The following is a 288,358-nucleotide window of genomic DNA, read 5'->3' on the forward strand; positions in this document are numbered from 1 at the left end:
GAATAATAAATATCCAATTCAAGACAATGTTTATCTCTTTGGAAAAGGGAGTGAAAGAGGAATGCAAGCAGAGAGGATTTTTAACTATTTGAAATGTTTTATTTCTAAAATAAGGTCATGAATACAAAAGTGTTTACTATATTATTCTCTATATCTTTTTTGTATGACTGATGTATTTCAAAATTCAAAAACTCCTTGGTTGTACAAAAAAAAAATTGAATGGAAAAAATTAGATGGAGGAGCTACGCTGCAGACTATATTTACCAAAAATGGCTGCAACAATATCTTCCATCCCTTATGCTCTTTTTACAATGTGACTTGGACACCCCTCCTATTGAGAAGTCAAGTCTCTATCCTTCTCCCTGAAACTGATTGGGGTTTTGTGAATGTTTTGGTCAAAAGAATATGATAGAAGTGACAATGTGATTTTCAAACTAGACCATAAAGAGTGATACAGCTTACACTTTGCTCACTGGAATTCTCACCCTTGAAGTCTTCAAACACTGTGTAAGCAGACTGACTGCTCTGAGGCAGTCGTGCTGTCAGAAAACCCAAACTAGCCCACAGAGACAGACCACATGGAGAAGTCCCGGAATTTCTTAGGGAGAGATGCCTGGCTAGTTCCAAACTGCTCTAGTCCCCAACTTTCCATTTCTAACTGCATCTGATTGCAATGGCATGACAGATTTTGAGCCAGAACTCAGGCTTTCCAACTGAGCCAGTTCAGAATTCCTGTCCCATGGAAGCTGTGAGAGATAGTGAAGTGACTGCTATTATTTTAAACCTCTAAAATCTGTTTTGCAAGCAAGTTGTAACTGGAACTTGAACCCTAAGTTGACCCCACCATCAGGAAGTTGAACCCCAACTGCCTTTAGTGTGGAAATCTGAGCTGAATTGACCTGAAGACTCTCAGAAAGGTTCAGCAATAGGAAGGCATGCAACTAATCTCAGAAGGCAGGAGAAGGCATGCAACTGAAAACAGGGATAAATTGAAAGGCTTTAGTAAGAAGCCCAGGTCCCCACTCCTACCTGAGCCATCAGGTATTCCAAAGAACCAGGAACACTCACTGCAGGAAGGATGAGGATTCTTCCTCTGGACAAAGTGAATGGGGAAGCCTCCAGAGAAACAGAAGAGGGCAGGGTAGCTGAAGGGTAAATAACACTGGCTAGACAGGAAGGACGTCAGGGGTTTAAGCTCTAACACTGTCATTCATTGATTACATGTCCTTGTCCAAATCATTTTCTCGTTTGTTAAACAGAAGGTTAGAGTAGAATGACCTCTGAAGTACATTTCCAAGGTAAAAATCTATGATTCTATTAAAAGGAAAGAGCACACCCTTTAAAATATGGCTGGTTTAAGTAATGAGCCACAATATGAAGTGCTTTTTAGTCAAGAAATTCTAGTGTACTTCTTATAACATATAGTTCTTTTAAAAATAGCATTAGAGGGGGGCTGGCCCCGTGGCCGAGTGGTTAAGTTCGCGCGCTCCGCTGCAGGCGGCCCGGTGTTTCGTTGGTTCGAATCCTGGGCGCGGACATGGCACTGCTCGTCAGACCACGCTGAGGCAGCGTCCCACATGCCACAACTAGAAGAACCCACAACGAAGAATACACAACTATGTACCCGGGGGCTTTGGGGAGAAAAAGGAAAAAATAAAATCTTTAAAAAAAAAAAAAAAAAAAAAAAAAAAAATAGCATAGAGGGGCCACCCCATGGCCGAGTGGTTAAAGTTCTGTGCAGTCTGCTTTGGCAGCCTGGGTCCGCAGGTTTGGATGCCAGGTACAGAACTACAGCACTCGTCAAACCATGCTGTGGTGGCGACCCACATACAAAATAGAGGAAGATTGGCACAGAAGTTAGCTCAGGGCTAATCTTCCTCAAGCAAAAAAAGAGAAAGATTGGCAACGGATATTAGCTCAGGGCGAATCTTCCTCAAAAAAACCCAAAAAACAAAAGAAAACCCCAAAAATCCATTAGCCATCATAACAGCAAACCTATAGCTAAGTTACTTCGTTTTTTCTTAGTTACTTAGTTATTTAAGTTACTAAGTTTTTTCCCCCAAAGGACCACGTAAAAGGGTGTGGGCCAAGGTATAGAGAACTGAAGGAATGTGAATGAATCTAGGACTGCAAAGCTGTTACAATCCCTAGGCAAAAAGCAACAAGGGGAGGGAGAGATTACCAGAACATGGAAGAGTAAGTCATTGAGAGCAGGCCACTTTAAGAGGAGTAGTGACTTCCCAGGAAGGCAACAGCCAGCCAGAGGTGACCTTTCAGGGAGAAAGCCAGAGGAATAAATATACTGACCTCATTCTTTTCCCAACCTACAGTTTCCTGTCTGTGCTTCCTCTCCACTAGCCAAACACGGGTTGGAAGCCCGAGGGCGTTGACCCCATTGATGTACTTCTTGCCCTTGGACTCCAGGACAGCAAACAGGTAGAGAGAAGCCCTAGCGGAGCAAAAGGAAGACAATCAACACAGAGGTGGTGATGAAAAGGTAGTAATCATAGCTTCAGAGAGAAGATTGAAATTCACTTTTTTAATATATATAAAAGTTCTTGACTTTGGGACATTAGCTGAGAAAACGAGACATTCTGAGGTGTGATAAGATTCTAGAATAATTAGTTCTACATGCAATCTTGTATCTTTCTGTTTTTGCCTCTTGTGGCTTGAACAAATATTGGATCGTGACTGATGGCATAAACTTTAGTATTCGCTTTTCATCCATGCAAATAATTCCTCTTTTCTTTCCCTGTTCATATCCAAGTTGTTTCAGTTACACATCTGACCATAAGGCATGGTATGTCTGAACTGTCTGATATTGTGGATTTCGTCAGAAAACTTCTGTGTTGTTTTTACAGCTAGCCAGTTTCCTATACAGACAAAAACAACATCGTAGGGAAAGAGAAAAAACCTTAGTTACAATATATACTGTGTGGAGAAACACAGAGGAATGCATTTTGTTACATGTAGAATCACTATTTCCAATTACTTATTTATATCCTAAGTAACTTATTACACACATAAGCTTATGTTTCCAGATGTAATTAATTTGGTCTGCATGGGACAAATGTATCTTTTCTGGTTCTCAGATCTTTAAGCCCTGTTCTGCCAATCCTTTGGGATCTATATTGACTAGATTGACACAAATCCTATACAGTCCCAGGGACACTCAATTTTGACAGTAGTCTTCCCCGCCCCCCGGCAAGAGTTCTCCATTAAAGACCCACCACCTTAAGAAAGATAAGTCGCCTCACAGGAGTGAGTACAGGAGATCTTGACTAATTCGTCTTTTCTACTTCCCTTCAAAACTTTGGACTTGTATTTCCAACTGTCAGATATCTCCACCTAGGTATGTTTTGGATGCATTTCAAATGCAGTACAGCTCAAACGGAACTCAATGCATTTTCCCAACTTGCTTTCTCTTCTAGTTCAGTTAAGAGCATCACCATCTACCCAAGACATCCAAGTTTCCCAAACTAGAAACTTGGGAATTATTCCCAGCCTTCCATTTTCCTCATCCCTCATATCCACATTCTACAAGTCTGATAGCCTTGACTGTCTAGAATACTCTGGAATCTACCCTTTCTTCTCTTACTCACTGCCACAAAGTTCACCAAAACGGGCACAATGTGCCTCTACACTAAGCTTTCTGGCAACATCTCCCCCCTCTTCTCCCTGTCCCTTAGTTTTTCCCTGAGGCATCCTTCCACATTCCTTCTGCTGTCTTTCCAAATGCATTTTTAATCTTGTCAGTGGACTCCTTAAAAACCTTAGTTTCTCCCTCGGGCCACAAAATCTACTGCTTTGAATGCTAATCTTCACACTCTGCCCTTCTCTATTTAGTCAACCTTTCTCTGATATGCAATCTCTTCCGACCTGTAAAAATGCATACCTTCTGTCTTTGGTTAAGCACTCTCTCCTCTTTGGGCATTCTCTGCTTATCTAAATCCTCTCCATAAGAACAGCATGAAAATATTTTATTGTGTACTGCCAAGGGATAGGCACTGTGCTAAACACTTTACATTCATTAGATGTTATAAGCATCATTTTACATTGAGGAAATTGAAGCAAATAATTTGTCCAAGGTAACATTTTAAGTAAACAGCAAAACTGGGATTACAGTTCAGGTATCTCAATCCATGAACTGAACATTTAAATGCTGCCCCCATTACAATATACCATCTAACTCAAGTTGTACCCCTATCCTTAAGCTCCCAGATCATTCTAGTCCCCCTTCTCTCATTTCTAATTGCTGTCTTAACCAACAGCAGACTGTTTAGTACTAAATTATTCTTTAATATTTTCATTTTTCCGAATCTTATCTGAACTAGCTTGTAAATTCTTTGTGAGCAGGGAATTTATAAAAAAGAAATTCTTAATGTTTCCCCACAAGGGCATAGCATATCCTTATAACAGCAAATAGCTAACCCTTGTTGGAGCTGGTAATAAATGTGCTTTACCAAGCTTCCTCATCGCATTTACACATGTAATGAATACTCAATATTTGCTTTATTTAATTCAGGAGCAGCCAAGACAAATTAGAGGATAGAAGGTAAAATTTTCAGCAAAGGCAGAGACCCGAAATATGTAGTAGAGCGCTCCATTTTTTCTGTCCCTTCCGTGTTGGACCATCGTTTTCTTATGATACTATTGGACTTCTCTGTACTTGTTTAAATTCGTTATTACAAAAATGCTGCGGTATCTTTATGGTAATACTTAGCACCGGTCTAAACATTCAAGATACAGATTTTGACAAATATGAAGTCCAAGTTCTATTTTTCTACTTTCATATGCTCTCTTTCTTTTTATGAAGACATATTTTCATTTAAATAAGGCCACTGTTAGGTAATGCTGCGCTGGGCCCATTTCTGAGAATTTATTCCTAGTAGCATCTTTGGGGTTCTTTCTTCGGAGCTGTCTAGTTCTGCAGCCTTTGACGGTGTTTTCCATGACCCCGCAGTCTCTTAGGCCCGAGGCGCAAGATTACGGAAGGGCCGCAAACGGAAACGGCCGGCTGTGGAGCGGCCCTCCGGGCGGCGGCACCACCACCTCAGCGGCCGGAGATCCGGCTGTGAGCGCGGCGGGCCCGAGGGCGATCCCAGCAGGACCCGCGGCCTGTGCGCCCGGGGCCGCCACCTCAGCCCAGCGGCGGGAAACCCCAGGAAGTGGGTTTCCGCGCGAAGGCAGCATTTGGGCCCGGCGGGAAACGAGTTCGCGAAGCAGGAGGATCCCCGGGGCCTTCCCTGGCGGCCAGCCCCGCCAGGCCGCGTGGCGGGCAGTGTCCGGCTGAGCGGGGTGGAGCGGGCTCATTTACTTATGTGCTTTCTCAGAAATTTAGGCCGCGCTCGCCCGCACTCCTTTTCATGATCATCCAAGTGCACGTCAGAGTTTCTAATTTTTCGTGTGTTGTTGAGACTACAGAACCGTATCCGCTAGGCCTGAGGAGGCGTCCGCCCCCTGCGGCCAAAGGAAGACCAAAACGGCAACCGGTGTGGGCGGCCTTGCAACCGCCCGAAACCCGAAGGCTAGAGGGCGTGTCCAGGGCCCCAGGTGCAGGCGGAGGGGCAAATAACGGCTCTCGGAAGCTCCGCCTCCCCAGCCCCGCCCTGCCCTCCCCGCACCCGCCCATTTTAGTTCTCTCTCGCCCAAAGCTACTTCCCCAGTCGCTTCCTCTTTAAGGCGGAGCCCAGCGTGGGTCTCGCGAGATCCGGGTTGGCGCCGTGACCTCCATGTGGGAGCTAGAGCTCTATAAGTAAACACTCGGCGCGGCGCAGACAAGGCTTCTTCCTATTTGTGAGGCAGGGGCTGCGGTGGCGGCGGCGCCTCCAACTAGTTCCGGTTTCCTTCCCTCCTCAGCTCCTCTGGGAGGGCGCGGGGTCTAGGAGTCGCCGCCGCCGCCTCTGGGGCCCGGCGTCTGGTCGGTCTGCCTCGCTTGTGTGCACGCTCGCCCGCCGGCCGCGGACAGTCAGAGCGGCCGGGAAAGCGGCGCGGGCCGGGCGGGGCGCGGCGCCCCGAGCGCAGGGGGAGACAAAGCGGGGCCGGCCCCCTCTCCCGGCGCCAAGATGTGGATCCAGGTTCGCACCATCGACGGCTCCCAGACGCGCACCATTGAGGACGTGTCTCGCAAAGCCACAATCGAGGAGCTGCGCGAGCGGGTGTGGGCGCTGTTCGACGTGCGGCCCGAGTGCCAGCGCCTCTTCTACCGGGGCAAGCAGGTGAGGCGCGCCCCTCGGGAAGCCCGGGCCGAGAGCAGCCGGGCGCCTCCAGGACGCGTGAGCTGAGCCGGCCGGAGGGCTTGGGGCGCCCCGCGCGCAGAGCGCACCTGGCTCTACTTCGGGTGGGCAGCCCGCGAGGCTGAGAGTGCGGGCCCTGGGCTCGCCGAGGGGGCGCAGCGGGGTCCCCGCCAGCCCCGAGTGCAGGTGCGCCCGGCGGGGTCGGAGGCGGGGGCGCCCTGAGCGCGGAGACCTCGCCGCCCTTTCGTAGAAAGGCAGCAGCCACAGGCACAGCCCGTCAGAGCGCCTGGGTTCCCTGGCTTCCCGCGCTCGGCCGGGTCCGGGGCCCCGGGAGGGCGGGGAGGGCAGCAGGCGCTGGCGGCCATGCCACAGTGCGGGTGGGGAGGGCCGGCGGTTCCGGCTCCCAGCAGCGCTGATCCGGCTAACGGCTCGCATCGCTTCCGTGGCTCTTCCGCGCTCCGGCTCCCAAGTAGCAGGGGGAAACAGATACTGCTCTCTCTTGGGCACAAGAACCTTAGCTCTGCCTCTTCGCGTAGAAGAGATTTGTACACACTGAAGGTTCGAAGGGTTTCCGGAACTTCTGCCCCACTCTCTCACCCTCCTAGAATTGAAATCTGTCTTGGGGGAGATTAGAGACCTGGGTTGAAGGAGCTATTGATGTAACCCGGGATCCGGGTTTAAACTGCCTAGTATAGACCAGGAAGGTTATTTCCAGAGTGGGAAGGAGTATAACAGACTGCTCTTCTTACTTCTCACCTTCTAATAGTCCCCTCACCCACGCTTTTAACAGTACCTGGAGCATAGCCAGCGGTACATACTTGAAGGCTGAAACTGTTTTTGGCGGTGAGGGTGTCTTGTGGGCGTCCCTGGTCGTTGTGTTGTATGGCCATGGTCTGGCCCATTGAAGATTTTTTCCTATCCTACAAGTCTCTCATGGTCTGCACCTAGAGACCCAGACCCCGCCTGTTTTTCTTGTCTCTTTGTCTTTTTTCAAAAAATGTTAGCCACTGAGAAAGTTGGCATCCTCCATTTGACAGACCGCAGTTTGGCTCCAATCCTTTGGTTTGAAATAAATGTAGCTCTCTGATTTGGTAGAAGTAACCGTTTCCCTACAGCTACGAAGGATTTGAAAGGAATATTTTTTCTCCCCTTCATAGGCTTACTCTTCAAAAACTGCCCAGAAATTTCAGAGTAAGAAGATTACACTCTGATAAAGAACGAAGCAGAGGTTGTTTTAATTTGTTTTTAAAAAAGTGATAGCATCTTTGATATGTCTGCAGCCAATTTTATATTGATCCTTTAGTGTTTGACTTGTAAAAACAGGTGTTCAATTTAGTTGTAAACTTTTTGAGATAATTGTATGTGTAGTAAACACTATGTAGCTTTATGTTGCTGTGCCTCCAGTGGCTGATACCTTTTTATCTTTTGGTCAAAGGTGAAAAGCATGCAATCAAGTCTTCACAATTTTATTTTCTATCTAAGGACAATAGTACATGAATTTCTGGGCTACTTTGGTGACTTCACCACTAGAGATAACCAGAAATGAAGCATGAGAATGTATTCCTGCGCAACATCCCTAAAGTCTAATTATCAAACAGCTAAAAGAAAGTATGCACCTGGCTGTCTTGGGGAAAAGATAGAGATTGGGTTACATTTAGGACAACAAAGTAGACTTCCAATAAACTAGGAAGCTAGTTCCAGGTTCGGGGGAAAAACTGTTGAGGAAAACAGCCCTTTGTGCTTCTTACCCCAGGACAGTTGATAACTCACTACTTTGATTTTTTCAGCTCAGTGATAAACCAATAGCTATGAGAAATGGACTTTTGGTTCCCCATTGAGTTGGAGACAGAGAAGGAAGACAATGCTCCAGCTATGTTTACTTCCTTATGAACTGACAAGTAGCCATGGCAGTGACTATTATCTTCATTCTCCTTTCCTCTTTGGAGTCCACAGTCCTTGGACAAGGTAGTCTGTCTATAGCAGGCAACTGCTCAGTTGGCATCACAGGGCTGCTGCTGTCCTATAAAATGCCTTTGTGCTTGGTAGAAAAAGGCACCCCTTCCTCAAGATGCTTCACTGCCACATGGTGAAAAATGTCATAAATAAAAACAAATTTACACTGTCTGTGATGTAAATGGTACCCTTTCCCTCTTCTCCCCCCTTTTGTATGTTAGGTCTGCTGCTTTTAATCTTTGGTGTCTACCAGAATCACTTGTGATAGTTATATTATAGATGTTTAGCTCACCCTGAGCAAGTACAGAATTGCAAGTAGTTGAATTTAACAAGACCCCTGGGAGATTCTGATGAACACCAGAGTTTGAAAATGAATGTTGAAGGATAGTCAGTCTCCTGCTAGTTTCTTGCTGTTCAAAGTTTGGTCCCTGGATCAGCAGGACCAGCAGCATTAGCTTCACCTGGCAGCCTTACACCAGGCCTACTGAAGTAGAATCTGTAGTTTAACAAGGTCCCCAGGTGATCTGTATGCAAATTAAATTTGAGAAGCAACGTAATTGTGTAAGTGACTCCACTTTTGAGGGTCAAAATGGAGAGAGCAATTCAGGGCTGTGAGTTCTGGTTAGAGTAGGGTAACCTTATTTAGATATCCTTCTCTGGAAGGTTGAGTTTGACACACCCTTGGAGTTGGGTTTTTTAAAGGAAGAGTTACATTGGTGAATCTCTAAATCTTTTGGGAATCTACAGCTTTTCCTACTTTAAAAGGATTCTCTCTCCTCCTTTCATTTTTTCCCTTGTACCACTATAAAGATAGCCTTAGAATAGATTGTACATGTGGAGCTTGAACCAGAGCTGAAGAAAAACTTAGTTCCCTTTTGCCCCCAGACTCGTCATTTTCATGTGGAATATAAAATAAGTGTTTGCCTATTTAAAGGAGTGTGTGTTATGTATATATTGTATGATGTGAAAGATACATGGAAGTTATTAACTTAATGCCCTCCACCTATATCCTTATCAGTAGCCCCTTGGGAATGACTTCCTCACTGCCTTCTCAGCCGGTGCTACTTGGTGTTTGCTTCCTAGTTTTCCCTTGCATCATGGTTGCAATTCTGTTACCTGGAATTTCTTCCTTCAACTCAGTAAAAATTCAAGGATGTGGTCTGGCAAAAACAAATTCTAGAACCATTCCCTCCTCTCTAGTATTGTAAATCCTACAACCTCGTCTTCTCAGGTGGCAGTTCTCAAACATTTTCTGCTATGAGACATTGATGGACTACAGTTACAAGCCTGAAACTCATAGGTATTTGTAGTTTCTAAATGACCCAATCCCTTTCTCCCCACTCAAAGCATAATTTAAGTGACAGGTAACTTTCAGTCTACACTTTCATTAAATTAATGGGAGAACTTCACTACTTTTCAAGTAACAAATCATTCCAACATTCTTCAACTTTTCATGATGGCCTAGCTGTGTGGAAGTTGCTATGCAATGGACATTATCACTGTTTTAGGAAAAGTGGAACTATAGCTATGAATTAAGGAAGTAGGTAATCTGGGTAAAAGTGGCTATCATAGCAAGCATGAATAATTGGAGGAAAGGTGTTTACATGTTAACATGGACCTAACTTCTGTTATAGGGCCCTTTGCCTTGATAAGCTTAGTGTTTACTCCAACTTCAGACATTGCTTTTCCTTTCAAACCAAGTACAGCTTGAAGCAGCTTATGTTTACTTTGATCACTTGGTAGAAACTAGTCAGAGTGGTTGAGTGTAAGAATGCCTCCAAGGTCCCTCTGACTCTTGTGCCTCAAATTTCAATGGAAGAATGTTTGTGGAAACGCTTTGGATTTCCAGTTATTTTGCCACCTTAACAGCTACCTTCATTTTGGGGAATGCCCTGCCAGTTAATTTGTGTGTTCTATGCTGTTAGTTTTTTATTTCCTACTTTGAACACTTCCATTTTTTTAATTATCATAGGCTGCAACAGTTTTATGTTTAATCAAGTTGTGCTTTTTCAGGTGTTCCAACATTAGGGTGTTCTTACTTTTGCCAGGGGTTGGGGGAGCGGAGGGTGGGGAAAGCTATTGAAGAATATCAAAAATGAAGCTGTGAGTGTATAGTTTTTTGCTCTTTGAGTTTTTCCCCCAGGTGTTCAGGATTAGAGGGAGTTCTTATTTTTTCATAAGGTAAGCAATATTAACATCCTTAGCCCTATGAGGTTTTATCTACTTACTGACTTGGGAGACTCCTTAGGCTCATTTGGAATAAGCAGGTTAACCTGTGAGATAGTGTCTAATTTAATTCCCCCATTGGAAACTTGGGAATTTCTTGATCCCTTGTTCTGTTTGACATTTGTGAACAACTGTAATGTGCAGCATTGTGCTTGGTGTGTTCTTGGACCACTTGAAATAAAATTACTTATCTAGTACATTAGTGAGTTTATCATTCAAAGACAGACTTTCATTCTTTCCCTTTGGTTGACTTCTCAAATATGATCTTATTGTGATAGAGAGTTGTGGATGATGACAGGTATTATATACAAAGAGGAAAAATGAACAGTGACTAAATTGGTAATATTTCTGGGGAAGTGATAGTTCTGATCTTCAAGGAGTTTAGTTTTCTTATTGAATCATGGTGAATTGGCCAACCAAATTTTATGAAGAAACAAAATGGAGACTATTAGTTTCCTAGGGCTTCTGTAATAAAGTACCACAACCTAGGTAGCTTAAAACAACAGAAACGCATTGTCTCGTGGTTTTGGATGCTGTAAGTCTGAAATCAAGGTGTTAGCAGGGCCATGCTTTCTGTGTTCTAAGAAAGGATCCTTCCTTGCTTCCTTTAGCTTCTAGCGTTTGTCAGCAATCCTTGGTGTTCCTTGGCTTGTAGATGCATCACCCCGGTCATGTTGCTGTCCTCTCCCTATCTAGCTCTACATCTTCCTTCTGTGTGTCTGTCTCTGTGTCCAAATTTCAACTTTTATAAGAACACCAATCACAATAGATTAGGGCCCACCCTTACGACCTAGTTTTAACTTCGTTACTGCTGTAAAAACCCCGTTTCCAGATAAGATCATGCTCAGAGATACTCAGGATCAGGACTTCAACATATTTTGGCAGGAGGTGGTGGTTTGGGGGGGGGGGGGAATAGTTCAATCTATTACAGAGACTTTACCAAAATAAGATAATTTATTCACTATTCATTCCGGAAGACTTTCCATGATGCAACTTAGTAACTTTTTTTCTTCCATTTTTTTTTCTGCTTTTTCTCCCCAAAGCCCCCCAGTACATAGTTGTATATTTTAGTAATGGGTCCTTCTAGTTGTGGCATGTGGGACGCCGCCTCAGCGTGGCCTGATGAGCAGTGCCATGTCCGCCCAGGATCTGAAGCGGCAAAACCCTGGGTCACCGAAGCGGAACGCGCAAACTTAACCACTTGGCCGCGGGGCCGGCCCCAGCTTGGTAACTTATGGATGGATAGAATTAGAGAACTTTAGGCAAACGGAATAGCATGAGGAAGAATTGTAATTATTGCTTGAATTTTTTTTTCCTACTTGATTTTTTAAGAAAAATTACAGTGCTTCAGAAATAAAATGATTAACTTAATGTCTTTAAGAACACAGTCATAAAACAACCTACTTTCAAAATTCACCTTTTCTTTCTTGCAGTGGATTCAGTCACTGTTCATTAAAATAAACAAAACTTGGTGAGAAATCGAGTTTTTCTACTAAGCAATGAGGTCACAATGCTACATTTTTGGTTTCAGTGGCTATCACTGTTCCCTATAGGTAATATGGAGTGATTCTTAAGAATTTATTGAGGTCCTGAGAAGATGCTGACATCATAGACCATAAAGTAATAGGAATTGGTTTCAAGATCACTAAATTGCAATGCTGTGAATTTTATTTTAATAATTTGGTTAGGACACTTGGGTAACTAAAGATGTAGAAAGATCAAGTTTTGAGAGAAGCATTTTAATCTTTTTCTATCTTTTTTTCTAGTTGGAAAATGGATATACTTTATTTGACTATGATGTTGGACTGAATGACATAATTCAGCTACTAGTTCGCCCAGACCCTGATCTTCCTAGCACATCAAAACAGACCGATGTACAGGCCAAACCCTGTTCTAACAGTCCACCTAAAGTAAAGAAAACTCCACGGGTGGGAAGTTCCAGTCAGCCATCAACATCAACTCGTGATTTTCTTGTTGATCCTGGCATTGGAATATATAAGGTATGTAGTCGTCTTCAACTTGTGAGAATATAGATGTCTAGTCTCCTCAGGATGTTTTGAATAAGTAAGCATTGATTCCTGTTTGAAGGCAAAGACTGGGCTGTGAATACTTTAACTTTTGAAAGTAGTCTCTAAAAAATTGTGAAACATAGATAGACAAATGTATAAAATGTATGTATACAGTTTAAAGAATAATAAAGCAAACACCTGTGTAATTCCACCAAGATTAAGAAGTAGGATGATACCAGTTCCTTTTTAAAGCCTCCTGTGTGCCCCTACCAGAATGCTTCTCCTTCTCTCTCCTTAAGAGGTAAACTTACTTGTTCCGTTGTTAGAATCATTTTATTTTTCTTTAGTGTTAGTTACGTATCAATAAATGTTTTGTTGTTTTACCTATATTTGAATTTTATATGATAAAATTCTTTTTCTCAACTTGGAGTCTCATGCGTATAGCTGTATTTTTTCACTATTATGTTACTCCATTTTATTAACATGCCACAATGTATTTATCTAATTCATGATTAATAGCTATTTGGGCTGTTTCCAGTTTCAGCTGGTACAAACAGTGCTGTTTTGAACCTTCTGTGTGTATCCTGATGCACGTGTTCAACAATTTCTTTAGGAATTTTTACCTAGAAAGAGAAGTGCTGGTTGTTCAGTCACAGCATACTGCCAGACTGCCCTCTTCTTTGTTCCACTGATCTGTTTGTGTGCCCTCTGCCCATACTGTACTAAGTACTGTAGCCTGGTAGACTATTTTGAATTTCGCTTTCCCCCATCTCCCAAATTTAATTCCTCTTCAAGGGTGTCTTGGTTTTTGGCTTTTAACACGTGCATGTAAAAATTTTAGAATTAGGTTGTCAAAACTCTGCAGGTAAATAATCTGATGGGATTTCAATGGGTGATGTATCTGTAGATCAGCTTGGAGAATTGCCATCTTTACAATGTTGAGTCCTTCATTCATGGACATGATAGATAGATGTCTCCATTAGTTTAGATCTTTGTCTTCTTTCTCAATTAGTTGCCTCTTTACATATCTTGATTTATTTCTAGTAGCTTTATTTTTGATGCTGTCATAAATGGTTATCTTTTAAAATAGAGATTTGTTTGCCGATATATAGAAATGCAATTGATTTATTGACCTTTGTATCCAACCTTTTCAAATTCTGTTCTAGTAAATTTTGTAGAAATAATTGAATGACAGTTTTGCTTCATCCTGTCCTATCCTTATAACTATTTTTTCTTAGTTCTTTTACTGGTTGGGGTAAATTGGGACCCAGACTCAATTTTTCAGAGCATTTTCAGGGCTAAAAATTAAACATTGGTAGATGAGGTGAATTATTTATGCAAATAGAGATAATTTTAGATCTCTGGAAGAGTGCAAACAGATCTGTATATCTAGAAAGAATCAAGGAAACTGGCAAAAAGCTGTTATCTCAAAAGTCTCTGGCCTGGGTGGCTACACTGATGAATCGCTTTTAACCTATAAAGAATAGATAATTGTTACCTAAATCGATGCACAACATTAAAAAAAGGAAAGCTTCCTATTGCTTTATAAATTTAGTATAACACTGATATTAAAAGATGACAAAAACCACACCAGTCTCACTACATATTGATGTAAAACCTAAGTTATATTTAGCAAATAAAATTATGACTATATATTAAAAGAATACCTCGCCCAAGAATGGTTTGTCAAGAAGCAGAATAGTTCATTATTAGGAAATGTTTTAATACAATTTATCTTAATAAAACAAAGAAAACAAATGATCTAATTGAAAATGTTTTTTGCATCTAAATAAAAATTTGAATCTATTTCTGATTTAAAAAAAAATTCTTGGTAAGAGGTACAGGTGGAATAGATGAATATTATAAAACACACCCAGCATCATGCTTAATGGCAGGGAAAGCCAGAAGTATTACCATTGAAGACAGGAGCCAGACAAGGAAGCCAGTTAATACTGCTGCTATTTAAAATCTTTTTAGATGTGCTAGATAATACAGATAGGCAGGAGAACAACAAAGTGTAAATATTGGAGAAGGCTAAGTTATTACTTATAAATACCTGGAAAAGTTGAGAAAATAAACATATTAGGGCATTATGAGCAATCAGTAAGGTGGCTGTTTAAATACCAGTTGCTTCCCTTGCTACAATCATTTAGTAAAAGAGAAAAAAAGTTTTCAGTAACAACACAAAGTCTGGAAATAAACTTACATCATATGGGCAAGACTTATAAATTAAGACAGTGCTTTATGTAGTGCTCATAGTTCAGACGGAATTGTTAATATTGAAAGCCCAATTGCCGTACTGTTGTCTTCATCACCCATTGATTTCATCCCTTTCAGTTACCAATACTTTCTATGTTGATATTTTTTCACATTGTTGCTTTTTAAATAAACTCTTTATTTTAGAACAGTTTTACTAGATTTGTAGCATAATTGGGAAGATACCACAGAGTTTCCAGATATCCCACACCAAGTTTGCCCTGTTATTAACAGATTAGTATGGTACATTTGATGTAATGATTGAACTGTATCTTAACTGTATCTACTTAGTCCCATCTAGGGTACTACATTGGATTTACATTAGTGTTATATTGAATAGTTGTCATGTCTCCTTGGGCTCCTTTTGGCTGTGACGGTTTCTCAGACATTTCTTTCTTTTTGATGACCATGACAGTCTTTAGGACTACTTGTCAGGTATTTTATAAGTCCTTCTATTAGGATTCATCTGTTGTTTTCCTCATTGTTTGACTGGATTTACATAATTTTAAGAGGAAGACCACAGAGATGAAGTGTTATTTTCATCACATCATATCTAGGGCACATACTGTCAACATTCTGTTTGCTAATTATAATGCGTTTTACATCAGTACTAACTAAGTGCCATTAATGTGAACCTTAATCACCTGGTTGAGGTAGTGTTTGTCAGGCTTCTTCACTGTGAAGTTAGTCTCCCTCACCTTCCCCTTTCTATACTCTGTTCTTTGAGGTGAAGTCTCTATATGCAGCCCACACTTAAGGAGTGGGGAGCTATGTACTCTACTTCCGTGAGGGCAGATTATCTACAAAAATTATTGGTAATTCTACATGGGAGACTTGTCTCTTTTCCCCCATTTATTTATTCAGTCAGTCATTTATTTACATCAGTATGGGTGTTTTTTCTCCTGTGTCCCTTCAACATACCCCCATTATTGTGGTGTGTTTTGTTTGTTTTTGCTAAAGCACTTTCTGGTGCTAGAAGGTGCTCCAGGCTCATCTTGACTATTTCTTGCCCCGGGCCTAGATTCAACCATTTCTCCAAGGAGGCTTGGTTCCTTTAATCGGAGAATGGTGTTAGAAACCAAGATCCAAGTTCTAGGTATGCTCCTTGCCACTGAGGTGTCATTGCTTTTAGGGCCCTCAGCTGACAGAGTGAGTAAATATACGTATGAGTAATAACTCTTGTACATCCATATAGCTATAAATATTTATGTAACTACCTGTATATTAAGCTTACATTATTTTTAACTTTTTGGATAAGGGCAATGATTTAGATTTAGAGGTTGCTATTTTTGACTCGATTTGTTTTGAGCAGTGAAGGTATGAATTTGTTCTCATAGGAGGGCCAGCTTTATGTATCTACAGATCTGAGATTATTCAAGGTTAAGCATTTCTGGTCAATTTAAATTCTTTCTGTTTAGCACACTTTTCAATACCTTGCTATGTCCCCTCCCCTCAACCTATCTCAGAAGAGCATCATGGGAAACTATTTCTCAGCAGATCTTTGCATTTTATTTTCAGTGTTAGTGCTTTGGCTGTCAGATACATCTAGTACCTAACTTTTTTCTTTTTAACACTCTTATGTTTCATATTAATATATAGCATAGATGTTAAGGACTTTAGCTTTGTCATCAGACTTGGTTTCAAATTCCAGTTCAACCACTTCTGAGTTGTACAAACTTGGCGAGTAAATTTTATGTTGTCTCCCTTTCTTCATTTAGAAACACACTTAGAACCTGGCACTTAAACTCTCAAAAGGCTACTGTTATTTGTAAAGTAATATGGTTAGTCAAAGCTACATTTAACCTTCCTTGTTAAAGAGGGTAACAGATTTTTTACTTGCTTTTTTTGGATGAAGCTCAGTAATTGTCACAGGTATTTGAAATTTTGACTATTGGCTATTTTTCGTTTGGAAGTGCTTATTTCTGGATAATTCATTTACTGAATGAATATTTGGATATCTGGTAAAAGTTTGTACTATGTATTAGAGGAGTAAACAAATGATATTGCCCTTGCTTTCATGGAATTTTATTAGATATACTTTTTGGCTAACTTGAAAATGCTTAGAAGCTGCTACTTTTGAACTATTTTGATTTTGCTTTGAATTTTGTCTATTTTCCTTAGAGAAAGTCTCTGAATGGTAAGTATATCAAAATTTCATTGGGGCCGGCCCTGTGGCTGAGTGGTTGGGTTCACGTGCTCTGCTTCGGCAGCCCAGGGTTTCACTAGTTCGAGTCCTGGCCACGGACATGGCACCACTCATCGAGCCATGCTGGGCTGGCACCCCACATGCCACAACTAGAAGGACCCACAGCTAAGAATACACAGCTGTGTAACAGGGGGCTTTGGGAGAAAAGGAAGAAAAAGAATCTTAAAACAAAAAAATTTCATTGTTTCTAGATCACTTAAAAATTGGGTGGTTTTTTTTTTGCCTTTATCTTGAATTCTTTCCTATGTTACTTTTGCTTTGTAAAGATTTTGCTTTTATATACATAGAGCTTTTTTTTTTAAGATTGGCACCTGAGCTAACATCTGTTGCCAATTTTATCTTTTTTTTTTTTCCCTTCTCCCTAAAGTCCCCCAGTACATAGTTGTATATTATACTTGTAGGTCCTTCTGGTTGTGCTATGTGGGACGCTGCCTCAGCATGACTTGATGAGCAGTGCCATGTCCACCCTGAGGATCCGAACTGGCGAAATCCTGGGTTGCCAAAGCAGAGTGGGCGAACTTAACCAGTCGGCCATGGGGCCGGCCCTTATACATTGAGCTTTCCGTAATTAAAATTGCTTTATGGATGATTCAACAAATTTTGGGGGCTTTTCTTCCTTTTGCCTAAAATTTTCTTTGAACCTCATGATAAGCAAATAAAAAAAGTGAATTTTTCAAATCAGAGTTACTCAAAACTGGCACAGGTAAACATTTAAACTTAATATATTAAGATGAAATTTTAATCTGAAGGTATTATCCAATATCATTCTTGTTTTGCCCTATTTGATAACTTTGAGCAACATTTGGTCAGTTACAAATATCTTTTCATATGTTGTAAGAAACTAAATATCACTATCAAATTAGGAGCGCCTGTGGAAGATTGTGCAGCAGCTGGGTCCATCTTCCCATTGTACAACACAAATTGAATCACACTGACTCTGGAAAGTAATTTATTTGAAACGAGGTAGACTTTTGATACCTAAATTCATTTTAATTCTGGTTTTTAGATGTGGAAGCTTTGTACAACTCACGTAAAATCCTACTGTTGAAATGACTGTCATCCTGGTCTAAGTAACTTTTTAGAATAATGATAGTAAACTTTGAGGGTTTAGCTAAGTGTGTGGCATTGTTAAACTTTTTGCATGTTTTCTTATGCTCATTGTGGGAAATGAAAGGAAAATTATCAATAATTACTAAGTAAAAATATGGATATTTTAGTATTTCCTGTCTTTTGTCTGCAGTGCAACTCGGCTTCTTGACATTTAATCTTTTTGATTATGAAGCATAATAGACAACACAAAAAAGTAGGGGTTAATGAAATATTACAAAGTCAGCATTCATAAACAACACCCAAAGTAAGAAATAGAATAGCACTACCCCTAGGAACTTCCCATGTGCCCCCTCTTGATTAGCTTCCTGCTACCTAGTTCTAACTACTACCCAAACTTCTATGGTAATCAATTCTTTGCTTTTTATTAACTTTATCCTATTACCCTTTAACAACCTCTTAATAACCTTGAACCTATGTATGCATCCCTAATTTTCTTCTTTCTGAACTTTAAATGAAACGACGTTCCATTTTAATTTGTAACTCTTAAGAAACATGGTATAATTAGAGAGTCACGTTCAGAGTTGGGGAAACCTTTATCAACTTAGCTTCCACTTCTAGCTGTGTATCTGCTGAGGGCAAGTGTATTTCACTTCTAAACGTCATTGGAAAAGAAGAATGACTTTGTATTGTAATTATTAAAGGAGACAATGTACATAACAGTAAACTGCTAATATGTTTACTAAGCAGAATATCGTGATAAGATTATATCTGAGTTTTAATGAGTCTTAACATTGAACATACTTCTACTTAGTGGAAGGAGACACTTGTTTCATTTGTGCCTACTGTGTGCTTGCTAGGTTAGCACGTCATGTGGATTTTTGTCACCTAATTTCTTAATACACTGCAAAGTATGTTATTTTATAAAGAAGCTGAGGCTGGGACAGGTTAACTAACTTGTTCAAGGTTATTCCTAATAGGTGATACACAAAGACTTAGGTTTATCTGCAGAGCTGGTGTGTTTTCCATAGAACATACAAAGTGCTTAGAAGTATCCCTGCCATAGAGTAAATCCTCAAATATTTGCTGTTGGTATTTTATTTTTTTAATGAATTCCCCTTGCCCCACATGCTTCAGGGTTTGGCTTGGTTTTTGGTGAGGAAGATTGACTCTGAGCTAACATCCATTGCCAGTCTTCCTCTTTTTGCTTGAGGAAGATAGTCCCTGAGCTAACGTCTGTGCCAGTCTTCCTCTATTTTATATGTGGGACGCAACAGCATGGCTTGATGAGCAGTGTGTAGGTCCAACACCAGGGATCCAAACCCCGGGCCACTGAAGTGGGGCACACGAACCCAACCACTACCCCACTGGGCCGGCCCTCAGGGTTTTCTTGATATCAAATACTTGGACATGGAAGACACCTTCTTCTCTAAATGTGCCTATAGTTTTGATATGAATAAATCCAGCTCTTAAGCTTAGATTTATGTGATTGGTTGTTTCTTGTTTGTTTGTTTGTTTCACTTTGTCTCATGACTTTTCAGTCACACACCCGTCCCCCATTATTGGTGTGTATGTTTTATCCCCCTCCCCATTTTTTTGTTTTGACATTTTGGGGGCAGGCTTGCTCGCTGAGGATAGATGACCTCTTTCAGGGCTAGCTAGGAAGAGACAGTAAACAAGTGAGCCCACCTTTCTTACACAAACCAACCAATCCAGAGTCCGCAACCCCAGCCACCTCCTTTATCTACTCTCACACACCAACCAATATTTCAATGCTCTAACCACCCAGGGTTCAGGTACCAGACAACTAGAGACCACCCCTATAGCCAGGACCCTGCCAACATCATTCAAACTAGCCAATCCTAAGATATTTCCCCTTCACTGACTTGCCTTTTCCTCGGAAAATTCAATAAAGTCTCTGGGCCATGCTATCACTTTGTTCCTTCTGCCTCCTAATCTAACCTGGTGCTTCCCCTTATGGCCCTGCATGGATTGGCCCCTTCTCTTGGGAAATGTAATTAATTTTCCAAATTAATTTTTCATGTTGTTAGTCACCTTCATAAATTAAAATCCTGTGGGTGCAATTGAGACCTTCCTCCCACCACACACAGACACACACAAATGCACATATTCTGTTTTCCTCTTTTGTCTTCCTCTGTGCTTTTTTGCTGCTGTCTTCTGGCTAATTACTCTTCAGTTCTTCCTTTTTTTTTTTTAAATTAGTTTTTAGAGCAGTTCTCTGTTCACAGCAAAATTGAATGGAAGGTACAGAGATTTCCCATATACCCCCTACCCACACACATGCATAGCCTTCTTCATTATGAACATCTCCACCACTGTGGGACATTTGTTAGAATTGATGTACCTGCATTGACATAGCTTCATCCAAAGTCAGTAGTTTACAGTGGTTCATTCTTGGTGTTGTATATTCTGCAGTTTTGGACATATTTTTTAGTTCTTAATTTTGACTGGATTACTACTAAGAAAGTTACTGTGGCAGTATCGTCTGTTTTCATGTTAATCAAACAAGTTTAAGTATTCTGTTCTGAACCATCTTCAAAACCATCTTCAAAAGCATGTTTTTAGACTTAGTTTATATGCATTGTCATGAGTGGTTAACTATACTTAATAGAATTTGTAGTTCTTATTTCCACTTATAAAACTTGGGTTACTTTTTACAAAGAATGCCCTCACTAGCTTTGTGAGCAAATGACTTCTCTCTTATGTGTGATGTTTAAGCAACGGCAGTACTCTCAGATTGACTTAGGTTTTTAACTCCAATTGTATTGCCAACTATTGAGGTATCCAGATACTGGATCTGCCTGCTAGTTTCTTGCGTTTGATATGCAAATTCGTTATTTCATTTTTACCTCTTACTGTTGTATAGTAAGGTTTGTATTGCTAAATGTATTTTTGCTGTTACTGTTTTAGTATCAACTATATGCCCCATTCTCTGCTAGAATAATAATGGTGTAGTGCTGTATGAAACCTCTTACATTTTGATTTGCTATGAAAGTAGTAGCCTCAGTTTATTCTCCCAAGTCTGATAGACCTTAATGTTGATTATTTTTGTTTTAGCTAGTGTTGACTGTAAGAGACCAAATGTCTTTAAACTTGTGAGTGACCGTTATGAAAGAAAGAGCCTGTATCTATTTAATGCATGAATTAACTTATGCACTATATACTGTGTTCCATCTCTGATTCTTTGTTATGTCTAGCCTGGTTGGCCCTTAGGTCTTTTTCGTTTCTCCTCAACTCTTAATTCCTGTGTTACAGTGAACCTTATGTCTTTCAAGCTGTTTTACTGCTGCTGTGTTTGTTACCTGCAGTGCCTTCCGTCAAATATTGTACCTCTTCTGGTAGTGATAATAATTTTTAATTTTGTCTATACACATTCTACCTTCTGTGTTAGCTTGGTGGTTTGAAACCTTTTTACATTTTTAATACCTTATTTCTAAGTTTATCATTTAACCTTTGACGTTCCTATTTACTTATCTTGTCATCAAGCTTTCATGATAGGGTGGCAAGAACATATTCAAGTTCGAGACGTCTTCAAATCCTAGCTTTACATTTCATTAGCTTTCACTTGCAGGTTAACTTGTCAGAGCCTTTGTTTCCTTATCTTGTAAAATAGGAATTATTAATTAAGGTTGTTAGAGTTAGACAAGCCTAAGTAAAGGAGCCTTGCATAATGTCTGACATATGGGTATTTAACTTTTAGTACATACTCCCTCTGCCCCCAAGCTATACCATCTGTCAGAATTCTGTTGGATACCTTAAGTGATCTCTTATACCCTCAAGAAGAGCTAGCTTGATTAGGTGATGATCTTGTATTAGTGATGTAATTTTTTTCTTTTTAAGGACTTATCTCTTGGGAATATCTCTTGGTTATTGCTCCTGAAAGAGCTTGTACCTTTAGACCAATTTCCTCAGGTTTTTTAGGAGAGAATTTTTTAATCCAGCTTCTGTATTGTAACTCTTCATTTCTGGTTTTCCTGTTTTCTAATTCTGTTTTCCTTTTGTCAGATTGCACAGTTCACTTCTGGATCATGCACTAGACTTGACTGCATCCATTTTGCATCTTATAGCTCTGTTCTTTTTCTATTTTATCTTTGTTGTTTGAGATACTAAATAATGCATTTGCTAGTGAGTTACTAACTGTTGGTGGAACTTAACGCCATTTTGTGTGGATGAGTCACCAGATTCTTCCCTTTGTGTGTGTGCATGATTCCCTCACTTTTGAGTTGTATTTTCTGTTTAATATTTTCTGGTTGGACTGTGTATTTAGGATTCTGAAGAAATTAGTGGAACAAATTAATAAAACAATCATAATACTTTAAATTCCTGGCTTTTTGTTAGTGACATTCTTATTGAATGCCTTGCCAGAACAACTCCTGAGTACATAAGAATTACATTTTTAAAAGTCTAATGTAGACACAGGTAAGGAGTAGTTAAAAACACCTATTGCATTGAAGGAAACTGGGAGGAAAGTTAATTTTCATGTTAGTAAATAACAGTTTTGACAGTATAATCCAAAGAATATTTTTTATCTCATCTTTGAAATTAAACATGAGTAGCTACAAATATTGTTAACCAGGATAATGCTCAAAATAAGTTGAGTTATATTAAGGTTTTTGAAGCAGTAGATGAAATTAAGCTTCATTAACTAATTTTAAACTTTTTTTAGGTAAATGAATTGGTGGATGCCAGAGATGTCGGCCTTGGTGCTTGGTTTGAAGCACGTATACATAGTGTTACTAGAGCTTCTGATGGACATTCACGTGGCAAAACTCCACTGAAGAATGGCAGTTCTTGTAAAAGGACTAATGGAAATGTAAATCATAATTCCAAAGAGAACACAAATAAATTGGACAATGTACCCTCTACGTCTAATTCAGACTCTGTTGCTGCTGATGAAGACGTTATTTATCATATCGAGTATGATGAGTAAGTGCTCATGCTGTTGAGGACTTCATTCATGTTTTTGTTTATAGAAGCAAACCCTTCCATTTCAAGATTCTTTACAAATAGTAGTCTTTCTGAAGAAATCATTTAGGGGTCATGTTCAGTCTATTACTGTCTGTTTGTTTTGTTTCTGTTTGTTTAGTGGTTGTAATACAATAAGGGCTCCTTACTAAAAGCTCAGTCATCTATGGCTCCTAAGAGGTTTGTTGTTTTTAGTATCCTAATACCTGGCTTAATTTAGTATGTAAGGGTTTCTCTTTAGCTCTTCTATTATATTAGGTTTTTCATATGTATTTTAATAATTTAGAAAGTGTACAATATTTAGTGTAATAGCCGCTAGAATATGGTTGAAATATTTTTTCTACACCTTATTATTGAGATAATTCACTCTTTTTTGGTGTATTCACAGGATTGTGCATTACCATAAACTAATTGCAGAACATTTTTATCTCGCTCCCAAAAAACCTCATACCCAACAGTCACTCCTCAGTCCCCCTCCCCCAACAGAATTTTTTTAAATGTTTGTATGAAAACAGTATTAAGAACTTGCCTTGAGGGCCAGCCCTGGTGGCCTAGTGGTTTAGTTGCCTGTGGACCTACACCAGTCATCTGTCAGTGACCATTGTATGGTGGTGGCTCACATACAAAAAGAGGAAGATTGGCAACAGATGTTAGCTCAGGACGAATCTTCCTCAGCCTTGAGAGCCTAGATTCTAACACTGAATTATTATTTTCTTTACCTATTTTCAAAATCCTAGTGTAAAAGTTACTATTGGGACAGATTTAGTATTTATTCAACACACTAAATGAACTTAAGTCAGTATTCAAGTGATACCTTAATATGCATGGAAAATATGCTACCAACTCCTTATTGAGCATAAGAGTTCGAGATCCTAAAATGGTTTTGATTTTTTCTTACTACAAAATGGTATAAGTTGTGAGTTGCTGTCAACTCAGATTTCCAGGATACCCGGAAAGGGGTCAAAAATAGATCCCTTTAATCTTTAATTTTCTGAATCTTCTTATGGTTGTGGCTAACTTGCCAACGTGGCTTATTTCAAATAAGCCATCAGATTGCTTTTTATCATAGTAGATGGTAATAAACCAACAACTAGAATGAGTATTAAGATCTGGGATTGACCAGGACTGTCAATAGTGGTAAATCAAGGGTAAGATAGAAAGGGATTGGAGTTGGTGTGTTGATAGTACACCCTATTGCGGTATGTTCTGAGAAATGCATTGTTAGGTGATTTTGTTGTTGCATGAACATCATAGAGTGTACTTATACAAACCTAGATGGTATAGCCTACTACACACCTTGGCTATATGGTACTAATCTTATGGGACCATTGTATGTGCGGTTAGTCATTGACTGAGATGTTGCTATGTGGTGCATTACCATAATCAGTCTCTGGGTTTATGAATGCCGTGGCAAAGAGGCAAGATACTGTAGTGGTCAGGGCCTTTGGCTATCTGTTTATTTGGTGTCAATAAATAGAGTTCTTGATTTGCTTTGAGTTTTCTTTCTTGGAGAAGAGAAGAAATAACTAAGAAAACCCCTGTCTGGGGCCTGATTCTGGCCAATAAAGGAGTTATGGTTTGGCAAAAAGTACCATACAGAATGACATCACATAGAAATAAGAAGCTTTAAACACTAAGTGAACTAAGGCTTATTAAGTTTTTACAGTTTTAGGGCTCTTTGTTAGTTTTGGAGTAAGACTTTCCAAGGAATAGGCCTGAGTTTGGTGTAATGTTAGAGCGTTTATTTGGTTTTTTTTTAAATGAAGGAGAAATTTGTCCTGATTAAAATGAATAAGTAAAAGGCAGTCTAAATCCAACATGCAGAAGAGACTAAAATTATCTGTCCTGAATAATTTTACATGATGAAATTAAATGTTTCAGTGCTGGCAACTTAAAGATATGATAACTGAACTTTCTTTGAGAAATAAAAGATAACAGAAGCTTAGCAGTAGGTAAATGTCATTCACATCTTTAAAAAGAGAAAAGGACTATATAAAGTATAAGATAAAAGAATGAGCTTCTGAGTAAGAGTCCCAAATAACAAAAGGCTGGTGTAAGCGCCTAGAAAGAATCATGACCCAATATGGATGTGATAGCAAATCCTGTTGAAGTTTTGTTCTTCACGGTTACTAGAAAAGTAAGTCAAAACTAGAGTAAAAAACGTGTTGATTTCAATAAGTTATTAAACAAATTCTTTCTTCCTTGGATGGGAAGATGCATTGAAGACAGCTTTTGAAGTGTATGACTTAGCAGTAGTAGTAGACAGATTTTTATTGAGTAGTAAGCTGCAAGTGAGTCAGTAGAATGTGACTATCAAATAGTTATGCTGTAAGGATGTTCTCATAGAAGTAAGATATCTAGAACAAGCCCGCTGATGCTACTGTTGTATTGGGCTGGTTATTCCCTGCTTGAAATATTGTTTTCCCTCTCCCACGCTTTAAGAACAATACCAGCAGGACCTGGTGAATCTTCAGAGTAGAACCGAAAATGTAAAAATGTAAACCATCATGAAGAATAGCTGAAGGAACTAAGTATTTAGCTTGAGAGGCTTGGATCGTGATAACTTTCGTATTTTAAAAGCTCTGTCTAGAAGGAAGTTCTGTACAACATAGGAGGTAAGTTTCAAGATAACCTAAACCCCCTACCAGTTAAATCTCTAAAGATAGAGAAGTCTCTGCCCTTAGAGGTAGCCAGTAAACAAGCATTGGCCGTCTTCAACCATAGACAGGGAGAATTAGTAGAGATGTTACATTGCAAAGAGAATTTATAAAGTTAGAGTGATTGGATTAGATGATGTCTTAAGTTTAGTATAATTTTTATTTCCAAGATGGTATTTCTCAGGTACTGTTTTTGTACTTGAACTTACTAAATAGGCTTTAAGTTCTTAGAGGCCCCCATCCCATTCCATTTATAATACTAAATATTGTCATTTCTCTCAATGAACTAACTTCATTTTTCTCCTACTAGAGTAAGTTGAAAGTAATCTGCTTAATTAATTATCATATCTCCAAAGTTCTGAGTGGAGCAGTGCAATTTGAATAAGCTATCATTTACCCAAGGCAGGGAGGTATCGTATATGGGACCAAGGAACCCGCCTCAGGAATTCTTTTGGGATATTCAGTGTCTGTCATTTTAAAATGATACTGTTTAAAAGCTATTTTTGTAGTGAACCTACAGATCTAATGTATTACCAGAGCAGATGAATTCTCACTCTTTGAAATGAACTTCATTAAAACAATTGCTGTCTCAGAACAAGATAAATAGTTATACTCTTGTATCTTTAATCCCCACTCCAGTCAGAGCAGAGTTAAAAAACCAACAATTTTTAGTCTATGAAGAATGAATAGGTATTACAGATTTATCATATGCTTATTAGGTACAGGCATTTCAAAAAGACAACCCAAAAAAGGCCAAATAAAATCCAGTAGTGGTAACTGTTCTGAAATATAAATGAAATCATTTGTTTCCTAACCTCTCCAGTTTTCCTCAAATTTGTAGATAAAACATTGTAAGTTCATAAAAAGCAGGTTAAGATATTTACTTGAAATGTTTTAAGATTTGAGTTTTACTGTGTGTAAGGGTCCTTTTCCTAAAGATCCCTTGATGAACATAGACTGAAATGTTGAGGACTTGTGAAGATTTTGTAGTTTGTCTATCATTAGGCTTGTCAGCTTTATGATTCACATCTCACTGCGAATAATATAACGCAAACATGGCGTTAACAGCAAAGTGCCCGGTACACAGTAGATATTTTTTTTTCTGATTGCTATTCTATACCACTCACCTGTTGTCATCCTTGTTTTAGCAAGGGTCTTGTTTAGTAAGTTCTTTGGGAGAAGGAGTTGGCAGTAGAAATACTAGATTTAGGCTTTAGAGATTTAGATTCCAAGGGATTCTTAAGTCCTCCTTAAGGTTTTTTTAAAAGCACCCTGTTAGCAGGCATATACTACTTGGCTGTGAGGAGGGAACGACCTTTTTCCCTCCCAAAGTCATGATTACTGGAGAGAGACTATGCCTAATTGTAACCTTTATTTTTAGTGGTATTTTGGACAGAAAACAAAAGGAAAGGGCTTCAGAAGTGAGCAAATGTCAAGGTAATATAGGCAGTTGTAAACCATGCAGTGGTTAAGTGGTCATCTAAAGAGAAAAGGGAGAGAACATTTTTTCCTTACTACATAGTAAGCTTGTACTGTATACTTCTATAGCTTTCTAAAAGTTTTTTTTATTCTCATTAATATCCTCTCTTGTAGTTAAGGTATTTAAAGTTCAACATTCTTAAGGGCCCATGTAAATGGACAAAGCTGTGACTGCGGTCTTGTAAGAGTGGAGACCCTCAAGCTATTGTGATGAAGAACATAGTGTTGACTGAGGGGCAGTCGTAGACTGGGAAAGGACAATCATTCTTTAGTGTTTCTGGTAGATTAATATGTCTATAGCATAGCTTACAGTGATTTAGATTACATTAAATCTTGTGTGCCAGACTCTGAGCTAACTGCTTAAATGGATACTCATGTAATCTTTAGCATAACTATAACGTTAGTTACATTAACTCCCATATAAAGAGATCAAGGCTTAATTACGTAACTTACCAAAGGTCTCATCTATTAAATGGTCAGACTCCAGAGCCTAAGACTTAACCAATATGCGATATTGCCGCTTGGCCTAAACATGGTACATGCAATTGATAGTTGTTGCCTACACTTCTCTTGCCTTCAAAGGTCAGCCTTTTTGCAGGACCTAAAGATTTGCTTTATCCTTTGTGTGGGATTTAAAGCAGATAGTACGCATGAGACTTGCGTTGAGTTAAACCCTGGGTATGTAAGCAACTGAGGCCACTCTACTGAATTTAATCTTTAGTCATCACTTGGCTGCTTTATCAGCAAATAAAGGCTAAAATCCTTATCCTGCTTTTGTATTAAGAAACATCTGTTTTCAGTGGATTTGGTTTAGATTTGTTTTAATTAACTAGACTAATGGTTCTCAACCCTGGCTACACATTAGTTGTCTAGGAAGCTTCTGAAAACATCAGAGCCTAGGACCTACCTCCAGGCATTGGTGTTTTCAGAAGTTCCCCTGTAATTCTAATGTGCAGCCATGGTTGAGAACCACTGCCTTAGGCCCGTGGTTCTCAAACTATAGACCCTTGGCCAGGAGCCATCAGCATCACTTGTTAGAAATGCAAGTTCTTGGCTCACTGCAGATATAATGAATCAGTTTCTGTGGTGGCCCGGCAATCTCTGTTTTAATAAGTCCTCTAGGTGATTCTGATGCCTGCTCAAGTTTGAGAACCACTCATTGAAAGATTGCCTTTGGCCCAGCCTTATCAGTTGCTATCAGGCAGCTGCTACTAAAGAGCAATATAGCGGAAAAGGGTTGATATGATGTTTAATTAAATATAGTAAATATATTTTATTAAAGGCCAAAGATGATATATAATGCCTAAGGAATCTGAGTGTTCATTCTTAACTTTAGCATGTGTCTAGGTGGTTTATGGCTTTTGATTTTTCCGTTTTGTTTCTATATTGACAAAATTAGTAGAATTGTGTTTTTCTGAAAGAAATATTTTATTGAAGCTTAGTGATCTGAATATGACTTAAATGAGGGCCCAGTTTCCACTATGCAGTCTTTATCTGTACTAACTTTGCATAGAAAGCAGTGTCCATAGTGTGTTTATGGGGAATTATCTATTTTGGTCTGTTGGTAAATTCTTCAGTGAGGGAAATACTCTATAATGGTTGAATATTCTTAGATGCGGTCCTGGTTTTTTTGTTAAATTAGGCTTTTAAATATACCAGTGAGTCCTTCTTTCTAAGACAAGCTTTCTGAATTTGACATAGGATTGAACTGGATCTCAAAATCTCCCTTGACACCTTCTTGCTTTTTAAGGATTCAACATGTACCTTCAGTTAGTCTTACAGGCCAGTTAAAAAGAGGAATTTGGGAATACTCTCCTTGTTAGTGATTCGCTTTCTTTAATTGCTTTATTAAATCTAGTCATCTGATTTAGAGATCTTGACTTACAAATTTTAGCTGATTTCTTTACAGAGAAAAGCTAGAAAACATCTAGTAGTTTGAACAAGGAAGTATATATGTAAACAAGGAAAATGCTTTGAAAGTTATTATTTATCATATCTTAAGAATGAATAATTATTGTCCATAGCTAGGCAAAGTTGAAATCTTTAAACATGAGTATAAAATGATTGCTAAGAGTTTTCATAATGACATGAAAATTACTATGATCTTCCATGCTCTGTAGTGTTCACATTTAAAATAGAAACGTCAGTTTACCTCAGAAACAAAGATTCTTTTTGTTTTGACTTTTTAGTAAATTATTTTGAAGTACCCCTTTTAAAGTATAGTAGCTTAATCCAATAATTCTCTTGTTAAAACAACACTATGTGTCAGGCACTATACAAGTACTTCACCAGGATTATCTCTTGTAATTCTCATAAAAACTCAATGAAGTAGATACTTTTTCATGTGTAAAGTAGGAATAACTGAGATTTAGAGAGATTAAGTAACTTGCCTGATGTTGGACTGCTAATAAGCAGTAGACCTGGATTCAGAAAAGCAGACTGATAACCACTCTATCATACTACCTCTCATTTTGAGAGAAGCATGCTTATGAAATATTATAAAGCATCTATATATAGCATACAGGATTGTTTACGTAATTTGAAAATTTTCTGTCAGTTTCTTCAGTTATAATGCTTTCACAGAACTGCTACCTTAAACCAGAGGTTCTTTACCTGTCCATAAACACCTATGTGCCTTTTTCTATGGGGAGAACCCATAGCTCATTAGTGTTAAAAGAACTTTTAAACCGAATAGGTTAAATTGCTGCTTTTAAGTGTCAAGGCTCTACCATGGGGTTGAGATCAAATGGAATGTTATAGCATCACTTAGGACTTGGAGGGTAACTTATGCTAGGCTATAATTAAAGCTCATCTGGCAAATGTCTTAGGGTAATGTTGTCATTCTCCCAGCATTTTTAAAGCTTTTCTTGAGCTATTCTCAGCCTGTGGTACATGCTTTTGAGTAGCCTTAATTATGACTACTGCAAATAGAAGTCAGTGAGACAATTCTGAATAAAATAAAGTGGTATTTTTAAGAAACAAGTAGTTTTTCTATAAAGTAAGGAACTGATTTTCTTGAATGTATTGACGTGTAGTGATCTGTTTCTAAAGGAGTCCCAAAAATGTTTTGAGCAATGTCAAAATGTAGTGATACTGGGTTTTGGGACTAAAGGAGTAGGAGACTTCTGTTTAATCAAGCCAGTGTCATGTTGATCTTGAGTATAGGGGGCTAGAATGAGAGAGTTAGTTTCAGAACCCTGGTGCAGTGACCAGTCCCATTGCTTCATGGTTGTTACTAACCTACTTGCCGAAGACTTAGAGTATTTCCTCTAACTTCTATAACTTTCAGCATCCTGAATGGATGATAATGAAAAGGAGGGCCGGAGAAGGGTAGACAATTCTGTGACCGTATCATTGCTCTTCTGTTGTGTTATAAGATCGCTTAGTGCTTAGAAAAATGACTTTACAGATACCAGTTGATTTCACTTTTCAGATTTATACGTCATCCCTTTATGTTAGCGTTTCCAAAAAAGATGGTCAGCAACACTGCAGATTCACCCAGGTAAGGTGTTTAAAATGCAGATCCCTGAGGGACACCAGACCCCACCGCCACTGTCTGTGTTGAGTAGGCCTGGGGTATGGCCTAGTAACCTACTTTTCAAACAGCTACCCCAGGGGCCTTATAGGCTGTATGGTTCTCTTATAGGCTGTATGGTTCAGGCATTAGAGTCAGAATTTGGTTAGAATTCTAGGTCTTTGGTTTTATTGGTAAGTATTTTGTTTTGAACTCTTTCAGCTTTAATTTTCTCATCTGTAAATATCTACTTGATTTACATTGGGTTTTTTTCCCCTAATCTTGGAAAGTACCCAGTAATAATAAAATCAAACTTTCTGCTTTTCATTTATTTATGAATAAATGAATAAAAACAGGTTACTTTGGTAAGTACTCTTAGATAATAGATTTATTTTTGGCATAGGTATTTTTTAACCTAATTATGTTGTTTCCTCTCTTTCCATAACACTTATCCACTATTGTTGTGTTCTACAAATGAAATTTATTTCCATGTGATATATAAAGTCTACTATAAGCAGTTTTAAATAGTTATTCTTAATTGTGAGTAAGCTTTACATTTAAGGTAAAATTTAGTGATGTTATCTATTAGAATAAGAAATGCTTACTTTTTGCATGTGGTATGACATTAAAGATTTGCTAAACTAGAACATGCCTCCAGATGAATTGTGTCCTTATTTAAGCATATTAGCCCCAGGAAGCCATGTTTTGAAGGAAAGTTTCAGTGATACTCCTTAATACAGTTTGAGTCTTCTAAAATTACTGGTTAACTTACAAGCCACCTAAGAAAATGCAGTTTTACTATAGTAAACCTTTTTTTAATAGTACTTAATCAATTTCCCTGAAGTTTAATTCCCCAGGCTTTACTTGATTAATTGTTTTGTCAATTGAAAACAATTGATTTTTGCTAAGATGTCACATAGTTAAGGATAATCAAAAGCATATACTCTGAAAGACATCCAAAGAGTATTTGGAGCAGTGAAAATGTTATTGGGAAAGCTTAGACTTAGGGATATTTAAAGCTTATCTGAAAACATAGACTTTCTAACACCAGAGTGGCTCTAAACTCTCAAGGATGCAAAGTAGCTCACTAGAATAATTTATCTTATACCTATATTAGAGTAAAACCTTGACTTCAGGTTCTGAGTACAGGAGGTCATATAATACAAGAGAAAGAAGGACCCTAGCTTCATCCTTCCACAGGTATAAGGTTGGACCTCAGCACAGTGTAGGTAAAGTTGGCCTTGATGTCTTCCTACCTCTGTGGTTCAGGTCTTTTGGGATATCTTGGTCCCATTTTAGAAGTTGTTAAAGCTTCCAATACTTCTCAAAATGTTCATACAGTCTCATGCACAGGTTTCCTCAGTGTAAATGCTGGAAGAATTCAGTGGCTTGGACCAGTTTCCAGTGGTTATCTTCAACCATACATTAGACCTGAATGTTGTGTTGGGGACTGCCTATACTTAAAAAGACTTTTTCTTGAGTACTGGCATAATTAACAATTGAGCTGACTATAGGTTTTTTGTTTTTAAGAACACCAAAAACATAAGCTTTAAAAAGGCTTTTTCTTAATAGCTCTGCATAGAATTCTTTATTCCCACTTAACTATCTAGATCAAAGCTTCTCAAGGAAGAAGAGGAGATATAGAAGAATCAAGGAGATCTTTTTGAAATACAGTGATTATAGTTTATTTGACTTAGAGCTTTAGTTACATAAAAACAGACTTTTCAATGAGTTGCATGTTTCCAAACATTTATAGGCCTGGTAAATCCTAAACACGTTAAAGTTTGAACATGGTACCTGCTCCTCGATGAAAACTTGCTGTTTTTCAGTGTAAGTACCGTGATAGAAATATGCATACCTAACTTTTAGAGTACCTAGAGCTCTGAGAATACAAGATAGAGGAGACACTTCTGTATTCCTGAAGGAGAACAGCAGGATAATACCAAGGATAAAGAAGTAGGAAATACAGGATTGCCTGAGGGTAGATTAGTATGGCCAAAGTGTAGGAGGTATATGGTGAGTAGTAGGAAATGAAACTAAAGGTGAATAAAGACTTCCAATTAAACGTGACTGATTAAGACAAGATGCATGTTTGTCTGCAGTCCTTCTTAAACCCTCCCAGAAGACAGTAAAAGAATAAATGCATAAACCCCCAAGGGCAAAAAATGAGATAGAAGTAAAAGAAGAGAAAGCAACAAAATTTTGGAAGGTAAGAGGCTAATGGGTAAATGATACCTAACTTAGCAGTCTAGTGAAAGCTGAAACCTAAGAATGAGAAGCCAATAACAGGCAAGTAAATTGGCATTGAAGAACCTTTGGAAGGCTCAGGCCTTGGATTCACCAGGTACCTTGGAGGTAGGCATATGGAATAAAACTGAGAACAAGAGGATTGGTTAATCTGTATGAAAGAACATTTTAACCGCTTCACCCCACGCAGGGTTAAAACCAAGAAGGAGGAAGACATGGTATTCAGGAAATAGGATTCAACACAGGAAGTAATGAAAGGAGATCCCAATGTCCAAAAAGAACAGTTAAGCACTGTTCTTGCTTTGGAAAACAAAGCTGTGGAAGAAAGGACATGTAGTTAAAGTATGCTTCATTATTTAGCTGTGAGTACTATTTAGTCAACATGTAAAAAAATTTTGTAAAGACATATTTTTACAAACAACTTAGTTTGTATAATGTGCTTCAGAGCAAGGAAAAGTTTGTCAATCCTTGCAAGAGTATGGGTCTAGAGCCAGATGATCAGTGAATCATGTCTCTGCTGCTTACTTCTGTCCAAATAACTAATTTGGCTTTTTTGCCTCCTCTGTAAAATGAGGATAGACTAGCGCGTACCTCTATCCTGAGTTGTAAATATGTGAACACTTAGAGCGTGCCTTGTGTTAGCAATTAGGAGGAGGAGGAGGATGGAGGCAAATGAATTGTACATGAGGGATGGGTGGAGTAATAGTTTAAAGTAAAAAGCATCTAAGTATGTTACTTAAAAATAAAGAGATAAATAACTAAGAGTTGCAAATATTTGCATCTGGGCAACAGGAGTCAGGAGTGTGGTGGGCTGGGGCAGGAGGCTGCTTGTCATTGTAAGCGTTGAGTGTTAACTTTTTGAATTTTGTACACATATGGGGGTAAAAACCTTCAAAAAGTGAGAAGAGCCCTTCATTTGGGTTTTAACTTGAACCACAAAGCATTTTATTGTAGAAATCTTTAAACTTATATAGGATTTGAGAGAACAGTATAATGAACTCATCACCTAGCTTCAACCATTATGAACTCTGGCCAAGCTTGTTTAATCTATACCAGCATCTCCGAGTACTCTTGGATTAATTTGAAGCAAGTGCTTTACATCATTTCAACCTGAAGTGGCCTTAGCAGTTATGGTGAGCACACTGCTCAGATCCCTCTTTAAGAAAACTTGCTGACCCAGCTGCAAGGAATGCATGCAGTTAACTGGTAACTTTTAGTCACAGCACTTTTGAGATCTGCCACAGTGTTTGAGCCAAGTACACACTCTTTCCTGGCATCCTCCTGCCAGTGACTAAGTGTGGCAGGAGTTGTAGGGCCTGGCAACTTTTGCTGCGTATAGGACCCTACAGTCAGTCTCTGCACCAGAGCTCACCATTGGCCTGGCTAAGACTTTTGTCAGAGTTGTTCCACACTCTAATGCTTTTCCTGTCCAACCCTCTTGCTTTCCTCTCCTTTCAAAGTGACAGAGACTATCAAAGTGATAGTCTAAGGGCTGTTGCTACCTAGTTCTGCTCTTTCTCCCTGTCTTTCATAAGTTCATCTTGATTTCTTCTCAGAGCGTTCAACTGAAAGTTGATAAAAGGATTCTTTTTTAAAGTGTGCAGAAAAGAGCTAACCTATTAGACCTGAGACTGGTATTCCTTAAAAGGTGTGTTTGTGTGGTTGACCTTTGGCTAGTGTTTGGGAACTTAGCTATCAGGAGGATTCTCATCATTCCCTGATAAAAATGGCTAACTGTGCCTAAACTGTTAATGTGAAGAATATAGTTTAGTTTGAATACCTGCCTCTGGGAGGCTGGAATTTTGATATGTGCTAGGCATTGATTGCTTATGTGACCAACCCTTAATAAAAACTTTGGATATTCTTTACTGTACATCCCTGGTTGCTAATATTTCACACGTGTTATCATAATTTGTTGCTGGAGGAATTAAGCATGTTTTGTGCGACTCCACTGGGGGAGGACTCTGAGCTTGCGCCTGGTTTCCTCTGGACTTCACCCCATGTGCCTTTTGCCTTAGCTGACTTTGCTTTGTATCCTTTCAGTGTAGTAAATCATAGCCATGGGAACAACTAGATGCTGTCCTGTGAGAATGAGTCTTGTGAGCTCCCCTAGCAAATTACTGAACTTGGCAGTGGTCTTTGGGACTCTAACACGTTAAAACAACAAATCCCACATGAAATTCTTAGTGACTCCTTAATATGAAATAACCAGTCAATGTTCAGACTTCCCTGTCTTTTTAAAAAACGTACTTAGGTTGTTCAAATAAGAATAAAAAATGAGATCCACCCATTGTATTTAGTTGATAGGTTAAGTCTCAACCTACAGATTCCCCCTACTTCTTTTCCCCCTTGTTATTTATTTATGCAACACAAGTGACAGTTTTGAGTTTTCCCACGGTCTGGACTTTACATCCCTGTAGTGGTATTTTTTTTTTTTTAAGATTTTATTTTTCCTTTTTCTCTCAAAGCTCCCCAGTACATGGTTGTGTATTTTTAGCTGTGGGTCCTTCTGGTTATGGCATGTGGGATGCCGCCTCAGCATGGCTTGATGAGCGGTGCCATGTCCACGCCCAGGATCCGAACTGGTGAAACCCTGAGCCGCCGAAGCGGAGTGTGCAAACTTAACCACTTGGCCATGGGGCTGGCCCCCCGTAGTGGTATTTAACATGTTCCTCTGTTAATGTTAGTTTCCCGAAAGCTTATATCTAGAGGTTTGACTGGATTCAAGTTCTATTTGATACGACTACTTGAGAGATGATGTTTACTTACCTATTGCACGGCATTGGGAGGCACATAATACCTGCTTCTCTTTTTTGTGGTAAGATTCAGATATTCTCAGCCTGGTGTATCCATTGTGAAATTTAGTACCAGCTTTTCATCTTGACCTAGCAGCCATTAGTCTTTAACTAGCTCCTCTATTTCATTGTGTTTGCAAAAATGATGATACCTCATTCTTTCCTTCATTTATTAGCTATAATTGGTTTCATAAAGAACTTTTCTTAACAACCAGTTGGTTCATATATGAAAGGTAGGATAAACTATTGATTCTTGAACTTTTTCAGTGTTCGGAATAAGTTCCCTAGCATCCTCCAAAAGTTGGCCAGTGAGATTTTTACTTTTAAGTATCTTTTTTTTTTTTTTTAAGATTGGCACCTGAGCTAACAACTGTTGCCAATCTTTTTTTTCTTTTTCTGCTTTATCTCCCCAAATGCCCCCTGGTACATAGTTGTATATCTTAGTTGCAGGTGCTTCTAGTTGTGGCATGTGGGATGCTGCCTCAACGTGGCCTGACCAGCGGTGCCATGTCCGCGCCCAGGATCCGAACCAGCAAAACCCTGGGCCGCTGCAGCGGAGCACGCAAATTTAACCACTTGTCTGTTAGGCTGGCCCCACCTTTTAACTATCTTTATGAACTAATGGATGATAACACTTATTTTAAACTAATTCAGTTCTTTTTGGTGCCCAATTTGTCCCACCTCTGGCCTTCCATGCTGGAAATAGTTTTTGAGGCTCTTTGCATTCAGGTATAACAGGATGTCCCAAGTTCTACTTCTTGCCCATGCCTTGATTCAGCCATTTCTTCCAAGAGCCCTAGTTCGTTTAGGTTAGAGATTGTACTTAGAGCATGTAGTCTGTGCTGCTCATTGATACTTGTTTGATCATGTTTCCAGGTCTTCTCATTGGACACAGCTAGGGAATACTTAAATATACCATAGGTTTGTATTTATATTTCCAATTAAAGGTTTATAATTTAATCTCTTTTTTCTCTTACTTTGAAAGTCATAACTCTTAATAATGCCATTGATTTGCTTTATCCTACTCATAAGGTAGTTCCAGACTAGCAGTACTAGTATTGCAAACAATGTGATTACAGAAAAGTTGGTGGGTTTTTTTACATTGTTTTAGGAAATAACCCCATTAGGGATGTATAGTTAATTTATAGTATTTTCGAGTCACTTGTAATAGTTCCTCCTTGTGTAGTTAAGCCATCAATTGTGTGCTTTTGTTTCATTTTGCTTTTCCTTTTTAGGGACTTCCCACGTTTTGTGAATTTTGTTTTATAACTATGTGAAACATTACATGGTTCTATAGGTAAATCTCCAAAACAAAGTATGTTGAGATAAACAATGTCCCATCCTGGTTCCTTCTACCCTATTGCTTATCTCTTTTTTAGTAACTGTATTTATTAGTTTTGGCTTATCCTTCTGTTTCAAAATACAAGTGTGTATAATTGCATATATACTCACATATTTGTATATGTATATATACAAGTGTGTATGTTTGTATTTCCACACACACGCACTCATTAGCTAGAAAGTAGTATGCTGTAAACACTGTATCTTGCTTTTTTTGAGTTAATGTATCTCTCCATATATATTGGTCCATAGCAGATATAATATTCTCTTTTATAGGAGCATAATATTCCATTATATAATTGTACCGTATGTTATTTTAAGTGATTTCCTATTGTGGACATTTGATGGTTTCTAGTCCTGCTATTAGAGTTCTAAATAGCCTTGTTGATGTTTATTTTCATGAGGATTTTTGTTATTTATTTTTGGGATGTATTCCTAGAAGTGGAATTCCTCAAGCAAGAGGTAAATACTTAGGCAATTTTGCTAGCTGTTGCCAAATTTCCCTCTACAAGTGGACGGTGCCACTTTGTGTTCCCATCAGCAATATATGAGAATACCTGTTTTCCCACAGCCTATGAACAGACTGTTATCAAACTTCACAAAATATTTTAAGTAAATCTGTTTTAGAATCTTCAAAAGTGTGATATGGATTGTGTGGTGTGATCCTAAAGACAGGGAGATGTGTTGGACCTTGACAACAAGTAGTCTCAAGAGAAATGCAAGTCTTCACTAAGGGGGTATAGTTATCTTAAAGAAGTGTTAAATGTACAGCATAAGGAGGACTTAGTAACGGAATGGAGGCATTATAAGAGGAATTTGGAATAATGCTTAAGTTTGTGGGAGTATGAAGTTTCCTCTAGAGAATGCTTAGCATCAGCAGATTATGGGTTAGGGAATATTATCTTAGATGCCTTGAATTTGAGGTGTTTGGAGACATCTGTGTTAAGAAATGTAGTTGGATATATGGATCTGAAGAGAAAAATTTGAATTAGAGTGGAGTTTTCAAGTCATCACTTTATGTAATATTAAGATATGTATAGATGAAGATGCCCAGGGAAAGAATAATAATTAATATTTGAATACTTGACATGTTCTTGACTTTGGTAAGAGTAGTTTTAGGTACCCCTTCCATGTTTGTTTTTTAACATAACAATTGACTTAATATTTCTTTGGCTAGAATTTAGGAAAATCATGCTTCATTTTCATGACTTATCTTTTACAGACTTACTGTATACATAGAGTATTTATACAGGCATACCTTGGAGAGATTTGCGGGTTTGATTCCAGACTACCGCAATAAAGCAAATATTGCCATAAAGTGAGTCACACAAATTTTTTGGTTTCTCAGTGCATATAAAACTTATGTTTACCTTACACTGTAGTCTACTAAGTCTATTGTAGACAATAGCATTGTCTAAAAAAATATGTACATGTTAATTAAAAAATACTTTATTGCTAAGAAATCCTAACCACCATCTGAGCTTTTAGCGAGTCAGTGTTTTTACTGGTGGAGGGTGTTGCCTTGATGTTGATGGCATCTGACTGCTCAGGGTGGTGGTTGCTGAAGGTTGGAGTGGCTGTGGCAATTGCTGAAAATAAGACAACAGTGAAGTTTGCTGCGTGGATTGACTCTTAACTTTCACAAACAATTTCTCTGTAGCACGCAATGCTGTTTGATAGCATTTTACCCACAGAAGTTCTTTCAAAATTGGAGTCAGTCCTCTGACTTATCAACTAAGTTTGTATAATATTCTAAAACCTTGGTTGTTGTTTCAACAGTCTTCACAGCATCTTCACCAGGAGTAGATTTCATCTCAAGAAACCACTCTCTTTGCTCATCCACAAGAAGCAACTCCTCATCTGCTAAAGTTTTATCATGAGATTACAGCAATTCAGTCACATCTTCAGGCTCAACTTCTAATTCTAGTTCTCTTGCCATTTCTACCACATCTGCAGTTACTTTCTGCACTGAAGTTTTGAACACCTCAGTGTCATCCATGAGAGTTGGAATCAACTTCTTCCAAACTCTTGTTAATGTTGATATTTTGACCTCTTGCCATGAATCACAAATGTTCTTTTTTTCTTTCTCCTCTTCTCCCTAAAGCCCCCCAGTATGTAGTTGTATATTCGAGTTGCAGCTCCTTCTGGTTGTGCTATGTGAGATGCCACCTCAGCATGGCCTGATGAGTGGTGCCTTGTCTTTGCCCAGGATCCGAACCAGTGAAACTGCAGGCTGCTGAAGCAGAGTGTGCGAACTTAACCACTTAGCCACGGGGCTGGCCCCACAAATGTTCTTGATGGCATCTGGAATACTGAATCCTTTTCAAAAAGTTTTGAATTTACTTTGCCCAGATCCATCAGAGGAATCACTATCTATGGCAGCCATAGCCTTACAAAACCTATTTCTTAAATAATAAGACTTGAGGGGCCAGCCCTGTGGCTGAGTGGTTAAGTTTGCATGCCCTGCTTTGGTGGCCCAGGGTTTCGCTGGTTTGGATCCTGGGTGCTGACCTAGCATCGCTCATCAAGCCATGTTGAGGTGGCGTCCCACATAGCAGAGCTAGAAGAACCTACAACTAGGATATACGACTATGTACTGGGCCTTTGGGGGGAAGAAGAAAAAGGGAAAAACAAAGATTGACAACAGATTAGTTAGCTCAGGAACAATCTAAAAAATAATAACAACATTGGGGCTGGCCCCGTGGCCGAGTGGTTAAGTTCGCGCGCTCCGCTGCAGGTGGCCCAGTGTTTCGTTGGTTCGAATCCTGGGCGCGGACATGGCACTGCTCATCAAACCACGCTGAGGCAGCATCCCACATGCCACAACTAGAAGGACCCACAACGAAGAATATACAACTATGTACCGGGGGGCTTTGGGGAGAAAAAAGGAAAAATAAAAAAATCTTTAAAAAAAAAAAAGTAACGACAACAACAAGAGTTGAAAGTCGAACTGACTCCTTGATCCATGGGCTGCAGAATCGATACTGTGTTAGAAGGTATGAAAACATTAGTCTTGTTTACATCTCCATCAGAGCTCTTGGGTGACCGGGTGCATTGTCAGTGAGCAGTAATAATTTGAAAGGAATCTTTTTCTGAGCAGTAAGTCTCAATATTGGGCTTCAGATACTCAGTAAACATGTTGTAAACACGCATACTGTCTTCCAGACTTTGTTGTTCCATTTATAGAGCACAGTCAGAGTAGATTTAACATAATTCTTAAGGGCCCTAGAATTTTCAGAATGGTAAATGAACATTGGCTTCAATTTAGTCACCAGCTGCATTAGCCCTCAATGAGAGAGTCAGCCTGTCCTTTGAAGCTAGGCATTGACTTCTCTGTAGCTACGAAAGTCCTAGATGGCATCTTCTTGCACTATAAGACTGTTTTTTCTACAATGAAAATCTTCATTGATTTATGTTAGCTAGATCTTATGGATATCTTGCTGCAGCTTCTACATGAGCAGTTGCTGCTTCACCTTGCTCTTCTGTGTTATGGAGACAGCATCTTTCCTTAAACTGCATGAACCAACCTCTGCTAGCTTCAAACTTTTCTTCTGCGGCTTCCTCACCTCTCTCAGCCTTCACAGAATTGAAGAGTTAGGGCTTTGCTCTGGATTAGGTGTTGGTTTGAGGGAATATTGTGGTTGGTTTGATCTTTTGTCAAGACCAGTAAAACTTTCTCTATATCAGCTATAAGGCTATTTCACTTTATCATTCATATGTTCATTGGAGTCACACTTATGACTTCCTTCAAGAACTTTTCATTTGCATTCACAACTTGGTTAATTTTTTGTGGAGCAGGAGGCCTAGCCTTTTGGCCTGTCTCAGCTTTCCACGTGCCTTCCTCACTGAGCTTAATCATTTCTAGCTTTTGATTTAATGTGAGAGATGTGTGACTCTTCCTTTTACTTGAACACTTAGAGGCCATTATAGAGTTATAATTGGCCTAATGTCAATATTGTTGTGTCTTAGGGAATAGAGAGGCCCTAGGAGAGGGACAGAGATGGGGAAATGGCCCATCAGTGGAGCAGTCAACACACACATTTTTGATTAAGTTCACCGTGTTACATGGGTGTGGTTTCATGGTACCCCAGAAATTACAATAGTAACATCAAAGATCACAGATCACTGTAACAAATATAATAATGAAAATGTTTGAAATATTGCGAGAATTACCAAAGCGTGACACAGAGACACAAGGTGAGCAGCAAATGCTGTTGGTTAAATTGCACTGATAGACTTGCTTGATGCAGGGTTGCCACAAACTTTCAGTTTGTAAAAACAAAACCAAAAAAAGCAGTATCTGCGAAGTGCAGTAAAAATGAGGTATGCCTGTACATAAACTTGACCATGTATTTCTGTTCTGAAGTCATACAGATTTAGTTTCAGGGCAAACATAGCTTACATTCCCTTGCTCTGATGTTTGGAATGATTTATTTTTGCCTTATCTCTGCTAAACATGATTTTATATACAATTTTAAAACTGTGCAAGTTCTCTACTTTGTTCAAAATATTTCCATTCTTGGTATCTAATTTTGACAAACGTAGGCAAATAAATGGAGAATTTTCTTGCCATTGAAGTATGCTTTCCTGCACTTTACAGAAGTAGATGATAGTGTCATGATGTCAAAATATAATTTTCACCTTACAGCTGAGAAAAGAGTCTCATCTAAAAATAGTTTTCTATCCTATATGGCCTTAAGAATATTGAGGTAGAAAACAAATTCACAACTTTAGAATTAGAAAAGCCCTAAAATACCTAGTTTAATTTTGTTTTATAGGTTGGAAAAAATGTTGATTATTTTTCTGACCAAACCAATGTGAAACAACATGAACATATAAACACCAAGTGTTGGGCTAGAGACTTAATGTTTGACCATTAAAAAATGAGATTGAAATGGGAGAAGAGTAGAACCGTAGACATGGCTTTGTACTTGTCGGTTTCTTTAGGATTATTTCTGTGTGATAATGACAATATTAACAACTGACATTTACTTATCTCATCATGTACTGTTTTAAGTGCTATACAAGTCTTCTCAATTTAGTTCTCAAAACAACCATATGAGGTTAGTTACCATTAGGTACATTTTACACATGAGAAATAGTCATAGAGAGGTTTAGTGACTTTCCCAAGGATACGCAGTAGCAAATGCTGAAATGGGAATTTAAACCCATGAAGAAACTAGGATGATAAAAGGATTCAAAACTGTCATATGAATTGAAGGAAATTTATTTAAAATGTTTTTATTTAGAAGAGAAGATTGCGAGTAGCAGGAACATTTAGACTGTCAAGTATTAGGTCTTTCATGGAGAAAGTGTATAGATTTCTTCATGGAATTGAGGCATAATATGAGTTTTAAAGCTTATCTTTGATGTAGTAGTATTTTCTTTTTCCTGTGTCAGAGCTACATGAAGACAGAATGGCTTTTCTTAGGGTTAAAACTGACTTTCATCACTTACTGTTTGAGCAGAGGTTGCATGGTTATTTGGAAGGCTTGTAGTAGAAGGGAATTACGACACTGAGGGGGTAAATGGGCTAGATCCTCTCTGAGGCCCCTTGCTAATCCTGAGACCTTTTTTTTTCCCCAATTAAGTAAAATTTGAACAGACTTGATTAAATTGGGTGATTAACTAAAGATCCCACCCAGAATTAATATCCGTTTATTCTAAATGAGTTAGATACACTGTGAGAGTCCTAGGCTTGCATAGTACTTGTTTGATTCAGGAGAACTAAAGCTAGCTGCTAGAGCTGCTTCCCATTCCAGACCAACTTACATTTTAAGCAGGCACTCAGCTGGTTACGGGTTAATGGTTTCTTCCCTTAGTTTCTACCTTGTTAATGCTGTTGCACTAGGTATGATATTTAATTATTCTTTTGTTCCCATAGCACTGTAGGTTATCAAACTTGAGCATGCTTTAGAATTACTGAGAGAATTTGTGAAAATAGATTGCTGGACGTCATTCCCAGAGTTTCTGATTCAGTAGATCCGAAGTGGAGCCCAAGAGTTTGCATTTCTAACGTGTTCCCAGGTGATGCTGATGCTGTTGGTCTGGGGACGACACTTTGAGAAGCACTGCCATAGTAGTTTGGCCTACCCCAATAGATTGAGCTTTCCAGGAGCAGGAACCACATATTACTCATTTCTTTGTCCCTCTACTACCAAGCAATATATAAAGGCAATAGGTCTTAATTTTATAGAAACCATTGTGGACTGTTACATTGCTGTCTTTGGCTTACTGCTACCAGAAGTTAGGCCTGAAACTGAGGAATGTTCTACAGCTTTCAGTTCAGGTCAGGTTTAGGTTTATGCTAAGCTTACCTTTAGAAACAGAAAATCAAGATTGTGCTAGAGGGGCTGGCCCCGTGGCCGAGTGGTTAAGTTTGCGCACTCCGCTTCAGTGGCCCAGGGTTTCACCAGTTCGAGTCCTGGGTGCAGACATGGCACCACTCATCAAGCCATGCTGAGGCGCATCTCACATGCCACAACTAGAAGGACCCACAACTAAAAATACAACAACTATGTACCGGGAGCTTTGGGGAGAAAAAGGAAAAATAAAATCTTAAAAAAAAACAGTGTTGGGAATTTAACTCGTTGGGGTGGGAGGGAAATATTTAAAAAAAAAAAAGCTTGTGCTAGAATTCTGTCACGTGGTTCCACTTTCTGATACATATAAAATTTTTTTGTTTTGTTTTGCCGTTATTAGGGGAATGTAAGAACTAGAATCTTAGCTTTCTCTTCCTGGAAAAATGGAGGCTATTGAAACGTACTAGGTTCGTGTTCTTATTATGCATAAAGGAAATGGCAGAACTCAGTGAACTGGTTCCAAGTTCAGGAAGAAGTCAGCATCTAGTCCTATTAAAGTAATTCTTTTTTCTTTCTTTCTTTCTTTGTTTTTGTTTTTGAGGAAGATTAGCCCTGAGCTAACTGCTGCCAATCCTCCTCTTTTTGCTGAGGAAGACTGGCCCTGAGCTCACATCTGTGCCCACCTTCTTCTACTTTATATGTGGGATGCCTACCACAGCATGATGTGCCAAGCAGTGCCATGTCCGCACCTGGGATCTGAACCGGTGAACCCCGGGCCACTGAAGCAGAACGTGTGCGCTTAACTGCTGCGCTACCGGGCTGGCCCCCTATTAAAGTAATTCTTAAACTTGGGTTAATAAAATGTGGAACAAGAAGTACTTGTGTTTTTTACCTACCCCTACTCCTACCCACCAAGCTAGCAAAGAATGTCTTGTTAAGATTTTAGCAAGAATTGTTTACTCTGGCAGTTAAAATCATGAATAAATACCATTTACTTTAAATGCCATTAATAATAATATGACTAGTTTTTTATATACGTTGGATGTAATTTTAGTCATCTTTGGTGATACTCATAAGCGGTGTTATGAGATTCTTCTCTTTCTCTCCTCAGATACCCAGAAAGTGGTACTGTAGAAATAAATGTCAAGGATCTTCGACCACGAGCTAGAACCACTTTGAAATGGAATGAACTAAATGTTGGTGATGTGGTAATGGTTAACTACAATGTAGAAAATCCTGGTAATAGAGGATTTTGGTTTGATGCAGAAATCACTGCTTTGAAGACAATCTCAAGGACCAAAAAAGAACTTCATGTGAATATTTTCTTGGGGTAAGATTCGCTTCACCAATGCCATTGCCTTATTGAATTAATCAAGGAATGTAATTTTTAGGTATTAATCACATGTTCCTTAGTAAAAAAGATGGAATCCATGAAAGATGAAAATCTACATTCCAAAGGATAACTTTTTTTTTTTAATATAAATTCTTGAGAATTTTTTAAGAATGGCCCTTAAATCTCCATCACTACTTTAAGCCTGGAGATATTATTTGAAAGCATCTTGGAAATAACTGCGTATTCTATTAGAGAAATCTTTGTTTACCTCACAGGATTCTTCTAGATTAAACCAAATAATAAACAAAAGCATTTCGATAGCTATGGTTGCTATGAGGATCTGTGTTGATTTAATAGCAGTGAATGTCTAACCAGCTGTCTCCTGGACTTGCAAGACTAGCTGAAATTTTCCTTCATAGTAATTTTCTCCAACTTACAGAATTTAACAAGCTTAATTAAGAGAATTCAAAATGTAAAACGTCACCCAAAATACCAGGTCACTCAGATACTTCCATCATCAATTCTTTAAGAAACACTTTTAGATGTTTCCCTCAACTGCTATAGTATTATACATTGTTTCACAGCTACTTTTTTACACTTAGGAAAATGTATCACCATCTTTCTGTGTCTGATTCTTCTGAATAGAGTTTATTGGATAAATAGTCACTAATTTACTTTCTATTTCCAGTTATTTATTATAATGTGTAAGTAAACAACTTGTGTATGCTTTTTTTTTTTTTGAGGAAGATTAGCCCTGAGCTAACATCTGCCGCCAATCTTCCTCTTTTTGCTGAGGAAGACTGGCCCTGAGCTAACATCCGTGCCCATCTTCCTCTACTTTATATGTGGGACGTCTGCCACAGCATGGCTTGACAAGCGGTGTGTAGGTCCATACCCGGGATCTGAACCGGCGAACCCCGGGCCGCCAAAGCGGAACGTGCGAACTTAACCGCTGCGCCACCGGGCCAGCCCCTGTGTATGCGTTTTTTTGTATTTCTTTTAGAATGAATTCTTAGAGCTACATTTGTGTTGAGCATTGGGGATTCTGGGATGACCTTGACAGTTTTCTTTTATATAAGAGAAGCAGCCAAACTAACACTGTTGTCAAGTTCTGGTTAACTGAATTAAAATATATATTATATTAGTATTATATTTGTTATATATAACAAGTATATATTATATATAATGGATATATTGTATCTATTGTAACATGGAGGTGACAAGTCTGGGATCAAACATCTGCTTATGGTTAGTAATATAAAGCAGGGGTCAGTAGACTATAGCCTACTGGCTGCCTGTTTTTATGAAAATAAAATTATTGAAACACAGCAGTGCCCATCCATTTACATATTATCTATGACTGTTTTTGTGCTCTACAGCATTGTTGAGTGGTTGCGACTGAGAGTATCTGGCTTGCAAAACCTAAACTACTTACTCTCTGACCCTTCAGAGAAAAAGTTTGCTGTCTCTTAAATAAAAAGAACATCATGAGGTGCTGAAAATAGCTTATATTTTAGAAAACAGTTTCAGAGCTTTCTACAAACCCAAGTGTGATTCTATTGCCATACTAAAGGTGTAACTCAATTATGAATTCTGAGCAACTTGAAATTCAAATATGGATATTAATCATGAATAAATGGAGAAAGCATCTACATAAATTGGTTATATAGGGAGTCTTATAATGTACTTGAATGTAGGAAGTACAAGAAAGCACGTGTACACAATAGAAGGAGATAATAGTAGTACTCATATTATTGAACTAAAAAAAAACTTGCTATTTTAAAAATGTTTCCCTGAATGATTCTGAGGTATGGTTAAAATGGAGCACCCTGGCTTTGGGAACTAGAACTAAGATTGAGTGGAAATTATAGATAGGAAAATATTGGCTTACTAGAGAGAACAATTATGTGATAGCTATCCCAACAGTAAAACACACTGTACTGTAAAGTATTATGTTCTCCATCATTAAGTTTTTACCAGACATGTTAGGAACACAAGAGCCAAAAAGGAACCAGTGTGGCCTGTGGATGGTAACTTTTTTTCATGGTTAAGAGTCTTTCCCCCTCACTGGAAAGAGCAGATAAATAATAAGTGTTAGTATAAGTGTATTCTGCTGTTGATAGACAGTTTGGGGCTGTTACAGATAATGCTGCCATGACATATCTGTGTCCTGGTGCTTATGTACGTTAGTTTCTGTAGGGAACATCTTGTCTAGAAGTAGAGTTGCTGGGTTGTAGAACCTCTGCATCTTCAACTTTGATAGGACCAAATATTTGAGCGATACCAGATTACACTTCCACAACAGTATGAGTGTTCACATTGCTTTCATTCTCATTCACACTTAATTTTGTCAGACTTGTTTTTGCTAATTGGTGGGCTTATAATAAAATAGTACATCATTGTGGCTTTGATTTGCATTTCACTCACTGTTAATGAGATTTGAGAACCTTTTCTTATGTTTATTGGCAATTTGGATGTCTTTTGTGAGGATCCTGTTCCAAACATTGGTGTTTCGTTGTTAATTGGGTAGTCTGTCTTACGGATTTTTAGGAGTTCTAATTGTGGAGACTTGACCATTTCAGTTATATGTGGAGAAAATATATCCTCCAATTCTATGACTTATCTTTTCTCCTTGTGTTTGAATAGTATTCTTAATTTATGTAGTCGAATTTATCAAATTTTTTCCCTTATACTTTCCATGTCTTGCTTAAGAAGCTCTCTGGGGTATGTGTATGGGGGAATGGAAATGGGAGAAGGTGGTCAAAAGGTACAAACTTCCAGTTGTAAGATAAGTTCTGGGGATGTAATGTACAACGTGGTGATTATAGTTAACAATACTGTATTGTATATTTGAGAGTAGATCTTAAAAGTTCTTATCGCAAGAAAAAATATTGTAACTATGTGAGGTGATGTTTACTAAATTTTTTGTGGTAATTGTCAATAAATACGTATATCAAATCATTGTTGTATACCTTAAACTTATATACTGCTATGCCAATTATATATCAATAAAATGTGGAGTGAGGGGGAAGAAACTTTTCCCTACCCAGAGAACATAAAGGTATTCTCCATTATTACCTTATAAATGGTTGGTGGTTTTGCCTTTGTTTAGGTCTTTAATCCAGTTGAAGCAGGTTTTTGTGTACAGTGTGAGATAAGGGCTTGACTTACCTTAATACAGTGGGATAATCATTTTTCCTAGGACCATTTACTGAAAAGCCCATTTTCCTCATTGATCTTCAATATCACCTCATATCAAGTATCTTTATATGTGATGTGTCCATCTGATGTCTATTGTGTACCATTGTCTGTTTCGTGTATTCTTATATCAATTCCACACTTTCATAGTGTAACAGAGCAGGTCTTCCTACCTTGGTCTTCAGTAGTTCTCTGTGTACTTCTTAGCTCTGTGTACTTCTTTTTGAATTCTCCAGTCAGTCTGGTAATTTCCATGTAAAAACCATTGGGAATTTGATAGGTATTGCATTGAATCTAATCCATTAATGTGATTTTTCTTTATTTATTTTGATCTTTAATGTGTTTTTCTCATGTTTTATTAGGTTTAACCATATGAAATATGTCTCTGTAGGTTCAAAATACTTGAATATTGGCAGTTATGAGGTTTAACCTGATATAATTCTCTCCAGAGATCTGATCTTTTACGTCTTTTATCCTTATTTAACCTTAGGTACCACTTATTACTATAAGTGCTATTGTTACTTCATTTTTCTCTTTGTTACTGGTATATAAGTAACCTTTGACTTTGGATCCAGTAAGCCTTACTAGATTTACTCATTGTAATTTACATGTAGATTATTGTTTGGGAATTTTTATGATTGTAATCATCATCTGTGAATTACGACATTTTTGTTTGTCTTTTCCTTTGATTTCTTCCTCTTGTCTTTATTCACCTGCTGCTCTTTAGTGCATTGTTGAAAGGAAGTAGTGATAGCAGGCATCCTTTTTCCCCCTGATCTCCAAGAAAAAACTTTCAAAATTTCACCAATAATTAAAATGTATTTTGTGGATATGCTTTCCTAGATTTGGTTTGACAATATTTTGTGTGGATTTTTGGATTTGTGTCCATGAGTAAAATTTGCATCTTTATTTCCCTATCTAGCTATCCTCCACAAATTATGCTAGTTTTATAAAATAATTTGGTGGAATATTCTTGTTCTATCTTAGGTAGAATTTTGTGTCCTTTTCTTGAATGTTTGGTAAACTTCTCAGTCAAGTCCTCTGGGGCTTAGTTTTTTTCGTGGGAAGCTTTTTTATGATTGATTCAATTTCTGTAATGATCATAGGACTTACATTTTCTATTTCTTCTTGAAATAGGATTTAATTTTCTAGGAACTTGTTGATTTTATCTAAATTTTAGTTTATTGTTGTAAGTCTATTTGGTAGTCTCATCTTTTAATGTGTGCAGTCTTTGTTGTGATGTTCCCTTTTTTATTCCTGAATTTAGTTTGTGACTTTTTAATCAATCTCACCAGAGGTTTATCAGTTTTATTAGACTTTTGCAAAGAACTAACCTTCAGCTTTGATCCTCTCTATTGTATTGAAGGTGCAAAGGAAGAAGCAAATAGAGGACATGATTTTTAATCTGCCTTGGAGATTTGATAAGGGAACTTGGAGTTAAAGTTCATGCTTGTTTCTATTTTTAATTTGTGAGTACCAAAAAGTGAATATGCTTAAACTAACTCTAGTTATCAAATTCTATTTTTAACTTGTCATTTTCTGTTTATATTTTAGCTTTGAAGAAAATTTAAAATAAAAGTTTAGGGTTTAAATCCTTTCTTCAAAATACTTTTGTTCACTTACTATTATAATTTACATTGTATTTAATACCACATGAAGTTATACTAGTTTAAATATTCATAAATAGAATTTGAATCCCATATCAAGAAAATAATTTATGGATGGACTTACTTTATTTTCACTGTCATTTTTATAGGGTTTTATTTACTTACTAAACTTTATCCATACTTGTTTATCATGAAATCTCTTCAGTAATGTTCATTTCGTTGAATGTACCATTCTTACAGAATACAAATTTGGTGTCCATGTCAAGTTATAAATCAAAGCTTGCTGTTTTCCAACCATATTGGCCTCCTTGTTTGTGTTGCTTAATCATATACTATGTTCTTGCTTCAGAGCTATTGCATTTACTGTTCCCTCTACGTGGTCTGCCCCACACAACTATTCATTTGGCTTGCTCTGGCTGTCATATCAGTTCTTTGTTCAAGCACCACTTCAAAAGAGGCCTTTCTTGATCACACTGTGTAAAATCATACATGCTTATACCATGCATAGGTTACTTGAATTTTCCCTTACTCTGATGTATTTTTCTCTATAGTATTAATTATCACCTGACATTTACTTGTTTCTCTTGCCCTACTTGTATTAGGTTACTATTGTTGCTGCAACAAATTGCCACAAACTTAGTGGCTTAAACAATAAAACTTATTACTTTGCAGTTCTGTAGGTCAAGTCTTACATGGGTTTCACTGGGCTAAAAGCAAAGTGTCAGCAGGGATGTGTTCCTTTTTGGAGACCCCAAAGGAGAATCCATTTCCTTGCGTTTTCTGGATTTTAGAGACCTCCCAATTCCTTGGCCCATCACCCGTTTCCTCCACTTTCAAAGCCAACAATATTGCATCTCTCTGACTCTCTTTTCCTTCCTTCTTCCACTTTTAAGGTCTCCTGTGATTACACTGGGCCCACTTGGATAATCCTCCTATTTCAGGGTCATTAACTTAATCATATCTGCAAAGTCCCTTTTGCCATGTAAGGTAACATATTCATAGCTTTCTAGGCTTAGGACATGGACATCTTTGGGGCTCATTATTCTACTTATCATACCACTGGAATGTTGATACCTTGATTTTTGTTTGCATCTGTGTTCCAGGCCCTTTTCTAGGCACTAGTTGCAATGGGTATTCAGTCAATGCAATATTTCATAGAATCTGAGATTAACAGTTTTTCATATTTTAACATCTCTGAAATTTGGATGTATCTTAAAATTACTGTTGGACTAAACGAAGCTGGGTTCTTTTGGAGATTTGAATTGCTTCTGCTCTACACCTTGGAGTGCCATCTAACTTGAAGTTAAATTCTCTCTGCTTTTTTAGACCACACAGATAGTGTGAATTCATATCTGCAAACCTGCATGAATCATACCTTATTATGGTTCAGTTCTCAGAGGCTACCTTTTCTCCTTATACCCAGTGGTAATATTGAAATGAGCACGTTTATTTTCTGTCTGTATCTGCACTGTGGTTTATTTCCCATTCATCTTTTAACTATGAGAGAGACCATTTGCCATCTTAGCTTTGTTTGAGGGTCCCTCTTAGCTCATCTCAGACTTTGTTCTTTCTTGAGATTTCATAAAATAATGTGTCCTATAGTTGTTGGCTTCCATTTGGTGTTGCAGCTTTATTTGAAGGTTCTTCTTAGACTGCCCCATTGCAAGCCAATTTCTTTTTTGATAGTACATAAAATAATGCATTTTAGAATTGGTGGTTTATTAGATTCAGTGAAATATGACATTTCTTGAATGAATTGACACTTTACACATTTTGGTTGTTGGTCTGTTGCTTCATCAGTTTTGTGCAGAGAAAATGGATGTGGTAAGCTTTCTACTAAAATGATAGAAAAAGTGATTTTAGTTTTGATCTGTTTGTTTTTGTGACATTTATTGAGGCACTTATAAAAGTACATGGAAGGTTTCTGTTTCCAGGGAGGATAGAATAGCTGGCAGTAGATCAGGATTCTTACCTAAAACAACTAGAGTAGCCAGATCAAATACAGTTATCTGTTTGAAGGCAACAGAGAGGCAAGGAGAACTATCGGGGCTATGACTCTGGAAAGGGAAGAACTTTAGAAAGCAGTTGGCTTTTAAAGTTGCTTTTTGCCCTGGGAACTCTGCTAATTATGGATACAGTTCAAATCTAGTTGAAAGCAACTGAGGCCAGGATGGGGACAGAAATCAGAGCTTTGGGCAGATATTTGGGATGCCTCAAGCACATGGCCTGTTTTCCTCTCAGAACTTTTGCTAAATACTGGGCTTCTGCTGGGCAAGATGCTAATAATGTAAGTAAAAAGCAGAGTGGAATTTTCAGGAGTCTTAGAAGGCAAACATAGATTTTGAGATCACTGGTGGAGTGGTCCCACAGAGTATACAACAGGCTCTTAGTTGAAAACTGTGGATGGCTAAGGCAAACATGTAGACTAAATCTTACCAAAGCCTTGCTTCAGTATAGTTGCTGACTAAAATGTTAAACCACCACAGTATCTCCCCAGCAGAAGGATGGTTGGACCTTCTTTATGGTAAAATAGCTCCTGAAGTCTCTAGTGTTTTATATATACTATATACGATGGAGCACAAGATACTGTGCTAGCAAGAGACAGGGCCACATAATCAAAAACCAGAAGAAGAAAAACGAACAATAAAAATGGGCCCATAGGTGATCTTGATAATTCAAGTCATGAGGCAGGGACTTTAAAGTAATTGTGATTGATACGCTCAAGAAAATGGATGAAAAGATGGAGAATTTCAACTGAAAATTGGACTCTCTAAAATAATCATATGGAGATTCTAGAACTGAAAAATATAGTATCTGAAGCTTAAGACCTCATTAGATTGGTTTAACAGCAGATAAGACACATCAGAAGATAGGATTTGTGAACTCAAAGACAAGTCAATGAAAAATATCCAAACTGAAACATGGAAAAAATAATGGAAAACAACACAGAAGACTGTTAGACAAGTCTGTGGGACTTGGTGAAAAGGTATGTATTACGTCTATTTGTAGTTCCCACAAAAAAGAGAGTAGGGTGAAAACAGTATTTGGAAATATAATAGCTATAATTTTCCAAAACTGATAAAAAAAATATCAGCCCAGATTGAAGTTCTGTGACCCTGAAGCAGAATAAACAAAAAGAAAACACATGGTGGCATATTGCAGTAAGGTTGCTGAAAACTAAAGATAAAAACAAAGGGAAGACGGCTGAGTTTTCATCAGAAACAATGTAAGCTAGAAGGCAATGGAATGACGTCTGAAAACACTGATTTAAAAAATTCTCAACTTAGAAATACATTTCTAATGAAAATATCCTCCAAAAAACTGAGGCCAAGATAAAGACGTTATCAAACCAAACCTGAGAATTCAATACCACAGACCTGCTCTAAAAGAAATATTAAAGGGAGTTCTTTAAGCAGAATGAAGGTGGTCTCAGATAGAAACTTAGAAATGCAGAAAGGAATTGAGAACAGAGGAAGGATAACTGTATGAGTAAGTACAAAAAGGTTATTCAAAACACTACTGAAGTTTAAAATCTGAAGAATAAAATGCATGGTAACGGTGCCAAAGATGGGGTTGATAAATGAAGCTGTGTGATTCTGACATGATCAGGGAAGTAGTGAAAGTACAACTTAAAGTAGAAATGATTTGTCAGGTTTGCATGCTACATTCTCTAAGAACCATTAAAAATTAAAAATATTAGAAAATTAAGATGGAAATAGAATAGCTATTGAAATAATCTAAAAGAAGGCAACCAAGAAGAGTAAAAGAAACAAAAAGGTAGATAAAATAGAAAACATAGTAAAATGGTAGAAACAAGTTCAAATATATCAGCCATTATATTAACTACAATGAGCTACATATTACAATTAAAGACACAAATCAAGACTAGATTAAAACAAAAACCCATTTGCTGCTTATGAGAGTCTTCTTAAATATAAAGTCACAGAAGTTGAAAATACAGGCATGTATGGGATTCCAGAAAGACGGCAACAACATGGATTTTTAATCTCCCTAAATGTCCTCATGAAAAAATAGCTAATCCAAAACCCAAAATACCTGGTGAGATGAACAACTGAAAGCTTCAAGTCCTCCGTGGTATCAGTGGCTGTGCAAGAGGAAGGAGAGGGTTACTACAGGATGTATGATGGACCCAAGAATCCAAAATAGTAAATTTGCTCAGCAAGCTGTTTTGAGCAGCTATGGCGACCTTTTTTCAAAATAACCCCCAGTGATTCCTGCTTCCTGGTACTTAGACCTTACATAGTTCCCTCCCACATTTTACTGGGGTGTTCCGTGTGACCAGTAGAATGTGGCAGAAGTGATGCTATGCCACTTCTGAGATTCAGTTATAAAAACATTGAAGCTTCCATTTTCAGCTCCCTCAGATCACTGTCTTCTGGGGGAAGCCAGCTGCCATGTGGTAAGGATTCAGACAGCCTGTTGGTCTTCCTTCAGTTGAGCTTTTAGATGAGAGACTGCAGACCTGGTCAAGAGCTTCACTGAAACCTCAGGAAAGACCTTGAGCCAGGACTACCCAGCTAAGAAGCTCCCAAATTCGTGATTCACAGTGAGATAATTTTTGTTTTAAGCTGCTAGTTTTCGGGTGATTTGTGTGTGTGTGTGCAACAATAGGTAAGTAATAATAGCAACTCAAGCTAGAAGGGGTATGCACTCCACTTTGGATGAGTATAAGCAGATTGCAGGAAGGTCTGAAGTGATTAGAGCCATATGAACTCTCAGAATTAGTCAGCTCAAGTTCTATTCCAGGATAAAGCCCCATATTGAGAAGAAACTACTGGGAATGCAATCCTAATTGAATAAGACAGAGACAATAAAAGACAAAAGAAGAAAAGGTTCAGTAAAAATAGGGAAGGGGAATAGAGCCAGGAGATTTCAGAAAGGAAGCTTCCATAGTGTCTTTTTTTAAAGTAATTTTTTGGTTTTTGGTTTCTGGGGGTTTTTTGTGAGGAAGATTGGCCCTGAGCTAACATCTGTTGCCAATCTTCCTCTTTTTGCTTGAGGAAGATTGTTGCTGAGCTAACATCTGTGCCAGTCTTCCTCTGTTTTATCTGGGATGTCACCACAAGCGTGACTTGACAAGCAGTGCTAGGTCTGCGCCCGGGATCTGAACCTGTGAACGCCAGGCCACCAAGGGAGTGTGCAAACTTAACCACTATGCTACCGGGCCAGCCCCTTAAAGTAATTTTTGAGGCATAATTTACATGCAATAATATGAACTACATATTTCAAGTGAATATTGGCAAGTATATATACCCCTGCCACCATTGTAATCAAGCTATAGAACATTTTTATCACCCTAGAAACTTCCTCTGGGCTCCATTAGAGTTAACCACCAACACCCTCAGCCTTGGCCCCAGATAATCACCAATCTGTTTTGTCAGATTAAATTTTAGCTGCCATAGTTTTCTGTATTTGTCAAAAAAAAAAAACAACAAAAAGTGAGCTCTGTGGAACTCAGTGACTGTGAACTAGGAAAGCTAAGTGAAATTATACCCTCTAAAGGTTCAAGAAAATTAATTTTATAAAAAGAAAAGCATTGATGTCAAATTCCATACAAAATTAGGAGAAAAAGAAAAAATAAGGAACCAGGATAACATCCTTACAAGGAAAGCATCCCACAAAGATATGCATGAGTCAAGAAAAAATGGGCCAAGGATTTTAAGTTGAGCCAAACTGGCCTTCAGTATAAAGGCTGGAGACAAATTGTCATTAACTTGTAAGAACTAGAGGAGGTATTCTCATGAACCCTTCCTGGGGAATCTTCTAGAGAACTAGCATCAGACCATCAAGATGGCTGAAGAAAATTTGACATAAAGAGTGGTGATAAACATTAAAAATATTTCTATGTTTAGAACTAGGACTAAAGGAGATACATAAAGAGAAAGTATAGTATGTGATGGTTATATGATCTGACACTGTAGATGTAACTGTAAGACGGGGGAAATATGCAAAATTTTAAACTGCTTTCAGTAATCATAGTGACAACTGATGAGAATGTCTTGTATATAATGTGGGATAAAGCAAAGAAATATTTGTAGCATTCTAATTTAGACATCTCTAGTGTCTTTGAGAACTAGAATTTTCTGATGGTGGGGGGGCAGAAACGGGTATGTAATTCTTTTTTTAAGTGAATTTACCCTTACCTTGAATTTGAACAGAAAATATTTGTATGAACTCATGAGGTATTTTGTACATATATTGAATGTATGTTTAAATTTTGTAGCTCTGTCTCCTGAAAAAGCCTAGAAATGGTGATCAATCCAGTTGCAGTAAGCTTTTCTAGTGCCTAAATTGTGATCTTGAAATACCATTTCCACCTAAAAGAAACCAGGCTTCCTTGTAGATGAGACTCCAGGCTGGGGGCAGAAAATGTACAAGATGAACTTGGAACATCTTGTGTTGGGAATAAAAGGGAAGCCCACAAAGACTGTTATCTTGTCAGAAAGATTTTCGAGTCACCTGGAAGATCCCGTTGGCTAAAGATGAGACAATTTGAACACCAATAAGGAAAATTAACTACAGTGGATTGAAACACTTAAAATATGTATCTGAATCCCTAGTAATTATAGAAACTCATTGGTCACCTGTATAGGATGTTAGAGAACTATTTCCTTTAAAAACTGCTAAAGAAAGCATCTAAGCTGCATTTGTTGTATGATCTTATTATCACTGAGCCATCCAGTAGTTGATGAGGTCAAGTTTCTCCTTATGGAATTATTTTAGCAAATAAGTGAGAAGGGAATGATAGAACTGGAATATCAACATTTTCCAGTCTTCAGTGAATTCATAAATCTAGGCATTGAGCATCTGTGTCTGCTGTCATCAGAGGAAAAGACAACTAAGTGTAGGTACTTCCTAATGGAAATAAACCTATAAATAGTTTTACCAAAAACTAAACCTAAATTTGATTAAGCGTTTCTAAATGCAAAGATTGGCAATCTTTTCTGTAAAGGGCTAGATGGTGAATAGTTTCACCTTTGGCAGCTAGATGGTCTTGACTGTTAAAACTACTCAATTCTGCCATTGTAGCACCACTCCAACCATAGAGAATACATAAATGAGTAGGTATAGCTATGTTCCAGAAAAACTTTATTTACAAAAACAGGCAGCAGATCAAAGTTTTTTTGACCTCTACTTTGGATCCAACTATTGATTACTGGTAATACAAATGACAGAAAAAACTATTTAAACTACACTTTGGGATTGCAAATATCAAAATCAAGACTGTGGGAAACTGTAGGACAAATATGGGAATTCTTCAACAAATTGCAAATAAGAAAGAGATCATGTGGGAATTTATAAATTAGAGTCTTTAAAACAGGCAAAACTATACCATTTGCTTAGGGAGGCAAACAGGTGGTAAGACTGAAGAAAATTAAGGTAGATACTCTTGGAAGGGAGTAAAGAGATGGTGATTGAGAGGGAGCATTTCAGGGGCTTTTGAGGTAGTTAACAGTTATATCGCCTGTCACGCTTGGTGATTATAAGGATACATATAATTGGTTAAACTATACTTTTATCTGCAGTTTTCTGCATTTGTGTATATTTGACACTAAATTTTTAAAAGAAAAGGTGAGAGGATGGAAAAAATACTTGAGCAAATGCTAACCAAAAAAACAAAGATACACTTTTGATACAGAATGCATTACTAGACATAGAGATATTTCATAAGAAGATTTAAGAATTCTAAATCTGTATGCAGCCAATAACGTAGCTTCAGAAATATAAAGCAAAAGTTAACAGATTAAAAGGAGAGAAGTATACAATTCCACCGTCATAGCAGGAAACTTTGAAGAAGCGTATGCAAACAGGTATAAATTGTGTCTGAAAAATATGGCTTAGATTTGAAAGACTTCTTTTTAATAGGAAGTCATCTTTTACCCAGAAACTTACTGTATTTATTAGAAATATGTTTCAATCTTTCATTCTAATTGACAGAGTATCCTTTTGTCTAGTCTTTAAGTTTACAAGGTAGTTATCTTCTTGCCAGATAATCTATGTGAAGTATCTAAATTTTTTTTCCTAATAATATTACACTAAAGTTACACTTTGAATATTAACTAATCACTATTGGAGTTTTCCTACTATTGGAAACGATAGCTCAGAGTGGTTAGCATAGCTATAATCCCAATTTGTGTACAAAGTTTAGTGTGTTTCCAAAATGACTTTTAATTATTTGCACATCGTTTAGATTTTGCTGGCAGAAGTTAACCTTTCTTTGTTTTTTAAACAGGGGTTCCGAAGGAAAATTAAATGACTGCCAGATAACATTCGTAAATGAAATCTTCAAGATTGAGAAACCTGGAGCCCATCCTCTTTCATTGGCAGATGGAAAGTTTTTAAGTATGAATTTTTCTTATGGGCTTAGACTATATATATAGTACATGGTTGGCTTTTTAACTAGCCAGGGAATCACTTGGGGAAGTATAAAACTGTAGACCATACAAATTAGTTTTCAAGAAAACAGTTTTGATCTAAGATCTATTTTGGTTTAATGGATTTTTCTCAAATGATAAAAATTTGTTTTCAAAGAAATGTTTTCTCAGCTTGGCATTTTATTGCCATTTTCTTGCTGTGTTTCCTCTATTATAGATTCTGTCTAAATAAAAAACCCTTTTCAGTAATTTTGCAGCCATCCAAGATTAATTTTTCATAATAAGACTTATTATCAGTAGAGCCTGAGAATAATAATGCTGGTTGAGCCTTGAATTTCTGGCAGATAATAAATCAGGCTTATATAGTCATTAGAATGTTAGAATGTAGCCCTGCCTCTTTATTATGCATATTTTACTTGCTTAATATGTTACAGCTAGTTGGTGACAGGTAAAACTAGATTCTAGGTCTTTTCCTTCATGGTTCACTCACTGTCCTTTCAAATATTTTAGTGTCTCATGCTCTCTTAATTCTGAATTTTTCGTGGAGAGCAATCCATTGGCTTTATGCCACATGTCAATGTCTAGTATTCTGGAAAAGAAATACTCAAAACTAAAGAGAGCTGCCTAACCTCTTTTTACCATAGTCATGCAAGATTAAAACAAGACAAGACCTTTAACAGATCAGTAAATAGACTTTCTTGTTACTAGTCTAGGCCATTCTCATTTTTTGAGGTTGCAATGCTAATATGTCTAGATTTGAATTAAGAACCTTAAAGCATACTCTATATGACTACTTGTATGGTTATATCCTAGGAATAAAAGGTAACTTGATGAGTAAACCTATTTAGCTGACTCAAGGAAAGGTTTGGATCTGCAGAATAGATGGTACCTAACAGTTCCATTTATTAAGTAGTTAGGTCCACACAACTTTGTTCAACAGAGTATTGTCTTTCCCTTGAAATTTCATAATATCCTTTGGTGCCCCGTTGAGTTTACTGCATTGCCCCTGGGCCTCTTGGTGCACATTTGGGGAACTGTGGTTCTAATCAATAAATTTTTAAGGCAAAAATATACATTATCCTCGTGCTTGCAGGTAATTAGGTAATTAGGCAGTTTATCACTGGCATACGCCTGGGTCCCATCCCTGATATTTTTATTCATAAACCTCGAATGAAGCTCAGGCATTTATTCTTCTTTTCTTTCTTTTTTTTTTTTTTTGTTGAGAAAGATTGGCCCTGAGCTAACATCTGTGCCAGTCTTACTCTGTTTTTTTGTATGTGGGATGCTGCCACAGCGTGGCTTGCTGAGTGGTGTGTAGGTCTGTGTCCAGGATCCGAACCTGTGAACCCCAGGCTGCTGAAGCAGAATGTGAACTTAACCACTGTGCCACCAGGCCAGCCCCTCAGGCATTTATTCTTAAAGTCCACACTTGATTATTCCTATCGATCCTTTCTCTTCATTAAAAATGCTGTATGCTGGGGCTGGCCCTGTGGCCGAGTGGTTAAGTTCGCGCACTCCGCTGCAGGCAGCCGAGTGTTTCGTTTGTTCAAATCCTGGGCACGGACATGGCACTGCTCATCAAGCTACGCTGAGGCAGCGTCCTACATGCCACAACTAGAAGGACCCACAACGAAGAATATACAGCTATGTACCTGTGGGCTTTGGGGAGAAAAAGGAAAAAAAATAAAATCTTAAAAAAAAAAAAATCCTGTATGCTATTTTCATGGATTTTTCTTTATAAGATTCATAGATGTAAAAATGATTTTTAAGACTGAGCTTGCTGTAATTTTGTATTTAATAGGGAAAAATGACCCTGAATGTGACTTTTGTGGTGGAGACCCAGATAAGAACTGCCGTTCTTGCTCCTGTCGTATATGTGGTGGAAAACAGGAACCCAACATGCAGCTTCTGTGTGATGAATGTAACATGGCCTATCATATTTACTGCCTGAATCCACCTTTGGATAAGGTCCCTGAAGAGGAGTACTGGTATGATTATCAGGGTTTTTTTTGTTGTTCCTTTGTTAGAATTGAATGTGACGTATGCATTTGAACCACCAAAAGTAGATTTCTAAAGATACAGACTGTGTATTAAATGCTTAAAATTTTATAGCCAATGGTTACTTGGCATCAATACCTTTTATTCAGTTATTATGACAGCTTCTGAACTAGTCTCTAGCTCCATTTTTTAATCCCTCCAGTCCCTTCTCCAGTATGGAGTCTATTCTTTCAAAAATGCAAATCCATTTGTTCCTTTTTTGCTTCAGAAATGTTCTGTTATACCTGATTTTCTCCAGCTGTATCTCTTACCATTTTCCTCTTCCATTTCCCCAAATATTCTACACTCTAGCCAGATTAAATGTCTTTCAGCTCCTTAAATAACTCATGTTCTTTGTCTCCTCTGGGCTTGACACTTGACACATTTTCTTCTTGAAAACGTTTTCCTCTTTGCTTAACTTTAAGATGATATACATCTTCCAAGTTTTCGCTTAACTATGACTTCATCTGGGAAGCCTTTGTGAATGGTCCCCTTTTCCCCAAATTATTTTAGATGCGCCTATTATATTCTATAATAGTACTTAGTAGTTATTAAGTGCTTAATATATGCTAGATGCTAACAAAGTGCTTTATATGGATTATGATATTTAATCCTATGAGGTTAATAAGTAGAACCAAGGACCAAGGTCAAATACACTTGCCAAAATCTGTATACTTCTACTGAGTAGTGTTGGCTACAAAAAGAAATGATTAGAAAAGAAACTGATAAAAATGTGCCAAAAGTTTCATAATGAACTTTCTAATGTAATATTAAGAACTTTTTTCTTTTTAAAGTATGGACTATGTTGCTAGCATGGAAGGTTAACTTAGAGGGATGACATTCTCAGAAATACTAACATCACAGTAGGGTAGCTTTTCTGAAGAATAGATTGTTCTCCGTTCCTTTGGTCTCTTCCCACCTGTGGGGAAGGTTGTTATTGTGTTACAGTAGAGGCTCTAGGGGTGGGACAAGAGGGAAGGGATATAACTTCTTCACCTCCCCCTACCACTACCTTGCATGGTCACATCCTGAATTTTACCATCACCAGTAACTGTATTTCCTCTGAAGTCTCGTGTTTTTCTTCCCTTTTGTTTCTGTGGACTGTATATTTCCACCTCTAAAATGCAAACCCTTCTACCTGCTTTCACAGTTCCAGGAACTTCATTCCTGCAGTTAATTCCTCTCCCAAATTGCCATTACGGGGTTATTCTCATTAGTATCCTAGAATCTCCTGAGTTTTCAAAACATGCACACACACACGCCTTTCCTTTGATCCCATTTTTCCCACCAGCTGCCTACACCAATTCTCTGCTCTCTTCATGGCAAAGCTTCTCAAGAGCTGTCTCCACTGATGATTTCCATTTTCTCTCCTGCCATTCATATCTCAGCTCTCCAATCGGACTCTCCTTCCCACTACTACACTATATCTGCTTATGTTAGGGTCACAGACACATTCTGTATTGCCAAACTCAATGATCACTTCTCAGTCCTCTCCTTACTGTACTGCTCAGTTGCTAACTCTCTTTTGATGGATTATATGATACCATGTGATCTAATTTTCCTCCTACTTCACCAGTCTTTCCTTCTTAGTCTCTTGTTAGTTTTCTCTCATCTACCAGATTTCAGAGTTTTCCAAAGCACTACTCACTTGTTTTCTCTCTTCATACTTGCTCCCTAGATGACCTCATCCAATCAAGAGACTTTAAATACCAAGCTAATGGTTCTGAATTTGTATCTTCAGATCTAATCTCCCCTGAGCTTTATATTCTTAGTTCAACTGCATATTTGACTGGCATCACAAATCTTGATTTACACAAGCACATCCCCTAAAATCCTGCTCCTTCCCCAATCTTCAGTAAATAAATAGCATCATCTTACCCACTTGTTTATGCCAAAAAGCTAAACTTCATCTTTTATTCCCTCTTTGCCCTCTTCATGTACTCTACATCCAATAATATATGAGCAAATCTTGTCATTGCTCCATATCTTTCTCTGTTCTCACCCCCCAATCCAAAACACCATCTCTTCCCTGAACTGTATAATAAATTCCTAGTCTCCTTGCTTTCACATTGCCCACTAGTTGTCCTTTATACCATAGCAGCAGAATGATCTTACTAAGTCCTGAGTCAGGTTACTCACCTGTATAAAACTTCTACTGTCCTCCTTTTGCACTTAGAATGAAATCTGAGCCCTTGCCATCTGTGACCTGGCCCCTGCCAACTGTCTAACCTCATTGCTTATCACTATCCAGTTTGTTTACTAAACCAGCTAAATCCACTTTTATGTTCTTCAAAGCATACCATTCCTTCTTATGCCTCAGGACCCCAGGACTTTGTCTGGAATGCCTTCCTTGGCTTCCTCATACGACTGACTTCTCTGGTCTCAGCTGGAATACCACCTCAGAAGCTTACTCTATCTAAGGACACATACCATTTCTAATCACTCTTACCACCCACATAACCCTGATGTATTTCCTTTATAGCACTTAACCACTTCCTGAAATTGTTTCATTGTGTGTACTAGTTTTCCTTAACTACTGTGTACAAACATTTTGATCAGAAACATTTATGCCTAGCACCAAAATAATGCGTGGAATATAGGAGGTTTTGAACAAACCTGATGAAGGGATGAATTCCAGGGAAGATTTTATTATCTTAATATAGAAGTCTTACATTATCCTATAGAAGACTGTCTTAGATTACTCTTGGAGTATCTCTACATTCAGATTGAGATCCTTCACTTCATCTGGAACTCTTTAACCATAAATTTTGTTTTCTACTTCTCCAAATCATGTCATTTGTATATCGAACGTGTGATGAGAACTCACTTTCTCATCAGACAGAGAGAATACCTGCTTCACTCATAAGACCTTTGATAAAATTATAGTTATATAAAGGTTAGCAGGTCAGGTAAAATACACTCTTTCGTAGAACAAATTAATTTTTGGAAGCTTTCCTGATTTCCCAGTAGAATGGATTTTACTTGATAGTATTTATTGCTTTCTCCTATATAATTTTGTCTTGAATTTGTCTCTGTATCTCACTGCCTAACTAATTTTCTCAGAAGCAGGGACTGAATTATTTACATTTTTCTTTTCCATAGAACTGAACAAGATATCTCATAAGTAGGCAGTCAGAATTAACTAGTGAGCATAGCTGTCTTCTTGTTTGCTTGGTAGGCTACATGGAACAGATAATTATGAAATAGTACAGACAAAGAAATTTGAGATTAATGAAGGGAGTAGCCAGTCCATCTTTGTTAGGATATTCCCAGAGTTTCCATTCCTTGGTGACACAAGAATAGCCCCATCTCATTCTATAGACATACTTTGCTTTTCAGAAATGATTTACGGCAGCTTATAATGATATATAAGTTACATAGGATAACCAACTATAAATTTATAGGCTAAAGGACAAACAAGTATAGGGAATTAAAACTGAGCCTAGGGAGAAGGCTGATATAAACAAACATCCTTCAGTCCTGTATAGTTACAATAGTTTATACATTTTTTGACTTTCAGAATTCTAATAACCAATTTAGATGGGGAGATGTATCAATTGCATAACTTAGTGTTCAGCCTAGAATCATCTATTCTTGCTACCTTTGTTTTAATGATAAGAACTTCAAATGAGTAATTTCTGTTCTCACCATTAGTAATAAGATCAGAGCTCATGGTGCTATTTGAATTGGACAGCTTTATTTGGGCATTTGAACTGAATTTGAGAATTTATGATATTAAAATCTTGTAAGTTCTCTAAAAGAATGACAAGGGTTTTTCCAGCCAGCTTACCCAAGTAAATATTTTGATAAGTTTAATACCTAAATGCTAGCTGAAGCCCTGTAATATACACCAAATATTACATATTAAAACTTTTCTAACCCAGAAAGGCCATTATTCTGTTACTGGCTTTAATATGGTATTATCAAAATTCCTTTTTTTCCCCCCTCCCCTCTTTTAAAGGTATTGTCCTTCCTGTAAAACTGATTCCAGTGAAGTTGTAAAGGCTGGTGAAAGACTCAAGATGAGTAAAAAGAAAGCAAAGATGCCATCAGCTAGTACTGAAAGCCGGAGAGATTGGGGCAGGGTAAAGAAGAAAGTCTACTTTTTTCCTTAGTTATAATGTTTATAACTGTAATGCAAGTTATAATGTTTCAATACCAATAGTAGTAATGGTATAAACTTGAAGTTTCAGAAATGGTAACAAATAACTATATTGTTTAATCATACAAATTGTTAATTTATATAATTGTTCATCATATGTGAATTTATTCATATAAATTGTTATATATTGTTAATCATATAAATAGTTGGGTTTCTATTTTATGGGAATTGAGGGCTTTCTTTAAGGTTTAATGTAACTGATTTCTCAAACAGCTTGTTCTGTCGCTTGTAGGGAATGGCCTGTGTTGGTCGCACTAGAGAGTGTACTATTGTTCCTTCTAATCATTATGGACCTATTCCTGGGATTCCTGTAGGATCGACTTGGAGATTTAGAGTTCAGGTATGTTTTAAATTGGCTTAGTCGAAAGGGTAAAATTGAGTTATAGTTCAAATTGTAGCAGTGTCACTGTCTATTGATTATAAATGGAGTAACCTAGGTAGTATCATATGGCATTCACTTGTTAGAATGAAAGATTTTCTGCAGGATAGACTCTTCACCATAGCTTAACAGACAGGAACATACATCATGGAATTAGGCATCAGACATGCCTTTTCATCACTTTGTTTTACTGTTCTGTTACAGTTACAGTAGTTATCGTTATTGTTAAGCTTTCTAAAGAATTTTGTTCACCAACAATTTAATTTGAAATACTAAATTTTTTTTCTTTATTGTATGGTAAGTTCTCATTTAATGTCATTGAACTCCAAGAAAGTTCACTTCAGGTGTTTTCTTTGGGGCTTAGGCTCCTGAATGAATGTTAAGATATTAGAGAAAGCACCAGATAATACAAGGATAAAATTACTTCTCTTTTCCTGTAGAAGAAGGCTTTATTGTATTCATTCCTAATTTCTTTATTAGAAAGGTAATTTTATCACTATGGAAAATGTAATGTGAAAAAATCACTTAGGTAGAGCAGTTTCCAATTAGAGACAGGATTCTGAACTTTACCATTAACTAAGAGTTGAGTGGCCGAAGTTGTCTTGAGAGAAAAGAACAAAGCTGAAGGCGTCACAATCCCTGACTTCAATACATACTACAAAGCTACAGTAATCAAAACAGCATGGTACTGGCACAGAAACAGACACACAGATCAATGAAACAGAATTGAAAGCCCAGAAATAAAACCACACATCTAGGAACAGCTAATCTTTGACAATAGAGCCAAGAACATACAGTGGAGAAATGAGTCTTAGTAAATGATGTTGGGAAAACTGAATAGCCCCGTGAAAAGAATGAAAGTAGACCATTATCGTATACCATATACAAACATCAACTCAAAATGGATTACGTACGTGATTGTAACACCCAAAATCGTAAAACTCAGAAAAAAATATAGGCAGTACACTCTTCGACATTGGTCTTAGCAACATCTTTTCAAATACCATGTCTACTCAACAAGGGAAACAAAAGAAAAAGTTAACAAATGGGATTACATCAAACTAAAGAGCCTTCTGCAAAGCAAAGGAAACCATGAACAAAATTAAAAGACAATCCACCAACTGGGAGAAAATATTTGCAAATCGTTTATCAGACAAGGAGTTGATCTCCAAAATATATAAAGAACTCATACGACTCAACAAAAAAACCCCAAACAACCCAATCAAAAAATGGGCAGAGGATATGAACAGACATTTTTCCAAAGAAGATATACAGATGGCCAACAGACACATGAACAGATGTTCAACATGACTAGTCATTAGGGAAACGCAAATCAAAGCTACAATGAGATACCACCTTAAATCTGTCAGAATGGCTATAATTACCAAGACAAAAAACAACAAATGCTGGAGAGGATGTGGAGAAAAGGGCACCCTCATACAGTGCTGGTGGGAATGCAAACTGGTGCAGCCACTATGGAAAACAGTATGGAGATTTCTCAAAAAATTAAAAATAGAAATACCATATGATCCAGCTATCCCACTACTGGGTATTTATCCAAAGAACTTAAAATCAATGATCCAAAGAGATTTATGCACCCCCTATGTTCATTGCAGCATTATTCACAATAGCCAAGATGCGGAAGGAGCCCAAGTGCCCATCAACTGATGAATGATAAACACACACACACACACACACACACACACACATGGAACACTATTCAGCCACAAAAAAGGACAAAATTGTGCTGTTTGTGACAACATGGAGGGACCTTGAGGGTATTGTGCTAAGTGAAGTAAGCCAGACAGACAAAGACATACATTGTATGATTTCACTCATATGTGGAAAATAAACATATGGATAAAGAGAACAGATTAGTGGTTATTAGAGAGGAAGGGGGTTGGGAGGGGGTAAAGGGGCACATATGTATGGTGACACATAAAAACTAGACTGTTGATGGTGAACATGATGCAGTCTATACAGAAACTGATATATAATAACATACACTTGAAATTTGTACAATGTTATAAGCCATTATGACCTCAACAAAATAATTTTTGAAAAATGATAAGATTTGAGTGGGCCCTGGTGCTTAGACCATTGATTAAAATTTTTAAATTCAGTTAGTGTGATACATAGACATAGCTTGAAAAGGTAAATACTAGCACTTGATTTATATTTTAAAAACTCCCCCTTTTCATCCCTTTTTTCGCTTTCTCAGAGACAACCACTTTAAAGTTTTAGTTATTTCTTCCAGATTTACCTCCTTATTGCTAATAATACGTTTATACTTGTGTTCATATTTTAATTTTGTTAACTTCTTTCTATAGAAGATGAGCATTTAGTTTATCACTTACACTCTGTGTGTTCCCCTCCTTACATTGGTTGTATCATAATTTTGACCAGATCAGTATTTAACATTTAAATTGTTATGACTTTAGATCTATACAGTAAAAATACTATAAGTAAATACAGTAAAATAATGTAAATATAATAAAAAATACTCTTAGTATATTTATAATTGCATTGTTTTTTGTTTGCTTCATTTTTATATACTTGTTACTAATTCATTCCCAAACTCTTAGAACCCCATTAATACAGTCTAAGATGACTTTGAGGTTGTTGGCCTGAGCAACTAGAACGATGGATTTGCCATTTAGGAAGTGGAGAAGATTCAGAATAGATTTATCAGGATTAGAGAGGTTGCGAATCAAGTGGTCCTGTCTTTTGAAGTACCTGGTGCTTCCAAGGCCTGAATCCAGGTTCTGTTGTTCTTATCAGCTTCTCATTGGCTTGTAACGTGCCCCTTTCCCTACCCCACTGTGTAGGCCCGGATTTCAACTTCCTTTTCTCTGCTAAGAACAGTTGTATGATAAACAGATGAATTAGAATTACTTCTCTTAGAGAGTTCGAAGTACACAGAGGGGTGATACTTAGTTTCAGTACACCAGAATCGACATATGGGAAAAAGCAGTAAGCCATTGAAGTAAAAAAAAAACAACAACAAAAAAAAACAAGATGGATTTGAGAGATTTAGGAGGTCGAATCAGCAGTATTTGTGACCAAATGGGTTTGGAGATAAAGGAGAAGAATGAGACTGAAATGGCTCTTGCCTTTCTGACTTGGCTAGAGAACAGTGAATCAAAGGCAAGAAATAAGAAGGGAAGAGATCTGGAGCACTGGGAGCAAATTCTTTTTTACCCAAGTTGAGCTGGAATTACCAATAGGTGTGAGATGATGATTATTTAATAGTTATTTTGAAACTCACAATTCTAGGCCTGAGCATTTTTAACAGCCATCAGCTCAATACCTAAGGGATATATAGTTGGGGAGAAATAGGACAGCAAAAGGTAGAACTCTGGGTGACATTCAGTACTTAGCTGTGGGTCTTTAGGATCCAATAATATATGTGAAATGGTTTTGTAAATGTAACTTAACTAACTGTTCAAAGATATTTTGAGACACTCTGTTTATTTTATAGGTGAGCGAAGCAGGTGTCCATAGGCCACATGTTGGTGGGATTCATGGTCGAAGTAATGATGGGGCTTATTCTCTTGTCCTGGCTGGTGGATTTGCAGATGAAGTAGTAAGTCATGATACAACCTTGTTCTTTAGAACCTATCCTGATTGTTCAATAAAATACATAAGCTTTCTGTGGAAGTTATCAAATCTCATCTCTTTTTAGCATAGTTTTTATGTTAGAGTGGTTAGTTCTGTCCAAGTTACAAGGTATATCAATTGGCAGTCTTTAATCTTTGCATGTACTGATTTGAGTTGTATATATGTGTGGTAACTGAGATGCAATTTTATGGCAATGAAAATACATTCTTTGTAGGGCTCATTTTTTTAAAATTAAACTTATTATTTGGGGATAATTGTAGATTGACAAATAACGTTAGAAATTCTAGAGAGATCTCTGTGCCCTTTCCCCGTTTTCCCTAGATGGTAATATCTTGGAAAACTATGGTACAGTATCACAACCAGGATATTGACACTGATACATTCAGGATACTGAACATTTCTCTCACCTCGGTTATCCCTCATGTTGCCCTTTTATACCCATACCTACTATATCTGCTCCCCCAACCTCTCATTACCCCTGACAACCACTAATCTGTTCTCCATTCCTATAATTTTGTCACTTCAAAAATTTTTATAAGTGGAGTCATATGTAGCCTTTGGGATTGGCTTTTTTCACTCAGCATAATTCTCAAATTGTGGCGTGTGTTAGTAGTTGATTCATTTTTATTGTGAGTAGTAGTCCATGATGTGGGTGTGCCACAGTTTGTCTAAGCATTCACCTGTTGAAGAATGTCTGGGTTGTTTCCAGTTTTTGGCTATTAGGAATAAAACTACGGGGTTTTTTTGTAAACGTAAGTCTTCATTTCTCTGGAATAAATACTCAGAAGTGCAGTTGCTGGGTTGCATGGTAGTTGTATGTTTAGTTTTTTGAGAAACTCCCAAACTGTTTTGCAGAGTGACTGTACCACTTAATATTCATGTCAGCAGTGTATGAATGATCCAGTTTCTCTTCCTCCTTGTCAGCGTTTGGTGATGTTGCTTTATTTTATTTTAGCCATTCTAATAGGTGTGTAGTGATATCTCATTGTGGTTTTAATTGACATTTCCCTAAAGCCTAATGGTTTGGGCATGATTTATTTGCTTATTTGCTATGTATATGGCTTCTTTGGTGGTATCTCTCTTCAGGTCTTTTGCCCATTTTCTAATTGGGTTGTATTTGGTTTTTTTACTGTTCATTGGATATGTAGTTTGCAAGTATTTTCTCCAAGTATGTTTCATTTGCCTTCTTTCATGATATGTTATAATGATGAATTAGAGTAGCTTTGGAAAGCCCAAGATGTAGTATGTTTTCAGACAAAGGTAGAAAAGCTTGCCATCTTTCTGAAAGGCAAATTTGGCAGTACGTTTACGTTAGTATGGCAATATTCAGTATGTATTCAATATTCAGTACTAATACGTTAGTATGGAAATATTCAGGTTAATCCTTTGAGTACTTCTTTAGTGTGCATATTTTGAAGCTATGTCTTTAAGTATTTTTTCAGAAATACAAAGGATGTTATATAATTTATTACAGGCAGCAGTTGTTTTTTTTTAAGACTCTGTAAGAAAACAAACAAACTAATGGTGGAGTCTCTTTAACATATGTTTTTAGCATCTAGTCAATTGTATTTGATCTGGGCCCTAACATTTGTGTGTGAGACCTTGGCCAAATTATTTAACTCCAGTATACCTCAGTTTCCTGGTCTGTAAAATAGAAAAAATAGTATCATTTTATATCAGAATTAAATGAGATAATTTAGGGAGTCCTGGGCATGTAACAAGGATTCAAACAGTTCGTCTGTAGCAGTAGCTTATCTTAAATATATGATACATAAAACATGTAATTGTCAAGCTAAAAACAAAGACCACGTTGAAGTGGAATGGGTGTTATTCCTTTTCTTTCCATCTTTTGAATATAGTTACTAGTCAGGCAAACATTTGTGGAGAAAAGTACTAATGGGCTGTTAATTACATGTCTTAAGCACTTAATTCTAAGTCTATTAAAAATGTAAAGAAGAGTTTATTTTAGGACTAAAACACATGGTCTTAGATTGCCAGCTAAGATGTATCTGGAGATAATATATTTTGTAAGCATTTTCAATCTTTTGATCTTTTCTTGTAGGCAAGTCATATGCATAGAAATAGGTAGAGGAAACCTGAATAAGCTTTTCTCATTTGAGAAAAAATTTGGTCTGAAACCTTTAGTTTAGTATAACATTTGTAGAGCCAATGATCTTTGTTCTGTTTGAATGAATGGTCATGAAGCAATTGAATACCTAGTGATAAACTAGTTAATATTTTAGTCTAGTAGTGAGAATTAATCATAGACCAGCTTTAGTGCCCTGTGTTTGGGTGACCTCACTTGAGGACCCACCGTGATCTGCCTCTTACAGCTGTCCTGAGAAGTAGTTTGCTTAGTGATGAGAAACAGACTCTGGAGCCAGGCTGTTCGGGTTTGTGTCCTGGTGCCATCTCTTACTAGCTGTGTGATCCTAACCAAGTTAGTGAACCTATGCCTTATCTATAAAATAGGGCTTATATACCTACCTCATACGGTTGATTTGAGTGTTAAATTAGTTAATCATATGTAAAATGCTTAACCTAACTTCACACACACAATAAGTGCTAGGTTGGTGTTACCAGTTGTACTGATAGTAAGTACCCAACTTTGCAGGCATGTAAGGGATATTATGAGAGAGAAACTGGCAAAAATTGAGGCTATATTCTAGGCAGCCTTGAATTAAAGAATCATTCAAGGTGTCTGGGAAAAGTTTAATGATCTTAATTGTGCTTTAGGGTATTTATCTGATCGTTTTGGGGGTGGGGGGGCTTGAGAAGATTGGGATGACAGTCTTTTGCTTGATATGGGTGATGGCAGGAATGGGAATATCCAGTTTATTGTGGTAGACAGCTGCTTTACAGCTTGGGAGAAGAGTAGAGATTGGGAAATTGAATCACTGGGGCAGCACTATGTGCCCTGTGTAGATCATGGCTTTATGTGAGCTTTTCCCAGGAAGCAGCCTTGTTTAGGCTACTGCCATCCAAGGATACAACTTAGTGGAGCGTGGACTAGAAGATGCAGCATATTTAGGCTGATCATTTTTCCATAGGAAAAATAGTCTGAAATAGTATTGGCTGAGCTCTGGCAGTCTGGCAATTCTTTTTTTCCCTAATGATAATTAAAAGTTTTTGTTGATGTAAAGATGAGTTAATGATATAGAATTTTAACTTGATTATTTGCTGCTTGGAAAATAATCAGAAATGTTTTTGTTCTTCTCTTTTAAACACTGTTTAGCTTAGGTTGCCCTTCTCATGCTTTCCTAGTCCCTATTCCCTTTTTCTTTATAGCACTGCTACAGTTAGAACTAAAAGTTGACAGGGTCATGAATATGAGCATTGTGAAGTTGATCCAGATACCATTTGGAAGACTGTTTCTGATCAGTTTAAGAAGTGTTCTAGACTGTTCTAGATGTACTTATTTGTTAGGATTCCTTCAAATGGAATATACCTAGTGTATTCATCTTTAGTAGGTGAAATTCCGTAATGCCTTATTCTTCAAAATAGAGACCTCAATACGGATCAATAAAAAATGAATTCAAGGTTTTTGGGGAGGAAAAAACTCTTAAAGCCATGAGATTTTAGTTAAGACTTTGAATCCAAAGGAAAAACAAGGTGCAAAATAATTGACCTACAGCACAAGCAAGAATTTAGTAAAGAAAACTTCAGAGACCAGCCCAGTGGCATAGTGGTTAAGTTCATGCACTCTGCTTCAGCAGCCCAGGTTCACTGGTTTGGATCCCGGGTGCAGACCTATGCACTGCTCATGAAGCTATGCTGTGGTGGCATCCCACATACAAAAATAGAGGAAGATTGGCACAGATGTTAGCTCAGCAACAATCTTCCTTGAGCAAAAAGAGGAAGATTGGCAACAGATGTTCACTCAGGGCCGATCTTCCTCACCAAAGAAAAGAGAAAAGAAAAGAAACCAGTCTGAACTAATTAAAATAATCTTGCATTAAAGAACTGTTATTCAGATAATGTTAGTAGAATTAATTTGTGTACTGATAGTTAGTTTTCTCAATTTACTTTGAGTACTGAATCAGATAGACTTAATAATATCAATACAGGGGCTGGCCCGGTGGTGCAACAATTAAGTGCTCACATTCCAATTCGGCGGCCCAGGGTTCACTGGTTCGGATCCTGGGTACAGACATGGCACTGCTTGGCAAGTCACATATATGTGGCAGGCGTCCCACATATAAAGTAGAGGAAGATGAGCACGGATGTTAGCTCAGGGCCAGTCTTCCTCAGCAAAAAGAGGGACAATGGCAGCAGTTAGCTCAGGGCTAATCTTCCTCAAAAAATAAATAAATAAATAATATAAATTTGTAGCTACTGCAGAAATAATTAGTGGAGCTAGTTTATGTAACATTTACTTCTTTTGGCATGTTTTTTTCACATTTATTGAACAACTTTATATAACTTTTAGTTTTTAAATTCTTTTCCAACTTTCTTTTTAATCATAGGTGATTATTTTACCTGACTGTAACTTGAGTAAACCCATAGAGTGTGAAATGTGGGGAACTTTCCATGCTGTTAGAATTTGAAATTTGAAATTTGAAATTTAGCAGCAAATTTTGGTATGGTGTAGATTGCTGTTGGGAAATCAGTTATGGAGTATTTATTAAAATAGTATTCTATAAAGAACCTACAAGTTAATATTGATGTTTATTTTAATAATAGTGAATTAAATGAAGCAATATTCCCAACCCATAAACCTTATTTTGTAACAGTCTATAAATTATTTGATTATATATGTATCATGAGAATAGCCATATTTGGAGGTGTTGGAAGCTGTAACTTTAAAATAAAATCTTTAGATCAGGTGATAAAACTTGAAGATATACTACACACAAGATTGCATTTGAATTTTGCTTTATTATGGTGGATCACTTAACTAAATGTTCTGACTCTGAAGCAAGATTGGTGAAATTACTTGGGTTTAGGTGTTTTAATGCCAAAAATCTTCTCCTGCAGGACCGAGGTGATGAATTCACATACACTGGGAGTGGTGGTAAAAATCTTGCTGGTAATAAAAGAATTGGCGCACCATCGGCTGATCAAACATTAACAAACATGAACAGGTACTCTTTATTGTTAGAGTTCTGTAAAGACTATTTGGAATTTGGGCTTTGTATAAAAGTTTGATTATAGGACCATAATTTGTAACCTAGACAGTAGAGGAGAATCTTAAATTGAGAGTGAAATATCTAAAATTAAAATCCCATTACCTAATTATATAATTGTTTCTAAGCATCCTAACTTCTTTGTATCATTATCTTTAAAATGACATAAATCCCAGTCGTAATACATGTGCTTTGCATTTGAAAACATGTTGAAACCTTTGAAGTGAAGGAGCCTATAAAATTTAAGTAAAACTGAGGAAAAGGTGGCTTATCTACTACCCCATAGGTCAGTTATGTTCCACTCAACACAGATTTATCTTTTAAAGGAACAGACGTTTTTTAGAGGAGACCCGCTGATTGATGTAAGAGCATTATGTTTGGGAGCTACATTTATGTGTATAAGGGAAACATCAGATAACTTAATCAAAAATACACTCAAAATGCTTTTAGGATTTGTAATAATAAGATGTCTTTTAAATGTTAGAGAGTATTTAGTTACAAAAGTGACCTAGTAAATGCTTGTAAGGCATTACAAAAGAGCCACCTTGTGCTGACCTTTATTCTATAGAAGTATTAATGACGTTTTAATATCTTCAGAATGTTTTGTTTCATAAATGCATGCTAATATCAATAATAATAGATTAAGTAACCCAAACCATCAGATAGCAACAATCACATTATAACTTGTCATACTGGTAATTTTCTTATAATTTCATAACATTGAAATTTTTTGTATTCTATTAAGGGTGTTTCGTGGATTATTGAGTAAAAGTATTTTTTGCTTTGTTGAGTCTAAATCACTTGGTTTTAAGTAGTGTGCCCTTAATTTCCAATTACCTTGGGAAGTAAAGAATATACTAGTATGAGTTCAAAACAGTATGGTGTACCAAGTTACATAGAATCTCTGTTTTTATGTCTTCCTTCTGTATTATTTCTGACAGTAGGATTATTTTACTGAACCAGCAGAGGAGACAGGTCAGATTTGCTGGTGAAAACATTCCTGAGGCAGAAGTCCAGTCCCTAGTATTCTTTTTCTAGCAAGAAAGCAGCTCTTCAGGAGGAATGATTTTAAAAGGAGTTAGAGATATTTTGATGTGTTTTGTCAATGTCTTGAATCCACAAAAGGGCTTTTCACGTTGTCAAATGTGAAAATTAAATTTTCCCTTTAATAATAATGTTATTTTGCTGTAATGAAACTTCTTTTGTAACTACCAGCACTTGTAATGTACATGGGAGATTCTTTTCAAGCTTTTGAAGAATCTAATAAGTATATCCTGTTTACCATATGTTAAAATCTTGTTAGAAAATAATTGACAAGTAGTAAAAATGTATTAAAAGGAAAGTAGTGAAAATGAAATATTAACCCAAAACAATTTAGAATTGACTTATCACAGAGACTCTAACATCCATTCAGTTAATTAACACATTAAGCTGTGAGTGTGCCTTGTGATTGTAAAGACCTCTTTGGCAAAGGTACTTATATGTTTTATAAATGTGAAAACAGGTGAAAGGCCCTTAGCTCTGACCCATAGTATACTCTTTCCTGACTAGTATATGCTCCAATTCATTTTTGCTTCTCTGCTAAGGGGTAGCTTGACACCTGCTTCTTGCTTTTGAGAGGTTTGTTCCTATTTCTTCTCAGCTCTTGCACTTTAAGAAACTGAGGAGGCCAACAAGGTAATCTGGCTATCCTTTATCGGGGCAGTTAGAAGCAACCAGCTGAGCTGTGGATAGAGTAATGGAAAAGCCTTGCTTTGCTTAATTTCATCCTCTTGGACTCTTTCACATGATTGAACAGCCTCCATACTTATGTGAAGCTAGAAGTGAGTTAATAACGCCAGTTAGTGGTGGCAGTCAGTATGACCGAAGGTACCTGTGAGCACCAAAACATTCTAGTCGTTAACATGAAGATAGTACTTATTCTTATCCCAGCTCTTTAAGAAGAATAGGTATTCCATAAATAAGATACAATACTAGCCCTAGAAGTGAGAGCTATATTTTCTTCTACCTCTCAGAGTTTTAATGCATCTCCTTTTGAGATAAAAAAGATAACTTGGTAAGCTTTAACTCTGACCACATCTATAAACGTTTTTGGGGTGTTTTTAATGAAACACTTTCTTAAGTTCATTTGTTTTAACAATGTGACTATGATCAAGAGATTTCAGTAGGTTAGTGATTTAGCCTTAAGGTCTTCTTCTTTTTTTTTTAATTTGAGCCTCATAAAAAGAACTATACTCTGAGAATGTATTTTGTTATCATACCTGATTTCACCAGATTGGGGGCAGCGGGGTGGTTTGTGTGTGTGTTTTAACCTGATGTGTTCTCAGAAGTTTCTTTTCTCTTAAGTTAGGAAGTAGATGTCTTAGAGGAAAAATACGAATTTTAAATAGATTTTAGTTTTTTTTTTTTTTTTTTAATTTTTAGCAGGACTAAGTTCTCCCAAGAAAGGTCTTCTAACATCCGATACCCTTAGTCATTAATTGCTACTTCCGTACAAATATTAAGGAAACTTCAGCAAAGTCAGGTGCTGCTTCCAGCTCAGTGTTCCTCCTTGTTCATGTGTCATCAGTAAATTGTAGTGATCTCAAGCACCCAAAAATCTTTATTGTCATGATTTCGCACAGGCATTTGAATGCTTCAGTTTTATTTAAACTTATCTTTTTACTGGAGGTCTTTAAAGAATTTTCTCATATGGAACTTGTTCTTAATATCTTCAAAACTTTAAGGAATCTCTGTTGTCTGGAATGTGGAAAGTAGACCTAGAAAGGTCATCTGTACCTTGCTGACAAATTTATTTTTCTGGATTTCTTTCTACATTATTCCAGCAATTTAACTCACTCCCTTATCAAAAAATAACTATTAGAACCATCACTTGCTTTAGTTTTCCAACTTTCTCCCTTCCCTCAACAAACGTTATTTAAAGAAAATTCCATGTATTTCTAGTTGTTTTCTATTATACGTGGCACAGATGTTATTACTTTCAGAAGAACCCTACAGGCTATCTGAGAACCAATCCCCTGGCTTGGGGGTGACATCAGAAAACTGATTTGTCTTCTCTGCTGGTGGGGGAAAGCATAATCCTATTATCTGGAATAATATGGAAAGAATCATAGAATCTTAACCATCAGGTAAGGCATAATTCACCTTTTAATTGAGCTAATGATGTGATTATATACTTAAAGATTACTTGGTATAAAGACTTTGTTTTATTTTTTAGGGCATTGGCCCTAAACTGTGATGCTCCATTGGATGATAAAATTGGAGCAGAGTCTCGGAATTGGAGAGCTGGTAAGCCAGTCAGAGTGATACGCAGTTTTAAAGGGAGGAAGATCAGCAAATATGCTCCTGAAGAAGGCAACAGATATGATGGCATTTATAAGGTGCTCTATCTGGCATGACATCTTGTTAGTCATTCTTCCTGGGCTTTCAAGACAGGGTTGCCACAGGGAACTGCTCTACTGTGGGTGGGCTGGAGCAAACATTAGATCATACTAGTTGGTATTTCTTTTTCTAGAAACATAATAGATACACAGAGCAAGCTCTTAACTTTGGTACTTTGCTTTTAAGGCTTATTTGAAGTCCTAAGGGCAGAGTTATATTTTGGGGTTAAGCTTTTTATAGGGATATATTCTCGATGATAAAACTTATTAAATAACTTACCCATTGTAGATCTTGATTCTTGGATATCTTTCAGAATGATTTTCGTTGTAATAGATTTTCAAAGCAGAGCACATTATAATTTTTAAAATAGGTTGTATTCTTTGTTTGAAAAACAGAGGCATCTACATCCACCATTTTTATCAACTATTATGCAAAATTCTATTAATGAGCATAATCTTGTTACCATTTTAAATTTATAGCAATCTGTACTTACATGGAAACTATCTTAATTAGGAAATAAGATCAAAACAATATTTTAGTGAATATTTTTATTTATTCACTATTACAGCAAGGCAAGTATGTTTTGAAGTTACATTTAGTTCTGCTAAGTTTACTTAAACCACTGATATGACATTATGAATAAGTCTAAACTTTAAATCTCAACTACTACTAAAATATTATGATTTAGGTGGTGAAATACTGGCCAGAGATTTCATCAAGCCATGGATTCTTGGTTTGGCGCTATCTTTTAAGAAGAGATGATGTTGAACCTGCTCCTTGGACCTCCGAAGGAATAGAACGGTCAAGGAGACTATGTCTACGTTTACAGGTTAGATTACATTTGTCTAGGCTACTTGTATGTTTATAAAAATGTACACCTCTGTACTATCTATGTGCCTTAATACTGGAAATAACCACAATTGGAAATAACACAACTGGAAATAATCCCACAGCAATTGATCAGTGGACTTTAAGGGGTGAGGAATGAGATCATGCAAGTATACAGAAGAAGAAGAAGTAGATTGCCCTAAGACCAAGAATTGTGCTTGGGAAAAGCTGGGCTTCTCGATGAAAAGTAAAATACTTTCTATTCAATTTGGAAATGATTTGAACTGTGAGGGAAAGGGATACATAAAATTTAGGTATACGAGGCCTTAAGAAGGGAAGTTTATCCTGGAGGGCACAGGGGGTACATCTCTGGTAGGGGAAGGGGGGAGGTGGCTTATAAGAGTGGTCTGCTTTCTACCCTTCTCACTTTTCCTCACCCCTTTTCTCTCTTCCCCTTCAAAGCTGCTTCCCTGTCCTGTCACCACGTTTAGTGCTTTGCCTTTTTTTTTTCCTTTGCCCATGCTCAACTGTTAACCCATGTAAGACTTTGTTGGTTTTGTGCGCATTATGAATGGTATGGCTACATTCCCCCTCCACTGCCTACACACCCTAGACTTTGTCCCTAACACTGACTTCAGAGCATGGTTTGAGTTTGTCCTCCATCATTCCCCATCATTGTGCTTCCTGTAAAGACTACCAGCTTTGTCATTTCCCCTGGCTCTGCCCACACTGCATGTGTAGGGGCTGAACTATGGGCAAGTGTCTGGCCACCCAGGCAGGTGAGTGTGTGTCTTCTAGTGCGAGTCTGTTTCTGTTTTTTTCTTTTTAAACTCAGAATTAATTGTTTAAATGATACCTATCAGCTGCCAAAAAAACTGTCAAAATAATTCTTTTTATAACTAAATATTTTTTAAAAAGTGTTAAATACATTTTCGAGGTTTTTTCAGATCCGCTGTTCAGCAGAGCAATGTTCTAGATAAGTTATACTTGAAACTGAGTGGAAGCTTGTAAGCCCATCTGTGATGAGTTAATAATATCATTGATGAGACCTGAAACATACTGAACTTTAAACATGAGTGTTATTACAAAGCATGTCAAAAAAAAAAAGGGTAGCCAGTAAAACACAGGGATAATAGGTAAAATTTATTCCTTAAAGTCTAACCTTTAGCTGATAAAGAATTCAGTGGCTTTAGGTCTTCTAAAAGATTCCTCTCCTCCAATTTTGGGAGATAAGAAATTTGGCCCTTAATGTTTTGGGTGTTTTGTTTGGTTTTGTTTAGATTGGCTCCACAATTTAGTGTAATCCCATCTATATGACTACCATCTGTTGTGCTCTGGGGTTGATCTTCACTTACCTTTGTCTCTAGATTCTGCTTTCCTTTCTTCCTCAAACTTTTCAAGCCACCTAGTCACAACTCCTGAACTTTACCTTTCCTCTTTTAGATCTGAAACTAAGATCATTGTATTATAAAGTGGAAAATCTTAACAGTCAAAACTACATGGTTTTACACTGAATTTGGGATTTTCATAGTCTTCTGTCCTTTGAATTCTGTTTCTTTAAATGTCTATTTCCTTTATATAAAGTCTTTCAGTTTAGAGAAAGTATAAACTCCACCCCACCCCCCTTTTTAAATTTCTCACCAGGATCTAGAACCCTCCTTTGCTGTGAAGCTTAAATCTACATTGTTCTTTTTTCCCCCATCAGTATCCAGTAGGTTACCCTTCCGATAAGGAAGGGAAGAAGACTAAAGGACAGTCAAAGAAGCAGGCCAGTGGAGCCTCAAAAAGACCGACTACAGATGGTAGGTAATGATTGCAGAACATAAACCCTAATAATGTAGTTTCTAATAAAGAGAAATATTCAGAGAATAAATTGAGAAACTCATAAGAAATTAAAAGCAAATTGAAGGATTTGGAGGGTGGAGGGAGGGGGGGTTTGTTTTAATAATGGCAGAGCCAAAACAGCAACAAATATAGTATCCTAAACTCCATGGCAAGTTAGATGCTATTTATGTAGGTTATCTTCATGCTAAACGTTTCTGGTGCCAGTTAATTCTTTTGTTTCATAGTTCTGCTTAGAACCACTTGTAAGTCTGCTGATGTATTTTTAAATAAATATAGATGATTGTCCAAGTGCCTCTAAAGTGTTCAAAGCATCGGATTCAGCAGAAGCAGTTGAGGCTTTCCAACTGACCCCTCAACAACAACGCCTAATCAGAGAAGATCATCAAAACCAGAAGCTATGGGATGAAGTGCTTGCATCACTTGTGGAAGGACCAGTATGTAAAGATTTTTTTAGTAATAATGTTCTAATATTAACATGATGAAAGATAATTTCCCTATGAAGTATCATATTCATAAGTCAGTTTGAATTTGATCCTTTTATCCAATCCAGTCTTCTCATCCAGTGCTGCCACCTTTCAGAAATAATCTGAGGCTGTACTTAAATGCTTTAAGTTGAATTTAGGCCTCTTTGATGTTGGTTTTTGACCTTTCTCTGCCTTAATAATTTAAATTTAGATACTGTTCATGGGAAGAATTTTCAGTTGTGGAACACACTCAACTTAATCTAAAACTCATCAGGAAAGTTTTTGTTACCGTTCAAAATTACCTGATCGCATAAATCTTAAGTAATTCAGTGCAATTTTCACTGCTTATGTGTTCAACCTAGGAGTAAAATAAATCAGTATTGATTTATTTAAATACTTTGTTTTGGATTTTTTTCCGCTTTCTGATAATCATAAAATTAACTGATGTGGATTTTCTGTTAAGCTGTGTTTTGCAAATGAAGCTTTCTTATCAAATCTCAAAAGCTGGAGGTTTCAAATGTAAATTGTCTTTTCATTCTTTGCTCACTTTTATTGTCTTTAATTTTGGTTAGAAGTTTGAGTCTTCCTTTTTATTACATGTTAACTCCGTGTCATGTATAATATAGTTACTTTTCTGTTTTCTTTCTCCCCAAAGTATTGTGATGTGCAGCTACTATGAGTGAGCTCTAGTATCCTCTCTTGAAATTTCATCTTGTCATCTTTTAGTAGTTTCTTTGTTCTGATTTTCCCTTTATTTCTTGCAGTACATTAGCCAGAACTTGTCATTTATCTGGAATGGGGTTAATGAATATCTGTATGTGCTTTTTGTTTAGATTTAGAGGGAACTCTCATAGAATTTTTGTGTCATCATTATAACTATATTAAGGAAAAATCTTCCTGATATATATATATATATATACACACACACACACACATATATATATATGTTTTGTTTTGTTTTTTTTTAAGATTTTATTTTTACTTTTTCTTCCCAAAGCCCCCGGGTACATAGTTGTGTATTTTTAGTTGTGGGTCCCTCTAGTTGTGGCATGTGGGATGCCACCTCAGTATGGCTTGATGAGCAGTGCCATGTTGGTGCCCAGGATCCAAACCAGCGAAACCCTGGGCCCCCCTAAGCAGAGCACGCGAACTTAACCACTCAGCCACGGGGCCGGGCCCCCCGATATAATTTTTAAACTTTTAGAAATGGGTGAGGTTTATCAAATACCCTTTGAATTTATATTGGAATCATCATTTCCTTTGCCTATAAATGTGATATATTAGGTTATCTTTGGTGGAATGAGGCTTCCGTGTTTGGAGGACAGAAGGAAAGTGATTTGGCTGTGTGAGAAGTGTTACTTGCTTTTTAGCCAAGAGACCCAGGCATAAGGAGAGTCTGACTCTGGTAGGTCACACTCATTTTCACTTAGAGCAAGTAAGATAGAGCAAGCAGTGCTTGATCATGGTCTAACTATTCTCTGGTTGGAGAGGATACAGCTGGTTAATGATAACTCAGGTAAGCTCCTGCTGTGGGTGGGCAAGAGACAAAGTAGCAGGTGAAGGAAAAAGTCAACCTGAGTGCAGGTGGAGTTCTTTTTGCACATCTGTTTTCTGGGTTGGACATGTGTATTGCGCTTGAAAGTGAGGTTTTTAATATGCATATCCTGTTTATCAATAAAAATATTATAGAAGTGGTTGAATCTTGCGAAACTTGGCAAGTATGTGCAAATCAAGTATACTTGACTTTTCAACCTCTTCTTTCAGTGGAACTTTTTTATGAAATAAAGTCACCAATTAAAAGTTCTCAAACAAGAAAAAAGAGAAAAGAAGTCCTGCCCACTGATAACAGGATCTTATATGCCTAGGTTGGATGGTTGTGACCTTGCTGCTAGTGATTACTCTGGATGTTTATGTACTATTGCCCCGAGTAGCTTTCACGTCCAGTTCTCTTCAGATAAACCAGGAGCACCTTTATTAAGCCAGAAAAATCAGATGTTGGCTAACAGTGACTTTTAAATAAATGGATATATTATATGTACATCTATGTCCAAATACTTTCCTAAGGCCCTCTGTAATCTGGCATCCCTGCCTACCTCTGCAGTCTCCTCTTGCACTTTCTCAGGTCCAGACGGCTTCGGCTGTGGTGATCCCTGAGCTATTTAAACACAACCTGTTCCTGCTCCTAGGCCCTTACACTTATGCTGTCTCTCTGACTGGCATTCTCTCCTCTACATCTTCATGTGGCTCACTCCTTCGTATCCACGCTTCTCAGAGTCTCTGGAAAAGTATTATACTCCTCAGAGAGGCCTTCCCTAACCTTCCTTTCTAAAATAGCCACTCTACTCTTGCTTTAATTTGCCATGTTTCCTCGGTTATTACTATCTGAAATTGAATGTTTTTAGTCTGCTCTCCTAAAGCAATATAAAGTTCCATGAGAGCAAAGACTTTGTCTTTTTATCACCACTAGGTAGATGAGTGCCTAGCACATCAGAGGAACTCAAAATATCTATAATACATGTACTCATGTTACAGGTGCCATGGAGGTACTGGGGAAATACCAGTCATTAACACAGTAGTTCGTCAGGGAGAGGGTACTTGGTATTACAATTTGAATTTTTTCCACATCTCTCCTTAACTGGTGTATTCTTTTAATGTGTTACTTAATATTTTGTTGATAATTCACTCGACTTTTATAATCCATGCTCATAAATAACTTAGTATCAAGACATAACTTTGGAATAGGGTCTTTGATTTTTTTATTTTTACTTGAAATTCTTATAAATTCTATTTTTTCTGTTAAATAAAGAACGAACAAAATACACTCTCTACTATTGAATGGAGGATAATAATTTTGACTATTCAAAAAACTTCTTATTCTAGTTTAAGAGAAACAAACAGCTTGAGTAAAATGGAACCAGTCATGGCTTTTGAAGAGTATAGAGTACTCATTTGATCATGTTTGCTGTATATGGCTCTACCTTTTATAAGTTAGTCCTAATTTGACTAAACATTAGCATCAAGAAAATGAGATTTTTGGATTGAGGCAAATTATCGCAGAAAATAATCCTAAGAAAATGAATATGTTGATTCTTTGGAGTCTTAGATACTATAGCGTATTATTGCCCAGTGCTTTTATTTTTTTTTTAGCTTAAAAAATAAATATTGACGTTTTGTAACAGCAAAAGATTGAATAAATAATACCTGTTCATATACTGGAATACCATGCAGGTTTTTGAAAAAAGTGATCTGTATGTAGTGACCTTGAGACAAGCTATGGTGATCTCTGGAATGTGAGGTTTAGGGCGGCGTTCACTTTTTAATGCCATATATTTTGACTTTGCAACCTCTCCATCCCAATCCTAAGATTTAAAACTAATGTGTTGATCTTATGGAATGGGTTTTCTTCAGTTTCTATTGCTTATAGTTAGAATCACTACCTGATTTGTTTTTTCTTAATGGAAAACGTATTCAATGTAACTGACACTTTTTTTTTTAAACACTTAGAATTTTAATATATTGTGAAATGCTAACTTTTTTCCCTTCCCCTTGGGTACCATTCTAGAATTTTCTGAAAAAATTGGAACAATCTTTTATGTGTGTCTGCTGCCAGGAGCTAGTTTACCAGCCTGTGACAACAGATTGCCTCCACAATGTCTGTAAAGTAAGTAGACTTCCTTTCTCATTTTCGCTTCTTAGGCTAGAAGGCACACTAACCTCCAAACCTGTTTTTAGCATGTGAAGAAGCATTTTTCCATGAAGCAGGATAGTTATGGAACCTTGCCAGTTAAGAAGCATTTAATTATGTCTTGGTGGTAAATGCATGTTTTAGTTCTGTAGTAATTCAAATATATATAGTTTAGGTATTCTATCATGTTTGGAATTGTTGAGGAGAGGTTGAAATGGCACAGAAAATAAGGTGTCATTGCTGTTTCCTATGTTACAGCTTATGTATTTTTCATATATTATAGTGCAAACTGAAGTAATTCCATGAACTTAATGGAATCTAAAATAGATTCGACCTGGCAGCATGCCCAGAGGAGTTGAATATTGTGTTATCAGTGTGATGTAAAAGGAAAATTTGAGTTTTAGTCAAACCAAGGTTGGAATGTTGCTCTACTGCTCAGTGATTGTATGCCCTGGCCCAACTTCTGAACTTGAGTTGTTGTAAAATGGAAACAAACTTCCACATGTGTATTTGTGCCTGACCTTGAGTCAATTAACTCTATGATATATTAATAATATATTATAAATATATTTTTGGAAGACATTATATGTTAAGTGATTTGATAAAATATATACCTTAGTTCTAATTAGGGAAATCTTGTATTTCTTTTCTTTAGTGCTCTAACAGGAAAGAACGTGATAGAACAGGAAATCCAACCTAGAAGAGGAGGCTAGTGGGAGCCACACATAATTCTAGCACCCTCATTTTACTGGTTGAGGAAATTAAAGCACACACTAGTTAGTCATTCACCTGAACTCTCACAGTCTGGTTAGAGGTAGACCTAAAGCTGTGTCTCCAGACTAGTTTTCACAGTGCAGATTCAGGCCGTTACAGTTGTCCATCTTTTATGTTTCTCTTGTTGCTGTAGTGAATTTCTAGTTCCTATTTGAAAGCATAAGTTGTTGCGTATGTTTCTACATGCTGCACCCTCAGGTGAAATTGGTGTGTTTCTGTGTTTGTTTTTGGTTTTGCCTTAGGATTGCTTACAGCGCTCCTTTAAGGCTCAAGTTTTCTCCTGCCCTGCTTGCCGGCATGATCTTGGCCAGAATTACATCATGATTCCCAATGAGATTCTGCAAACTCTACTTGACCTTTTCTTCCCTGGCTACAGCAAAGGACGATGATTTGTCTACTTCTACTGTGTGGCTCCCGTTGGCTTTTTGGACAATAAAGAATCTAAAATGATTGGGGGGTGGGAGGGGAGCAGTGATGGACCACATCTCACGTTCTGAAGCAGCTAATCCTCTTTCCTACGTAGCCATCATCTTGTGTGTGTAGTAAGAGGCCCATTTCTCAGCTGTCTTTTAAATATCAAAAGGTAGTTCTTGTCAGTAACAACTAGTTTTAATGAGTAAAAAGTTAAAGCCTCAGCTCTAGTTGATATCCAAGTTATGATTTATTTTGCAACTACCTCAGGACAGAAAAGATTTATGGGGATTTTTTAAATCATTGAATAATTAGTTAAATGAATTTTAGCTACACACTGCCTCCCAAATATTAGTTGTGCCTGGTTCATGTAATTTGATTTTACAGAAAAGAAAATGACACTTGAGATTGTTGGAATGAATGCAGCTTCTGTAGTGTGCATAATACATTTTTAATGTCTTCTTCCATTACAGTGTGTGTTTTGCAGGTTCATTTTTTAGCCCATTTTTGTGAACTCCATTGTGCTTTTTTCTGGTGTTTTATGCAAGTTGACTACTAATGACTAATGAGAACAATATGAATGCATTGTTGCTGCATTAGTGTAATGTGGTGTGGTTTTGCACTTAAAAGAGGTATTCAGATGCTCTAGTTGTAAATGTTCATGAAAAGCCTCTTCTGTACTAGTCAAACTGCTTTTAGTGAGTCTCACCAGTGGTTTTACATCTGCAGAGCATTGAGGACTGGGCTGACTTTTGAGAGGATTGAAATTGCTTCATATTGTGATCCTAAATTTTATATTCACTATATTCCCTAAAGTATACCTTAATAAATATTTTATGATCAGAAAAATAGCTCATCTTGCCTCACTTTTTTACATTTTTCTGGCTTATAGTATGTATTTCTAAGACTCAGTCATTTCCAGAATATTTCACTTTGTGTTTTTATTGAAACAGGCATTTTGCACAATTTTTTACTCTTGATTTTTGATAATGAAAACTATGAAATTTTAAGCGCTAAGGACAGATTTCACCCTGGGTTAGATTTATTTATTTATTTATTTTAAATTTTACTAAATGGAAAAACATTTCTTTTCTGTATAACAACTTCAGTCTTCAATTTTAGTGTAACCAATGCTGCTTCTTATTTCACAGATACCAGAATATTCTAAAACATAGTTCCAGTCTCTGAAGCTATATTACATTTTCATCAGGGAAAAGCTTTAATATGATCAAGTCAGTTTTCCTACCCCTGAATTCAGAGCCATATATATAGCCAACATTTATTGAATATTTGCTTTGCACTAGTCACTTTTCCGTTTTTATGTGTATTCATTTAATTTTACTGACAATCCTAAGAGGCAGGTGCTATTATCCCCATCTTATGGATGAATGGCAAAGGCACAGAAAAATTAAGAAAGTTGCCAAAGTTTGTACTCAGAGGAAGTGGCAGAGCTGTGCTGTAAACTCGGGCGATCCGAGTCCAGATGTGGCAGCCTTTACTTCTGGGCTTCACAGGCTCTCCATCAGAAGATAAGCCAGACTCATCGCAGTGCTTTTCCTGCATTCAATTAAACTCAAATTCCAGTTCTGGGAAACACTTACAGCAGAGTGATTGGAGCTATTGTCACTTAGGGCCAGTTATAAACTTTGGAATCACTTGTGTTTTGAAGAAGCAAATTTAAATAGGACCTTCTTAGATGGAAAATGAATCGTTAAATTGCGTCATCTAGTGTTGTATTCCTTCAGCACTGGCCACATCTCTTTGTGAAGGGTGGAGAATATCTCCCAGTTTCAGCTACTTGAACTGGTTTAGTTCTACCACTTTTATTAGCAAAATAAATGATTCCCACAGTTAGACTATGTATTATCTTAACTGTGTTACAACATGATACACTAGGAAAGAAAGCTGATTACAGCTTAATGTGTTCAGAAATACCAAGAATGGCCCAAAGCCTAAATAATTTTATGTTGCTCTTGAAGTTTGTTTGGTGACTTTGGTTTTTTTACATGAATATTTCAGTTTGTATCTAAAAGATACAGAGTTTTACAAAACATAACCACACTGTCACACATAAAAAAAAATTTAACAGTAATTTTATCATTGGATAGCTAGTAATAATGTTCAAATTTCCATAGTCTCAAATGCCGTACATGTATATTATATTTTAAGTTAGTTTGTTTGAATCAGGATCCAAATAAGGACCTTACATTGTTGTTAATTGCTGTCTCTTTTCTTTTAATCAGTATACCCCCTCAATGTTTTTTTTTTCTCCCTTCCCTTTTTCCAATTTGTGTGTTGAAACTGTTTTGGAGCCTTTCTGACAGAATAGATTTTGCTTATTATAATTACGTGGTATAGATTAACCTGTTCCTCTTTATTTTTCTGTACATTGATAGTTAGAATTCAAGCATGACCAGATTCAAATTTGAATTTTTAATTTTTTTGGCAAGACTTCTTCATAAGTGGTGTGTTTGTTCTTCAAGTCATACATAGTATCTGGTTGTCTCTTAGGCTTAAATTTAAAAGATGAGCTTTTCTCTGGATTCTATTACATTTAGTAGATTACAGTGATTACTGTTAAGTACTCATCCACTTTCATATGGGTAGGGGCTTCTTTTAGTTTTTTCTAATTAGAGTAGGCAGGGCCTCTAGTTTTAGAACTCACTTCTAAATAACATGGTTCATTGAACAAATATGTGCATGCAAGTGTGTTTAAGGATATTAGGTAATCTTTGGGAAGCTGGTAATCTAAAACAACGTTAGCTTTCTCACAACCCTGGTGTGACAATGTGGCTAGCAGAAAGGGGCCCCATCTATGTAACTTACAGGTTTGAATTTCAGGATAGATCTACTTATAAGAGCTGGATAGAGATCTGCCCTGACTTTCCTACTGTCTGCTATTCTTTCTTTGCCCATTAGGGACCAGATCTTTCCCCATTCTTCTTCAGGACACCCTAAAAGATAGAGCTCATGACTATCTACCCGATTTGAGGGAATTGAGCTTGATGGCCCACTTGTCACCGGCTCATCTTGGGAAGAGTTATCCCTGTTTGTCCACTGTCTACTGACTGGTCCCCACACCACACCTTTACAGGAACTGATATTTAGTAACCAGGATTAATCACACACTACACAGAAGAAAATTGAGTAAACACCAGTCACTGGGCACAAGAAATCAAGAGCTAGCTAGAGAGGGACCAAGCAGGCTGACAAAATGACTACTATTGAAAAAAATGAATGAAAGAATGAGTTTTACAACTATATCCTCAAGTATTAAATTGCATTGCATTGATAGAACAAGCTGCGTGAAGAGTAATTTGAGATTAAAATTCTTGGAAATAAACATGATTGTGAAAACAAAATGAAACACAAAACAGAATGGACACTGCCAAAATTTGAACGTATTGCTAAGTGATCTGTTATATATGGATATCCCACAATCTGTTTATCTATTCATCTGCTGATGGATAATTGGGTTGATTCCAGGATTTTGCTATTATAAATAAAGCTGCTTTGAACCTTTGTGTGTAAGTCTGTGGAAAATAGTTTGAGACTTTCTTATAAAATTAAATATGTACTTAACATACAACCCATCAATTTCATTAATACTTATTTACTCAAGAAAAATGAAATATTTCCAAAGTGGTTTATACCATTTTACATTCCTGCCGGTAGTGTGAGAGTTCTGGTTGCCCCACATTCTCACTAACACTTCGTTTTGTCCTTTGTTTTCATTGTAATGATTCTGGAGGGTGTGTAGTTTCTGTAGGAGACAAGAATGTGTTGAACATTTAACATCTAGAATGACTGGTAGTTGGTTGTACTGTTCACCAGGTATTTTTGGCTGTCAGGTGCATGTGTTAGGATTGTACATCCTAGCTTCCTTGTGGTTGGCTAGGGCCGTTTGACCAGTGGTTGGTTAGTTGTAACAGAAATGCTGTGTCACTTCTAGGCAGAGCATTTCATCGCCCTCCACAGTTTTCTCTCCCCTTCCATGGAGACCAGTAGCACCTAGATAGGGCTTTTCTATCAGCCTGAGTCCCAGAATAAGAATGATATAGGGGCTGGCCCCGTGGCCGAGTGGTTAAGTTCATGCACTCCGCTGCAGGCGGCCCAGTGTTTCGTTGGTTCGAATGCTAGGCGCAGACATGGCACTGCTCATCCAGCCACACTGAGGCAGCATCCCACATGCCACAACTAGAAGGACCCACAACGAAGAATATACAACTATGTACTGGGGGACTTTGGGCAGAAAAAGGAAGATAAAATCTTAAAAAATAATAATAATAAAGAATGATATAGAGCCCCCAACCAACTTCTGATGGACATGCAACATGAGTAAGAAGTAAATCTTTAAGACCGTTAAGGTTTCTGAGTTGTTAACACAGTATGACTTAACCTATCTGAATTTTTTAATCGATCTTTTACTAATTTGGAACTAGAACTTCCACTACTTTTTTTTCCAGGTAATTTTATTGAGATCATAATGGTTTACAGCATGGTGTAATTTCAGGTATACATTTATCAATTTCTGAATACACTTCATTGTGCTCGCGCCCAGTAGTCTAATTTTTATCCATCACCATACATATGTGCCCCTTTATTCCTTTCCCCGACACCTCAACCCTTTTCCCCTCTGGTAACCACTAATCTGTTCTCTATCCATGTATTTGTTATCTTCCACATATGAGTGAAATCGTGCAATATTTGTCTTTCTCTGTCTGACTTATTTTGCTTAACATCATACCCTCAAGGTCCATCCATGCTGTTGCAAGTGGAAAGATTTTGTCTTTTTTTATGGCTGAGTAGTAGTCTATTGTATATATACCCCACATCTTCCTTATCCATTCATATGCAGAAGGGCACACTTGGGTTGCTTCCACATCTTGGCTATTGTGAATAAAGCTGCAGAGAACATAGGGGTGCATAAATCTCTTTGGATCATTGATTTTAAGTTCTTTGGATAAATACCCAGTAGTGAGATAGCTGGATCATATGGTATTTCTATTTTAATTTTTTGAGAAATCTCCATACTGTTTTCCATAGTGGCTGCACCAGTTTGCATTCCCACCAGCACTGTATGAGGGTGCCCTTTTCTCCACATCCTCTCCATCATTTGTTGTTTTTCGTCTTGGTAATTATAGTCATTCTGACAGGTTTAAGATGATATCTCATTGTAGCTTTGATTTGAGTTTCCCTAATGATTAGTCATGTTGAACATCTGTTCATGTGCCTGTTGGCCATCTCTATATCTTTGGAGAAATGTTTGTTCATATCCTCTGCCCATTTTTTGATTGGGTTGTTTGGGGTTTTTTTTGTTGAGTCATATGAGTTCTTTATATATTTTGGAGATCAACTCCTTATCTGATAAATGATTTGCAAATATTTTCTCCCAGTTGGTGGATTGTCTTTTAATTTTGTTCATGGTTTCCTTTGCTTTGCAGAAGGCTCTTTAGTTTGCTGTAATCCCATTAACTTTTTCTTTTGTTTCCCTTGTTGAGTAGACATGGTATTTGAAAAGATGTTGCTAAGACCAATGTCAAAGAGTGTACTGCCTGTGTTTTCTTCTAGGAGTTTTGTGAATTCAGGTCTTACGTTCAAACCTGTAATCCATTTTGAGTTAATTTTTGTGCATCCTGCAAGATAATGATCTAGTCTACTTTCATTCTTTTGCGTATAGCTGTCCAGTTTTCCCAACACACTTTATTGAAGAGACTCATTTCTCCATTCTTTGTTCTTGGCTCCTTTTTTGAAGATTAGCTGTCCATAGATGTGTGGTTTTATTTCTAGGCTTTCAATTCTGTAGAACTTCCACTATTTTTTAACTAAATTCTTTACTATCCAAATCAGTTGACTACAAGCTATTGATAAGTTGGTTGATAGTGTGGTAGGCAACCTCTAGGATGGTCCCCAATGATCTCTGCTTCCTGGTCTTCATGCCCTGTTGTAATCTCCTCCTCTAGAGTGTGGGCTGGATTTAGGATTCTTTCGTAATGAATAGAATGCAGCAGAAGTGATGAATGTCACTTCTAAAGTTACGTTACAAAAATACTGTGGCTTCCACTTTGGGCACACCCTCTTGCTCACCCTGAGAGAAGCCATCTGTCATGTTTTGAGCTACTTTATGGAGAGGCGCATGTGGCAAGAAACTAATGTCTTTGATTAACAGGCGGGAAGGTCCTGAAGCCACAGGAGTGAACACAGAAGAGAGTTTTTCTCTAGTCGAGCCTTGAGCCTCCATAGTTTCTGATAAGAAATCAGCCATTATTTGTAATGCGTTGCTTTTCTCTGGCTTCTTCCAAGATTTTTTTGTCTTTAATTTTCAGAAACTTGATTATGAAATGTCTGAGCGTGGAATTCTTTGGGTTTATCTTGTTTTGGGTTCATTCAGCTTCTTGAATCTAGATTATGTCTTCTATATGTTATCTATATATATCTATCTATATGTTATTGTCCCACAAGTCTCTGAGATTCTGTTCATTTTTATTCAGTTCATATTCTCTATTGTTCAGATTAGATAATTCTTAATGATCTGTCTACAGGTTCACTGAGTCTTTCCTCTGTCATCTACATTTTGCTATTGAGCCCATCTGGTAAGTTTTTTTATTTTGGTTATTGTATTTTTCAGTTCTAGAATTTCTATTTGTGTCTTCTATATTATCTCTTATTAAAGTTGAAATTTTCTTGGTTCGTGATATGATGAGTAATTTTGCATTGGATCCTGGACATCTTGAGTATTATGAAAATCTTGTTCCTTTTGTTTGTTTGTTGTTTTTTTTGTGGGTTTTTTTGAGGAAGATTAGCTTTGTGCTAACTACTGCCAATCCTCCTCTTTTTGCTGAGGAAGACTGGCCCTGAGCTAACATCCATGCCCATCTTCCTCTACTTTATATGTGGGACACCTACCACAGCATTGCTTTTGCCAAGCAGTGCCATGTCCGCACCCAGGATCCGAACCGGCGAACCCCGGGCCACCAAGAAGCAGAATGTGCGAACTTAACCACTGCGCCACTGGGCGGGCCCCTGTTCCTTTTTTATGGCAGTAAAACTGTTTAGTTCAGAATGCATGTTCTGGCCCACATTTGTGGCTCAATGTCAATTTAATTTTCAAAGCCTTTGCAGTGCTATTCTGGTCTACCCCATCTTGGATGCTACTCAGAAACCAGTCTGAAACCTGGGCAACAGTCCACTCATAGTTCATTTTGATTATTGTATTGATTATGGTCAGTTTCATGCATGGTCTCTTTGGGGGTCTGCCCAGGGCTTCATACACAAAGTTAAAGGAACCCTTTCTCTAGCTCCCTTCTCTCTCTAGTCCTCCCTCAATTTCTAGTCGGGAGCTGTAAAGTGCTATGTCTTTGCAGCTGGTTGCTCAAGGCCGGGCAGGGATGGTCTGCAGGGTTCCTCCCCACAGTCTCGGCCACATCCAGTGACTAGGGGTTGGGTGTTTACCTGGAGGGGGGCAAGTGTAATCAAATGAGTTTTTTTCCTCCAGTCATCCTTTTCCCATTCATTTGACTTGTGAGAACAGGCTTTTTTTTCTTTGTCTGGGCCCATTGATGTTTTTGGGTTTTAGGCTTCCCTTGTACCCAAGCCAGAAAAAGGTAAAAAGGAGACCAAAGAAAAACCCCAGGAAACTTACTTCCAGGCCATTCCTCAAGTTCCAAAGTACCTACGCAGGCCACCTGCTTTTTTCCCACCTTTCAGAGTCTCTTTATATGTGTGTGTGTGTTATACCAGCATTCTTTCTTTATTTTTTTCTTTGGTTATATATATATATATATATATATTTTTTTTTTTTTTTTTTTTTTTTTTTTAATAAATTGCACACCTGGATTTTTTTTTTTTTTTTAAAGATTTTATTTTTCTCCTTTTTCTCCCCAAAGCCCCCCGGTACATAGTTGTATATTTCGTTGTGGGTCCTTCTAGTTGTGGCATGTGGGATGCTGCCTCAGCATGGTCTGATGCGCAGTGCCATGTCCGCGCCCAGGATTCGAACCAACGAAACACTGGGCCGCCTGCAGCGGAGTGCGCGAACTTAACCACTCGGCCACGGGGCCAGCCCCTATATATATATATATATATATTTTTTTTTTTTTTTTATTGAGTTCATAATAGTTTACATCAATGCAAGATTTCAGTTGTACATTATTTCTTGTTTGTCACCACATATGTGCTCCCCTTCACCCCTTGTGCCCACTCCCCACCTCCCTTCCCCTGGTAACCACTGAACTGTTTTCTTTGTCCATGTACTTGTTTATATTCCACATACGAGTGAAATTATCTGGTGTTTGTCTTTCTCAGTCTGGCTTATTTCGCTTAGCATCATTCCCTTTAGGTCCTTCCATGTTATTGCAAATGGGATGGATTTGTCTTTTTTTCTGGCTGAGTAGTATTCCATTGTATACATATACCACATCTTCTTTATCCAGTCATCGGTCGATGGGCACTTGGGTTGTTTCCATGTCTTGACTATTGTGCATAGTGCTGCGATGAACATAGGGGTGCATATATTACTTTGGATTGTTGATTTCAAGTTGTTTGGGTAGATACCCAGTAGTGGGGTAGCTGGGTTATATGGTACTTCTATTTTTAGTTTTTTGAGGAATCGCCATACTGTTTTCCATAGTGGCTGCACCAGTTTGCATTCCCACCAGCAGTGTATGAGGGTTCCCTTTTCTCCACACCCTCTCCAACATTTGTTATTTTTAGTCTTAGTGATTATAGCCATCTTGACAGGCGTAAGGGGGTATCTTAGTGTAGTTTTGATTTGCATTTCCCCACCTTTCAGAGCTCTTTATAGTTGCTTTATGTATTATGTCCAGGGTTTTTAGTCATATTTAGCAGCAGGAATAGGGTGGAATATACTTACTCCATCTGGTGTAGAACTGGAAGTCCCCCAAGTAGCCTTTCAAAACCTGGTTTTTGTTTACTAAGAAACCAAAACAGACTTTACAATAAAAGAACTATATTTGAGAGGAAACTCACATTTTTTAAGCACTTATATGACAGATATTATACCAAGTGATTAAAACTCTCCAACAGTACAACAAAGCAGATATTTCCCTTTTGTTATAAAGAAACAGGCTCAAGCCAGGAGAAGGAAAGTAACATCTATGCCATGCTTTGTGCCTATTGGGGTGGTGGTTTGTTTTTAAAATATGGAAAATTACAAAGAAACAGTAGCAAACACCTTGCATACAGACTATCCAGTATTTGTCATCGTTAACATATTTGTTCTTAAATAAGTAAAAGAACAAAATACTACCAATGAATCTGACATACTTTCATCAGTCCATCCTGCCCATTCCCATCCTCTACCCAAGAAATTGTCATGTATTTAGTGATGCCTTTTATGCTTTTTTTATACGTAGGTATTCATAAAATATGTTATTTCAAGTGTTAAAATTTATACAAATAATATATTGTATTCTGCAACTTGTTTTCATTCAACTTTTTATGCTTTGGGAGAGTCTCTTAATAGGTAAATTTAGTCTCTTTATATTTATTATGATATGAAATAGACTTATTTCTGCATTGCATTTTGTTTTGTGTTTATCCTGATGGAAGGAGCAGGGGTAATTCCATTCTTACTTTCCTTGTTCTTTCATTTATTTGTTTGTTCTTTTGTTTGTTTGTTTTGGTAAAGGAAGAATTGCTCTGCGCTAGCATCTGTTCCCAGTCTTCCCCTTTTTGCTTTAGGAAGATATCTGTGAGCTAACATCTGTGCCAAGCTTCCTCTATTTTGTATGTAGGACGCTGCCACAGCATGGCTTGGTGAGCCAGTGTGCAAGTCCACACCTGGTATCCAAACCCGCGAACCCTGGGCTGCCAAAGCAGAGCATGTGAACTTAACCACAACACTGCTGGGCTGGCCTCTTTTCTTATATTTAAAGAGGATTTTATCCTTCCCCCTCCTTCCCCCAACCCACACACTAGTCTGAAAGTAAGTGCAAGTTGTTATTTTACATGTGACTTACCAATTTACTGACAAGTTTTGTCTGTTTCTTTGCTATTTCTTCTTGACTACTTCAAGATGTTTTTGTACCAGAGACCTTTCAGTGAAGGTCTATCAACAGTAAATTTTCTTAATCTTTGCGGGCCTGAAAATGTCTTTATTTTTCACACTGATTTTAGGAAAATTAATTGGCTGAGTTTAGAATTTTAGGTTGCTTGTTATCTTTCTTCACCATCTTTTAGATATTCCATTGTGTTGTGGCATCTATTGTTGCTGAAAAAAGCTGGATGTCAGTTTGATATTTCTTTGAAAGATATGTGTTTTCTCTCTAATAGCTTCTCAGTTTCACTAAAATCTATCTAGCTGTGGATTAGTTTCTATTTGCTCTGTTTGGGACTCATTGTTTTCCTTTAATTGAAAATGCATGTCTCCAGTTCTGGAAATTTTTTATTTATTTAAAAAAAATAGTTGTTCCTCTCCTGTTTTCCCTATCTCCTTCTCAACCTATGAAGTTTTCAGTAGTCTACCCCCCCATACCTTAACATCTCTTATATCTTTCATCTCTTTACCCCGTCTGTGCTATGTTCTAGGTGATTTCCTCATATCTTTCTTCCAATTTGTTGAATTTTTGAGTCTAGCCCACTGTTTAGTCCATCTCAATAAGTTATTTCAAGAACTATTTTCTTCTAATTTTGTTTTCAAGTTTACCTGTTCTTGTTTCATAATCTCCTGGATTTTAGTCCCTCCATTACCTCTTTGAGGATTTAAAACATACTTATTTTTAAATAAGTCCTTTTACTCTTTCGTTTCTGCTTCCTTAAGAAAGAATTCTGCTATTTGTTGTTGCTTCACGTTGAATTTCTTTGTGTTTTGTAAATTCGTGAGCTCATCTTCTGTGGCATTTTCTTTTCAGAGGGTTTTGTTTTATGGCTTGATTGTGGACACAATTGCTTCCTTTGGAGAAATTTTTAGATTGTTTCTTCTGGTGCCCTATATGGTTTCCTGAAACTGAACCAGTTGTGATGTTAATTTTGTTGAATGGGACTCCTTCACGATGCACCTAGTATGAATTTGGCTTCTGCATTCACATGTAGCAAAGCCTCTTGTTAGTGACTTTGTTTTCCACCTATGGCCTGGGAAAGCTTGCATCTTGCTATGACCCTGGGCTGAGAGACACCAAGTTTTCAGTCCTCTTATTGGAACAGGGCTTTCCCAATTCTAAACACACCCTATTTCTTCTCCTTACTATCCATTATAACTGCAGCCTTGATTCCTAACATCCATTCCCTGACATCACTGAAACCCCAATTCCTCAGACACATATCCAGTCCAGCCACCTCCATGGGCCACGTGGTTTCCGGTCCTGTGAGTTCCCTCTTCATTTCTACCACCTGGAGGTTTCCTTTTCTTCCTTGAGATCCTATGTTTTTTTAAGTGGGGGAAAGAGGAGTGTTTCACCAGCATATCCATGTCTTTGGATCAGGGATGGCTACTGCCCACATCTGTTCAGTCTGTGTCCAAAAAGAAGTGAGTACTGTTGGTATTTTTCATACATTATTTCACTTACTATTCATACACATCCTGTGAGGTAAATGGCATTATCTCCATTTTCCAAACAAGGTAGTGGTTTCAGAGAGTTAGTTACTCACAGTCAGTACCACACTTAGAATTTAAACTCAAGGCTGTGTGTTAATTTCTACTACTTTTTCTACTTCACTATGTTTATTTACTCCAGTATTTACTTTTAATTTATATTACATCCTTTTGTCTTTTGAAAACCAAGTTTGGGCACTATTTTAAAGAGAACTATTGTGCAAGCTGACTGAATTTTGTCTAAAAATATCTGAATGGTTGTTGCATGCATGACACTATTTCTTTTAGAGACTCTTCTCATTTTCATACTATAAAAACCATGGGCTTCATTCCAAAATGCAACTAATTTGGGGGAAATAATGAAATTATTTAAGTGACCGTATTGACCCTACTTAACTGTGGCACCTTTCAGCCTCTCCTCTCGCAACTGCTTAGTAGCATTAGACTTCAGACTGACAGCACTTCTCTGAATGGCAGACACTGTCCTGGGCTAAAGCCTGTCTTTTTGACAAAATACAGAAATAGTGCTGACTCTACACCCTCCTCTCGCCCCTCACCACATGGATGGCACCACATACTATACTCACTCCTTTGCTATTTGCAAGTTTATTTAACAGCCTACCCAACTGTCTCCTTCCATGGAAAGTATTTGCCTCATTGTCTTTTGGAATGCATTTGAAGCAGCTTCTTTTAACCAATAAAAACATCTAGTTCTTCTATGTTGGGGAACTTTAATATTTCTATGTAATTCATGTTGGATAAAATGTCTTGAAGGCAAGCAAGTTATCTTTAGAAAGAATTTTTTTTCCCCATTCTTTTCCATTCTTTATGCCAGACTTTTAAGAAAGAATCTGTTTGCATCTAATTCTACTCTGGCTGCTCCTACTGCAGCAAGTAGCAATTTTGGATCAAGTTCCCAGTGGCAGCATCATCAGGGGAAAGTCTGCATTTTTTTAGGATGACTGACATCACTCCTGGTGCCATTGGATTCCACCCTGTTTTCTGAGAGTTTATGACTTTGGCTGTTACTTAAAGCACTTAAATCTTCTGAGTCGCATAAGTTTTTTGTTTTGTGTTTTCAAATAATCTTCAGAAGTGCTTTTGTAGAAAATTTAAAATGTCACACCCCGAGCTATACAAACACTAATTTTACTAGTGAGGTTAAAGTACAACGCGACAGACAGATCAAAAGTACACCAAAATTTCTCTTGCGTTGGTTTTGGTAAACCCTAGACTTCTATAAGAGAGGTCCAGACACAAGACAGTCATATATAGTTGCATTTAAAAAGATAATTTATAGTTGATTTCTTCTAACCCTCTATCAATTCTGTTGAATTCAGAAGAAATTATAGGCAATCTCCAACTTGCATTTCAGAAGTTAATTTGTACAAGAATGGCAGCCATGATCTTTGACTTGATATAGGCTGAAAATGAAATAATCTTGTTTGTACAAATTTGTACAAGTATTTCCCGTAGGAACAATGATAGAGAAGAAAGGGGTAAGTTCCCAGGTTAGCCTATAAAAGCCTATTAAACCATAATTTAGCAGCACTGCTTTTAAGAAAAGGTGTCCAGTTACCCTTGCCAGTTCCAGGCACCAGAGACCACCCCCGCCCCAAATTGACTACATTTTCCAAACAAACTTTGGGATGGGTGATCTAACAGCAGGGATTGTAACACCTTTAATATCAGGGTCTTATCCCCATTCCCAGGGAGTTGTATGTGTGAGAGGTGGGGAGGAGATGTGGGACAAGCTCAGATGAAAGGAACAACGTGTACGAAGGCTGGGAAATTAGAGCTTGGCAAAGTAAAGCCACAGCTGGGAAGCACCCCTGAACTGGGAGGATAGAGGAGGAGCATGAGGAGGAATGGGGAGGGTGAGATCAAGTACTCAGTGAAGCAAGCAGTGAGAATTACATATGAACAGGAGAAGCAAGAAAAAGGCAGCAGTAGGAAAAGAACATCGTACACCCAGGCACACACACACACTCCACATTAATCATGTATGTCAGGGTACCTGCCTATATCCAAAGTGGGTAATGAACAAGTGGGCTCCCAGCCCCTCAGCCTGCCGTCCCAGGTTCCTACAGTGATTCTGAGAGGTTTCCACCAGCCCTGTCCTCAGGGCTTTACTGCTCTCTGGACTTGGTTTTCAATTTGGCAGATATTCTAACCCCTGGGACATTCGCTCCCCTGTTCCCACTTGGTCCCCTCAGTTCAACAATCTTCCTGCCTAGTTGGTTTCAAAAAAAAAAAACAAAACACTTCTTTGCTCTTCCTCTCCTCTCCTCCCACATACCTTTGTCTCCTAATCATGGGGTCCTCCCTCAACCCCCTTACTGAGAGGCCTTCCTACTCCATGACCTTTACTCCCAACATCTGTTACTTCTCCCAGCGCTCTTTCTCATCCAAGGAGCTTGGAGCCTAGGTCTGTTCCTCCCTCCCACCCCTCCCCCCTCACTGTTGCTCTGCTCTTTCCTCTTCCGCTTATTGCCTGCCAGTGCCCCTCCTGAACTTGGGGCCTCCTCCTGCCCTCCGCACCTTCGTTTTGCCAGGTCCTCTGTTCTCAAGCTGACTTTTTGGCCATCCCCCTTCCCCATTCTCTTCTTGATCCCTCTCCTCCTCCTAACTTGAGAGAGTCCTCTCCCTTCTCCTGACTCAGGCCTTATTGCGCATGCTTTTGACTCCCTTCTCTTTTCTTTCCACCCTGGAGAGCCTTCTCCCACTTTCCGTACCCCGCCATCTGGCTTTTCTTCCCTCCCACTTCCCCACTCTTCTTACATCTGCCCTGTCCTTGAGCTGATGATGTTCTTTCCACTTCCACATCATCACCCTTACCTCTCCCCATCCCCACCACAGGCCTTGATCCACCTCCTCCCGTTTCCTTCCTGTTCCTAACCTGCATCTTTCTCCCACTTTCAATTCTGCTCTCTCCCTCCCAATCCCATGACAATCCTTCCCGACCCAAGGACCTTTAACTCCCCACCCATACCTTGTCTTCTTTTTTTTCTCTCAGAGCCTTCCATCTGAGCCAGGGTCCCTTTCTTCTTTTCTGGACCCTATTTTCATTCCCTCTGGTCTTGACTTTAGGCTCACACCCCTCCTCCTCATTCCTGACTTCTCAAAAGATTCCCATACCTTTCCCCAACCCCAGCTTTTATTCCTCCATCTTCTGTCTCCCCTCTTATTTCCCAAGGATTCTTAAACCCTTTACATAAAAGTTTGAAAATAACCAAATGCTAAAGTGAGAGTACAGACACTCAGGCCTTCAACCATGCCTCTCCCTCTTCCTGAACACCTCCTCCCTCCTTCCCCACATCTAGTCACAGCTGGCTTCTTTTTGTTCAGATTTTAGCCTAAAAGTCACCTTTTCAGAGAATCCTTCCCTGCCCACCCAATATAAAGGAGTCCCAACCCCCTCACATATACCATACTGGTATTTTGTGTTCTAAAGAACATTTAACACTGTGAAATCTTGATTTATGTGTTGTCCGTTTGTCCATCTAGAAATGATGCTCCATGAAAGAGGCCTTGTCTTTCTTGTTCACCTTGTATCACTAGCATCTGGAATGGTACATAGTGGTACATGATGGCTCAGTCAGTGTTTGCTGAATACATTAGTGATTTCTGGGTGCCAGACACTATGCTAAGTGCTCACTTTGTATTATCTCATTTAATCCTTACAACAAACCTGGCTGTGGTAAGTGCTTTTATTATTGTTATTTTTTCCCCTTAAGAAACTGAAGTATGGAAAGGATAAGTGAATTTGCCTGCTGTCTCAAAACAGTTGGCATATCTGAGAATTTTATCCAGATCTGTATGAAGTCACAGCCCATGCTCCTACTTTCTCTGGCTGTCCAGAGGAAAAGGGCCATTAGAAATGGAGAAAAAAGGAAAGGAAGATGGATGTGAATGTAATGCAGGTCAGACTGGGGTCGGGGCTCCTATGCTGAGCCAGGGAGTACAGGACTGTGCAGTATACGAGACTAGATCGTAAGTGAGGAAGAGAATAAGAACAAGAGCTGACACTTATGAGGCTGGCTTTGTGCCAGGCACTGTTCTCAGCAGTACATTGAATCCTCACCTGGGAGTGGTAGGGGATATCATTGTACAGGTAAGGAAACTGAGGCTCAGAGACGCTTTGATCTTCTCTGAGGTCATACAGCTTGGATATAGGGGACCCATGCTATGACCCTAGTCTGACTACTGCCCCCAGCAAGAAGATATACAGAGAGCCAGCCCTGATGGCCTAGTGGTTAAAGTTTAGCACACTCCGCTTCTGTGACCCGGGTTCGGTTCCTGGGCGTGAAACCATACCGCTCTGTCAGTTGCTATGCTGTGGCAGCGGCTCACATAGAAGAGCTAGAAGGATTTACAACTAGAATATATAATTATGTACTAGGGCTTTGGGGAGGAAAAAAAAGAGGAACATTGGCAACAGATGTTAGCTCAGGGTGAATCTTTCCCAGCAAAAACAAAAACACTGTATCATCAAAAATTGGAAAAAAGAAACATAGATTATAAGAGTAGTATGCTCTGTGTTGGGCACTAACCTCTGGTTCCTGGATTCTTGTTTTCTTTGTGGCATGACGTCAGCTGATGCAACACTCCTACCTCCTGGCCTGCCCCTTCCTGCTCCCCAGAAAGGAGGTGACTGCTGACATCCTTTCACCCACAGTACTCCACCAGCACTGGGGAAGCCCCTTTCCTATCTTCCCCCTTCACCTGCGGTCAGCGTGGGGCAGCAATTCTGGATTGTGCATCTGCTCTACAGACTCGAACTTCTCCCCTGAGTGGGGTGTCCCCAGGCTTAGATTGGTGAAGCATCAGGGGAGCAAAATGGAAAGCAAGCCCTTCTGGCTAGAGATCTAAAACCACATTCTCCAATCAGCTTTATTGGTAATAAAGCTGACATTTTGATCTCCAAAAACACCAAAAGACTTCCTCAATGAGCAGTGCTGGCAGGAGCAAGCCTGGCAGATCAGAGAGTGAGGCCAAAGTGTGTAGCGCCTGGTCTAGGACAGTCTCCTCCAGCCATAGGAGCCTCAGCCAAAACCAGAGAAAGGAGTTTTTCTCTCAAAATGCTAAGATTTGCATTAAAAATGCGAGGTTGACTAAGTCCAGCCTCTTCTCACCCCCACCAGCCTACCCAAACCCTTCTCTTTAAAGGCTTAGAGTTCTGGAAATTTCCCTGAAATGCGATCAAAGAAAGCTGAGAGGCATTACTTAGAACATATTAGAAATGCAAATTCTCTGGCCCTGCCCTAGACCTACTGAATCAGAAACTCTGGGGCCAGGGCCCAGCCTTCTGTTTTAACAAGCCCTCCTGGTGATCTAGACACACTAAGAAAACCACTGCCCTAGGAAACATCCCTGACCTGGCTGATGTCTAAGCCAAAACATTCTGTCCCAGAGCCCTGGGAACGACTAAAAGCACTAACATCTCAGTTGCCAAACTACTTGTCCCAGGTGGCTTCTTGCACCCACAAGTGGCATCTACATCCTTTATTTGGATGAAAGGCACCAGTTTTGTCATTGGAAGACATGGCCCCTATATATATGTAGAGGTTTCATAGAGTTTCCAGACTAGGGCCCTTGCCCTGTATCACACAGGGCTGCAAGGTGACACTTGCTCCAAGAGTGGCCCGTGGCCTGTCCCAGGGCTGTGAGGAGGCTGAGGGGATGCCCGATTCATAGGATGTGTGTATGTGTCAACCTTAGACCCCTCATCTTCACAATTGTTCAAAAGGTACTTTCTGCACAACAATGTGAAAGTACTTAATCCCACTGAACTCTACAGCTAAAAATGGTTAAAATAGTCAATGCTTTATATATTTTATCACAATGAAAAAAGGAGGAGGGCATTCTACACAAAGCTTATCCAGAGGCCCTGTCTTCAAGGCCTAGTGTTTTTGTATTAGCTTTAACAGAACTGCTCATAGCAGGCATTGGAAATACTGGTTTCCATGACAATGTCCCTCTTCCTTTTTTCATTCAATTCATATTTCTTTCTGTTTGTTGAACACATACTATGTAGAAGACCCTGGCTCAGCACTGGGAATCCAGTGATCACTGAGACATGGTCCCTGCTCTCAAGGAACTAAGTCTAGTGAGGCAGACAACAGCTGAATAAACAATAATTACTGATTGTGCTAAGAGTACAGGAAAGCAAACCGAGTGCCACGATAGAAGATACCAGAGCCCATTTCATGAGGACGTGTAGAAGACCTTCTTGATGAGATGCTGAAACACGAAGAATAAACAGGAGCCAGCAAGGCTAAGGTGCAGGGAGAGTGCTCCAGATGAAGGATCCCACACAGGCAAAGACCAAGAGGTGGGAAAGATGGGCAAGCACATCAGGTGAACACATGAGTGATTCAATAGTGAAGGGCAAAGGGCTCCCCGTGACTCCCTCAGCCACCTGTGATTGCTCTGATGTATTCGGAGAACCAGCAATGCATAATCAGCTGTGGGAGCAACTTTGGCGCTCAACCACAACACTTTACAGTCTGGTAAGGAGGAAAGGACTGCTGTTCACTCTAATGGTTTGTTTTCCTATGCTTGTCCTTCCTCAGAAGGGGCTCCTCTGTGCCCTGACGGCTAGCCTGTATTGAGAGCCTGGTTTCCAGCTCAGGGAAGGCAGAGTCTCCAGGTTTGCAGTGACCATGGCCATGGGGTAGCGTTTTGACCAGTGGGCACTGGGCTGTTCCATCTGGGTTCAAATTCTGGCTCTTTCCTCTCACCAGCTGCGTGATCTTGAGCATCTCTCCATGCCCTCCCCCTCATGTGTAAAAATGGAATGTTGTGAGGCTCAGATGAGATCATCTATTTTAAAAACTTAGAATAGTACCTGATACCTGGAGGAAGTACTCAATAGATATTAATCATTTAATTATTACATGAAAAAGGAACCATGGATCCCAAACTTTTTTTAAGTGTAAGAATAAGAGACCACCTGCACAACGTTCAGACCTTTTGGCCAGTTGGCTATCATGGTAGCTCAAGTCGTAGTTGTTTGAGTAAGCTGCCATGCAAGGAACCAAGTAGTCAGGGCTAGAGCAGGTGCTCAGTAACCAGAGGGGAAGAACATCTGAAGCGTTTGCTATTGCTAGGGGAAAGTTACTTGTGGCAGGCATGCTAGCTGTCTACCCAAAACCCATGCTTCCCCTTTGCTTGAATTCTTCCAGATTTTTGCTGGAGCACTAACAAGCCCAGGGAAAAGACTGCCCCATACGCCCCTGCAGCTAGGAATGCAAATGGACCCAACTCTGACCAGTTAAAAGTAAGCAGAAGTTACTGGGTAGAACCTCTGGGAAAGCATTTCAAACGACAAGAACTTGGATGGAATCGGCCTTTTGTCTTCTTTTTTTTCTACTTTTTCCTATCTCGAATGGGTATGTGACACCTGGATATGCAGTAACCATCTTAAGACCGTGAGGATGAAGACTATATGCAAAGGAAGGCAGAACAGGAAGACTGAAGGAGCACTAGCCCTTGACTTACTACCTCTGGACTTACTGTTAAATGAGAAAAAATAAACTGCTTTTTGATTAAATTTCTGCAGTTGGGTTTCAGTTATATGCAGCCTAACACAATTCTAACAACAGGGCCAAAGTGGCCTTCACTGCTGAGACGACAAACTGTTTCTTTAGCCGAAGACAAAACTGACAGTGTTAACAGTGGCTGTTGGGTAGGTTGTTCTTGTTACTCTTCAATTCCCTCTGAACCCAGGGTACCTGGGAGTAAGACTGAAAAATGGACCAAGAAGACATAATTCAAATTGAAATACTTTTATTAGAATACTAATAATTGCAGATAAAAAAAAAGCCACACACGGAAAAAGAGGAAAACACTCAGAAATGCTATTACAGATTAGGCAAATTAGTCAGTGGAAAAAGATTTCTTCAGTGTATACAAAATGTAAACATTTGCCCTGGGATTTCCCACAGATGGCACAGTCCACAAGGACTTATTTGGAACAAAAATATGTCTATCGAGTCTCCAGTGTTGCCTCTATAGTGTCTGCAAACTTGCTACATTGAAAGTTAAAGTTCCTAGCACACCCAAAATGTTCTATGCTAAAAACTAGTCAAGGCAATGTGCACATCAACTGCTACATGTGGACACAGAGGCACTGAAGCAGATCAATCCTCCAACAGTGAGCTTCCTTGACATTTACCTTGACAGAGATTAAAAAAATATACACAGTATATAAAACCCCTACTTGACTGTGGGGTGGGAGATGAAATATGTCTTGCTTATCAACTGCTCTGGAGAGAGGCATCAAATCAGTCACATGAACTTAGGGAGAGGGGACTAAGAAGAGGCCCTCTTCTGTTCAGAAAATGGGGACTCATAAACTTCCATGGGTGGGCAGGTACAAACCAGGTGCTGGTCTCCATAGATGTCATCAATCCTGGCAATGGTTGGCCAGAATTTGTTCTCTGGCTTCACAAAGGGCTGCAGGGTACAAAGGATGGAAGTGTGGGATATTGAGAGGCTCCTATTCATGGGGAGGAGACTACCATTATATCCCTACAGCCTAAGACACCACTAGCCAACAAGCACTCAAAAAGGACAAGAAGGTAAAAGCCAACCCATCACTACTATTCCCAAAATCTAACTTTTGACCCTTGTCCCCACCCGCCAAACAGACTGCAGAGCACCTTCTCCTTCATGTAAGAATCAGAAAGGAAAGAAAACTTGCATTCTGGGCCATCTCCTGTTGGAGGGTGTAGAAGACACATGAAGGCACTTGACCGGGACTGCTATTTGGTCTTCCTCCACTGTGCACCCTGTGGAATCCCAGGCCTGCGGCTGACACTCTCACTCTGACCTCAGAGCTTTGAAAGCCAGTTCCTGCGCTCTGCGTCCCTCCTCATGACCCACATTTCACAAGGTGTCCCACATACGGTTGTTATAATGAGGGGACAATAAGAGTAGGAGCCCCGCAGGGTAGGTGATGGCCCCTCATACGCACACGAACACTACACATTCAGCTTCAGAGGAGAACTTACGAGTGGGAATGCCGCCACCTCTCTGGAATATGGCCGATCCCAGTGGGAGGATGTGACGCAGGTCAGGGAGTGTGGAGACATCTGAGACAGAGACATGGATGGGAGAGGGATCAGAGCAGAACACTGCCTTCTCCCCCAACACCTCACCTCAACTGGGGAGCTTCTGCTGGATGCCCATGGACAGAGGGCTATTGTTTTGTTTCAATTTGGGGGGAAGGGAATTTAGGCAGGAAATTTTTCATTGTGAAATATTTCCGATATCAGAAAGGGCAATATAATAAGCACATCTACCACCCAACGTAAATCAACATTTTGTCGTATTTGCTTAACTTTTCAAAATAAAAAACATTACAAATACAGTTGAAGCTGCCTGTATAACCCCTCTCCATCTCATTGCTTGCCCTCCTCCCGTAATAACCACTATCCTGAATTTAGTGTTCACCATTCTCGTCATGTTTTTATGCTATTACTGCATATATTAATAAACAGCATGTGGCATAGTTTGGTACATTTTTAAACCTTATATCATCCTATGAGTATTATTTTCCACTTGCTTTTGTAACTCAGCATAGTCATGTGTCACTTAATTATAGGGATATAGTCTGAGAAACACGTCGTTAGGCAGTTTCATCATTGTGCAAACATCAGAGTGTACTCACACAAACCTAGATGGTATAGCCGACTACACACCTAGGCTATATGGCACTAATCTTATGGGACCACCGTCATATATGTGGTCTGTTGTTGACCAAAACATCATTATGCGGCAAATGACTGTATTATGTTCTTTAGATGTCTCTTGCTATTTTTAAAAATAGCCTAAATCCTGAAGAATCAGCAGTATTCAGAGAAAAGAGAAATAATAATGACTGTAAAAACAATCATTGTATTCTTCCATGATCCTGTCAAACTCACATTTAGCAAGGTGCCTGCCTTCTGCCAGCCCTTGGCCCCTGCACTCCACCTTTAGCTGGATGGTTTTGGAACTTGCCTGAGCTTTCCCAAGCATCTCAGACTTGTTCTCTAGCTTGGAGCCATAACAACACAACCACAATTTTCACAGTATTCTCAATTCATGATACCCTAGCTTCTGTCTGGACCTAACGAGAAACTAAGGGCTCTGACCAGATATAAAATGTACATGTTTTGGAAGAGGCAGGGGAATGCCTAACAAACTTTTCTCCAACATAGGCCATAAACATCATAAGACAGTCAGACCAAGTACCAATCCAGTTGTTGTAAGAGGCAACTGCTCCAATACAGAACCTATAAAGGACTTGTCTTTATCCAGAGCTTGTGAGGTAAAGAATCTCACCAGAGCACATCAGAGACAGAATAAGACCTGCCCAACTAGATACAGTCCTTCAGCCTCTGCTCCCTCCTTTGGCAACCAATTAGGAGCATGTGGGGTGTAAAGCTCCTACAGCCAGGAAACAATTATGTAAACAAAATAAAAACATATCAGAAAGTATCCACATTATACTAAGTAACCGCTTGAACAAGCTGTTACGTTGTTCAAGATTTAAACTTCCAAATAATGCATACATCATCTCAGAAAAATGGTCTTATTTGAGGCAAGAATATCATCATCTGCTGAGAGTTCAGGGGTTGCTGGCACACAATCCAGACACCGTTTTCTACTCTATGGGACACTTTGGATCAAGTACCAGTGCCTACGCACCTTCAGTGGATTGACCCTGGGGTCCACGCGGCCCTCCTCAATGTCAGCGATTTCCTGCCGAATGCTGATCATGGCGTCACAGAATCGGTCCAGCTCCGCCTTGTCTTCTGACTCAGTGGGCTCAACCATGAGAGTCCCTGCCACTGGCCAGGACATGGTAGGGGCATGAAATCCTGGAAGGAAGACAGGGGAACTTGCATCATGAACTTTGACTTCCCCAATTCGGAAGCAGAGCCCCTTCCCAATTTATCCTAACGAAGTCATCAAATAAATTTGCAAATATGTGTATCTAGGGATTCATCTTAGCACTGTTTTTATAGAAGAAAAATTTAGGAAATAACCTAACATCCACCAATAGAGGATCAGTTAAGCAAATTTTACAGGGCAGTCATACAATAAACATGTAACCATTCAAAAGTATGTAAATTTATATTAATTAAATTGGGTAAACATTCAAAAATATGAAAAGAGCAAGCTACATAATGATATTATCCCATTTTTGTAAAAGAAAATGACAAAGTATTGTGTGTATATATATAATTTTTTTTTTTAATGAGGGAAGATGCCTTGAAGAATAAATACTAAAATTTTAACAGGGGTTATTGCCAGAAAATGAGACTGGGATTTTTATTTCACTTTGATTGTGTTTTAGAATCTTTCTATAATGCTCACGTATTACTTGCAATCAAGAGAAATTAAAATAGTGTAGCCTACCAAAAGCTAAATAATGAGGTACCAAGCATTAAGGAAGCTAGAGGAAGTCTTATTGTCCCCATTGCACAGATGAGGAAACCGAGGCTTGGCCAGTACATGGAAAGCCTTTGCCTTTACACTGAATACAGGCTGAAGGTGTTTTCTGTTTCCAAAAGTTTTGACATGTAAGATGAATCGACAAGACACATGGTCAAGAGAGAGCTTTCCTGGACAAAAGCCAAAAACAACTTTTTCCCATTTCTTACACTCTTTCTGTGAAACTCTAAAAGATAAAGAACAGCTGCCAGGCTGATATACTTGTCTGCTAATTTTGCCCTCGAGTGCAATGGTTCCCAAATTCTGATGTGCATGATCGTTCCCTGGGGTGCTTTAGAGGCATGCCTGCATGCTTTAAGGTATTGTCTCCTCAACATTGTATTATAAAAATGTTCAAACATACAGATAAGTTGAAAGGACTGTAGAGTAAGCACCCATATACCTTACACCTATCTTCTGCAATGATGCTTTTTTTGCTTTATCGCATATCTGCTTGTCCATCCATCCATCTTATTTTGGATGCATTTCAGAGTACATTGCAGTTATCAGTACACTTCACCCTAAAACACTTCAGCATGATATCCTTACCTAGAATTCAATATCTGTTTGCATATTTTTGTGATAAAATTTACATACAGTGAAATGCACAAATCTTAAGTGTACCATTTAATGAGTTTTGACAAATGCATACAACTGTGTCACCCAAACCAGAAAGGGATATATATTTTTTAAATAGCTTACCCATTAAGTCTGACCTCAATTCGACATGTGAGCAAATTCAGCCCCTGCTGTAGCAGTTCCCATATCTGGAACTATCTGAATTGTCTTGGAAACAGACTCCTGGATCTCGACCTTGATTCAGGAGGTCAAGGTAGGGCTCAGAAATCTGAGTCTTAAAACTCCCCAGGTGATTCTGATCATTAGCTAAGTTTGGAAACCTCTGCCCTAAGACAGTGTGCCCCAAACTTGCCTGATAAGGCTCACCAAGGAGTGCTTGTTCTAGGCCTCTCCCCTAGAAATCCTGATTCCACAGGTGAGGTGAAGACCCAGAATCTGTGTTGTCATTGTCATGGTTAGTTTTTACTTAACCATTCTTTCATTCATTCATTCTCTCACTTATTAAACATGTCTGTGCTGAGTGCCTACTATGTGTCAGGCACCTGGATGATTCTGGGCTTAGGGCAAGCATGGCAATCTCGCTATCACACATCAAAATCATGACAAGGACTTGGAAATACTAGGTAGTAACTTCAATCCTCCCAGCCCCTGCTCTCCCTCCCGAAAAGGCTGCCGCCGCCAGATGTGTGATGCAGGCCTGCAGGCTGTGCATCCTAGAAGCCAGGCCTCATCCTCACTCTGCCATCACTCAGCCATTAGCCTGGAGGTTGAGTCAGGTTACAGGAGCAGCCAAGAGGAGATTTTGAGGAAGTAATTGCTAATTTCATTAATGAAACCTTTCTCTGGCTTTCCCGCTTATTATCAGTGTAGCTTTGCATAATAAAATCATTCATTAGAGAGAGGAATAAGTCACACATGTGGGACTCCCATTATGATGCAGTAGTAAAACTATTAAATTATTCAAGTTTTCACTTTCCTTATTAAAAGAAGTTATTCAAATCATCATTAAAAGTCAGATAGGAATCTACATCCATCGAAAGGCAAAGTTCTCCCCAACTTAGCCTTTCTGAAAATTCAAGGGTCTTTGACATTATTAATAATATCACTAAGAAAATGTATTTTAATAAGGGCTGTGCTGAATGAACACCCACTAATACACAAAGGGCCCACGTCTTTCAAAATCAAAGAAAATTGCATCGTCTCTGTGAAAACAACATGAGCCTATTCCTCCATCTCTAGAAGCAGCTGAAACAGCTATGCCATGACTAAGATGGTTATAAAACTCAAATGCCATTCGTCTCTAACACTTCTACAGGTTATTCACTCCACTTCCTTCACAGTACGCCAACTTACCTCTTCATGGAGCTCGCTGTGGGTGGGATTGAAGAACTTACCAGAAACGTGGGCAAAGACCAGCAATAATTTTCTTTGGGATTTTTAATTTTGTTAACTATAAAGACTTCTTTTCTTGGCTGTTGATGGATTCAAGATGCATGATTTAATATCTTCCGAAGGACAGTACCAATGCAGTCATAAGAGAAAGTTTTTTCTCTGTCACTTTAAAGGTTGTCTAGAACCTTAGGTTCCCCATTTAGCCTATGGATCCGTCCACTATGGTGCCTGCACATTCAGTTTGGGCCTTGAGGAAGTGGTCCATAGCCAGCATGGGCAGCTGCATGAATGTCAAAAGCCCAAGTTCCCCTAGGGATAGCTCGTATAAGGCCACTCACCATAATCCTGAAGCCTTTTGGCCACATCCACGGCCTCAATATTTGCAGACTTTTTGAAGGGTCTTGTATCCAAAATAAATTCATGAGCCACATAACCTGTTCAGGAAAATTGTTTCAGCTCCAGATTAGCATCAACTTGTTTTGCCCAAGCAAATGAACAAATAAATCAGCTTTTTAATGCATATCCACGAGGAACAAGAAGCCATGGACACCTGGTAAATTTATAGTTGGCAACAAAGACTTCATCTGCTCTCATTACAAATAAAGATTTTTAACATGTCGGGCCACTGTGTTCAATCTTTAGTGCATAGCGCACCCATGAGCCAGGAGGCTGATGGGAGGCGAGACTTTGGTGCCAAGGCACTACTGGAACATTCAACAGAGGTTCCTGGGGATGAGGTTATTTCTACTCCGAGGATGTAAAATCTACTTGCAACAGGTACAACATGTCATCACAGCCCTGATCCTTTTATACAAATTCTTTCTAGAGCTTAAGATCCATTGACACCCTTTTCAGCAACTTTCCCCCCAACAGCAAATAACTGTTTCTTCTGTGTGTATGTAAATATATACCAACGATATATCCATAAGCTACATACAGAATTGTATGTGATTCTTCAAAGGGGCTTTTGAGGTTTTGGTTTTAGGCTTCAGACTGAGAATTACAAATAGGGGCTGTCAAACAGCCCACAAGTGGCAAGGAGTTGTTAAGACCAAAGTAAGATTCACTTTGTTCTAGTTTATAAAGTGATTGCCTCTCTAGGCCCAGGCCACTATCTCCCCAGCATGAGCTACTGACCACCTATCCATTATAAGAATAAACTAACAAGTCAGCATTTTGACAAATATAACCACATTCCTGGGGGCTTCCCAAATTCCACAGCCCACACTGATGAATTTCCTTTGAGGAAACTATCTACTCATGAGACAATAATGTACTCCTTTTTCTTCACCCGCTTTCCTGACTCTCAGTCAATGAATGAATCTGCTTACAGATACTTGGAGCAGACAGACCTCCTCAAGCCGGTGAAGAATAGCTCCAGTCATTAACAGCCCCTGAAGATAGTCTGCACTAGTCTGCTTCTTATGCAATGGTTACATATGAAAGGATCGGTTTTGTTTGAAAATAAAAGTATGAGAGCCTGAGTCTTTGTATATACTGTCACTGCATATTTGTAAAATATGCTTTCTAACAATGATGGGGGTTAAATTTGTAAGGAGTGTGATTCATAAGTAGAAAGTTGCCTTCATAGGGAGATAAACTCAAGAAAAAAGTGCCTGAAAGGAATGACCAGTTGGAATGTTCATGGGGACACTCATGAGATTATTTAAGTCCTCATCAGTTATTAATTCCAGGAATCCTTAAATGTCCTACTATGCTACCACACTTTAGGAGCCTGGCCTCAACCTTTGACCTTTCTTCTCTGAACCTCTGGCATCTACCGCAAGCACTGTGACAGCACAAGAGGAGGAAGGCTAATGAAGCTCACTGTTCTGAAGGACACTCAGCCGACAGGAGGGGAGGCGGCGGGAGGGACACAGGACAGCAGAGAGCAGAATCTTCCGAGCAGAGGTTCAGCAATAGCTGAAAGGCCCCATAGAGCCCAGCCCAGCCCGGCACTGCTAACACCAAGACTTCATCTGCCGAGGCCCCACCACAGCCAGGCGGTTTGGGAAGAGCTCCATTTTCAAAATGAGGTTCAGATGTTATTTTCTAAATCCATAGTCTAATGCATTCAAATAGAAACTGTAGTGCAATTTCAGCATCTCTCTCTCTCTGACTCTACTTGAGCCCTGAAAGCGGTGAAATTAAAACTTAGTGTCTGTTGGAGGCCAGATCCCAAGATGTTCGTCTTTGTTTGCAGTTTCTAAGGAGAAAAGATATACAAATCTTCTGTGGCATATGGTGAGTCAGGGCAATCTGAAGTAGAAGTTGTATAAACTGATCAGCGCAAGTTTTAATTTTCACTGAGTAGGTGTTTCCGCTGGGCCTAACCATGACTATAGCTGAGAGTCTGAAAAGATACCAAGTCAAAGGAGCAAGGAGAGGAGGGGGTGGGATGATGGAAAAGCAAAATAAAAGTGGCTTGGCCCTTGGCTTGGAACACCCCCCCGCCATGTTATCTTCTGAGGCTGAAGATGACATAGGAATGTGCTACAGAAAAATAAGGTTCAAAACTCACCTTAAAAGCAGAGACCAAACCTTACTTATCCCACATCCTCAGAGTGACTCCTAGAAATAAATGGAACTCACTAGCTAATTATCCTATAAACCTTGGGTGGGCAATCAACACTTGGTTGAGCTTTTCAGTTGCAATCCAAGGACCACAACTAACAAAATCAAAACTCCTGCCTGTTTCTCTGGGAATGAGGTCCCAGAGGTCCCAGTAGGTGGGGCCCCTGGCCTCAGGAGGGTCACTTCCTGGTCCAGGATGTGAGGGCCCAGCTCCTGAAGCCCATGTCTGCCTATAAAGACCACCAGGAAACTTCTTCAGGGACAGGAATTTCCAGACAGAGTTGGGTTTGTCTAAGGTCAAAAAGGGATAGGCATTTATGAAATTAAAACATTGGGATACTAACAAAGTTGTCTACTCCACTGATGGAAACTCCATTTAGATGAAACAGTGAGCTTGGCCTCCCACAAGAGTTGACACCTGTCAATTGTTTTTTAATGCTCTAAAAACAGCATCTTACCTGAGGTAATTCCTTTCTTCCCTCATCATGGCAGAATAAATATGACGGCTGCTCCCCGATCCCAATTCTTGCCTGTCACTTCCTCACTTCGCAAAACCATAAGCCTCAACAGTTTGGCTGGTATTTTCAAATCTCTCAAAGAAATGGTTCATAACGGCAAGCCTGGAGTTCATTAAAATTATTGCTCCATAGTCATCCGCAATTCCAAAGTCTTATTTAGAGCTAGTAAATATGATTAAGGTGAATCACCATCTTCTAATATTGCCATCAGACATTTTGGAATACAATGTGTTTATTAAGAACATTTTTATTTTGGGCCCTCAGGAGGCACAGTGATGATTCCTTTTTAGGTCTTAAAATACTAAGCTTCAAATTGTATAATAAATGTGTTTACCAGACCAAACATGAGGCAATTTTTGGTTTCATGAACTTTGGGATTGGGTAATAAAGTCTGTAATCACCAATCTATTTCTGCTTGGGATGAGAAATACAATTTATTATTTAATTCTGGGGTAAAATGTCAAAACAAATGGAAATTTCATCCATCTTTTTGTGCTGCAAATCCCCTAGGCCTGGGCCGGTCTCTGCCCAAAGCAGTCACTTAAATGCTAAGTACATGGTAGGCACCTAAGAAACACTTGCTCGTTCACTTTCCTCTCTCCTGGAGCTGCTCCCGTGCCCACATAGTCCAGATCACACTCATTCTTGCTGTAAAGAACTAAACTTTGCATCGCACAACTCTGAATATACTAAAACTCACTGAATTGTATATTTTAAGTGGGTGATTTGTACGGTATTATCGAATCTGTCAGATAAAGTTAATCATAAGGAAGTTTTAAATATAAAAAAAAATTGTAAATTAAAGTCAAAAGATCATTCTGCATCCATCAAATTGGCAAAGATATTTTGCATTTGGTTTGTGTCGCTTTTTCAGCCTAGCGCTCAGTGCTCACTAGGTCCCCGGTGCCGCAGTCACTCGCATACGCTGTTAGTGTGGGGAAAGCTGGCCATGTGGAGAGTGTACATGCCTTCACATCCTCTGAGATAATAATTTCTCTCATATGACTATAACGTAAGGAAGTAATCAGAGATGTTTTTAAAACTATACATAAGTAAAGAATATTCATTGCAGCATTGTTACAAATGCAAACAACTCAGGGGGAAAAACCCTACAGAATTGCTTAAATCGTGGTATGTCCACACAGTGGAATCATGGTAGCCACTTTTAAAGAACATTTCATGACACCGAGAAAGCCTCACAATAAATGATAAAGTTAAAAAACAGCACGCTAACTGTATTTGTAATACAATTGTCTAAAAGCAAGATGAGAAGGCATACAGCAAAATATTAATAGTGGTTATTTCTGGATGGGGGAACTATGAGTCATTTAAATTTTCTTCCTCATACTTTTTTATTTTCCAAAATTTCCACGTGAAGTATATATACATTACTTATATAATCAGACAAAACAAATACTTAAGCTAATTTTTAAGGCCAGTACATAAGCAGGATACATTTCACGGCACAGGAGCTATATTTGAATTCATTAGTAGATCTTGTAGCTTCTTTAATACCCACTTCAGAAATATTTTATTGCAGTGCTTAGAGACATATTGCCCACAACCCTTTCCTACTCTCTGGGGACCATTCCTAACCAGAGCTTCTGGTTATTTCTTTTCTATTTTCCAACTCCAGAACCACCCCTTTGGATACACATTTATAAGGCAACACCAGCCTTTAAAATAACAATCAAAGATGTAGATGTACACTCTGCCTGGGCCCGAGAAACTAGGAGCCAGAGAGGCCTCGCTCCTTTGCCCAAGGTCCGGGCATGCTGGTTACTGATGCCGTCTCTCTGCTACAGTCCCCTTGGTCCCTGCTCTCCAAATCTGTGCCCACAGCCAACACGCTGCATGTCTACCTGGCTCTTAGTGCCATCCCCTCCCATTCCCTCTAGGGTGACTTTGTTCCCCCATCTATTATTCCTGCTATGGTAGCTTCGCTCTCCCTTCTCCACAGCCTTTCACCTGGCAGCTGAAACTCTTGTAAAAGAACAAAACTGTATCCTATTGAAGCCGCTCCTGCCCCGCTTCATTACCAAACTCCCCCAAACCATGACTGCTGCTACTTCTCCTCCCCAACCTCAGTTCACTTCTCCGCTCATTTCCACCTGGCATCTGCCTCACCATTTTGCCGTTTTCAAAGATGACCAAAGGGTTGCTAATTGTTTAAGGCCAAGGTTCTTTTAAGACTCATATCGTCAGGCCAGCCACTTGCTCTTCTGTCTGTCTCTCCCTGTTGTGCAACACCACGCGCCTTTGTTTGTTGACTGTGTGTGCTGTGCCAGGCATGTTGCCGCCCTGCAGGAGTCTGAGGTCTGATGGAGAGAGCCAGACAATAAACCAAGTGGGAGAAATCCTCAGTGGCGGAGGAAGCCAAGAGGAGGGAGTAGTTCTCTCCGCCTGGAAAGGGAGGCTTCAGGGAGGAGGAGGGGTCAGAGCAGAGGCAGGAAGGGCAAGCAGGGGGTTTTCTAGGGAGTGGCGCTGTGACAAATGCTGCGGGGGGGCTCTAAAGCTGCCTCAGCATGCAGTCTCCCCTCACCAGCTGCCCCTTCTTCCGCATCTCTCTGAACGTAGCCATCTGCTTGTGGGGTTTTGCTTTTCCTCTGCTTTCTCACTACTCTTTCCTTGGGTCTTACCATTTCCAAGAGTCTGCTCGCAGATTCTGTGTCAAATCTCTGCGCTGCTACCTGGCTCCATCCCCTCCCATCACTTACAGGGGGACTTTGTTCCTCCATCTATTATTTTCTCTTTTGTATCTCTGTTATAAGCCTAAGAGGCTTATGTGAAATTTCTCTTCACACTCAACTCATCAGTAACTAAGTCCAGCTGATTCTCCTTCTAATAGCATGTTAATTCTCTGAGACTGTCTTAATGATTTTAACATTCTCTTAATCCTGTCATTTGCCTGCTCAAAAACGTTTCTGTCATCTGGCTCACAGAAGAAGTCAAGAGCCTGCCAAGACCTTCAAGGCCCCAACCTTGAAGGTTACTTCTCCAACCTAACCCTAGTCTGTCCCTCTCCTCCTATGCCATCCTTCAACCCACCCAACACTCCAGCCACCAAGACAACTCCTTTTCTCTGTGTCCTGGCTTCTGCCACTCTTCCTTTCTCAGGTCAAATGGCTCCTCCCAGAAGGCTCTCCCAACTATGCTGCCCTGACTCTGCCCAGTGTGAATTACTCTACGCTTTTGGGAAATTCCCATAGGACTTTGTGAGATAATTGGCTAGTGGTATTTACGTACACGTCTCTCAGTTGAGTGGGTTCCTTGTTGACCTGGGCTGTCTAGACTAAGTGCATCGCAGAGCCTTCTAAGTAATGATACCCCTACACTGTTCACTACATTGAAGTTATTTCCAACAGCTCTATGCTTTTCTACAGTATATGCTAAGACACAGAAGTTTCTCATCCACTTCAGAAAACCACATCTACTAGGTCAAACTTGGTTTGGCCAACAAGAAGAAGATGGTAGACTAAACTTGATACTTGCCTCTTGCACCCCGGAAAAGGACTCTGTAGTGTTTTTCTAATCGCTTGGCCATGTAGTTGGCATTTAATATAGCAATTTCCGTGGCCTGTTTAAGGCCCTTGCCTCCCATCATCTGCAACAGAGGGAAAAAGAGCCATCAATCAGGGAACAGGTAAACCCAATGGACACTAACCAAAGACACCCCCTAATAAATCCCACCTACAAAGGAAGTCAGCCTACCATCACTCTATGGATTGCAGATGAGTGGAAAATCCTAACAACGACATCTGTCAGTACTCTCTAAGCCTGAAATATTTTCTCAAAACTGCTCTGAAAAGCAGTTTTGTATTTTTTTGTTGTAGCAACAGGGCAAAATTTACTACTGACTATTGTGTTATCTAAAGAGGAAAAGGAATTGTTTTTAGGTTACATGCATTTGGGGGAGTTTTTGTTTGTTTGTTTACTGTGAATTTGAGATATCTTGATAATTGCTAGGAATTCTATGGGATCTTGGCCAAAATCCCCACTGATTCAGTTTTGTACAGTTTGTCTTCCAATTGTTTATAGTCAAGGCTATGTATGTCTAACAATTGCCAGGTTCAATTGTATCCTTTGCTGGTGGATCATAAGTTCTTGTGATTATATAGGGTGAACATCATCCCCAGCAAAGAGATTAAAATCACAATTACACCAATTTTTATTGCCTACTTTCTTCCCAGAGTCATGTACAATAGAGGCTGATATGTATTAAATACATAACTAATGTACAACAAATGAGAAAACATCTAATAAAACAACAGGGACACTGAAGTCCAAAGTAAGGAGAGGACACCTTTTGCCAGGCTGGTCAAAGGCGGCTTGCTAGAGTCAGAGTCCAAACTCGAGTGGAAACTTAAAAATGGGTAGAATTTGGTTGGGCAAAAAGAAAGGGGAAGGCACTCCAGGTGAGAAGACTGGCAAAAACCAAGGTGTGGCAGGGAAGACACATGGCTGCAGTCTGGGAATTTCTGTAGAGCCTGGTGGGTTGTGTCCACCTCTTGCAAGCCTTCAACCTTTGCCAGAAAGGACTTGGAATTGGTTCAGCCAGCCACTGGCTCTCGATCTGTGCATCAGGGTCACCGGGCAGCTTGATGGCCTAAGCCCTACCCCACATATGCTGCATTTGATTCTCTCTGGGATGGGGCTAAGGCATGTGTGTTTTGGGAGAATCCCCTAAGGGATCTGTGTAGGCTAGCGAGACCCAGCAGTAAAGGCAAAGGGAAGCCAGGAGAGGATTTGGGGCCCCTAGGGGGAATCTAGCAGTCCTGTAGGGAGTGTCCAAGATGGACTGCAGCAGGGAGAGAAGAAGATAGTTCCAGAGTCCAGGTGATAAGTAACAACAGCCTGAAATAAAGAGAGGGCGCAAGGGTGGAGGGTAGCTTAAACCCTACTATATTTTATTTTTAAACCGAGGCTCTGTCTGTTATTCCTGGCAGATAGACAAACCAGCTTTGGGGCATTTATTTTCTATATGTGAGAAATCATCTCCACCCCAAATATGTCCATAACAAATAACCCAGGTTTCCAGGATGTAGGGACCAAAATGAAGCCAGGAATTGGCTTCTGTTTGCAAAGAAGCAGATCTTTATCATGATTGTTTTTGTTGTTACTATTCGCCAAACAACTCGAGCATCCTTTTAAAAAGCAGGTTTCAGTCTCTGAGGTACAGAATTGTTCCAGCTTCCCAGAAAGTTTTCATTAAGAATCATAAATGCCGCACTGTTCAAGAATAACAGCCGGCACCGGAGAGTCATCCGATATGATCTGCACAGCTGAGTTTTGGGGGTTTGTTTCACCAGAGCCACCCCTCCTTTAAGGAAGGGAGCCGGTTTGGGAAGGCAGCTCTAATTAGCCACTGAGCAAGTGTTCCTAACCACTGCACAGTCCTGTCAGCCCAGGAGGTGGGCAGGCCCATTTGAACAAGAGCTGTACAAAATAAACTCTGGCCCTAGTGCTTTTTGGAGAAACACAAAGGAAGGAAGCCTGTCCTCTGACAAAGTCTAATTATCCCCGAGAGACAGTTCCACAGGCCCTAAAGGGCAAAGAGCTTTGGGAAACCACTACATAAGCAAATTTCTGCTACTTTTCATCTTATCCTCCAGGCTCCCCAAAAATATAAAGTGAAGTGAGATGTATTCCTAAAATTTACCCCAGGATATCAAGCAAGTGTAATAATTAGTATGTGCACTGTTTTTCACTTGCAAGGGGCCATACAAAGCCTACAGGAAACCAAATGACGTGGCCAGAACATCCACATGACTCATGGAACTTAACTCTGTCTGGAAAAATATATCTGGCGTGTCAGATGTTAAACACACTCTGAGAACCCGAAGAAAACAGCCTAATGAAGAGATGCAACACATTTTAGCTGATTGCTGTAGGAAGGTTTCTTCCACTCAAGTCCTCAGCACTCTTCACTGAACCACATCTCATATTACCCCGGGATTTCTTCATTTTTAAGTCAAAAAGGAAGTCTGCAGTCTCAGTTCCTCATGCACACATCACATCCCCCACCCATCTAACACATTCACAAAACTCACCTTAACATAAGCCCAGGAAATGGGCAGGATGGAGCTGGAGCCCCAAGGGGCTGCGCTGACAGTACCCACAGGCCAGGCATCCTCATTTGGCTTTACCGAAATGATGGGATGATTGGGCAGAAAAGGGACAAGATGCTTCTTCCTGTATTTTGTTTTTTAAGGTACAAATTCAGAAGATTGTAAAAAGATCCAGTCCAACCAAACAGGCAAGTGCTGGGCCCTCTCAGGAAACTCTATTCCTAGCAGAGGAACTCTGACGGTGGAAGGGAACTGACACCTGCTGAGAAGCAGATGTTCAGGAAGTGTTCCTTCCTTCCTCCTCCGCTGGAAGCAGGGCTCACCAGCCATCAATGTCCCAGCAGCTCACCCAAGAACGGTGGCCCAGGATTTGGCAGAGGCAGGCAGCCATGGAATAGCATGCCGAGCCAAGGGCTCCCCAGGATGTGGGGACATCTCAGCCCCACAGCCCACCCCTCCTAGCCCCATGCCTCACAGTTTTTCCCGAGGCATCTAAGGGATGTAGAAGAGTGGTGCTGGGAAGAGGCCCCATGGGGCCACACATCAGAGGCCGGTATATAAACATCATTCACCCCATCTACCCCACAGCTGAGGCACTGGGGCTCCTCCACTCACTATAAATAATAATCAAAAGAGAAAGCAGAAAAAAGCAAGGGGCCAAGCTCCCAGTAACTCTGAAGACTAGCCCCTTTGGCACATTTTTGGAAGACTGAAGAAGCTCAGGAAATCGCTGCTTGGCATCATTTTCATAAAACAATTCGATTTTGCAGTGTAAGAAGTTATCAACGGCTACGAGATATTCCTTTAGTTTTATTCTGACTTCATCCAGGTAATTCTGGTAATGAGGTTTGTTTCCTCCTTACTTACCTCAGATGTAATAAGAATTCAGGCTGCAAAGTGTTCAACACCTTACATCCAATTCACGTGTCTTTTTGTGTGTGTGTGACAACATTTAGTTCTACTCTCTTAGCAAATTTCAATTATACAATACTGTGTTATCATCTATAGTCACCATGTTATACATTAGATCCTCAGACCTTATTCACTGTATTGCTGAAAACTCGTACCCTTGTACCAACCTCTCCCTATCCCCCACCCTCCCCAGTCCCTGGCAACCACTTTTCTACTATGAGTTCTTGTTGTTGTTGTTGTTATATAATTCACTGATTTTAATGATTCACTATCAGCTGATTTTAAAAATAAAGAAAGCAAAGCAAAGCTGCTTAGAAGTCTAAGTTAAAGCCGAGAGGCACTTTCCAGGTGCTAATATTCCAGTTTTAATCCATAATGTTCGAGTAATTTCCCTATTCATTACTATGATAATAAACTTTATCTATGCATGACTGGGAGCTTAGTGTGGCCAACCAAGTGCTGTGGATAATAAAATGTAATTATACTCCTCTTTGGACATACCCTCAAAGCACCCCTTTCACTGCTCCTCCCCCAGCCCCTACAGGCATAGCACATATGAAGGTGTCCTTGACACTTGAAGACCTCCATGGGAAGAATAGTGAGTTTGGGGCCATTCTTTCATGCTCAGTCTCCAAAGCCATCCTGAGACCAGCAGCCCAGAACTCACACTCCGATGGGCCCCATGCCAGGGCCGCCTCCGCCGTGGGGGATGCAGAACGTCTTGTGAAGATTTAGGTGTGAGACATCAGACCCAAAGTCTCCAGGACGGCAGATTCCCACCTACCACAAAGGGAAAGAGCCAAAAGTGAAAGTCAAGAGCTTGAAAGGGAGCCCTGGAGAGGCAGCCATGCTGTTTGCTGTGGCCTCTTCCCTCAGAGGAAAGGCGGGCAGAGCTGTTCACAGAAACATCCCCAGTAGTGGCTCAAAACCTGGCATGCCATAGGCAGTGTGGCTTGTGGTTTCTATGGAGACAGCAACTGACCATTTAGCCTAATTTAGATTTTAAAGATTTTATTTTTTCCTTTTTCTCTCCAAAGACCCCTGGTACATAGTTGTACATTTTAGTTGTGGGTCCTTCCAGCTGTGGCACGTGGGACACTGCCTCAGCATGGTGCCATGCCCTCGCCCAGGATTCGAACCGGCAACACCCTGGGCTGCCAAAGCAGACCGTGTGAACTTAACCACTCGGCCAAAGGGCCGGCCCCCAGATTTTAAAATATACATTTGAATACATAGCTAATTCCTAATTATCCACCCCAAGAGGGAGGCGAGGAAGTACCCCCAGTACGAGAAAGGATAGTACCTTCTTGCTATTGAAACAGGCAACTTTCACCCAGCAGTTCTACCTCCCTCTGCACTGTCGGCTTTAGGTAACACGTGCTTTACCCAAGGGCCCCTTTAGGCACATGGATGCAAGGGGCCAGAGGGCTGCCCAAGAGGATGCTGAGCCGAGGGAGAGGAAGGGAGGTTGACAGTTTTCCTGAGAGCATCCTGATACCAGTCACAACATGCAATGGGCATTCCTGCCAGTTTGGCATTAGGGCTAATTTCGAATGTGGCCACAGACAAAGAATGTACTTATGCTATTGAAGCAATAGACAATCTCTGGACTACACTTACAAAGGAAATCAGACAGAAGCAAAGAAAAGCAGAGTCTGAAATGTTAAAAAAAAAAAACAAAAACAAAAGAACAAACAATGACTAAGAAGTTGAGAAAACTCTGAGACACTCCTCTCCTCCAAAGCCTCCTGGGAGCATCTCCTCAGAGGTGCAGGCTACACAGAACACCCCCCACCAGCAGTCAGGATTGGCCCTTCAGGGACAGAACATTCAGTTGTTTTATATCGATGAAGCTGAAGCCAGGTTAATGGCTTGTCCAGGCCATGGGAGATCAACATCCACCAGTAGCCAAAAGTTGGGTCTGAATTAGCTCAGGAAGGGAGTCAGGTGACCTTCTTGTCTGTAGCACCGCCAGAGGAATCACGCCTCCTGACAAGCTAAGGACATTCACTCATTCCCTACTTCCTTTCAACCTTCTTACCTCCTCCCCAGCATCCCCATCACCTTCTCTAGGATCTGTATTGTAAGTGAAATTGGCATACTTTGTTTGGAATTGGCAATAAAGAAAGTCAGCCTCAGTTCTGAATTCAGTGCCATGTTTTAAGACAACTGTCAAGAAGGCAAAGAAAATAAAAGTTGTTTTGACTTAACCGTTTTCTCAGGGAGCCCCACTCACATCGCCCACCTGAGCGTTCATATTTGCCCCGTCCAGGTAGACCTGTCCTCCATGTTGGTGGATCAGGTCACACACGTCGCTGATGTTCTCTTCAAACACTCCATTGGTGGATGGGTATGTAATCATGATTGCTGCCAGGTTCTCCTTGTGTTTATCCACCTGTGGGATAGAAGAGGCAGAGGAGATGTTTCTTTCTTGGCCAAACCCTTGCTTTTATTTTAAAGAATTAAGAAAGATGAAGTCTTGATCTTTTCATTTCTAGAATTATCTCAAAGGATGATGACAACAATAAAAGATTCATAGCCATTACTCCCTCCATAAGTCATTCCAAAAAAATAACAAGATCCCTTCAGGCTAGGTCTCCATGGTCAAGACCAAAAAGACGGTTTGGAAGATTTTTGGATATTTTGGGCTCATCTCTCACAGGTGATTTTCCTTTGATTCAAGTTATCTCAGTAATTATTTCAGACTTTTTTGGTTCCAGCATGTCTATTTTCACAATTAACCTCTCTCCAATAATCTTACCATATCCACCCTTAGCCCTTTCTGTCTCATTCTGTTGAAATTAGAATTCCCAGAAGTGTTCCTGCTCTGATAAAAAAGTCTTCCTTGTTTTTCCTTTTGACAGAAGGCAAGCATATATAAAGGCACATTCCTGGTTTTTTTTGCTAGCAAGTCAGAGGGAAGAGGCTCATGTGGAAATGAAAAAAATTTTTTAAAAAGGTCATATCCTATACTGGAGGGACTTAATAATTACAACTACTGGCCCAGAATGTTTGTTGGTAAAAACTTTGTGGAACGATGGAAAGATGGGGGTGGATGGGAGAGATGAGCAGCATTGTGTGTTTTTGGCTTCCCTTTGAAGGCAGTTACACGAAGTTCTCAGTCTTCATGCCTAATAACCCCGACAAAATCACATTACTATTCAACTGATTTCCTTCCCTCTTAAGACGCAGCCTCCAGTCCACCAGTGGAAAGCAGATACGGTTGCTAGGCAACTTCTTCCTGGAGGTTGGGAGGTTGGGAGTGGGGGTTGGTGTTTCAGGAAGGAGAGTGGAATGCTGCCTGAAATTCAGCAGGTAATGGCTGGGACAGTCACAGTCATTTGTAAAATCTACATTTATGTTTTAATTCCCAACACAAGACAGAGAATAACTGTGACTGCCAGTTTGATTATTAATGGGAGAAGGAGAGGAAGGTTGGGCAGAAGGAGGCAGGCAGGTCCTGCAAGGAGTACCCTTTCTACCATCATGAATAATTCATTCTGTTTCTTACACATGTACAAATCAGAGGATGAGATTTCAGTTTAAAGGATTTCTCCCTGTTGGTGAAGGAAGAGGTAAAGTAGAAGATGGTCAGCTTTATTCAGAACCAAAAATGTGTCTGTTGCTTTTTATTTTTCTTATAGAGAACAGTTGGGTTTTCTGATTTTACGTCCTTCTCCCAGACCCATTCAAAGGAGGAACTGCAGTCTTTTGATTGGAATGCAAAAGAAGGTAACGTTGATGCAAACCACCCAGTCCCTGCTCCCCACCACTTCTTCCCAACCCGCACGTCTCCTCTCTGGTAAGTGGAAGACGGGTACCATGGCCTTGAGGTGAGCTGCGTCGATATTTCCATATTTATCCACCTCCACAGGCTGAATCTTCATGCCTGCCATGTGGGCACTTGCGGGATTAGTCCCATGTGCTGATTTCGGAATGAGGCAAACCTTAGGAATGGAATGAAAGAAAGGAAGGAAGGAGAAAAAATAATCACCAGCCTATTCATAATGACAGAAAGGTCCTACAGTATGCTTGGAGCATAATTAAATAGGCACCACATGCTTTACTTAAGCTGAGCACTAGAGCCTCAAAATCTGCTACAATTTCATTATTACCGTATTTCAAAACAATGTCCAAAAGAGAAGCTTCCATTTGAATCCCCAAATATTGTTCCCTAAACACTTTCAGAATATTAATACTCTCCTCCCTTATCCCAGCACACCAAAAACAGGCTTGGGCTTAGTCTAACCTTGTCTCAGTTATAATACATAGGAAGCATCTAACACAAGATGGGAAGTTAAACTCTAGGACCCAAATGCCCACAGCATAGCTTCAGTGCCCTGCTTGGCTCTGCTGAGATGCAGGAGAGATGATAACGGTCGACATAATTCCAAGGCCTCCCATTGCTGAAACACCAATCCTGTCATCATTTATTGGATGCTTATTCTGTGCAACAAATTGTTAGTTGCCAAGAGAATCATAAACTAAGCATGAAAATCCATCAACCCCTGCCCTGTGCTCACACGGCTTGCTCACTAACGACGCTGGCATACATATAAATGAAGGTCTAGAGCCCATAGGTGCCATAGGAACTCAGAATAAGGGGCCGGCGCTTCAAATGGAAGAGATCAGGGGAAAGTGATTCAGGAACTAGAGCCTAGCTACAGCTTAAACATGTGTTGAGTTCTTATGGAAGGTGGATGGTGGGTGCAGTGTGAGAATTCCCAGATTCAAATCATTTTCATTTTCTCCCAAAGGTCATGTGAACACAGGCAAACCCTCATGCTCTGGTAAATCTGATGATGTCCCACTACAGAAAACTGTATCACAGAGTTTCTCCCAACAGAAAGCAACAAGGAGAAGCAATGATCACCCTGAAAGAAAATAGCTCTCCTATTTTTTTTAAATCCCAGAAACAATATTGCAACTCTTTGAAGAGAAATGGATGGGCATTACAAAAACGGGCTTGTGAAGTGAAAATTTAGCTTACAGCTGTTTCCTCAAAACAGCGAAGTCGTCGACTTAAGAAAAATACACGTGTACAAAAAGAGAAACGCAACCAGAGGCAAACATGAAATTACTCTGTCACTCTTCTGCTGACTGAAAGTTTGTGCCTCTTTTGAGGCTCCTGGTCTCATGCTGATTATGCTGTGTTGACCTCAAATCCTTTTTCTTGTTTAAATGCTTCCCTTTTATATTAAATTTTTTCCTTTAATCTCTCAGGACCAAAGCTGGAGTCACTGGTCCTTTCTCATAGGTATTTTTATTCTACCAAAGGATCTTTGGATAAAAGGATTCCTTCTGGGCAGAACATTGATCGAGGAAGGGAAAGGCAAATATTAAAATGAAGATAAAATATTTGTTAAGAATTCATACCAGGGGAGTTCTACTGAAACAAAAACATTCAAGCTAAAAATTTCAGCCATCCTGAATAATGGGCCCCTGAAGATGTTCATGTCCTAATCCCCAGAATTTATGAATGTTACCTTATATGACAAATGCTACCTTGCTGGTGTGATTAAGTTAAGGATCTTAAGATGAGAAATTAAGGCTCTTGAAATCTGGATTCTAGGTTGGGCCCTAAATGTATTCACAAGTGTTCTCATCAGGCAGAGGGAGATTTGACTACAGAGGAAGTAGGAGACTGAAGAAGAGGTTGGAATGATGGCAGGAAAGGGCCATGAGCCAAGGAATGCAGGACACCTCCAGAAACTAGGAAAGACAAAGAAACAGATTCTCTCCTGGATCCTCCGGAAGGAACCAGCCCTGCCAACATCTTGACTTTAGCCAAGTGAAACCAATTGCAGACTTCTGGCCTCTAAACTGTAAGGAGATAAATTTGTGTAGTTTTAAGCCACTAAGTTTATAGTAATTTGTTACAGCAGCCACAGGAAACTAATACACATCCTGATACAAGGAGCAGCGTGAAGAAAAAAAGTCTCAATGGTTTTGTCAATGATTCATTTATATATTGCTGTTAGACATTTCTTGTTTTCTATGTGGATTTAGGAAACTAATATTTTTTTAGTGTTAATTTTTCCTCATTTTAAAATTGTGGTGTTAGAGGGGCCAGCCTGGTGGCACAGAGGTTAAGTTCGCAGCTTCCACTTCTCGGCGGCCTGGGGTTCGCTGGTTCAGATCCCAGGTGTGGACATTGCACTGCTTGGCACGCCATGCTGTGGTAGGTGTCCCACATATAAAGTAGAGGAAGATGGGCACAGATGTTAGCTCAGGGCCAGGCTTCCTCGGCAAAAAGAGGAGGATTGGCGGCAGATGTTAGCTCAGGACTAATCTTCCTCAAAAAAATAAAAATAAAAAACAAAATAAAATAAAATTGTGGCGTTACAAGGGACATGGAAATAGCAGGACCTAGATTTGATGCTTTAGTTTATCTAAAACTAATCTTTGGTGCATTTGCGCCCATTTAGGTGGACACTGTGTTTTTCTTTTTTTTTTTTTTAAAGATTTTATTTTTTTCCTTTTTCTCCCCAAAGCGCCAGGTACATAGTTGTGTATTCTTCGTTCTGGGTCCTTCTAGCTGTGGCATGTGGGATGCCGCCCCAGCGTGGCCCGATGAGCAGTGCCACGTCTGCGCCCAGGACCCGAACCAACGAAACACTGCGCTGCCTGCAGCGGAGTGCGCGAACCTAACCACTGGGCAACCGGGCCAGCCCCAACGCTGTGTTTTTCTAATTCCCCAATGTGCCTGGCATAGACCCAACACAGCTCATCCTAGAAGGAGTGAAGGATTAAGGAGGAGCACTTTTTTGCAAGGGAGATCAATTTGTTATTGCTACTAAAATTCAACAACCAAAGGCCACTACCTTGCCTCAGGCAGTTGGGAAGAGAAAAATACGCCCACACAGGTTTTGAGGGATTTTTTTTTGGTCAATCTTTTTCTTTTGTATAGGAAACTCAGTTTCTAATCAGCAAACCTGAATTAATATTTGACTAGCAAATTGAGATATTAATTATAAAGTGTTTAGGACAGTGCCTGGTACACGGTAATTGCTATATAAGTGTTTGTTAAATAAATTTGTATTCTCCTAAATTAAACTGGTAAATCAAGAACTTAACTGTTGCATTTTAGGAATCTCTGAAATTTAACCTAAGAGCAAATGTGAAAATAACTTCCAAAAACAGCTTGAGGCAAGAGAACCATCAGGAACCCGGGTGGTTCTGTAGCACGTGATTTCCGCACACTCCTTTTCAAAAAAGAAGGATATATTTTACTGGATTCCATTAGAGTCTACTGTGCAGGAGCAGCTGTCTCAGACTTCTCTGATGTGGAAAAATCCTCCCTGATTATTTGAATAATAAGTCATTTTCTTCTCTACCTAAAAAAGTCAGTTTAATTAAAATCTTTAATCTAGAAAGGACACCAACATTTCCAAACTTAAGAGTTCTGTCTTTCTACAAGCTCAGTGACTGGGTGGCCTTCCCTGCCTCTCCCTCCCTCACCCCTCCCCAAAATGCCGCATCCAGCTCCTCTCCATCCTTCAGAGAGGGAATAGCCTCTCAGGGCACTCAGCAATAGGACTGTGGACAATGGTGCCAGAAGAAACACTGCATGCAAGGTGCAAGAGAGAATGGGGGACTGGAAAACACAGAGACGGAAAAGGAGCCGGAAAGAATCCGTGAGTCACAGAAGAACTCTGCCCAGGCGCAGTCTAAGGGTCTCTCATCCTTTCTCCTTGACCTTTCTGGTTTGGTCCCCAATTCCTAGACATTCACAGATACTTCCTGGTATCAGACTGGAGAAATAGAAAACAATGAGAAGTGGGAAGCATCACAGAGTGAGAAGCACCACAGCTGGCCCTTTGTCATTAGTTTGTCACGGGCCTTCCATAAGCACCACACGTGGATCCGGAGGCCGCTCCAAAAAGCAGGGGCGGGAGTAGAGGTGGGATAGGGGAGCAACCTGGAGATGTTACACAGGATGATCGGCCCCCTTCCCAGGATCCCCAGACACCTCGTGGCTAAAGAGCAGGATGACGAGGAGTTTCAGTGGCTACCTCAGTACATGGAAGCCACAGAGGAAAAACAGTCATCCGGTGTCCTTTCACTGGACAACCGGAGCTTCAACATTTCCTTTCTGATTCTATGACAGTGCTGAGACTCCGAGTTCCAAAGAACAATTATAGTCTAACCTAACCCTTCCTTAGGAAGTTAAAGAATTCAGGCCAGCCCCGTGGCCAAGTGGTTAAGTTTGTGCACTCGGCTTCGGTGGCCCAGGGTTTCGCCAGTTTGGATCCTGGGTGTGGACATGGCACCGCTCATCAAGCCACGCTGAGGTGGCATCCCACATGCCACAACTAGAAGGACCCACAACTAAAAATACACAACTATGTACCAGGAGGCTTTGGGGAGAAAAAGGGAAAATAAAATCTTAAAAAAAAAGAAAAAAGAAAGTTAAAGAATTCAAAACCACGAGAATACCCAAGTGAAAAAAACCAAGTCGGAATGTCAGGGACTGTGTTTGTCTGATTTATCGCTCGACTTCTTTCTGGACAGGCACACACAGAGCCTTTTATGTGGCCAGTATTCAACAATTTATTCAAGTGATGAATGCCCTATTTTTCAAAGGTCTCTGAAAATCAATTTTATTCCCCAACGAGGACAAACGCCTGGAAAAACACACCTGTGGAATCAGGTAAGCAAGGTAAGGTAGGAGAAAATGTTCTTTTTTTCCCCCTTTTTTGAAAGGGAAATGAAACAGTTTTTAAATTCTTCATTGCAAAATCCAGGCAACTAGCCATAAACAATCTTCCAGTGTTAATAAAACCGGGAGTGGAATACGTTTGGGCCACCACTTCCCACACCCTACTTACTTGGGCAGCCAGAACCACCCTGGCATACTTTCCTCTAACTCTCCTGGGATGGGCAGACACTTTGTCCTGCTCCTGACACGCACCTACTGCTCCTTCTAAGGACCCCACCTCCCCCGCTCAGTGGAAGTTCTAGCTTAGTGCGGGTCATCACCAAAATGAAGGCCCCAGGAGCAGAGACCTCCTTCAGCCATAATTTGAAACCCATGTCAGCTCAACTGCTACAGGCACTACCTCTAGGGATTAGTGGAGCATTGTCGAGCCCATTAGCATCTGCTGGTCCCCACAAGGGTCCCCAAGTGCAGTTTGGACCCTGGAGACAAGACCTTCATACCCAAAGCAAACAATGAAGCAGAACAGTGAACTCTGCTCCATGTCTTCTTTTGTTGCTTAGAGCTGACAATCATTTAACAGGGAATTTATTTATTCAATAAATATTTTTTGAGCACACATATGACCAGAACTGTGCTTAGGCACAGTAGGAGTCACATAGGAATTACAGCTTGGTCGCTGCCCTTTGACCAGGCCTGGGGCCCGGGCTGAGCCAAGAAGAAGAGGCTTGGAAAGGCAACATTCCTGCCCCTTCCTCCCTTTGCTCCCTCGGGAGAGCTGTTCCACAGCCAACTGGCTGACTTTTACATACCAGGTTTGAGCAAAAGCCTTTTATCTCTGAATGTTTTCCCTCAAAATAGTTCAGTGAGATGTCTTGGAGGCAAGGATCGTTATGGCCCTTTCACAGAAATTTGTTTTTGGATTATATGTTCTCTCAGCTGCTTCCAAGAAGGCTTGGAGGGAGTGTCCCACACAACAAAAGGGATCCTGAGAGCCGGACCTCCTGCCACCCCATGGTGAGCAAGCACCACTTGTTCATACTCACTGTTCTGTGTCCCTCTCCTTTCCGGTCTAAGTAAGCTCGGATGGTGGCCAGCCCAGCATACTCCCCCTGGGCTCCGCTGCAAAGACAAGAAAAGGATCAGGGCTTTGGCCCTCTTTGCTTTCATTTATTCATTCAATATTCATTGGCCATGGGCCACGTGTTCACCAACGTGTGACACAAAGTCACTCTCCCAGACACCATGGAAAGCTCACCTAGGATCTCTGAGTGAGCCTAAAGGTCTGTGAACTACAGCTCACCCACTCCCACTCAGAGATGGGCCTTTCAACCCTCACTCAGACCGTGCACCTAAAAAATCTTTTTCATAACATAAAATTTCAAAATTATACAAAAACAGAGAGAAGAATATAAGGAACCTTATATCACTCAGCTTTAACAATTATCAGTTTAAAATCAATCATGTTTCCAACTATATCCTTCACTGATGCCCCTCATTCTGAACTGGATTATTTTTTGAAACAAAGCTCAAGCATCATATCATTTCATTAATTCAAATTTCAATATGTATCTTTCAAAGATAAGAATTATTTTTTAAAAATATAAGTAGAATACATTATCACACCTAAAACAACGAACAATAATTTCTCAGTGTCACCAAATATTTAGTCAATGATCAGATCACCCCAAAGGAACTATGCACATTTAATGTGGCACTATTCCCGTCAGTCTTGGGCTCAGCTTCCCCAGGCCCCACACGCACATGGCTGCTGGAGGCTGGCCATACCCATCTCAACAATCCTTGAAGGCACCACTTTTAGAGCACACTAATGACTAACATTCCAGTGAGTGATGCTGAGTCAACCGTAAACTGTTACTTAATGTTCTCAGTACTCTCTGCAGGAAGAAAAGGGAAGTGAGTAATAGGTTTTTTAATCCCATTCAAAACGCATATGTCCTCCATTTCGCAAAATTACAACATCTTCCGACTCTGTGGAGGGCCCAGTGGTTTTGGCCTTCATCCCTCTGGTCACCCGGTAATATTGAGATCATATTCGAAAAGCACAAGACTTAAGAATAAATTAGATAAACTTCCTTTTATTTCTAAACTAAAAGCTAAAATTTTGAGCGTTGGAAATTTTTTTTTTTAAGATTGGCCCTGAGCTAACATGTGTTGCCAATCTTTTTTTCTTCTTCTCCCCAAAGCCCCTCACTACATAGCTGTGTATTCTCGTTGTAGGTCCTTCTAGTTGTGCTATGTGGGACGCCACCTCAGCATGGCTTGGATGAGTGGTGCTAGGTCTGTGCCCAGGATCCAAACTGGCAAAACCCTGGGCCACCGAAGTGGAACACGTGAACTTAACCACTCAGCTACAGGGCTGGCCCCTGGAAAAATTTTTTTGAGAGAACGTTGGCACCATTTGGATTGGAAATGTTTGCAAACTAGTATAGGAGCATTAATAGTTTGGCATCAAGAGACAGCAGAATTGACTTAAGGCTCAGCATGAGGAGAGAATAGAAAATAGGGAAACATCTGGGGGTGAAGCGCTTAGAGCCTGGCTGGAGAAAGAAGGAAAGTGGTGATTTCCATAGGATGGAAACCACTGAGCAATAGAAGAGGCTAGATGAGCTAACTAATGATAATAATAATAATAATAAGTATAAACTGTTCTATTAATTAAGCACTTCCTACTTACCAGGCACTCTGCACTGAGAAAGCACAGGTAAATGGTAGCCATTGCTGTCGCTGATGTCACCACCAAGCATTTTACATCATCCTATTTAATCCTCCCAATACCCCCATGAGGTAGGTACCATCATCCCCATCTTACACATGAAGAAACTGAGGTCAGAGTATCACGTGCCCAAACGACCAACGGTGACAGGCGCAGACTTTGGTACAAGTTGACCTGTCTCAAGGAGTCACGTGCTTCTCTTGTCAGCAGTGCTGTTCCTCTGAGTAGGCTGTGCTTCCCAAATGATTGAGAGTCGAGGGAGCAAACACTGGTTTTCCTTCACAGAACCCTGGTCTGATTGATAGAACCAGGAGGTTTAGCTATACATAAAAGAAAGCCTGACCCGAAGACCTGGAGCACCCAGTTCCTTGTCATCCACACTGAATGAGCTTTGCCTCTCTCTACTTTCTCTTCCAGGGAAGGAGGCAAACACTGGTCTTCTGTTTTCCAGGCTTTTCTTTTCTTTTCTTTTTTTTTTTTGAGGAAGATTAGCCCTGAGCTAACATCTGCTGCCAATCCTCCTCTTTTTTCTTTTTGCTGAGGAAGACTGGCCTGGAGCTAACATCTGTGCCCATCTTCCTCTACTTTATATGTGGGATGCCTACCACAGCATGGCTTGCCAAGTGGTGCCGTGTCTGTACCCGGGATCAGAACTGGTGAACCCCAGGACGCCAAAGTGGAACATGCGCACGTAACTGCTGCGCCACTGGGCCAGCCCCTTTTCTGGCTTTTGAAAAACAAGTTCTAGTTCATTTGATGTTCTTTATTTTGAGAACAGGAAAATGAATATGCCACACTTCAGCAAACCACTCACGCCACTAGTTTCTTAGCTTCCCTGTGCCTCTGTGTTCTCATCTCTGAAATGGGGATAATAATTGCACCCATCTCGTAGGGGAGAGGTGATAAATAATGAGATGATCCACTGTAAAGTGCTTATCACAGTGCCTGGCACAAAGAAAATGCTCCTTGAGTACTTGCAACTATCATTACTATCATCACTGTCTTCGTCATCATCTGCAGCAGCAGCAGCAGCATCAACGATGCAGCAACCCTGACCACTCTGCAACTCAGGCACTGTAGATGGGTTATCGCAGCATCTGGATGAGCACGTCCACAACCCTCAACCTGGATAACCCTCCTTTTCCCCTCTCACCAGCCAAACCCCACCCATTCTTCAAGTAGTCCCAACTCAAGTTCCACCTCTTGTATAAAACCTTCCCAAAAGTCACAAATCCAGCTTCTTATCATGTCCTACAAATCCCCACATGATCTGTGGTTTCTACTGATCTCTTCTTCTGCCATCTTCTCCTTGCTCAGCACCCTCCAGACCCCCAGGCCTTCTTCCTTCCCTGAAACATATCAAGCCACTTCCTGCCTTGGGGCTTTAACACTAGATGGTCCTTCTGCTTAGAAAGCTCCTCTTCTAAATCTTCACATATCTGGCTTCATATCAATATTTAAGCATCAGCTCAAATGACACCTCCTCAGAGGGCAGAAATCTTACCTTTCAGGGTCAACCTTGTGTTTTCTATGCCAAGAACACTGACATAGGGGATGTTTAATAAATATTGAATGAATGAATGAATGATTCTTTACCTCCGCCAAACTCTCATAGTATTTTGCTCTTCTCACTCTTTTGATAACACCATCCTATACATGTGCAGTACCTTGAAAATTATTACAGATCTCACATCTCATGAGCATACCTGTCTTCTCTCAGTTAGAGGGTAAGCTTTGAGAGTAGGATCTAGGGAATACATAGAACAGTACTCTGTATGGGGTAGGTCTGCAATAGATTTTTAGTAAATGTGTCCAAAATGGAGCTCCGCTCTCCAGCCCAGATAATCAACAGTAATGTCATCTTTTCCCCCAAGGTAAGAGACCTCAACAAATGCACTTTATATTTTCCCTCTGTGTTTTTCTCATGACTTTTATTCATCTTGTTTTGTTGGAAGACAAAGCGAAGTGCTTACACTAGGAATGAAGGAAGAGACTGGAGTTATGAGCAATGATCCAAGAGAAAGCCAATATGCTAAAGACTTGATCAGGAATGTTGGATGTTTTTGTCTTATGTACTATTAAAATCAGCTATGTTTCAACTCAAAGAGAGTAAATGATATGTTCTAAATGCCACACAAGGCTTACTACTGGGATGCTATTAAAATAAGCGGAATTAGTAGTGCCACCTGTTGGTGGAAAAGTACTATGAACAATACATGCTTATCTGCATAACCCAGATTGAGAGACCATCAGAAAACTACTACATGTGGAGGGGCAGCAAGGATAGTGGTTTTCTGACATCTGTTTAAGACCAAGTGGTTAGTAGCCTGGACCTGCAGAGCCGGCACTGAGAGGAGGATGCCAGTGGATAGGGAACATCAGACCCATAGAAGTGCCAAGTGAGCATAAACTTAAACTTAAACTGTCTTAGAAAACAAGGCCCTCCAGTCATGGCACTTACCCAGGCTGGTGAAAGAACTGCTACATATTCTATCGTTTAACACAGAATGAGTGACAACCAGCAGACAACTTCTTTCAAAACCCAGACTCATTCTACAAAGAATATACAAGAAATCCAGCAGACTAGAAGAAGCTAGAACCACAGTATGACAAATACAATGACCCACAAGGTGAAAATAAATTGGAGTTAATGGGGTTCAACTGTTTTGTGATGATTTAAACCTAGACCCTATTAGCATCAGTCTTTCATCACAAGTGGGGAATTTCAGGGCAGCTACTCAATGTGCATTTAGCAAAAAGAGGGGGAGTGAAATTTGAAGATGGCATGACAGGGTTAGGGTGACAGTTCAGCTCTTTTGTAAAGATTAGAACAAGGGTTTAAGGACACAATAAACTTCAAATATTACCATCAAGGGAGGAGGGGGGAGGGCAAAAGGGTTGATTAGGCTCACATGTGTGGTGAAGGACTATAATTAGTTTTTGGATGGTGAAACGTGATGTAATCTACACAGAATTTTAAATATATTGCGATGTACACCTGAAAGCTATATAGTGTTATAATCCAATGTTACTGCAATTAAAAAAAAAAAAAAGATTACCATCATTTTACCTTTACCTTTGCTAAGAACCCTGTACAAAAAGGTTGAGATTTAGAAACCCTGCAACTCAGTTCTAGCTGGAAGCATTAAATTTTTAGAGCTTTGGAACAAATTTTTATTGGGGCATCACACTAGATCAATCTCAAAAGAAACTTGGAACCTTCTGCTAGATTTTAGAAATATGATTGCAGATGATATATCTATCTACGATGAGGAAGGAACATGGCCTGCTCTTATAGATGATTTTGCAGAATATGCATGGCCAGTAGTAATGGGTGGAAAGTATAGCACTTCTTAAGCATAAAACTTAACATAGATTAAGATTATAAATGAATTGATCCTGTACAGAAGGCATTTTGGTCAGTTACTCTGCATGTTTGTCACTGACTATAGAAGTCATCCTTGACCAGTCATGAAATAACCTTTTTATTCTGCCTAACGAATATGGTGGCTGACTTTATAGACACCATAAGAAATTCCTCAGAGGGGCCTGCCCGGTGGCATAGCGGTTAAGTGCGCACGTTCTGCTTCGGCAGCCAGGGGTTCACCAGTTGGGATCTCCGGTGCGGACATGGCACCGTTTGGCAAGCCATGCTGTGGCAGGCGTCCCACGTATAAAGTAGAGGAAGATGGGCACGGATGTTAGCTCAGGGCCAGTCTTCCTCAGCAAAAAGAGGAGGATTGCCAGCAGTTAGCTCAGGGATAATCTTCCACAAAAAACAAAACAAAATAAAGATTTAAAAAAAGAAAAGAAATTCCTCAGAAGTTGGCTACTTTGGAATATTTGGAGATGGATTATTGTAGCTGCTGGTTTTTCTTTTTCTTTTTTTTTTAAGATTTTATTTTTCCTTCTTCTCCCCAAAGCCCCCCAGCACATAGTTGTATGTGTATTTTTAGTTGTGGGTCCTTCTATTTGTGGCATATGGGATGCCGCCTCAGCATGGGCTGATGAGCAGTGCTAGGTCTGCGCCCAGGATCTGAAGCTGTGAAACCCCAGGCTGCTGAAGCGGCGCATACGAACTTAACCACTCAACCAGGGGGCTGGCCCCGGTAGCTGCTGTTTCTAAGACAAAGATTTCTGCATGGTTTTTATATTTATGAAAAAGTAACATAAAACCCATTTTGCAATACTGCAGAGTATGCTGTAATTCATGATTTAAGGTGAACCCTAGCAGTCACCAAAACTCCTATTGAATTATAGCGTAACTGTACTGAGAAAACAGTATTTGTGTTCTCAAGTAGGATGTTGCCTTTATATATATGTATTAACAAAAGGTGTTAAAAATGTGCCCTAAAGAAAATAATTATGTTGTGGATCCTCACATTTTTAAAGTTTGGTACCATTAATTTAAGATTTATACATTTATTTGAATTATCAAGTATCTAGTTAGTTTTACTAGATCTATTCTTGTTTAATTTTCTCTAGTTATTCTTCTGAAAATCTTTTTTTTGTCTTTCTTTTTTTACTTTCCTTTTTTTTGAGGAAGATTAGCCCTGAGCTAACATCTGCTGCTAATCCTCCTCTTTTTTTGCTGAGGAAGACAGGCCCTGAGCTAACATCCATGCCCATCTTCCTCTACTTTATACATGGGACGCCTGCCACAGCATGGCTCGCCAAGTGGTGCCATATCTGCACCCGGGATCTGAAGTGGCAAACCCCGGGCTGCCGAAGCAGAACGTGCACACTTAACAGCTGTGCCACCGGGCCGGCCCCTGAAAATCATTTTATAGTTTTTAACACACCGTTATAGTTTGCACACTGATGGCTACATTTAGTGTGCGATTTCAGAGAAGATTTCTTTTAAGCTATTTATAAGTCAATAGGCCTATTTTATTTCTAATAATATTCGAACCTCCTAAGAAGTTTCTTAAGTTTTTAAAAAAATATTTTGTTACATTTAAAAAGTCATTTTTCATGAAAAGCAGTTCTTTTATGAGAGAGAAATTGTAAATTTAAATATGAAGTGAATTGTTTCCCTTCAGCCATCTATAAAATCTATAATGTTTAGCATCTAGCCCATTGTAAAAAGTGTAACATTTGGAAGGTAAAATTACATCATTATCCAATAAAACCAAGATTTTTGTAGGTATAAACAAGATTATTCTAAAATTTGTATGTTAAGGCAAAGTAACTGGAACAGCTACCTTATGAAAAAGAAGGAAGTGAGTGGAATCAGTCTATCCGATGCCAAGACTTACTATGTAGCTACAGAAATAAAGATTGTATGTTACTGGTGGAGGGACAGACATGTAGATCAATGGAATAGAGTACAGAAACCATAAATAGATTCACAGAAGTAAACCCAGCTGATTTCTGACAAAGCTGCAAAAGCAGTTCAATGGAGGAAAGAGAGCCTCTTCAGCAAATAGTGCTGGAGCCATTAGACAGTCATAGGTCAACCTACATCTCACAACTTATACAAAAATTATCTTGAAATGGGTCATGGATTTAAATGTAAACCACAAAAATATAAAACTTTTAGGAATAAACTGAAGAAAATCTTTGGAATCTTGGGCTAGGCAAAGAGTTCTTTGACTTGAAATCAAAAGCATGATTCATAAAAGGAAAAACTGATAAATTGCACTTCATCATAATTAAAAACTTTTGCTCTGCAAAAGATCCTATTAAAAGGATGAAAAGACAAGCTACAGACTGGGAGAAAAATATCTGCAAACGACATATCCAACAAAGAGTAAAAAACAAAGAATGCCCAATTAGAAAATGGTGCTGTGATGATCAAACAGGTGAATGAGCTTAGAAATATAAAGGAAGAGTTTACTTGAGGATGTTGGAGATTTGCTGGGGTTTCATTGTTGCTGTTTTTGTGGGGGTGTATGTGGGAATGTACAGCCTTTTGGTTCTCTTACTGTTTGGGGGAATTTTCCCTTTTGTGTGAGTCTTGGGGAAAGAGAGGGTCCTAAATCACCCTATAGATGTGAAAAGGGATCAGATATTCCCAATCACTACTCATTAACAGGTGTTGGACATGTGACCCAGTCTCAGCCCATTGGATACTCCAGCCTGGGACTTCATGAATCCGGAGGGAGTGACCCAAAGAATGGGACAGTCACAGATTTTCCATAGTGGTGGTGGTGACTCTGCCCTGGAGTTCTCTGCTGCCAGCATCCCTTGGGTCTTGGTCACTTCTGAAGCCCCATTCTCCAGCTTTTCCATCAGTTCTGCGAAGCACCTAACATCATCCCTGTAAACTGCTTTCCCGTTTAAGTTAGTCCAACCCATTTTCTGTTATTGCAACCAGGAAGCCTTACATAGGGAGTATAATTAAATCTCCCCTACAACACAGCATCTTAAAGTCACTCATTCCTAGGCAGGTCTAACAAAGAGATGGCCATCCTGGAGTTTCTCCTGCCTCTCATATGCAAGATCTCCTCGATCTGCTGTCCCTTTTCAAGCAGTCTGACCCCGAGAAGATTACTCCTCTGGATCTTAGTTGCCTCATCTGTCACATGGGGATGCCACCTAATTCTCACAGGTAAATTTGAATATTTATTATAAAAGTAATAAATCCATATGATAAGAAATTTTGCATCAGTGAAGAAGAGTATGAAGCTTAAGGTAAAAAAAGCAACCTCCTCCCATTCTTCCCAGTCTCACTCTCCAGAAAGAAACACTAGTAATTATTGTTTGTGATATATAATGTTTTGATGTTGGAGATTTTGATGCTAAACTCCCCCTCATCCAAACCCTTCTTTACTTTAAAAACACCACCAAGTAGTCAGGAACAAAAATGACCCAAGTGAAAGATTAGCTAAGAAACTGATGTTATGGTAAAACCGATCGCAGTAAAATCATCAAAACAGCTACTGCAAGGAAACAACCCGCTTCAGTTCATGGCAACCTCGTAAGAGCACTCCCAAGAACATAAGGTAAAAACTGGTGCTGACTCCTGTCTTAAGGGTGGAATCTACAGGGTGACTGATAATTTACCATACACATACCTTGGAAGCAATAGGATTTTAATCAGTCTAACTCTTTGTTGCATACCTCAACAATACCTGGGTCTCAACTTCTATGAGCTTAAAATAGAGACCCCTCAATACGTCATTCTGGAATGTTCTTACCAATCTGTATCTAATTTGACATAAACTAAATTCTATACTTAACCTTTGAATTCTGGTCAAGAAACATCTGGATAGATCCACTTGCTCTGACCTTTCTGATACCTGAAGACTACCTCAAAGCAGTGGCTCTCAAACTCGCCAAGCAATAGCACCAGTGTCACCTGGGAACTTGTTAGAAATGCAAATTCTCGGCCTGCCTCAGGCCTACCAAGTCAGAAATTCTGGGGGGTGCACAAAGTGTGAGAATCATTGCTCCAAAGCCTTACAAACTGCAAAAATCAAAATATACTTTTGAGAGTTAAGGAAATTGGGGGAAGGGAGGTTCTTCTCCTTGTTGCTTTCTATTTCCCCAAAGTTGGCTTTCTTCATCCTTCATCCTTCACCCTTCTTTCTCTTCTTTCTGGCATTCTGAGTGTTTCTTTGGGAAATCAGTACCTAATCAGAGAGGGTCTCTGATATCTGGCCTCCCAGAGCTCTCAGTAGGGGAGGATCTGAAGCTGCACGAGGCTCAGCAGGAAAGCATAATAGAGATGATCAATGGCATCAGTCATATTAAAGCCAATCAGTGATGTCTACTGTGAGCTCAGGAAGGGAGGAGAGGGAGATGGCAATTATCAGGTGTTTGACTCTCCTTGCTGTAAACTATTCTATTATGCACATGATGGTGGTGGATTGGCCTTCAAAGGCCAGTTTCAAAGTTCCCTCCACTGGAAGATATCGGTCATCTAACTAAGCCTTCCTCTTTGGTGTTCCTCCAGAGCAACATACTCTCCAACCCAACCCTGCACATTAGAATCTCCTGAGGAGCTCTTTAAAAACTCTGATGCCTGGGCTCCACCCCCCGAGGAGATTCCGATGTACCTCATTTGTGGGGTGAGGAGGGCATCAGTATTCTTCAAAGGATCCCCAGGTAATTCCAATATGCAGCCAGCATTGAGAACCCCGCAACCCTACTCTCGTGGTTTTCACAGTGCGATGGCCAAAGCAGCACAGTAGCAGCACCGGGGAATTTGTTAGAAATGCAGATTCTCAGGCCCCAACACAGACTTCCTGAATCAGAAACTGGCAGCGAGGTTTAGCAATTTAACAAGCCCCCAGGTGATTCTCATGCATAATCAAGCTTGAGAGCCATTGATTATGCCCTATTCACACCTTCGTTTAAGAACCTTGCCTGGAGGAGATTCTGGGAAAGCAACTGCCAGATCTATCTACATTCAAGATTACAGTTTGCAGCTTTTAAAGATAAAAACAACTTCCTCACTCTTATAAGCCAAGTGAGCTAATAATTCCAGCTTGTCTTTCACTTTAGATATCCTTGGAAGGTGTTAATTACTGTTTTTGTCTTCCTTAAACATTGCATTATAATTCTAACTCAGCAATTCCTAGAATGTACTTGTGAGCCGCTGAATGATTTTAAGAGTGTCACAGCCTTATGGGGAACAAGCAGAAGCAAGCCGAGCTGGGCACAGTAGGAAATGGAAACGTACTTAAATATTATTTGGCTATGCTCTCCACCAAGGTGGAAGTGCTCTCTGGGTTTGTAGATTGAGCAAATAAATAGGAGAATGGGGACAAGTTTCTTGACATTTTTGTTTCAAGTCCTTTAAACAGCTTTGGGATCCAACTATCCCAGAAAATAGAAAGACCAAGTGAAGGCTTGGCTACATGAATCAAAAATTTTATGCCACAATTTATGGTTATAAAATCCTTTATTATCCATTCCTCAAACCTCAATCAAATCAATAATGCAGCATCCCCTTACTTGCTGTAGAGGAGAGAACCCTACACCCCTAGAGAGAAGCCCCACAACAGACGTCGGGGCCCTCAGCTATTCTAGGTTCTAACCTATCTTGTGAGCTGATTTCCCTCTGAGAAAAAAACCCACTGAAGAGAAAGGCCTTGTGGCAGTCTATACCTAGGCAGGAACTATTAGAGAAAAACAGAAGGATTTGTAAAAGCCTTCCGTGAGCATAACAGAGAACCTACGGGATCTGAAGACAGGATGGAAGGGCCCAGCAGCAAAGACAAGGCAGAGCCATCGGGGCCCCTTGCAGAAACGTTCAGGTTCATGCCTGAAAATTGCAGCTCTCCTACCGAGGCATTTTAGAACCAGATAGTTGTATTTCAAGTCCACTCGATGTTAAATATTATTCTACTCTACAGAGCTAGAACTGAGCTTGGCTCCTTTGCCCTATGTCTCCAGCCTCCCTCACTTTTTGTCTGAGTACTGAGTTGCTGCAAAGGAAGGCTGAAGTCTGCCTCCAACCCCAGGGCAAGCTTCAAAGCTGACCTCATCATGCCATCAGCTGATGCAGAAGCCCTCTAAGATCCGGAGAACTCAAAGGGGAAAGGAATCTGTAAGCATCTTACCACGCATTTAGTTGTTTCAAAATATGCATGTTCCCCACAATAAAAATAACTTCTTTTTTGGATTGGATGATGACATATATCACGGTTAAAAAAAATTTTCAGTAATCTGAAAAAGCATAAGGACAAAAAGTAAAATCACCTGAAGTGTTACCTATGACTATTTGAGTGTCCATCTCTTCATATACCTCTTTCCATCTATGCCTCTATTTCAGTGCCCATCTCTTCATATACCTCTTTCCATCTATGCCTCTATTTCAGTGCCCATCTCTTCATATACCTCTTTCCATCTATTCCTCTGTGTAGAAGTGTAAAACAGTATGGCAGTTCCTCAAAAAATTAAACAGAGGGGCCAGCCCTGTGGCCAAGTGGTTAAGCTTGCACGTTCCGCTTCGGCGGCCCAGGGTTTCGCTGGTTTGGATCCTAGGTGTGGACATGGCACCGCTCATCAGGCCATGCTGAGGCAGCATCCCACATGCCACAACTAGAAAGACCCACAACTAAAATAAACAACTATGTACTGGGGGGATTTGGAGAGAAAAAGAAAAAGAAAAACAGATTAAACATACAATTACCATAGGATCCAGCAATTCTGCCTCTAAATATATACCCCAAAGAATTGAAAGCAGGGTCTCAAACAGATATTTGTATACCAATGTTCATTGCAGCATTATTTACAATAGCCAAAAGGTGGAAACAACCCAAATGTCCATCAATGGATGAATGGATAAGCAAAATGTGTTACATATATACAATGGGATATTAGCCTTAAAAAGGAAGGAAATTCTGACACGTGCTACAACATGGATGAACCTTGAAGACATTATGCTAAGTGAAATAAGCCAGACACAAAAGGACAAATACTGTATGATTGCACTTGTATGAAGTACCTAGAGTAGACAAATTAATATAGACAGAAAGTAGAACGCTGGTTGCCAGGAGCTGGGGTAAGGGAGAAATGCAGAGCTATTGTTTAATGGGGACAGAGCTTCAATTTAGGAAGATAAAGTTCTAGAGATGGACGGTGGTGACAGTTGCACAACAATGTGAACATACTTAATGCCACTGAACTGTACAGTTAAAAATGGTAAAACGGTAAATTTCATGTTATGTATATTTTATCACAACAAAAAAATTTTCGAGTTGCAAAATATTACAAATGCCACTTCCTAAAAAGTTTGCCATACTTATCTTTTAAATTTCATAAAATAACAAAATAGGAAAGGAAACATTTAGATTCCAAACTTTTTGGTGACTAGACTCTGGAACTCTCTAGACATACTGACCAACTCCAATTAGTCAGGTAATGAAAACACCGGGAAACGGTCCCTTGATGATAATTGTGGCTGTGCCCTTTATTTTATGAGCATAACTTCATGGCTGACATGGTACACTAAATTCTTCCTCTGTACAGAGGGATCAAGTGTCTTACAAAAAATAGGAAGCCTACATCAGTTCCTTAGATGTGAGTGGACACTAGCCAGCAATAAATCATGATGAATTAACCAATAAGTAATTAGCCCTGTGGTAGAGGAATTATAAGGCCTAGAATCTAAAAAGATTATAAGACCTGGAATTTATAATCTACTTATGGAGAGAAGATTAGCACAAATAAACCAAGATAGGGTTGTAACAAGCTAAAAATAAAATCATTCACACATAGAATATGTGGTGCATCCCTTCCTCTTTTCCCCAAATGAGGACATCAAATTGCCTCACTCAGTGGAAGCCTGGCCCCTGTATTTTCCCAACAAAGAATAAGGCATTTTCCCATCTGTCACAGCAGCCTCTGCTCAGGACAAGAAGTATCCTTCATCTGAGCCCAAACTTTGTGCACAGCCCCCATCACTCTCAAATCAGCTCTTGGGAATGAGTGTTATATCTAGGAATCTTTGGAGGTGGGGAAGACATCACTGCCAGGAACCACATCCTGAGAAAGATCTTTTCCCTCCTGCAAGACTGAGATGGGGTACTGAATCTCTCTGTCAATCCTAAGAATGAGAGCAGGACAGAGAAAAACACCAGCTATCCTGAGGAAAACAACAGAGAAACTTCTGAGACAGTGGTTCCCAACCTTGGCTGCAAGTTGGAATCAGCTGGGGAGCTGTAAAGACATACTCCTGCCTGGGTCCCTCCCTTCACTCCCATCTTTCCCCACTGAGGTTAGGAGTTCATCTGGGACTGTGATCTGGACATCGGGATTTTTATAAACTCACCACGTGAGTCTAATTTCCAGCCAGGGTTGGGACCCACTGCTTGAAGGGAAGGCAAGCCTCCTCATTCTTAGGTCAGCCTTCTGGGGACCCTGGCTGGGACCTCAATTTACTATAAGAGCTAATGACAGAATTAAAATAGTCTTGAAAAAGTACTCTCCAATATGACACAGAAGATGTGATCATATTCCATCACTAGAGGGCGAAGTTTCTTTATTTTCTACATTTAGCAAATGTCTTACTGCCTCAAGTTAAAAATTCACTAGGTTCCTCCCTTACTTAAAAAAAATAAAAGCTGAATGATGACGTTTTAATGAAGGTGCACTAAACCCTAACTTCCATGAATGTCAGTTTCTTCCTATTTGTCAGATGAGGTTTTGAGGGACTATTATTAAAAAGCTCTGTGTCCTTTCATTTGCCATATGCCCTATTCCTGAAAGGTCTGTATTGTATAGGGCATATTGTTTTTATAAAGTGCATGGTTTTGCTGGGTAACCTGTGTTGCCAAACAGCAGGTAGAGCTTGATTATATCTGATTAAGATCTGATTACTTTCTGTCTCAGAAAGTGAGACAATAAGTGAATCTGTTTTAAAATCATCTGATTTTTCATCTTTTTTTCCTTTTTTTTGCTGAGGAAGATTTGCCCTGAACTAACATCCATTGCCAATCTTCTTCTTTTTGTTTGTGAGCCACAGCCACAGCATGGCCACAGATAGACAAGTGGTGTAGGTCTGCACCCAGGAACTGAACCCAGGCTGCCAAAGTGGAGCATGCTGAATTTAACCACTAGGCCACTGGGTCTGAGCCTGACTTTTGTATCTTGAAATAGAAGCTGCACATTTCTAACAAGCTCCTAGGTGATGCCAATGCTGAGGCTGCTGGTGGAGAACCCACTTTGAGTGGTGTGAGGTAGAGAACCTCAGGGTAGATAGGTGAGTCCTCTTCTAAAGGTATCCTAAGATGTTAACTCATACACTTAAAACGTGTCTCCATCTGTCTGTCTACCTATCTATCCATCTATTCCCATGAAGACAGAGAGATGACAAATCCAGTGGATTCCAAATTGGCTGTGTATCAAAATCACTTAATTCCTTCTTAAAAATATTCCTTGTCTCAAGCCGTGGAGATTATGATCAGTAGGTCTGCACCGGGGCCCAGGAATTTGTATTTTTAACAAGTACCCAGGAGATGTCCCTAGAGCCCTCTGCTTTTGAAAATCACTGTTCTTCAAAGTTTTTACTTTATACACAAAGACCAAGGGGAAGTGGGGAAGGAACTTTCAAATAAACCAAGATCCAGGTTATCCCAGCCCTACTAGATTGAGACATTGCTGTTTGTTAGGAATTAACATGTGTGCTTGATTCTAATTCTTAAGCTACGTCATTGATAGGTATAGTAGTTACACCTGTCCAAAGCTGGTTAACTAAAGCTAAACCATACCAAAGTTGGTTTCTGAGGATGGCCCACAATGAACCACAACTCTCAAAATTCACACTGTGTGTTGTCCCCTTCCACATTCAATCTGGGCTGGCCCTACTTTAAAAGACAGAATGCTCTGGAAGTGATGCTGTCTGGGCCTTAAGAGGTTTGCAGTTTCCCCATCCTTTCATCTTGGAACACTCCACTTTGAACCCAGACGTCATGCTGGGAGGATGCTCAAGCAACTACATGGAGAGGTCCACAGGAAGAAGAAAAAAGGTCCTGGTCAACATCCTCACCGGAGCTCCCAGCCAACTGCCCATCACTAACTTGCCAGATATGTGAATGAAGCCGCTTTGAAGCTTCTAGTATCCACCCCAGTGGAGTGGAACTGTCCACTCAACTCACAGACTGATATGAAATAATAAATTCTCATTTTGAGCCTCTAAGTTTTGGGGTGCATGTTATGTAACTGACAAGTGAAACAACAGAATTCCTCTTACCTGTTAGGCTGAAAAGAGATTCGGTCATAGCCTGTGAGTTCACACAAATCCTTCTCAAGCTCTTGGAAAAGCTGCTGGTACCCTTGAGCTTGGTCCAGAGGCACAAAGGGGTGGATGTTTGCGAATTCTTCCCATGTGATAGGCTGAAGAGCAAGAGAGGAGAAAACATACGCATATGTACATATTGTAATAGTAATAATAAGAACTTTGATGATAATGATGATAGCAATAGCTAACACAAAAAATGCTGACTATGTGCCAGGCACTGTTCTAAGCATTTTAAATATATTCATTCATTTAAGTCTCATCACAATCTTATGAGGCAAATACTATTACTATCTTCATTTTACAAGTGGGTCACAGAGACCAGGAAAGGAACTTATACAAAAATATAAGCTTTTTCTATCTTTTCAGGAACAAAATGGCCTGAAAATAGATTTATATTCATGAAACCCAAAGAGGTGTTTCAGGTATGGTTTACTCAAACTCTTACAAAGCACATGTATTATTCTCTGTTTTCATTAAGAAGAAGAAGACACCAACATAAAGGAATGCGGAAATGAGGAAAATCTTCCTATTACAATATAAAATGATTTCCTTTGCCCAATGTGATTTGTCACATCAGAATAACCCTACAGAATAAAGGAACAAGATGCATTTGCTAAAATGGATCCTAGCCTAGTACGAATACTTACCAACGACAACAGCAGGTTACACAAATCTTCTGTTGACACAAGAAATAAATTAAACCTCAAATCTCTACGCTTCTGACACTGTGAATGGATTTCTAGAGAGAAGGCTTAAGGTTCTTAATTCTATCTGAGGATAACAACTACAAATTAATAAAAATTAAAGCTTTTAACATGGCAGGTTTTTAAAAAATAATAATAAAGGGGGTGGGTGGGGGAGGAAGACATAAATACTATACATTTAATTATTTTAATGTTTTTAAAAATAATTTTACTCATAAATTTAAATGGTCAAGTTGTGATAAAATTAGGGTTTCTCCCAAGATTGTGGAATAGCAAGGTAAAAGATTATTAAAGTAGTTCGTAAATCACAGTCCCAGTAGCTTTGTCTAGTTATCTGCTCACGTACAAGCCAGAACACTGCCCTACTAAGTTCCCTCTTAATAGACCTACTTACCGCGAGTTCAGATGAGCTGTTGAGCTTCATGGTGCAGGAGCCCTTTAAGAAGCACATCCAAAATGTATCACATTAGTGATTTCCCATGGTCCATCCATCAGCCCTCCGATCTCCCCGCATGGTCACCCCTTCATCCCTCTTACAGCATATCAGATGCAACCCAAAGAGGTGGGATCAGGGTGGGAATGGAAATGAGAATAAAGGCAACAATTACCAGCGGAATCATGCTATGAACAAGGGAAATGTCTTTGTTTTCCAATTTCTTCATATATCGGACAATATTTGTTTCTGAGTGATAGCTGTGAACACAAAACACATGCTTAGGCCCAATAAAATGAGATAAGTAAGAGTCCATATTCAGCTTCTGGGAAGATAGGACACACTGAGGTCTACCTTCAACATACAGATGAAACTGGGCCATGGGCAACATGACAACAATGCATCAGAGGGAAGGGCAGGGAACCCTCATGAATCTCAGAGGATGCCTGGGAAAAGAAGCCGCCCGTGAGCAGGAGAGGAAGGTGGGGAAGAAGAGGATGTTGAGTTCCTGGGTATGAACTTCAGCCTGGCAACTATGCATCCAAACTCCCTTTTCTTGACAAGCAGAATTAAGGGTGACAGTGCCAAGGGAGCAGAGCCACCAGGAAATAAAGTGTGCTTTGGTCAGGACTTGGGCCAGGACGGAGATCCTCACGACAATGATTTATAATTCAGCCACAGGTGAGCCACAATAACCCAGGCCGTATCACAGTCAGAGTCAGAAGCCGCTCTCTACTGCATCCTCAAGCCACAGTACACAACGCAGAAGTCCCACATGCCACACAAACCTGTTGAACACTTGATGTGTGAGAAACGAGCTGGTTCTCTTGAAGGCAGTCCCTGGAATACCTCTCCGTTCCTCCCCCATGCTTTCAGCAACCAGCTCCTGCACGGAGAGACCACCGAACCTAAGGAGCAGGAATTGTGCCTAGAACCACATGTGCACCTCCAGGCTTGCAGCCCGCATGGATTCTAACAGAGCGCTGGAAATCTCCTACTACCACCACCGCCACCCCAGGCGTCTGGCATGGTGTGGTGACAGGTGTCAGAAGTCATGAATCATGGCAATTCTCCAGAACACTGTTTTTAAGTTCTGTTGACCTTTGCCACAGGAAATCAGATAAAATGTACAATTGTTACTGGAAAAAAAAAAAGTTGACATCGCCTGCATGTTCCTTAAGTAACAAAGCAAGTTCCAGCAAATTATTTTACAGGGCTATCAAAAAAGTTACTATGATAGCAACCAAGTAAGGATTCTCACTTGACACTGTTCTTTTATCTTTAAGAACAGTAATAAAATACACCTGCCAAGACCATTCAACAGGGAAAAGGACAGTCTCTTCAATAAAGGGTGCTGAGAAAACTGGATATCCACATGCAAAAGAAGGAAGCTGGACCCTTACCTTACACCGTATACAAAAACTAGCTCAAAATGGATTACAGACCTAAATTTAAAGACTAAAACTATAAAACTCTTAGAAGAAAACATAGGAGCAAATCTGCATGATCTTGGATTTGGCAGTGGTTTCTTAAATAAGACACCAAAGGCATAAGCAACAAAAGAAAACAATAGATAAATTGGATTTCATTAAAATTAAAAATTTTTCTGCAACAAAGGACACTATCAAGAGTTAAGAGACAATACACAGAATGGGAGGAAATCATTGCAAATCATTTATCTGATAAGGGTTTATATCCAGAATATATAATTAAATAAATGGCTTGCTCCTCATTCTGCCCCAAGCTGATAGTATGGCCACCTCGAGCCCTCGGTGGGTGCTCCACAAATATTCCTTGAACACATGGAACAAATACCCATGATTAAATTTAGTGCAGTGTTCTAGAGGAGAAATGCTTACTCAGTCCTGTTCATTAATTAAAGTTTAAAAGAGAACAATGTGATACTTCTCTGATGATTTACATTGGTTATCTGAAACTGAAGTCCTCTCTCAAAGAGACATAGACAACCAGGATAGCATCATTCAAGACTCTGGAACCTTTCTAATTCTACAGTAAACGCTTCCTTTCACTGATTTATTCAACAAATATTTCCTGAGTGCCTACTATACACCAAGCTGTGTACAGTGTTGTGATTAACACCTTGCCCCAGATCTAGGTAGCTACTCATCCCTCTCCCTTTCATCCTCCTTCCATGGAATTGTAACCTTTCTCCTCGCATGTCCATGATATTTCATTGTTTTATAAACCGATTCAGCCACACTCAACTGCTTCTGGTTTTCATGTAATGTATCTCGTTCTAGCCTTTGAGGCTGCTTTTCCTAGTGTCTGGAACACCTCTGGTCCCATGGTCTTTCTCCTCAATTGTGCCATTTTAGTCTGGAAAACTCCCACTCATCTTTCACATCTCAGCTTAGGGCAATTTCTTCCAAGTCTTGGTGAGGAGCTCCACCTCTGTGTTCACAGAGCATCTTCAGACATCACTCACATAACCTGGATTGTAATCTTGTACCTGTTTGGAGCTTAGAAGTTGATCTCCATAAACCTATAAGCTCCACAAGAGCAGGAATCATGTCTAACTCACCACTCTCCTCGGGGCTTAGCAGAGTGCCTGGCATGTATTACATCTCCAATAAACATTTGTGAAATGAATGAGTATCGTAATTTTCCCAAAATGAACATAACCAAGATGTCAATGTCATGAATCTTCAAGTTAGGGACAGTTTCAATTAAACACCATTAACAATCCTTCCAACTAGCCTGGCGCGGGCCCACAGCAGTGACAGGGTTGGTCAGCTATAATTTTAACAGTAGGCTGCACAACGTCACACCTGGGCCCCCTCTCCCTCACTCTCAGGCCCAAAGGAGGCAAAGCCATCTTTGATACCACCTCAGTCATTATGAGGAAGGCATATCTTTATTTTACTTACTGCAGATGACTCACAGCCAAAGATCCACAATAAGTCGTCCAGATCTTTTTCATTGACTGTTTCATCAAGAGAAATACCAAGCTACAGAAATGAAAATGAAAGGGAAAACATCAGCTCTAAATGGCAAGATCAGTGGACAAAACCCAAGAAAGGTCACAGGAGAGAAGTTGCTGGACAAAAGTCCCAGTTATTCCAAAGCATCGGGGTACCATTATACCCAAGTTGGCCCCTAGGTGAAGGCAACTAGACCAGTCCTAGATTTCACAAAGTTTAGAATTTTGCAAGCCTCTTCTGGACTCTAATGGTCTGATGGCTGCAGGGCACTCCACTGGTCCTAGATATACTTACCCTTTTCTTCCCTTAATTTACTTTATTATATCACTTCTCATAGAGTCTTTACTTTCAATAGTCACATTGTGAAGACAAGAGTATTATGACCAAATATGTGCCTAAGAATCCCAAATATGAAAATACAAAGTCTTAAAGAAAACCGAGAATGAATTATCCTTTATTTGAAATGGTCACAATGTTCCAACTTGGAAATGAAGGTTGTTTACAAAGGATAGAATGTGCCCAAAGTTCCAACACTGATTTTTTTTTTAAATAAAGAGAAATCTTTTTAATGAGAAAAGTCATGAAAATTTGGAAGACTGTAAGTTTGACTTACGGTGCCATCCTCAAAGAGCCGAAAATTGATTTGCCGCTGAGCAGCCCTGCCCAAGACCTCCTTCACCGAGCAGCCACACTGAATCTTCAGAGTGTCAAAGAACAAGTCGTGCTGGAGTTGATGCCCTGCTCGCTTGAGACCTAGACGAGATAGGAGAGCCACCAGTCTCCAACACAGAAACCTGCAACTTGGCCGTTGACATTTCCCAGAGAAATAACAAGATAAATCCTACTATAGTCTGTTCCTGGTCCTACTCAGTATTTTAGTGGCTGCTTTAAAAAAAAAAATTAGGGGCCGGCTCCGTGGCCGAGTGGTTAAGTTCGCACGCTTCACTGCGGCAGCCCAGGGTTCGGATCCTGGGCGCGGACATGGCACCACTCATCAGGCCACATTGAGGCAGCGTCCCACATCCCACAACTAGAAGGACCTGCAACTAAGATATACAACTATGTACAGGGGGCATTTGGGGAGATAAAGCAGGAAAAAAAAAAAAGATTGGCAACAGTTGTTAGCCCAGGTGCCAATCTTTAAAAAAATAAAATAAAAATAAAAAAAAAATTAAATGTTTATTACTATGCTATAAAAAATTGTGAAATACATATAAAAAGGGAAGAAAAATTACCATAATCACCATCCAGAAATCTGGTTGCATTTTGGTGTACATTCCTCAAGAAGTGGTGTGCGTGTGTGTGTGTGTGAGAGTGAACTATCACATATATATTTCTTTACCCTTTTTTAGAACTATTTTTTTATTAAGATATAATTGATGTATAACATTGTATTAGTTTAAGGTGTACAACATAATGATTTAATACATGTACACATTGCAAAATGATCACCACAATAAGTCGTTAACACTCATCACCACACAGTTATAATTTTCTTCTTGTGATAAGAACATTTAAGATCTTAGCAACTTTCAAAGACACAATACAGTATTATTAATTATTGTCACCATTCTGTACATTAAATCCCCAGAACTTATTTGTTTTATAACTGGAAGTTTGTACCTTTTGACCACTTTCACCTATTTTGCTCATCTCCCCCAGTCCCCCTCTGCCAACCATCAATCTGCTATGAGTTTGGTTATTGTCATTTTCAAGAGTCTACATATAAGTGAGATCATATGATATTTGTCTTTTTCTGTCTGGCTTATTTCACTTAACATAATCCCTACAAGTTCCATCCATATTGTTGCAAATGGCAGGATTTCCTTTTTTGATGGCTGAATAAGATTGTTTTACATATATAACATATTTTCTTTATCCATTCATCCATTGACGTACACTTTATAACTTTAACATGTCATGAACACCTTTGCTTTTCTACAGATCAATACCCATATCGCTATTTTTAATGGCTATTTAATATTCAAATGTATGGATGTAGCACAACTTAACTAATCACTTATTATTGAACATTTAGGCTGTTTCCAAGATTGTGCTATTGTAAACAATGTCATACCAATCTAAGTATTCTTTTTGATCTTTGCCAATGTAATGGGAGACATACTATTTTACTGTTTCAATTTACATTTCTTTTTTTGTTTGAGGAAGATTAGCCCTGAGCTTACATTTGCTGCCAATCCTCCTCTTTTTGCTGAGGAAGACTGGCCCTGAGCTAACATCCGTGCCCATCTTCTTCTACTTTATATATGGGACATCTACCACAGCATGGCTTGCCAAGCGGTGCCATGTCCGCACCTGGGATCCAAACTGGGGAACCCCGGGCCACCAAAGAGGAACGTGCGCACTTAACCGCTGTGCCACTGGGCCGGCCCCTCAATTTACATTTCTATGATTAATAGTGAAGTTGAAATTTTATATGTTCATTGGCCATTTATTTGTATACTTATATTTCTTTTAAAATTACCCTTTGCCTGTTTTTCTCTCAGAGGGTTCATCCTTCTTGAGTATGAACTCAAGGAACGGGAGGAGTGAGTGAGAGCTCTATATACTGAAAATATTAACACAGTCTATCACAGACATTGAAAATATTCTCCCCATTTCTTATTTGATTTTTAATTTTGCACACAGTATTGGACATGCAGTGAGTTTTCAACTTTACTCAAGTTTATCAGTCTTGTTATGCCCCAAAGTTTTAAAACAGGTAACTGACTCACCTTCAGACAAAATCAAAGTGGCATTATGTACCCTCCTAGCAATATGCTCCAGCCCGTGGGAACCATGGTAGATGGCAAACATGGCAGCCATGTTTGCCAAGAGAGCCTAAAATGACAAGAACATTTCAAGAGTCATGTTCAACAACGTGATGGAAGACAATTAGTGGGAGGGAATATTACTTGACTTGGGATGCCAAAACTAAAAACAAGGACAATGCAAAATCATCAGATTTCCTGCATGCTCTACAATAGCTGGGGACCTGCTTGACGACCTGAGGGGAAAACAGCATCTAAGACTCCCTGGAGTCACTAAACCATTATAAAGGGGTCTCATCCACGCAACTTAATCATGTCACCCTTAAGGGGAAGATCAAGTTGTCATCAGATATCAACAAGCAATATTTAATGTTGGAAGACAGTGAAGCAATAAAGGCCTTAGGGGGAAAAAAAGTGAAATCCAAGAATTTTATACTCAACCAAACTGTTCTTCAAGGATAAAAGCAACAAGCAACTTTCAAACACACAAGATGTGAGGGGATTCAATTCTCCTGAGGCCTTAAATAAAGCACATGAAGCTGAATTTCAGCCAGATGAATGAAGAATCTGTAGCAAAAGATGATCAAAGATGAAAGTGCAGGACACAGGGAAATAAAACCATAATGAGGGGCCGGCATCGTGGCCGAGTGGTTAAGTTCAGGCGCTCTGCTTCGGCGGCCCAGGGTTTTGCCATTTCAGATCCTGGGCACGCACATGACACCACTCATCAGGCCACGCTGAGGCAGCGTCCCACATAGCACAACCAGAGGCACTCACAACTAGAATCTACAACTATGTACTGGGGGGCTTTGCGGAGAAGAATAAAAAAAGATTGGGAACAGTTGTTAGCTCAGGTGCCAATCCTTAAAAAAAAACCATAATGACTTGGCAGGAGATATATTAGAAAGGGAAAATCAGGACCCAATGGCTTATTCCCTGCTGACAGCAAGGTCACTTTCTCAGGTAAAGATATCTCTCTTGACCATTGGATTGAGGTTTCATAAAAATATTTATAGGAAGTGTGTGTTCTAGTGTGACAGGAAGCAGAAAGAAATGGCACTGGAATCTTTCAGAGATAAGGGATACAGACAGTTCCAGGGCTGCTTCAGTGAGGAAGTCCTGCATAGAGAGAAAGGAAAGGACCCACTGTTATGGCACCTTGGGTCAGGAGGAGAGGATAAAAAGAGGTTGGCTAGGGTCATAAACCAAAATGAGTGACAACTTGGTGGAAAACGATGGAGGCCCACCGCCTATTTCTCTGTCTCTTGGTCCTATCCCTCACCTGCGTTTCACCTTAGATCCTGCCAATAAGCAGCCTTCTACCCAGGCAATTTCACCCGAGGTAAATGCGCGAAACTCAAGTCTCAGACTCCTCGCCTGCCCGGTCCACTCTGTTCTCCAACAGCCCCTCCCATCTCACTAGTCCAGCATCATGGGCTCTCTGAGGTTTCCCATCCCACTAAAATGACTTTTGTCCTAATGTATCAGGTCAGCATTTCAAGGTCCACCTTCATGGCCAATCACCCCAGGGCAGGGGAAGGGGTACCTCATGGAACAGACACTCAGCTCAACTGAGAAACACAGTGCTTTAAAGTTAGATGATGTTCAATATCAGATCTATTTTGTTATGTACACATTTTCTCTGATGGTCTGCTAGAAGGAATCTCTATGGGCCATTGCAAAACAAGAAACAGTTCTCAAAAGATACCAGAAAGTGAGGTCAGCAGTCAGTAAAAAAAAGAGGAGGAAAAGAAGACATGAGAAAACACATAAATAGACTTTGCTGGACCGAAAGTCCCAGAGAGAATGTAGACACTCTTGTGGACTCTGTAACAAATAGAAATAAAATACAGAAACACCACAACAGCTTACAGCTGTGAGAGGGCAAGTCTAAAGTAAACGATCCATGATACAGTGTTTCTAAACACTCATGGCTATGCTGCTGGGGTATAGAAACTCAGACCTGATGTTCACAAAATACTCTGGAAACCATCCATCAAAACAACCTTGTGGAGGTTGGCTCATGTCCCTTTTTAATCTAGAGATGGTTCTTTTCACAAGCAGGAAGTTATATCAAGTGACTGACCAACAAAATAGTGAGAAGTAGAAAATCTCTTTTAAAAATCTTGGAAAGGCATTAGAACATCAGAGGAAGTTCAGAGAAACAAAGACCGAGATAATGAAAATTCAAATTTACTTGATAATTTGGACAAACAACACAATCAGCATACTTAAAGAAAGTAATCAAAAGCTGAGATGAGTTGCTAACAGAGTAGATCTTGAAAGTTCTCATCACAAGAAAAAAAAATTTGTTAACTATTTGTGGTGATGGATGTTAACTAGACACTGTGGTGATCATTTCATAATATATACATATATTGAATCATTATGTTGTATACCTGAAACTAATATGTTATATGTCAATTATATATCAATTGTTTTAAAAGTACTAATGATGAAAAGATGCTCAAAATCATTAGTTATTAGGGAAATACGAATCAAAATCACAACGAGACACCATCTCACACCCACTGGGATGGCTGCAACTAAAGACAGGCAATAACAAGTATTGGGGAAAATGTGGAGAAATCAGAACCTTCATACACATTGGTGGTGGGAATACAAAATGGTGCAGCCACTTTGGAAAACAGTGTGGAAACTCCCCAAAAAGTTCAACATAGAGTAACCACACGACCCAGCAATTCTACTCCCAGGTACATACCCAAGAGACCTGAAAACACATGTCCCCACAAAAACTTGTACACGACTGTGCATAGCAGCCTTATTCAAAATACTCAAAAGTGGAAACAACGCAAATGTCCATCCATTGATGAATGGATAAACAAAAGGTGTTATATCCATACAATGGGATGTTATTCAGCTATAAAAAAGAATGAAGTACTGATATGCTACAATATGGATAAACATGGAAAATGTGTGCTAAGTTAAAGAAGCCAGGCACAGAAGGCCACATGTTGTATGATCTCATTTATAAGAAATATCCAGAATAGGCAAATACAGAGACAGAAAGTAGATTAGTGGTTGCCAGGGGCTGCAGGGAGGGAAGAGGAATGGAGAATGATTACTTATTGGGAATGGGTTTCATCTAGTGGTGATGAAAATGTTCTGAAATGAAATGCTGGTGATGACTGTGCAACTTTGTGAATATTCTAAAAACCATTGAACTGTATACCTGAAATGTGTAAATTTTAGGGTGAGTTATAGCTCAATAAAAGAGCTAATGAAATGTAAATTATACTTCAATACACCTGACTTTAGAAAAAGCTAATGAGGGGTTGGCCCGTGGCCAAGTGGTTAACTTCACGGGTTCTGCTTCAGGGCCCCAGGGTTTCGCCAGTTTGGATCCTGGGCATGGACCTAGCACCGCTCATCAGGCCATGCTGAGGCGGCATCCCACATAGTACAACTAGAAGGACCTGCAACTAGAATATACAACTATGTACTGGGGAGCTTTGGGGAGAAGAACAACAACAATAAAAAAATTGGCAACAGATGTTAGCTTAGGTGTCAATCTTAAAAAAAAAAAAATAGACTGGTGGCGCAGCGGTTAAGTTCGCACGTTCTGCTTCAGCGGCCCAGGGTTCACCAGTTCAGATCCCAGGTGTGGACATGGCACAGCTTGTCAAGTCATGCTGTGGTAGGCATCCCACATATAAAGTAGAGGAAGATGGGCACAGATGTTAGCTCAGGGCCAGTCTTCCTCAGCAAAAAGAGGAGGATTGGCAGCAGGTGTTAGCTCGGGGCTAATCTTCCTCAAAAAAAAAGAAAGAAAGAAAAAGCTAATGAAAAAAATCCTTGTTGTGGTAGAAGCTGAGGTATAATAGAACATAAATAACAGAACATGATGCAAATTCAGACATCTGTAGAAATGCCACAAATTTATAGAAATAAAAATTCAGTAACATAGTTTCAGGAAAAAAAAATAGCTGTGGACCATCAATGATGCAAAACTAAAAGAAGTCCAGTGGGGACCCTATCGTGCTCAGGAGGAAAGGGTCAGACCTGAAAAGAACATGGAGCAGTTGCTGCAAGAAGCAGAAGACTGGGATCAATGACATAGAGTGGTCACGGAACAACTCAAAAGACATCAGTCATCCGACAAAAGAGAGTAATTTCATGCTGACGAAGAGAATGACACTGGAGTTATGAGCAACTGTTTTATGCAACTATGAAAAGGAACACATGAAATGAAATAGACAAGAGAGAGTTAGAAGATTTCCGAATGAGAAGAGGAAAATCAGAGAAGACACAGTATGCCCATCTCTGGGGCAAAGATCACTGCAATAATTGCTGAAAAAGATAGAGACCTTTTATCATCCAAGTTAAATGATGAAATACCAGCTAAATATGAACTGGAAGAAATAAAGAAGTAGGAACGTAAATTTTATTCATTGCAGATGGCACAAGTTCACCTGGAAAATTAATTCCAAACCTTGAAGCAGAAAACTGAGGCCTTTAATGCACTTACGATCAGAGAGACAACTTCTAGAACATCATGAGCAGAAAGGGCAGTACAGCAGCAGTCAGCTGCAGAGGAGGGCAAAATATGCAGGCAGAGAATTTAACAAATGGAGGGTAAATTAGGGAAAGTAAAGGTATCATGTAAATATCAATTTGCCGTCCAGCAGAGGAAAAGCCTGTGACAACTGGCTCCTCCTGTGATACGAGAAGAGCTCTTACTGAAAAGCAGCAGCCACCTTCCTGAGACAAAAAGCAATACAAGAAAACCTGTTGAGGAAACTGCTCCAAAGACCGATGGCTATAGAGCTCTCAGGATGGGTAGGAGGCCAGGAAGCTCCGGCTCTTTGATCTCATCCATTTCAGGAACACCTATCATGAGTTCCCAGTAAGAGTACCCCATGACCACAACCAGCTGGCCAATCCAGACCATCCCTCCAGCACAGTCACCTCGAGCACCCTCAAGCTGCCTTCCTCACTCTATCCTGGAAGGCCTCCATGGCAGCCCTAAGAGAAAATGCCCCAACTGCCACCCATAATGGTCCTGCACTATGGCCAAGAATGCTAGAGACCCTGCACTGTGAAGTGCGTGCATACATAGAGCACCAGTGAAATACCTTATATTTTGGTTCTGAGAAGACCACAAGGCTTCTTCTCCCAATAAGATCTGCTATTCCTGGTGTGCACACTACTCATTAGGTGGTGAATGAATGAATGAACAACTGAGTGAATGAATGAGTAGCTCATTTCTATACACTGTAAGGTACTCAGTGGGCAGGGCAGGCATGTGATCTACCTGAGCTGTACAGATGTTGCTGGTAGCCTTGTCTCTACGGATGTGTTGTTCCCTGGTTTGAAGAGCAAGACGATACACTTCTTTCCCAGCGGCATCTCTGGGCCGAGAATAAAACATCCAGTTAGCTCAGATAATCATGGCACGAGGAGATGTCGCAAATGGACTTGCTTCTTTCCTTCCCAGCTTGAAGTGAATTCAGCAAACTTACTTTAATGCAAGGCCATAAAGAAAACAATTCGTAAACTGTCCTCTTCTTAACAGGACTACTAATATTTAGTTTGTACTTTGAGGATTTGCAGCACTGAGATATATACAACAAGACTGGGAACCTTGAAAGGAAATCTCCCAGAACTTTCCCAGACTAACATAATGATGGTGACTAAATTTTTCCCTTCCTAATGCAATTAAAAAGTTGGATAAACACAAAGATTTGGCGGTCTTATCCTTTATTTCATCCAGCTCTGGGGTCCATTTTTCAGAAAGCTAAAAAGATCAATGTAAAAATCAGCAGACAATAATTAATACATTAAACGTTTGGAATTGCAAAGCCCTCTGCCTCATCTCGTCTGGTGAAGAGACATCACTGAAAGCAGCTAATGTAAGAATACTTGAAGAAAAGGTTGTGTTTGCACTAAAAAGCAAAGCACCCCTTGTTGTCCTGTGGCAAATTGAAAGTATTTCAAAAATACGCACCATTCACTGATACAGATTATTTACTTATATTAATGGCCCAGTTTTTATGAAAGGTCAAAAAGATCATGCTAAACTTCCCCAGTAATAATCATGACATTCATCTAAATTCTTAATCTGAGGAGCTTCATCCATGAGAAGCACTCAGGAAAGTACATTTAGAAATTACTTGAATGGCCACGTGGCAGGAGCCTCCAGGAAATAATGTGGATCACACTTAATGTGTTCATGGTAATCTACCACTGCACTTGTCTCTACCTAACTGTCTGGCATGATAATACTTTTGAGAAAGAAACTGGTTAGATATAAAACACACCTAAAATATTCAGTCCCTCAGGCTTTCATCAGCCTAAATAAATTGACTTATATGGCTTCAATACAAATATGTTGTAAGTTACACACATACTTTTCCAAATACATACAAAGAGATACATTTGACAAGAGGTACTAGTTCATATCCCAAACAGATTCTCTCTTCTGAATCTATGCTGTACATTTCCTTAGCCAACCCAGCATAGCCCATTTAAATTGAGAGAAATCAATAACTTCTTGATCAGAAGAAGGAACAGGGAAAATGATAACCACCATAAAAGGGGAGAAACATGAGCTGCTTTACCTCGTTACCCCCACCATTCTTCCAGGCATCATCCTCACCAAGCTTTCTCTGACAGCAAAAAAGGCTGCATGTGGTCCCCCGTAGCCCAGCGGCACCCCAAATCTCTGTGAGCTGCCCAGAGCAATGTCTACCCCAAATTCTCCAGGAGGCCTCAAGATACACAGAGCTAAGAGATCAGTAGCACAGCAGGCCAGGCTCTAGAAAGGAAACAAGAGAGAAAGTGGACAATGTTGTCACCTTCCCCTGAGAGCAGTGAGAGAGCAGCAAATTCTCTCCATTACAGGTAGACTGGCAGAATTGGTTCATATCCTGTGAACTTCATTTACTCATTGATTCATTCAAAAACGTTTACTGAGTGCCTACTATGTGCCAGCAATCAGTGAACAAAACAAGCTTGAAGGAAGGAGGTAGGAAGGAGACAGTTTTAGCAGTACAGGTGATAATGGTACGGAAATTAAGATACACCAAAAATAATAATAATAATTCAAAATTGGAACACACCTCCATGGACCCCTACAAGGGGAAGTTTGCCTACCCCGGTCTGATGGGCTCTCTCCACAAGTTCTGTAAAGTCTTCCACCTTTCCCTCAGTGTCTGGGTACTGGAACAGCACTCCACTGACATCTTTTCCACTGAAGTCCATTTCTTGGGGTAACTTCAGCTCGATGAGAACTCCAGTATATCTGCAAAGACAGAAGACAAAGAACAATCATGTTTTTGGTTTACCAGGGAAAATCAAATTACTTTAAGTTTCTTCCAGTGATACAACATTCATATTCTGTGTCTTTCCTCAATGCCCCCACCCCATCCCAACACACACACACACGCATCCCCCATCCCAAACCCAGACCTTCAGTGGTAACAGAGCTTCACCCAAACTCAAGTGCCTGCAACAGCTTACCTGCTGTTTCTCTCTTCCACCCTTACCACTCCCCTTGCCCCTTCCTGTCAGAACCTGCTCCCGAGAGAGGCCTGGGAATGTCGCTTCCTAGGGCTACAGAACCAATTACCTGTAACAACAGAGCTGTCACCACCTTCACCTTGGATCAACCTTAGGTGAATGGAAAACCATCATTAAGACAAAGAAGAAGACCTTCCTTCGGTTCTTACAACCATCTAATTCCAATCATATGTCAGCAAGCCCCTTCTGAAGGGATGGTGGTATCGGGTTACGGGAAGATTGCCCAGCTTTTACAAGGAGAAAGCAAATAAACACACCCACAGGTAGGAGTTGTGCTGGGTTTGTTTTGTCTGGTGACAGCACGAAACAAACACAATATGCTTCATCTACATCACACTCCCAGGTATTGTGCTGATTCCCGATGAACTACGTTTGCAGGGATACACACAAAATCATAACAGTAATGTCAGAGTTCCATTTTTTCCTCTGCTTTTCAAACTTTCTGAAACACCGTTGAAGTTATTTTAATATTTAAAATTTTCCTTATACAAAAAGAAAACAAAACAACACGGTAGCTTAATATAAAGCAAAGGCAATTAAAGCCACTGTGATTTTCTCCTCAATTCTGACACATTTTACTCACCAATGAGATCCTGGGAAGAAAGTGGGAGGGAAAGTAAAACTCAACAACCCCCATTTAAACCAGGTTCACCCCCCAATCAGTGCAAGTAAGAGGGAGAAACAGCAGAGATGAGCATGATTTTATCCCTGCGTCAAAATATCAATAAAATTAATTACTTGGCTCGAGTCTGGACGACAGCTATTGTCTGCGGGTGGCAACGGGGGTCAACAAAAAATTTCCTCCTCTTGTTGTGTCTGTTGAAAAGGAAAATCACATTCCAACATGAACATTAAAGAAATCAGAGTATCTTCTAAGAATGCAAAGCAAAGGTGGTACTTAGGGAAAGTCTGAGCATAGTATAAAAAATACTGGGTCATTAATGACTAATAATGATATTTACTGTTTAGAATTCCACTGAAATCCACTTCCCATTCTGACCCCATTTAGCAAAATCAATCTTAAACTGGTTTAAATTTTTATAAATAAACTATGAGGAAAAAGAAAGAAAAGCAAAAGGTAGTGATGAGGTACAAGTAGAAATAAAAAACTTCTGAGAATTTTATTGCCAAAGGAGCACTTAGAGATTATCTAAACCAAATGTCCATGACACGCGCAGGGCCACATGGCTATTGCAGAAGTAGAGTTGGGTCTAGGACCCAAATCTTGGGAGTTCTCTAACGGTCAGTGGTTTCAGGAAACAAAACTGGTGGGGATGCACAACAGTTCACACAGCAAGAGCACATCTGGATAAAAAGAAAAGGGTGGGGATACATGTATATTGTCTTATGCATTTAATCATTTCCCAGAAAGATACACAAGAACCAGCTGAGAGCAGCTTTCTCAATGGAATGGGAGTGAGAAACAGCAGGTTTTAATTTTCATTATATCCTTCTCTACTGTTTGAGTATTTTTTCTACCAAGAACAGGTATTATTTTCCTAATAATCATAAATTTAATAGAGGAATAAGTAGAGTTGAGAAGATACAAAAGCGATTAATTATCCAGTGCACAACTCTCTTCACAGTTTGAATCTAAATACATCTGAAAAAAAGAGCTATTTAAGCCTGAATGACCTCAGAAGGAAACAAAAACACAGCAGATTTTTAAGAATGTTTTGCTAAAGATCAAAAGCACAAGGCTGCTTCTCAAGGGTAAAATTAAATGCAGGTCCAAAGGTATGAGAATTAAGAGAGAGGAAGCAAATTGAGCATTTGCAGAGTTTGAGTAGCCTATTAACACTAATCAGTTCAGGACAGAACCCCTGAACCCTTAACTAGAAAAGACAAGGACTCAGCTTCTGCAAGTGTGAGATGAAAGCTCTTCCTTAGAAAAACAGGCAGGAGGGGAGATGGGAGAGCATGGAGAAGGTGGATGAGGAAGAGATAAGAATAAAATGAGTGAAAAGTTGAGAAGAATAACCAGAGGGGTGGATGGACAGCATTCCTTTCTGGCTGTCTGTTGATGACAGGAGGAAGGGACTGAGCCCACCCTCCATGGAGGAAGCAGCAGGGTCGGTGGCTGGAACTAAGAGGGCTCCATACCTGCTGAGTGAGTTTGGGGTTCACCACCTCTCAGGTCTGTGGAGACCAAGAAAGAGACTTACATGGGCATTTGGGGCAAAACACAAAACCTCAGAGAGATACACGGTGAATGCAGGCAGATTTCCCAACCAGAGGGCCATCTATGCAAGAATTCTACCAGGAAAGTAAGCTCAAATGCGCTCCCAAGGCAGAGAATGAAGGAAGTGAGGACCTGGAGAGCAATTGTTAACTATACACCAGGACCCAGCAATTCTACTTCCAGAAAAGCATCCTCAGGAAATGACCAGAACTTTTGACAAAGATTTACTCTAAAGGTGCATAAAAAATATCATTAATAACAGTAAAAGATGGGAACAAATGGAATGTGTAACAATAGAGGTTACAGAAATTATGGTACTTCCATGTAAGTTGAGTATGTAGCCAATCAAAGCCATCTTCTAGAAAGGTGACTAAAGAAATGGGGAAATGTTCACAACACATTGTTAAATAGAAAAAGAAAACAAGCTCTAAAACAGTAAATACAACCTAACAATATTCTTCATAAAAGAGGGTAATACTTATTTACATATTACATTACAGATTGTCAGTTCCTACCCAATACCCATTCCCCCTTCACCCACAGTGACAGACCCCAATATGTAGGGTGCAGCAATGGACCCATCTAAAAAAGTTACATTTCCCCAGGTCATTTGTAGAAAGGGGTGGTCAATGAAGCATAAGTGAAAAGTGTTGAGTAGGGGCTCCAAAAAACTCTTTAAAGAGGGCTTATTTAGCTAGAAGTACCCTTTACCCTGCCCCTTTTCTTCCTCCTGAATGCAGATTTCATGGCAAGACCTTCGGCAGTCATCTTGTGACCGTGAGGATGAAAGCCTCACACTAAAGATGGCAGAGAGAGGAGCATCAGTCCTTGATACCCTCCCAGAGTTGCTGAAACATCCCTGAACTTAACATTATGAGCTTTAAAAAGCCACTATTACAGATCTTTCTGTTTTCTTGACTAACTGGTATGATGATACTGATACAGGGTATCTCACACATACAGATGTCCTTGTGCGTGTGTGTGTGTGAGAAAGAGGGAGATAAGTCACTGGGCGCTGACCAGAACAGTGGAGCCCGACCTGCACAGCAGGAGAGACTGGAAAATGTCCCTCACCCTGAGGGAATCTCATGCTGGGCCTCTCACCTGTGGCACAGCTGCATCGCCTCTGCAGCCGCGGTCGCCTCATCCAGCAGGGATGCGTTGGCCGTGTCCAGGCCTGTGATGTCACACACCATAGTCTGGTAGTTGAGTAAACTCTCCAGTCTCCCCTGAGACACCTCTGGCTGGTATGGAGTATACTGGGTGATCCTGTGAGGGACACAAAAGGCCGTGTCTAAACTGTGACTCCACTGTTCAGAAAAGTTCGCAAAATGTCTTCATTTTAGAATTCAGTACCTGAAAATTGTTTGCCTCTCTTAAGGATTATGTAATACATCAGTAAGCATCCCTTTTGGCCTTTGTAAGGAAGCTCAGAATTAAATCATAGCAACAATATTATCCTTTATTTGGGGATAATCAATACTTCGTTTTCTTTCTTTTTTTTTTTAAAGATTTTATTTTTCCTTTTTCTCCCCAAAACCTCCTGGTACATAGTTGTGTATTTTTAGTTGTGGGTGCCTCTAGTTGTGGCATGTGGGACGCCGCCTCAGCATGGCCTGACGAGAGGTGCCATGTCTGCGCCCAGGATCCGAACCGGCGAAACCCCAGGCCACCAAAGCTGATCAAACTTAACCACTCGGCCATGGGGCTGGCCCCAGTACTTCATTTTCTATCCCTCTAGTTATTTTTTAACCTTACATTTCTATTTTGATGATCTCATTGTATGTATGTGTTTTATTGTAAGCTGGCTCTTGAAATCCAGTCAAGCCTACCTATGGCATTATAAACAGAAATTTCACTTCATGTTATCTTTCTTCTAGCTAAAAGCTCACCTCAATCACGGTTCACAATAGGAAAGCATCCAAGAAACTAATGTCTAATACTCAAAACTTCTGGTTTGTGGGGGGAGGACCTTTGTTTTTGACTAACCAGGAGACGTTCCATGTGTTCCTAAGAAATTAACAGAGGTCTATTTAAGAATTCTAGCTATCCAATTATTAAGAGCGTATGGAAGTTAACTCCATAGCTCTCAAAACTCAAGGATACAAATGGTTGGAAGGCAGTGTGGACATAAATTCTAATATCATGTCCTCTAATTATCAGCCAAAAATGCATCGTCAGGTATGTGAGTTCACCCACTTAGTGCCTTCATCCTTTTTTTTTTATCCCTTCCTTCATTCACTCATTCTACAAATATTTACTGCATGCCTACCAAGTACCAAGAACTATGATAGGTTCTGGTGATACATGATAAGCAAGACTGATAACTCCTGATCTCAAGGAGGATATACTGTAATTGGGAACAAGAGACAATAAATAAATGAAATCACTCCAGAGGAATAAATATTTTAAAGAAAATAAAACAAGGTGAAAGGATAGAGGGTGACCGAGGACTTGTGACAGAGCTGCTGTCTTTTCCCCAAGAATCTGTTCACTCTGACTACCACCACAGTGGGTCAGATTGGGGTCCATGCTCCCCACGTGACTGACATTGTTTCGTATCTCTACTGTTTTCATTCTTCCAAGCCAAAAGAGCATTAGGAAAAAATTTTAGGTTTTTTGTTTTGTTTTGTTTTCATTTTGTCAAGCCCTTTCCTTTCTCTCCTTGTTCTGGTAATCAAGTTCAGGATATTTCCATCTATCTTTTTGTTTGTTTGTTTGTTTGTTTGTTGAAGACTTTGAAACCAATGTCTTCTTACCTGTGAGGCGGCGTGGGGTAGGGGAACTTGACTTTTGAAGCAGTACAATGTCAAGGCTTTGAAATAATTCTCCTGAAACTTTATTGGTATATAAGTGTGTATGTGTGTGTGTGTATGTATACAGCAGAGTAAATTTTTGCTTCAATTAACTCCTTGAACAGCCTAGCTTAGCAACTGTAAATCAGTTTGCCAAATTCTAAGTGGGTGGTGAACTGGAATGAATGAGGCACACAATACATGATGTAGATAAAATAGAAGGGAGTCTGAGCAGAAATGGGGTCACACAAAGGGCAGAGACAAGGGGTGATTGTGATCTCAACTCAGATAAGACCTTCACACACAACATAGCCTGCCACCACGAAGACATATGCTTCAACTGCCTGGCTAACATGAAATTTTCATTTTACTCAGAATCACTATTTGACATATAGACAGACCACAAACTTGCACACATACACACACACACAAACACATGCACATATCAGCTAACCCATCTAATAAATGGGAAAGATTCAGTATATCCATAAAGATAGACACAGAATATATAATGGGAAGAGAGAGCGATGCTCCAAGGAATTCATCACAGTACCGAATATAATATTGAAAAATGGGCAACAAACTAAGTGTCCACTAAAAGGAAAATGATTAGGGGCCTGCCCTGTGGCCAAGTGGTTAAGTTCACTCGCTCCGCTTCGGTGGGCCAGGGTTTCACCTGTTCAGATCCTGGGCGCGGACATGGCACCACTCATCAAGCCATGCTGAGGCTGCATCCCACATAGCAGAGCCAGAACAACCTACAACTAGCATATACAACTACGTACTAGGGAGCTTTGGGGAGAAGAAGAAACAAATAAAATAAAAATAAAAATAAAAAACAGAAAAGAGAGGAGATTGGCAACAGATCTTAGCAGAGGTGTCAACCTTAAAAAAAAAAAGGGAAAATGATTAAATAAATTAGACAATCTGCATATAATACTATGCATTCATTATGAAAATGACGCGTAAAAGAATACTTCCTGACATGGAAGATGTTCACAATATATTAATTTAAAAAGTAAAATCTCATTTTTGTAAATTTGTAAAAACACATGAACCAAATGTAAACAGTGGTTTTTCTCTAAGTGGTGAGATTAACAGTAATTGTTGCTTTCTTTTTATTGTATGTTCTAAATGTTAAAGATCAGCTACCATTTATTAACCACCTTCTACATGTCAAGAACACATTTACAAGCTTTTTTCTAATTATGTTATACACGTTCATGGAAAAAGCTAGAAAACTCAGGCAACTATTGAGAAAATAAAATCAGCCATAATCCCCAAAACTCCAAGAAAACAATAGTTAACATTTACATGCATTTCTTTTCAGCCTTTTTCCTTTTTCTCTTTTGTGACGGGCACACTCAAGCGTGCTGCCCATTTTTTTGTTGTGTTGTCTGCCTCTTTTCTTGTTGACTTGTGACTTTCTTTACACATTCTTGTCTCTTTTTTCCTCCAGTTTTATTAAGGTATAATTGACAAGTAATATTTTATATATTTAAAGTTGTACAATGTGATGATTTAATAGACATATTTTGTGAAGTGATTATCACAAGTTAATTTCAGTCTGTTTTCTAAATCATAATCATATTTAATATTTAAAATAAGATTACACTCTATGTAAAATTTTGTATCTCGATTTTTCTCCATTAACTTTAAATATTATTCAACAATATATTTTAAGTGTTGTGTGGTATTAAATCATTTTATTTATCATAATTTATTTAATAAGTCCCTTCAAGTTGAACATTACTTTTGGTTTTAAATATCAGAAATAGCATAACTGTGAACAGACTTGTCTCTGTCTTATTTCCTTAGGATAAATTTCTAGAGGCGGAATTTCAAACGGTAAGGTACATGATAATTAATTTTAAGGCTCCCTTAACTATATAGTGATTCACAGGTTCCCTGCTTCTTCACCAATACTAAATATTAAGAAGCCCTGGGTTTCTACTTTAATTCTTGAACTACCCGTGAACTCGGACAAGTAAGTAAACCTTTCTCTGCCAATTTCTCTTAGCGATCAACGGAGATAACATCATCTATATCAGATATTTCCTTAACACTAAAATCATATGAATATACACAAAGCATTTTGGAAATGGTAATGTCCTGCCCAAATATTAGCTGTTTTGAAAAGTTGTTTTTTCCCTCTGTTTTGGTCTTTAAAAAGTTTCTAAAAGTAAACACTCACAGACTTCTTGCAAAGGATTTACTCATAGTTCTATTCAGACATCATCAGATATTTCTACTTGGAAACTATTTTTTTCTGGAAATTTATCATGTCCCATGTCAGCGTCACATCCCCTCTTCTTCCTCCAACTAGGAAGGAAGACATACTGGTTTCTCTTCCTGAATACTCTGATTCCTTCAAAGGTACCTCTATTCTGCCAATTCTTAAGGTAGAAACTTCAGAATTTTTTTTAGCCCCAAATAATGACCAATTCCCATTGATCTTCCTCCCGATGTCTTATTTCCACCTTTTCTTCTTTGTTGCCTTACTAGCCTAGCATAGGCTATATATATAATAGAAAATTGGATAATTTATTATATATTATATGGGTATGTATTACATCCATTGTGGTGCAAATGTACGTATTTGACTTCCCTGCTGAAACAGGGAGGACTCCCCACTACCTTCAGGAAAAAGCCTCAACCTTCCCAAGCACAGTCCTTCATACCTGAGATGGTGCTGTTCCTTCAATCACAGACTTTGGGATTTAATATTCCCCCTCCTTTGTGTAGCCTTTCTCTCCTTGCTCACCCCTTTTCTAAATCCAAGCTTAGGCTGATGCTAATTAGCACTGTTAAGGTAGAAAGCTTTAAAATTGTTTTCTGGCAAAGATGAAAAAGATATGAGCCCACTTATTCTATATTGCAAACTTCTTTTATAGTCTACAGAGGTTTACACCGCTAAAATAAAACAGGCACTAATGCTCTTCACAATCATCTATTGAACGACTATCTTAGATCGGTGAGACTCAAGCCTGAAGATACTAAATAAACCCTCATTTTAGGAGAAAAAGTTAGCACAGGGCCCACATCCTGCATACAAAGGTTTAGTTGCCTCAATTAGGTAAAACATAGTGAGTAAGAAAACATGCCTGTGATCTACAATTTCTATGTTCCGACTGACTGTTTAGCTCAATTGGTTTCTGTTTCTAGATGTATTTTAATATTAAAAAGCAAAAAGTGTCTGCATATCCAAGAAAGTATTTTGTCTTGCTCAAATTGGATGCTTGATATATTCAACATGGCATTAACATTTATTCCAAAATAGCCAGTATTTGCTATGACTTTGGCTGTGACTCTTTTGGAATTGAGAAAGAGGGAGGCAGCAGGGGCTTTTGCAGTAGGACAAACATTCATGAGATTCCCTCATTTTAATCCCAATGCCAAGGTTACACAAAACAGAAATTGCCACAAAGAAAATGTAAAATGTTTTATATTAGTTACTGATGTTATCAGCAGTCAAAAATTTAGAACAGTAGCCACCATAAATAAATTCTGGATGTCACGTAAATTTTCTTGTAAGAGTCCAAATGTTTGTATTCTTTCGAGGCTATGTTGCCCATTTACTTTCAGCTCACGTCACCGGAATTTGTTGGTTCTGTTGCTATGGAAACCATTCAGAAGGGTGATGATGTGAAGTCTACCCACCCTCGGGCGCGCAGCCCTCCCTGTCAGCACTGGCGAGGTACAGTATTACCCTCTGGTTCAGATCAGCTTTCGGAGAACAGAAAGGAACAATATGTAAAATGCACCCAAAAACTGGGAGTGAAAAGCAAAAACAATATTGTCTCCCTCTCAAAATGCTGCAGGTCCTAAAGTAAATTAGCAGATCTGCTCACAGCCAGGAAGCAATATGGTGAATATTCTGTATGGACACCAAGAGTGAAGGCTGCTGGCCAGCATTCAGACAGAAGGAATGCTGCAACCCATTCATGTACTTTTGAGGCTTATTTTGTAAGGGGTAAGAGAGACAGGCATTTGCTTTTGAAATCAAACTTGGGGTTTATCATTCAAACTCTTACCAAGACCATAGTGGAAAAGAAGCCCTCAGCAAAGTAAATACGTTCACATACACACCAAACGCAGAAAAGCTAGTTCTTGGATGATTCTTTCCTGTTTTCATATTAATGAAGAAATGAGCATATTGAAACTAAAAGCTCTGGACAGGGATGGCAAGGTAGGAGTGATTATGCCACCAGGCTTGGCTCCCATAATGATGGCACATGAATAACTGCTTCCAGGACAAAGCACTCTCACCAACCAGGACTATTTTGCACTTACACAAAAGCAGACAAAGGATGCAAAGGTGCTATCCTCTTATGTGACCAGTGTAACCTATGCCCTGGGCTCAAGAAATGCCTGGGTCCTCAGAACTACAACTCTGGACTTGAGGTACCAGATGAGGGCCAGCTGATGGCCCAACATCCATTCACTCACTCACAGGCTCCAACACACAGAAACCAGTTATGCTTGTGGGTGGCGTGGGGGAGAGTATAAATTCACAGATCATATGTAGCCACCACAGCACATTTATTCCTAGTACTGAGAACACCTTGTGCAAAGTTTAAGATTAAGTGGGGTGTCAGGTTTACTTTTCAAAATGTCAAAATTGTCAAGTTTGTATTCTTAAATGGGTCTGCATATTTCTCTGTGTGTGTGTGTGTGTGTGTGTGTGTGTGTGTGTGTGTGTGTGTGTTTTAGAGGTGACCAGATGTTTTAAAGGTAGAATAAGGGAGCACGGAGTGGGGGATGTGGGGCTCAGTAGAGTCATGGAAATGAAAAGCTACAAAAACCAGGAAAGAGTATGAAACCCATCTGGATTTACTAACTGGTGCTCATAGAAATTAGGCCCCTGCCCGCCCAACAGAGGCTGGGAGACAGGGGCCCTATCTTCAAATGTTGTCTGGAACAAAACAGCACATATTTTTGACAGTTTTTTTGATAGCTGCCTGAGAGTTTTCTCAGACAGGCACTGTGAACATTTCTGTATTTAAGGTTAAAAAAACCAAAACGGAGTGATGTCAGCATTATAGCAGAGTGAGCTCTGCCTTTAGACCCTCCCCACTAACATACAATGAAAAGGACATACATAAACCAACAGATAACATTCATCAACACAAAAGACATGCCAGGAGGAAGTGGAAGGAGGTTAGGGGAGCTCCTCTCCCTCCCCGCAGCAACAGAAGCAGGACTGTGGGTAGCTCTGAGAAAAGAGGGGGGAAGGGGTGGCTTTCCACAGGAATGCCTTCTCTCTCCAAGTTCACTCACAGCCTGCAGGAGAGCTCCACACAGAGGAGGCTAAGCTGTTGCAGGGGTGTCTTCATCAAGGCAGCACCCCAGGAAAGCAGATATCAAGGAACAGAGCAATAAAGCACCCAGGATTGCACACACAAAAGAAAGTGCCTCTCCCCCCACCAGATGATCCAGCTCCGTCACTCAGCCAGAGCACCAACACATACATTAGAAAAGCAGCGTATGTGAGTGAGTAAGGGAGCCGAAAATCACAGACGGGCCCTATCAGCATAGATTCCAAAGGACAGGCACACATGCCAGGGATTGCGGCAGGATCAGAATACACAGCTCCTGACACCCTCCCAGTGTTAGCAGGTCGAATCAGCAAGCAGATACTATCACTATGCGAAGGCACAAATCCACAACATCAAACAGCATGAAGAAATATGGTAATACTCCAGACCAGAAGTAAAAGGACAAGCCCCCAGAAATCAATCCTGAAGGCACAGAAATTTAGAATCTAAATGACAGAGAATTCAAAATAGCTATCACAAAAAAACTCAACAAGTTACAAGAAAATTCAAATAGACAGTTCAATGAACTCAGGAACAAAATTAATGAACAGAGGGACTTCTTCACAAAAGAGATTGAAACTATAGAAAAAAAACAATCAGAACTGTTGGAGATGAAAAACACAATGAATGAGTTAAAGAAAAATCTGGAGTCCTTGAATAACAGAGCTGATATTATAGAGGACAGAAATACAGAAATGCTTCAGAAGGAGGAGAGAGAACTAAGACTAAAAAGAAATGAAGAAATTCTCCTAGAAACATCCAACTCAATTAGGAAATGCAACATAAGGATTGTAGGTACTCCAGAGGGAGAAGAGGGGGAGAGAGAATGGAGAGAAAGCTTGTTCAAAGAAATAATAGCTGAGAACTTCCCAAACCTGGGGGAGAAGCTGGAAATACAAGTAAAAGAAACTAATAGTACTCCTAATTACATCAGTGTAAAAAGACCTTCTCCAAGGCATATAGGAGTAAAACTGGCAAAAGTTAATGACAAAGAAAAGCCAGATAAGGATAACACAAAGAAGGAAAATTACGAGCCAATATCACTGATGAATGTAGATGCAAAAATCCTCAACAAAATACTGGCAAACAGAATACAACACTGCATTAAAAGGATCATTCATCATGATCAAGTGGAATTTATACCAGGGACACAGAGATAGTTCAACATCCCCAAATCAACCAATGTGATACACCACATTAACAAAATGAGGGACAAAAATGACATAATCATGTCAATAGACACAGAGAAAGCATTTGACAAGATCCAAAATCCATTTATGATAAAAACTCTCAATAAAATGGGTATAGAAGGAAAGTACCTCAACACAATAAAGGCCAATTATGACAAACCAACAGTCAACATCATACTCAAAAGGGAAAACCTGAACGCCATCCCTCTGAGAACAGGAACAAAACAAGGATGCCCACTATCACCACTCTTACTGAATATAGTACTGGAGGTTTTGGCCAGAGTAATTAGGCAAGAAAAAGAAATAAAAGGAATCCAAATAGGCAAAGAAGAAGTGAAACTCTTGCTGTTTGCAGATGACATGATTTTATATACAGAAAACCCTAAAGAATCCATTGGAAAACTTGTAGAAATAATCAACTACAGCAAAGTTGCAAGATATAAAATCAACTTACATAAATCAGTACCATTTCTATACTCTAATAACGAACTAACAGAAAAAGAACTCAAGAACACAATACCATTCACAATTGCAACAAAAAGAATCAAATACCTTGGGGTGAATTTAACTAAGAAAGTGAAGGGCCTATACAACAAAACTACAAGGCTTTCCTGAAAGAAATGGATGAGGACATAAAGAGATAGAAAGACATTCCATGTACATGGATTGGAAGAATACACATAGTTAAAATGTCCATACTATCTAAAGCAATCTACAGATTCAACGCAATCCCAATCAGAATCCCAATGACATTCTTTACAGAATTAGAACAAAGAATCCTAAAATTCATATGGGGCAACAAAAGACCCCAAATTGCTAAAGCAATCTCGAGAAAAAAGAACAAAGCTGGAGGCATCACAATCCCTGACTTCAAAACATACTACAAAGCTACAGTAATCAAAACAGCATGGTACTGGTACAAAAACAGGTGCACAGATCAATGGAACAGAATTGAAAGCCCAGAAATAAAACCACATATCTATGGACAGCTAATCTTCAACAAAGGAGCTGAGGACATACAATGGAGAAAAGAAAGTCTTTTCAACAAACGGTGCTGGGAAAACTGGAAAGCCACATGTAAAATAATGAAAATTGACCATTCTTTTTCAGCATTCACAAAAATAAACTCTCAATGGATCAAAGACCTAAAGGTAAGACCTAAAACCATAAGGCTTCTAGAGGAAAAAGTAGGCAGCACACTCTTTGACATCAGTATTAAAAGGATCTTTTCAGACACCATGTCTTCTCAGACAAGGGAAACAATAGAAAGAATAAACAAATGGGACCTCATCACACTAAAGAGCTTCTTCAAGGCAAGGGAAACAGGATTGAAACAAAAAACAATCCACTAACTGGGAAAAAATATTTGCAAGTAATATATCTGACAAAGGGTTAATCTCCACAATATATAAAGAACTCACACAACTCAACAACAAAAACTCAAACAACCCGATCAAAAAATGGGCAGAGGAGATGAACAGATATTTCTCCAAAGAAGACATACAGATGGCCAATAGGCACATGAAAAGAGGTTCATCATCACTGATCATCAGAGAAATGCAAATCAAAACTACACTAAGATATCACCTTTCACCCATTAGAATGGCAAAAATAACCAAAACAAAAAGTAACAAGTGTTGGAGAGGTTGTGGAGAAAAAGGAATTCTCATGCACTGCTGGTGGGAGTGCAAACTGGTGTAGCCACTATGGAAAACAGTATGGAGATTTCTCAAAAAATTAAAAATAGAAATACCATATGACCCAGCCATCCCACTACTGGGTATCTATCCAAAGAACTTGAAGTCAGCAATTCCAAAAGTCCCGTGCACCCCTATGTTCATTGCAGCATTATTTACAATAGCTAAGACGTGGAAGCAACCTAAGTGCCCATCAACTGATGATTAGATAAAGAAGATATGGTATATATACACAATGGAATACTACTCAGCCATAAAAAAAGAATAAAATCATCCCATTCACAACAACATGGATGGACCTTGAGGGAATTATGTTAAATGAAATAAGCCAGATAGAGAAGGACAATCTCTGTATGATTCCACTCATATGAGGAATTTAAACATGTGGACAAAGAGAACAGATTCGTGGCTACCAGGGGAAAGGGAGCATGGGGGGTGGGCACAAAGGGTGAAGGGGTATACCTACAACACAACTGCAAACAATAATGTACAACTGAAATTTCACAAAATTGTAAACTATCATAAACTCAATAAAAAAAAAATCAGCTGCATTTCCTTAATAACAAACTAACAGAAAGAGAACTCAAGAATACAATCCCATTTACAATCACAACAAAAAGAACAAAATATCTAGAAATAAACTTAACCAAGGAGGTAAAAGACCTATACAAAGAAAACTATAAGACACTATTGAAAGAAATCAATGATAACATAAAGAAATGGAAAGATATTCCATGCACATGGACTGGAAGAATAAAGATAGTTAAAATGTCCATACTGCCTAAAGCAATCTGCAGATTCAACGCAATCCCAGTCAGAATCCCAATGATGTTCTTCACGGAAATAGAACAAAGAATCCTAGAATTCATATGGGGCAACAAAAGACCCCGAATAGCTACAGCAATCTTGACCCAGCTACCCTACTACTGGATACTTATCCAAAGAACTTGAAATCAACAATTCAAAGAGACTTATGCATCTCTATGTTCATTGCAGCATTATTCACAATAGCCAAGAAGTGGAAGCAACACAAGTGCTCATCAACTCATGATTTGATAAAGAAGATGTGGTATAAATATATGCAATGGAATACTACATGGCCGTAAAAAAGACAAAACCACCCCATTCACATCAACCTGGATGGACCTTGATGGTATTATGTTAAGAGAAATAAGCCAGACAGAAAGACAAACACCACATGATTTCACGCATATGTGGAAGATAAACTAACACATGGACAAAGAGAACAGATTAGTGGTTACCAGAGGGGAAGAGGGTTGGAGGGTGAGCATAAGGGGTAAAGGGACACATTTATATGGTGACTGACAAATAATAATGTACAACTGAAATTTCACAATGTTATAAAGTATTATGATCTCAATAAAATTTAAAAAGAAAAGCAAATGGGTGTCTCAATAATCTGTTTTAGGATGGAGGGTGGAGAAGCTTCTTATGTGAGGCAATAATATAGAAATGAGAATTCTGGTCACTCAGAATTCAAATTAAATCTGACAAAGTTTTATTAAATAAAACTTATTTCACAAAAAAATGCAAAGTGTTTCACAAATTTTTAAGATTTATTGCTGTGGAGCATGTACTTGGGTATTTCAAAAACTCATGTGGACGCAATCCTGTGATTTCCCATAGGAAACCCACCTTCCTTTTACTAAAGTTGATTCTGTTAGATATGTTAACCTAAAACAATCTTTACATCTTGTTATAAATACCAGTGAGTTGCAGAGGCAATTATTTACTCTGTCCTCACATAATAATGGTCCTACTAGAAATTAAAATTACCTTGTATACCAACTAACTAAAAAATATCACCTAGGAATTATCATCTCCTCCTCACTCTTGGGTTGTTACTATGCTAGAAATAAGCGCACACATTCCTTTGGAGACTAAGGCATCAGTTTGAAATAAAGTTTCACTTCAAAGATGCTGGTGTATACAATGACACTAACCCAAAAACAAGGGGGAAAAGGACCAGGGGTCTCCTTTCCTCCTGCATAGTTGGGACATTATTTCCCAATAGGCAGAAGAGACAGATGCCCTGATCTGCTCTCAGGCACCTTTGGAGCCATGGGCTCTGCCTGTCAAGAAATATCCAAGGGAGGAGCTGACCCCATTGCCTAGTGGTTCAGTTTGGTGCTCTCTGTTTTGGCAGCCCAGGTTCAGTTCCCAGGTGCAGATCTACACCACTCATCAGTGGCCATGCTGTGGCAGTGACCTACATACAAAATAGAGGAAGAGTGGCACAGATGTTAGCTCAGGGCAAATATTCCTCAAGCAAAAAGAGGAAGATTGGCAACAGGTGTTAGCACATGGCCAATCTTCCTCAGAAGAAAAAAAACAAAGGAAATATCCAAGGTGTTGGGATGTGAACCTCTCTGTCATTCGTTCTATCATACAGCAAACAGCAATGGAAAATAGCCAAATAGCATGGAAGTGGACTTAAGGAGTTTTTCTCAAGTGCAAGAGAAACGCTTTCAGTTTTTTGCAATCAGTGGCAACCAGAGTGGGCAGGGGGTGCACACAAGCACACACACACACCCCCCCAAAGGACCAGGAATGAGTTATCTGATAGGTGAGGTGAGAGGGGAGAAAGAAACTGAGCACGCACAGTTTAGCCCCTTCTTTTATAGTTTCTAGAGGATCCTGTTCACAGAATACACATGTCTTTCTCTACAAAGTGCAAAGTAATAAACCTGATATTTTGATCTTCATTCACCTGACAGTAATGTCGTCTTTTTCAGTTGGTTGTGAATCCAGAATTTTAGGGGCAGAGGGGCAAAGGGCACTCCTCAAATCCTGACAGAAGACAATGGACCAAGATTCTGACTCACTAGGTAAGTGCAGACATAGCCTAAAATCCCAGTGTCTCCAAAGAATGGAGCCTGGAATCTGCTCACCTGCAGTTTGATGTCTTGCTCAAATATACTTATAAGGAGAATAAACATTACGTCAGAGAGAGGAAGAGATTACCAGCATCCACAATTTAGAGCTCTAGAATATTATGTGGGATTAAAAGTGAGCCGTAGCTTCTGTTTCCTCTACATTTGAGTAAGGAAATTTCCCAAGCCAGAGAAAGCCAGGTAGCTTCCTGGAGGTTGGAGACGGCATCAAAGTGTAGGTGTCAGTGGATAAGTTCTGAGGCTCCGAGGGGGAGGGGACGTGGGAAGATGAGGAGAATCACGCAAATCAAGTCACAGTCCTCCTGTTTTTAATCAAGTAATACATTACCATCCTGGGTTCTCCAATAAGTTCCGCAAGATTGTCTGTGGCACAGAGCAGTTATAATAGCCCATGCCAATATACGATCTCCAGATCTGGTTTTTGCTGGCAATGGCACGCAGAGTTGCAAGGATTTCATTTTCACCTGATCGTAGGAAAGAGAGAAATGTTACAGAGAGAAAATGTCTCAAAACAGAGATCTGGTGATAGTTTAAAACCCTCATTTAAAACCTATGTAAAATTTGAATATTTATGAGGAGAACAGCTATATGGAAATATAAGAATCATCTCCCAGCAACACTACATACTGTAGTCAGAAATACGAAAAATCCCAAAACAGCACTCAATTACTCCTCAAGGTTGGTTCCTCATAATTTTTTTTGGCTCTTCGTTTTTTGGCTTTGTAAGAATTGCCCAATTTTAACGCTTGCCTCATTCCAGGTTTCTTCTGTTCCCTTTACATTTCTGTTGTATTTACACCAAATAAAAATTCTGCTTTCACTTAGTAAAATATTGTTTTCCCTCTTAAACTGCCTAATATCAACAGTTGGTATATGTCTGAAATAATCCATGGCCTACATTTTTCTCTAAAACTGCTCTCCAAACTCAGACACTTTTTCCTTTGTGTCACTGAAAGGGCTACTTACACAAAGCCCGTCCCCCAACAATGGAAAATATCATCTCTAAGAAAAGACCCACATGCAGTTTTAACCAGCATTCCCATTAGGGCACTTAAGTAATTAAGGAGGAATTATAAAAGTTCTCGGATGCAGGTAGGACCCTATTTTGGTCATTCATGTAATAACCACAAAATAATAGTAGCATGTGCCATTTTGAGCACGTTGTCTTTGCCAGGAATTGTGCCAAAAGCTTTTCATGCAGGTTAGGAAACTGAAACTTGAAGAGGATCACTCGCCTAAGGCTACACAGCTTTAAATTAAAGGGTTACAACCTAGTTTGTCTAACCAGATTCCACACTTTCCCACGAGGCCAGGTTCAGACTTGCTACATGTACAGCACTTATACTGAAAGATACTTTCTGGCTACAAATGACCTTAGATGGCTCTTTCTCTGCCCCTGTGCAAAAAGATAGATCAAGCTACTAAAATTTAACTGAGATTTAACTTCTTAGGCAAATGTCTGGCTCCTTTAAGATCTTCTTAGGGACTCAGCCACTTAAATCTTGGAATTGATTGATTTTATTGTACTTTATCAGAGAAAAATCTAGGTACAGCAATGGCAAACTGGCTAGGAAGATGCTTCACGTTGTTTTAACCCTACTGAACTCGATGTGAATATTATTCTCATTAATCCTTCTTTGTCCTCAGTGAACCCATCCCACCCTCCCACTCCACATGCTTTCACAGGAAATAAGTTCATAAGAGATGTGTAATTTTGCCAGACTAGGTTAACGAAAGAGAGGACAGTTTTGTAAGTATCAGTTTCATAAATTAATTTAATCCAACTCCTTTATGACGGACAATCTTGCCTTCTTCCATTGAAAGCTTAGGAAATATATGCGAAAGTACAATAAACTACTATCTGAGGAGATATGCAAGTACAGTATTTTTAGGAACAGTGATGCAAGAAATCCAATCACTTCCCAAAGTCTTCTTAGGGGAGAGTGATTGAGAAGCCCAGTAGGAGAGGAGATTAATTAGCAGTGCCTGGCAGGCATACGATTCGGCAAGGCCAGTTTCAATTAGGATCCTGTGCGAGAGGGACAGGTCTCTGTTCCATATTATGCCCTGAGGACAAAAGGTCCAACTCTCAAATGAGAACAGTCTGTGAAGGCCTTTGTCTGTCAAATCAAGAGTTTAACCTTTGGGAGTCATGGAGTATAGAATAATAAGATGTTTTTCTACATTTTAGAAAGGTAATTCCATTGGTAGTGTGTATAGGTCAGAGGGAAGAGTCTGGAAACAGGGAGCCGTGGTAAGAAGCTAGCACGATAGTCCAGGAGGGAGTCGGGCAAGGGAGCGTTGTGGGTTGACCTGTGTCCTCTAAAAAGATATGTTGAAGTCCTAACCCCAAGTACCTGTGAATGTGACATTATTTGGAAATACGGTTTTCACTGATGGAATCAAGCTAAGATAAAGTCACACTGTATTAGAGTCAGCCCTAATTCAATGACAGGTGTCCTTATAAGGAAAAGGAAATTTGGACACAGAGACACACACAGAAGGAGAACACCATGTGATGACAGAAACGCTATAGGATCAACAAACCTTGCTTCTCAAACTTGACTTTTTCCTGTTATGATTTCTTTTAGTGATTGAAAGTTTTATCATTTTTCCCCCTTAAAAAATTGGACTGTGGCAAGTAAGTTAATGGGAACTGCAGAAAGAAGAACCCCAGAGGCACAAGGAGATAGCTGTGAACCCAGTACTATGCCTCCCCTGCTCCTAAGATCTTCCCTCTGGAGCTCTCTCAGCTAGAAACTTCTGTGTCTCAAGATTGATCATTTTTATGCTTCTAGGTCTCATCTGTCATTAATTATTTTGCTCATTTATGCTAATCAGCCTTTAAATTTTCTCAAGTATTCCATTCAAGTGTATAAGACATAGTGGCAGCTATGAGAGATGCTGGTATGTATCCGGAGACCCTGAACTGATGTGGAATGTGCCAGTGCGTCCCTGGTTGGTCTTGGGTGGTGTCTTCTCTTCCTTACTGTTGAAGGCATATGGGCAGGACAGGACCAGGGCCTGGGTGGCAGGAGGCTGCTGAAGGAAGAAGAAGGGAACTGGATTCTAGTTGAGGCTCTCTCACTGGCCTCTCTCCTGGACAGCCTTGCTAGGAGGTAAGAGAAAATGGGTTTTCTTGTGAAAGGAAAAATCAGATTCCCTCCACCATCCTAGCTGAGAGTTTAGGGTCTCCAGATGCATATCAGCATCCCTCACAGCTGTCACTATGTCTTACACACTATATACACACATTATCAATAAGACCCAGAAGCATAAAAACGGTCAAACTTGAGACACAGAAGTTTCTAATCCCATAACAAATGTACTCTAGTTCCCATAGGGCCAAATTTCCCAAACAACTGTGGGCTCTACCCCAACCCAGCTTGGGGCTAGTACAAATATTCCCCGGTTGGTCCTCATCATAGCCTCATCTTTACAACCGATTTTACCTTCTATTGGGAACAAAGTGAGTTAATAGAAAAAGTAGTCCTCTGAAAACCAAGCTAATGGACACTCTTGAGCCACCAAGAGTAGGGAAGGTACTTGGACATGCTTCTGAAAGTGAGAATGCTGTGAGAAGCCTTTCCGACTCGCTCATCCATTGCTCATCAGGACCAAAATTCCCAGCTAGAAGCCAAGACAGTCTGTGACTTGAAGAACAGAGAGTTAAGATGCTTCTTTCTGTGATAAAATCAAGACTTCAGGCTTTACCAGTCACACATAATAAAAAACATTTCCCAAACACACAGCTTAGTGAGTGTCTGAATTGTTCCAAATGTTTGTTCACTGGTCACCATTTCTCATACACACTAATGAAATCTCACTTTGACCCAATTGGCTTAAGAGCCAACCCAGTGTCTTTTAGGAGTCCAGAGTTTGAGTTACTATGTTAAATGATGCCAAGATCCAATGGACGTGAAGAAAAGGAATAATTCCACAATCAGAGCTCTACCTGGAGAAACTGCCTGAAATGGACCACGGCAGAATCAGTCTCTAAGAGCAAGTTTTGGGGCACGACTGGTCTAAATAAAAACCCAAATCCTAACAATGCAATGCCTACCACTGCGCTTCACAGTAGATTTAGATTCCTTTCTCTTTTGGAAAAGAATTGCTTTCTAGAGAAAACAGTGTGGGATCCTTAATTCCAAAGTGGCAGTCTTTTTTCCCCACCTAGTAAGATCATAGCCCAAGGAAAAATGTGTGGAAAAAGGAGAGAGAGGAAAAATATCAAATTTTCCCCAGGGCAAACCCCCCAGCAGTGCACATTCCTCACTTTTCCTGCCAACCCAACAAAAACAGCTATCTCCTGTAAATAGGACCAATTCCAGTAACTATCTTCCTGAATGTAACTAACCAGGGGGGGAGTGAAGCAGAATGAGAAAGGGACTGTCCATTAAAACACACTCGGAGACAACTTGTCATTCTCCAGATGCTTGCCTACACCCTCGCAGGGCAGACAGATGCTGTGCATTACTGGGCACTCTCAGCCATGAGAGCCTTCGAGCAATCTTTCAGGAATCTAAGCAGTAAGTTCTTTTCTTGCAGAATAAATGCCTCCTTCTGACCTTGTTTATTCCTCTGCCTCAGAGCATTGCATAATGCCCTGGTCCTAATGTACCAAGAACAGAGGTCAGTGGCCTCGGCACCACTCCCTAAGAATCTACAGGTGGTTCTCACACTGTTCTGGCTTCTCAGGATTCAGCATGAATGCCTCCACCTTAAGTATTTCCACATAAGAGCCTTTCCAATAGCAACTCCCTTGTCACTTGTCCCTAAAATATCAAGGGGAAATCTGTACCAACCACTACGCCACACAAATACTTTCTAACAGGAATTAGCTGATTTAGCTGTTAAACACTCGATGCACTGCTAGAACTAGGTTTTAATTGACAAGAACTGGAAAAATGTCATCAGGATAGACAAAGCAGGCTGTACGGGTCAAGATACCTGCTACACCTAAACACACGCACATATGACACACACAGGGAGTTCCCTACCCTTAAGGCATTACTCCAAACACACAACCGTGCAATTTTTTTTCCCTCAATTACAGTAGTCCCTCCTTATCCACAGTTTTGCTTTCTGAGGTTTCAGTTATCCTGGTCAACTGTGGTTTGAAAATATTAAATGGAAACTTCCAGAAATACATAATTCATAAGTTTTAAATTGCGCACCGTTGAGTAGTGTGATGAAATCTCTCACCAGCCATCTCCATCGCACCTGGCATGTGAATCATCCCTTTGTCCAGTGTGGATATGCTACATCCACTACCTGCCCGTTAGTCACTTGGTAGTCGTCTGGGTTATCAGAATGACTGCCAAGGTATTGCAGTGCTTATGTCCAAGGAACCCTTATTTTACTTGGTAATGGCCCCAAAGAGCAAGAGTAGTGATGCCGGCAATTCGGATATGCCAAAGAGAAGCTGTAAAGTGCTTCCTCTAAGTGAAAAGGTGAAAGTTCTCAACTTAATAAGAAAAGAAAACAATGTATGCTGAGGTCGCTAAGATCTACAATAACTTTTGTTACAGCATATTGTTATAATTGCTCTATTTTATTATTAGTTATTGTTGTAATTTCTTACAGTGCCTAATCTATAAAATAACTTTATCATAGGTATGTATGTATATGAAAATACATAGTATACATAGGATTCAGCAGCATCCATGGTTTCAGGCATCCTCTGGGGGTCTTGGAACACATCCCCCTCTGATAAGAAGGGTGCACTGTATATGGAAAATTGTTTCCATGCTTTGTTTCTACCTTTTTGACAATCTAAAAATATTATACCTAAGTTTCCAAAGACAGTATATATTATTCTGCCATTTATATTTAAAAAAAGGATAAATATATAAGCATATGCTGTATATTAACAGAATATCTCTGGGATAATTCTCAAGAAATTGTTAAGTGGGAAGGAGTCTTGCTTTTCCATGTATATCTTTTTGCGCTTTATTTATTTATTTATTTATTTTGAGGAAGATTAGCCCTGAGCTAATATCTGCCGCCAATCCTCCTCTTTTTGCTGAGGAAGACTGTCCCTGAGCTAACATCCGTGCCCATCTTCCTCTACTTTATATGTGGGACGCCTGCCACAGCATGGCTTGACAAGCGGTGCCATGTCCACACCCGGGATCCGAACCGGTGAACCCTGGGCTGCCAAAGTGGAATGTGCGAACTTAACCGCTGCACCGCCGGGCCAGTCCCTTTTTATGCTTTTGAATTTTGGACAACGTGCCTATGTTATTTATTTAAAAATTAAAAATTAGGGGCTGGCCCCGTGGCCAAGTGGTTAAGTTCACGTGCTCTGCTTTGGTGGCCCAGGGTTTCTCCGGTTCGAATCCTGGGCATGGACATGGCACGGCTCATCAAGCCATGCTGAGGCGGCATCCCACATGCCACAAGTGGAAGGACCCACAACTAAAACTACACAACTATGTACCAGGGGGCTCTGGGGAGAAAAAGGAAAAATAAAATCTTAAAAAAAAAGTTAAATTAAAATGTTACGCCCAGAACAAAATCCTCCTTGTGAAATGCATGGGCACAGACATCTGTCAGTCTTCACAGTGCCCGGCCATCCACAGAGCATTTTCCGGCAGCCCAGCAGGGCCCAGCACAGAGCAGCCACTCAAGCAGCGTCACAGTCTCCCTCCCACACCCCCGCCTTCATGCAGTTGGCACAATACTTGGAAGAGGTCTCCAAGGAAATCATCAGGACTGAAAACCAACACACTCATATTTGAATTTCCCAGAAAGGCCTTTTTCTGCCAGAGGCTGAAGGGGAAAGCTGGGGCCAGAATGTGAGGACAGAGACTGCCTTGGCATATTTTTCTTGCCAACAGGCAGACCCTTGGCTTCAAAGCTGCTCTCAGGAAACCATGAGTGGGGTTGAGGGTCTCAGTCAAGATAAACAGACCATGAGTGACACACACGTCAGGATTTGATTTTCTGAGCGGAAGCCAGAATTTGCTGACCAAGTCCATCCTGATGTGTACCCTTTCCACAACATCACCTAACCATTTGCAGCACCCCTCTCTCTCCCCATAACAGCCTGACTTAAACCCACTTTCCCAGCCCATAAACCCCACTCCCTACTCATATTTGTCAAGTTTCCTCCCCTGGCCAAGGAGTTTCACAACCAAAGTCAACTGAATCACAGAATTTGTTCATTCCAGGAAGGCAAACCAATCCATAAGCCCTGCATAATGCGGAATAATGAAAGTCTTTGAATTGAAAACCCTTCCAGACCGGCAGAGGGGGACCCACCCCATGTGACAGGATGCGGTCAGGACAGCACTACACAGGCCTCACCTGCAGCTCTGACCCTCCTCGCCCTAATCTTGCCAGGCTCTTACTCAGCCAATTAATACCTCCCTTCGCCCAGTCCCTTATGACCCTCAGGGGTTAGAGGCCTCTGCTGGGCACCTCCAGTAGAAAGGAGCCGAGACATGTCCAATCTGTGTTTCTGGTGGCTCCTTGGTCCCTCGTCTCCACAGGAGTGAGCAATCCCTACAGCTCTTCCTGCTCACTCCAAAGATACACAGGTTCAAGATCTTATACCAGCTGTAGGGAAACCAGAACAGCATCCCACAGTGGGGAAGTGGAGAAGTGGGGATGAGGGGTGCCATGTCTGTTATTTACTCCACGGACTTGAGTCACACTACTTTCTGTGGGAGGCTTCTCCATCACCTCTCTTCACTCAATCTATGAACATTTTTAAAAGAAATGTACAGAGAAACACTGCAAACACCAGTTGATCTATGTAATCAGGCCAAGTGGTCAGTTTGAAAGGAGAATCAGGGTAGCAGCCCTAGAGTATTTGTTTTTCGTCTTTGCTGCCCTGTGGGTACATTGTTACAGCCAGCAGAGCAAGAAGAAGGAGGGAAGGGTATGGTCTAAGAATCCAACACAAACAATTAAACATGTTTGCAAGAAAGAGAGAATTTTTTATAGATGAAAGGAATAGGCATATGGAGAAATTTATAATCCAACCCAGAATCTCACCAACTCAACTATAATCTCTTTGTGGGCAGGGGCATAGTGGATTGCTGGTACACAGCAAGTGCTCAGAAAAACAGGTGAATTGAGGTGCTGCAATGAAAATTTACCTAAACTCCCACATACGGCTAGCTCAGTATTCACCATAATCACCCATCACAGAATCCGTGATGACAAATCAATGCACAAATTGTTCTCACACTTAGTTCAACTGCATCCCTGAAAGCCTGGGCTTCGGAGAAACATTTGTAAATGAAAACCTGCAGCTATTAAGCAAGTTCTGTGAAATAACGCAGTGCAATAATTAATGAATACAATAATTTCAGAGTTTCAGAAATTTTGTTTCCTCATTGTTTAATCAGTGTGTTGATGATACAGGCATTGAGAACCCTTACTAAAATTCTCAATTTGCATTTTTGTAAAAATATCTTAAGTTTAATGAGTAAAACAAACCTGAGCAGTCAAAACGAGATCAACGTTATTCATGGAGTCTAATTAAGGTGAGGCACAGTGCCATTTGGTGGGGTGGAAAGAGGACATAAGGAAGAGAAATCAGAACACAGACCCGCTTGCAAGCAGCTCACAACCTTATTGTCTGGCACCCACCCCAAAGCTCCTGAATTGACTCAGAGTTAAGCAGCTCAGGGCCCCACTCCCAGACTCAAGAAGTGGTCACTAAGTTTCTATCCTACCGTGGACTGGACTGCTTCACCTCTCTCCTACCCCAGCCGGCCTGTGCTGACCAGTGGACCTTGAAATCCTTGGCTGCTTGACTTTGCCAATCCTTAACCTCAGCTAAACTCAGTCACCACATTTCTCCTTTCTGCTCCCAAGTCACTAAATGATGCTGTGGTGAAGAGACCCTAACAGACCTTACAAATTCAAGCCAGGCAATCTCAGCGGGCCCTTAATGCAGCTTGACCTAGGTTCTTCACTACCCAGAGGCTCACATTAGCTCTTCTAGCGCTTTTCTGCTGTTCTGTAATGCTCAGTCTCACCCTTCCTGTCTCTCACTCAGACCATCAGACAGACAGCCCCGCAACTCCCCCCACCTCAGTGTCCTTATGTCTTTATGCGGATTTTTTTTCCCTCTTATGCCTAAGAAATGTCCAAAATATGGGACTGGAGTCCACAACCCCTGCCTTAAAATTTACCTTCTAGCCTCCTGGATTACTTCATCTCAGGCTGCTCTGTCTCCTTCCTCTTACATGTTCTATTTCCCACGTCCTGCTTCCACTTTCTTCCCCATACCCAATCTCTAGGAAATCTCACTCGTTCCCACGAATTCATTCAGAAGACTCACTAATTCTGCAACTCCATCTCTTATCTCTCTTCAGCTCTAGAATCACATTTCCAACTATTGCTTCAACTTTTCCAAATGCATGTCCCATGAGGACTTCGAACTCGATTCTGCTCAAACAAGACATATGATCTCTCCTTCCTCCAGGACCCTCCTCTTCTCCCTGTTCCTTCTCTGTCAATGACATCACCATCACCCCAAGACATTCAGCCTAGAAACTGACTGACAGCTCCACCTGCTGCCTCTCCGGATCAACCACCATGTTTGTACTGAAACCATACTTCCCATGGGTTGCTCCTAGCCAATAACTAAGCCCAGGAGAACTAATGCAGACCCCTTTTTGCAAGACGTGGGACTCCTCCCACGGATGACTTTGGCTCGAGGACTCCCACTCAAACTAACCAAACCTTTCTGAGGTCGGCGCTGTAGTCTAAGACTCTTCCTTCCCAATCACCCTTCCACCTCTCTCCCGTTCCACCAGGGTCAAACCCGTATCACAGCCTAAAGGCTCCTCTGCCTTCTGCTTCCACTCCCATTAAATTTCCTGCATGACTAAAAATGTCTTGTTGTCTGATTCCCGGTGGACCTGAACTAATGCACATTTAACATCTCACCTCTAAACTCTCCAGCAACCTCCCAGCTGGTCTCCTTGCCTCTGATCTGACCTCAGAGGCACTCTGCAAAACACAAGTTGAATCACATCATTTCCCTCTGTAATAACTGTGAATGTCTCAACAATGATATAGAGGAAAACAAATCCCTTGTCATGGCTCTGAGCCCTCCATACCTTGCTTTCCACGCCTCTCTGCAGCCTTATGTTCTACTAGCTATCCCTCAAGTAACTATGTATCTCCACATTTCCACGCCTCTGCTCATGCCATAACTTCAGCCAAAGTATTCACCTTATTTGCAGATCTGTAAAGTTATTCAATATCTATCCCCATATCAGTTGTAACCTACAGTCAGGGGTCATATCTTCATCATCTTCTGCCTCCTGACTCGTGCTAACCGTGCCTAAAACAGTGTCTGATCTTCCATAGGAGCCTCTTAATAAATGAGGAATGGAAGCAGATGGAGGACGCTGAAGAAACAGATTTGGTGATAGTAGCTTGTAACTCAATGGTGACAAGTGTGAGCAGGCTGCAGCATTTAGTATATTAATGACTCTATGTACCTTAATAGCCCTCCAGAGTAAGACTATATTTATAATACAGTTTAATTTATTTCATTTTGATAGCACTGAATATTTTTAAAAAGTTAAATAAATTCATTATAATTTAAGATATGTATGTTATCTTAGGAAGCATATGCTAATTTGGATGAACGTGGTAGTTTTAAAAATATGTCTGTAGAGGACTTTTAGGGCAGTGAAACTATTCTGTATGATACTGTAATGGTGGATACATGTCAGTATACATTTGTCCAGACCTACAGAATGTACACTAGGAGTGAATAAACTACAGACTTGAGTGATACTGATATGTCAGTGTAGGTTGTGGGGTATTAATGTAGCAGTGGGGTATGTTGATAATGGGGAGGCTATGCATGAGTGGGGGCGGGGAGTATATGGGAACTCTGTACTTTCTGCTCAATTTTGCTGTGAACCTAAAACTGCTCTAAAAAAATAAACTCTACTAAAAATATGTCTGCTAACTTGTTTACACTCCTCCCTTCAAAAGGTGGAAACTAATTCCCCATCCCCTGAATTCAGGCCAGATTTAGTGACTCATTCTAATGAACAGAATATAGTGCATGTGATGCTATAGGACTTCCAAAAGCTAGGGCATAAAAAGAATAGCTTCCGCCTGGCTGTCTTTCTCCCTTGAATCACTAGCTCTGGGGGACTCCAGCTGCATATTGAGAGGACACTCAAGCAGCCTGTAGAGAGACCTATGTGAGGGGGCACTAAGGCCGCCCACTAACAGCCAGCACCAACTGGCCAGCAATGTGAGTGAGCCACCTGGGAAGTGGCTCCTCCAGCCCCAGTTGAGCATCCACCAATGTGTGAGTGTAACCTAATTAGAAACTCTGAGCCAGAACCACCCAGCTTAGCCGCTCTTGGATTCCTGACCCACAGAAACCGTGGGGATATAAATGTTCATTGTTGTTTTAAGCAACTGGGTTTTGCAGCAATTCTTATTTAGCAAGAGATAACTTATACAATGGTTTTTCAAAAAAAAAGAGTCACTTAAATATTGTTAAAGAAGTAATTTCATTTATATAAAATATCTTTGATAATGCTGTCTGAATTCCACGATCCTTTAAAAAGATGAAGAGGAAAAAAGTTCGTTTATATTTTATGTTCTTTGTCCCAATCACTGACTTATTTGGCCCCTCATCACCACATGTCAGCATATTTGTATCCTTTGTATGTCAAAAAATAATAAAGTCCCAAACATTTTAATGCTAAAAATGATACTTTATAGGGACTGAGATTTCTAGCTTGGTTTTCTAATTATAAAAGGAAGGGGAAAAAACTGGTTATAATTTATTTTAGGATTCATCTCTCTTAAAATAAATATTTCACCTCTCAACTTCTATCAAGACATACTTCCAAATATTTATCTGAAAATCCCTGTGGTATAACAAGAAATATATTTGCTTGGCATCTTTGGAATTTTCTAAATAATAGGAGTGTCTTTTGTTCATAAAAGCTCTTTTGATCACATCTGAGTTTATGCTAATGAAGTGACTTAGGATGGGGTCCCTACATAGCCCTAGGATGGGGTGGTTACCAGAAAGACCAAGTGATTAGAGGGCTGGAACTTTTAGCCCAACCCACAGACCCCTGGGAAGGGGCAGGTGGTGGGGGGCACTGCAAATTAAACTCTATTAAAACTCTTGAACAACAGATTTCATGAGCTTCTAGGACGGCTACTGCATCCACATGCTGGGAGGGTGGCCCACCCCAGTTCCATAGGGACAGGGGACAGAAGCTCCTGTGCTCGGGACCCTTCTAGACCTCCCCTGTGTACCTCTTCATCTGGTGGTTCACTTGGATCTTTTATAATAAACTGGGAAACATAAAGAAATGTTTCTCTGAGTTCTGTGAGCCACTCTACCAAATTAACCGAGCCCAAGAAGAAGACAGTGGGAACTTCCAATTTATAGCTTGTTTGCGAGAAGCACAGGCAACAAGCTGGACTTGTGATTGGCATGGGCGGGGGGAGGCAGGTTTGGAGGACTGAGCCCTTAACCTGTGGGATCTGATGCTATCTCCACGTGGATAGTATCAGAATTGAGTTAAATTTGTAGGACACCCAGTCAGTGTCCGCTAAGAATTGGAAAATTGCTTGGTAGTGTTGGAAAATACTCCAGAATCCCCAAATGATTAACAGCATAATTATTCTGATAAGATTCTATCAAGGATGAGATGGTAACAATACTCAAATACTTCTCTAATTATGTTTTGCACGTGGCGTTTTGCCATTTTCTTTTTCTCAGTGAAGGTACTGCCTTTATTTCTTTGAGTTTTTTCCTTCTTATATAACATATTTACATACACACATACAAAAAACACCCCAGTCAACGTAAAGATATTGTGTTCTCTTCTAAGAGGAGAAGATATATTTCAACTCCTTACTCTGTTTCAGAAATCTGTTTTTCCATCCAATTTCACTTCATTTCTGAACACTCACAGGATTTAATCCATAGTTCTCATAGCACCTGGGACTTTTTAACTTTCTGACAATTTATATTAAGAAGGTAAGATGTAAGCTCCTTGACCTAGTGATTATGTTTATTCATATATTTATCCTCATAGTGCCTTGCACACAGTAGATGGTCAATAAACATTTAACAATTTAGGCAGTAGTTTAACTATCCAAGGTATCAGTCAGATAAGCAGTATCTACCTAACAAGCATTAGTGACAAAAATATAAGGACAAGACAGACTCTTTTGTGAGACTAAATATACAATGAACAATAGTCGGACCATACATGACCAGAGAACTTTCACTCATAACCTGCAGCAACCTGCTCAGGAAACCAACCTCTTAACTACAGGACACCACCCCAGAAGACAGCCTGCTGTGAGTTAGGCTTGCAGAAAGCCAAACTGCTATCTCCAGTGACAATCCAGGAAACTGCTCAGTAACAATCAGGCCAAAATAGCCAGGACTTGACTAATAAATGACAACTTCCCTAATTTTCTCCCTGCCTCCAACTGAAGATAAATCACACAAAGCCAAATATGCACCCCTAATCAATCACATAGAATGGCTGCTTCTAGTTGCCCGCCTACAGCTTCTCCAGCAAGGGCACACCTGAAGCCTACCCTTCATTCCACTATCAGACTTTCCGGCTCCTCCGCCAAAACAAAAGGCTGACTCCCCTGCTTTAACAAGTTCAGAATAAATAGCCTTTGCTTCTCTCATTTGGTTGGTCTTCATCTATTTCCACAGTTGTATAATGAAAATCCACTGGAATCATCCTAGTTAAAGATGAAATAACAATTCATATAAGCTGGGAACTAAAGGAACCAGGAATGGCCAAGAGAGAACCTTGTTAGACCGAGAAATCTAAAGGCAGGAGCTGACGACGGACATCATATGACTGAAACACACAACTGATGTCCACAGCCTGGGGTACAGCTGCCCTGGCTAGCTGTCCTTGAGGCCAGTTCACGAGAGTACACAACCTCACTTGGGTGACAGAGCCACCACCTGCAGCTGTGTTACACAACACCTCCCTCTGCTCCCCACCCTCCATTAACCACTTATTAAACATCATTCCAAACGATGTGGCTTAGAACATTAAGTTCTCACAAGTCCATCAAAAGTCGCATTCTGACAGCTCAGCTGCTCGGTTACGGTTGAATGATTTGAACATTAGGGGGTTTTGTTTCTCCTCTCTCTTCCTAAGCATGCTCACATTAAGCAATGTGCAATTTCGTGTAAACTTGAAACCCTGCAGCTTCTGTGAAGTTATGGGCTAGTTGTGTCTGGTTAGCTTGAGATGATTTCACTGAAAATACTACACAGCAAGGCATACCCTAGCTAAAAGTGACTGGCTTCGGTCATAAACAAAGTGCTTTTAAATTTTGTATTAATTACAAAATAAATAGTTATTGTAGAAAATCTAGAAAAAGCAAAGTAATAAAAATCCAAATGGCACCATCCAGATAAAGGAATGTTCCCGCTGACATATATCCTTCTAGTCTTTTTTCCTTTGTGTGTGTGTGGGCGTCCAAGGGGGGATTCACCTGAACAGGATGAAACTGATAGGTTTTTTTTTCCTTTAAACATTGGCACCTGAGCTAACAACTGTTGCCAATCTTTTTTTTTTTCCTGCTTTATCTCCCCAAATCCCCCCTGGTACGTAGTTGTATATCTTAGTTGCAGGTCCTTCTAGTTGTGGCATGTGGGACACCACCTCAACGTAGCCTGACTAGCAGTGCCATGTCCATGCCCAGTATCCAAACCAGCGAAACCCTGGGCCACCGCAGCGGAGCGCGAGAACTTAACCACTCAGCCATGGGTCCTGCCCCACTGATAGGGTTTTGAACTGAGTAGCTTTGTTTGTTTCTCTGAAGTATAACTTACGGAGAAGCCAACTGATAATCAAGGTATTCTTTCAAGGCACTTCCTGAAGCGTCCAGTGGTGGGGAGCATCCTGCGTGACAGATGAACCATCTGTACTTCCCTGATTCTATCAGGTCACTCTGTCCTATGCATGCTGGTCCCTCAGCCTGGAGGAGCCTCTCCCAGCCTTGATCAGCAGATCATCACTACTCATCCTTAAATACCTAGCCCCAGTCCTGCACCTCTGTCACTCCTTCCCTCACCCTGGCAGTGGGCCTGAGTGATCCCATACCTGCACTCTCAGCATGTCACTGCATTTCCACTAGGACAGTTGGCAAATGGCAGAGAGATTCCAGTGTGATGGGACTTATTCACATCTGTACACTGGATACTTCAGAAGAGTCAGGACAGGAGTTTTCTACTTTGTACACCCACCCCCTTGCAGAGGACACAGTGAAAACAGTGCCTGGAGTGCAGAACTGCCTGGCTTTAATTCTGCCTCCATCGCTTACCAGCTATGACCTTGGGCAAGTTACATATCCTCTGAATGCCATGGTTTCTTCATCTTAAAAACAGAGGTGATATGGTACTTACTTCACAGGGTTATAATAAGGATTAAATTAATACATGAAAAGCAATTTTAAAAGAGCTCAGTACTTAGTAAGCACGTGGTCAGCACATAAACGTTTTTGAGATTATTGTTAGCATAAGAAGTAACCCAAGTACCTCCACACTGCTTACAACTCTCACAACCTTCTTTTTACTCAGCAATGAGGGCATTTAAGACTCATAAAACCAGCTCTTATTAGTTTTCTCTGTACACGGCAAACAAATATTTGGTCCAGAATACCTCTCTGACTATAATACGACACGGGCATTTCCGTGAAACTAGGTTCGGATGACACAGCTCCATCATTAAACGGAAATGCTACTACTGGAAGTTAGGTGCAGCAATTTGCTCTCCCCACGTGGAGAACATTCATGAATCGTGCCGTGCACACCTCAGAGTAAACACTGATGCTTTTCTGAGGCGTTCTGCACACACCCTCACCCACCACCCGAGCTCACTCTTCTAGGAAGCAAGCTTTGCTGGAGACCTTGCGCACTTCAGGGCAAGAGAAGACTCCTGACTGGGCGGTATTTTCTCTGAGCCACCTCAGACTAACCGGATGGAACCAGCCCCAAAAACCTCACAGAAGCTGCTGGGTTTAATGTTTACACTTAATTGCAAATTACTTATCAGGAGCCAGCTTCCAAGAGAGAGGAGAAATAGAATCCCCTAATATTTAAATTATTCAGCTGGAAACAAGTAGCTGAACTAAAAAAAGGTAAACAACTTTGACACATTTCCTAGGCTCTAATGCTCTTAAAGAACATCTTTTAGAGTCTATTGTAAAAAGGGCTGACCTAAACATTCTCTGGCTTTGAAAGTCTCAAGAAGGCATTTACTTATCCAAATATCTCCCTAAGGCTTGCTTTAAAAATATACAACTCTTTGTTCTTTAAATATCCAATGAATCAAGATTCTCATTTCCTAAAATTGAAATAAATAAGGCTTCCAGCTATCCCTACATCTCAATCAGCTCAGTTAAAGAAAATTGCAGATTTTCTTGTATGAGAAAGGTCCCTGCCATCAGGGGAAATGGTTCAAATTTGAAACTAACAAGGGGAGCAGTCCTCAGCATTGCTTGAGTTAGGATATTAGCCAGCTGGCGCTGGGCAAGCTTCAGACCTCAAGTTGTCTAATTTAAAACAAAATAAAGCTTACTTCCACATATCCTTTCTGTCCTAAAACCTAAATCAAAGCAAACCAATTGCCTTCTCTTCACTTGACTCCAGAAGTAAAAGAGATAGCATCTCTTTAATTCAAAACCATATAACCCCAAGAAAATTCTTTCCTGCAAAAAAAAAAAAAAAAGTGCTCTTCAGCTCCACCTCTCCCCTTGACTTGTGGATTCTTGCCTCATTCCATGGAAGACAAACATTCACATAAAAATACCTCTAAAAGGCAGTCTTCAGACCATTTAAAACATTTTAAATATAAAATAAAAATTCTAAGAAAGCTTACGAGTAAACTAAGCTTTCTTAACCAAGCATGAATCTTATTTGTGTACTTCTCTATAAAAATCATCCAGGTGTCAGCCACGTTGCCTAGCGGTTAAGTTCGGAACCCTTCACTTCGGCGGCCTGTGTTCAGTTCCAGGCAAGGACCTACACCACTCACCGGCCGCCTGCGATGGAGACCCACACACAAAACAGAGGAAGACGGGGAAAGATATTAGCTCACGGTGAATTTCCTCAAGCAAAAAAAAAAAAAAAAAAAAAAAAATATATATATATATATATATATATCATTCAGACTTGAAAAGTACTGCTGCCTTTCAGTAGGTATAAATAATAAAATTTGGATGTGAGATAAGAAAACAATTTGGGACTATTTTGGTATAAAGAACCCTGGGCTAGGAGGCCAGATGTCTGGGTCTCCTCGCATTTTTGTCACTTCCCTAGTTACATGAACCTAGGCAATTCCTTTTTCCCTTCTGAGTCTGCATCCTGATCTGCAAAGAGGTGATGACACCTCTCAACCCAGAGGATGAGAGAAACATGGCCGGTGACGGGAGCCTGGGAAGTGGGGAGTACTCCACACGCATTTGAGATAAAGACATAGAAAGGCGCTGCGTGGACTCCATCCTAGGGACCAGAACTGACTGCTCTGGGAAATAAATATTGTACCTTCTCTCGCCCCTTGAGGTACCCATTTATTTTAATAAACATGGTCCCATTCCTGAGCAATCCCAAACCACAGCTGCACTTTCAGAGACTTCAGAAAACAAATAGGCCGGAGCAAGCGGAGTCTAAGGGAGGCCTCCCGGCCACTTACAAACAGGGTCTTCCATTTTCAAGGGTCTTTTCAAGCGGATGCTGGCGGGAACGGTCTTCTCAATCAGGTCATCAACGCTCTAAAATTAAAACGCAAGTCCGTGAACACTAAAAGGAGAGGAAAGTGCTTCTGAGTTAAGAGTCACCTCCGTATTTTGCATCTACAAAGGCTTGTGGGAACCTCATTTAAATCGCCTAATTAGAGTTTCTTTTTAAGCGGAAAAGAACAACTTTGAGCAAACCAGAAATCACTTGGAGGAAAGAAAATAATGAAGCGGGGTGGTAATTCGGCCACTCCGGGTTGGATTTCAGTCGGCAACCGCAAATTGGATAAACCAGGAGGTCGTCCTCTTGCAAAGTTAGGACTCATCAGCAGGGCGACTTGGGTTGAAAAACACACGGTTTAGAGGAGCGAAGAGCGGGGGAGAAGAAAGTAAGCGGGAGGGAGAAGGGGCGCCTCCACGCCAGGGCCCGGGACCGGGGCGCGGGTCCCAGCCCGAGCGAAGCAGAGCTCCGGACTGGGGCCGGGAGGCCGCGCCGGCAGAACCCGGGCGGGGCTGGGTGAGGCCCCGGAGGGCCGGGTCGGGGGTCCTTACCGCCAGCCCCAGGGCCTGTAGCATCTCCCTCTGGTCTTTGTCCCCGGGGCCGACGTGCCTCCGAGCGAAGTCGTCGTGTCTGGGCAGGAGGCGCTCGAGGAGGCGCGAGGCCCCAGTCCCGCTGCTGTCCCCGCCGCCGCCACTGCTGTCGCGGCCCCGCGGCGCCCAACGCGGTCCCGCGCCTCCAGCCAGGCGGCGGCCGCCCGCGACTCCGCAGCCCAGACGCAGCCCCCAGGCCCTGGCGCACGTCTGCATGGTCGCGGCCACCGTCCCCTGCCCCGGCCGCGAGGGTCAACCGTGTTCTCGGCCCCTCCTTTGGTCGCCGTCCCCCGGGTGGCGGCTGCCTCCGGCGTTGAGCCCCTCTGCACCGGACGACCAGCGGGACGGATGGATGGATGCTCCGGGGCAATGAATGGGCTCTGCGCTCAGCCTGGACACGCGCGCAAAGTTGTTGCTCCACGCGAGGCACCTGCTCGGCACACTTTAAGCGTCGCCCTGGGGGCGGGAGTTGGGATGGGGCCAGCAAACGCTCGGCCAATGGGAGTGGACAGAGGGGCAGGGGCGGGGTCTGCTCCGCCCCCACCCCATCTCCCTACCCCCTTCTCAGGCCCTCCGCGGAGTCCCGCGGCTCTCTGGCCCAGAGCCTGCCATCCTCGGTTACTCCTACTCCTCTCAGGCCAGGACGCTCCATGCGACCCGCGCCAGAGTCTGGGGCCGCACTGGCGCGGGATCCGGGTGGACAGTCGCGGGCAAAGTGCCTGGGAGACTCAGCTGAGATGGACGATGATTCTGACAGGGAGGCCAGACTCAGTGTTGGGAAGTCTCCATTCAATAGTTTTAGAGAATCTTTTCCTGTCATCTCTCATGGAAACCAATACGGGCAGATGAGCGTTCTTTTATAGTTGTAGGTTCATGGGCAAGTTACTCAACCTCTGAGCTTCAGTTTTCTCATCTCACAGAGCTGGATGGGATTCAAAAGAGAGTACACATTGAAAGCACTGCCATCCATAACACTAGGCTTGAACCACCTTTCTCTCTCCTTTTCTTTCTATGTGTTTGTGTGGGTGTGTACGGAAAAAATACAAAAAGATATTAAGGTATACATTTTGCACTATCATCTTAGTTGGAAAATTATTTATATCTGGATATTGTGTAAATCTAAGTTCTCTAGCTATCTCTTGAGATTTTTATCAAGAGAATGAACTTTCGGGCCGCCCGGTGGCGCAGCGGCTAAGTGCGCACCTTCTGCTTCGGTGGCCCTGGGTTCCCCGGTTCGGATCCCGGTGCAGACGTGGCGCCGCGTGGCAAGCCATCCTCTGGTAGGCATCCCACGTATAAACTGGAGGAAGATGGGCGCAGATGTTAGCTCAGGGCCGGTCTTCCTCAGAAAAAAGAGGAGGATGGGCAGATGTTAGCTCAGGGCTAATCTTCCTCGGAAAAAAAAAAAGAGAGAGAGAGAATGAAATTTCATTCCAGTTGTCCTAATATGAGGAAGAGAGAAAAGCCAAAGTCATCAGAACATTACTTGTACTTTGACTAGGGAAAAATAGAACCTATTGCCCTTCTCTTCCTCTAAGCTTCTCCTTCAGTCATCCTCTGCACACTCTGGATTCTGTAGCTCACAGGCACGGACACCAGGCAGACAGGCAGGAAAGTATGAAACAAAGAAGAGTAGACAAAATGCGTATGTATGGCAAGCAGGGGTGGGTGGTGAGCTGGAAGGGCTGGTTGAATGTCTCTGAACAGTTTTTCATTCATTTGGAATTGAAATTACAGCCTTCATAAAAGTTGGAAGATACCCTCAGTGCTAGAAGCCATGGGTGGAGGGGAGCAATTTACTTTTATCCCCATTCCTCTGCATGTTCTTTCTAAGTATCACAAGGACTGGAAGCCAGAGAACTACAATTCCCAGATTCCTTTGGCTCCAAGATTCTGGATGTTATTATTCTCCTGTCAACAAGATACACTAATGTGAGAATTGGAGAATGGAATAAAAGCAGAAAACATTTTCTTGTTTCTCTGACAGCAGCAGACAGATGCATGGAGGGCAGCAAACATGGAGTGCTTCCCTACCAGCCACTCATGCTGGTACAGCAAGGCAGCTGTGTCCCTCACTGAAAATTTCCTGTGATTTTCCAACCTAGGAGGCAGCAGGAATTTCTTGCTGTCCTGGATAGTGGCGGTCTACCTACTCTGTCTTTTGTTCTTCCACTCCTTCCAGTGGTTTTGTGTGCACCTATTTCTGGCATTTTAATCCTCCTCTGCTTGAAACTTCAAGTGATTTGTTTGTTTTCCCAAATAAACCTTAATAGAGACCATAACTGAGGCCAAGTGGCTTTAGGAAACTGACTCCCAAAGACAGAAACCTGGGATTGGCTATCTGACCTGGTTCTGATGGAAGACAGTGATAACATCATCACTAGTGGAAAATGGGATCATAATAGTGTCAGCCATGAAATAGAAAGAGTAACTTAAATTGTCAGTGAAAATAAAGTGCTATGGAAGGCAAGTCTTTGCTAAACCAGATAGTTGTTGGGTTAGACCCTTCCGGTAGGAATGATGCCTACAAGGACTATAGAGAGGGCTAGTTGCTTCTGAATGTCCCAGAGAGTTTATGGGATGAACTGGCAGCTCATAGAACTATAGAGCTTCCATACTCTAAAAGAATCTCTTAACTTCTATAGCTGCAGGGAGAAGGTATTTACAAATCAGACCCAATGTTTGATCCTGTGGATTGCCAAATTATCAAACAAGTTGAATTTATAGCCTTGTTAGGTCTCACATGTGAAAGCTTTGGATTAATTAGAAACTCTAAGACTTGTAATGGGAACATTTTGGTAGTTTGGGTTGAATTTGACTATTTTGAACCCCCAAATCCCACTGAGCCCCCCTTGCCATCTGCAGAAGTCCCTCCTACCCTCTCTGAAATGCTGGCCATCCCTTGCTTGAAGACCCTGTAATGGTTTCACTAAAGCATTAACCTTGCAAAGGTATGCCAACGCTTCTTTACGTCTAGATCCACAACCAGAGTCAGATTTCAGCATACACGAGGAAGATCAACAAGACATCTGACACCAGAGAAGCTTACATAGGGAAATAATTGCAAGATATTGCTAATGTATATCATCATTGGAGGATTTCTGTGTAGGAGTGGGCTCTAGACCAAGGAAGAGGAATATAATATTGAAATTATTGATGTGTTTGTAGCACCAGAGATTCTGGATTCAATGTATTAGCTCAATCAGCCAGGAGTGGCTCTAAGGGTTTGCTCTGAGTTGGTTGACCAGACTCAACCATAGCCTCCATTAAATTAAGGTAAAATACTAGAACTTTCTTGGTATAATAGAGAAAAAAGGATCCTATGGCTTGGTGAGAAAGGTATCTTGGGATGGATTTACCACGTGCAATGCACTATTCAACCCTTTCAGTGAATCCCTCAGGAAGGCACACAGGACAATCACTTTACCTAAACATTGAGAAATCCATTGGTAAGAGGAGCAGCAGTATTTTTGAAAAATTCTGTACTTCTGTGTCTGCATGTGTGAGATGATGGTGAAAGATGCCCTTGTTGAAATGGACTCCCCGATTTCTTTTTTATTTTTTTGAGGAAGATTAGCCCTGAGCTAACATCTGCTGCTGATCCTCCTCTTTTTGCTGAGGAATACTGGCCCTGAGCTAACATCTGTGCCCGTCTTCCTTTACTTTACATGTGGGATGCGTGCTACAGCATGGCTTGCCAAGCAGTGCCATGTCTGCACCTGGGATTCGAACCGGCGAACCCCAGGCTGCCGAAGCAGAACGTGCAAACTTAACCATTGCACCACTGGGCCAGTCCCTGGACTCCCCGATTTCAATGGTAATGATGGAGTCTTAGAGTGGTAGAGACCACTAGGCAGCACTAGAAAGCAGAGAAAAGTGGGCAAATTTGCTGTAATGGGCAGTAGAGTCAGAGGGGTAACTAATCAGGCTTGATCTATAGGGATCTTTGGTGCTCACTAATTAATGAGCAGCCTATGAAAATTTTACTTAATCTGGTGAACCAAAATTTGATATGTCACCCAAATGGAGAGACCCACTCTCTCATCCAATTCTCTTACTTTAGCTCGTTCATAGACCCAGAACCTCTCAGATGCAGGGCCCCTTAAGAAGGAATTCTTGGAGCTGGCCCCGCGGCCTAGTGGTTAAGTTCGCGCGCTTTCCTGCAGGCAGCCCAGTGTTTCGTTGGTTCGAATCCTGGGCGCGGACATGGCACTGCTCATCGAATCACACTGAGGCAGCGTCCCACATGCCACAACTAGAAGGACCCACAATGAAGAATATACAACTATGTACCAGGGGGCTTTGGAGAGTAAAAGGAAAAAAATAAAATCTTTATAAAAAAAAAAAAAAGAAGGAATTCTTGAGAAAAGATCTTAGGACTCTGCTATAAGTATACACTGTAAATCTTCCCCCAAACTCCCCTGAAGATACCTGTGGCCATTTACCAAGTGTGCTAATTAATTTTATGTATCAATTTGGCTGGGCCACAGTGCCCAGATCTGTGATCAAACATTATTCTGGATGTTTCTATAAGAACATTTTTGGATGAGATTAACACTTAAATCAGTGGACTTTAGTCAAGCGGATTGCCCTCCGTAAAGTTTGTGGGCCTCATCCTCTCAGTTGAAGGCCAGAATAGAACAAAAGACTGATCTCCCTTGAACAAGGGAGAATTCTGCAGCAGACAGCCTTTGGAGTCAAACTGCAACACTGGCTCTTACTTTATAGGCTTTGGACCACCAGCCTCTATAATCACATGAGCCAATTCCTTAAAATCTATTTCAATATATATATGTATATATATACTATTGATTCTGTTTCTATGGAGAACCCTGACTAATACACCAAGGAAAGGAAAATACCTAGACTTTGGTTGGATTACTAGAACCTGGTTCTAAGAAAATGCTAAACCTGCAGATTCAAAACAAACCACTCCTGTCTACCAATCACAGTGGAATGTTATGGAAATTAGACTATACATGGAGATTTGGGGCTTCTTGTTTCAGTTCCAATATGTAAAGAGCATGGAAGTCATCACTCCTGTCCTTACAACAAGAAAAATGTGGACAAACTGAAAAGCAATGACTTTTGGACACATATGCAAACTGACATTGCAGGGCAAAATGCCACCCTGAAATCTGATGAGACAGGCTCATCCAAAGAGACATAGCCAAGATCTGCTTACCTGGAGCAGAAGCCACTGGAACTATAAACTGGTAGGAACATGTAATTGTAATTATGATGAATTTCTGGATGCTGAGTGCAGACTAATTTGAGAGGGAGAAACTCCTGCAGACTACAGTCTTAGTGGGGCTCCTATACTTTCATGGGCTTTACCTCCAGGAGCTCCACCACAGTTAAGGTGAGGATCCAAGAAATAGCCCTTCACAGTCCTGGTAGAGGAAGGGGAAAAGTAATCATTGTGAAATATGCCGAGAGCCTTCTTCATAACAAATACCTACTCTCCAAAGGAAAAGACTTTACCAGAGCTTTAATTCCTCCCACTCAGCCCCCTCCAGCCTTCTTGTCTCTCATAACGGAAAAAAATAGTCAACAGGTCTTAGTGCTTCAAGGAAATAGATTGGGAACCCTGCAGCCCAGGAAGGGAGCATGGGGCAGGGGGAGGATGAGGAAGCTACATCACTGGGGAAACACTTAGAAGTTCACAATCCAAGACATTGGCGTTAGGGTTCAACATATTAATTTGGGGTGGGGAGCACAATTCAGTCCATTGCACTCAGTTTCCTAAAGTTGTAGGTTTGGGGGTCAGCCCGGTGGTGCAGCGGTTACATGCACGCATTCCGCTTCTCTGCATCCCGGGGTTCACCGGTTCGGATCCTGGTTGCAGACATGGCACCGCTTGGCAAAAGCCATGCTGTGGTAGGCGTCCCATGTATAAAGTAGAGGAAGATGGGCACAGATGTTAGCTCAGGGCCAGTCTTTCTCAGCAAAAAGAGGAGGATTGGCAGTAGTTAGCTAAGGGCTAATCTTCCTCAAAAAATAAAACCTTTGCAGTGCTTTTCTGGCCTGCCCCAGTTGGGTGCTACTCAGAAGCCAATCTAAAACCTGGGCAGTACCCCACAAATAGTTTAGTTTGCTGTGCTGATTATTGTCAGTTTCATATATGGTCCCCCTAAGGCTCTGTCCAGAACTTCACACACAGATTTAAAGAATCCCATTTACCAGTTCCTTTTTCTGTCTAATTCTCATCCAGTCTCTAGTTTGGGTGGAGTAGCATGCTGCCTCTTTGCTGCTACTCACTTATTGTAGTGGAGTGATGGTCAAAACTGTGCCACCTTGTAGGCCCTGTACTGCCAGGTTAAGGGAGTGCTGTCTGCTTGTGTTAGTGCAGGGCGGGACAGCTGACAGGGCTCCAGCCCAGCTCCGAGGGGGATGGGTGTGGGTTTTTCATGGTGTTTACCTTGAATAGGATGGCTATAGTCAAATGGGTTTTGGCCCCTAGGGTCACCCTTTTCCCATTCCTTTAGCTAGTGAAAGCAGGCTTCTCTTGCACTGAGGCCTGGAAACACGGAAGGTAACATAAAAACCTCAGGAAGCTCACTGCTGGGTTGCTTTTCAAGTCCCAAAGTGCCTAGCCAGGCTACCTTCTTTCTCCACCCTTCAGAGTCTTCTGATAGGTGCTTCATGTATTTCAATGGGAGGATTTTAGGTGTAATTAGCAAGTGGAATAGGGAAGAATTTATCTACTCTATTTTTCCAGAAGCAGAAGTCTGATTCATATCTCTTTTAACTCTCCTGCTTGATCTCTGCAGAAGACAGAATTTTAGAGATTGGTAATGAATTATCAAAATCTTTTCAGTTAGTGATTCCAGTTGGAGCTGCTCTTACTGATTACTAGAGCAGATTAGCTTAGCCCCTTGCAACTGGTATGTGGCTATTAATCTGGACAAACTATTTTTTCTCTATATCAGTTAGTGGAGACCACCAGAAGCACTTTCTTCACCTGTCAGCAAAAGCAGTACACCTGCCTGTCCTACCACAGGGCTGCGTCAGCTCTTCAGCTCTCTCTCATGCTCTAATCTTCCAGGACCTTGATTGTCTTCCCACCAATAGGACATGATGCTTGAAGGATGCGGTGAGTGGAATATAGCTAGTTAGCTTGATGCCTTGGTAAGACACATGCCAGGGTGGGAGATAAACCTCATGAAGACTCAGGGATCTACCATGTCAGTAAAGTTCCTAGTGCTCCAGTGGTCTTAGTCATGTTGAGCTATCCACTTCAAAGTGAGAGATAATTTTGTGCACTTTAAACCCCCTACCACTAAGAAAGGCACCATGCTTGGTGGGCCTCTCTAGATTTTGGAGGCTGCATATGCCACATTTACGTATACTGCTCCAACTCATTTACCCATAAGGTTGCCAGTTTTGAGTGGAGCCAAAGAAAGAGGAAATACAAGCTGGTCTAACCCTTGGGATTCATGACCTAGTAAATCCAATGGTGGTCTGTCTGTGGCACATAGGGATGCTATATGGAGCTTCTGGTAAGCACTAATGGGAGAATCCCAGAGTAGACCCATAGACTTTGAAGCAAAGCCATGCCCTTTTCTGCAACTAAATGCTTTTTTTGAGAAACAGCTCCTGGACTGATACTAGGCCATGAAACTGAACATCATACAATAAGTCACTAAGAGATTGTGTGACCAATGATGCCTATTATGAACTAGATGTTACCTGATCTATCAGTCTTTAAAGCCAGGCATACCCAGTAGCACTCCATCAAGCAGAAGTAGTATCCATTCCATCATTCACTGGAAGATGGGCTCAAGCAGTTTCTTTTCTTTTTTTTTTTTAGGAAGATTAGCCCTGAGCTAACATCTGTGCCCATCCTCCTCTACTTTATACGGGGATGCCTACCACAGCATGGCTTGCCAAATGGTGCCATGTCTGCAACCGGGATCTGAACCGGTGAACTCCAGGCCACCGAAGCAGAATGTGCAAACTTAACCGCTGCGCCACCGCGCGAGCCCCTCAAGCAGTTTCTGAGGGCTCCAGTAAGCTGCATGAACAAGTGCTCAGACTCCTGTGGTACCTACTTGTGCTGCATTGCCACATGTTGTGTCTCACAGAAGAAAGAATTTAGGCTTGATGTATAGTTGGTGCTTCATGATATTTGACACAAACCAGAAGGAACTACTATAAAACTATAGTCCCAATCAGGGATTGCCTTGAAGGACAGCAGGAAAGAGAAATCCTCCAAATGGGCAGAATTTGAAATAGTTTATTTGGAAGGAGAGATGTCCAGAGATAAAGACCTCACTGACTCGAGGGTAGTAGTTAATGGTTTGTGGATAATGGATCGTTGTATAACAAGACCAGAAGATCAGTGATAAGGAGAGAGGTTTGTGGTTGGACCTCTTAGAACGGCACAGAATGAGAAATTATTAGCTTTCCATGTGAACATTCATTCACCAAAGAGCATCAACTGCAGACAAGGCTCCCAATAACCAAGTGGACAAAACAACCCATTCTGTGCATGTCAGCCAGAATCATTCCCCATGATTCTGAATGAGCTCATGTTGAAAATGGCCATGGAGTTAAATATGGGCTTCACAATATGGGATTACCTTCATCCCACGATTTTTTGGCTCTGTTGGTTTAGAAAACTTAGTTCCAAAGAAAAGAATGCTTCATCCAGGGAATACAATGATCTCGTTGAACTGGAAGTTAAGACTGCCACCTGGACATTTGGAGCTCTTCATGCCACTGAATCCACAAGCAAAGAAGAGGATTACTTTATCAACTGGGGTAATTGATGCTAATTATAAATGGAAAATAGGTTTATTGCTTCACATTGGGAATAAGAAGGAATATATCTAGAATTCAGGGTATTTTCTAAAGCACCTCTTAGTACTTCCACGTTCAGTGGCTAAAATGTAATGAAAAACAATAGTAACCCAATTGAGCCAGGGCCAGTAAGAGCTCAGACCCTTGAGAAATGGAGGTTTGGGTCATCCCACTACTGGTAGAGAACTATGACCAGCTAATGTGCTGGCTGAGGAAACAGAGAACAGGGTATAGGTAGTGGATGAAGGAGGTTTTAATACAAGTTATAGTCTGATGACCAGTTGCAGAAACAAGGATGAAGTTCCTATGTATACTTTTTCATGTTTTGTTGTGTACACGTTATTTATCAACCTATTTAATTTTCCCCTTTCCCCTTTCCGTATTATTTTATATAAGATATGTTGGTGATAGTTTATGTTATAAATCAATCCAGTGTATATGGATTATCAAAGGGGGATTGATGACTGAACTAGAAATACCATTCAGAAATAGTATAGTGACTGATGAGACTTTGGTTGCCCCCTTCTAGGGAAAAAGATGGGCATGCTTTCCTTTGCTTAAGGGATAGTTGCATCAAATTAGGAGGAAGAATGCTATTTCTGCTATTGTTGTTGTTTGTAAGCTTAAATATAGGTAGTAAGCTCTGTAAGGTTGTTGAGTAGCCAAAGAGATAGCCTGTGCTTTTTTTTTTTTTTTTTTTAATCCAAGATGCATTCCCACTCCCTTCTATGCTCTTCTCTATATCACGAATGCTGGAATTTTGGAACTATATTTCTCAGAACCTATTGCCTAAAGGATACTGGATACAATTTACAGTCAGCCACAAGATACACTCATGCAGTATTTGTAAGGCAGAACAGAGGCACAAGCCATTTCTTTCTTCCCCTGGCAGAGTGGGCAGGTGTGTGATGAGGAAGATGGGAAGTGTTGTGATGACCACAGGCATTCCACTGTTAGTCACTCTCTTCCATGCAAGAAAACAGCAGTGACAATTGGTGGCTTGTTCCCATAATTTCCTGACCTGTATGGTAGCCACAACTTAACTGATTTGCAGGACCATAGGAACAGTGCAAACCTGGAAGCCAGTGGCAGCTTCCCCTGACTGTCTCTTCTTCAGTGTTGTTGTAAACACTTGGTTCCCAGTATAACTCTCTGCTTGAAATGCCCAGAGTGATTTCTGATTTCCTGGTTGAACCTGATGGATACACGCTCTCATGTTAAGCCAGCACACCTGTAGGTCATTACAGCCATGATTTGGGGAAGTAATTCCTTGTAACTGATAGTTTCTCTATAGGTTTTAAAATCCTATCTGCAAGGCTGGTTTGAACTGTTGAACTCTAACAGCCCTTGACTGAGAGTCTTTAGGATGAGATCTTACATAACCAGGAATCTACAAGAAAGAAAGTAGTCTTACTTTACTGTAGAGTTAAGTGACATGAGTTTCTCAGGAAAATACATACAGTTTTCATTTACCACTATCCCACCTCAGGAAAGATTGTCACACTCTTATGACTAGAAGAAAATATCTCAATGTTGATCCAAGTTGGTCCTCTTTTGTGTAGTTGCTTCCTTGAATTCAGCTCTAGATGTTGTGTAAATATCATATATATGGAGCATTCCCATCAAACATATAAGTCTTTTTTCAGAACTAGAATATAACTAAAGATAGCTGCAAACTAATCAGTTAGATAAAGGGATATTTGACCAAGAAAGGTGTCCTCGATGGAGCGGAGAGAATAAGAATTTTTCACAAAGAGTCAACATCATAAAATTATTGTGAAACAAATCTAGAAACAAGCAAGGATGTCCACAATCAACATGTTTATTTAACATTATTTTGGAAAACACAGCCTTTGTATTAAAGCTTGAAACTGAATTAAATATTGGATGTGCAGATGCATTGTGAACAACACCTTAGAAAAATTAAAATAATCAACTGAAAACAATTTGAACTAATAACTGTTCCAAGACATCTGATAAGAGTTTCAATACGTTTCCTTTACATCAGCAATGATCACTTAGAAAATACAATGAGAAAAAATTGCATTCATAATAGCAACATAATACTAAATACTTAAGAACAATCTTAACACCAAGGAAATTAAATAATATTTTAATAAATATTGAGATATAAGATGATCCTATAAGGAAAACTTATATATGGTAAAAATGATCACTTCTGCACAAAATAACGTATAGGTTTATTTGAAGTCTAATAAAAATCTAATAGTAATTTTTGGAACTTTACAAAATAGGTCTAAATTTTATGTGAAATAAGAAACAAGAATTATTAGGACTTTTTTTTACCATAAAGACTAATGAGGACAGAACTTCAAAAATTACATCAATGTGATATACATAAGAATCCTGATTCAATTCTGGCTCAAAACACTAGCTATAAAAGACAAGACTGGGGGGCCAGCCCAGTGGCGCAGAAGTTGTTTGCATGTTCTACTTCAGCAGCCTGGGGTTCCCCAGTTCTGATCCCGGATGAGGACCTACGCACCACTTATCAAGCCATGCTGTGGCAGGCGTCCCACATGTAAAATAGAGGAAGATGGGCACAAATGTTAGCTCAAAGCCAGTCTTCCTCAGCAAAAAGATGAGGATTGGTGGCAGATGTTAGCTCAGGTCTAGTCTTCCTCAAAAAAAAAAAGGGCAAGCCTTGGTATTACATGGCATTAAGGAATTTTTGTTAATTATCTTAGGTGTGATAATGGCTATGTAGGGCAGTGTTCTTATACTTACAAGATGTGTATGAAGTATTTAGGGAGAGAGGTTATGATGTCTGCAACTTATTTTGAAGTAGTACAGAAACTTAAAAGATAGCCGTATAAACCAAATAAGGCAAATGGTATATAAATGTTGAATCAAGGCAATGAAATAGGTGTTCATTATATATATATTATTCTTTTATTTTTCTTTTAGTTTGGAAACTTGTTGTAATAAAGTAGGGGGAAAAAAAGTAATGGGACATTGGCCTAAGACACAACAGTCAGATGAATGGAACCAACATCCCAAGGTCCGTCCTACTATATATAAAAACTTAATACAGGGGCCAGCACTGTGGCCAAGTGGTTAAGTTCGCGCACTCTGCTTCGGCTGGCCAGGGTTTCGCCAGTTCGAATCCTGGGCATGGACATGGCACTGCTCGTCAGCCATGCTGAGGCAGCATCCCACATGCCACAACTAGAAGGACCCACAACTAAAAAAAATGCGCAACTATGTACTGGGGGTCTTTGGGGAGAAAAAGGAAAAAAAAAATCTTTAAAAAAAAAAACTTAATACGTAAAAAAGGAGGAAAAATTTAGAAAAATGTTCAGAGTTTCACTTCACACCAAACTAAATTCCAGATAAATAAAAGAAATATAGAACATGTAGCTACACACACACAAAGAATATAGAGAGGAATAGGTTTTGCATATGTCAAAATAATGAACAAAAGTAAATAGCTATGTGATATTAATAATTCATAGCTCTGCGATACCCTAACATATAACATAATTCATTTAGCCATTTTCCTATCTGTAGATACGCGTCTCTCCCCCAGATCCTTCAGCTCCAGCTTTCTTGCTTTGCACTTGCTTTCCCTCTGCCTGGATTATTCTTCCCCTGATAAGGCTTGTTCCCTCAGTTCATCCAGCTTAAATGTCACATCATCAAAGAGACCTGTTCTTGACACCTGATCCAAAATCATACCAAAACAAGTCATGCAAGGGGATATAGCATGACTTCATTACACTTACATGTGTCCTTGGCACGACACATGACACACTTCTATGTGTACTTGACATGTTTTCCAACTGTCTCCCTCACTAGATTGGAAGCTCCATGAGGTTAAGAACAAATGCCTTTTCACTGTTGTATCCTCAAAGCCTAAAACGCTGCCTGGCTCCTAGTATGTGCTCAATATAATATATTAAATTGTGTTGCATTATTCAATATAAATTCTGGTAATCAATCTAAAGAGAAAAAAACAGGAGCTGTGAGAGATAATAATAAGGGCAACCTAATTTAGGTAGAGAATGCCTGGAAGGCGCTGCTGAGGAAGTGATATTTAAGCTGAAGTCTGAATATCAATCAGATGACAAGTAAGAGGAAAGGCATTTTCCGGGCAGAGGGAATAACGTGGGCAAAGGATTGGAAAGAACAGCCATAAATGAACAGCTAAAGACTGATATGCCTCGGGGTGGCCCAGTGGCACAGCAGTTAAGTTCGCACGTTCTGCTTCTCGCCAGCCCGGGGTTTGCCGGTTCGGACCCCGGGTGCGGAAATGGCACCGCCTGGCAAGCCATGCTGTGGCAGGTGTCCCACGTATAAAGTAGAGGAGGATGGGCACAGATGTTAGCTCAGGGCCAGTCTTCCTCAGGAAAAAGAGGGGGATTGGTGGCAGATGTTAGCTCAGGGCTAATCTTCCTCAAAAAAATAAAATTAAAATAAAATAAAAGACGGATATGCCTGGAGCAAGTGAGGGAAGTGGGGGATTTAACCCGACTCTTCGACTATAAAGCAGAGATGAACATAGTACCCAGCAGTTACTGTGAGAAGTAAATGAGATATTGCAGGCTTCTTGAAAGATGTGTAATCCCCACACAAATGGGCCCTTGTCAGCCTGGGCAGGGAGAGGCAAGAGCAGGAACCCAGACCATGCTCGCCTGGTATCTATCTGGGAGCATCCTTGTAGAAACAGAAAAGGAATATACTGCTTCGAGTTGAGAGGCTTAGAAAGAAGCGTCTGGGAAAATGCTTCAAAATATTTCTTTCCCTCCTCTCCTTCACTGCATTATACTTTGCTCTCAAATCCACAGAAATCACAAAGCAGAATAAGGGCAGAGCAGCATCTTTGACATGCCCGGCACAGAGCTTGCACACAATCAACATTCAGTAAACATCCCTCAAGCCCTAAGGATGCTTAGACCTACAAATATTATAAGCTTGGATTCACGTTCAGGATTTGCTCTGCAACCAGAACTAAATGACACCTCAACTTAGCATCTAATATCTTGTTTCAAAAGAAACTGGGACTAGTTGGACTACAACAAAGAGGCTGGTAGTATTACTTTAAGGATTCACTACCCAAAAATCTCTGCCTTTTTGGATATACAGACCTTATGATTTAGGATTAGGTTAGGTCATAAGAGACAGAAAACCTGAAATGATAGTGGCATATTTCTTCTCATCTAAACAAGGTCTAGATATTGGCACCGTGAATGCTAGCATTATAGCACTGGGTTTAATGCTATGCTGTGAAACCATGGGCTCTTTTACTTAAGATAGGATTAAGACATACAGCGTACGGATTCTAGAAGCCCAGCTCTCAGGTGATGCTTTGTTTTCCAAAAGAAGCAGAATTGTCAAGGGACTTAGATGCAAGGTTGGTACCTGAATTTTCTTTCTTGGCTAACTAAGGGTGGGGTGAGGGAGCAGGGAAGAGAAGAATACCAGTGGTCCCTGTCCAAAAATGTCCCTTCCCACTATACACCAATTATAGATACATTTGTGTTAACCAGTTTCTCCTTTAAAAGCAATTACTGTCTTGCCAAGCCTCATTAACAACTCAGTGTGAATTTCTTTAAACAGACAATCCACTCAGCTCTCAGCTGAGGCCCTGCAGGTGTCTAGCTACAGTCTTTGGATTTACCACAGGGCAAATGATGAAGTAGATACGTGTCTGCATTTATTACAATTGAAGAAGGAAGGCAGATTCAGAAAGAAGACTGTGGCAACGGGTGGTAGAGAAAACGCATCATCCTTCAAGTGTTTCTCATTGAGCAGCAAGCACAGCAGTGTGGAAGGACAGAAGCAAAAGACTGATTGATTCAAAGCCCAGAAGAGCACTAATTCACTGTTAAAAACAGACAATGTCAGGGCTGGCCCGGTGGCATAATGGTTAACTTTGTGCACTGCACTTCAGTGGCCTGGGGTTCATGGGTTCAGATCTGGGCACAGACCTACACACCTCTCATCAAGCCATGCTGTGGCAGCATCTCACATACAAAAAATAGAGGAAGATTGGCAACAGATGTTCGTTCAGAGCCAATCTTCCTCACCAAAATAAATAAATAAATAAACAGGTGTGTACAGCATTTGCTTTCAGGCCTAGGCTGTTCTTGTATACATCATGGGATTTCAATGCACGGCTAGCCACTGGCTGAACATAACTGCTTGGCTCTGAAAGGCCTCACTCAGATTGTAAATTTCATTGCATAAAGAATAAATACTGCTCTTTCTATAGATCCAAAAGAAAACAGACTTTTCTTGTTCTATCTCTTCCCTTTGAAATTAATTTTTTAAATAAAATTTACTATTTTTTAAAATTTAATGTGTTTTGTAATGGGAAAAATATCATACAAAGACATCAGTGCTCTGGGCAAGCAAGGGAGCCACCTCACAGCAAATGATCATTTGCTGTGAGGCGGGAGCAGAAGCTCAGCTCTCTGACCACAATCCCCATGGCTGAGTCCCGGCTTCGCCACTGTCTGGAAGTGGATGTTGTAGCAGATCTTGAGCTTGCTTCGCCTCTGTTCCTCATTAGTGAGATACAATCATGGTGAGTTATGAATAAACGAATGTTCATTTCCCTTCCTTTCCTCTTCTTGTACTGCCAAAGTGTTCATCTTCACAAACCTAAATATTTAAAGAGATTGCTATTTTTATTCGCTTGCATCACAATGTCCTAACTTAGGTAAATCAACATGATGCAATAAGATCAAGACCTCTTTGGTCATTTACTGGGCTGAAATCTTGTCATATGTGCCCACTGGATACAAAATGGCAAAAGCCATATCATTCAAAAGATCTGAGAATATGATAAATTCAGAGGAATGTCAGGTACAGGATAATGGATGTCAGGGAGACACTGGTAGATATTTGGGTACTTCAGCCACCCCCCACTTCCCCAACACCACCACTCCCCCCACCACCACCACGCCCCCTGCCCCAGCGAGGCCCTAATACATATCTTCATTATTAAACACCACAGACGGGCAGGCTCAGAGCTGATTTGACACCAAGTTGCTTAAGCATTGAATAAGATATAAAGCCACACAGAACTCCTCCTGCAAGATCCAGATCGGGGCCACTCAAGCCCTGGCCTGAGCACCAATCCTAGGGGTTAGAACCACCAGGAATGAGTCAGCACCAGGGCACCCTTTCATGCAGGTTTCCGTAAGGAGCCACTTCCACACCTGCTGAAACCCAACTGGCTCAACCCCCTCGAGGAAAAATTAAAAGAACACCAAGAACAAACATTACCTAAAAGCACCAGTGCAGCTCCCATAAAATAAATGTTGAAAAAATATCAAAAGGAACTACAAATTATCAGCTTCAAGAGGGTGCTACCACATCTCAGGCAGGCCCTGCCCGCCCAAAGTTTAGAATTGTCCCGAGGCCTGAGAACCCAGGCTGAGCCTGCAGCTAAAGGCCAGCTGGTCCCAGCTGTGGGGAGAAGGGGCCCAGAAGTTTTAGTTCAGTCAGGACCTTCCTTTCAGTATGGAGGGACATTTTGCAAACAAGCTCTTCGTGAAAAGAGATGATCTCCGGGTCTGGGGAGCAGTCGAGTCTACAATGATTCAAGGAAAGGGCTTCAGAGAGTGGTCTCCATGGTGTGAATAAAAAGAAAGCAATCACAGCAGTGATTTTTCTGGCTAAGTTGCTGAATCCCTCTTTCTCAAAATTACACAAGTCAGAACAATATTTGGGAACTTTATTTTTAATGTAAAAAACAGCTATATAACAATGAACCTTTATGTTTGTATCAAGCAACTAACTCTTTATTCATATGTGTTTTGTGTCTGCCTTCAGAATAATGGAAATTTTTTTATGACCTGCTCTTCCTAAGTTACTACAGACTTCTTTCCTTTTCTCTTGGTTCTGATGTGAGGCCAGTCCATTTCCCAGTGAATACTCCTAAGTAAAACACGAGAGAGAAGGAAAGAGCGTGGAGAATTCTTGGTCTTCATCAGTTTGTGACTCATGCACCTACCTACATGCTGCTGCTACCACACCTTTCCCCATTCCTCCTCTTCCTGGGGACACTGAGGAGGGCAGAATGATGTTTCTGCTAGTGAGACTCTTATTTTTAAAATCAAGGTGAAGTTCAGATAATATAAAATTAACCATTTTAAAGAGAACAATTCAGTAGCATTTAATACATTCACAATATGTACAAACCCCTCCACCACCTAGTTCCAAAATATTTTCATCACTCCGAAAGGAAAGTCCATACCCAGTAGGTGGTTACTTCTCCTTCTTGCCTCCCCCCAGACTTCGGTAACCAAGAATCTGCTTTCTGTGCCTGGTCTCCTCTTCCCAACAAAAGCCATTGAGATGTGCAGGTGATGAAGTTGTCTCTCTGCCTCAGAGAGACACCAGGTGGATGTAAAGGACCCTGAGAACATGGTTGAAGTGTAGACTTCCCGGGTAGAAATTATTCTGTTTCTTTAATAAGAAAATACAGGTGAAACAACCTAAGTGTCCATCAACAGATAATTGGATAAAGAAAATGTGGTGTATATATACAATGGAATATTATTTGGCCATAAAAAAGGAAAGAAAGTTTGCCATTTGCAACAATGTGGATGGACCTTGAGGGGATTATGCTAAGTGAAATAAGTCAGATAGAGAAAGACAAATACTATATGATCTCACTTATATGTGGAATCTAAAAAAAAGAAAACTTAACTCGTAGAAACAGAAAACAGATTGGTGGTTGCCAAAGGTAGGGGGTGGGGAATGGGCAAAATAAATGAAGATGGTCAAAAGACACAAACTTCTAGTAATAAGATACGTAAGTCCTGGGGATGTAATGTATAGCATGGTGACTACAGTTAACAATACTGTATTGTATATTTGAAAATTACTGAGAGAATAGATCTTAAAAGTTCTCATCACAAGAAAAAAATTTGTAACTATGTGTGGTGATGGATGTTAACTAAAGTTATTGTGGTGATCATTTCGCAATATACACATCTATCAAATCATTACATTGTACACCTAAACCTAATACAATGTTATATGTCAATTGTATCTCAACTTAAAAAAATGAAACTATAGGGGGCTGGCCCAATGGCCCAGTGGTTAAGTTCGCACACTCTGCTTCGGCAGCCCAGGGTTTCACCAGTTCGGCTCCTGATCACAGACATGGCACCATTCATCAAGCCATGCTGAGGCAGCATCTCGCATGCTACAACTAGAAGGACCCACAACTAAAAATACACAACTATGTACCGGGGGGCTTTGGGAGAAAAAGAAAAATAAAATCTTTAAAAAAAAATGAAACTATAGGAATTGGATTAAAAACTCGAGTCATCATATATTTAAAGCCTCACCCAATAGATCAGTCAGCAGACTTCCTCTTGAATCTCACTGGTCAGGCCCAGTCTCATGGCCACTCCTGCATGTGGGGAAACAGCCTCTGTATTTGTAGACAAGCCTAGGAGAAGGGAGTTGGGATACGCTTACAATCAGAAGAAGAAGTACTTAAGGTGACATTTAAATGCTAATAATCCAATCATTTAAAAAGGAGACATTGACCCAGTAACAAATTAAATGTATATAATTAAGACTAATATTAGTGGAGGGGGATCATGGTGGGAAAATATACTCCTGAAAATATTTTTAAACCTTTTTTTAAAACAAAAATAGTACTTGATATTAGTAAGATATAATGAAGACTCTTACTATTTATAGGTAAGGAACAAGAGAAAGGGGATGCTAAAAAGTCACTCCTGGGTTCTAAGTCTAGAATGTGAGGATATTGGCAGACTTAATGGAAATAGGGCTGTCCAGGAGGAGAACAAGTTCAGGGCATAGGAAGTTGACTTTGCTTCCAAAAAGATGAGTTGGAAGTTGGGGGGAGGTGTACTCAAGGGATAGACAGAGCAGGCCAGTGATAACGTAGGTGGAGGTCAGAAGTCAGGTCTAGGGATCTAGACCTGAGAAGCATCAACTTCCAGGGGGAGAGAGAGTTAGTCTATTATGTCCAAGCAAGCTCTCTGGGAGGGGATTTCACTAAACAGATCGGACCAAACCTTGAGGGTCCAATCTTTGAGGAGAGAAAGCAAAGCCCTTGAAGGAAATATCTTGAGAAAGAGGGAGGAGACACGGGATGTCCTAAAGTCCTAGAGACCAGAGAGGAGAAAATGTCAGGAAGGGGTGGGTGGGAGCACTGTGCCCGTATGCCCCAGAGAGGACAGGGAAAAGGGAAATAGGAAAAGATCCATTGGAGTTTACACTGAGGAGAGCCCTGTGACCTCTGAGAGAGCAAGTGCCCCAGGTCTAGAGCCTGTGCGTGCAGGGCTGCAGTTAAGCGAGTGATGAGGGAAGGGATGCAGCAGATTCCAGTCATCTGCTTGAGATGTCTGGTGATGAAAGAATGAAAGAAGGGAGGAAAATCCCACCGTGGCTTGAGGGAACAGCGACAGAGGAAGTTTTCAAAATGGGCAGACACTGACCCTTGTGGCATTGGGTGATGCATTCACATGTGCCACCTCTTCTGAGGTCTGTCTTTCCATGTGGGGTTTCCTGGCCAGTGCTGGCCATGGTGGTGTAATTCAGCACTCCCTGGTTAGAGTTTTACACCATCAGGTATCACAGAGTCAATTCCAAAGTTCACTCAGTGGCTAGCTTGTGAAAAGAGCAAATAAACCATGTCGTTGTTTTCTTCCTCAAACCCCATTATCTCTCCAAAGATGACCTCTGGAATAGCACATAGAACCTCCTCTACCCATTTTGAAAGGAAGTGCCTTGGATATAGAGATACTGTGTCAGATGAACAGGTCATCCATATGTCTGGGGAAGCCGGAGCCCAGACAAATACAGTCCTCGCAAAAAAAACGAGGAGGAAAAAGGCTGAGTAGAGTAGAGATGAAAACACACACAACATAAAAACCCCTAACTTTATCAGGCTGGGACTGGCTGGTGGTGGGGGTGGTGCCTCCCAAGAAGGGGCTTTGAGAGCCTGCGCATGGGAAGGGTCATGGAGCCAGTTCACGGGGCGGCATAGGGTGGGCCTGGGGATCCTTCAGGAGGTTGGAATCTGGAGGTTCAGCTGTTAGCAACAGCCACTGTAGGGAGGGAGACCTTTCACTACCAGCAGCCAGAGCTTGGCCTCAGGCAGCCTTTTTCTTCTTTCTCTTTTTTTTTAAAGCTGTAATAGGCAGATGTCCTAGCAAGCAGTAACTCTAAAGAAAAGGTCCTTTAATTTGGGGATAAACTCCAATGCTGCAAGGAGTTGGTCAGGCCCTAGAAACACCGGGGTAATAGAAAATCCACTTTAAATAATTTGGGTGGCAGGGTCATTGAATGATGCAGAGTGCCCACTACTAAAAATCCAGGCAAAATGCCAGTTCCTGGAACCAGGAAATAAGGTCCAGATGGGTCACCACCCACCTCTACCCCAGGCTATGCAAGAAAACTAAGCTTCTAAGTATTTCCCCTGTTTAGAGACCAGATTACTGGATTACTCTGAGTCGGGTAGGTCAAGGCCTGCCACAGAGGATGAAGTGGAAGGGATTTGGGGCCAGAACCAGGTCAGTCATTGCCAAAGCTATGTGTCCAGCTCAGCCTTAGGCATCGACTCCTGGAGTGTTTTCCAACACCACCAAGCAATTCTCCAGTTCTCAGGGGATGCTGACTGGGTGTCCTACAAATTTAACTCAATTCTGACACTATCTACCTGGAGATAACATCAGATCCCACAGGTTAAGGGCTCAGTCCCACAAGACTGCCCTGACTTCGCAAGCCAATTGCAAGTCCAGGCTGTCACCTGTGCTTCTGACTGACCAGTTATAAATTGGAGGTTCCCACAACCCCCTCCTCAGTTTCGATTAATTTCCTAGAGTGGCTCACAGGACTCAGAGAAACACTTCCTTATGTTTACCAGTTTATTATAAAGGATGTTATAAAAGATACAGACAAACACACAGATGAAAAGGTACCTAGGGCAGGGCCGAGAAGGGTCCCAAATGCAGGAGCTTCTGTCCCCGTTGAACTGGGGTGCGCCACCTTCCCTCCATATAGATGTATTCACCAACCCAGAAGCTCATCAAATCTTGTTCAAAACTTTTCATAGCGCTCAATCTGCAGCCCGCCTCTGTCTTTCCCTTCCTGGAGGTCACTGGGTGGGGCTGAAAGTTCCAACTCTCTAATCACGACATCTTTCCAGTGACCTGCCCTATCCTGAGGCTATTGAGGGGCTCCACCTTAAACCATCTCATCAGCATAAACTTAGGTGTGCTCAAAAGGGGTGCCTTATGAATACCATAAGATGCTCATCACTCTGGAGCTTCCAAGGGTTTTAGGAGCTCTATGCCAGGAACTGGGAACAAAAAACAAATATATTTCTTATTATACCACAACTACCCAAATGGAATCAGAATGGGCCATGCCACTGTGGCATTCTGGCTCCTTGACATCCCGCTGGGAATCCTCGGGACTCCCCAGTCTCTGACTCTGACCTCATTCTAGGACTAGGATTCTCCTCCATTTCTGGGCGTTGAGTCCCAAGGGCAGATGCAGGGTTGCAGGAGAACTGAGCTGGGCCTGGGTTCTCTCTCAGCTATAAGGAGTAATAAGCAGGTCCTAAGAGGAACTGACTCAGTCTCCAAAGGCCGCTCCCCCCAGGGTCTTCCCACTGCAGAAACACCATGAGTGTTAGCCTCTGTCCTGAGGAAAAGGATGACCAGGAGCCTGCACACTGCAGATGTATCTTCCCTTTTTAATTCAAATTTCCACTTCAGCGCAGCCTGATTTCATTCACTCCCCTGCGGGGTCCTGCTCCTGTAACATTTTCATTGGCAGTTACTTCATAATTCCCTTATTTGGGGCATGCAGTCTTTCTTTTAATCATCAACTCTTCTCTATATTAATCAATCCAGCATGAAAGAGGACTGTTTGAGGGTCAGAGAAGCTCATGGTCAGGAGAGATCAGATGTCAGTCATGCTGAAGACATCCCAGACACACGAGCAGACGCCATGTACCTTTACGGGCTGTGGCAACCCGAGGCTGTGCCCACATATCGATTGAAGCACACAGAGACAGAAAGCTGTCAGCACAGTGTTGCTGTCAACCTGACAAGCTTCTTCAGAATCTGGGCTCTACTGCTGGGATTTTCACTTTTCTCTTACCCCACTTCATCAAATGTAGGTCTGTCTAACTCTAAAGTCCATGCTTTAACTACTCTGTATGCACAAGAAAATATAAAGGGAGCAGCCCACATGTTCCCTACTGACAAGAGATTTTCACATATTGAGGTATATGTGATGCAGATCAAGGCTGCCCCAGGCAGAGAAGTCCAAGGCGTCCTGCCCTACATACCGATCTATATTATCCTCTGGGAAGTATAGGACATCCTGACTTGATTTGACCAGATTTGTATCCAAAGTTATAGGACCAGCCAATAACCAGACCCCACCTGCACTGATACCATTTTAATGACTTTTTTACATAATCTTTCCTTTGTCTTGTAAAGAAATAACTCACATACCTATGCCTTATAAATTTATCCCTACCCTCAACCCATTGCAGCTCTTCACTGCCCGTGGGTCCTGTCCCCGTGCTACTCCATGCTATTCTCTGAATAAAGGAGCACTACTACCAGACCCTGAGAGGCTGAGAAATCTTTCTTTTGACTCCTTGGCTTGCCGAGCCCGCATCATATGGAGTAACTATTTGGGTTCAAAACTGATTCGGCTTGAACTAAAAAGCCTGACTGATGGCCTATCAAACATACATAGTTCATCTGCTTAACCACTGAAGAATGTAGGGGCCAGCCCAGTGGCTCAGCAGTTAAGTTCGCACATTCTGCTTCAGCAGCCCGGGGCTCGCAGGTTCAGATCCCGGGTGCGGACATGGCACCCCTTGGCAAGCCATGCTGTGGTAGGTGTCCCACATATAAAGTAGAGGAAGATGGGCACGGATGTTAGCTCAGGGCTAGTCTTCCTCAGCAAAAGGAGGAGGATTGACAGCAGATGTTAGCCCAGGGCTAATCTTCCTCAGAAAAAAAAAAAATTACTAAAAAATAAATAGAGAATGCACTCTTTTTTTTTTTGAGGAAGATTAGCCCTGAGCTAACTACTGCCACCAATCCTCCTCTTTTTGCTGAGAAAGACTGGCCCTGAGCTAACACCTGTGCCCATCTTCCTCTACTTTATACGTGGGACGCCTACCACAGCATGGCTTTTTGCCAAGCTGTTGCCATGTCTGCACCAGAGATCCGGGCTGGCGAACCCTGGGCCACCGAGAAGCGGAATGTGCGCACTTAACCGCTGCGCCACCGGGCCCACCCCTGCAGTCTCTTAAGATAAGAATGTATACTTCCCCTCCCACACTCTGTTGGCAATGCCCTATTGGTAACTAACCTGGATTAGTCCCTTTCCCAACATCAGGATCATGTTGACCTGCTAATTTTCAACTAAATACATCTTTGAAACTTTGATGAAAATGTATCCTGGATGTGTTTAATGTATGTTCTTTGCTCTAAAAAGATGTATGACTGTAGTGAAAAGCATGCTTCTCCGAACACTTTCTAAGGCCTTCCTGGGTTATAATCCTCACTCTGGCTCAAGTAAAACTCATCTTCTTTCTCTTATCTACAGAATAGTTATTTGTTATTTTGCATCGACACTAAGATCCTCTACGAATGGCCAATTTAATAGGGATTTGGAGGGAAGGACTCGAGGCAGGGACCCCATATAATCGGCCCCATATAAAAGGCGAAATATAACAGTCACTGTACAGCCTAGTGCTTGGCGTGTAGTTGGCTTTGGAGTCAAAAAGTGTGTGTTGAAGGACCCACTCAGTGGCGTAGTGGTTAAGTTTGCGCACTCTGCTTCAGCGGCCCGGGGTTTGCAGGTTCGGATCCAGGCACAGACCTAGCACCGCTTGTCAACCCATGCTGTGGTGGCATCCCACATAAAATAGAGCAAGATCGGCACAGATGTTAGCTCAAGGCCCCTCTTTCTCACAAAAACAAAACAAAACAAAGTGTGTATTGAAGTGAAGAAATCAAAACTCTTCAGGTACGGGGGACCTGAATTTGATGTCCCTCACCTCTCTGAGTTCTCTGGATAAGATCAGAAAGCAGAATGCAACAGGGAAAACACAAACCAGGGCTGAATGAACTAGAGCAGGATGCTGGGTCAGATGGAGAACTCTGTTTAAAAGATTCTACCTCACTGGTACCTTCCATTTCCAGGCAGATTTTCAGACTCTCTTTTCTTGCCCTTTAAAAAAGACACTGTTTACACACATTTCTATCCGCCTGAATATTTATTATTGCAGCCCCACCTCCTCTGGCCTCTGTGTCTTTGTTCATGCTGTGCCTAGACCTTCTACCTCCATCTGGCCTATCAAACCCCCCCCCCCATCCTATAATGCACTCTATTACTTTATATCCTGAAAATATATCTGCATTCTCTCTCTCTTATTTTTTTTGAGCAAGATTAGCCCTGAGCTAACGTCTGTGCCCATCCTCCTATTTTATATGTGGGATGCAGGCCACAGCATGGCTTGATAAGTGGTGTGTACGTCCACGCCTGGGATCAAAACTGGCGAACCCTGGGCCACTGAAGTGGAGCACGTGAACTTAACCACTACGCCACCCCACCAGCCCTTGCATTCTCTTTTCAAATTGAAACAAAGAGCAGCAATTGTTACTCATCCACAATGGCTAATTCTACCCTTTCTATCTGGATACCTGTGGGCAGCTTACTACCCTCCTAAGACTAATTTCTGCACCTGAAAATGGGAATGTTAACAATCACTTAACATAAATTAAAAATAAAAGAAAATTAATTTTCATAAATTAAATGCTGTTTATAAAGTGCCTACCAGGGTCCTGGCATTTAGTATGTTTTCAATAAATGTTAATGCCTTTTCTCTCTCTCTCTGCTCATCCCAATATAAAATTATTCATACCTCCTTTGCTGTCCAATAGAACTTCTTTTGTGAGAACAAAATGCGCAAATTGCACACCCCACCTTGCCCTACAATGCCAACATATGTGTCCTCTTTCCTCTTCAGTGTGTGGTGTCCTTAAGGGTTAGAAGCTTATCTTATATGAATTATTTTACCTTCCCATCCCTGGCCCCAAACTGACACATAGTACCTTGAACACAGTACATACTTGAGAAATATTTGTTTTGTTCAAAATACGAATGAAAATATTTAATAAAGGAGGAAAAGATGAGAAAAAAGGAAGAGATTGATAAAAGAACTACTTGCCCATCCACTATGACAAAGATGAAATCGCTTTGTATTTATTTTTTCTAAGAAGTTCAGTATATACAGAGAGGGGGCTGGTTTGTGCGCTAGGATTTTGTTTGTTAATTGATTGACTCGTTGTTTTACCGTATCTAAGTGGTTAGAACAGTGCCTGGCACAAGTAAATACTATATAAGCTTTCACTATTATTCTCCTTCTCTCCCAAATGTACTTCTTTTAGTTTAGTCCCTGCCAAATACTGTCAAATACTGTCCCTCAATTGCTGTTCGAACTAAGACAACAGAAAGATCCCTGGACTTTTATTTTGTTGGGGGTGAGGGGGGGTGGAGGGGGGGCACCCCAGTTGGTCTGATACGGACAATCCCGCCTGAAGGCTGCCATCTAGTGTTCACTTCAAAAAGCTAGAAGTGTCCTAAAAATTTGGGGAATTTTGAGTACCAAAAGTACAATGGAACTTTCGACAGCAATGAGGTGGTAACTGAGGAACTGGAAATTTTCCTAAAATTCTAACAGAAATGATCCCATAGGGAACTGGTATAATTGCAACCAAAATCAAAGAAATGAGAGATTTGAATTATCCTGTGAATCCTCCTTGTAGGTACATGTGGTTTCTGTTGTGGAGGAGAGTGAGGAGAACATGGCTGTTTATTTGAACACCTTTCATGCATCAGTCTCGTTACACAGACATACTCTACTTCAGGTCTTCCCATAACCCTCTGAGTTAATATTGCTATGCCCATTTTAAAGATAAGAAAATAGAGGCCTAGATAGTTTAACTTGCCTTGTTTTCTGAAGCTAGTTGAGAAAAGAATTAGGATTCGTACCCATGTCTATCAAAGTCAAACTCTATGCTTCTTTATCTATACCCCAGTGCCTGTTAAACTTTTGGAAATCCCAGAAACAGCCCACAAACTCTGGTTTACTCATAGATGTCCATGGTGTCCTTGCTTGAGAACTACTGCACTAATGAAACAAAACCCTCTGCATATTAATGTCCTTGAAATGAATGACACTATTGAGACCTGAACCAAGACTTTCAAATATCTAAGTTAGATACAATAGGTGCTAAGTAATTGATTTGATTCAATTTTATAAGAACTGAACTAGATGATAGTGATTTAAAGGGAAAATGATCAATTAAAAAAAAAAATACTGGGGCCAGCCCGGTGGCATAGTGGTTACATCTGCGTGCTCTGCTTTGGTGGCCTGGGGTTCATGGGTTCAGATCCTGGACGTGGACCCACACACTGCTCATCACACCATGCTGTGGAGGCAACCCACATATAAAATAGAGGAAGATTGACACAGATCTTCCTCATGCAAAAAGAGGGAGATAGGCAACAGATGTTAGCTCAGGGCCAATCTTCTTTACCCCCAACCTCCCCAAAATAAACTAATTAATTAAAAAAAATACTAAACTTCCCCAAAGCACCCTACATCCTTATCTTTGGGAGAAGTGAAACCAAATAATAGGCTGCATTTTTGGAGAAATCATGGAGATTTTATGTTATTTTTAATGACTTCTAATTAAAAAATAAGCTTGAGGGGGCCGGCCCCATGGCCAAGTGGTTAAGTTCGCACACTCCACTGCGGTGGCCCAGGGTTCCACCCTTTCGGATCCAGGGTGCGGACATGGCACCGTTCATCAGGCCATGCTGAGGTGGCATCCCACATGCCACAACTAGAAGGACTCACAACTAAAAATATACAGCTATGTACCAGGGAGCTTTGGGGAGAAAAAGGAAAAATAACATCTTTAAAAAAAATAAATAAATGACCTCGAGCTCAGTGTTGGAAAAAAGAGGAAACAAAATTAAAAAGTAATAATCTCGGGCTGGCCCCGTGGCCGAGTGATTAGGTTCGCACGCTCTGCTGCAGGCGGCCCAGTGTTTCGTTGGTTCGAGTCCTGGGCGCGGACATGGCACTGCTCATCAGACCACGCTGAGGCAGCGTCCCACATGCCACAACTAGAAGGACCCACAATGAAGAATATACAACTATGTACCGGGGGGCTTTGAGGAGAAAAAGGAAAAAAATAAAATCTTAAAATAAAAAAAATAAAAAAAAAGTAATAAGCTCTAAAGTCCAATCACTTTACTTCTCTTGATATTTTGGTGTGTATCTAAAGTTTTAAATGTATGTTTGAAAATGTGTTTGAGTGTGTATAACTTTTAAAGTAGCAACATGCTAAACACACAGTTTGGTTGCCCTCTTTTTTCTAACTGAGCTATATTTGTAGCAGTCTTCCATGACAGAATTATTATTCTATAATGTTTTACTGGCTGCATTGAGTTCCATTTTATGGGTAATCATATTTTATTTAACTAGCCTCAGTATGGGCATTTAGTTTGTTTCAGATTTTTACCAATATAAGATAATGCAGGGGTAAACAACTACATTCCTGAACCTAACATTTATCTCCATGTTAACATTCGAGGAAGACAAGCAGCAAAAACAGAAAGTGCCTTTAATCAAGAGTCTTGAAGAAAGCAAGGAGTGCAGCCAAAGAGTTCATAGGAAAACAAGAAATGATCAATTAGACTAAGGACCAAAGCTGCCAGAGAGGTAATCCTCTTGTCCTCGATGTTCCAAATGAAGTTAAGCTCACAGAAACTGTTTTCTCGGAGGCAGGGCTTGGGCCCTTCCTGTGTGCCATTATGGCAAAGTTAGAAGGAATCAGGGTGCAGTCTAGGGTTGAGAATGACAAACTAAAGGCTTACACAAAGGAAACCATTGGAAAACCAAGGAACATTTCTACACTGGGCTTGTAAATACAGGCAGAGGTAAGAATCTGAGGTGAAGCAGAGAGACTAAACCAGAGATAACACCCAGTGAAGCCAGGGTTCTGGAGTGGGGCGGACCTGTGTTGGAATCCCAGATCTGCCATTGTGAACTTGCGCTAGGCACTTAAACTCTTTGACCCGCAGTTTCTACATTTTCCTCATCTTTGAGCTGGAAAAAGTGATAATGCTTCTCCCTCAAAGTTGGTAGGATTAAATGAAATAATGCAGCTTCCACACAGAGTAAGGTGGATGGCATGGAGTGGGTGCTCAATAACTGGTAGCCATTAACCAGGAAACAAAGTCTTGTCTAATCAGGGTAGAGGAGGTCACAGAGACTGGCACCAGATAGAGCTCAATCCAAAGAGACAAGAGAGTCTGGGTCACAAAAGGGATGCTGGTGACAGTGGTGATGGCAGACCATGAGAGGCTAGACCTCAGAAACCAGGATGGCACCTGGGGCAAGAAGAGCAAGGCTCGTGACGGGCAGGGGAAGGTTATGGGAGCATAACCAAGGAATGAGTCCTGAAAGCACATCCCCAACTGGAACCCCTCCAACTCCTCTGATTTCCCTAAGAGCCCCCATAGCTGTACAGCTTTTACTTAGCTCCTTTTACAGGGATTTCTCTCTCTCTCCCTCTTTTAAGTTTTATCTTGACTAAACTTTCAATGTTCACCACTTCCTGAAGAGTAAAGCCTTACTCCAGAAATGGAATATAAAGCTTTGTTTTTCTGGGAGAAGTGAGAGGAATCTTGGAGTCCTTCAGAAAAGCTTGACAGCTGTCTCAATCATCTCATCACACCTAATCCATCCCACACCCCAAGGATCCTACTTTCTAAATGTTTAGTGAACATAAACACTTCTTTAGATCTTTACTACCACCCCTATAGTTCAAAATGCCTTCATCTTTTGCCGGACTCCTACAATCATCTCCTAACTAGAGTCTTCATTTCTACTTGTGCCCATGCCCATCCTTCATTTGCTGCTATAGTGATACTGTATTATAAAAACAAAAATATGATCCAATCTCTCTCGAGCTTAAAAAACCCCTAACACCTCTCCCTACTACCAGGATGAAGTCACAATTCTTTAATGTCGCCCACAAAGCCTGTATGACCTGCGCTTTGTCTGCCTCTCCAGACTCATCTTGCCAACTTTGCGTTTTGCTCATAATGCTGCAGTAGCACTGATTTTTACCAGTTCCTGTAAGTCACTGAGCTTTGTTCAACCTTAAGACCTTTATACACGTCCCTTCTGCCCACAAGGCTCACTCCAGAATTTTTCACCTGACCAATTCCACTTTATCCTTCAGGTCTCTAATTAATTCGTGACTTATTCCCTGAAACCTACCCAAATCTTCCAAACTAGTTTAGGTCTGTCTTAATGCTTTCATAACACCCTGTACTTTGTCATGGCTGCACTTAGCACAACTCTAAGTAAATAACAGTTGTTTGGTTATTCTTAAATATCTTGCTCCTTGGGTTGACTGTGAGCTCCATGAGATCAAGAACTTATATCTTACGTTCAAAGCTATAAATCAAGCACATGGCACAGCTAATAGCACACAGTAGGCCCTTAATAAATAATGAATGTCCATGATTATCCATATTTGCATCTTCGGTCATATATCTATGTATGTGAACGCTAAATATATAAAACTAGGAAAGAAATTTAGCTGATTTCCTGCATTCTCTTTCGTAGTTGGAGGTTGTTCTTTACCTATTTATCTTGTAGGAGGGAGACTCAATAGCTAAGAGACTCATAGTAAATTTCTTCCAAGTCTGACCCTGAAAAAAGTGGTGTATCCATACAAAAAGAGCATGTCAACCATAAAGGATAGGGGAAATCAGGCTGGCTTTAGTAAAATTCAATGCCAAAAGAAGATGGAGCAATGTGCTACAAAGCACACAGGTAAGAAAAAATGTATGATGTAAGAATGGAACATTCAGGGGGCCAGCCCTGTGGCCGAGTGGTTAAGTTCACATGCTACGCTTCACGGGCCCAGGGTTCTGCAGGTTCGGATCCTGGGTGCGGACATGGCACTGCTCGTCGAGCCATGCTAAGGCGGCATCCCACATGCCACAAGTAGAAGGACCCACAACTAAAAAATAAAAAAATATATATACAACTATGTACTGGGGGCTTTGGGGTGAAAAAGGAAAAATAAAATCTTTAAAAAAAAAAAAAGAATGGAACATTCAGCAAGGTGTCTTGAGATACAAGAGACAGAAGGGGCCGGCCCCGTGGCTGAGTGCTTAAGTTTGCGTGCACTGCTTCAGTGGCCCAAGGTTTCACCAGTTCGGATCCTGGGCACAGACATGGCACTGCTCATCAAGCCACGCTGAGGCGGCGTCCCACACAGCACAACCAGAGACACCCACAACTGGAATATACAACTGTGTGCTGGGGGGCTTTGGGGAGAAGAAGAAAAAGGAGACTGAAGAAAATGAATAAAATCTCAAATTTCTATTTCCAGTTATGATGTTATTCAGACCAATATGCTCACTGATAACCACTAAAGATGCTGGATAAACAATAAAAAACATCTCCCCCAGAGCATCAAATTGCTGACAAGATAGTAAGGATCTATTAGGCCAAAAGCTAAGAGAAGGGGGGAAATTCAGAAAAGCAAATGGGACATAGGAGCCAAAAAGTTACTCTGGCCCTGAGGACATTTTCCAGTCAGGGAACATTGAGCTTTATTTTTAGTAGCTGCTTCACTGGGCATGGAAAGAGCAGCCAAGCTCTAGAGCTACCCAGGGTGAAAATGCTATTAGGTGACTCTGCCCATATTAAGTTGGGTATATCCTAAGGGTTGGAGCGAACCAGTAGCCCAGAACTTTAGGAAAGGTTGCTTTTACATTGACTATTATTGGAGAAAAACAGAAAAGGAAAAAAAAATCCCGTCTTTGAGTAGATGTGGCCACTGGGAAAGCTCTTGCTCAGAGTTGTAGCCTGGGTTAACAATGACACAAGGAACCTCAACCCATGAAAACAGGTCTCACACTGAGAAGGCCTCAAGGCACCTAGCAGGAGCAAACAAAAATCCTCTTTGGAAGAAACCACAAATACTTTTTCTCACAAATAGTTTTTCAAGGATAAGGAGCGAACACAAGGGAAGCAGACACCAGGGACCATACACAGCATAAATATCAGGCAGCAGAAAAGAAACTGAAAATAATTCAGACGTTAGAATTATCACAATACAGATTACAAAACAACTATGATTACTATGTTTAAAGAAAGAAAATAATCCAACCACCAATTAGCAGGAAATAGGACAGAGGAACATGTTGAAATGCTCCATGTATATGGAATCAGCAAAATCCAGACTTGGGGAAACTCTGTAGAGTCAACGTCCCCAGGCTGCTCAATAGAACATTGTAAGGAAGAAACAACTTTCAGCGTTTCACCATGAAGTAGGATGTTTGGTGTATATGGTTTTTTTTGCAGATACCCTGTATCAGATTAATTTCCCTTCTATTTCTGGTTTTCCATGAGCATTTATCATGAATAAGTGTTTAATCATTTCTTCTTCATTTATTGACATGATCATATTTTCTCCATTAATCACCCAATATCTTGAATTCTGATGTTTAAACCTAACTTGCTCATAACGTATTATTCTTTTTATAAAATACTAGATTTGGCTAATATTTTGCTTAGGGTTTTTGCATGAGCAAAACTGGCATATCATTTTCCTTCAATTTGCTGTCGTGGTTAGGTTTTCCTAGCAGGGTTATACTAAGCCTCATAAAAAGTTGAAATGTTCCCTGTTTTGGTCTCCCCTACTGCACCCCATTTTTCTGGCAGTATTTGATTAACATGGGAATTATGTTTTCCTCATAATATGCTTGGTTTAACTTGCTAAGGAAGCCAGGATGGCCTGGAGTCCTCTTTGTAAGAAGACTTTGGACTCTCAATTTGTTTTTAAACTATTTTGGTTTTCTATTTCCTGCACATGGACAACGAAGTACCTCCCCAGGACTTCGCCATTCCGGGAAGCCGACTGCAGAGCCCTCGGGCCACACAACAGAGGAAAACGCGCACCAGCCACGGTCACCGTGGGCCAGGGGGGAAGGGCGGCACCACGCGAGGCGCAGCCGGACCTCTGCCACCCCTCCCGCCGGAAGCCGTGTTCTGACGTCATCACGCGGCAGAGTCCCCCTAGGACCACAACGGAGCCTATTGCATTGTGGGACACGCGTGGATACCCTCGGTCTTAGTGCGTTTGCAGTTTCGCCCGGTACCCTGCGCACCTCCTCGTCCCGCCTGCTCTAACATCTTTCCCATCTGCGAGGAAGGGGGGCGTTCCCATCTCTGGGGAGCGAGAAAATGTGAGAGGAGGGTCGCTAAAGGTAATAGAACCTGACCCGGGGCCCGATGCCTGTCAGTGGCTCCTGTGACTCACTAATTGCTACTACTGTCTACCAATGGTCCCCGCCAATGTGGGCGGGGACGGGGTGATGTCACGTGACTACCGCGTCGCGCGCGATTTTGCACTTGAGAGTACCAGCCTCTGGGATGAGTGGCTTTACCCACGCTCCAGCTCCCCACCCGCCTAGGTCCCTGTCGCTTGGCGCACGCGCAGCAGACGGCTGCCGCCTGCGTTCTTTCAAAAGCCGGTTCCACCATTTTTTCCTCCGGGGTCCGGAGACGTACTCCCAGCTGTCCTCTTCTCTTGGGCTCTGGGAGAGAAGGTGGTCCGGGCACTGGTGGTCAGGGATTCGGGACAAGAGGTTTTCGCCCGCCTCTGCTGAGACTATCGCGATCGCCACCCCAGGGGTGGGAAGAAGGGTGTTACAGGCAGGGAGGCGCACCTGGGGACTCGGTCCTGCGTTCGGTACTCTGGGGAGAGCCGGAGCTAGAGTGGGGAGCGCGCGTGGTAGTGAGACGGCCACGTGCCGTGGCCTTCTCTCTCCCTTGGGGCTTCCTGGGATGGAGCCTGCGTCCCACGAGTGTATTCTCACCCTTAGGAGAACCACGGCCTCTCTGTCCTCCGCTAAGGGGTCTCAGAGCCTTAAACCGCTTCTCTCTGGACTTCTGACCGGTAGCCTCTACATCCCTGCCCCGCCCCAGGCTTAACTCAAAGCTGACCTTCCACCGGTACCGGACCTGCCCCATGGTCTTTATGGGTATGTAAATATAAATTGTCCTCAGTTTTTCAGATTTTTAGCTACCTAATTCAAGAAATGCCTTCCTGTCCCTGATTTCCATCCTTACCCCATTGTAGTGGGACGAATCCACCGCTACCATCTCTAGACGCCTACTACTCCATCTGGCATCCCTCATCTGTACCTCTCATGATATTTGACATAATTTTCTATGGCTACTCTATTGAAACACATGCTTAAAAGACCTCAAAAATATTTTCCTCTGGTTATTAGGTTTGCTGTCTTAGAACATATTTTTCTCCTTGTACTAACTTGGCATTCCCAACCAAACGATTCAAACCTGATCCTTACAAGAACAAGAATATTTTTGTTAGCAGCAAGAAGACGATTTCAAAGTGAAATTGTCTCCACTACAGAAATGCAACAGCGAAATTCCTATTTTAGCAAATAGAGATGGGGGCTGTTTGATCTTTTCAAATGCCGTGAAAAAGTAAACTTTTAAAAAATGCCTAAAACAGCTGCCTATTTGTCTTTTATCTAAGCTTAGCTTGTTGAAAACGCTTTTATGAACCAGTCTAGCATATTGTGGAATACATTTTTATTGAATGAAAGAATGGCTCCTCTATATGAGGTTTAAAGGTCAACTACATGGTCTGACCAGTGCAGATGTTGGTAACCCTGTGCAAATGCTGTTTGTAGGTCTGTAATTCCAAAGAGTGTTTTTTCACTCTGAACGATAGAATAAAGCATTCAGCCTACTTTATCACCTTATCAGGAGTTGTTATAAATGGACCACCTAGTTTTCCTTCATAGTTAAGCAAACTTAATTCTAAGGAATTGCTCTCAAAATTTCTGCTACTAAGGGTAAGAGTTTTAGGGATTTTTAAAAATCCAATCTATTTTTAACTTAAGTTTGGTGAATGGTTATATATCCATATAATTCAAAAATTAAAATGTAAAAGGTATATAGTGAAAAATCTGTTTCATATCCTTGCAGTTTGTTTGCTCAGTTCACAATGCACCCCATCCTAAAGACAGCTAGTTAGGAGTTTGTGTATAACAGAGGAAATACAAATACACTTACTCTCCTACGTTCTATATTTACACAAACAGTAACCTAATATATACAATGTTCTGTATTTTGCTGCTGTTGTTGTTGTTGTTGTTTTGGTGAGGAAGATTGGCCCTGAGCTAACATCTTTGCCAGTCTTCCTCTATTTTGTATGTGGGTCACCGCCACAGCATGGCTTGATGAGTGGTGTAGGTCTGTGCCCGGGATCCAAACCTGTGAACCCCAGGCTGCCAAAGCAGAGCACACACACTTAACCACTACACCACCAGCCTGGCCCTGCATCTGGCTTTTTTTCATTTAAAAACATTTTTGAGGGGCTGGCCCTGTGGCCAAGTGGTTAAGTTCGCGTGCTTCGCTTCAGCAGCCCAGGGTTTTGCTGGTTTGGATCCTCGGCGCAGACATGGCACCACTCATCAGGCCATGTTGAGGTGGCATCCCACATGCCACAACTAGAAGGACCCACAACTAAAATATACAACTATGTACTGGGGGGATTTGGGGAGAAAAAGCAATTTAAAAAAATTAAAAAAAAAAGATTTTAAAAACATTTTTGAGGGGCCAGCCCTGTGGCCGCATGGTTAAGTTCACATGCTCCACTTTGGCTGCCCAGGGTTTCACCAGTTCGAATCCCATGGACGTGGCACCACTTATCAGGCCATGATGAGGCAGTGTCCCACAAGCCACAACTAGAAGGACCCACAACTAAAAATATACAACTATGTACCAGGGGGCTTTGTGGAGAAAAAAGGCAAAATAAAATCTTTAAAAAAAAAAATTTTTTGAGATGCATGTGAGTATACAGTGTCATCATTCTTTTTGTATAGCTGTATAGTATTCCATGGCGTGGATATACTATAATATTTTTTACCAATCCCCTATTGATGGGTATTTGGGATCTTTCTAGTCTTTTGCCTATTATGAACAATGCTGTATTGAAAGAAATAATTGTTTTGTAGTTGTGCAAATTTATGATGGTAGAAATTCCTAGAAAGCAGTTTCTGTATCAAAAGTTATGTGCATTTGAACTTTTGGTAGATAACTGCCAAACTGCTTTCTATAAGGGTTGTACTAATTTAACTTCCACCAGCAATGTATATATATCTAGCCATAGCCCCTTCAATAAAATATTAGCGTGCTCTTTTTGACGATTTTATAAGTTTGTCATTATATCACATAATAGCTTTAATTTTCATTTCTCTTGGAAGATGAACATCTTGTTTTTAAAAGCTGCTTATATTTTCTGGGAACTCAATGCAAATCCTTGCCTGTTTTTCTGTTGATTTGTTCTATTCATTAGTTGTTAATATACATTCTGCCTCTTATTAAAAGGACTTGCAGCAGGGACAACATATTCAATGTGGTCGGGAAAATTGAAAGAAAATTTTTCTGCCAAGGTTAATTCACTTGCTGTGATGGAGCATATTTCACTCTGAGCTTCAGTCAGCCATGGGGAAATAAGGAGGGGAAACACTTAACAAAAGGAAGCACACAAATGAAAGAGAGAACAAACCTTGGTGGGTTTTAGAAATTCTGAAAGAACCGTGTCAATGCAAATAATCAGTAACCAATCAATAGATAAGAGAGATATTTAATGAGCTAATGTCGAGGACTGGCCTGGAAGTATTTGCTTCCCCAGGGAAGAAAACACTGGGTAAGTGTGGTTTACAGCATGGTTATATACCATTTCAGAACAAAGAACATACATCAAGCATGACAGGAATACGATTTTTTTTCCCCCAAAGTCACAAGATGTTTTGCCACAGTTTAGCACATACACAACAGGTCAACTTTGATGCGGGGTCGGTGAGCCGAGTCGTCGAAAGAAAGATTTCTTAGACTCTTAAGATCTGGCAGTAGTGCTCTTTTATTTAGAGAATAGAATAGCATGGGGACAGGACCCATGGGCAGTCAGCTGCTGCATGGGGACAGGGCCCACGGGCAGTCAGAGATGCTGCTGGCATGGGGAGCTGCCGCTGCCACGGCTGGCATGGGGACAGGACCTATGAGCAGGCAGAGCTGCTGCCGGCATGTTGCTGCTGCCACTTCTGCTGCAAACGTGGGTGGAGAGTAAGGCTAAATTTAAGGCATATGTACGTGAGTTATCTCTTTACAAGACAAAAAAAAAGTTAAAATGGTACCAGTGCCGGTAGGGTCCGGCCATTGGGCGGTCCCACAACTTTTAGATAAGAATCAAACCGGATTGAGTAAATGGCAGAAGTCACTGCTTAAATATTATCTTCAGCTAAAGACAAAGGAGGATTTGGGGGGGGGGGGTCAGTTACATGAGGTATGAGGTTGCCAGATAGTAAACAACTTAAGTTCTTGCCTTCCGCATTAAGAGTTTTCATAGATAAGGCCCTCCCCCCTTCCTCCTGGCGCAGAGAGGGAGGCATGGAGATTTCCTTCACAAATGCAACTGTGTCTCATCAAAGGGTGAGCAAATTCCACTCCTCGGAGCCTGCTTCTCATCTGCAGTTTTAAAATTAACCAGCCTAAAATCCTCATCAAACTTGACCTTGGTTCTCTGGGAGGAAAAGCTCATCTTCAAAGAAGTACTGGTATTGACGTTAGAGAAATTGATGCCTTTAAAGAGTGCATTCTTTGCTTTGGGAAAATGTTTGAAGCAGATGTACAGTACATGTTCGGTGGGCCATAAGTCAGGCTACTCGGGGAAAAACAAGTTTTAGGCCAAATTAGATTTAAACCAGAAGGGCTTCCCCATATACCTTAATATGTGAGAACATTATTCTTATTATTTTCATCAACTGTAAAACTATGAGGGGAGAAAAAGGAATCCATTACCCTGACTTTGTTTCATTTTGTCTTAGAACAAGAACAATTCTGTAGGGAAATGGAAAGGCAAAAGTTCTGATGTTTTGCCCTTGATTTCACCAAGTTATTCCAACTCCAAGAGTCCTCTTGTCAGAAAGATAAAAAATTTATCTCAAAACAAACAGAACATACTTAAAAGAGTCATTCTCCCTTAGACTGCTGAAAAGCATCTCTAACAAGTCAGCTAAACTAAGAATGCTTTCCTATCTAGTATTTAATTCTATCGAAATGGACACCAAAAAGGCTCTTTCTTTTTAATAAATTAAATAAATAAAGATAAATAAAATAAAAATTGAGTACCTTCGAAAGCATTATTATTATAAAAGGTCCAAAAATAAAGCTAAATTCCTCCAATAACAAGCAGATGGTTAACTTAATTACATAGCTTAATACTTCATCAGTTAGAAACCTCAAGAAGAAAAAATACCTGGAAATTTACATGATGGTGTAGGGACCCATTTGGAACCCCAGAGTTGGTCTGAGGATTATTTTAAGCTGAAGACATTTGAGAATCAACAGGTGCAGAAAGAAGCCTTCTCCGGGCTCCCCTTATCCGACTAAAAGCAGAAACTTCTGAAAAATGAAGCTGCCAAAAATTCCCTCTTCCGGGCGGGTCTACTCCCAGGAGAGAGACCAACAGTAAACCTGCCATAAATCTCCCTGCCGGGGGAGATTCATGGCCATGAAGAACGAAAGACCACTTGCATCAGCATAAACAAACATCACAAACTGTCTTCTTGGTTTGTTCTTCTGAAAACCCCTTTGCCTTTCCTAAAGAAACCTATTTGTTCTTCCCATAGAAGCTGTTTCTCCCCACTTCCGTTTGCCTACTAAGTTAAGTATATGTCACTAACTTTAACTGGTCGGTCAGCTAACTACTTCCTTTGTTAGCTCTATATGCATATGAATAAGTCTTTTTTCTCCTGTTAACGGTCTTTTGTCAGTTCAATTCTCAGGCCCCCAAGTCCTGAACTTAAGAGGGCAGAGGAGTTTTTCATCCCAACAGTGGTCAAAGGGACAGCAGTTTTTTCAATGAGAAAAACACAAAATGGGTGGCGGGGAGAACCTCAAACATTTTCCAAAAACAGGAAATCCAAATGTATAATAAACGTATAAAAAGCCTTTCAGGGGCTGGCCCCGTGGCCAAGTGGTTAAGTTCACGTGCTCCGCTGCAGGCAGCCCAGTGTTTCATTGGTTCAAATCCTGGGCGCAGACATGGCACTGCTCATCAAACCATGCTGAGGCCGCGTCCCACATGCCACAACTAGAAGGACTCACAACAAAGAATATACAACTATGTACCGGGGGTCTTTGGAGAGAAAAAGGAAAAAAATAAAATCTTTAAAAAAAGAAAGCCTTTCAGTCTCAGAAATATCCAGAAAAATGCAAATTTAAATCACTCTTCTGATTGACAAATGTAAGAATCTGACAATAAGCAGTGTTGGCAGCAGTGATGAGCAACAGGAACACTCAAACACTGCTGGGGAGAGTGCAGATAGATGCAACAACTTTCCAACCAGTTAGACATTGTCTAGAAAAGTGAAGATCCAGATACCCTATGACCCAGCCCTGAGCCTTGCTCCTCAACTGTGGACTACAGACCAGAAACATCAGTGTCTCCCAGCAATTTGTTAGAAGTGTAAATTTATGGGCCCCACTGCAGACCACATGAATCAGATTCTGCATCTTACCAAGATTCATAAGTGATACATAAGCCCTGTGCCCCAGGATACATGGACAGGAATGGTCCTGATAGTCCCAAACAGAAACAGTCCCATTATCTGTGAATATGAGAAGAGAAAGCAAGCTCTATTCATACAATAGAAAACTCTATGTCAATGAAAAGGAACAAATTACAGTTGAATGCAACATAGATAAATATCACAATGTTGAGGGAAAGAAGCAAAACACAAAGAAAATATGTAGAGTATGGCTCTACAGACATAATCTTCATTAACTGTCAACCAAACTGCACTGTTTAGGCATGCGTATTAAGGTAATGATTCTGAAAAAAAGAGGAAAGGAAAGCAAGAAAGCAAGAAAGTGATTCCTAAGAAAATCAGGGTGGACTTTCTCTCCAGAGGGGAGAGACAGGGTTGTGATCCTGGAGCGAGGGGGGCCATTGTGGGGTGCTTACAAAACTGGTATATGTACAGATAGTGTTTAAAGGATTTCTGTTTTATAATTATTTAAATAGTATTTTCTAATCTTCCACCCTCAGCGACAGACTGATGCATGCATCAAGTTGTACACTGTAAATACTTGATAAATACTCCTTGAAGGCATGAATGGGAGAAAAATAGGCAGAGAATAGATTTTTAAAAAGAAGAAAAAGAAAACAAGCTGAAAAAACTTACCGTTAAGATGAACAACATAGTAAGGTCTTTAGAATTGATTCAGGAAGATTCCCTTCTCCCCCTGCTCTGCCCTCTCCATCACCGCAAAGATGAAATCACTTTTAAAAGGAAAGTACAATATAATAAGGGGAGAGGCTTACAGCTTAGTTTTTCGTTGTTGTTTCTCTGCTTTTTATTCAATCTTCTCTCCTCAGAAGCTGCTACAATGCTTCAGTTTCTTGGTTAGTAACTGCTGTCCTGATGGAGGCAAGTGGGAGGGTCCCTGGGGAAGTGGGAACCCTTGGGTAAGAAAGATTCTTGTCAGTGACCCAGACAATCGTGTCTAAAGGCTGCCATCTAGTGTTCATTCCTCAGAACACGTCCTGACATACTAATCCTGTGGTTCTCTAGCCAAAGGAACCTTTTTATTGATGTTTTATTGTTCTGCACCAGATTTTAAGACAATTTGGTTACCAAAAGAAATACAGTTTTAGAAAAGAACTATGTTTTTCATTTGTTTTAATTACAGACATATACTGTCAAAACAGGACTGTGGATCAGCAGGCTAATATTTCTGAAAGAAATGATCTCTCAGTGAACTGATGTAATGGCAATTAAAAATAAATTATAATACTCAAGTTATCTTGGCCATCTGTATTATGAGTAAATGTTACCTGTAACTTTTGCTGGACAGGGCAAGGTGAGAAGAATCATTTATTATGTGTCATCAATGTGCTGACTTTACCAACATTATGTCATTTAAGCCTTACTTTTAAACAATCCTTTGAGTTAATTTTCTTTTTACTCAGCTTTATTGAGGTATAACTGACAAGTGAAATTTGAGTTAAGTATTCCTAACACCATTTCAAAGATGAGAACTTGAGGTGAAGTAACTGGCCTTTATTTTTATTTTATTTTTTTATTGCAGTAACATTGGTTTATAATATTATATAACTTTCAGGGGTGCATCATAATATATTTCAAATTCTGTGTAGATTTCATCATGTTCACCACCCAAAAACTAATTACAATCCAGTAACTGGCCTTTATATCAAAGAGCAAGTTGGCTAAAGAACCCACGTCTGTCACACTCACAGTCCATGCATGTTCATCTGTAGCATAAGGCCTAGTAAGCTTTTTGAAATTCAGGGGGAAACTTGCAAACCACTGCATTAAAACGAACTTCCAGGGGCGGGTCTGGTGGCACAGCGGTTAAGTTTGCACGTCTGCTTCTCGGCGGCCTGGGGTTCGCTGGTTTGAATCCTGGGTGCAGACATGGCCCGGCTTGGCAAAAACCATGCTGTGGTAGGTGTCCCACGTATAAAATAGAGGAAGATGGGCACGGATGTTAGCTCAGGGCCAGTCTTCCTCAGCAAAAAGAGGAGGATTGGCAGCAGTTAGCTCAGGGCTAATCTTCCTCAAGGAAAAAGGATCTTCCAGAGCACCACACTGATCTGTAGGTCCGTTTCCTTAAAACAAATTGTACTCTTGAGACCTGAACCAGAATATTCAAAATTCTAAGTTAAAAACAATAGAGTGGTTTTATTCTTGAGTTTTACTAGGACAAATTCATAAAATGTGAGATTTTTTAGTTATAAATACTTCAATTGTAATACATTTCAACTGAAACTTCATGTTTTACATTACATTTACTTAAACCTTTAGCTAATCCATATTACTTCAAAAATCCAAACTCTTGCATGGAATTGATCCAAAATGCTATGCCTGCAAATCCCAATTTTGCCTTTTGTACCAACTGTATTCATTATAATAGAGAAAAAACACAATTAGGGTTTTTTTCTTTTTCTTTTTGCTAAAGAAGATTCACCCTGAGCTAACATCTGCTACCAACCTTCCTCTTTTTGTATGTGAGCCACTGCCACAGCATGTCCACTGACAGACAAGTGGTGTAGGTCTGGGCCTGGGAACCGAACCTGGGCTGCCAAAGCAGAGCATGCTGAACTTAACCACTACGCCACCAGGGCTGGCCCAGTTTTGTTTTTTTTAAATTAAAGCACAATATTAGATTTCCTAGGTTCTTTATATAATGTGTTAAATCACCTTTTGAAATTTGACAAGTATTTAACGCAAAAGTCCCTAGTTTGGAATTAGTATTTTAAAGAACCAACAGGATTCATTAATGAATCATTTATCAAAGGAAAAGAGGAAACATTGGTTTGACACCCATCTTTCTAGAACCTGATCTTCTGATCTTAGGCAAGATTCTTCTCTAATCCTGCTAATTCTGTAAGGTTTGTAATAATTGAGTGATGTTCAGGCAAACTACTGTTGCAAATAACACCAAATTTTAGGGGACTCAACACAATAAAGGTTTGTTTATTGTTCACGTCACAGTTTAACATGGATTGGTGGAGGCTTTGCTCCATGCATTCATTCAAGGAACCAGGCTCCTTCAGCATTGTGGCTCTACCACCTTCAAGGCAGACTCTTTCAATCCCAATTTCCCCTCCTTTGGGAGCCTGACTTTAGAGCCAAGCTTCTTACCCATTTCTTGCCTGTCACTTGTTCTTATAAACCCAGAGTTAGATTTCTCTTTTTGATCTGAAGATGTGCTTTTATAAAGTTGATTTTAAAATAATTTAATTCATAGAATATTCAGCATCAGACACAGCCATTCACACTCAAGTTATCTTTCTGACTAATACTCCACAAACACTACATTCAGGCAAAACATTCAGGAACAGATTTTTCATACTTCATGTATTTTTATAAATTGAAGTTTCATGAGGTCACTTTTGAAAATGTATATGTATTTTTCTGTTATTGCATTCCAAGCTCTTTTTAGAGGGGAAAATTATGTGTAAAACAGACTATATGTTAAAATAGAGCTACTGCAGTTAGACATATTTAACTCCTAGGATTTACCAACACCTCCTGCTTGACTAAGATTCTTTCAAATGCAAACAAATTATATACACCTTGGCTTTTGACTTCGGCTTCCTTTGAATAGAGTGAAGTTGCCTATTTTCATATGTTTCCAGTTACTAAAAAGTTAGATTTAGGGCAGTAAGGAGTTAAATTCATTAAAACAGACATCTGAGCAGTCTTAGATCCACTTAACATGAGGAGCCAGCTTCCACTGGAGCCCAGGTCTTCTTTGGGTAAGTAGCTGGGTGTTTGAAATGCATCGTTTCTGATGTGCCCTCCAAAAAGCAAGAGGATTTTAGTGATAATGAATCAAGCAATTAGTCATATATGGAGGCAATTCAGTAGAAGATTCCTGCCATCAAATAGTTCCTGTCGTCCCACGAAGAAGGAAGTCTGGAGGCTTGTGAGTCAGCACAGGGTGGTTTTAAATTAACAGCAACATAAGGGAGTTACTGAGGTTTATTTGAGCCTTTATTTTTCCAATGGCCATGTTTTTACCACAGTTACCTTTGTCCTACATGGTCCATTGGAAAGATGTGGCCTGTACCTGGGGCTTATCACAGGTACCCAGCAAGGCAGTGTTTACTCTCAGACCTGGGCAAGCAGGCCCTGCACTTTAGTGGCCCTCACAGTTCACAAACATACTGAACTGCTAAGGCCTATAGAGGAGGGAAGAGATTCTTTTCCTTCTATCTATCTTGGGTTCTCTAGCTGGGGCTCTGTAAATTAGACTGAAAAAAGACTAAAAAGAGAAAAACAAGTTTATTCACATGTGCATCATGCACACATGGGAGCACTCAGAGATGAGTAACTCAAAGGGATGGTTAGAACTTGGGTTTATATAGCATCTTAACAAATGAACAATAAATTTTTAGAGAAGTGACAAGACAAAGGACTTTGAATTCTAGGGCAGCAAATTGTGGGATGGCAAATATATAGGAGAACTAGTGGTAGATAAGGGCTAGTTAGTAAAATTTGTCGGGAAGATTCCTGTGGTGCCGTCTCTGGGCCATAAGGATCTGGAGTTGTCCCTGGTAATTAACTGTGTCGTTCCTGGTAGAGAGAAGAAGGGCAACACTTTTACAAATTTATGCCCTGCTTTTAGGCAGATAGGAGGGCAGGACGCTTTTCTCATATCGGCTTCCTCTCAATTGCCTTCAGCTCAAAATAATCCTGATGCCAAAGTGGCATATTTTGGGGTGGTATATTCTGCTGTCCTTCAGGCCTCAGGGAGACAAGCACTGCAGCACATCTCTTGCTTCGTGTCCTCAAAAGAAAATGTGACTGTGTCTAAATGCTGTGAAGGCTCCTCAGTTGTGCGGGGCCAATGTCAGAAATGGACACTCCTTCCGAGAGTGGAGAGGTTTTGAGAAGTGGAAGCACTTAAGTAGGACGACGTAACAAATTACTTTGTCAGATCCTTTCAGATGGCATGAATGCAAGAGATTCCCGCATAACAATTATTTCCTAGTAGTGTGGAGCATCCGTTTCTTGCTTCTCTCCATATTTCAGTGAGTGGTTACAGGATTACTCATGAATTAGCTTAGCACGGTATTTGCAACAGCTGTGGCCAAGAAACATTTAGGAATATTAAACAATCCATATTATCTTTAAAGTCCTATATATATATGTCAAGACCTAATATACATGAAATACGATGCTGCTAACATTGGTAACCAGATGGACATTGAGCACTAAACTCATGTTTTATTTTTATAGCAATATTAGTAAGATTTAATTACATTTTCCAAAAATTAGGATTGTTCAACTTTAAATAAGTTGACTGAAAATCTTCATATTTTTTAATTATAACATATTTTACCTTTTGATTTTGGAAGATATTTCTGAAAACTTTAGAAAAATAACTTCAAAAATGTGTGAAAATAATTTTAATTTTTAAATTTTATATAGTAATTTAATTTACCTTTCTTGAGAAAATATATTAAAATTTATACACTTGGAATACAATTACATCTTATATTTTTAGTCGTTTAGGTCAGAGTTGGCAAGCTTTTTCTGTCAAGGGCTAGACAGTAAATATTTTAAACTTTGTGGGCCAATCTCTAGCACAGTTGCTTAAGTTTGCTGTTGTAGCTTAAAAACAGTCACAAGCTATACATAAATGGGTGGGCATGGCAGTGTTCCAGTGAAACTTTATTTACAAAAACAGTTGGCAGACCAGATTTGGCCCATGGCTGTAGTTTGCTGACCCCTGATTTAGGTTATTACTGTCAATAGAACCTAAATAATATTAAAATCTTAATTATAACAACATAATTAGTAATTTTGCTTAAATGAGGGCAAGAAAAATTAATATTATGAAATAAAAAATAGTTTATGAATTATGTGTCTTCCATCAACAGACCACCTGAACAGATGCAATTTTAATTAGAATCAGCAAAAAAAAAAAAAAAAGACAGGAGGAGCAGCAAGTGAAGTGAAAGAGAAAACCAAGAGAATGGGTGTCTTGTAAGTCAGGTAAAGAAAGCATGTCAGGGAGAAGAAAGTGATCTTATGGACTGATGGAGGGAAAAATCTGGTGAATTGGCTTTGAAGGAGAATGGGAGATGAGTCAAGACAGTACTTACAGGCAATTTATGCATGCCAACATCATTATATTTATTTCTCATTGCTCTTACTATAATCACTCACATCACCTTGCCTCCTAAGTAGAGTTGGGAGCCTGTTATTGTATACCTTATTAGGAATATACCCAATTGGACGCTAGTGTAGGGCAAATTCAAAAGTTTTGTGATTGTGTAAACATTTTTGCCTTACAACCGTAAATATCACGTTCCGTTTATCCTCACTGTGCCCTCAAAACCATGAAAAGATCTGGGCCTACAGACCACAGGGGTTTTCAAATAAGCTGATAGGTAGGAGAGTTTTGAAGCACTGAAATGGAGTCTTTTTAACCAATCGACGTATGATATAACTTGAAATCGGAAACAGCAATAGACTTCTGCCTAAATCCATTCACTAATCCATTGGGCTATTCTTTCTTAGTTGGGAACACTATAAAAGAAAGTCCCATGGGACCTGACAGTTGAGACCCTTTCAGGCAGTTAAAAAAAATTCATTTTACCTCTGCTGACGGTTGAACATTGTGCCACCTGCCTCTGGCAACACAAAAGACCTAAATTTGACACCTTGAGGGCTGCCAACAACCTGACTTTGATACAGTGAATGGAACCAGAACCAGGGTGCACGTGCACTTCCAATTGTCTCCATTTCAGCCCCAAATGGGCTCCAAGCGTCCCTGACAAAGTTCCTGTTGAGGTTCCCCATCTAAAGGCTCACACGTGCGGGGACAGAACATGCTCCACACAAGTGCCTCCAACACAGGCACTTGCGCTCCCTGAAGCTTACAACACGGTTAAGTGCCCCCTTGTAAGGGTCCGAACAAGGATACTTAAGAGCACCCAGGACATTCCCACTTCCCAGAGGCTCCGGGCCTGATGGAGAGCCGCCACACGACGCGATTCCTCCGATCCAGGCCAGCCCCGAGACTGGCGAGACCTGCATCGGGACGGTCGGAGTCCGCGCCTCTGACATCACCGCTCCGGAGGGCCCGGTGGACCGGCAGGCCCTGCACTAAGGAAATCCTGCGGGTGACTGGGCATCAGCTCCTCCTTCCTGCCCGAGTTCCTCTCCGCTCTGTGAGGACCGGGTTAGTCCAGTTCCAAAGGAGCAGGAAGCTCCCAAGCCGTGGCTGTAGCTCAGATGCTGCGCCGAAGGGCCGGGAACAGCCTGGGCCGGACGGCCAGTCTCTTCACCCACGTGATTCGCTATGGTCCCGCCCAACGGTGCTGGCTTCGGCGGGGTGGGGAGGGGCCGAGGGTGAATGGGGGTCACGTGAGGCCCTAAGTAGTAGTCAGGAGCGTTGGCATCCCTGTCTTTCTGCGCGTGCGCGGGCAATCTACTCCCACCTAGGTGGAAAAATCTCTAAAATGTCACCCTCACTACTGGGCCACCTTCGTCCTCCTGCCTTCCCCTTCCGCGGTCGAGAAACACAAGCCCAAGTAACCGTCCTTCCTAGTGTCTGGATTTAGGACGAAGCAGCTAAGAGGTACTGAGACAAGGACGTTTGCTCTTGACTTAGGGGCACGTTGAGTGAGGTGCGGACTCTGACAGCCGGCCCGGCCCTGCTGGGTTTTCCATCCCCAAGCGCGCAGCTCTCCGGGGGACGGGAGTTGACGGCCCCGCCCAGAGGAGCGTTGGTGCCTGTGGATGTCACTAGGTGCCAGACCCAGCCCTGTCCCTCCCCACTCCTTGCCCTTCTTTTTCTGACTCCACCATCCCCAGTTCGTTTCCCCAGATCCTGTGGCCAATTTTTCCATTTTTCCCTCACGGGGCCAATACTTTCTGCAGTGCCAACATATCTCACCACCAGAAGGACTTTTCACCACAAACTGGTTGTTTAGGACTCTTCCTCTCTTGTGGAAATCCATAGGCCTTTTCCCACCTCTCCTTTCTGGTAGACTATCCTCTCAGGCGTAAGGTAGCATATGCCACCCACCTGTAGAAATGGATCATCCCTTTGTCCCTTAAGACTATATACATTAGGGGCCAGCCAGTGGCGTAGTGGTTAAGTTAGTGCTGATTAAGTTCGTGGGCTCCCCTTCAGCAGACCAGGGTTCGTGGATTCAGATCTGGGCACAGACCTACACACCACTCATCAAGCCATGCTGTGGCAGTATCTCACATACAAAATAGAGGAAGACTGGCACAGATGTTAGCTCAGGGACAATCTTCCTCATAAAAAAAAAAAAAAAACCCAACTATATACATTAAACTGACCCTCATCTTTTTTAGACCCTTAGCCTTCCGGCTCAGATTGTCATTTCCTCATGGTCTTTGATTGCTAACCCATTTTAGGGTAGAGGAACTAACCCACCTTCTCCTTTTCAAGGTGGAGGTTTGTTGGCATTCTTTCCTCAGGCTGCTTTGTTAAAACAAAATCAGGTACAAATTTTCCTTTGGTGTTTAGGTTTAGCAATTTTATCAAACTATCTTTCTCTTTGAGCTGTGCTAACATCATGCACTTTTGAGCCAAACAATTCATATCTGGTCCTTATATCAAAAGAATAGATTTCGGGGTCGGCCCCGTGGCAGACTGATTGGGTTCGCAGGCTCTGCTTTGGTGGCCCGGGGTTTCACCGGTTCCAATCCTGGGCGCGGACATGGCACCGCTCGTCGCGCCATGCCGAGGCAGTGTCCCACATGCCAGGGCTGGAAGGACCCACAACTAAGAATACACAACTATGTACCGGGGGGCTTTGGGAGAAAAAGGAAAAATAAAATCTTTAAAAAAAAAAAAAAGAATAGGTTTGACATTAGCTGCAGTGGAAGAGTACCTCAAAGCCTATCCTCTTGGAACGTTTCTGCTTGGACTTCAGCTTCTGCTGTGAGGAAACCCAAATAAGCCCATAGGGAAGAGCACTAAGGCCTCTGGCCAGCAGCCCCAGTGGAGCTTCCAGTTGGCATCTAACAACAACCGTCAGCCTTGGGAGTGACGTCATTTGGACCTTCCTTCTTCTACACCTCATAGAATGGAGTCCTTTTCAAGATTTAGTCCATGAGTGTGGTTTGGGAAAAACAGATATTAGTTGGCATGTTGCAGGGGGTGGGAATGAATGGCAAGCAAGAGCTGGCAGAAAGGGAAGAATGTCAATGGGATCCCCTTAAGGTAGGCATTCCAGACAGTGAGAGGGGGTGGGTGTTCCAAGAGTGGGCGGACTTATGAGGACCAAAGAGGACACCTATTATGAGGAAGTGACAGTAAGCACACATATTGAGCTGGGAAGTACTAGGAAGCAATAAAGAGCAGATAGCTAGGTCAAAAGACCAAACAGAGAGATATCTTGTGGCAAAAAGATGAATGAATACCCATCACCTGTTGTAGTTGATTGGTTTAGAAAGGCTTTTGTCCTCTGTAATTATTTGAAGAGCCATCATACCAGACTAAATAAAAGAATGCTTGACACTATTATGAAGTTATACTTAAATTTAAACACAGGATCTTTTATTCTTACATTAGAAAGTACACATTTCAAAGGTTAACATCAGGCACCAAACAGATTCACTCATGAGTAATTTTTGTATAGCTAGTATAAAGGCCTTGATGAATAATTCTAAATCTCCCCAGTAAGAATCATGGGGTTTCTTTAAGTACACAGCTTGATAGATCATCACTTAGAAACCATAAAGAAGAACACATGGAAGTCTACAAAGTAGCAGCAGGTTTTAATGGATAGTTTGGATCATGCTGAAATACAACTCTGCAAATTTCTTTTTTTAAACAAGCCACTTTTTGGGTTTTTTTTTAAAGATTGTCCCTGAGCTAACATCCGCCACCAATCCTCCTCTTTTTTTTTTCTTCTCCCCTAAGCCCCCCAGTACACAATTGTATATTCTAGTTGTAGGTCCCTTTAAATTTGCCATGTGGGATGCCACCCCAGCATGGCTTGATGAACAGTGCTAGGTCGGTGCCCAGGATCCCAACCTTCGAACCCCTCAGCCGCTGAAGCGGAGCATGGGAGCTTAACTACTCAGCCACGGGGCAGCCCCTACAAATTTCTTATTGTGTGTTTCTTCACCTCTCTGAGAAGGAAACTAGTTACATGAACATGAAACAAACCAAAAATCTTGAGCTTCATAGAGCTTTCATAGACCCAAATAAATGCATTTATTTAACAGATTATTCTTAGCACTTAACCTTTTTACTAAGTTTTGGGTTATACAAAATACTCTTCTGAATATCTACAGTATAACAGTTATTTCTGAGCATTTTCTCCTGGAAACTCACTGGGATGAACAAGCATATTTTGCATGCTTTGATTATTGAAAACCATCTTGGCAAAAATAAAATAACATAAAAATAAATGAGGGCTTTGGTGGATAGTTGAGAAACATCATAAAGATCCTGGAACTAAAAGTCACAGAATTTTCCCAGCTAAGTGTTTAGTCTGTCTTGGCATAACTACAATGAAAATATTCTAATATTAACCTCAATGAATCATATCCCAAGAATATGGGAACTAACGGTAGATGGGGCTAGAAGAAGTTTCCCCACAGGCAGAGATTTTTCCAAACCAATTACAGAGTGTCAAGGAGTTCTATTTCTGGAAACATCAAAACTATCATGATGTGCTGAATTTTGACAGTGATTCTTGATGGCATTTAGAGGTTAAATGCACTGATTCTTTAATGTATGTATAATTTTGTGGAGTTAATGAAGACAATCTCCTCACATCAAAAGTAGATTTCCCCCAAATCTATCTTAGTTCCTTAATCACCCTAACATCCCAGTTAAAAGCAGGGAGAGAATCCACTCTGCTCTTCATCATCCAGGGAAGACACGGGGAAAATCAAAACCATAATACAAAGGAAGAAAGTGATGTTTCCCATCATGCATCTCACCATTCTTCCAGGGATCATTCAAACCACTTTTTAATTTTTTGCTGAGGAAGATCAGCCCTGAGCTAACAATCTTCCTCTATTTTTTGTATGTGAGTTGCCACCACAGCATGGCTGATGAGTGTTGTAGGTCCAAGCCCAGGGTCTGAACCTGCTAACTTAGGTCTGAGCCTGGGATCCGAACCTGCTGAAAAAGCAGAGCATGCCAAACTTAACCACTATGCCATGGGGCCGGCCCCTTGAACCACTTTTACTGACAAAATATGAAGCACACAGTCCCATAGAAATAGTAAGTCAGCCCAAATTGCTGTAACCTGCCATAGTAATACCTACTCAATTCATCAGTGATGTGGATTAAGGCTGCCCCAGCTAGAGAAGCCCAAGGTGACCTGGCCTACATGCCAAACTATACGACCCAGTGGACTTTTTTTATGGTATGAATTAGGACCGCCCCAGGGAGAGAAGCCCAGGGCATCCTCACCTACATGCCGATCTATATGGCCAGATTCGTATCTAAAGTTATATGACCGCACAATAACCAGACCCCATCTGCACTGAAATCATTTAATGACTTTTTACATCATCTTTTCTTTTCTCCAGTAAAAATAAGTCACGTACCCATGCCTTATAAAATTAGCCCTAACCCTCAACTCGGGGCAGCAGCAGGAGCTCTGACTGCCCGTGGGTCCTGTCCCCACGCACCAGCTCTGCCTGCCCATGGGTCCTGTCCCCATGCCAGCGGGGGCAGCAGCAGCTGCTCTGCCTGCCCATGGGCCCTGTCCCCATGCCAGCGGGGGCAGCAGAAGTGGCGGCAGCAGAAGCTCTGACTGCCCATGGGTCCTGTCCCCATGCTATTCCACACTATTGTCTAAATAAAAGAGCACTACTGCCAGATCTTAAGAGTCTAAGAAATCTTTCTTTTGACCCTCGGCTCACCAACCCTGCATCAATCAGGAGACCACAAGAAATACAGAGCTATGTGCTTAGAAACACAAGAGCCAGCCTCTAAGAAAGACGCAAAAGAGAAAATATACAGGGTCAGTTCTTCTCCAGAGAATCGAGATTAACATTTATCAGCTGAAGGCAGACTGTGAGACTTTTTTACTCTTCTGTGAAATTTACACAAGTAGTTGCTTGCTAAGAAGACACCTTTCAGAGTTGGCTGTCAGCTGTCATTCAATGAGCCCCTACTAGGTACGGAGCCCTTTCCATGTCAGCTGGGGTTAGCATTCAGAATCCTAAGCTAGGCAGGAGCAGACAGTGTAGTTATAGGCATAATTCACTACAACTGTTACAGGTTCTTTGGCTGCAAGCCATAGAAAACCCAATGCAAACTGGCTTAAGAGAAAGAAAATTCATTGGTCATTTAAATGCAAAATTATTGTCAATAAGGCATAGTTAAAAATCAATGGTTATTATTGTTACTCAATGCTTATATTTTCCAGAGTCCAATGAACTTCAAAACATCAAAATTTGGCTCTGCAATTTGCTGTATTATTAGTATTATGAGCAAATGAGAAACATTTTTTACAAGTAGTTAGTGCCTGTCAGGTGATTTCAGAGTTAATCATCTACATAATAGTTTTTCAAAGGATCACAGCAATTCTGCAACTGTAGTTCATTATCAGAACTAAATGAATTATTCCATCTGGCAATGATATTGTTAATTTTAATTACAATTCAAGTTTAAAGATAATTCTACTTCAGGGACATAATTCAGTCGTCTGGGTCATAATTTAGTCAATTTCCTAATTGGCCTACTTCAATTGCTTGTTTCATCAAGACTGTGAAACAAATACAATAGAACATCTGTTATATTTCATATTGTATTTTACAGCTTTGAAAATGGTCCCTTTAAAAAAAATAATCGTATTTGATGTGCATAACAATTCAGGGAGGTCAACAGGACTGGCGTAGCTCCCTCATTTTTCCGGTAAACTGAGACTCGGCTGCACTTCTTTGGGAGGTTTTAACTTATAAATATAACACAGGTGGAAAACAGTGGAGATGGGTTTGGAATATAGGCCTCCAGACTTCTGGTCCAGTCTCCCATTACAGTAAGATTACAGAATACTAATTAAGAGGGCAGACCTTGGGGCTGGCCCGGTGGCACAGCAGTTAAGTTCACATGTTCTGCTTTGGCAGCCCGGGGTTTGCCGGTTCAGATCCCTGGGTGCGGACGTGGCACCGCTTGGCAAGGCATGCTGTGGTAGGTGTCCCACATATAAAGTAGAGGAAGATGGGCACCATGTGAGCTCAGGGCCAGCCTTCCTCATCAAAAAGAGGAGGATTGGCAGCAGATGTTAGCTCAGGGCTAATCTTCCTCAAAATAAAAAAGGACAGACCTCTGTGTGACTTTGAGCAAATTAATCTCACAGTGCTACAGTCTATCTGTAAATGGGAATAACAGCAGCACGTACTCACTGGTTAACACTTCACTGAGGGTAGAAGGTACTAGTACCTGCAGAGCACCGAGAACAGTGCTTGGCAAATAATAAGCCCTGTGTGAACGTCAGCAATTCTATCTTATTACCTAATGAAGTGGAAGCCTCATATCGTGCAGTTTATTAGTTATACACCCAATTAAGCAAACAAGTAGGGCACATCTCAGATGTTTTGTGGGTTTGGGAAGCGTAGAGAGCAAACTACATTTTTTACTCAAAATATTCCCACAGTGGGGCCGCCCCGTGGTTGAGTGGTTAAGTTAGCGGGCTCCACTTCGGCGGCCCAGGGTTTTGCCAGTTTGGATCCTGGGTGCAGACATGGCACCGCTGATCAGGCCACGCTGAGGCAGCGTCCCACATGCCACAATGAGAAGGACCCACAACTAAAATATACAACTATGTACCCGGGGGCTTTGGGAGGAAAAGGAAAAATAAAATCTTAAGAAAAAAAATATTCCCACAGTGTACTTCCAATCAGGTAAACATGTGAAAACTGTGTTAAGAACACTTACCTGGGATTAGAGACCACCAAGAAGCTGAAATCAAGAGTATTGAAGCATTGAAAAAGGACACACTAATCAATATGTAGCATAATTTTAAGTAAAAGCAGTTAGGCCATCTGCAAGGCTCCGGGCGTAAAAAGATCAAGCCCTAACAAGATTGGCCCTAACCAATGGACAGGCTAGGAGAATCAGATAGAGGCCACCAAGGTCCACATGCCGCAGCCTCAGGACTTTCCTGGGTTTACATATGCGCCCCAGCACCCAGGAGTCCACTGAAGGTGACCCTAGCTCCTTTAACATAGTAAAAATCACACCCAGGGGTGAAGAGCTAGCATGCTAACAATACACACATCACACGTGGCATGCAGTCCTCCGTCTCCGCCAACACAAAACCTTAGGTGTTTGTGGGTCTCACAGACACCTTGGAAAGGGCAGAGCTTCCAAGGTGTCTGAAACGCTCAGCTACCACAGGTTGCTGCAAGCTGGCTTTGCTAAATGGCTGGGACCAGGAGGCACCCACTGTTCCAGGAACGCTAATTCCGGCTGAAGGGCGTCCAGTCTCTGTGTTCCTGACGAACTGCCAGCCCGCATTTCCATCGAGGCCTCGTCCAGGACTCCCCATTTAAAGGCTCCACCTGCGGGTAGCTGGGCGCCCTCCGCGCCACCGCATAGGTGCCACAAAGTCAGGGCAATTTCTCATTCGAACGCGGCGGGCGCTGCAAAAGCCCCGGTAAGGGGCTAGGGGAACCCAGGTCTTTCCAACTGGAAAAGAAGACCAGAGGGCTAAGACCCCTAGGACACCCTGAACCCCAGGCTCATTCCGTGGCTCCGCCCGCAGGGCGGGCTCTGCCGTTGCCGCCTCTGACGTCACCGCCCTGGCAGACTCCCATAGGCCCGGGTCGCCGCGCGGACCCCATCGGGTCCAGCCCACGCGGGGACGCCTCCTGTCGCCCCCTTCACGTCTGTATCTCCCCGCGCCTCGCCGCTCTTACCTCGCTTTGAAAGAGCCGGGACTTCCCAGGCCTCAGGGGCCGGAAGTTGCGAGAAGGTGGAGCTTGTTTAAGTGAAGCGCGGAAGATGGAGCTGGAGGGAGGAACGTGGCTGGAACCCTCTCGGCCTTGGCGGTTCACGTAGCTCCAGGTGTCCATGGTGGGCTCTCACCGCGGCGATTGGCAGTGAAGTGATGCGCCCTTGTGTACCTTTCCTGGCCCTCCAGAGAGTCACGTGACGCATGGAGACCGCTGGCTCCCAGGGGAATGTTTCTATAACCGACAGCAGTTTGGCGGTTGACACCTTCATTGCCTGTACAACACTCACCTTTATAGCTGGGGACCTGACCTGTCGGCCCAGAGAATCGCTACTGGGGTCGGGTGGGTGAGGTGGAGGCATGAGGAAGGGCCTGGGGACGGCTTCTGAATACTGCTGCTTCCACACCAGATTCTCGAGGCATCAGCGGTTATTGAAGGCAGGGGCCAGCGGGGCAGTTTCCGCCAGTATCCTCCATTCCTCTTGCGACTGTCAGTCTGGGTGGAGTGAGTTGCCAGCTGACCTTTACCCCTCCTGCTAGCGAAGACTTTTTCTGCAGTGTTTCGTGGCTCGTGGTCTTACCCACCACCACCATCTGGTCAGTTCGGCCCACCTTCTCGACTATGAGAGCTTACTGGGCCTAAACCCTTCTTGCACGTCCTTTTCTACTAGGCAAACTTAAGGCTGATAAAAACACATAGTCCTTAAAGTCAAATGGAGAAGCTGAGTTCAAAATTAAATTTGGTATATTTCAAGTGGATTAAGAAATATTTCAGGGGCCGGCCACATGGCCCGGCAGTTAAGTTCCGGTGCTTTGCTTCTGAGGCCCAGGGTTTGGCTGGTTCAGATCCTGGGTGCGAACATGGCACCGCTGGTGGGGCCACGCTGAGGCGGCATCTCACATGCCACAACTAGAAGGACCCCCAACTAAAAATATACAACTATGTACTGAAGGGTTTGGGAAGAAAAAGCAAAAAAAAAAAAAAAAAAAAAAAAAAAGATTGGCAACCGTTGCTAGCTCAGCTGCCAATCAGAAAAAAACGAATTAAAAAAATATTTCAGCAACACAGACAATTGTGTGAGTGATGGCACTATTGATAAGATATGTTTTGATATCCTACACAACAAACGAATTAATGTCTGAATATGTTCAATGGTTTCTGACGACTATGCAGTAACAGTTCTGATTGGTGAGAGCCATACATCCTTGGACTTTTTGGTCCTGCAGGCCAAGAAAAGTTTGACAGAACCCCTCAGCTATCCACAAACAGATATGTTTCTAGTCTACTTTTTAGTGGTCTTCTGCCCTCATTTGAAAATGTGAGAAAAAAGTTGGTACCTGAGAGAATTCACCATTGTCCAAAGACTCCTTGTTTGTTGGAACCAAAACTGATCTCAGAAATATGACCTTCTACTTATTGAAAAACTTGCCAAGGACACAGAAACCTCTCACCCCACAGCCTGCTAAAATGCTGGTCTGTGACCTAACGGCTGTTGAATAGGTAGAATGTTCTGCATTCACACAAAAAAACCCCTAAAGGATGTATTTCACAAAGCACTGTTGGCTGTCCTGGAGCCTCTGGAACTGAAAAACTGCAGGGGCGTACTGCTCCGAATGTACCTCCAGAGCACTTTCTGCACCGTTGGTGTTGTCATCAGACCAAAAGCAATGTTTAAATCAAATTAAAAATGAAAATCCGTTTTTGCAGTTGTAGAGGAAACTGCTCCATGCCGGTTCCTTAATGGTCTTACAGTTTGTCAGCCTTAGTTGACAAATTTGGCACCCAACCTAGGGCTTTTTGAAAGACAGAGCCATGTGGGCCAGGTTGAAGGCTGTGATAAGACTCTCTGGGATCTGGTAGTGTATGCTCTTGTCTAAGTGGTGGACAAGAGTGGGGAATAAGCCTCCTCCCGTTGTCATACTGTTAATAGACTGTGTGGGTTGGGTTAAGTGACATGGGAAGACTCCCCAGGATCTGATGGTGTCTGTTTCCTGTTAATGAATATTTGGGGACCTAGAGGGGTAGGAGTGAAGCCAGCTTCCTGAGTGGTGTCTTAGCTGTTAGTTCGTTTGTTGAAGCTGAGCAGACAGCAGCTTAAATCTGAAAGTAAGTGCAAACCTGTGCTTATTGGTGCTTGTTGGTGCAGAGCTGCTCTGGCCGTGCCCCTGCTCTCTCCCCTTCTCTTACCCTGACCTATACTGCTTCAATGAAAGAAACTTCCCCTCTGCTACAGCTGACCTCCTCTGCCCTGCCCTAAACTCCCTGAAGAGATAACATGGTCTCTGCAGCTGTTGTAACCCTTGAAGTGCCCGTGTTAAACAACTCGGTCTGTGTTTCTCTAAAACATGTCTGAATTCAACTGGTAGAGTTTGGGCCAAACTTACAGTAAAGAGAAAAAAGCTAAGGAGTGAGGGCTCTGAGCCAATTCAATGTAGCATTATGAAAATATATAATTTAAATGATATGTTACTTGTGCTATGAATGCTTACAAAGTGTTAGAGAAAATTCTTTTGATGTCCAAAGTTTACTGGGTGTAAATAATGTCTGTTGGTTGACAAATTGAGTTTCTCTCTTGAAGGCTTTAGTGCAATGTTAGCAGATGCTTGCCAGCAGGTATGCCTAATAAGCTCTGACAAAATTCAGGGCCTTTTTGCCAAGTAAAGCTTGGAGACTATGTGGGTGAATTTACCACACTGAAGCTCTCCAGTAGTCAAAGAAGAAAATGATGCCTCTTACGAAGTAAAGGACTATATGCTTCTTATGAAGCTACCATTTTCTGCCAGATTTATAATTCTGGCCACAAGTGGACCTGCTTATCTACGGTAAAAGAATCCATACCATTGTGGCCCTTGAGACTTATCTGTATTATATTTTATTTGGTGAACAGTTCACACACCCAAGCGGTTGTAATTGATACCTCTGAATGTATTGTGGGAACAGATGTGTTGTGTGTGTGTAATACTCCTCAATTGTTAGAAATGTTCCCAGTGGGGAAATGCCACAAATAAAAAGTTACTAGTGGGATGAGTCCATAACTAGGAGCCCACCTGGATCTTTCAGCCCAGTTATGTGATACTAGTAGAGCAGTATAGGATGCCAGGTGAAGGGAAGAGAGGGGATGAGGAGATCACTATACTGATTAAGGAGCTAGTGTAAAGAGGGTACATAAGGAAACTATCCAGCTGGCTGTGCAGACAGCCCTCCTATTTGGACCAGTTAGTTCTAACATGCCTTTTGAGCTACAAATGTCAACGATTGATGGTTATGTAGACTGGAGCCTGTGGCACTAGGCACTGGTGCCGCCTAAGGTTTTGGACACAGCATTTGCCTGACACCACTGCCTGGTATACTCCATTTGAGGGGCAGTTGTTGGCTTGTTATTGAGTGCTGGTGGACACTGAGAAGCTAACTAAGCAACACAGATGTTGTTCATACTCTGACATGCTCATTCTGGAATGGGTAAAAATGAAAACACCAACAAAGTGGATATTGCCCAGCAAACGTGCATTATTAAATGGAAATGGTATATCCAGGAAAGAAGTAAACTGGGTGAATTAGTTTCCTATTGCTGTTATAACAAATTACCACAAACTTGTGGGTTAAAACAATACAAATGTATTGTCTTACAGTTCTGAAAGCCAGAAGTCCAAAGTGATTTTCAGTAGGTTGAAATCAAGTTGTTGGTAGGGCTGCATTCCCTCCAGAGGCTCTAAGGGAGAATCAGTTTCCTTGCCTTTTCTAGTTTCTGAGGGGTCTCCTCATTCCGTGGTTCATGACCCCTCTCTCACATCATTCCAGTCTCTTGCTTCCATCATCACATGCCCTATTTCCTCTTCTGCAGTCAAATCTCTCTCTGGCTTCTTTCTTTTAAGGACACTTGTGATTACATATAAGGCCCACATGGATAATCTAGGATTCCTCATCTCAAGATCCTTAACTTAATCCTTAACATCTGCCAAGTCCCTTTTACCATGAGACGTAACATTCACAGGTTCTAGGGATTATGACCTGTAAATCTCTGGGGGTTATTATTCAACCTACCACACTGGGCATTAATGGAATTTCGTAAGTACACAGTCACCACCAAGATGTGGCTATCTCAGATGCAGTGTCTAGACCATCACCTTAGGTTTCTTGGGGACCTGGGTACACTGAGGTTCCTGGTGATGCCTGGGCCTGGTTCATGGGAGCATCAGCTAAGTTAAAGGACAGTGGGGTTCTGTAGGAGAGTTAACATAGCAGGTGTGAGCCTGCTTATCCTTAGAAAGCTGTGCTTACAAAGTTGGTCTTTGGCTAGTGTCTGGGAACTGTGATTTGGGGAGGGTTGCCACCATTCACAGAACTGATAAGAGTGACTTATTGTGCCTAAACTATACAACCAGTGTGGTTTACAACCAGTGTGGCTGAATACCTGCTTTCCTCCTGGGAGTCTGGAATTTTGGTATGTGTTAGGCAGAGAGTGCTTTTGTGACCAGCCCCTAATAAAAACCTTGGGTACTAAGTCTTTAATGAGTTTTCCTGGTAGACAAAATTTCACATGTTTTGTCACAACTTGTTGATGGGGAAATTAAGTGTATCCTGTGTGACTCTTGGAAGATTTTGCCTTGTTTCCTCCAGACTTTGTCTTGTGCATTTTCATTTTGCTGACTTTGTTTTGTATCCTTTCACTGTAATAAATCCTAGCTGTGAGTGCAACTACATGCAGAGTGTTGTCAGTCCTTCTAGAGAATCATCAAACTTAGGGGATGGTCTTGAGGACCCCTAACTCAGTTGGTGTCAGAAGTGGGATTTGCTAGTCCAACTCTGACTCACTGAAATATGGCAAAAGCATTGTTTGGGAAAAGTAAGAAAGAAGGAGTAAGGGATGACAAACCTTTAGTGCTTGGCTAGCTATGGAGTCATCCATTGTATGAAATAGCAGTCTTTTATGAGAGGTAGAATTTACCCATGGAATTTGAAAATGGTAAATCCAGCTCCAGGAGATTTGGCTTGCTGGATCTCCCAGCTGTTTTTGGCTGTGCTGGCTAAAGTGAGAGGAAAAAAGTGTAGACTTGTCATGCCTTTTTGTGTTTGTTCTTTCCTCCAGGTGAGAGGAGAAAGAGCCCCAAGATTTGCCAAGTTGAGCTTAGATGGGCAACAAATATTAAAAGTTTGTATTGCTCTTTCCTCCAAGTGGGAGGAAAGAATGTTAGATTGGTTCCTAGAGCTGGAGCAAAGCAAACCAGAGGGAAAAAAGGGAAAAAAACACTCTGGTCATTTCTTCAGCCTAATTGCCATTCACTGTTAACAGTAGCCTACCCCCCAAACCCTCACCCCAACCTCGCATTCCACCTGAGATTCTTCCTTGGCTGCTGTAATGGTTAACCCTGTAAATGTTAAATTTACTGGTAGAGGGGTGAGTAAATTTCAATTTAAAATGTAGGAGAGGATTTTTGAAAACGTAGCTTTGTGTTCTGTGGCTATTGCATCTGGATGTAGGATAAAAATTGATGGAAAATGTTATATGCTTATAATTTCATAAATGCTAGAGGGATCATCCCAATCATGGAAAGCTGCAAAGAAAATGTGTTAGTGGGACACACAAATAATTGCTTTTTGTCATTGGTGGGTGGGTTGAAATTTAAACGTTTTGAGTATAAAAAACAAATCTCTGTGACTGATGACATTTGCTATACTTTTTGCCTTTTGGAACCTCTGGAAAAAAAGAAACAACATGAAGAGAGAGTCACTCTCCAGATGGAAATACACTTTTGGAATTTTACAAAGCAGATTTTAGTTGCTAATGAGCTCTTACAAAATCAGATATCTGACCCATAAAAGCTGATGATTTATGCAGCGTCATGTGCATATTCTTGAGTGGGTCTATTTGGACTCTAAGACTGACAAGATAAAAAAGATTATAATAAATTCTTGCTTGTCAGTTAGACTTGGAACGTGGATGTCTGGCCTTGCAGCATCTCAGCTTTGCTACTGCTGAAGAAAAGCCACTGGCTTTTTTGGAATCCTGATGCTCATTGCCTGGACCTGACTCTAAGCTGAAACTTGATACTTTCTGGTATGGGCTGTGTCAGCCTCAACACTAGCTGTGCCAAAGTAAAATCTGGTGAAGTTGCTCTGCTCAAAAAACAAAACTCAGACTCTGGGTCAGTTGCAGATCTAGGATACCTCTCTGTGGAATAAATTATGGAAACATCATGGATGCAGGTTCGACCATCTGGGTCACAAATGCCCACAGAAAAGGGTTTATTTCTGATGGGACCATCTGAAAATGAGCCGCTGATTGGTTCTCTATTTCTTTTTTTCTTTTTTAATATTTTTTTATTAAGGTTATGATAGTTAACAACCTTGTGAAATTACAGTTGTACATCATTATTAGTCGAGTTGTAGGTACACCACTTCACCCCTAGTGCCCTCCCCCCACCCCCCCTTTCCCCTGGTAACCACCGATCAGTTCTCTTTGTCCATATGTTAACTACCACCTATGAGTGGAGTCATACAGAGTTCGGCTTTCTCTGTCTGGCTTATTTCACTCAACATAATACCCTCAAGGTCCATCCACGTTGTTGTGAATGGGACGACTTTGTCCTTTTTTATGGCTGAGTAGTATTCCATTGTATATATATAGCATATCTTCTTTATCCAATCATCAGTTGCTGGGCACTTAGGTTGGTTCCATGACTTGGCTATTGTGAATAATGCTGTGATGAACATAGGGGTGCATGGGACTTTTGGAATTGCTGATTTCAGGTCCTTAGGATAGATACCCAGTAGTGGGATGGCTGGGTCATAAGGTATTTCTATTTTTAACTTTTTGAGGAGTCTCCATACTGTTTTCCATAGTGGCTGCACAAGTTTGCATTCCCCCCAACAGTGTATGAGGGTTCCTTTTTCTCCACAGCCTCTCCAACATTTGTCACTCTTGGTTTTGGATATTTTTGCCATTCTAACAGGTGTAAGGTGATATCTTAGTGTAGTTTTGATTTGCATTTCCCTGATGATTAGTGATGATGAGCATCTTTTCATGTGTCTATTGGCCATCCGTATATCTTCTTTGGAGAAATGTCTGTTCATGTCCCCTGCCCATTTTGTAATTGAGTTGTTTGATTTTTTATTGTTGAGTTGTGTGAGTTCTTTGTATATTATGGAGATTAACCCTTTGTCAGATAAATAACTTGTAAATATTTTTTCCCAATTAGTGGGCTGTTTTTTTGTTTCAATCCTGTTTTCCCTTGCCTTGAAGAAGCTCTTTAGTCTGATGAAGTCCCATTTGTTTATTCTTTCTATTGTTTCCCTCATTTGAGGGGTTATGGTGTCCGAAAAGATTCCTTTGAAGCTGATGTCAAAGAGTGCACTGCCGATATTCTCTTCTAGAAGACTTGTTCTTTCAGGCCTAATCTTTAGGTCTTTGATCCATTTTGAGTTTATTTTAGTAAATTGTGAAAAAGAATGGTTGATTTTCATTCTTTTACATGTGGCTGTCCAGTTTTCCCAGCACCATTTGTTGAAGAGACTTTCTTTGCTCCATTGTAGGCCCTCAGCTCCTTTGTCAAAGATTAGCTGTCCATAGATATGTGGTTTTATTTCTGGGCTTTCAATTCTGTTCCATTGATCTGTGCACCTGTTTTTGTACCAGTACCATGCTGTTTTGATTACTGTAGCTTTGTAGTATGTTTTGAAGTCAGGGATTGTGATGCCTCCAGCTTTGTTCTTCTTTCTCAGGATTGCTTTAGCAATTCGGGGTCTTTTGTTGCCCCATATGAATTTTAGGATTCTTTGTTCAATTTCTGTAAAGAATGGCATTGGAATTCTGATTGGGATAGCGTTGAATCTGTAGATTGCTTTAGGTAGTATGGACATTTTAACTAAGTTTATTCTTCCAATCCATGTGCATGGAATATCTTTCCATCTCTTTATGTCGTCATCGATTTCTTTCAAGAAAGTCATGTAGTTTTCGTTGTATAACTCTTTCACTTCCTTGGCTAAATTTATCCCAAGGTATTTTATTCTTTTTGTTGCAATCGTGAATGGGATTGAGTTCTTGAGATCTTTTTCTGTTAGTTCATTGTTAGCGTATAGAAATGCTACTGATTTATGTATGTTGATTTTATACCCTGCAACTTTGCTGTAGTTGTTAATTGTTTCTAATAGTTTTTCTATGGATTCTTTGGGGTTTTCTATATATAAGATCATGTCATCTGCAAACAGCGAGAGTTTTACTTCTTCGTTGCCTATTTGGATTCCTTTTATTTCTTTTTCCTGCCGAATTGCTCTGGCCAAAACCTCCATTACTATGTTGAATAAGAGTAGTGAAAGTGGGCACCCTTGTCTTGTTCCTGTTCTGAGAGGGATGGGTTTCAGTTTTTGTCCGTTGAGTATGATGTTGGCTATGGGTTTGTCATATATGGCCTTTATTATGTTGAGGTACTTTCCTTCTATACCTATTTTATTGAGGGTTTTTATCATAAATGGATGTTGGATCTTGTTGAATGCTTTCTCTGCATCTATTGAGATGATCATGTGGTTTTTGTTTCTCATTTTGTTAATGTAGTGAATCACGTTGATTGACTTGCGGATGTTGAACCATCCTGTGTCCCTGGTATAAATCCCACTTGATCATGGTGTATAATCTTTCTAATGTATTGCTGTATTCGGTTTGCCAAAATTTTGTTGAGGATTCGGTTCTATATTTCTGATACAGAGACTGGCTGCATTCCTAACTTATGATTCCTGAGGAAGCTGCAAGTTGGGGAAGAGCACATCACTGAGAGTGTGACTCCTCAACTCACTACTGATGGATCCGACTCTGGACCCTGTCTCAGGCTGCCTCACTGCTGTTGACTTGTCGTGTTTGGCTTTCCAGATTAGTTGCAGTTTGCAGCCATAGTTCCATAGCCTGACTCTACTCACCTCACCATTCCCCTGGTACATACACCTTAGTAGGGCAGTTTGATTATTAAATGCAGCTGTCCCCAGAAAGGGATTGATCTTTTCTGCTCCCTGGATAAATTATCAGGGCAAAAGGGATGGGAGGTTATGTAAACCCATTTGAAAAAAATTTTTACATGCAAAATTTCATTCTGACCAATTCTGAATATGATGTGTCTTGCTGGTTAAATTATATAAAAATATTTTTCAGGGAAAGTGATTTTATGCCTCTTGCATACAACCCTTCCAGATGGAAAGGTCTAGATGACAGTAGAGGATGATTGAAAAAATGTTAAGTTATGATTGCTGAAAAGAACACAATGGATTTTGTAATGATGGAGGAAAAAACAAAACCCCAGCACCTAGGGATGGGGAAGGGGAAAGGGCATTAGTGATCTTTGTTTTTCAGAACTGTTCCTGGAAGCCTTGCCCTCTTCCTAAAAGAAAACTCACTGTGTGCCTCTTCAAGCTGTGAGGACTTTGAGTTATAATTGGTTGCTGAGCCTAGCCTTACACCTGACCAGCACTGACTATGAGATGGGTGGGGATGACCACAGCGCCAGCACTTGCCTGCAGCATTCCTATTGATGTTGTCCACACTTGAGAAGCTGTTGAACTGATGTTATAGGCAAATAAAACTGTTTGGAACTGACTGCCTCAGGTAGTCCCTCTGCAACTAAGAACTGCATGTTTGGACTAGACTGAGAAACTAGGGTGGGAGGCCTCATGGTGGAAGGCCAGATTGGGGGCCCTGTTAACCTGTACTGCCTGACTAATATATGTCCTGCTTGGCATGCCCCAACAATTGTAAACTCTTTGTTCTCTTGGTAACATGTATGCCCTCTGAGACTGTACTTCTTGCCTGTGAGCCCTGACTATCACAACCCTGCCTCAGCCCTGGAAGGCTTTGAAGTCAGCTTCAACTTACTGCCTGTGTCTGAATCTATGCCTTGGGCCAAGTGAAAAAAGGTTAACATAGAAACTTAACGATGAAGCTACCTGGATTTCTCAGATGGTTCTGTATGATTAGTGGGATTTGTTTTAACTGGCTAAGTAAAGGACCCCTAAAGGGCATAACTGAGATCAACACTGCAGGTTGCTCTCACCCTGCTATATGAAGTCCTACTGATAATACTTTTGCTGTAAAGATGCCTTGGCCAAGGGTCAAGAGCCTGCTTAGAAAGGTCTGCTTACAAGGTTGGCCTTTGGTTGGTTTCTGGAAACTATGATACAGAGAGGGTTCCCACCATTTGCAGAACTGGTAAGAGTGGCTCATTGTACCTAAACTGTTTGTACAACCAATGTGTCTTATGCTGAATAACTGCTTTCCTCTTGGGAGTCTGGAATTTTGGTATGTGTTAGGCAGAGGGTGCCTACATGACCAGCCCCCAGTAAAAACCTCAGGCACTGAGTCTTTAATGAGCTTCCCAGTAGACAACATTTCACGTGTGTTGTCACAACTTGTTGATGGGGGAATTAAGCATATCTTGTATGACTCTACCTGGAGAAGACTCTAGAAAGCCTTGGCCTAGTTTTCTCCAGACTTTGCCCCATGCGCCTTTTCCTTTTGCTGACTTCGTTTTGTATCCTTTCACTGTAATAAATCTTAGCTGTGAGTGCAAGTATGTGCTGAATGTTGTCAGTCCTTCTAGTGAATTCTTGGACCTGGTGGGTGGTCTTTGGGCCCCCTAGATAGGAATGTACTGTGATGCTGCAGCTGTGCAGCTCTAAAGAAAACTGTTTCAAACTATACATGGAAAAGGGAACTCTGCTGATGGGGCATAGTTGTGAGTTATGGTGCTTGCTCTAAAAATGCCTCCCAAATTGTACCTTGTTACATTTTCATTTACTCATGACATTAACCAATGGGCTAGCAGTGTAGCCTGGCAGCAAGAAAATTGGATAATCAAGTCACAGGCTTTGTGGGGCCAACCATTATGGCGGAAGATTGCACATGGCTCATGCCCTCTGTTTGTGACCCAGGTGGATGCCTATGGAAAAGGACTCTTGGAGAATGAACATCACTGGAATCAACAAGCTGATTTGACCTGAGCTTCCCAGGTAAGGACCATAGCCACCTGGATACACTATCACACAGGGCATGGGAATCCATCTACAAGTCAGGACTGGGCCTGAAAGTAAGCTCTAGTGATTCTACCTCCTGAGACCAAGGAAGCCTGGCACATGTGCCCCAACTGCTAACTACACAGGCAAGTAGCAAATGGAACTGGACCTGGCTGATCTTGGCAAATGGACTATGTAATTAACCATTCTCATTCTTGTTTTTCCCTCCCACGTCCAACCCCTGGGAAACTGGGCTACTGGAACTTGTGAGTAGCAAAGAAGAGCCGGGGGATGGGAGACTCTGACTTAGCATTTCTTTTGCTGCCCAGCTAAGCTTGCTGGATTTGGGCAGTTATGGATTGATTATAATGATCATGGATATGACATGACAACTCTAAAGTGGGCTTAGTGTGGCCCACATATCAAAGGATGGGAGATGTTCTAGGGAGGTACTGGTGGACAAGGAAGAAACTGCTGAGCCACCTAGAAATGAGTCTGGGAATATGATGTGAGTAAGACATGGGGAGGACGGGTAAAAGGGTGACATGATTGCTGCAGGGACTGGTAGCGAGCACACAGCTGTGGTAGCACAGCAACACCTTTGGCTACTGGGGAGGGTAAGGCTTGGGGAGGGACCATTAATCTCTCTCAGCTCTTGTTTGCAGAGCATATGGCCAATTTGATGCAGACTGCCACCACCACCATCAACTTGACCACTGGCCAATGGGGAATCTTAATCTAAGAACTCTCAAAAATCTCTCAGCAGCTGCTGACTCCGGGAGTCACTCAAGATGACAGAACAAGATCAACTTTCTGGACATTGATCTGGTTTCCTTTAGCCTCATCTTATTCACAGACGATAGCAAGTGCTCTAAATTTAACTGATTGTTGGATCTACGTTCCCTAGGACAAATAAAAAGGATTTGTATTAGGATATCTGTTGGGGTGGCCTATGATCTAAAAAGAGATCTTGATTGGTGATGTGAAAGGTTTGGGGTGAATTTGTCGGGAAACTGCTTTGTCTAGGTGTCCTGCATGTATCCATATAGACCGGGCCATAGACAAGGCTTACCCTCAGTTGATCTAAGTCTTGGTAAAATGCCTCTTCATCCTCTCAGAACATGGAAGAAGGGAGGCCTGTGAGGAGCTGCTGCAAGGCCACTTCTCACCCACCTTTTTATCTTCCCTAGAGGCTGTCATGGGACATTTCTCACTGCCCCCTGGATTCTGGTAAGATGTAACGGTTTCTGCCTCAAAATGCCCCTCTTCCCCATACTTCAGTGTCACCTGCATGCTATAAAACTGCTTAGTATGAAGTACTCAAACTGCTGAGTGTGAAATTGGTTTCTCAGAAACAGAGCTCCCCATTGCCTGTGTCGCATTGTTATCTGATCTCTTTTGTTTTAGTGTTGTATGGTGGGCAAGGGACACAGAGAGCTGGCACCTTTGCTGATCTTGCTGTTGCTCTCTATGTAGGTAATAAACTGTATGATCTAAAAAGGGCTCATTGTTTCTGTACCAGCTGAATCTCCCAGCCTTGCTTGACAGCAGTCATGAAAAATGGTCTGTACCCGCCCACATGCACTTCTGTGAGACAAGGCCTGTAAGTATGGCCTCCTCCTCCTCCCAACTCAGTTTAAATACTAGTTAAATTTGAGTAAATAAATCAGGAAAGTGATCAGAACTAGTTTTTGTTTTTATTGTTACAAAAAACTTTTGAGTTCCAAAGTAAGGCAAGCTCATGATGACTTTGTAGCAGACTAATTCTAGGCTCCAATTGTTGAAGCTGCTCACTGGTTCCTGTTTGGAGAGTAATCTGGGACTCTTAGTGTTTTCTTTTTCTTTTCTGGCAGTGTGTGTGAGGTGGTGGTGGTGGTTTTAGCTTACTTTTTCATTCATTAGCCAGTGAACAGTGTTTGAGAGGAGGAGGACAGACTGATTCCACGTTCCACCTCCTAGATCTACTTTAGAAAACTGGTTTAGTCCCCGCCTGGTGCTCTTAGGAAGGAGTATTGCAAATGCCCCATTTAATAACACACGCTCCCTTTTGAATGTTGCCTTTTCTCTCCACCCTTGAATAGGTCCAGTATTTGATGAAACTCATCAAAGTGGGTAGAACCTGATTTGCCCCTCTTTTCTAGGATACAATGCACATGTGACGGTGCCTTTCAAGGTAGTTTGTTTGCCATTTCCTTATTTCTTTGAAATTAATTCCTAAATCCTTTTATTGATAATGAAGAAAAATATTGCACCTTTTGAAATGCACCAAATGAATTGTTTGTAAATTTAAAAAGTTTTTTCTTGTCAAAAAAAGTAGAAAAAAAATATTCTATATTTCCCATATGTAAGTATATTTATGCATATATTTGCATATTCATATATATTTGAATATTAATTAAAATTCTGGGGGCCGGCCACATGGCCGAGTGGTTAAATTTGTGCACTCTGCTTTGATGGCCCAGGATTTCGCCTGTTCGGATCCTGGGCACGGACATGGCACCGCTCATCAAGCCATGCTCAGGTGGCATCCCATTATGCCACAACTAGAGGGACCCACAGCTAAAATATACAGCTATGTACTGGGGGGCTTTCGGGAGAGGAAGGAAAAATAAAAATAATAAAATCTTTAAAAATAGATAAATAAAATAAAATTCTGGAAGAACACCCAAGAAGCTAGTAATAGAGGTGAGGGAGTTGATTGGCGAAGTTGGAGTGGGAATTGGGTACATCTCACAAGACTAAAGTTCAGAGGAGACAACCAGGCTGGACAATGTCCATGCGTATCATTTTGTATTTCTAATATTTTACCATGTGAGAGTTAACATAATAATACCTGTTCAATGCTAAATTTAAAAATAGAATGGATTATATTATTTTTATAACTTGACAAATGTATCTCTTTCCTTAGAAAGGTTTGAGAGTGATTTCTTTACTATATCTCATCTAAATAAGTTTGTAGGTGCTGGCCTGGTGGCGTAGTGGTTAAGTTCACGCACTCTGCTTTGGTGGCCTGGGGTTCACAGGTTTGGACCCTGGGCACGGAATGTATACCACTCATCAAGCCATGCTGTGGCAGCATCCCACATATAAAATAGAGGAAGATTAGAAATCAACAATCCAAAGTAACATATGTACCCCTATGTTCATTAATGCACTATTCACAATAGCCAAGACGTGGAAACAATCCAAGTGCCCATCGACTGATGATTGGGTAAAGAAGATGTGGTATATATATACAATGGAATGCTACTCAGCCATAAAAAAAGACAAAATCATCCCATTTGCAACAACATGGAAGGATCTGGAGGGAATTATACTAAGTGAAATAAGCCAGACTGAGAAAGACAAACACCAGATGATTTCACTCAGATGTGGAATATGAAAAAACACATGGACAAAGAAAACAGTTCAGTGGTTACCGGGGGTAAAGGGGTGGGAGCTGGGCACAGAGGGTGGAGGGGAGCACTTGTGTGACTACAGTCTAGAAATAATGTATAGCTGAAGTCTCACATTGATGTAAACTATTATGAACTCAATTAAAAAAAAAGAGGAAGATTGGCACAAGTGTTAGCTCAAGGACAATCTTCCTCAAGCAAAAAGAGGAAGATTGGCAACAGATGTTATCTCAGAGCCAATCTTCCTCATCAAAAAAGGAAAAATAATAATAAAAATTTTTTAAATAACTAAATAAATGTTTGTAAAATTCAGTTCAAGTTAATTAGGAGAACAGCAGACCAATTTATAAGTACAAATAATGTGAACATGGGTCTTAACTGAATGCTTTGATCATTGTTCCAGAGGTAAAACTTTGAAAGAAATACATTGCTTTGAATTGCAGACCCAGGAATAGCTTATCCTGAGGGCTAGGGCAGAGTGAGGAAGGGGAAGCGGGGTAGGTGACAAGGTCAGAGAGGCAATGGAGTGGCCCCTTGCATCTGGCCTATGAGGGTGAGAAGCAGTTCCTTTGAAGCACCAACTTCAGACTGCAAGGTCCTCCCACCCTGCAGACTCTTCCTTCTGCCTAAATTCCATGGATATTAGCCTCTCACCCAAGAACAAGGAGCAAGAGCCTGTGTACTGTGGGTCCCAATTTCCTTTTGAAATTAAGATGTACACTTCCGTGTGGCCTAATTTCTTTTACTGCCTGTAGAATCTAGCTAATGAAACAGTTTTCTCACCAATTACTTCATGCAACTTGCTCATTCAGGACACATGGTCCTCCTTTTACCATCAACACTCTCCTACGTCAACCAAGTCAATGTGGAAGAAGACCATTTGAGGGTGGCAGAAACTCAAGGTCTTTGGGATTGGGCACTAGTCAGAGGTCACACTGAAGAGAGTACTAACCACGTCCCAGACATGTCAGAGGGGATCCTGGTTGAATCAGGACCAGGCAGTCTGTGGCTGCAGCTCACATAGCTATGAGCCACCCAAAAGCTCATGGAGACTATAATTAGTCCAAGGTTGCTGTTTACCTATAAAAATTATAATTTTTTGGACTACAAGGACAAGGCTAGGGTTTTCCTCTTCCCTTTGCCATAGTTCATCATCCTCCAGTCGCTGGCTACCATTGATTGATCACTTACTAGATGGCAGGCACTGCTAAACTCTCAACTTGCCTTGTCTTGTTAAATCATCCCAAGCTACTATTATCATTTCCATTTTACAGAGAAGAAAACTGAGGCTCATAGCAGCTCTGTGATAAAGTTTCCACGATTCACAAGGAGTGGAACCAGAACTTTAACCCAGGTCTGTCTGATATCGTCTGCTTCTACTGCAAAAAATTACAAAGGAACCCCAAAGGAGCTCATAATTTGACAGAGAATTCGAGAGAGGCCCAAGTAAGACATAATTATGAGACAGGGCCTCCACGTGATTCACGTTGGCACCTACCGCTTAGGGCAGGCTTATGGTAGGAGCTCAACAACTGTGTTGAAAAGAAATGATACACATTAGTACCAGCATTCCGAGGACTGGGTACATTCGCCTTTGTGAGCTCGGTTGATGTATCATAACACAGAGGCAGCAGGGAAACCCAGAACAGAGACTCAGCAGAAGCAGGACACCAAGGTCAAGTGGAGAGATTCTAGAAATAATCCCCTGAGGATGTATTGACACAGCTTTGGTCCCTGTGCAGATTTCAATGATGTCTTTTTTCCTTCTCTTTTCAAAGGCATTTTTAGGCCTGAGAACCTAGGATCAGTCTACAGGTAGCCCGGTTCCAGTCAGCCTGAGTGCTGAGAACACCATTGCTCCCTTTCAGCCTCCATATCCATGTCAGTGCTGTGCCTGGATGTCTGTTTCCCGTCTTTCCAATGTGTTACAATTCTTCTATCCTTAAACGAACATACATAGAATTTCTATTTCTTAAAAATGCAATAAATTATCCCCCCGAATAAAAACAGTGATAGATGCCACCTCTCCCACGTGCATCTTTAGAGGCAAACAGACCCAGGTTCAATCCCAGATTTTGGTGCTTCCTATCTGGAAATGTGCCCTGGTTACTTATCCTCCCCAACACTCAGTTACTGCCTGTGAAACATGAGCATTGTAAGAATCATCTAACAGGGTAAAAACAATATGAAATTAAATCATGCATGTAAACCATCTAGCGTAATACCTGCCATATCGTTAGTCCTCAGTATACATCACTTTCTTCCTCTTTCACTACTCATGCCAGAATGAGACAGTCCTCTCCTTTACATCTGATAAAACTTTGCATGTCTCACTTTCTACCTGTACTATGGAATTTCTGTAATTGTTTTATTTTCCCTGTAAGACTACAGTGTCCTTAAGGAGAGAGGGTTGTTCAGAATGCATGACTCACTCCCCACCCCCCTACATCCAATTCCCTCACCCCTCATTTACACAGCTCTTTGTACAAAGTATGCTCTTGTTAAAGACTTGCTTAAAACATGATTTAAAAAAAAGTAGAGAGGAAAGGAAAAAATGAAGAGATAAAGTAAAAGACTATTGTATTAAAAAGTCTGTTGAAGTCATCAAAATGATTCAGAAAGATTCCTGAGTAATATCTACCTTTCATGTACTCCTCTCGCCCAAATTGTAGTGATGAAATGTAGCATGTAGTTTTTTTTTTTTTTCTCCCCAAAGCCCCAGTACACAGTTGTATATCCTAGTTGTAAGTCCTTTTAGTTCTTCTATGTGGGACGCCTGCCACAGCTTGGCTTGATGAGTGCTGTGTAGGTCTGAGCCCAGGATCCAAACCGGTGAACCCTAGGCCACTGATGCAGAGCACGTGAACTTAACTGCTATGCCACTTGCTGGCCCTTATCCTTTATTTTTAAGAAAGTAAAAAATATTGCAGGATCTGGCTGTTTGGGTCTCAGTGACTGGTATTTGTTCATTCCCTTTTTCCCCCAAAACCCTCATAGGTACTTGCTGCTTCTAATTTGACTACCTGCAACACGGTTCCCAAATACCTCAACTACCAAAATATCTTAACTATCCCCACAAAGAGGAAATCAAGAGGAAGGTTCCACCTTCTGTATCAGCTGGCTAGGCTCCAGGATTGTAGAAAAACCCTAATTAATTTGTGATCCAGAAAATCCTATCTACAATCTGCCATCTAGTGTGGGCTTTGCAAAATTACATATTACTGGACACATTAATCCTATGGTTTCCACTAGGGCTTCACTCATGGACACTAGGTTTGAAAATTTTAATTATCAAACAAAACAATCAAAAGCAGCGTTAAATTTGACGTCCTATTTGTGTTTTTGGTGAGGAAGATTGACCCTGAGCTAATATCTGTTGCCAATCTTCCTCTTTTTTTTCCTCCCCAAAGCTCCAGTATGTAGTTGTATATTCTAGATGTGGGTCCTTCTAGTTCTTCTATGTGGGACGCCACCTCAGCATGGCTTGAGGAGCAGTGTGTAGGTCCATGCCCAGGATCCGAACCAGTGAACCCCAGGCCACCAAAGCAGAGTGCGTGAACTCAACCACTACGCCACTGGGCCAGCCCTCCTATGTGGTTTTAATCTTGTTAGATATATATAGAAAGATAGATAGATGCTACATAGATATAAATATATTAATATGCAAAGTAGAGCTTTTGGATCAGCATGGTAAGGTGGGACTGGAAGCCTTTAAGTAGAGAAACTATCTTATAATGAATTTATATAATTGGTAATAAAAACAAAGAAACATATTCTCATTGTTTATCCTTATTATTGGTCAATGTCGTTCCTGATAGGAGAGGGTGAGTCGAAAAGTATCATTTGTTGAGCACATTCTATGTGCCAGGCTCTTCACCTACTTTAATCTCATTTAAACCTCACCTTTTGGTCTTTGAGTTAAAATATTACAACCCTCGTTTTACACATGAGAAAACTGAGACCTCAAAGGTGAAGTAATTGCCTTTATATCACAGCTGGTTAGTAAAAGAACCAGGATTTGTAACCATGTCTGTCAACTCCAAAGCTCATGCTCTTTCATCTACTCCAAACTGCCGATTACACTTTTGAAATGCTGGAAATAGTGTGCAAACCTCCACTATGTAGTGATAAGCCCCTTTCCTTTCTTTGATAATTCATGTAGTCTCCCTTTTCTTTTCTTTTTCAGTCTTGCTAGAGGTTTATCAATGTTTTTTGTCTTTTCAAAGAACCACCTTTTGGGGGCCAGCCCAGAGATGCAGCAGTTAAGTTCGCACATTCTGCTTCAGCAGCCTGGGGTTCACCGGTTCAGATTCTGGGTGTGGACCTACGCACCGCTTGTCAAGCCATGTTGTGGCAGGCATTGCACATATAAAGTAGAGGAAGATGGGCATAGATGTTAGCTCAGGGCCAGTCTTCCTCAGTAAAAAGAGGGGGACTGGCAGCAGATGTTAGCTCAGGGCTAATCTTCCTCAAAAAAAAAAAAAAAAAAAGAACCACCTTTTGGTTTCATTAATTTTCTGTCTTGTTTTTCTGTTTTCAATTTTATTTCTGCTCTTATTATTTATTTTCTTCTGATTGCTTTGTGTTTATTTTGTTCTTTTTCTAGTTTCCTAAAGTTTCTTAAGCCTTAGATTATTGATATGAAAGCTTTCTTCTTTTCTAATATAGGCACTTAATGCTATAAAATCTCCCCTAAACATTGCTTTTGCTGCATCCTACAAATTTTGTAATGTGTTTTCATTTTCTCTCAGTTTAAAATATTTTCCAATATCATTAAAATTTCATTTTCATTCTAATTAAAATCTTTTCTGATTTGAAATTTCCTCTTTGATCCATGAATTATTTAGAAGTATGTTGTTTAATATCCAAGTGTTTAGAGATTTTCTGGTACTGATTCTAGTTTAATTCCATTATGGTCAGAAAACATACTTTGTATGATTTCAGTTCCTTTAAATTTATTATAATTTGTTTTATCACCAAGGATATTTCTATCTTGATGAATGTTTCATGTATACTTGAAAAGAATGTGTACTCTGCTGTTGTTGGGTGGGATATTCTATAAACGTCAATTAGATCCAGTTGGTTAATAGTATTGTTCACGTCTTCAATATCCTTCCTGAATTTCTGTCTACTTGTTCTATCAATTAATAAGAGAGGAGTGTTGAAGTCTCCAACTATAATTGTGGGTTTTTCTATTTATTCTTTCAGTTCTGTCAGTTTTTACTTTATATATTTTGAAGCTCTGGTGTTAGGTGCATCCACACTTAGGGTTATTGTGTCTTCATGATGAATCGAGCCTTTTATCATTATGTAATGTTCCTCTGTGGTAGGCAGCTTCTGAAATGTCTCCTAATGATTCCCTCCTCCTATTATTCTCACCCTTATGTAATCCCCTCCCTTTAAATGTAGGCTGGACATGGCAATTTGCTTCTAATGAATAGAATATGGCAAAAATGATGGGCTATCACTTCCAAGATTAGGTTTATAAAATATTGTGACTTTTTTTTTTACTTGCACTGTCTCTCTTGTTCTTCTTATGTACTTACTCTGATGATGTCATATTGCGGGCAACCCTATGGAGAGGCCCATATGGCAAGGCATTGAAGATGGCTTCTAGCAAACAGCCACCAAGGACCTAAGGCTTTCAACTTAACAGCCTGTGAACAACTGAATCCTGCCCACAATGACAGGAGTGAGCTGGGAAGCAGATCCTTCCTCAGTTAAGCCTTCAAGTGAGAACACAGCCCCAGCTGACCTTTGATTGCAGCCTAGTGAGAGATCCTGAAGCACAGAACTTAGCTAAGCCATGCTGAGACTCCTGACTCACAGAAACTGTGAGATAATAAATGTGTGTTGTTTTAAGCCACTAATTTTTGGGATAATTTGTTACACAGCAATAGATAACTAATAAACCCACTTAATCCTTGGTAATTTTCTTTGCTCTGAAGTCTATTTTTGACATTAATATAGCTACTACAGCTTCCTTTTTTATTAGTGTTTACATTTTTTCCCACTCTTTAAATTTATTTTTTTAATTTTTACTTTTTCTCCCAAAGCCCCCCGGTACATAGTTGTGTATTTTTAGTTGTGGGTCCTTCTAGTTGTGGCATGTGGGATGCCGCCTCAGCATGGCTTGATGAGCAGTGCCATGTCCGTGCCCAGGATCTGAACTGGCGAAACCCTGGGCTGCCAAAGTGGAGTGCGCAAACCTAACCATTCGGCCACGGGGCCAGCCCCTCTGTTTATTTTCTCCTCTCTTATCCCTTTCCTACTATCTTTTGAGAAAAGAGAACAGTTTTTGGTATTCTGTTTTAATTTGTTGATTGCATTCTAGCTGTGTCTTTTTGTACAGTTTTGTGTAGCAGTTGCTCCAGAGATCATGATGTACATATTTAACTTTCCACAGTTTGCTTAGAGCAATATTTTATCATTACAAATGGACCAGCTTTTAGGTCCCTTTACCTTTCCTCCTTTATGTTATAGTTATTTTATATATTCTATCTACATACATTGAAAACTCAAGAAGACAATATTATAATTTTTGCTTTCAACCATGAAACATATTTTAAAGAAATCAAGAGGAAAAGAATAATCTATTCTATTTACCCAAGTATTTACACCTTATGTTATTCTTCCTTCCTTTCTGATGCTCCTAGTTTCTATCTGATGTTATTTCCTTTATGTCTGAACTTCCTTTAGCAATTTTTTTTTTTGAGGAAGATTAGCCCTGAGCTAACATCTGCTGCCAATCCTCCTCTTTTTTTTGCTGAGGAAGACTGGCCCTGAGCTAACATCTGTGCCTATCTTCCTCCACTTTATATGTGGGATGCCTGCCACAGCATGGCTCGACAACTGGTGCCATGTCCACACCCGGGATCTGAACTGGTGAACCCCGGGCCGTTGAAACAGAACATGTGAACTTAACCGCTGCACCATGGGGCCGGCCCCATACTTTAGCAATTTTTTTGAGCAGGTTTTTTGCAACAATATTTTCTGAGTTTCATGTTATCTGAGCATGCCTTTTTTTCATCTCTATTCCTGAAGGATGTTTTCTCTGGGTATAGAATTCTGAGTTGACATCTCTTTCTTTGGCACTTTGTAAATTTTGATTCCTGAGGAAGATTCACCCTGAGCTAACATCTATGCCAATTTTCCTCTATTTTGTATGTGGGTTGCTGCCACAGCATGGCTGACAAGTGGTGGAGGTCTGTGCCCAGCATCTGAACCTGTGATCTCAGGCCACCGAAGTGGAACACACCAAACCTAACCACTATGCCATGGGGCCAGCCAGTTTTTTGGCACTTTAAAAATTGTATACTTCCTTCTGCCTCCACAGTCATTTGAATCTTTTTTTTTTTACGTATGTGCAATGCATTGTTATTCTCTGGCTGTTTTCAAGATTTTCTTTGTCTTTAGTTTTCAGCAATTTGATTGTAATGTATTTTAATTCAAGTTCATTTGTGTTTTCCTGTTTAGAGTTTGCTGACCTTCTTGAATCTATAAGTTATTGTCTTTTGCCAAATGTGGTAAATTTTTAGCCATTGTTTTTCAAATATATATATTTTTGGTAAAGCACTTTTTCTTCTCTCCTTCTGAAACTCTGGTGACATGAATGTTAGCCCTTTTGGTATTGTTTACAGATCCATGAGGTGCTGTTCATTTTTGGTGGGGAGGGCATCTTTTTTTCTGTGTTGTTCAATTTGGATAATTTCTATTGATCTATCCTCAAGTTCATTAACTCTTTCTTCTGTCATTTACATTCTTCCTTAGGGTGTTTATTTTAGTGGTTGTATTTTCAGTTCTAAAATTTCTTTTTTTTTTAAATTTTTATCCTAATTTATTTAAAAAATTGTACTGTTTTCTGGTATACTTCTCTTTGTTTTCTTTTATATTAATAACTAGGCTTGAAATGCCAATTTCTCTTTCTCCCTTGTTCTCATGACCCATCTCCACCATCCAGTTGGGCAGATGGGCAGTTGTTTGCCAGCCACAGCTGGTTTTAGCTATCGTAAGGTATGGACACGTGCTGAAGTGAATTATCAAATCCAGTAAAGAATCTACCACCAGCTCCCTCTATGTTCTTTAAATTTTCAGCTCTTCTGAGATGCCTATCTAGATATGTTTCTTCTCAAAGTTTAGATCTTCCAAGATGTTTTAATACATGCATCTCATAAGGGTGATTTAAACTTTGGGGACAAATGTTTCAGTTTTACTTCAAATTTCATTATACATTATTAGGAGCCTTAATCTTCACCCTTTTGATAAACTACAATTCTTTCTTTTTTTTTTTTTTTGGAAGATTAGCCTCCACCAGGCTGGTCCCGACTACAATTCTTTTTATTTGAATGTTCGAACTATTGCTCTCTGGTTACAAGGGTGACTGGGAAATGACTGCTCCAAGAGAAACTACCATAAGTGTCCTCTTCACTTTTTTCTTTCTTTCTTTCTTAATTGAGATATAATTGACATATAACATTGTGTAAGTTTAAATGTACAACATGTTGACTCGATACACTTATATACTGCAATATGATTACCACAATAGCATTAGCTAACACGTCTATCATGTCACATTTCTTTTTTGTGGTGAGAACATTTAAGATCTAGTCTATTAGCAACATTCAAGTATATAATATTGTATTGTTAACTATAATCACAATGCTGTGTATTAGATCCCCAGAACTTATTCATCTTTTACCTGCAAGTTTGTACCCTTTGACCAACATCCCACCACTTCCCTTACCCTTTCCCCATCTTCCCCTCCCCAAGTTTCTATTTTGCGTCTTTTTATATCTGCTATTTTTTTGCTAAGAGTTTCTATCTTTCCATTCTTTTCAATAATGTTTCCCCTTACTTGTTGGAGCTTTTAGTAATAGCTGCTTTAGCTTCTTTGTCAGATAATTCCAACATCTGTATAATCCGTTTTGGTATCAATTCATTGTCTTTTCCCATGTAAGCTAAGATTTTCATGGTTCTTCATTTGTCAAGGAATTTTAAATTGTATCCTAGACATTTTGAATATAATGTTATGCGACTCTGTGTCTTGTTTCTATCTTATGGAGTATGTTGATATTTCTGTTTTAGCAGGCAATTAACCCAGTTTGGTTCAGACCACAAGTTCCATCTGGCCTTCTGTGTGTTGTGGTTTCTATGTCAGTTCCATTCTCAAAGTCTTTGCAGTGCTATTTGGATCTGTCCTGCATGTGGCTAGTGTGGAACATAGGCAGAGGACTGTTACTTTAGTTGTCAAAGATTTTGGTATGCTATTTAGGATCAGATCCATGCATATGCAGCTTTAGGGTAAGCTCAGGAGTTCAGAAACAAATTTTTATGGTCACTTTTCCGAAATCTTTCTCTTCTGTGATCTCTTCACCACTTTTCAGTTGCCTAGGTTCCCTTTGTGGTCCTCTTACCAGAAAGCTGGGGCTTTATTTACCTTACTCTGCTGCACACTTTCCCTGACCCATCCTAGAATCAATTGCCAGGAAGACAGCGAGAGAGAGAAAAGCAACGGTGGTTTGCTGCATTCTCTTGGGACCAAATCATCCCACTGGAGAGCAAGCTTACCCTCTCTCAGAGTGTTAGGTACCTGTTGCCACCACCACTAGTCACTGACAGGAAAGCCCTTTCTCTCTTCACCAGGCTGAACCACAGAACTTCTGGAGCTATCTTTGTACGCACAGATGTGTCCTTCCTGGTTTGGCGCTGTGTTGAGACCAGGCTGGAGGATACAAAAGAGGGGGGAAATGGTAAACTCGGCTCCACTTCTCTGGTTCTTTGATTTCTGGTCTTCCCGATTCACCTGATATTACTTACTTTTCGTAGTCCTCAGACTACTCCATGCATTCTGTCGAGTTTTTCAGTTGGATCCCTGGAATAGACAGAGTGTGCTTACTCCTTTTTACCCTGAACCTGAACTCATCATGTCTTTTTATACAAATAAACTTGATGAAAATTTGCTGAACACCATTAATACATAAAAATGACCAATAATGTGAATATTTTTTTCCTAAACCCAGCCCTACATCTTTAATTGTGTGAAGCATGAAACTACAAACTCCCATATTACACAGCATCATGGGGGTTTAATTTTTTTCTAATTACCAAAATAATATGTGTGGAATTCAGAGATTTTGAAATATAAAGAAAAGTACAAATTTAAAATGAAATATAAATCTCTGTCATGCCAACATATAAAAGAAACCATTGCTAAAATTTGGATATATGTATTTCTAAGATTTTGTTCTTTGTAAATGTGTATACATTTTAAATAAAGGGAGAAACATATTATAAATACTGTTTTGTTATTTTTCTTTAACATAGTAATATATTCGCCAGTGTTTTCTATGACAATAAATGTTATACACTACAGCAAGCTTTTTTTTTTTTTTTTTTAGGAAGATTAACCCTGAGCTAACTGCTGCCAATCCTCCCCTTTTCACTGAGGAAGCCTGGCCCTGGGCTAACATCCGTGCCCATCTTCCTCTACTTTATATGTGGGACACCTACCACAGCATGGCTTGCCAAGCGGTGCCATGTCCACACCCGGGATCTGAACAAGAGAACCCCGGGCCGCCGAAGCAGAACGTGCGCTACGCACTTATCCGCTGCACCACCAGGCCGGCCCCTATACAGCAAGCTTTTTAATGGCATTGAATCCTATAATTTATTTAGTGAGAACAACGCTATGAACATTTAATGTTTCAAAATTTTAGCTATCAGGGGCCGGCCCGGTGGCACAGCAGTTAAGTTTGCATGTTCAGCTTCTCAGCGGCCCGGGGTTCGCCGGGTCAGATCCCGGGTGTGGACATGGCACAGCTTGGCAAAAGCCATGCTGTGGTAGGTGTCCCACATATAAAGTAGAGGAAGATGGGCACTGATGTTAGCTAAGGGGCAGCCTTCCTCAGCAAAAAGAGGAGGATTGGCAGCAGTTAGCTCAAGGCTAATCTTCCTCAAAAAAAAAAAAAAAATTTAGCTATCAAAATAATGGTAGAATAAGGTCTCATACATATCACTGACTCTTACCTTCAATTGATTCCTTGCTAAAAATGCTTAATGTAGAATTGCTCCCTTCAAGGCAATGCACATTTTTAAGGATTTGGATACATATAACCAAATTGCCTTCTAGAAAAGATGTTTGGAATGTGAACTGATATGTATTTCTTATTAGTTATATTTTTCCTATTTTTATTTTGAATTCATTTTAAACTTACAGAAAAGTTGCAAGATTAGAACAAAGAACTCCTATACACCCTTTACTTGGATTTACCATTTTTGACATTTTGCCATGCAGTAGTCCCTCCCTTATTTGTGGTTTCGTTTTCTGCAGTTTCAGTTACCTGCAATCAACCGCAGTCTGAAAATATTAAATGGAAAATTCTAGAAATAAACAATTCATAAGTTTTAAATTGTGCGCCACTGTTCTGAGTAGTGTGATGAAATCTCATGCTGTCCCTGGGATGTGAATCATCCCTTTGTCTAGTGTCTCCGCACTGTATACACTACATGCCTGTTAAGCACTGTGATACTGACAGTCTACCTGACAACTGGGATGACTACTAAGTGGCTGTGCTCAACTAATCTTGATTTTACTTAATAATGGCCCCAAAGTGCAAGAATAGTGACCCTGGCAATTCGGATATGCCAAAGAGAAGCAATCAAGTGCTTCCATTAAGTGAAAAGGTGAAAGTTCTCAACTTAATAAGGAAAGAAAAAAATCGTATGCTGAGGTTGCAAAGAAATATGATAACTTTTATTATAGTATATTGCTATAATTGTTCTATTTGATTATTAGTATAGTTGTCCATCTCTTACTATGCCTAGGTTATAAATTAAAGCTTATCATAGGTATATATGTATAGGAAAAAATATAGTATATATAGCATTCAGTACTATCCAAGATTTCAGGCATCTACTGCGGGTCTTGGAATGTCCCCCTGCAAATAAGGGAGGACAATGGTATTTGCTTTATCTTTCTGTCTCTCTCTCCACATACACACACGCATTTATTGTTTATACTTTTTGTGTGTGTGTGTGAAGATTTGCCCTGAGCTAACATCCATTGCCAATCTTCCTCTTTTTTTTTTTTGGCTTGAGGAAGATTGTCACTGAGCTAACATCTGTGCCAATCTTCCTCTACTTTGTATGTGGGATGCCTTCACAGCATGGCTGATGAGGATAGCGGGACCTCGATCCGAATGCACAAACCCGGGCCACTGAAGCAGAGCATACGGACTTTAACCACTTTTGAACTCTTTGAGGCTGGGTTACATACATCATGTCTCCTCTCCCCTGAAAACTTTAGTGTGTACTTCCTAAGAAAAAGAATATCCTCTTAAATAACTACAGTACAATTACAAATTTAAGAAATTTAACATTAATCAAATACTTTATAGTGTGTATTCCAATTTTATCAACTCTACAGTCTACATTCCAATTTCTTTAGTTTTCCTAATGTCCACTATAGCATTTATTTATTTATCTATCTATCAGCCCAGGACCATATTACATTTAGTTGTCATATCTTTTCATCTTCCTTTGATTTGGAACACTTCTCCATCTTTCTTAGTCTAGTGTTTTTGCAGAATACAGCCCAGTGGTTTTACAAAATGTCCCTTCAGTACTTTAAATGCTAAGTCTAGGTCTAAAAAAGAAAAATGAAGCTGAAATAGCATCCAACATAGATATGGCATTTATCAAGAGACATTATAGAAAAAACAATGCTGATAAAGGATTACCCAATATGAAAATAACAAGGGATCAAGAGAACTAAACAATACAGCTGCTAGATAATGGATCCTCTTATCATAAGCATAGCTAATGGAATTAGGTCGACAGAAATGGTTGTGTCGGTGGTAGGGGCTCCTGCTTTTTCAGTGGCATCACCGAGGCACTTTGTGCAGGCACAGCCATTTTTACCTTGTATATAACTACCACCAGCACCTTGACAATTCAAGGTGTGAGGCAGGTACTCAATGAATATCCATTTACTGAGTTAATGAGCAGTGAGGATTACCCAGAGTTTGCATCTTTAGTCTCATGGTTATTTTATTTTGTTGTTTGTTTGCTGTTGTTAAATAACAGGAAGCTAGAACCAGGGGAAATACAAGATTTTCTGCCTTCTACATGGAGTCTGCAGCTAATCCTTGTTCACTTGACTCGGGGTGGACCTAGGAGCTAAGAGACTCACTAACATGAAATCCTCTCTAAGTCTGACCATGTTAAGCAGCTTCACCAGACAGCATGATGTCAGCTCAAGGGGGTGGAGTGGGGAAGCAGGCTGACTTCTAGTCTCAACAGGGACAGTCTTTGGAAAAAACATTTCTAAACACAGGAGAACTCAAGATCTAGTTCACATGTGACCTTGAAAAACTAGCAGCAGCTTAACTTCTGCCAAACAAGTGGTGAATGGAGAATCTTTTGCAAAAGATCTGGCAAACATGAGGAAGGGTGCAGGAAAATGGAACTAAGTCGAGGTATAAGTCTCTTCTGTCATGACTGTGGTGTGTTTCTTAAGCAGGAATTAGCTCATAGGCCATTAATAAACAGGCCAGTATAACGGGAAATATTGTGAGTTCAAGTGGAATTTTCCTCTGCACGTTAATGTTTGAGAACAATTAAAGGAAAAAAAACCTTATAATGTAGAAAGACCTTAAGAAAAAGCTGAAAATCCTACAGAAATCCTCTTTTCGGATGAAAAAAGTGGCTGGGTTAGTGGTTGCAAAAATCCCACTACACTTTCCCACAACGTTAAACTATTTTGTGAAGCTGTATGTGCAGATGAAAAATTGTGAAGACATTTCTCCAGGTGTTAGTAAAATTTGATGAAGAATGCTATCCCCTAGATAAGATTTAACTTTTTGATGAAATTAGTCTCTAATGCCCTTAAGAATCCAACTTGTCTGAGGAAGAAGCAGGACCCGGCAGGATCTAAGGGCTGGATCTAAGGGTGCCCGCAGCACACTCCAGAGAAAATTTAACTATGCAAGCAGCGGGACTGTTGGTGCTCTGAGTGGGTTTTAAGTGGTCTCCCTCAATCCTATTTGCCCCAAAAGTCCACAATTGCGCAGAACTTGAGTTTTCTTAGGGTCACATATTTTTTTTATATAATTTTTTTTTGAGGAAGATTAGCCCTGAGCTAACATCTGCCGCCAATCTTTCTCTTTTTTGTTGAGGAAGACTGGCCCTGAGCTAACATCTGTGCCCATCTTCCCCTACTTTATATGTGGGACGCCTGCCACAGCATGGCTTGACAAGCGGTGCCATGTCCGCACCCGGATCCGAACCAGCCAACCCGAGGCGCCAAAGCCAAAGTACGAGCCTAACCGCTGGGCCATTGGGCCAGTCCCCTAGGATCGCATATTTGGAGTTATCGCAAAAATGCCTCCTGTAGAAAGGCAATCTTTCCCCTTCTATTTTACTAACAATACCTCCACCTCCTCTCTACACCCCCTCGCCCTCCATAAGGCTATCTCTATTGTCCCTGAGACAGGGACGGGCACACTGACCCCAGCAGCCTGCGTGCTCCAGAGGAAGGGATGGAGGGAAGCAGGAGCGTCGTTGGAACCTTGGGACCACGGAAGGGGATGCAGGCAGCGGCAGGGCAGAGGAGGTGCCGAGGGGTGGAGGGTAGGAACCGCCCCCGGCACTCAGAGCCCAGGCGGGAACCGACCCACGGCGGAGCCAGCCACGCCCGGAGGCAGAGAGGAGGCCGCGCCCAGGCCGCCCTTCCTCCTCCTGCTCCTGACCCCGCCCCTCTCCGCCCCTTCGCCTTTGACCCTGCGGGTCTCTTCGATCCCGTCAGGCTCCCTTGACCAGCACGGCTGTGACCTCCGTTGGTAGCCCACTCCGGGGAGGCCCCTCGGCAGCAGTTCTGGCCTTCTCTTCTGGGCCAACGTCCCAAGGAAGGAAGGGGCGCCTCAGGGGATGACTTACGGTCAAAGGAGCATCCCAAGAATTGAGAGTTAAGGAAAATTTAGTCTTTCTTACCATATGTTCTCATACTTTTTGGTTTCGGGGCCCCCATAACACTTGAAAATGTCTTTGTGGGTATATCCATCGATATTTATCATATTTGATTTTAAAACTGTCGACGAAAATAACCCATAACCAATCTGTAAATGAAAATTTGGGTGAGTTTATTCTGAGCTGAAATCTGAGGACCATGGCCCAGGGCCTTTCTTCCCAAAGGAAGAAAGGGCACCAAAGAAATGAGGTGTACAGAGTGGTTATATACCCCCAAAGAGGGTGCTTTACATATGATTGAAATGTCCCTCCCACAATAGTCACAAGATTGCCCTGTGGGCACAGCCCTTAATGGACACAGCAGGTAGTGGGTCTGCTATCTTGGTGGGCGTAGCAGGAGGCAAGTCTATTGTTTCGAGCTGGGCAGCCACAGGTGAGCGCAGCAATCAGTTTCTAGCCTAAGGAAAGGTGCTTAATCCTTAAGGAGACGCCATCATTGGGAGGGGAAGGGAAGTTGCACCTTTATCTCAAGGGCCTTTTGCTCTTGCCTTAGGGAATCTCTAAAGCAGATATACAATGCATGCTCTACGGCCTCGGTCAGGCCCTTTTGGAAAGACAAGGTCAGGCTGAATTAGGTTTACACCAAAATGGCTTCCTCATATATTCCAATATATCCTATTACTTGCCATTTTTATTTGACAAGACAAAAATTTAAAACACAATAATATAGATGCACACATTCCATTAGGTTCAGAGCACTGGAGAAATCACTCCTAATTGTAGCCTTGGAAAACTCCATTGTGAATGGGAGTGAATGAGGGCAGAAAAGGCAAATAAAGTCTTAGTGTTATTATGAAAATAGTTTTAACCCTGTCGATTTCTTTTTTTTTTAAGATTGGCCCTGAGCTAACATCAGTTGCCAATCTTTTTTTCTTCTTCTTTTTCTCCCCAAACCCCCCAGGACACAGTTGTATATTCTAGTTGTAGGTCCTTCTAGTTGTGCTATGTGGGATGTGGCCTCAGCGTGGCTTGATGAGCCGTGCTAGGTCCACATCCAGGAGCCAAACTGGCGAAACCCTGGGCCACCGAAGTAGAGTGCACAGACTTAACTACTGGGCTACGGGCTGGTCCCATACCCTGTTGATTTCTGTAGCAAACTTTGAGAACCACTGCTCCAAAAAAACAGCTTAGAAACAGGGCCTTCACTTCCTCGAACAATTTAGACGGGAGCTCTGTGAAAGCTAGGTCAGGGTCTGTGCTGCTGGAGCAATCTAGACAGTGACCCAGAGAATTTATAAGGAGTGCTCTGGGACGTTGTCCTTACCCGTCCTGGCTAGCAGTTGCCCTTTAGTCTGGAGAGGATACTTTTCCAAAAAGGAGCAGAACATACCAAGTAACTAAACATCCATTGCTGAGAAGGATACATTTCAACTGAAAGAAAAAAAACCAAATTCCTGAAAAGGTGTCAGAACATCAACAAATGCTGCACAAACTAAGAACTCTCTTGAAGAGAACAGCCCACAAACTAGGAATGCATCTCTCTGATAAAGGGGCTGGCTAAAATCAGGAAATATTCAGAGAGTAATCTAAAGCCAGTGAAAATAATACTTGCGGTGGTGTAAACTAAGAAGAAAAAGTAAAGAAATCTTTGGGAAAGTTTTATAAGTTCATAGTAAAATAATGAAGAATTCAGTATACCTTTTAGAGAAAAGATAGTTCTTAATGAAGCAAAACTCCTCAGTTAAGTAAGGGCTCTGTCAGAACGGGAAGAGGAAGTTAGAATGAGCAAAATGTAAAGCTCAGGAGAAACTGAAAGTACCTGAGAGGTCTCCAAAAGAGAGGAAAGAATCTCTTGATTATAAATATGATGCTAAAGTTTTGAATACTTGTTTTGTGGAGATCAATTCTGATACTGAGGAAGAAAGTAAGAAGAAAGAAATCGTATTTTCTGAATTAGACCTTGGAGAGCCAGGGGATCAGCAAAATGAGAAAGTGAAAGAGAAGGTGGTTCTGTCAGTTCTCACTGCTATGTAATAAACAACCCTGTAACTTAGAGGCTTAACGTAGCAGTGATGTATTACTTTTTTCGTGATTCTCTGGGTTGGCTGACAGTTTAACTGCCAGTTTTGCATGGGCTTACTCTTGCCACTGCATTCACCTGGAAAGTGGTTGGGCTGGAAGGTCAAGGTGGCCTCACTCACATGTCTGGCAGTTGGCACTGGCTGTCCATTGGGGGCCTTAGTTCTTGTACATGTGGCCTTCCATTCTCTAGTAGGCTGGACTGGCTTCATTACATGACAGTCTCAAAGCAGGATCATAAGAAGATGAAAGTAGAAGCTGCAGTGTCTCTTAAGACCTAGTTTTGGAAGTCACATAACATCACTTCTCCCACATTTGGTTGATCAAAGCGAGTCACAAGATCAGCCCAGAGTGAAAGAGTGGGGAAACAGACAACCTCTTGATGGGAGGAAGAGCAAAGTCACATTGCATAGGATCATGGGAGGAATTTGTGGCCATATTTAGCACTTTATCACAGCAGGAATCGATATAACAAAGGCCCAAGCTATATTAACATTAGTTCAAGGACAGAAACCATTTCAACGTTAGCCTAGTGATGAGATGTCAATTATGCCTGATTGGAAGAGAACTTAAGGAAAGTAGAACAGGATACTTGTTTATTGTAGTCAGTGCAAGACCCCTAGAAAATGTACTACAGAGCTTCAAGCTGAAAATTGAATTCATTGATCAGACAGAATACCTTACTAAAAGAATTTGAGCAGAAAAAAAAAAAAGATTAGGAGCAGTCAGGGAAATATTAAAATCAGTGAATTCAATAAAATAGAGGTAAACTAGAGAATATGAAATTATCTTATAAGGCAACATTTTGTTCTGTATAAGAATGCCCATGGTAATTGGATCCTTGTTGTGATACAAAAGAGCTGTTACTGGAGACATGAAGCAAGCCACATTTATCAGAGAGAAATTAATAGAGGAACAAGTTAAAAAAAATGTTGGTAATACTCTGAAAACCAGGTGTGGTTAAAGAAACTCCAAGAAGACATTTTATGGTCTCTTTCCAACTAATACATCAATTTTATTTCTAAGATGTCAAGTGCTTTGTTTCCTATTGTAATCAGAGATTTTATAAAAACAGCAATACAATATCTAATGTCTTCCTCAATGAAGGGATCTTTTAGGTTCATGCCTAGGGATGGAGGGGTAAGTGCCCCTTGGTGATGAAGGATGTCTTATGAAATTTCAGGTACTCTATGACTGTTAATGGTCTTAAGAGATAGGCTCAGACTGGAAGCCTGATGTATCCCCAAAATACCATATTCAGTATCTCAAAAAATTCATCCCCTTCCACCACAGTGGATAGCTTGGTTGACTGTGGTACAAAGCCCAACCCTTCTCAGGTACCCCGATCACAAGCTCACCACCAGAAGGACCTCCGCCTCCTCCTGCTCAGTTTGGACCACATTCCCCACCGCTTCATGGGCATAAAACTTTTTTTCTACCCCTTATTCCTAGAAGGCCTCTGCCTCAGGCCTAAGAGAAAGCACACCTGGATTTTACCTGAAATAATGGCTTTGCTCCTTGGTTATTAAATCTATAAACATTGACCTCCACCTTTTATCTTTAGTAATATGTTTTTGGTAATTACAAATAATGCTGCTCTTAATATGTATTTTGATCCACATATACATACATTTCTGTTGGGTATACAGACGTAGGAGAGAAATTGCTGGGTCATAGGGCATGCATTTTTTTTATGGAAAATAAGAATTAACCTATGATGAAAAGAAACATAGATAAAGTGTGTGCACACATCAAACAATAGTGGAATTTGTTTGATTCTGATTGGGACAGGTCACAATAATTTTCTCCACCAAATAGACCATTTCCTTTCTATAATTCATACCAGAATACTGTTTCCTAGTGCATTTCAGTAGAAGTTGAATGAGTGAATTAATTAATAGATCTTCTCTATAGATTAAGTCAGATACACTTCAATACACTGCAAATTATATGGCATTTAATGGTTAGATATGTGATAAGATAGACATTACTCCACATAGCTTTTTGTTTGGTCTACAACATAAGCCAATAAACCTCCTTCCCAGTCAACCCTCTGGCCTACAGACTAACGTGGTTGGTTAACACACAGATGGCATTATCATATGCTGTCAGAAATGGACCTGTTGCTTTCCTTGCTAACCTGAAGTGATTGCAGCATACTTTGGTGAGAAAATATTTGAAAAATCATTCCCTTTTTATTTTTAAATTTATATATATTCTTTGCCTGCAACTAAAAAGGATTTGAAACATAAATATGTATATAAATGGCTGGGAAAGCTTAAAAAAATTACTTATGCTAACAAAATTATTTTAACAGTATTACATTTCATTCTGAATTACTGACAACCCTGGTAAAAAAAAGGAAATATCCAAATAAAGGAAATGAAGAGTTAAAGAGAGAAAACCCTATCCGTCATTGAAATTCTTTTTTTTTTTTATTTAAGATTTTATTTTTTTCCTTTTTCTCCCCAAAGCCCCCCAATACATAGTTGTATATTCTTCGTTGTGGGTCCTTCTAGTTGTGGCATGTGGGACACCGCCTCAGCGTGGTCCAATGAGCAGCGCCATGTCCGCGCCCAGCATTCAAACCAACAAAACACTGGGCTGCCTGCAGTGGAGCGCGCGAACTTAACCACTTGGCCACAGGGCCAACCCCATGAAATTCTTAAGAGTAATGGGACCAACAGGTAAAAAGGAGCTCAGTTTCCCATCCATATGTTTTTGCCTTCATGTTTTCTCCTTTTCTAATACACCAGAAAATTTTATGGAAAAGAAAGAGAAAAATTAGAAGTTTTACCCTTTAGTTTATCAAGTTAAATCAACCGAAATAATCCATTTGTCAAAAGGTGGGTAAGAAAGTTGATATAAAAAATATGCAAAAAAAGGGGCCGGCTTGTGGTGTAGTGAAGTTCGCTGCACTGCACTTTGGGTTCAGATCCTGGGTGCAGACCCATACCACTTGTCACCCATGCAGTGGTGGCGACCCACATATAAAAATGTGGAGGAAGATTGGCACAGATGTTAGCTCAGGGCTAATCTTCCTCAAGCAAAAAAAAAAAAAAAAAAAATAGAGGAAGATTGGCAACAGATGTTGGCTCCAGGGGCAAATCTTCCTCAGGAAAAAAAAACAAAAATTAACATACTAAATGTTTGAAAAGCCTTTTAATTTAAATGTCACACATATAAAAGTGCACAAATCATAAGTGTACAGCTTGATGAATTATCACAATTATTACCATCCAGGTCAAAAACAGAGCATAACCAGCATCCCAGACATTCCCCACCTCTTCTCTCCTAATTGCTCTACCCCCTTTCTCCTCTTCAAAGGCAACCATTATTTTGACTTTTAACATAATAGAATAGTTGTGCCTATTTTTTTCATTTATTTATTTAAAAATATTGGCACCTGAGCTAACATCTGTTGCCAATTTTCTTGTTTTTCTTTTTTCTTCTTCTTCTCCCCAAGGCCCTCCAGTACATAGTTTTATATTCTAGTTGCAGGTCCTTCTGGTTTGTGCTATGCCTTAGCATGGCTTGATGAGCGGCGCCATGTTGGCACCCAGGATCCTAATGGGTGAAACCCTGGGCCACTGAAGCTGAGCACATGAACTTAACCACTCGGCCATGGGGCTGGCCCCTAGTTTTGTCTATTTTTAAATGTTATATAAATGGAATCACACAGCATGTATTCTTTTGGGTTTGGTTTCTTTTACTTAACACTATATTTATGAGACTCAGCTATTCTGTTTTGTGTAGCAGTAATTCATCTATTTTCATTGGTGTATAGTGTTCCATTGTATAAATATACCAGCATTTATATCTTCATCCTACTGTTGATGGATATTTGGATTGTCTCCAGTTTGGGACTTCACAGGTAATCCTGCTGTAAACCTTCTTCTACACGTCTTTGCTGCATATGTACATGTATTTCTATTGGTGTTTCTGTTTCTCCACACCATCACCAACATTTGTATTCGTCAATCTTTTTATTTTTATCTATTTTGTGAGTGAGTGTTGGCATCTCATTGTGGCTTGACTGTGCTTTCCATGAGGGCAAGGCCACATTACTCCTGTTCATAGCCGTATGCCTATCCAATACCTGTTCATAAAGCATAGTACAAATAACAATAATAAATAGCAATAATAAATAATAATAAAGAGGATTGATTGAAATAACCATAAATACTCAGTTTGCAACTTCAGCTTAGATATGTGGTTTTATTTTTATTTGCTAAAATGAATGAATATTTAGTTTCTTTCTATTGTGTTATGATTTGAATATCATAAACCATTTCTGATGTTTTCCTTGATGTGAAAAACATAAAATACCTCACCTGTTCCCTGGCACTCACTCCTTGCAAAACACCCATGTACAAGTTTAGCACAATGGCCCAGGGAGAACTAGAAGCCCAAGGGAAAATATGACATATCTCCCCAAAGCTTTAATTTTATTCAAATATTTTGATGGGAAAATAAAATTTTTTCACTGGTAAGTAATTTTAGATATTTTTCTTATATTAAAACAAACACATATATAATGGTATCCAAACTGATTATTTTGCTTACACAGAAGGCCTGAGTTACTTCAAAGTCTATCCCCACACCCTTGGCCACCATATTCTTCCTGGCCGTTGTGAGTCCTTTGGTGGAAAAGACTGGAAAGCTTTGGTAATGGTGGGGAGTTAACGGAGTGTTTCGACTGGGTGGAATCATGATCTGATTTTTATTTTGGCTTGCAGTACAGAAGAGGAGTTGGAGGGGGAAAGGGTGGGTGGAGAATGCATTGGAGGTAGGAGATCATTAGAAGAATATTTTAATAATCCAGCTGAGAGAGAAATTGACCTCAACTTCAGGACACAGCGAAGAACAGGCACCAAGGTTTCTAATTTTATTAGGTACTCACTATCGCATCACTGTGACTCTTTAAAACATCATCTGAACATCTAGTTATTGGTCGGTTTGGTATTATACCTGTATAAATAATGCACATATGTGATAAGGATAAATATAAACATTAATGAGTATTAATATTAATTCTTTATATTTGCAAAAGTCTAATGGCTTCAGTATATTCAAAATTAGACATTATTTAATAGGGTATTTGCTGCATTATACATATTTTAAGAAATTTACAAGTATTGTTTCTGAGGTAATCTGGACACTCCATGTAACATATAAGCTTCGAGAGGAATCTATGTATCCATTTTACAGCCTCCATCTTATTGCAAATAGAGTTTTTAATTTGGCCTGAATAAAACAATCTACTGTATGACTAAAATGTTAATTTTCACTGTAATTCAGATATTTCCACACATTAAGGAGAACACTGTCCTCTGAGCCATGAATCCAGTTGATTTTCTGATAGGCTTGCTTCAGTTTCCAAAACAGTGAAGTGCTTAATAGGTTCATAAAGTGCTTTACAGCTTTTGAAATGTTTTGACATTTTACATTATCTTCTTTGATGTTCAGAAATGCTAGGAGAAGTCAGCAAGGCTGGTATGTCACCCTCACTTTTCAGGTTAAAAAACTGAGACTCAATTTACTGTCTTCAACAAATGTTATTTGTGCAAAATCATGTACCTGCAAATTGTGAGGGGAGTGGAACTCAGATTGCCAGACTTTGTATTCTGGTCTACCAAGTTCCTAGTCTATTACAGTGTATGGCTTCCTAAGGACCCTGGTTTTTTTTTTTTTTTTTTTTTAAAGATTTTATTTTTTCCTTTTTCTCCCCAAAGCCCCCCGGTACATAGTTGTGTATTCTTCGTTGTGGGTTCTTCTAGTTGTGGCATGTGGGATGCCGCCTCAGCGTGGTCTGATGAGCAATGCCATGTCCGCGCCCAGGATTCGAACTAACGAAACACTGGGCCGCCTGCAGCGGAGCGCACGAACTTAACCACTCGGCCACGGGGCCAGCCCCTAAGGACCCTGGTTTTTAGTAGCCATTTGACATATTGCTTAATCTCTATACTTAGTTTTCATATCTGTAACAAGGAGATAATAATAACACCTATTCATTGAATGATTATAAGGATTAACTTAGTTAATATATGTGAAGCTCTTAAAACAGTGTCAGGCTCACAGTAAGCCCCAAATAAATGTTACATGTTTATTGTTTTAGCACATACAATTGACTTGTAAAGAGGGTTGGGATCCTCATAGTATACACGTTTGGAAAATTCCCAGTGGAGTGTACATTTTAGGCAAGTTTAGACGTGTATGCGGGTAGTAGAGCCTAAACCTTGTTTCTAATTTAATAACTAAAGACTTTTAGTGGCCCAATAACCCCATTAACCTTACTTCATTAACCGTATTTCGTCTTTCCTTGCAATGCGCCTCCCAGAATAAAGACTTCAAGGGTGTGGTTGGTGGACCTGCTGAGATATTTAAAAACGCAGAAACCAGTGGATTGCAATAGAAAACTCAGCATTTTAGCCCAAGTGTGCTCAATAGTGTAACGATCTGCCCAATCTTAGCTGAGAAGACGTTAGGGGAAACGCCACAAGGGACCCAGCTGGGAACTCTGTAGGAAGTTAAAAAAAAAATTCTTCAGTTTTGCAAAACATCTGCGCTCAGCCATCTGTCTTTCGCAGTGCAAAGGTCTGTGTGGTTTGTTCTGACACCTTGGAAGGCGGAGTTACAGCGCAGAGGCAACAAGTTGTAGCAAGCCAATTTAAGTACGGTCTCAGGGGTCCCGAGGCACCCGCACTTCCTGTTACTACAATTCAGGCCAAACTGCTGTCATCCCTAGTTTTTGAGACTCCCAGCCCGATTCCTATGGGGGCCACCCTCAGCTCAAGCGCACTCCTGCGCAGGGCGGGACGTGCTCCACGTAGGTGCCTGGAATATGGGACAGTTTCGTCCCCCGAGGCTAACGACCTGGCCTCTTGCTTGAGAGTTACTTGTCGAAGAGAAGGCAGGTGGACACTATTCGCCCACTCCGATCTCCCATCGTGGTTACGAGGCTCAGAAGCCCCGGGAGTTAAGACGCTGTCATCGCTGCCCAGCGGCGAGCCCCGACACCCTCTCCAGGCTCGGCCGGGCGTCCCGAGGCCCCACCCATGGCAACGCCACTCTGACGTCCGCGCGCCGGAGGCCGCCATAGGCCCGCGTCTGAGCCCAGGACGACGTGTGGCGCGTGGACTCCACCAGGTCCAGCCCTGCGGGAACCCGGCAGGCGCTTCCGGGCAGGGTTCTGTGCACCTGTTCCTTCCTTCTGCCCCAGTGTCTTCCCCCCCGGGAACACCGGGGCATGCTCGCCTCCCGAGAACAAGAGACATGACACACGGCGAGACTAAGCTAAAGACAGCGCGGAAGATTAAGCCCAAAGCAACACGGTGCCAGGCACCTTTAAACTGTTCCGAAATTCACGTGACCCACTAAGTGCCGGGGCCCAGCGGTCACGTGACGGCGCGCGCGCCCTCGCGCAGGGAGAGCCGGCTGGCGCCGTGCGCGCGCCTTCGCCGCTGCCTCCCATCCCCTCGACGGGAGGGCGAGGAGCGGCGGAGTGATCGGGAGTCTGGGGCCCGGTGCGCCTGCGCAGCGAACAGCTGTCACCCAGTGCGGAACAAGTCTACCAAATTTCCCAAATATCCCTGGGCCGGAGGCCACCGTCTTCCTTCTCATCTTCCTCCTTGGCTCGTGTCCTCGCCCCCAGCCGCGCGCCAGGTAACCGCTTTTCCGGAGTCCGGGGGATGGGGGCGGTGGGGGAGGGGTCCGGGCGGTCTTCCTGGCACGGCCCCCCTCCGCTCGGGGCACCGGCGGCTGCCGGCGTCCAGGGGAGCGGAGACGCCGGGCCGGAGACGCTCCGTCAGCGGCCGCCGCGACTGTCATGCTGGGGAGAGAGCGGCCGGCCATGGTCGCAGGGGAGGGAGGGGGTAGCCAGTGACAGCCCGCTCCGGCCTTCACGGGGGTTCGGTCCCCGCGCTCACCGTTGTCCCGGAGGCTAGAGTCGGGGTCGCTCCTTGGGGCAGAAGAGCCCGCGGGTGGTCCAGGGATGCCGACTCCTTTCCTTTCCCCTTACAGCCGGGTCTGCGGCGCACTCCTAGGAGGCCGGGCCTGGTGCGCCCCTCGGGGCCATCTCTTCCCTGGGACTGTCACGACCCGCGGGGTGAGGGTAGGGGCTCCTCTCTAGACCAACCCGTCGCAGGCAGCTAGCCCCTCTCCAGGGTTCGTCCTCAGTCCTCGTGGCTGTCCTTTTGGTTTTCCCGGCATGGGGCCATTTCTTCCTGCAGTGCCTGAAGCCACGATGGGGTGTAGACAGTGGGTGCTTAATAGATGAGTTGGATCGGGTCGTGTGGAATGCCGGGCACAGTACGTGGCGGGGGGTGGGGATGTGGAGGAGGGAGTCAGACAGGCTGGGGCTCCGTGCTCGAGCTTGGGGTTTTCCTCCGGGCTCAGCCAATGAAACTAGCAGGGCTCGAATCGGATGCTTTCCGGGTGCACTCGAGCCAGTCTCCCCTGGAACTGCACCGTGCACGTCTGCACGGGCTGGCTTGGGTTGTGGGCGATGCCCGGGAGGGGTTTGGTCTGGTTCCTCCCCCTGGAGAAGAGAGGGCAAACTGTTTTTTAGCTCTAGGTAAATTACCCTGCGAGGTGATTTATCAAGCATTGCTTCGGAAGTGTAGGTTAAAAGTTGCCGTCGTTCCACCTTTATCCCAGTGAAAGTTTCTGGTAGGCTCCGTCCACCTGGGTTCGGACCAAACTTTGCCTTGTTTCACCCACCTGAATTTGCAGTATTTTTTATTTTTAATCCCGGGAAACTCGGCTTCACTGTTTCTATGGCAACGGTTACTAATACTCTGATTTCGAAGTGTTGTGGTTGAAAATTAGTGGCTTTAAATCTTAAAGGTCCGTTTTTACTTTGTAGCACTCGGTTCTCCTTTACGATCATTAGCTAAGTTCTCCTATCCTGCTGGTCCCTTCCCAACCCCCATGCTTTGGTTTGGAATGTATTAGGCGTTTGTTCGTTTTTTTAGGCCTTCTTTCTCCCAATTTAAGGTGTTATGAAAAGTTTGCCCATAATCTTTACAGCACTCCCACGAGCTTCGTGATACAATACGATTTAAGTTAAGATACTTCTTTCATTTTATTAACAGACTTTAATCGGTTGCTTTTCTAAAGTTAAAAATGTGTTTTAAACATTGCACGTGCACAAATGCATAAAAAAAGTCCATTAACCGTTCTATAAGAATGAAGATTTTTAAGAAGCTAAACGAGTACTTAACTTTTTAAAAAGTTCCTTAGATTTAAATTTCACTTCAAGGATGAAAATCTGGTCTATTGAGTTCTCTTCTGAACACGGTCTGAGTCACCCAGGGCTAGGTTAGGTACCCCGGGGCACAGTCTGTGAATCCTTTCTTTCCTTTTCTGGTTTTCTAATTGCCTCTTGACCAGCTTTTCTGCCCTTCTAGAGTGTTAGAGCTGTGAGGATGGGTTCTGTGTTTTTCTTTTTCTTTGTTTTATTTCCAGCAATTTATCATAGTGCCTGAGGTGCTCAAAATATTATTTTTAAATAACAGCCTCAGTGAGATATAATTCACATCCTATACAATCCACCTGTTTAAAGTGTACACTTCAGTGGTTCTTAGTATATGCATAGAATTGTGCAACCATCACCACAATCAATTTTAGAACATTTTTATCTCAAAAAGAAACCCTGTTCCCGTTATCAGTTATTGTTCATTTCTCTCCACTCCCTTCCCCTCCAGCCCACTAATCTGCTTTCTGTTCATTTCATACAAATGGAACCGTATAAGAGGTGGTCTTTTGTGGCTGGCTTCTTTCACTTAGCATCGTGTTTTCAAGGTTCATCCATGTTGTAGCACTATCAGTACTTCATTCCTTTTTATGGCTGAGTAATATTCCATTGTAGGGCTATATGTATCACATTTTGTTTATTCATTCATCAGTTGAGGTGCATTTAGGTTGTTTCCTCTTCGTGGCAATTATGAATAATGCTGCTGTGAACATTCGTGAACTAGTTTTTGT

At 40.7% G+C, this 288,358-nt stretch overlaps 3 protein-coding genes, 4 long non-coding RNA genes and 1 pseudogene across 24 annotated transcripts in view; 5 read left to right on the forward strand and 3 right to left on the reverse strand.

Moving 5' to 3' along the window:
• Positions 1 to 5,026: 5,026 nt before the first annotated feature.
• UHRF2 (ubiquitin like with PHD and ring finger domains 2) lies at positions 5,027 to 126,650 on the forward strand. 12 transcript variants are annotated; one of them, XM_070590133.1, is made up of 18 exons: positions 5,685 to 6,218; positions 12,182 to 12,415; positions 22,621 to 22,880; positions 38,175 to 38,270; positions 44,366 to 44,584; positions 57,647 to 57,756; positions 59,590 to 59,776; positions 63,787 to 63,910; positions 64,220 to 64,327; positions 67,848 to 67,952; positions 72,965 to 73,071; positions 76,331 to 76,493; positions 77,183 to 77,323; positions 79,028 to 79,124; positions 79,444 to 79,601; positions 83,194 to 83,292; positions 123,227 to 123,384; positions 124,340 to 124,391. In XM_070590133.1, the coding sequence occupies exons 1-18, from the start codon at positions 6,066 to 6,068 to the stop codon at positions 124,374 to 124,376; spliced, it is 2,556 nt and encodes an 851-aa protein (XP_070446234.1). In that variant the 5' UTR covers positions 5,685 to 6,065; the 3' UTR covers positions 124,377 to 124,391. The 12 variants fall into 12 exon arrangements, 10 of the variants coding, with proteins under 10 accessions (XP_070446240.1, XP_070446241.1, XP_070446234.1 ...); XM_070590138.1 differs by lacking the exons at positions 123,227 to 123,384; positions 124,340 to 124,391 and adding exons at positions 103,240 to 103,334; positions 103,470 to 103,607; XR_011531584.1 differs by lacking the exons at positions 123,227 to 123,384; positions 124,340 to 124,391 and adding an exon at positions 84,333 to 85,350 and having other exon boundaries at positions 79,392 to 79,601.
• On the reverse strand, positions 103,827 to 194,797 carry GLDC (glycine decarboxylase). Of its 4 annotated transcripts, none has more exons than XM_070590130.1 (26): positions 194,700 to 194,797; positions 193,458 to 194,418; positions 192,863 to 192,941; positions 175,489 to 175,624; positions 162,350 to 162,514; positions 159,802 to 159,879; positions 158,638 to 158,785; positions 158,103 to 158,299; positions 156,797 to 156,893; positions 151,486 to 151,591; positions 149,364 to 149,503; positions 148,697 to 148,777; positions 146,597 to 146,694; positions 145,984 to 146,068; positions 145,770 to 145,811; positions 144,624 to 144,766; positions 129,288 to 129,363; positions 123,404 to 123,529; positions 121,828 to 121,977; positions 120,250 to 120,362; positions 118,653 to 118,794; positions 116,095 to 116,206; positions 109,849 to 109,944; positions 106,751 to 106,923; positions 105,070 to 105,150; positions 103,827 to 104,512 (listed from the first exon to the last, which is right to left on the reverse strand). In XM_070590130.1, exons 2-26 carry the CDS (start codon positions 193,710 to 193,712, stop codon positions 104,369 to 104,371), a joined length of 3,063 nt encoding a protein of 1,020 aa, XP_070446231.1. In that variant the 5' UTR covers positions 193,713 to 194,418; positions 194,700 to 194,797; the 3' UTR covers positions 103,827 to 104,368. The 4 variants fall into 4 exon arrangements, with proteins under 4 accessions (XP_070446231.1, XP_070446230.1, XP_070446233.1 ...); XM_070590129.1 differs by having other exon boundaries at positions 121,819 to 121,977; XM_070590132.1 differs by lacking the exons at positions 123,404 to 123,529; positions 194,700 to 194,797 and having other exon boundaries at positions 193,458 to 193,942.
• On the forward strand, positions 127,948 to 129,639 carry LOC139078572 (uncharacterized). Its single transcript, XR_011531586.1, has 2 exons — positions 127,948 to 128,235; positions 129,181 to 129,639. It is a non-coding gene; the product is annotated as an uncharacterized lncRNA (long non-coding RNA).
• Positions 194,798 to 204,109: 9,312 nt separating the features above from the next.
• On the reverse strand, positions 204,110 to 232,953 carry LOC139078574 (uncharacterized). Of its 3 annotated transcripts, none has more exons than XR_011531590.1 (3): positions 232,683 to 232,945; positions 211,631 to 211,734; positions 204,110 to 208,928 (listed from the first exon to the last, which is right to left on the reverse strand). It is a non-coding gene; the product is annotated as an uncharacterized lncRNA (long non-coding RNA). The 3 variants fall into 3 exon arrangements; XR_011531589.1 differs by having other exon boundaries at positions 205,213 to 210,740; positions 232,823 to 232,953; XR_011531588.1 differs by having other exon boundaries at positions 205,213 to 210,740; positions 232,683 to 232,815.
• Positions 232,954 to 246,840: 13,887 nt separating this feature from the next.
• LOC139078573 (uncharacterized) lies at positions 246,841 to 259,433 on the forward strand. Its single transcript, XR_011531587.1, has 3 exons — positions 246,841 to 247,540; positions 257,853 to 257,930; positions 258,599 to 259,433. It is a non-coding gene; the product is annotated as an uncharacterized lncRNA (long non-coding RNA).
• LOC103557277 (cell division control protein 42 homolog pseudogene) lies at positions 247,730 to 248,663 on the forward strand (annotated as a pseudogene).
• Positions 259,434 to 269,603: 10,170 nt separating the features above from the next.
• On the reverse strand, positions 269,604 to 276,096 carry LOC139078575 (uncharacterized). The gene is made up of 3 exons (XR_011531592.1): positions 275,836 to 276,096; positions 271,145 to 271,199; positions 269,604 to 271,049 (listed from the first exon to the last, which is right to left on the reverse strand). It is a non-coding gene; the product is annotated as an uncharacterized lncRNA (long non-coding RNA).
• A 9,373-nt stretch (positions 276,097 to 285,469) lies between these two features.
• The window catches only part of KDM4C (lysine demethylase 4C), a 390,924-nt gene continuing 388,035 nt past the window's right edge, over positions 285,470 to 288,358 (forward strand). The window contains exon 1 of one of the 2 annotated variants that reach the window (XM_070590143.1): positions 285,470 to 286,036. The gene's annotated coding sequence lies outside the window, so the exon portion shown is untranslated. The remainder of the gene's footprint in view (positions 286,037 to 288,358) is intronic. The other variant, XM_070590145.1, reaches the window with a different exon arrangement.

Source organism: Equus przewalskii, chromosome 22 (genome assembly GCF_037783145.1).
Source record: "Equus przewalskii isolate Varuska chromosome 22, EquPr2, whole genome shotgun sequence".
NCBI lineage: Eukaryota > Metazoa > Chordata > Mammalia > Perissodactyla > Equidae > Equus > Equus przewalskii.

Excerpts from the sequence above, each read along its gene's own strand:
- UHRF2 (XM_070590133.1), top strand. The coding sequence starts at position 6,066 with ATGTGGATCCAGGTTCGCACCATCGACGGCTCCCAGACGCGCACCATT. Across the intron at positions 6,219-12,181 it reads TCTTCTACCGGGGCAAGCAG|TTGGAAAATGGATATACTTT; the intron begins GTGAGGCGCGCC and ends CTTTTTTTCTAG. Across the intron at positions 76,494-77,182 it reads GATATGATGGCATTTATAAG|GTGGTGAAATACTGGCCAGA; the intron begins GTGCTCTATCTG and ends ATTATGATTTAG.
- GLDC (XM_070590129.1), bottom strand. The coding sequence starts at position 193,712 with ATGCAGACGTGCGCCAGGGCCTGGGGGCTGCGTCTGGGCTGCGGAGTC. Across the intron at positions 156,894-158,102 it reads AGAATGGTGGGGGTAACGAG|AGATGCCGCTGGGAAAGAAG; the intron begins GTAAAGCAGCTC and ends TTCTCGGCCCAG. Across the intron at positions 148,778-149,363 it reads GGCTCTTTGAGGATGGCACC|CTTGGTATTTCTCTTGATGA; the intron begins GTAAGTCAAACT and ends TCATTTCTGTAG.